At 35.7% G+C, this 270,735-nt stretch overlaps 8 protein-coding genes and 1 long non-coding RNA gene across 33 annotated transcripts; 5 read left to right on the top strand and 4 right to left on the bottom strand.

Moving 5' to 3' along the window:
• Positions 1-99,900: 99,900 nt before the first annotated feature.
• On the bottom strand, positions 99,901-118,314 carry LOC106052377 (sphingomyelin synthase-related protein 1-like). Of its 4 annotated transcripts, none has more exons than XM_056020829.1 (6): positions 118,151-118,314; positions 111,545-111,736; positions 110,580-111,304; positions 108,050-108,167; positions 106,151-106,301; positions 99,901-105,545 (listed from the first exon to the last, which is right to left on the bottom strand). In XM_056020829.1, exons 3-6 carry the CDS (start codon positions 111,272-111,274, stop codon positions 105,136-105,138), a joined length of 1,374 nt encoding a protein of 457 aa, XP_055876804.1. In that variant the 5' UTR covers positions 111,275-111,304; positions 111,545-111,736; positions 118,151-118,314; the 3' UTR covers positions 99,901-105,135. The 4 variants fall into 4 exon arrangements, with proteins under 4 accessions (XP_055876804.1, XP_055876801.1, XP_055876800.1 ...); XM_056020826.1 differs by having other exon boundaries at positions 118,129-118,185; XM_056020825.1 differs by lacking the exon at positions 118,151-118,314 and adding an exon at positions 117,887-118,115.
• Positions 118,315-119,839: 1,525 nt separating this feature from the next.
• LOC106057557 (voltage-dependent anion-selective channel protein 2-like) lies at positions 119,840-126,207 on the top strand. 6 transcript variants are annotated; one of them, XM_013214802.2, is made up of 12 exons: positions 119,840-119,995; positions 121,476-121,550; positions 122,734-122,868; positions 123,041-123,161; positions 123,375-123,485; positions 123,578-123,694; positions 123,814-123,834; positions 124,096-124,246; positions 124,353-124,410; positions 124,517-124,537; positions 125,262-125,323; positions 125,441-126,207. In XM_013214802.2, exons 2-12 carry the CDS (start codon positions 121,487-121,489, stop codon positions 125,468-125,470), a joined length of 891 nt encoding a protein of 296 aa, XP_013070256.1. In that variant the 5' UTR covers positions 119,840-119,995; positions 121,476-121,486; the 3' UTR covers positions 125,471-126,207. The 6 variants fall into 6 exon arrangements, with proteins under 6 accessions (XP_013070256.1, XP_013070257.1, XP_013070258.1 ...); XM_056020831.1 differs by lacking the exon at positions 119,840-119,995 and adding an exon at positions 120,274-120,292; XM_056020830.1 differs by lacking the exon at positions 119,840-119,995 and adding an exon at positions 120,633-120,651.
• A 300-nt stretch (positions 126,208-126,507) lies between these two features.
• Positions 126,508-149,883, bottom strand: LOC106057556 (uncharacterized). The gene is made up of 3 exons (XM_013214801.2): positions 149,001-149,883; positions 135,907-136,952; positions 126,508-128,674 (listed from the first exon to the last, which is right to left on the bottom strand). Exons 1-3 carry the CDS (start codon positions 149,662-149,664, stop codon positions 128,444-128,446), a joined length of 1,941 nt encoding a protein of 646 aa, XP_013070255.2. The 5' UTR covers positions 149,665-149,883; the 3' UTR covers positions 126,508-128,443.
• An 8,942-nt stretch (positions 149,884-158,825) lies between these two features.
• On the top strand, positions 158,826-168,363 carry LOC129924624 (uncharacterized). Its single transcript, XR_008776638.1, has 2 exons — positions 158,826-159,149; positions 168,122-168,363. It is a non-coding gene; the product is annotated as an uncharacterized LOC129924624 (long non-coding RNA).
• Positions 159,171-176,315, bottom strand: LOC106057559 (rho GTPase-activating protein 25-like). Of its 6 annotated transcripts, none has more exons than XM_013214806.2 (7): positions 176,225-176,315; positions 171,165-171,436; positions 170,963-171,058; positions 170,109-170,238; positions 169,128-169,440; positions 168,138-168,302; positions 159,171-167,626 (listed from the first exon to the last, which is right to left on the bottom strand). In XM_013214806.2, exons 2-7 carry the CDS (start codon positions 171,400-171,402, stop codon positions 166,703-166,705), a joined length of 1,866 nt encoding a protein of 621 aa, XP_013070260.2. In that variant the 5' UTR covers positions 171,403-171,436; positions 176,225-176,315; the 3' UTR covers positions 159,171-166,702. The 6 variants fall into 6 exon arrangements, with proteins under 6 accessions (XP_013070260.2, XP_055876795.1, XP_055876799.1 ...); XM_056020820.1 differs by having other exon boundaries at positions 176,139-176,274; XM_056020824.1 differs by having other exon boundaries at positions 176,221-176,242.
• An 11,397-nt stretch (positions 176,316-187,712) lies between these two features.
• On the top strand, positions 187,713-222,730 carry LOC106057561 (stress-activated protein kinase JNK-like). 5 transcript variants are annotated; one of them, XM_056020818.1, is made up of 12 exons: positions 187,713-187,731; positions 200,342-200,571; positions 201,347-201,476; positions 214,536-214,594; positions 214,769-214,907; positions 215,009-215,174; positions 215,914-215,985; positions 216,869-217,036; positions 217,579-217,721; positions 217,858-217,921; positions 218,361-218,441; positions 218,640-222,730. In XM_056020818.1, the coding sequence occupies exons 2-12, from the start codon at positions 200,456-200,458 to the stop codon at positions 218,738-218,740; spliced, it is 1,239 nt and encodes a 412-aa protein (XP_055876793.1). In that variant the 5' UTR covers positions 187,713-187,731; positions 200,342-200,455; the 3' UTR covers positions 218,741-222,730. The 5 variants fall into 5 exon arrangements, with proteins under 5 accessions (XP_055876793.1, XP_013070263.1, XP_013070262.1 ...); XM_013214809.2 differs by lacking the exon at positions 187,713-187,731 and adding an exon at positions 187,766-188,111 and having other exon boundaries at positions 218,361-218,481; XM_013214808.2 differs by lacking the exon at positions 187,713-187,731 and adding an exon at positions 187,771-188,007.
• A 2,800-nt stretch (positions 222,731-225,530) lies between these two features.
• LOC106057563 (E3 ubiquitin-protein ligase RNF216-like) lies at positions 225,531-245,791 on the top strand. 6 transcript variants are annotated; one of them, XM_056020813.1, is made up of 15 exons: positions 226,229-226,282; positions 227,291-227,472; positions 228,917-229,031; positions 230,479-230,529; positions 231,318-231,442; positions 234,366-234,533; positions 235,646-235,694; positions 236,355-236,454; positions 236,620-236,698; positions 236,809-236,906; positions 237,842-237,974; positions 238,243-238,332; positions 238,428-238,491; positions 240,928-241,000; positions 244,666-245,791. In XM_056020813.1, exons 1-14 carry the CDS (start codon positions 226,273-226,275, stop codon positions 240,972-240,974), a joined length of 1,311 nt encoding a protein of 436 aa, XP_055876788.1. In that variant the 5' UTR covers positions 226,229-226,272; the 3' UTR covers positions 240,975-241,000; positions 244,666-245,791. The 6 variants fall into 6 exon arrangements, with proteins under 6 accessions (XP_055876791.1, XP_055876788.1, XP_055876789.1 ...); XM_056020816.1 differs by lacking the exons at positions 226,229-226,282; positions 244,666-245,791 and adding an exon at positions 225,531-225,686 and having other exon boundaries at positions 240,928-241,614; XM_056020814.1 differs by lacking the exons at positions 235,646-235,694; positions 244,666-245,791 and adding an exon at positions 235,792-235,819 and having other exon boundaries at positions 240,928-241,614.
• On the bottom strand, positions 241,353-249,844 carry LOC106057564 (probable H/ACA ribonucleoprotein complex subunit 1-like protein). 2 transcript variants are annotated; one of them, XM_013214813.2, is made up of 8 exons: positions 249,802-249,844; positions 245,786-245,883; positions 244,287-244,350; positions 243,978-244,052; positions 242,495-242,643; positions 242,334-242,393; positions 241,787-241,871; positions 241,353-241,671 (listed from the first exon to the last, which is right to left on the bottom strand). In XM_013214813.2, exons 3-8 carry the CDS (start codon positions 244,333-244,335, stop codon positions 241,463-241,465), a joined length of 627 nt encoding a protein of 208 aa, XP_013070267.1. In that variant the 5' UTR covers positions 244,336-244,350; positions 245,786-245,883; positions 249,802-249,844; the 3' UTR covers positions 241,353-241,462. The 2 variants fall into 2 exon arrangements, with proteins under 2 accessions (XP_013070267.1, XP_055876794.1); XM_056020819.1 differs by having other exon boundaries at positions 249,765-249,807.
• Positions 249,845-251,196: 1,352 nt separating this feature from the next.
• On the top strand, positions 251,197-267,180 carry LOC106057492 (probable ATP-dependent RNA helicase DDX46). Of its 2 annotated transcripts, none has more exons than XM_056020811.1 (21): positions 251,197-251,384; positions 255,554-255,742; positions 255,939-256,080; positions 256,793-257,014; positions 257,258-257,320; positions 257,515-257,622; positions 257,743-257,808; positions 259,832-259,928; positions 260,468-260,588; positions 260,702-260,877; positions 261,022-261,222; positions 261,371-261,453; positions 261,555-261,719; positions 261,921-262,148; positions 262,648-262,751; positions 262,869-263,031; positions 263,262-263,417; positions 263,533-263,790; positions 265,917-266,096; positions 266,217-266,408; positions 266,548-267,180. In XM_056020811.1, exons 1-21 carry the CDS (start codon positions 251,329-251,331, stop codon positions 266,593-266,595), a joined length of 3,018 nt encoding a protein of 1,005 aa, XP_055876786.1. In that variant the 5' UTR covers positions 251,197-251,328; the 3' UTR covers positions 266,596-267,180. The 2 variants fall into 2 exon arrangements, with proteins under 2 accessions (XP_055876786.1, XP_055876785.1); XM_056020810.1 differs by having other exon boundaries at positions 251,198-251,384; positions 255,936-256,080.
• Positions 267,181-270,735: the final 3,555 nt, after the last annotated feature.

The following is a 270,735-nucleotide window of genomic DNA, read 5'->3' as shown; positions in this document are numbered from 1 at the left end:
ACTTATAACTTTTTTAAAAAATCATTTATATAAGAAAATAAAGAGCAATTAGTTAACTATATGGTGGGATGTGTGGCCGAGTGGTATAAACTGCTTGACTGCTTAACCAAGGGGGCAAGAGTTCGACATCCCAGTGAAGACCACGAAGATGAAGTTACAATGATTACAGACGTACGTTACTTCTACCTTTAATGTCTCATATAACATGCCCAGTGCTGAGTCCTTCTTAACTAGGCTCAATCTGTTACTTTATTCAAGTTACAACATCGTAGAGGGAGGGTGGAGGTTGTGGAACCTAAAACCTGGACACTGATCTCAAAATCGGCTCTAACGATTTTCCGAGAAATTTAATTAATGGTCATTTATTTTAACTTCTTATCTTATATAACACAGACGTTACTTTAAAAAAGAAGATGATTACGCGTCATGCATCTAGTCATGCTTGTTAACCAATCTAGTCATGCTTGTTAACCAATGACTTAAGCTCTGCCAAGTCACAGGTTTTCCTGGCTAGCTCAGGCAACCCATTCCATGCTCTAATAGCACTAGGGAAGAAGGGGCATTTGTACAAATTTTAAAATCAATTATGCATGCAGGTGTTTCATAAAAATACACCATTTTTACAACTATTCACTATTAATAGTAACAAGCACTGGGGGCTTTTTAGTAAGGGAGATTGCCATTTGCCAATTTTGAACACATTTATGAAAATGGTTTTAGATTTTTTTTTTCAAAAAATATTGTATTGCTAAGTTATATAAGTTGTGTCATACTTAATACTACATTTACAAACAAAAATGACATGAAAAACAAAACTAAAGGAATTTATAATTTTTTTTACGGAAATGTTTTCCACACAGGATCTGTTAACCTTCTTTCTCCATTCTTCTCTATCATTTGTCTTTGATAGAATTTAATACTGATATTCTTTCTGAAAATATTGAAACCTGCCTTTTTTCCTGCCTGGGTGGGCCACTTCGGGGGCCGATTTTGAGTTTGTGTTTCCACACAAACTGTCTTTGTAACCTTGTTAGATTTTGTTTTTGTATTTGAAGATTATGGTTCAGTGTTTTATCTATAATTGCTACTTTACTTTTGAGTCTTCTATCCTGAAGGCTTTTTAAATTTAGTGATTTTACTAAAGGTTGTTACTCTAGTCAAATGTGAATATTTGTTTGTCATGAGTCTCACGGCTTTCTGAGAAAAGAATTACTAGATCGCTGGCTACAATAGGGAAAACTCTAGTTTGACCGTTACAATTTTTCAAAGTAAAAAAAAAAGTTAAATGTAAAATTGGCAAGATAAATCGGTCTAGATCTAGATCCAACATCAGTTATGAAAAGACTATCGCGTTTGGGAATTTTCTAACATTATTCATGCAAACGTTTAAGCTAAATTAATTACTGTTCATAAAAAAATTGCGCATCGTTTTCTAAGTCCAATCATTGGAATATTATAAAGGGTAGTGTTATCTTATCTTATATAATACCGACGTTACTTCAAAAAAGAAGATGACATCCCAGAAAAGAAAAAAGTAGCCATTGCATCAGAACTTCAATGGTCTAAAATACTATGATGTCGATTTTCACTATCTTTTCTAGTTTGCGAGATCTAAACGGGACGGACGGACGGAGAGATAAACCACACAAAACTAATATAGTCTTTTCCCGCTAAAAAACATGGCGTAGTAAGCCATAGGTTACAGATTATGCGATAACAGAGTAAATTTAATGTTGCTTCAAGTTTATTGAAAGAGTATCTATGCTCCACTAATATTTTGTTACGTAAATCTAATCTAATCTAATCTAGATAATATAGATTACATAAAAATATAGAGGTTCAAGCAAAGTTAAGTGTGTAGATATCAGAGGAGAAATAAACAAAATCTTTGGTTTAATTTGCACAAACAGCAACCATCTATTCCTAGCCAGCATAGTCGATCAAGTTTTTTTTGTTTTCTAATCTCGGCATCCATCATGTCTCTAATATGGTGTATCAAGTCTATTATTAGCAGGAAAACACGTTATTAGAACCTCTGTAACCTCGATCTTGGCCTGCGGTGAAATATACAGCGTCTTGAATAGCAGTCCTACCCCCTTGAATATTGCGTTTGATTTCCTAACAATAAGAGAGCTCGCCAGGAGAAAACTGAGCGTTGGGACATCATCTTTGTTAAGCCCCTAGCAAGGCCTCGACTCCTCTGATGAAAGATGTCATCAAGTGTCATCACTGGACAATATCCACTTGTTCCAGATTGAGCCTTTGTTTAGTTTGGAAGTTTTTCTAGATCGTTCTCTTTTTCTTGCAGTTGTGTCTTTCTTTCTTGTTCTTTTACTCTAAGATGAGTTTGTATTGTAACCTCCCTTTATATATATATTAAATGTTTATCGCATTGGCGCATCTTTTAATATAGGCTACAGTCGTTCCTTTCTATATTAAGCTTATTGGGTCTTAATCACAATGTGGAGGTGATTAAGTCCTTCATGTTAATTAGGGATTATAAATATTACTTTATGTGTTACTTTTTTGGTTTCATGTGAGGTAATTTGGAAAACCCTGTGTCGTACTGGTATGAAGGTTGGCCAAAAACAACAAGTAGATTTTGTGTGTTTATCAACGTATTTATGGCAGATGATGTCAACATATCTGTGACAGATGATGTCACCCTATATGCGATAGATGGTTTATGTAAAGGTATCTGTGACAGATGATGTCACCGTATCTGTCGACAGCTGATTTCAACGTACTTGTGACAGTTTATGCGAAGTCATCTCTGAAAGATAATGTAATGTATCTGTGACAGATTATGTCAACGTATATGAAACATATGCTTTATGTGAACATATCTGTGACAGATAATGTCAACGTATCTGTGACAGATAATGTCAACGTATCTAAGACAATGGTTAATGTGAATGTATCTGTGACAGATGATGTTAACGTATCAGTGACAGATGTTTTAAGTGCACATATCTGTGATAGATTCTGTCAACCTATCTGTGACAGATTATGTTAATGTATCTGTGACAATGGTTTCAGTACGTAGCTGTGAAAGATAATGTCAACGTGAGAAAATTGGGCAAGAAACAAGTAGGTTTTGTCGTATCTGTGACAAAGGATGCCAACCTATCTTTGACAGCTGATTTTAACCTATGTGTGACAGTTTATGTGAATGCATATGTAGCATGCTTGTAATATGTATATTTATCTCCGGGTATACGGCAGTGAGTTTACCAAAGGCACCAGCTAAAAAAAATTCTTTTTAAATTTAAATATGTATATGGAATTATTTTTTGTTGACAAGGAAACTTTACAATTACTCTGTATCTTTCTTATACAAGGTGACATGCTTTTTGATATAAGTATTAACATTCATACGTGGAGCTTTAATAAAGCTTTCGAAAACGTGTAGGGGCCTTCACACACTTAAATCCGGCCCTTCTTTCCTAATACACACTTCAACTTAGTTTTCCCATTAGATCGTGGAGATCGAATAGCTCAACCGCCAGGAACTATATTAAACAAACTATCCTACTCTAAACATACACACACACACATTTTAATAGACCCTCACATTCCCTGTGACCATTCTTCGTATTCGTAATTCTAGATTTTGTATTCAAGTAGATCTAGATCTAGTTGTTATTATCCGATTGTACAGATTTGACATTATATATTGAAGTCATTGTCTGCACACCCACGACACACAAATACGCGCGTATGGTTTCTTAAAGGCATTCAGTGTTCTGGGGGGGGGGGAGAATGACAATATCAATTTGGTTTTATTAGTTAACTTCTTTAAAGTGTCCACAATTATTTATTTCACGTTCTATTTATAATTGTGTACCCACAAACACCCGTGCATTCATGTAGCTATTTCCTAGTTCAAGGGGGAACAAGACAATATGCTCTAAAAACTACGGAAGTCTATTTCTATTATGTGCCATGGGAAATGTGTATTTAAGCTTTATATATAGACTGCGACCATTTTAGGGAAATACAGAAAATGAAGTCCAAAGGTTCAATAGCAAGTTTGCGATTGTTCACGAATCGCTGCGTTTCTTAGTGAGCACTTAAGATGTAAAAGGAACCACAGTGCAGGGTTCAATTCAATCGGCGGTTTGATCTAGATATAGATGAATGAATTAATAGTTTTTTAAAAATATATATAAGATTGTCTTTGTTTATTCTGGAGTTTTTATTTTGAAAAAGTTTCATTTCAATCATTGCTCTTCATAAAGACTAAATTCTGTGAAATGACTAGAAAATAGTTATATCTGTGCCACTCGACTGACTGACTCATCAAACCTGTTAATTAACTCGTTATAAAAAGTGGCCAGCGGAAAGCAAATTAAAGCTCACTTTAATCTAAATCTACTTTGTACCTTAAGAATTCGCTGAAGCAGCACAATTTCAAAAGAAAAGAAAAAGGGGGCGGGGGGGTAACTAAAAAATCAGATATGTAATCCATCAAATAAAAATGATTTGGAGCAAGCAGCAAATTGCATGTTTCTGAAGGAGAGTATTGATTGAGTTTTTCAACTTATTGGGTTTTTACAAAGTCTCCAGGACATTCGGAAAATGCCATTTAAGAAGTATTATTAATGTCCATCAATGACTTAATCTTGCTACGGCATTATACCTTTTATTTTGTAAAGTCAAATTTTACCAACGAATAAATCTTGTGGAGCCTAAAATAAAACATTATGCCTTTTATCTATTTCATTCTCTTTTCTTCTCTCTCTCTCTCTCTCTCTCTCGCTCTCTTTCTTTTACTCTTTCTCTGTTACTATCCATTTCTCTATTTCTTTTTGTCTGTGTCTGTAACTATCTATCTCTCTAGCTTTCTATTTCTTTTTGTCTTTCTTTCTCTTTCACTCTCTTTGTTAATCTCTATTTCTCTTTCCCTCTTTCTGTAACTCTTTAGACATAGTCTCACCACAAAGACGTATTACTTGTATTACTTGTATTACTTGTATTACTTCTTGTTATGTTCAAAATGTAGAGTAGTCCAAGAGCTAGGACAAATTCGTACAAGTTCTACTTCACCAATAGTGCCATCAGAGCATGGAAAGGGTTGCCATTTCAGCCAGGAGAAAATAAAATCCCAGCATTCCCACCCTAACACTCTTTCATTCAAATTGTTTTAATGATCATGATAGCTCTTAGTACAACGTACTGCAGCATCAAGTAGACCAGTAACCGATGAATAGAAACCCCAACAGAACTACAAGGAAAAGATGTAAGCCCCAAACAGAACCGCAAGGACAGATATACATTTTAAAAAAGAACTGCAAGGATAGATATAAATAATCAGAATTGCAAGAATATATATAAATCTCAAACAGAATAGCAAGGATAGATTTAAAATTTCAAACAGAATTGCAATGATATATAAAAAATAAAGAGAATTGCAAAATAAATATAAATCTCAAACAGAACTCCAAGGATAGATATAAATCTCAAACAGAATTGCAAGAATAGATATAAATCTCAAATTGAATTGCAAGGATTGATATAAATCTCAAGCAGTACTACCGGGATAAATATAAACCGAAAACAAAACTACAAGGAATAAACTTTTATTACAACTGAATATCCTAACGCGTGTGTCTTTTTTTTTTTTTTTTATGCTACTGAGATTGTCTCCTTACAAAATTTGATAGCTGAACGTTCCCCCCCCCAACACATACGCACACACCTTATGACGAGGCTTACGTGCTGGGTAGTTGCAGTTTTTGTGCAAGGCCGGTTGTTGGATTGGTGCCTTTCTAGGTTGGGGTTTGCTTGAGGGCAGGGGCTGGAATGTGACTTCGCATTGTGGAGGGCTATTAGACTGAGCAGGAGGGTTGGGCTGGGTAGACAAGGTGGACTGGTCGAGAGAAGGGGCATCAGGTGTGGTAGTTTCACCTTTATTGGCAGCGTCTGTGTCTGATAGGGCGGTGTGCTCTGTTTCGACATGAGTCATGGTTCCACTCTCCTCTGCTTCTTGGTCTTGTCTTGCGGACGTGCTGTTCAGCTCCAAAGTCTGTGGTCTATAGCGCTGTCTGATTTCTAGTATTTCCTGCTTAATCGGATTCATCTTTAACTCATGTTCCCTGTCTAGTCTCCTTTCTTCCTCTTCCTCTTCTTCCCTTTCCTTTTCCTCCTCCTTTCTTTTTTCTTCCTTTTGAAATGCCTCAAAACGTTCCCTCACATATTTTTTTCGTTCTGCCTCATCATTATATAGGGTGGCCGCTATTCCTTTGAATTCAGCTATTTTCTGCATCAAGTCAGAGTGCGCTTTGGAGAATGTGCCACTGGCCATAATGATGAGGGGTGGAGGGGCCGATAGAATGGATGATAGGATTGAGCTAGATTTAAAGAAAGTGGGTTAGCGAAAGTGAGTCGCTGGTTATAGGAAAGAGTGCAAAAGGAATGTGGTGTCTGCCTATGTTAATCACAAATTCCTGCAAAGAAATATTACAAATAAAATGCAATAATAATAAATCACTGAAAAATATGACAGAAGTGACACTCTTGATAATGCAAAGTGATGATGCTTATAAATACTTTTAGAAAAATATTGATATGGAATTTAGTTATTGCCGCCTGTTCGTGCCTGCTGTACTAATGGGTTAAATCCAGGACGGGCTCGCCAAAATGTGACAAGTCAAAAACTCGCTGTCAGAGTCACTCAAATTTATCACAGCATTAATTATTATTTTTCATTATTTATTTATTTTATTTTAATTATTTCCCAATCCTACCCCCAAATTCTCCACCCGCACCACCTTTTCCTCTCCAGGCTAGACTTAATTGACCACATTGGAGATAGCTAGGCCACGTCTTTCGATTTATCTTCCCTTGACCGGGTCAAAGATACGCACAGACTCTTTGATCATATCGGCAGGATGTCTGACAGCCGCAGTGGACACCACCTTGTGTGGAATGCAAGTCACTCCTCCCCCCCCCCCTTTCTCCTACGTCTCTCTTTGATCTAGGAGATTACTCGAGTCAAAGCGCCTCTCGACGTACCAATGTGCGACTCACATCTCAAGTCTACTTCACCCACGTGTAAGATAAGTTCTTAGCCTAGGACATTTCCTGTTTCCGCCCGCATTTTCCAGGCCTATATAAAGTAGATCCAAATCAAATCAGACCCTCTTATTTCTCTATCGCTGAGCAATCGAGTCTGGACTACTTCATACATTTTTTACTCCTAGAGGAATACCTGGTGGTAAGCCGAACTTAATCACAAGTTCCCACTTAATTACTTTGTGCATATTTCTCACTGGAGATTATCATGTGTATTTTATTATTTCATTTATATTTAATTAGTGCATTGTGTATTTCTCACTGTCGTAAGTAGAAAACATGAACATGGCTAATGTATATTTTATGTATTGCATTAATCTATTAATGCTAGGACAACTAAAACTAACGTTCAAAACTGTTTTAGGGTTAATAGTTGAGGTGCAAAAATTAAGAAAGGGAGAGAACTATTCAAATTCTGTCGGGTGGGTCCAGTTCAGTGCTGCTGGTATTGCTAGGGATTGACACTTTCAATGGTTCAAAGAACAAAGAACAAAAAAAAAACGTTTAGGTCAACAACTCATCTCAGCGTTGGAAAAGTCAATGGAGGCAGCAGGAAAGATAATATGGACTAGTTTGTGGGTTGTTTTTGAAATATACAAAAATCTAAATGGATGTATAAATATCGTTCACTAGGGTGCACATCAACAAGAAAGTCATTGCACGTTAATTTCAAGCAATTTATTCATTTAAATTCCAACATTATGGGCGCAGACGTGTGGCATGGATTACACCCGCATCCTAGCCATAAATACTTCTTTTGAAGACCAAATTTAAGACTAAATAAAGACAAAAGCTATACCATAATATGATCAGACAATAATATTATATAGACACTAGTAAGCTATCTCATACGTAGTTGTAGGCCGCACGAAATGACAAAAAAAAGCTCAACATATTTAAGAGTAGCATATTTAATGACATAATAGGCCATCTTCTATCTCAATAATTGGTTCAGTAGATTAATTAACTTAGAATAGACACTATTCACTTTGTACCTATTTCTAATGTCCTTGTTTACCTTATAACAAACAAACAAAAACTAGCATTCTTTTCATTTATAATCTCACAACATGGCTTAAAATTAAGTCAAGCTAGGTCAAAGTCCAATATGACTTAAAATAGAGTGACGCCAGGTCACCATACGACTTAATAAGGAATGAGTCTTGTAAGTCTTGAGAATTTGAATTGACTGCGCTGAGTTTTTCACTAGCTGGTAATCTGATCATGTGACATCAAAAAGTCGATAGACGATGTCATTGGAAGAAGTGACGTCACATGATCACGTGAGTGTTGCAACGACCAAAAGAAAAGCACGCACCTCCACACAACTGTACGCAGTAAAAACAGATCACGACAACCTGCTTCCATCACGACAACCTGCTTCCATCACGACAACCTGCTTCCAAAACACAAATCTATAGGCGACGCCCTCGACAAAGATTGAAGGCGTGAAGAGAAAAATGAAAACATCAGTACCTCCAGGACTGTAGTAATTTGGTTAATGAGGTCCCATTAAGGTTACGTGTCGCACTGCAGCTGATAGTAAAGCTTCAGGCGAGAGAAGGTTAGTTTATAAACAATAGTGCATTGCCAAGCCAGATGAGGTCGTTACTAACCTGCTAGGTATCTATTCGGTTACCTGTCTTCTGAAATATTTACACGGTCAACAAAAAATAGAGCTCCAGCAGAATTCTTAAGTAGCATAGAAACTAATACATACCTCTACAGTACTATACACCGAGTCATGGAAAGTGTCTATTTAAATGTGTTTAAATATGACCTTTTCAAAAGAAACTTTAAATAAAATCTTAAATAGGTAAAAACTAAATCATTAGATCTTGCTATGAAACTATGTCTACGTTGTTTTAGAAATGTTTAGTACAATTAACAAGTCACATTTTAAAAAGTTCTTTTTTTAAAATCAATTCCTCATTTATGAAGCTGGTTACATTTCATTTCTCATTCTATCAATGTCTTGAAATGGTTCCCTAATTTGCAAGAAGTCTGTCTCTATATCTGTCTCTATCTCGTTCTCTCTCTCTTTCTCTCTCTCTCTCTCTCTCTCCACGTTTCTCTTTCTCTCTCTCTCTCTCTCTCCACGTTTCTCTTTCTCTCTCTCTGTTCGACTAAGCTCTCTCTCTCTCTTTTATCTGTAAACAAAGTAAATAATAAACGAATTTATGAATTTGTATGAAAGCGCCACATCGCCTTGCATTCTTTATTTAAAATATAAGATATAAGTCTATAAAGTTGGAGGTTATGAGGGAAAGCAATCGTTTTTCTACCTTTCTTTCCATTGAAACACTATTGCTCTCTTCCTTTCACAGACTTTAGTAAGATAATATAGCATAATGTCTTTTTTTTTCTTTGTTCAATAGATAAAACTTTGAGTGAATAAGATGTAGATTTATGAATTACAACAGCATTAGGTTCATTTTAGAGTCAGTATTGAGATATTGACTTCTACAGTCAACTTGGTCAATGGTTGTTTTGCGTTTGTTTTTCTTGCTGATTTTAATCTTTTACTCAAGAGCAGACCGGAGACAGGACGACATATAGTTGATCAGTATCAGGTGAACACATTGTGATGTCATTTCTTAAACTGGAGTCATTTCAACACTTGGTTGCAAACGTGACGTGATATACGAGAGACACATTCAATATAAGCCTAACCCTACATCTGCCTTTGAACCTAGGTACTTTGTGTATATTATTACTTATAGCCAAGGTACCGAGATTTAGAATGAGAGCAGACGGCTTGTATACTTTTGGTGGCATTAAGATGGATTTAGAGCTCTCAGTGTGTGCATACATGTTGAAGTATCTCCGGAGGAAAGGTCTGATGATACAGGAGGAAAGGTCTGATGATACAGGAGGAAAGGTCTGATGATACAGGAGGAAAGATCTGATGATACAGGAAAACAGGTCTGATGATACAGGAGGAAAGGTCTGATAATACAGGAGGAAAGGTCTGATGATATAGGAGGAAAGGTCTGATGATACAGGAGGAAAGGTCTGATGATACAGGAGGAAAGGTCTGATGATACAGGAGGAAAGGTCTGATGATACAGGAGGAAAGATCTGATGATACAGGAGGAAAGGTCTGATGATACAGGAAAACAGGTCTGATGATACAGGAGGAAAGGTCTGATGATACAGGAGGAAAGGTCTGATGATACAGGAGGAAAGGTCTGATGATACAGGAGGAAAGGTCTGATGATACAGGAGGAAAGTTCTGATGATACAGGAGGAAAGATCTGATGATACAGGAGGAAAGGTCTGATGATACAGGAGGAAAGGTCTGATGATACAGGAGGAAAGGTCTGATGATACAGGAAAACAGGTCTGATGATACAGGAGGAAAGGTCTGATGATACAGGAAAACAGGTCTGATGATACAGGAGGAAAGGTCTGATGATACAGGAGGAAAGATCTGATGATACAGGAGGAAAGGTCTGATGATACAGGAAAACAGGTCTGATGATACAGGAGGAAAGGTCTGATGATACAGGAGGAAAGGTCTGATGATACAGGAGGAAAGGTCTGATGATACAGGAGGAAAGGTCTGATGATACAGGAGGAAAGTTCTGATGATACAGGAGGAAAGATCTGATGATACAGGAGGAAAGGTCTGATGATACAGGAGGAAAGGTCTGATGATACAGGAGGAAAGGTCTGATGATACAGGAAAACAGGTCTGATGATACAGGAGGAAAGGTCTGATGATACATGAAAACAGGTCTGATGATACAGGAGGAAAGGTCTGATGATACAGGAGGAAAGGTCTGATGATACAGGAGGAAAGATCTGATGATACAGGAGGAAAGGTCTGATGATACAGGAGGAAAGGTCTGATGATACAGGAGGAAAGGTCTGATGATACAGGAGGAAAGGTCTGATGATACAGGAGGAAAGGTCTGATGATACAGGAGGAAAGGTCTGATGATACAGGAGGAAAGGTCTGATGATACAGGAGGATAGATCTGTTTGTGTTTCCGGTGTACAGAATTTGAGAATTTCATAAAAAAAAACAACTGAAAAATGCAAAGGAAAAATATTTCCGGCCTAATTTATAATTCTATTTTAAACCAAAGAAACGAAACGCATAAGCGCAACAAAGCCCATTGTTTTTGTTTTTTTTTTATAAATTTAAAATGCACACAGTGACTTTCAGTTTAGCATCCTTGACATTGTTAAGTTTATCGGGATGTCACCCCCCTATTTAAAAAAGGAGAAAAATCTGACCCAGGAAACTACAGACCAGTATCACTTACCAGCATCACATGTAAAATCCTAGAACACATAATATGTAGCAACATCATAAACCACTTAGACAAACATAATGTCCTTACACCATACCAACATGGCTTTAGGAAATATAGATCATGTGAAACACAACTAATAGGACTAATTGATGGTTTTTCAAAAGGTTTAGATAATAGTGAACAAATAGATGCTATCTTACTAGATTTTTCTAAGGCTTTTGACAAAGTTCACCACCATAGTTTGCTTAAAAAATTAAAATATTTCGGCATTAATGGTCCACTGCATCAGTGGATTAAAGATTTTCTGATAGGGAGAGAACAAACTGTAATAATAAATGTTTCTAAATCAACACCGATAACAGTAAACCCAGGTGTACCTCAAGGAACAGTCTTGGGTCCACTACTATTTTTAATTTACATAAATGATTTACCAAATTGCATTACTTCAGGAACAAAAGTCAGATTATTTGCAGACGATTGCATAATATATAGAACAATAAAAACAACATAAGACACAGATATTTTACAAAGAGAATTAGATGAATTACAGAAATGGGAATCAAATTGGAGCATGTCTTTCCACCCAGAAAAATGTCAGTTGTTAAGAGTAACAAAAAACTAAAACAAATTAATTCCATTTATCTTATTCATGGCAAACCAGTAACACAGACTAAAAACGCAAAATACCTAGGTGTTATAATAATTGAAAAACTGTAATGGAATCAACATATTGATGAAACTACAAAAAAATCAAACAAAGCATTAGGATTTATTAAAAGAAATTTCTATAAATCAAATAAGAACATAAAACTAAAATGTTATTTAACCTTGGTTAGGCCAATTATAGAATATGCAACATCCGTTTGGGACCCCTCAACTCAAGAAAACATTAAGAAACTGGAACAGACACAAAATAGAGCAGTGAGATTAATAACAAACGAATATTCACATTTGACTACAGTAACACCCTTTGTAAAATGACTAAATTTAGAAAGCCTTCAGGACAGAAGGCTCAAAAGTAAAGTAGCAATCATACATAAAACACTGAACCATAATCTTCAAATACAAAAACACAATTTAATAAAATACTCTGAAAGACAAAGGCACATTCCTCGTCCCATATGCTAGGACAAATTTGTACAAATACTCCTTCTTCCCTAGTGCTATTAGAGGATGGAATGGGTTGCCTGAGCTAGCCAGGAAAACCAGTGACTTGGCAGAATTTAAGTCATTGGTTAATATGCATGACTAAATGCATGACGCGTAGGACGTAATCATCTTCTTTTTTGAAGTAACATCTGAATTATATAAGATAAGAAGGGAAAATTCACACTAGTCTTTGACCAATACAACAAAGATAATGACTAAAGTTTCTTGCAATGTACCCCTGCGTCTGAGAATACTACGATCTACATTTATTGATGTTGTTTTATATCCAAGACTTTTTCAGATTGTCAAAAGCATTCGCATAAATCATGATTGTGGCTGTCTGGTAGTGCAGTTTGCGCTTCGGACATTTACCACGACTCTCCTGAGTTCAAATCTTGCCCGTTCCTATGTACTCAGCCGGAGGTTTCGATTGAGACAAAGAATTCTTCAATTCCAAAACTTATAAACAAAAGCCAACTAACAAAAAAATTCGCTGAGTTTGAAAAGATTGAAGTCCTCCTATCAAGCAAGTGTATCTACGTGATTAGAGATTGGGTTCAATTCAAACGTTTTGTTCTTGAAACCAAAGGCACTAATGAAGTAGCAACATGTGGAATACAAGATTAAACATAGACCACCTCATCAAATCAATCACTTACTTCACTCAACGTGGAATAAATCATTATATCACATACAGTAAAACAAAAATAAAAATAGAACTAGCCAAAAAAAAAAGTGTTTCATGTATTACACAGTGAGAAGATTTGGTTTAGCCGCCATCTTTGTTAACTCCGGAAGTGATCTCGTGCACATCTAGAGACTTGCAGGCCATCAGATAATCAATTATGTCATGAAATCAAACATGCCAACGCCTACGTAGAGAGTTCATTAAAACAAACAGTTTTTAATTGATATTTAAAGTAAAATCTGTTTGTAAAAACTAGAATCTACTGAAATGCTGTGTGATAAAATTGTTTAGTTTCTATTTAAACTATTTGAATATTCCCCTATCTTATCAATACTGTAATTTACTTAAATATAGTTTTATAACTTGAAGAGTTCTATCTCCATGAAAGCTACAAACTCGTTATTCTGAAACTCTTTCCATACCTAACAAACTAACAACTAACGTAGTAGTCTTCACATTTATTTCAATTGCAGTTATTGATTTCCTCACTGATCTAAACATTTGGTTTTTAGCTTTTTTTTTTTACTGTCCAATCAATAGACGCGATAATAAACGTGCTTCCGCTTGCATCATCCAGAAGCGTCTAACTACCGACAGAAGTCACTTCAACTGCACTTGACAGTTGTTGAAACTAATCAAGGAGCAAATTAATTGCACAGTCCATTCTATGTGTGTGTGTGTTTGCTAGCGCTCTATCTGATGAGAATCAGATAAACAACTGTGTCCTCCAGGTAGTGGGTGGGAATCTGAACAAATGGACATGTGGGGAGGCCTTAGAATTACCTTTCACAGCGCCTCAGTTCCTCATCATTATGATGCATCGATTTCATTGGACAGCAATCTATTCAATGCTACAAATCAAGATACAAACATGGCATACAAGAGTCGTCCTTTATAGCATTCAGTTGTTTTTTTTTAATATTTGAAGTGCGAATAGCGAATGGTGCACTTGGATCATATGGTGCAATCTAACCTTTGCCACCTCAAGCCAATAGGTCACGTGTGTACCTTCTATACACATGACATTTTCAACCAAATGTTTCATGTCTAAATTTCATCAACCAACTATCTAGAAGTAATCAACTAGTCATCTAGAAGTCATCAACCAGCCATCTAGAAGTCATCAACTAGTCATCTAGAAGTCATCAACTAGTCAACTAGAAGTCATCAACCAGCCATCTAGAAATCATCTACTAGTCATCTAGAAGTCATCAACCAGCCATCTAGAAGTCATCAACCAGCCATCTAGAAATCAACTAGTCATCTAGAAGTCATCAACTAGTCATATAGAAATCATCAACCAGCCATCTAGAAGTCATCAACTAGCCATCTAGAAGTCATCAACTATTCATCTAGAAGTCATCAACTAGCCATCTAGAAGTCATCAACTATTCATCTAGAAGTCATCAACTAGCCATCTAGAAGTCATCAACTAGTCATCTAGAAGTCATCAACTAGTCATCTAGAAGTCATCAACTAGCCATCTAGAAGTCATCAACCAGCCATCTAGAAGTCATCAACCAGCCATCTAGAAGTCATCAACCAGTCATCTAGAAGTCATCAACCAGTCATCTAGAAGTCATCAACCAGCCATCTAGAAGTGTTAATGCTCCTTGTCCCCCATTTTCTTGAAATGTGCCCTATCCTATGTGCCCTATCCTATGTACCCTGAATTTCTTATAGCGTATGTGGAGCCGTGGTGCTGTACTGATGTTTACTCTTCTCTCTGTAATTATTTGTCCACATATCGACGGAATTCTTCATTTTGCTCATGACTATTTCACTCCCCTGTTAGGATTAAGCTTCAATAACCTTGTCGTGTGTTATCAGAAAGTGTTTGGTCTGGAATGCAGGGGAATGCAGGCTCTTTTTATTTAACACAGAAAAAAAAAAGTTTATAAAATTAAACATTAATTTAATTTGAAGAAACGTCAAATCAACGATGATATCGTCAATTAAGTGAGAAAGAGTTAATGAATGCTTATGCTAGCCAAAAGACATCCCAAGAATGTGTGCAAGATGAACTACATGTAGTACACTGTGAGCCAATACAATGTCCATCTTTTGAAATGAGACAAACAGTTAGGTTCTGCAACAAAAGCCTTGTAATATTTTTAAAAGAAAGATTTATTTTGATTTAGTGAAACCTCATTAAATTAGGGGAAAAGATTTTATTTTAACATTGACCTTTTTTTTAAATAAATCTTATATCAACTCATGCTGTCTGTCTTTCTGTCTGTCTGATTTAAAAGTTTGTACACGTTATTTCTCACACACCGATTCTCGGATCAAGTTGAAACTTGACATAATTATTCATTGGCATAGACAAGACATGAATCAATACGGAAAATTAACCCATTAGTCAAATAATTACTAGTAATAATTTTGTTTTGTTTGATACCAAGAATGGAAATTAATCCTTCAGTATTCACAGATAAGACTAAATATGTAGGAGTTGTTCCCTTAAATAATTTAAAAACGTTATCTCCCCTACCCAACATCGGATCAAATTGAAACATTAAACAATTATTTATTGTACCTAGCAAAACAAGAGTCAATTAAAAAATTGAATAATTAGTCAATTATATTTATATCATTTGTTATTAGAAGGAACTAGATACAATAAACATTAAAAAGTATTTACTTTCCTTTGTGTGTTTCTATCACATGCCATTGTGCTAAACCATTAACAACCTCAATTAAAGTAAAACTGAAATTCTTTGTATGTGAACATTTGAACAAATTTGAACCAAAGTGCCAATTGGAACAAATGTAATTCATCAACAGCCTGTTCGTTTCGTTCACTACCTTCAATGTTTTTGGTGGTTTTTTTTTTTTCTAACACTCGAAATCTTCCTCCTAATTGTTGACCTTTAATTTCCGACCAGTCATTTATTTTAGTAAAAACATTTGGATAATTAGATATGTATTGGCTAAAACAAAACTATCATCAACCACCGAAATGCTTTTCAAACTAAGCCACTTAAAAACGCTGAAACACTTATCTTATCTTATAAAATACAGACGTTACTTCAGAAAAGATGATGATTACGTCCTACACGTCATGCATCTAGTCATGCATGTCAACCAATGACTTAAATTCTACCAAGTCACTGGTTTTCCTGGCTCAGGCAACCCATTCCATGCTCTAATAGCACTAGGGAAGAAAGAGTATTTATACAAATGTGTGCTAGCATATGGAACAAGGAATCTCTTTATACGCCAAAAGAATGTATGCACCGAGTCCTGAAGCCTTTTATGTGTTGAAACTTTATGACAGATGCATCCTAACCAGTCTCTTATAATGTCTCTTATAATGTCCTCTATGTCAACGGTCTCAACCAAGTAACGCATTGTTCTAATGTACTGCTTGTACCTACGTTACATGGGGCACTGCAATGAGATTCGATTTCATCGGGAACATCTGCTCCACGCGAAGTAGCACGAGACTAAATAGAATCTACTGAAGATAAACAAACAGTAACAATGAGCAATGGTTAGCAACCTCTCGGCGTCTAAGTTAAAACCCAGATATCTTCATTAAATTCCCATATTCCTCATTTTACCCTACAACTACCTGCTGTCTCTTTTTGAGTTTTTCTGGTGTTTTTTTTTTTAATGAGATTAGAGTTTTAGATACTAAACAAAAAAATTAACTTCCAAAACTTAATTAGCTAATTGGTTATTTCTTTTTATAGATTCATGTGTTGGCGTGTAAAAGAAATAATTGTGCAAAATTTCAGCTTGATCCGAGATTGGGTGTGGGAGAATTAACCTTTTGACCAGACAGACAGAGTGAGTTGATATAAGCTTTGTAAAAGAGTGAGAGCTAAGAAATTGTACTCTGTAGTTCTAAACATAAAACTATGCTTCTCAAAATGCAGTTATCAATACTTCCATATTCTGTACACAGGATACATTGAAGACTTCATTTAGGACAATTCTTTGATGTTCAAATCTGTACTTAAAGTATCAAAAAGGGGATTTTTGTAAAAGATTAGAAAATGTTTCTCCGCTAAAAAAAAAGACATTCATAAAAAAAAAGTTATTTAAAGTCTAGGCTATAATTAGAAAGTCTCGTCTTGAGCATTGACCTCTGTTATGAGACCTGGCGACAGCTCAAGGCGACAAGTGAAGATGACCACACGCAAGCTACCGTTAAATAACCTCCTTGACTAGACCCACCGTTTAGCCGGCCCATCACGTGATCTCAACTGGCAACCAAAGTCCTGGCCGGAACTTCCTGTGGTGATTGCAATCTCCTGGTACCCGCCGGAGTCAGAAGGAAGAGAAGAGATCCTCGAATGAACGCATGACACGTAACATAGGGCTCAAAGTACATAGATCAAGTTTACCAACTTGTTTTTGAATAAAGAATTTCCAAAGACCTAAAATGTCCTAAATGATGCAGGTTTAATTTGTTCTATCTTTCATGACTGACCAATACGCCAGAGAATGTAAAAGTAGCTATTCAAACAATAACTTTTTGTACAAGGCGACATTAGAAATGAAACCATCCGTTTTTTTTTCTAGCTCTATGTTTTAAAGGATGACGTAACTGTATGCATTTTGGCATCAACCATTTCTCACAGGACAAAGACTTTATTGACGTCAATTGTATATCACAACACATAGACTTTATTGACGTCAATTGTATATCACAACACATAGACTTGATTGACGTCAATTGTATATCACAAGACATAGACTTTATTAACGTCAATTGTATATCACAACACATAGACTTAATTGACGTTAATTGTATATCACAAGACATAGACTTGATTGACGTCAATTGTATATCACAAGACATAGACTTGATTGACGTCAATTGTATATCACAAGACATAGACTTTATTGACGTCAATTGTATATCACAAGACATAGACTTGACGTCAATTGTATATCACAAGACATAGACTTTATTGACGTCAATTGTATATCACAACACGGAGACTTGATTGACGTCAATTGTATATCACAAGGCATAGACTTGATTGACGTCAATTGTATATCACAACACATAGACTTGATTGACGTCAATTGTATATCACAAGGCATAGACTTGATTGACGTCAATTGTATATCACAACACATAGACTCGATTGACGTCAATTGTACATCACAAGGCATAGACTTGATTGACGTCAATTGTATATCACAACACGTAGACTTGATTGACGTCAATTGTATATCACAAGGCATAGACTTGATTGACGTCAATTGTATATCACAAAACAAAGACTTTATAGACGCCAATTATATATCACAAAACATAGATTATATTGACGCCAATTATATATCACAAGACATAGATTATATTGACGCCAATTATATATCACAAGACATAGATTATATTGACGCCAATTATATATCACAAGACATAGATTATATTGACGCCAATAATATATCAGAAGACATAGATTATATTGACGCCAATTATATATCACAAGACATAGATTATATTGACGCCAATTATATATCACAAGACATAGATTATATTGATGTCAATTATATATCAGAAGACATAGATTATATTGACGCCAATAATATATCACAAGACATAGATTATATTGACGCCAATTATATATCACAAGACATAGATTATATTGACGCCAATAATATATCAGAAGACATAGATTATATTGACGCCAATTATATATCACAAGACATAGATTATATTGGCGCCAATAATATATCAGAAGACATAGATTATACAGACGCCAATTATATATCAGAAGACATAGATTATATTGATGCCAATTATATATCACAAGACATAGATTATATTGACGTCAATTATATATCACAAAACATAGATTATACAGACGCCAATTATATATCACAAGACATAGATTATATTGACGCCAATTATATATCACAAAACATAGATTATACAGACGCCGATTATATATCACAAGACATAGATTATATTGACGCCAATAATATATCACAAGACATAGATTATATTGACGCAAATTATATATCACAATACATAGATTATACAGACGCCAATTATATATCACAAGACATAGATTTTATTGACGCCAATAATATATCAGAAGGCATAGATTATATTGACGCCAATAATATATCAGAAGACATAGATTATATTGACGCCAATAATATATCAGAAGACATAGATTATATTGACGCCAATAATATATCAGAAGACATAGATTATATTGACGCCAATAATATATCAGAAGACATAGATTATATTGACGCCAATTATATATCACAAGACATAGATTATATTGACGCCAATAATATATCACAAGACATAGATTATATTGACGTCAATAATATATCACAAGACATAGATTATATTGACGTCAATTATATATCACAAGACATAGATTATATTGACGCCAATTATATATCACAAGACATAGATTTTATTGACGCCAATAATATATCAGAAGGCATAGATTATATTGACGCCAATAATATATCAGAAGACATAGATTATATTGACGCCAATAATATATCAGAAGACATAGATTATATTGACGCCAATAATATATCAGAAGACATAGATTATATTGACGCCAATAATATATCAGAAGACATAGATTATATTGACGCCAATTATATATCACAAGACATAGATTATATTGACGCCAATAATATATCACAAGACATAGATTATATTGACGTCAATAATATATCACAAGACATAGATTATATTGACGTCAATTATATATCACAAGAAATAGATTATATTGACGTCAACCATTTCTGACAAGACATAAACTACGTGCAACAGTCAATTACTTTCACTTTTTCTTAGTTCCCAGTTAGCTCCCCCCTCCCCCCCCCCCCCATTATGTTTTTCTTCGTGTCGGTTGTCCATTTGAGTCTGTTGTCCATTTGAGTCTGTTGTCCATTTGAGTCTGTTGTCCATTTGAGTCTGTGGTCCATATGGGTCTGTTGTCCATTTGAGTCTGTTGTCCGTTTGAGCCTGTTGTCCATTTGAGTCTGTTGTCCATTTGAGTCTGTTGTCCATTTGAGTCTGTTGTCCATTTGAGTCTGTTGTCCATTTGATTCTGTTGTCCATTTGAGTCTGTTGTCCATTTGAGTCTGTTGTCCGTTTGAGTCTGTTGTCCATTTGAGTCTGTTGTCCATTTGAGTCTGTTGTCCATTTGAGTCTGTTGTCCATTTGAGTCTGTTGTCCATTTAAGTCTGTTGTCCATTTGAGTCTGTGGTCCATATGGGTCTGTTGTCCATTTGAGTCTGTTGTCCGTTTGAGTCTGTTGTCCATTTGAGTCTGTTGTCCATTTGAGTCTGTTGTCCATTTGAGTCTGTTGTCCATTTGAGTCTGTTGTCCATTTGAGTCTGTTGTCCATTTGATTCTGTTGTCCATTTGAGTCTGTTGTCCATTTGAGTCTGTGGTCCATATGGGTCTGTTGTCCATTTGAGTCTGTTGTCCGTTTGAGTCTGTTGTCCATTTGAGTCTGTTGTACATTTGAGTCTGTTGTCCATTCCCCCACCCCTTCACATTTTGTTGTTATAAACATTCGCTATGATTCAATGTTATTTATCATTATCTATCTTATAAATTACAGACGTTCTTTCATAACGAAAGATAATTACGTCCTATGTGTATCCATGAATCTATCTAGTCGAGCCTTCCAGACTTAACCAAAAGATAAACGGGCAGGTCAACCATAAGGATAAGCAAAGTCATCTAGAAGTCATCAACCAGTCATCTAGAAGTCTTCAACCAGTCATCTAGAAGTCTTCAACCAGTCATCTAGAAGTCTTCAACCAGTCATCTAGAAGTCTTCAACCAGTCATCTAGAAGTCTTCAACCAGTCATCTAGAAGTCATCAACCAGTCATCTAGAAGTCTTCAACCAGTCATCTAGAAGTCATCAACCAGTCATCTAGAAGTCTTCAACCAGTCATCTAGAAGTCTTCAACCAGTCATCTAGAAGTCATCAACCAGTCATCTAGAAGTCATCAACCAGTCATCTAGAAGTCTTCAACCAGTCATCTAGAAGTCATCAACCAGTCATCTAGAAGTCATCAACCAGTCATCTAGAAGTCTTCAACCAGTCATCTAGAAGTCATCAACCAGTCATCTAGAAGTCATCAACCAGTCATCTAGAAGTCTTCAACCAGTCATCTAGAAGTCATCAACCAGTTATCTAGAAGTCATCAACCAGTCATCTAGAAGTCTTCAACCAGTCATCTAGAAGTCATCAACCAGTCATCTAGAAGTCATCAACCAGTCATCTAGAAGTCTTCAACCAGTCATCTAGATGTCATCAACCAGTCATCTAGAAGTCTTCAACCAGTCATCTAGAAGTCATCAACCAGTTATCTAGAAGTCATCAACCAGTTATCTAGAAGTCATCAACCAGTCATCTAGAAGTCATCAACCAGTCATCTAGAAGTCATCAACCAGTCATCTAGAAGTCATCAACTAGTCATCTAGAAGTCATCAACCAGTCATCTAGAAGTCATCAACCAGTCATCTAGAAGTCATCAACCAGCCATCTAGAAGTCATCAACCAGCCATCTGGAAGTCATCAACCAGTCATCTAGAAGTCGAGATCACCGCTCTTGAAACAAAATTGTCTAATTATAGACTTTAAAAAGTCTAGCAGTCATCTAGATGTCATCAAGGAGTCATCTAGAAGTCATCAACCAGCCATCTAGAAGTCATCAACTATTCATCTAGAAGTCATCAACCAGTCAACTAGAAGTCATCAACCAGTCATCTAGAAGTCATCAACCAGTCATCTAGAAGTCTTCAACCAGTCATCTAGAAGTCATCAACCAGTTATCTAGAAGTCATCAACCAGTCATCTAGAAGTCATCAACCAGTCATCTAGAAGTCATCAACCAGCCATCTAGAAGTCATCAACCAGTCATCTAGAAGTCATCAACCAGTCATCTAGAAGTCATCAACCAGTCATCTAGAAGTCATCAACCAGTCATCTAGAAGTCATCAACCAGTCATCTAGAAGTCATCAACCAGCCATCTAGAAGTCATCAACCAGCCATCTGGAAGTCATCAACCAGTCATCTAGAAGTCGAGATCACCGCTCTTGAAACAAAATTGTCTAATTATAGACTTTGAGTCTGTTGTCCATTTGAGTCTGTTGTCCATTCCCCCACCCCTTCACATTTTGTTGTTATAAACATTCGCTATGATTCAATGTTATTTATCATTATCTATCTTATAAATTACAGACGTTCTTTCATAACGAAAGATAATTACGTCCTATGTGTATCCATGAATCTATCTAGTCGAGCCTTCCAGACTTAACCAAAAGATAAACGGGCAGGTCAACCATAAGGATAAGCAAAGTCATCTAGAAGTCATAAACCAGTCATCTAGAAGTCATCAACCAGTCATCTAGAAGTCTTCAACCAGTCATCTAGAAGTCATCAACCAGTTATCTAGAAGTCATCAACCAGTCATCTAGAAGTCTTCAACCAGTCATCTAGAAGTCTTCAACCAGTCATCTAGAAGTCTTCAACCAGTCATCTAGAAGTCTTCAACCAGTCATCTAGAAGTCATAAACCAGTCATCTAGAAGTCATCAACCAGTCATCTAGAAGTCTTCAACCAGTCATCTAGAAGTCATCAACCAGTCATCTAGAAGTCTTCAACCAGTCATCTAGAAGTCTTCAACCAGTCATCTAGAAGTCATCAACCAGTCATCTAGAAGTCATCAACCAGTCATCTAGAAGTCTTCAACCAGTCATCTAGAAGTCATCAACCAGTCATCTAGAAGTCATCAACCAGTCATCTAGAAGTCTTCAACCAGTCATCTAGAAGTCATCAACCAGTCATCTAGAAGTCATCAACCAGTCATCTAGAAGTCTTCAACCAGTCATCTAGAAGTCATCAACCAGTTATCTAGAAGTCATCAACCAGTCATCTAGAAGTCTTCAACCAGTCATCTAGAAGTCATCAACCAGTCATCTAGAAGTCATCAACCAGTCATCTAGAAGTCTTCAACCAGTCATCTAGATGTCATCAACCAGTCATCTAGAAGTCTTCAACCAGTCATCTAGAAGTCATCAACCAGTTATCTAGAAGTCATCAACCAGTTATCTAGAAGTCATCAACCAGTCATCTAGAAGTCATCAACCAGTCATCTAGAAGTCATCAACCAGTCATCTAGAAGTCATCAACTAGTCATCTAGAAGTCATCAACCAGTCATCTAGAAGTCATCAACCAGTCATCTAGAAGTCATCAACCAGCCATCTAGAAGTCATCAACCAGCCATCTGGAAGTCATCAACCAGTCATCTAGAAGTCGAGATCACCGCTCTTGAAACAAAATTGTCTAATTATAGACTTTAAAAAGTCTAGCAGTCATCTAGATGTCATCAAGGAGTCATCTAGAAGTCATCAACCAGCCATCTAGAAGTCATCAACTATTCATCTAGAAGTCATCAACCAGTCAACTAGAAGTCATCAACCAGTCATCTAGAAGTCATCAACCAGTCATCTAGAAGTCTTCAACCAGTCATCTAGAAGTCATCAACCAGTTATCTAGAAGTCATCAACCAGTCATCTAGAAGTCATCAACCAGTCATCTAGAAGTCATCAACCAGCCATCTAGAAGTCATCAACCAGTCATCTAGAAGTCATCAACCAGTCATCTAGAAGTCATCAACCAGTCATCTAGAAGTCATCAACCAGTCATCTAGAAGTCATCAACCAGTCATCTAGAAGTCATCAACCAGCCATCTAGAAGTCATCAACCAGCCATCTGGAAGTCATCAACCAGTCATCTAGAAGTCGAGATCGCCGCTCTTGAAACAAAATTGTCTAATTATAGACTTTAAAAAGTCTAGCAGTCATCTAGATGTCATCAAGGAGTCATCTAGAAGTCATCAACCAGCTATCTAGAAGTCATCAACTATTCATCTAAAAGTCATCAACCAGCCATCTAGAAGTCATCAACCAGCCATCTAGAAGTCATCAACCAGTCATCTAGAAGTCATCAACCAGCCATCTAGAAGTCATCAACCAGTCATCTAGAAGTCATCAACCAGCCATTTAGAAGTCATCAACCAGTCATCTAGAAGTCATCAACCAGTCATCTAGAAGTCATCAACCAGCCATTTAGAAGTCATCAACCAGCCATTTAGAAGTCATCAACCAGTCATCTAGAAGTCATCAACCAGTCATCTAGAAGTGTTAATGCTTCTTGTCCCCCATTTTCTTGAAATGTGCCCTATCCTATGTGCCCTATCCTATGTGCCCTATGTGCAATAGTTGAGCCTACTCTGGCGTAGCTCAGACGTCTGACTGTACAGCTTCAACTAGAGATTGTTTTCAACTTTCATGTATCCTTATTTGTCTTCTTCCTTCTTATGTATTCATGTTTTCTTATCGGAGATCATCGTTTTATGATTTTTTTTATTGCTTTGTGAATTTTAAATTCGTCAGAATTATTCAGGGCAACAGATCGATCGAGCCTAATAGAAAAAAAGCAATACATCTTTGACCTGTCCAGTTGTTGTTGTTGTTTTTTTTGTGTCTCGGGTTAGAATACTCAATCCACAACGGTCAATCTTCAAGTTGTTATGGCACGGAGTTTGTTGTTTCCTAGAAAGGGAAAGTTTTGACTCATAGACAATGACGCGACTAGTAAAAACAAGGCTGGAATTTTTGGAAGAATAGTGAAAAGTAAACAGACTACTTTTAACGGCTTTAGAGAGAGGCAGGTTTTATGAACGTAGAAACTTAGCTTGACGACATTCGACAGTTCCCTTCGTTATTATTAAACTTCTTGTCGACATTCGCTACCAGCGTCGACTAACTTCTAGTGTTGGTCTTTAGCCTTGTGTTAATTGATTACGTTATTTGATAGTTACCTCCGTTTGACTTATCTACATGGTTTACAGCGTGAAAGTGCTTCACAACTAGAAAATTTGAAAAAAAAAATGAATAGACGTGTAAAACAGAGGGTTACATTTAAGGCATCTGTAAATTTGTTTATAGAATTATCTGAAGTACACATACAAACTTCTGTTAGCCCTATCGTCTTCCGATTTGAGTTTCAAGGGAGAGCAGCTGACAAAAAATTGTATGACATTACTTTGTTTACAGTGTTTATTTTCCTTTTTGAATCCAAAAGTGTTTTTAATTTCTTTACTTTTTTTTTTTACATTATTGAGCGATACTTCCAAATAAAAATTTCGGGAATAGCCAATAGATGAAGGCTTCCCATAAGTTATAAAAAATAAACTCAGCCATTCATTCTATAAATCTAAATGCCCTCTAACCTTTATTATTTATATAGTATATCATATTTATAACCATAGCATACATTTATGGTATACTCACTGAACTGTCGTTTCGTCGTCTCCATGGTCCCGGGTTCATACCCTGCCCACTCCCATCCCCCCGTCGTCCTGCGTAAGGTTTGGACTAGGAAGTAAATGATCTTCAACTCTCTAGGAACATCCGAAACATGTGAAACATCTTAGAAACATTTTACAAACATATGGTAGCTAGTTGCTAGTGTTTGGTTCCAAAATAGAATTCACGGGTTTGTCTTAATCTGTTCAATTATATCCTCGTGTGCTACGATGTTGGCACACTGACACGTCAGCTGTTTGTCATGTCAAGATCATTCTTTGCAAACTCGCGCGTCTCCTGATCTCAATTTTCTACTCACATTATGGCCGATGCCTGGTGCCTTGTGTGTGTGTGTTTAAGAGCTCACTGTGAGTTAAGTAAGTGCTGAGACTGGGTGAGATGGCTATTGGAGGCGGGTTTGATAAATAAAGAAGGATAGAAAGTTGAGAAATAGATGGTCAACGCCTCATTAACCAGTAAATCAAAAAGTTTGCGGGCCGAAAGTGTTTATTTTTTATGATGGCCAGAAAAAAAAAATAAGAAAGGAGGGGAGGGGAAATAACTCAAGAAAATCCACGTGATAATGTTCAACCCCCCCCCCCCTCAATGGCGTCCCCGCACCTCCCCAACTACAGCAGGCCAGAGCTCGTGATGGCTATGACGTCTTCTAACGACGGGTCAATGACACCGAGATGACGGTCTAATGTCAGGGGGGTATCAAAGACTTAGTTTCAGAGGCGTGACAACTTAACGACGTCTCTACTCGAGCACCTGGACGTGAGTAGCAAACAACTCACAGGCATGCGCGTGAGTATCTATGCATGTGTGCGTGTTTGTGTTAGCGCGTGTGTGCGTGCTATTCAAGACGGAGATAGTGCACTTCGAATGTCAATCTTTGCACCATCTAGAACCAAAACCTTACCGGTGCAGATGTCTAATTACATCCTAAGTAACCTACCTGAAGAAATTGTGTCCTGTCAAAGTTATCTGAAGAAAGTGTGTCCTGTCAAAGTTATCTAAAGAAAGTGTGTGCTGTCAAAGTTATCTGAAGAAAGTGTGTCCTGTCAAAGTTATCTGAAGAAAAGTGTGTCCTGTCAAAGTTATCTGAAGAAAGTGTGTCCTGTCAAAGTTATCTGAAGAAAGTGTGTCCTGTCAAAGTTATCTGAAGAAAGTGTGTCCTGTCAAAGTTATCTGAAGAAAGTGTGTCCTGTCAAAGTTATCTGAAGTAATTTCTTCTTCCTAATTCAGCTTTGTACACCATGGGCAATTAATTGTGTTATCTGAAGTAGTTGTCTTCTACCTAAGTTTTCTGGAGTAATTGTGTCCTTCGTAAGTTATTTAAAGTAATTGTGCCCAGTGTAAGATATCTCAAGTAGTACTGTCCAGTGTAAGATATCTCAAGTAGTAGTGTCCAGTGTAAGATATCTCAAGTAGTAGTGTCCAGTGTAAGATATCTAACGTAATTGTGTCCAGTGTAAGATATCTCAAGTAGTAGTGTCCAGTGTAAGATATCTCAAGTAGTAGTGCCCAGTGTAAGATATCTCAAGTAGTAGTTTCCAGTGTAAGATATCTAACGTAACTGTGCCCAGTGTAAGATATCTCAAGTAGTAGTGTCCAGTGTAATATATCTCAAGTAGTAGTGTCCAGTGTAAGATATCTAACGTAATTGTGCCCAGTGTAAGATATCTCAAGTAATTGTGACGAGTGTAAGATATCTAAAGTAATTTGTCCAGTATAATTTATCTGACGTAATTGTGTCCACTGTAAGTTATCTAAAGTAATTGTGTCCTATTTAAGATATGTGATGTAATTGTGTCCTATGTGTGACAAGTCAAAAGCTTGCTGTCAGAGTCACTCATTTTATCACAGCATTAACTATCATTAATTATTATTATTTATTATTTATTTATTTTATTTTAATTATTTCCCCGTCCTATCCCCACTTTCTTCACCCGCCCAACCTTTACCTCTTCGAGCTAGACTTGGTCCGCCACCTAGGCGGCTTTTCACTTGTCTTCCCTTGACCGGGGTAAAGATAAACACAATCTCTTTTGTCTTACCCGCCGGATGTCTGACAGCCGCAGTTGAAACCACCTTGGGTGGAATGCCACCAATCTTTCTCCCCCCCCCCTTTTCCCACGTCTCTCCTTGATCTAGTAGATCACTCGAACCAACACGCCTATTGACCTTTCCAAGGTGCGACTCTTGTCGGACTTCACCCACGTGTAAGACAATTCTTAGCCTAGGACATTTCCTGTTTCCGCCAACATTTTCCAGGCCTTTATAAGGTAAATTAAATCAAGCCAGATCCTCTCATTTTCTCATTCGAGCTGAGCTATCGAGTCTGGACTGCTTCATTTATTCTTTCTCTTAGAGGAATACCTGGTGGTAAGCCCCCCTTTTCTTTCTCTTCCACCTTGTGTTATTTTATTTGATATTATTATTTCCCCTTTTATGTACATTTTTATATTGCTACTATCAGCCATCTATTTTCCAAATCCCATTTGTCATCATCTCCCTCTTTGTGCTCTAAAGCAACTTTACCGATGTAACGAATGCACCTCAGTCGAGGGCATCGATAAGATGCATGAGAGATATGTCCTAACTTGTCTTTATTTATCCGCAGCTTCCCTCAGGTGTCTGTCTTTGTGCTTAGTGCTATTCAGCACTGCACTTGCCTATTTACCTGCCTACTTGCAGTTCAGTGTCCACTCGACACTACTCAACTATTTATCTGCCTGTATTAACTGCCTTTTCATTTGGCATTATCTGCCTATTCATCGGATCCCTTGCCACTTGCTATTGAGTATCATCTACTGCCTACGTGGATCTACTCAACTCTACTACTTGGCGCTATCGGATCTATTTGCCCGCCTAGTCGACAGCCCACCTGTCAACTTATTAGGTGCAACGTCCCTATAGACCCAGATCTGTGCGAGACGTCATAGCTACGCCAAACCCTCTGCAACTCACTGGGCATATCCTGCTAACTACGCTGCTCACGGCAGATACGTTCCGCCCGCAAAACACTTGTGTCCACTGTAGCCGGCCACCAGCCCTACTGTGCCCACCACCAATATCAGAACTTTGGATTGAGACACCACAAGAACTGAATCACCGGCGTCCCTCTACCCGCTAGAGCGCCACCTCCAGCTGCAGAACCTCAAGCCAGGATCACAGCCAGCTGCGACGTCAACAGGACAACCAGCTAAGTTCAGAAGACAAAGTGACATACTCTCTTATTAAGTGCAAGAGTGATGAGTAAATATAGTATCAATTAGAGATAGATGCAAACCCTCCCCCTTTTTATTCTTTTATGTAAATATTTATGTAAATAAATATTCTTCATTTTTAACTTTGTATCTTTCTTTCATTGCTTGTCTCGTTGCGTGTCTGCTCCCGATTTATATGCTGACGGGTTGGTGTGTGATATCTTCTAAAAATAATCTCTATGACTGACTCCTAAAATCTGTCTTAGCCATCTTTGTTGAGCCACATTTAGTGTTTTTCAATTTCGGCAGATGACTATTCACTGCAGTTTATTAATGGAGCCCTGCCACTGGTAAAAATGTGTAACCTCTCTTGAATACGCTATTGGAATTAAGACACAGTAATTTGCTTGAGATTTTATCAATTATTAAACTCAAAACCCCTTTGGTTGTGCTGGGGCAAGTGATGGTTTAGTATTAAAATCTCACCTGAAATAAACAAAATCAAAGTAAAAAATCAGTCACTAAATTCCGATCCGGGGGGGGGGGGGAATTTAATTTCGGGGGGGTTTGAACCCCAACCCTCCTCCTGGCTACGCCTATGAATGTGTCCTATGTAAGATATCCGAAGTATTCGTGTCCTATTTAAGACGTTTAATCTTGTTTTTAAGCTAGCTTCGAGAAAAGCTCTAAAATGCTTTTTGTTTACAATACCTCTATTCAAGTCATAACTTTATGGAGGGTGGGTGAGGGGTTGATATATGGTGGGTGGACGCTGATCTTAAAAACGGTCCTAACGATGTATATTGTTGAATAATTATTAGCTCATTGGCCACACGGGAAAAAATCGTTATAATTTTTCAAGTAAAAAAAGAAAGAAATTTAAATTTGGCTAGAGAAATAGATTTAGGTCTAGATCCAACATCGGTTTTGAAAGGACTATCGCGTTCTTGAAAGGACTGCAATGCAATGCATTCTTGATTCCAGAATTTAATAAATTAATGTTCAGGAAAATTTTGCGTATCGTCTTTTAAGTCTAGATGTAAAGTGTAATGTACTAGTTTAGAGAGTGTGTTAGTTTTGTTAGACAAATATATTGTGTATAGTTTTAGCGACGGTAAAAGTAGTGACGTAGAAAGACAGATTAATGACGTAGTAGATTTAGGCGAACAAGAGACCAACATGGCGTTATGTTAGAAGTAGGCTGTGTTTTAAATAGTAGTTAGAAATAGCGACGTTTTAGGAAGACTGAACGGATGTCCCAGTGGTTAATAAAATCTCATTTTATAGAACTGAATGTTGTTATCAAGTATATTTAATTAATAATGTTATGTGGCTAACGTTAAATAATAAATGATACATAGTCGAAGTCAGATTAGATTAGCCCATAACAAAAGGAACTATCATTGGAATATTATATTAAGTTTTGTAGATCTATACATTCGCTTAACCAGAATTCGTTCTCGTGGGAGGCTAACAAATGTTTAATTGTTTTTTAATCAAACATTCATTAGTTATTAAGAGAAAAACAATCACTCTATGATTGGATAAAGGAGGTATTGTCTTTTAAAAAAATAATTAAACTTTTCTCTTGTTAAGATTTTTTTTTTCAAAGTATATAATGTTAGGGTATTATTTTGTAGTCTTTTTTGGGGGATAAGCTTTAACTCCTAGCTCTGCAGATATATTTTCCTAAGTTTATTTAATCCAAGCAGTCACACAACAAACTATAAAGATATTGCAAGTAACATGAAGCCCATGTAGCAATCGTGTGGAGCTAACATTGAAATCAATTGGACCGAACATAAAGTTTAGGTGGCACCAATGCTGAGATCAACTGGAGATAAAGGAGCGCAGGTACAGCCAAAACAGGGGCTTCTAGAAACCAGGGGAGTACCGTGTAGAGCCCTTTCAAAAGAACATTGTTGTTGTTGATGTTTCTTTAATGAGGGAGGGGTAAAATAATAAATATCCAATTTTTTTCCGATTCCCATCAATACGAACTTATATTGCCCCATATTCTAAATAACTTAAAACTAACAAAAACATTTTTTTAATTTTGTTTAGTTTTCGTGTTTGTTTGTTTTTTAAGTTTATGTCCTGAAGTTTTGTTTTTAAGTTTATGTCCTGAAGTTTTGTTTTTAAGTTTATGTCCTGAAGTTTTGGTTTTTAAGTTTATGTCCTGAAGTTTTGTTTTTAAGTTTATGTCCTGAAGTTTTGTTTTTAAGTTTATGTCCTGAAGTTTTGTTTTTAAGTTTATGTCCTGAAGTTTTGTTTTTTAAGTTTATGTCCTGAAGTTTTGTTTTTAAGTTTATGTCCTGAAGTTTTGTTTTTTAAGTTTATGTCCTGAAGTTTTGTTTTTAAGTTTATGTCCTGAAGTTTTGTTTTTTAAGTTTATGTCCTGAAGTTTTGTTTTTAAGTTTATGTCCTGAAGTTTTGGTTTTTTTAAGTTTATGTCCTGAAGTTTTGTTTTTAAGTTTATGTCCTGAAGTTTTGGTTTTTAAGTTTATGTCCTGAAGTTTTGGTTTTTTTTTAATTATTATTCTACAATTCTACACGATAGATTTCTGTTCATTCAAGTGTGACCAGGGATCACGCTTTATTTGGATCTCTTGACCCGAGCAGACGAGTGCAATAATAAATAACTTAAGGTGAGACTGTCACGTGCAAACATGGCTGATCTAGACATTACAAAACATGGCTGATCTAGACATTACAAAACATGGCTGATCTAGACATTACAAAACATGGCTGATCTAGACATTACAAAACATGGCTGATCTAGACATTACAAAACATGGCTGATCTAGACATTACAAAACATGGCTGATCTAGACATTACAAAACATGGCTGATCTAGACATTACAAAACATGGCTGATCTAGACATTACAAAACATGGCTGATCTAGACATTACAAAACATGGCTGATCTAGACATTACAAAACATGGCTGATCTAGACATTACAAAACATGGCTGATCTAGACATTACAAAACATGGCTGATCTAGACATTACAAAACATGGCTGATCTAGACATTACAAAACATGGCTGATCTAGACATCACAAAACATGGCTGATCTAGACATTACAAAACATGGCTGATCTAGACATTACAAAACATGGCTGACCTAGACATTACAAAACATGGCTGATCTAGACATTACAAAACATGGCTGATCTAGACATTACAAAACATGGCTGATAGATAGATAGATAGATAGATAGATAGATAGATAGATAGATAGATAGATAGATAGATAGATAGATAGAGTGCTTTTTGTGACGGTACGCACCTGCAGGCGTACCGGCACCTTTTTCAATGTGTGGGAAAAAACTATTACTTTTCTTGTATTTTAACGTATATTATTAATTTATTAGTAGTTAGGCGTTCCATCACTGAGTACCGGCACCTACTTTAAAAAAAAAAAGCACTGGATAGATAGATAGATAGATAGATAGATAGATAGACAGATAGATAGATAGATAGATAGATAGATAGATAGATAGATAGATAGATAGATAGATAGATAGATAGACAGATAGATAGACAGATAGATAGATAGAAAAATTCTTTAGAAGTAAAATATCACTTGTATCACTTAGTACTATTTGTATTTGTAGACTATAGCAGTGTTTTTCAAACTTTTTTCTTAATGGAACATTTCGCACATTACTAGTATATGGCGGAATATAGCAATTATTCTTTAGAGAAATGGAATCGCCATGTGGCCTACGAGTTAATTTTTCCATTTATTCGTGAAATATCTATTTAGGTCTTGCGGAACATTAGGGTTCCGTGGAACACAGTTTGGGAAACATTGGACCATATAAATATGGTGAAAACAGTTGTCTAATTGTTAATCGTATAATTTTTTTTGTTTGCTTAAAAACCTCAGATTGTAATACTGACCCTTTGCGTTAGTTGACCTTTAGGCTATCTCGTTCCTCTGGAAAGTATTTGGACCATCCCTCCTTGAGACCTGGCGGCCAGGCCCTACATCAGCCTTCCACTTATTCTCCCAACACTTAACAGGTCCTTAGTATTAGCTCAGGCTTCGTTTCAAATCGGATGACGCAATTGGTTACAACCCACACTATTAGTGTTACGTCATTGTTTTGTTCTGTCCAAGGATGATGTCACATATTATTTTTGTTCAGTTTGTTTGATCGGTCTTAAAGTTAAAGTACATGGACACGCTTCGGATGCGTGAGCCTTGAATATTGGAGCGAAAAATCTTCTCCGATACCATTTGACTCAGTAGCGAAAGGTTCAACTACTCAAGTCACTTATCCCAAAGATAACGCAGGACATTTTGGCGCATCCGTTTGGCGCAGAACTAGTTTTTGGCGTTCGACGTTTTGGCGCTTATTATATTAGACATATATATTTATTCTATTCTTTTCTTTGATTGATACATGTATATCATTTATGTGTATCATTTTTTTAACTATTCACACATAGCATTAGAAATTTAAAATAATCGTTTATATACGTAGAATGAGGAGTTTAAATAATGTTAGTAACTCCCCTGAGGTATTCCATAATGTTCCATTGTAGGTAAGTTTTCACAATTAACTTTTTCCTCTTGTCAGATGTACTTTTTTCGTTTGGATATAAACCATGAAGGAGCGTACATCAGGTCACTGGTTGGGACCAGACAAAAGCTATGACACAACATTGAAAGCGTGGGAGATGGAACGGTTGTGGGGGTCAATTCTTCTCAACCTTAAGATTCTCACGAGACCTGAAATTTAGAGGATGAGAAGGAAGCTTGACCATTCATCATGATCTCTTGTTGCGATCTGGAATAGTATAGTCCCTTTTATTTATTCCTTACATAGTTAGACCCATATGGAAGACTTGATTCAAAACAAAATATTTTCACTTGTGTTTTTTTTTTTTTTTTTTTAAATATTCAAGTTTGTTTTGTTGTTCTGTTCGTGTTGACAAAGAATGGTAGTGTAAGATGTTTTGTTGTTCTGTTCGTGTTGACAAAGAATGGTACTGTAAGATGTTTTGTTGTTCTGTTCGTGTTGACAAAGAATGGTACTGTAAGATGTTTTGTTGTTCTGTTCGTGTTGACAAAGAATGGTACTGTAAGATGTTTTGTTGTTCTGTTCGTGTTGACAAAGAATGGTACTGTAAGATGTTTTGTTGTTCTGTTCGTGTTGACAAAGAATGGTACTGTAAGATGTTTTGTTGTTCTGTTCGTGTTGACAAAGAATGGTACTGTAAGATGTTTTGTTGTTCTGTTCGTGTTGACAAAGAATGGTACTGTAAGATGTTTTGTTGTTCTGTTCGTGTTGACAAAGAATGGTACTGTAAGATGTTTTGTTGTTCTGTTCGTGTTGACAAAGAATGGTACTGTAAGATGTTTTGTTGTTCTGTTCGTGTTGACAAAGAATGGTACTGTAAGATGTTTTGTTGTTCTGTTCGTGTTGACAAAGAATGGTACTGTAAGATGTTTTGTTGTTCTGTTCGTGTTGACAAAGAATGGTACTGTAAGATGTTTTGTTGTTCTGTTCGTGTTGACAAAGAATGGTACTGTAAGATGTTTTGTTGTTCTGTTCGTGTTGACAAAGAATGGTACTGTAAGATGTTTTGTTGTTCTGTTCGTGTTGACAAAGAATGGTACTGTAAGATGTTTTGTTGTTCTGTTCGTGTTGACAAAGAATGGTACTGTAAGATGTTTTGTTGTTCTGTTCGTGTTGACAAAGAATGGTACTGTAAGATGTTTTGTTGTTCTGTTCGTGTTGACAAAGAATGGTACTGTAAGATGTTTTGTGCTTTCTATAACATTCTGTTTGCTCTTAGCGACACAATGGCGCAGCCAAAACGTTGCATTGCTACGTGACAGTCACGTTTATTCTGTTTCTTCCCAGAATAAAAGTTATAAGAAAGTTACTATTACTTAACATCTATGTAATTCATTGTTGTACCGGTATACATCTTATGGCCTAAAACCGAAGTGTGGCCAGTTCGCGAAATGGCCGAATGGTGTGACCTATAACGGATGTACTTGAAATTAAAAGTTTTTATTCTACTTTGGACGGTCACTTCGCGACTTGCCCTGGCCATTACCCGATGTGCTGATGCAAGACTTTCCAATAAGAGGACCAGCAGTAGACTCTTGTGCATTATCGTTTGGTTTCACTTGGTTTGGTTTCACATGGTTTGGTTTCACTTGGTTTGGTTTCACTTGGTTTGGTTTCACTTGGTTTGCTTTCACATGGTTTGGTTTCACATGGTTTGGTTTCACTTGGTTTGCTTTCACTTGGTTTGGTTTCACATGGTTTGGTTTCACTTGGTTTTATTTCACTTGGTTTGGTTTCACTTGGTTTTATTTCACTTGGTTTGGTTTCACATGGTTTGGTTTCACTTGGTTTGGTTTCACTTGGTTTGGTTTCACTTGGTTTGGTTTCACTTGGTTTGGTTTCACATGGTTTGGTTTCACTTGGTTTGGTTTCACTTGGTTTTATTTCACTTGGTTTGGTTTCACTTGGTTTTATTTCACTTGGTTTGGTTTCACATGGTTTGGTTTCACTTGGTTTGGTTTCACTTGGTTTTATTTCACATGGTTTGGTTTCACTTGGTTTGGTTTCACTTGGTTTGGTTTCACTTGGTTTCGTTTCACTTGGTTTTATTTAACTTGGTTTGGTTTCACTTGGTTTTATTTCACTTGGTTTGGTTTCACATTTTTTGGTTTCACTTGGTTTGGTTTCACTTGGTTTGGTTTCACATGGTTTGGTTTCACTTGGTTTGGTTTCACATGGTTTGGTTTCTCTTGGTTTTATTTCACATGGTTTGGTTTCACTTGATTTGGTTTCACATGGTTTGGTTTCACTTGGTTTTATTTCACTTGGTTTGGTTTCACTTGGTTTTATTTCACTTGGTTTTATTTCACTTGGTTTTATTTCACTTGGTTTGGTTTCACTTGGTTTTATTTCCCTTGGTTTGGTTTCACTTAGTTTTATTTCACTTGGTTTGGTTTCACATGGTTTGGTTTCACTTGGTTTTATTTCACTTGGTTTGGTTTCACTTGGTTTTATTTCACTTGGTTTGGTTTCACATGGTTTGGTTTCACTTGGTTTGGTTTCACTTGGTTTGGTTTCACTTGGTTTGGTTTCACATGGTTTGGTTTCACTTGGTGCTGTAAGATGTTTTGTTGTTCTGTTCGTGTTGACAAAGAATGGTACTGTAAGATGTTTTGTTGTTCTGTTCGTGTTGACAAAGAATGGTACTGTAAGATGTTTTGTTGTTCTGTTCGTGTTGACAAAGAATGGTACTGTAAGATGTTTTGTTGTTCTGTTCGTGTTGACAAAGAATGGTACTGTAAGATGTTTTGTTGTTCTGTTCGTGTTGACAAAGAATGGTACTGTAAGATGTTTTGTTGTTCTGTTCGTGTTGACAAAGAATGGTACTGTAAGATGTTTTGTTGTTCTGTTCGTGTTGACAAAGAATGGTACTGTAAGATGTTTTGTTGTTCTGTTCGTGTTGACAAAGAATGGTACTGTAAGATGTTTTGTTGTTCTGTTCGTGTTGACAAAGAATGGTACTGTAAGATGTTTTGTTGTTCTGTTCGTGTTGACAAAGAATGGTACTGTAAGATGTTTTGCTGTTGTGTTCGTGTTGACAAAGAATGGTACTGTAAGATGTTTTGTTGTTCTGTTCGTGTTGACAAAGAATGGTACTGTAAGATGTTTTGTTGTTCTGTTCGTGTTGACAAAGAATGGTACTGTAAGATGTTTTGTTGTTCTGTTCGTGTTGACAAAGAATGGTACTGTAAGATGTTTTGTTGTTCTGTTCGTGTTGACAAAGAATGGTACTGTAAGATGTTTTGTTGTTCTGTTCGTGTTGACAAAGAATGGTACTGTAAGATGTTTTGTTGTTCTGTTCGTGTTGACAAAGAATGGTACTGTAAGATGTTTTGTTGTTCTGTTCGTGTTGACAAAGAATGGTACTGTAAGATGTTTTGTTGTTCTGTTCGTGTTGACAAAGAATGGTACTGTAAGATGTTTTGTTGTTCTGTTCGTGTTGACAAAGAATGGTACTGTAAGATGTTTTGTTGTTCTGTTCGTGTTGACAAAGAATGGTACTGTAAGATGTTTTGTTGTTCTGTTCGTGTTGACAAAGAATGGTACTGTAAGATGTTTTGTTGTTCTGTTCGTGTTGACAAAGAATGGTACTGTAAGATGTTTTGTTGTTCTGTTCGTGTTGACAAAGAATGGTACTGTAAGATGTTTTGTTGTTCTGTTCGTGTTGACAAAGAATGGTACTGTAAGATGTTTTGTGCTTTCTATAACATTCTGTTTGCTCTTAGCGACACAATGGCGCAGCCAAAACGTTGCATTGCTACGTGACAGTCACGTTTATTCTGTTTCTTCCCAGAATAAAAGTTATAAGAAAGTTACTATTACTTAACATCTATGTAATTCATTGTTGTACCGGTATACATCTTATGGCCTAAAACCGAAGTGTGGCCAGTTCGCGAAATGGCCGAATGGTGTGACCTATAACGGATGTACTTGAAATTAAAAGTTTTTATTCTACTTTGGACGGTCACTTCGCGACTTGCCCTGGCCATTACCCGATGTGCTGATGCAAGACTTTCCAATAAGAGGACCAGCAGTAGACTCTTGTGCATTATCGTTTGGTTTCACTTGGTTTGGTTTCACATGGTTTGGTTTCACTTGGTTTGGTTTCACTTGGTTTGGTTTCACTTGGTTTGCTTTCACATGGTTTGGTTTCACATGGTTTGGTTTCACTTGGTTTGCTTTCACTTGGTTTGGTTTCACATGGTTTGGTTTCACTTGGTTTTATTTCACTTGGTTTGGTTTCACTTGGTTTTATTTCACTTGGTTTGGTTTCACATGGTTTGGTTTCACTTGGTTTGGTTTCACTTGGTTTGGTTTCACTTGGTTTGGTTTCACTTGGTTTGGTTTCACATGGTTTGGTTTCACTTGGTTTGGTTTCACTTGGTTTTATTTCACTTGGTTTGGTTTCACTTGGTTTTATTTCACTTGGTTTGGTTTCACATGGTTTGGTTTCACTTGGTTTGGTTTCACTTGGTTTTATTTCACATGGTTTGGTTTCACTTGGTTTGGTTTCACTTGGTTTGGTTTCACTTGGTTTCGTTTCACTTGGTTTTATTTAACTTGGTTTGGTTTCACTTGGTTTTATTTCACTTGGTTTGGTTTCACATTTTTTGGTTTCACTTGGTTTGGTTTCACTTGGTTTGGTTTCACATGGTTTGGTTTCACTTGGTTTGGTTTCACATGGTTTGGTTTCTCTTGGTTTTATTTCACATGGTTTGGTTTCACTTGATTTGGTTTCACATGGTTTGGTTTCACTTGGTTTTATTTCACTTGGTTTGGTTTCACTTGGTTTTATTTCACTTTGTTTGGTTTCACTTGGTTTGGTTTCACTTGGTTTGGTTTCACTTGGTTTGGTTTCACTTGGTTTGGTTTCACTTGTTTTTATTTCACTTGGTTTGGTTTCACTTGGTTTGGTTTCACTTGGTTTGGTTTTACTTGGTTTTATTTCACTTGGTTTGGTTTCACTTGGTTTTATTTCACTTGGTTTGGTTTCACTTGGTTTTATTTCCCTTGGTTTGGTTTCACTTGGTTTGGTTTCACTTGGTTTTATTTCACTTGGTTTTATTTCACTTGGTTTGGTTTCACTTGGTTTGGTTTCACATGGTTTTATTTCACTTGGTTTTATTTCACTTGGTTTTATTTCACTTGGTCTTATTTCACTTGGTTTAATTTCACTTGGTTTTATTTCACTAGGTTTGGTTTCACTTGGTTTTATTTAACTTGGTTTGGTTTCACTTGGTTTGGTTTCACTTGGTTTGGTTTCACATGGTTTGGTTTCACTTGGTTTGGTTTCACATGGTTTGGTTTCTCTTGGTTTTATTTCACATGGTTTGGTTTCACTTGATTTGGTTTCACATGGTTTGGTTTCACTTGGTTTTATTTCACTTGGTTTGGTTTCACTTGGTTTTATTTCACTTGGTTTTATTTCACTTGGTTTTATTTCACTTGGTTTGGTTTCACTTGGTTTTATTTCCCTTGGTTTGGTTTCACTTAGTTTTATTTCACTTGGTTTGGTTTCACATGGTTTGGTTTCACTTGGTTTTATTTCACTTGGTTTGGTTTCACTTGGTTTTATTTCACTTGGTTTGGTTTCACATGGTTTGGTTTCACTTGGTTTGGTTTCACTTGGTTTGGTTTCACTTGGTTTGGTTTCACTTGGTTATGTTTCACATGGTTTGGTTTCACTTGGTTTTATTTCACTTGGTTTGGTTTCACTTGGTTTTATTTCACTTGGTTTTATTTCACTTGGTTTTATTTCCCTTGGTTTGGTTTCACTTTGTTTGGTTTCACTTAGATTTATTTCACTTGGTTTTATTTCACTTGGTTTGGTTTCACTTGGTTTGGTTTCACATGGATTGGTTTCACTTGGTTTTATTTCACATGGTTTGGTTTCTCTTGGTTTGGTTTCACTTGATTTGGTTTCACTTGGTTTGGTTTCACTTGGTTTCATTTCACTTGGTTTGGTTTCACTTGGTTTCACATTGTTTGGTTTCACTTGGTTTGGTTTCACTTGGTTTTATTTCACTTGGTTTGGTTTCACTTGGTTTTATTTCCCTTGGTTTGGTTTCACTTGGTTTGGTTTCACTTGGTTTTATTTCACTTGGTTTTATTTCACTTGGTTTGGTTTCACTTGGTTTTATTTCATTTGGTTTTATTTCACTTGGTTTGGTTTCACTTGGTTTTATTTCACTTGGTTTTATTTCACTTGGTTTTATTTCACTTGGTTTGGTTTCACTTGGTTTTATTTCACTTGGTTTTATTTCACTTGGTTTGGTTTCACTTGGTTTTATTTCACTTGGTTTGGTTTCACTTGGTTTTATTTCACTTTGTTTGGTTTCACTTGGTTTGGTTTCACTTGGTTTGGTTTCACTTGGTTTGGTTTCACTTGGTTTGGTTTCACTTGTTTTTATTTCACTTGGTTTGGTTTCACTTGGTTTGGTTTCACTTGGTTTGGTTTTACTTGGTTTTATTTCACTTGGTTTGGTTTCACTTGGTTTTATTTCACTTGGTTTGGTTTCACTTGGTTTTATTTCCCTTGGTTTGGTTTCACTTGGTTTGGTTTCACTTGGTTTTATTTCACTTGGTTTTATTTCACTTGGTTTGGTTTCACTTGGTTTGGTTTCACATGGTTTTATTTCACTTGGTTTTATTTCACTTGGTTTTATTTCACTTGGTCTTATTTCACTTGGTTTAATTTCACTTGGTTTTATTTCACTAGGTTTGGTTTCACTTGGTTTTATTTAACTTGGTTTGGTTTCACTTGGTTTGGTTTCACTTGGTTTGGTTTCACATTGTTTGGTTTCACTTGGTCTGGTTTCACTTGGTTTGGTTTTACATGGTTTAGTTTCACTTGGTTTGGTTTCACATGGTTTGGTTTCTCTTGGTTTTATTTCACATGGTTTGGTTTCACTTGATTTGGTTTCACATGGTTTGGTTTCACTTGGTTTTATTTCACTTGGTTTGGTTTCACTTGGTTTTATTTCACTTGGTTTTATTTCACTTGGTTTTATTTCACTTGGTTTGGTTTCACTTGGTTTTATTTCCCTTGGTTTGGTTTCACTTAGTTTTATTTCACTTGGTTTGGTTTCACATGGTTTGGTTTCACTTGGTTTTATTTCACTTGGTTTGGTTTCACTTGGTTTTATTTCACTTGGTTTGGTTTCACATGGTTTGGTTTCACTTGGTTTGGTTTCACTTGGTTTGGTTTCACTTGGTTTGGTTTCACTTGGTTTGGTTTCACATGGTTTGGTTTCACTTGGTTTTATTTCACTTGGTTTGGTTTCACTTGGTTTTATTTCACTTGGTTTTATTTCACTTGGTTTTATTTCCCTTGGTTTGGTTTCACTTTGTTTGGTTTCACTTAGATTTATTTCACTTGGTTTTATTTCACTTGGTTTGGTTTCACTTGGTTTGGTTTCACATGGTTTGGTTTCACTTGGTTTTATTTCACATGGTTTGGTTTCTCTTGGTTTGGTTTCACTTGATTTGGTTTCACTTGGTTTGGTTTCACTTGGTTTCATTTCACTTGGTTTGGTTTCACTTGGTTTCACATTGTTTGGTTTCACTTGGTTTGGTTTCACTTGGTTTTATTTCACTTGGTTTGGTTTCACTTGGTTTTATTTCCCTTGGTTTGGTTTCACTTGGTTTGGTTTCACTTGGTTTTATTTCACTTAATTTTATTTCACTTGGTTTGGTTTCACTTGGTTTTATTTCATTTGGTTTTATTTCACTTGGTTTGGTTTCACTTGGTTTTATTTCACTTGGTTTTATTTCACTTGGTTTTATTTCACTTGGTTTGGTTTCACTTGGTTTTATTTCACTTGGTTTTATTTCACTTGGTTTGGTTTCACTTGGTTTTATTTCACTTGGTTTGGTTTTACTTGGTTTTATTTCACTTTGTTTGGTTTCACTTGGTTTGGTTTCACTTGGTTTGGTTTCACTTGGTTTGGTTTCACTTGGTTTGGTTTCACTTGTTTTTATTTCACTTGGTTTGGTTTCACTTGGTTTGGTTTCACTTGGTTTGGTTTTACTTGGTTTTATTTCACTTGGTTTGGTTTCACTTGGTTTTATTTCACTTGGTTTGGTTTCACTTGGTTTTATTTCCCTTGGTTTGGTTTCACTTGGTTTGGTTTCACTTGGTTTTATTTCACTTGGTTTTATTTCACTTGGTTTGGTTTCACTTGGTTTGGTTTCACATGGTTTTATTTCACTTGGTTTTATTTCACTTGGTTTTATTTCACTTGGTCTTATTTCACTTGGTTTAATTTCACTTGGTTTTATTTCACTAGGTTTGGTTTCACTTGGTTTTATTTCACTTGGTTTGGTTTCACTTGGTTTGGTTTCAGTTTGTCTGCTGCTTTTTTAAAGAGAATATCTTGCCTCGGTCAGCTCTGTGTGTCGCCTCTGTCACCTCTGTGTGTCGCCTCTGATCTCTTTGACAATTTTTATTACAAATCTTATATCAATAGATGGATGTTATCCTATGAGTTTGGCCTCGCCAATAATACTAATACATGAGCACGGGAACAGTATGTCAATGTGGACATTAAACCATAATCTTCAAATACAAAAACAAAATCTAATAAAATACTCAGAAAGACACAAAGATAAAGGCACATTCCTTGTTCCATAAGCTAGGACAAATTTGTACAAATGCTCCTTCTTACCTAGTGCTATTAGAGCATGAAATGGGTTGCCTGAGTCAGACAGGAAAACCAGTGGCCTGGCAGAATTTTAGTCATTGATTAACATGTGTGACTAGATTGACCTAGGAACAAGCGTAGGACGTAATCATTTTCTTTTTTTAAATATCGTCTTTATTTCCTAAGATAAGATCTGTACTACAATCGATGCAGATTTAAAAATAATAAACTGCTTTTGTAATTTGAGATATCATAAATGTTTATCTTGTTTTAACAAGTAATGAAAGAAATGGATCATTTTCTAAAATAAAGTAATTTGACAGATTGTTAGTTTATATGTAATTATCAATAAGGTACCAGGTAATTAAAAAAAAAAAATCTGCTCATGACCATTGCCTGCCGACTTTGGCAGACCATCTTTAGCCATTTAGCGAACTTGCTGACCAGTGAATAAGAGTAGCATTTCACACATTGGCCAGTCAATGTAAAGCGATGTATTTATAATTTAATCGTACTACATTCTTTTCAATAACATCATTGAATTACATTTTTCACTTTTATTTTATTATTTTTATTTTATTTTATTTTATATTTGTATTACGTCATTGCATCTAAGTATTTCTTCACTTTTATTCTGCGTTCGAAGTCAAGCTTTCATATTGTCATTTTTAATTGTCAAGCAACAGGGGCAGAGAAGCTCGACTGGACAATGAAAGATTGGCCACTGTCCAGAAAACCGAGAGTAGTTCAATCAAGTACTTGACTGTTGACAGTACTAGGGTTGAGGAGGCGGACTATAATTGTTAGACCACGAAGACTTGAACATGACCCAACTCGGTTGTTTGGTTTGGGTTTGAAGGAATCGCACATTATAAAAATGTAGGCCTATTTATAGAGGTTGGTGTAACAATGTAAGCTGCTCTATTATTCGAGTGAATCAGGAGAAAATAATCGACATTGAAGAATGTCTCTAGTCCTGGTTTAGCGGTAAATCGGACGATCAGGAACAGTACAAAGTTCTCGAATTAAAATCACCACGAACGTCTCGTTCTTCTGGGAGTATCAAATCTTCAACAACAACTTGGCGGGCATTGTCGACAACGAAGAACAAACATGTGATGTCACTAATTGGATCAAAGACGCTCTCTTCTAGTAATTATTTAATCTAGGCCTGAACTCAATAAACATTTCTACAAGGTTAGGGTCTAATGGCAAAAGACTTTTCTTTTAAAATACACGAGATTCACTTTTAACAGACTCTTTATTACATCGAGATCTATGTCATGTTGTTCTTTTTTTTTTACAAATAGGCCTATTTACGATACATCTGTTCAAATCACTACTTCATGGAGGGTGAAATGTGGAACCTGGACACAGATCTCAAAAATGGCTCTCATGATTTTCCATTAAATTTAACAGTTAGTGTATATCTCTGAGAAAAGAAGTACTAGCTTGTTCCTTTTTTTTCTTCTGAATTTTAATGTAGTCAATATCGAACTAGTACTAAAACTAGACGAGTGAAACTATGGTTCGAAGTCATAATACATCAGGTGTTTTAAAAAGGGCATTTGTCAATAAGTCACACACTGGTAATAAATGTCGACATAGTGCATGCCTTACATACAGACGTGGGACTAGATTTATATATTATACTACAACATAGTGCATGCCTTACATACAGACGTGGGACTAGATTTATATATTATACTACAACATAGTGCATGCCTTACATACAGACGTGGGACTAGATTTATATATTATACTACAACATAGTGCATGCCTTACATACAGACGTGGGACTAGATTTATATATTATACTACAACATGTGTCGAGCCGACGTCGAGTATGTCTCATTGCAGTGGGGCTGTAGCGTACTGTGCTACCATAACGTTAGCGTCATAGAGCCCATATACCATTGCAGTGGGGCTGTAGCGTACTGTGCTACCATAACGTTAGCGTCATAGAGCCCATATACCATTGCAGTGGGGCTGTAGCGTACTGTGCTACCCTAACGTTACCGTCATAGAGCTCATATACCATTGCGACACACATGTCACCAGCCTCATGACCGCAAAAATCATTGTACACTACAAGCAAGAGTTTTGAGGGTTCAGATAGCGTCACAAGCAGATGTAGCCTTCAGATAACGTCACAAGCAGATGTAGCCTTCAGATAACGTCACAAGCAGATGTAGCCTTCAGATAACGTCACAAGCAGATGTAGCCTTCAGATAACGTCACAAGCAGATGTAGCCTTCAGATAACGTCACAAGCAGATGTAGCCTTCAGATAACGTCACAAGCAGATGTAGCCTTCAGATAACGTCACAAGCAGATGTAGCCTTCAGATAGCGTCACAGGGAGATGTAGCCTACAGATAGCGTCACAAGCAGATGTAGCCTTCAGATAGCGTCACAAGCAGATGTAGCCTTCAGATAACGTCACAAGCAGATGTAGCCTTCAGATAGCGTCACAAGCAGATGTAGCCTTCAGATAACGTCACAAGCAGATGTAGCCTTCAGATAGCGTCACAAGCAGATGTAGCCTTCAGATAACGTCACAAGCAGATGTAGCCTTCAGATAACGTCACAAGCAGATGTAGCCTTCAGATAACGTCACAAGCAGATGTAGCCTTCAGATAACGTCACAAGCAGATGTAGCCTTCAGATAACGTCACAAGCAGATGTAGCCTTCAGATAGCGTCACAAGCAGATGTAGCCTTCAGATAACGTCACAAGCAGATGTAGCCTTCAGATAGCGTCACAAGCAGATGTAGCCTTCAGATAACGTCACAGGGAGATGTAGCCTTCAGATAACGTCACAAGCAGATGTAGCCTTCAGATAACGTCACAAGCAGATGTAGCCTTCAGATAGCGTCACAGGGAGATGTAGCCTACAGATAGCGTCACAAGGAGATGTAGCCTTCAGATAGCGTCACAAGGAGATGTAGCCTGCAGGACGTAATTTGAGCATAATCAATATAATACAACTAGCCGTTTTGGTGATTCTGTAAGTACAGCCAGCTATTTGGTGATTCTGTAAAAACAACAACCCGCTGTTTGGTGATTCTGTAAGTATAACAAGATGTTTTGGTGATTCTGTAAGAACAAACAGCTGTTTGGGGATTCTGTAAGTAAAACAGCTGTTTGGTGAATTTGTATGTACAACCAGCGGTTAGGTGATTCTGTAAGTACAAAGAGCTATTTGGTGATTATGTAAGAACAATCAGTTTTTTGGTGAATCTGTATTCTGTGAGGTTCATTAAAAAATGTAGACCCCCTACAGTTGTCTATTGAAGATTAAAAAAAACGAAACTGAAAAACGCTGACACGTTTAAAACTTGTGTTCTATTTGAGTGCCCTAACGCCTTCTTCAAGTCAATCCGTTGGAAACGTATGCTCTCTCCTTCGTCTGTCCTAGTACAGAGTATTTAATGAAGCTATTCTTAGTCTCCTCACACTCCAGCCATGAAGTGATCGCTCGTAGGGCAGACTAATTAATTTCAGCGAGACCAGTGAGCCGTGAAGTTTTAATCATTCAGTATTCAACACCAGGCTACGGGAAACAGCCAGTCCGGAATTAGTTTTAAGTGTGAGCCATTGATACTAATGATAAGTAAAAAAGAAACTGTGGAAAAAAATGGCGAGGTGTCATATAAAATACTCATCTTCACAGTAACCTGAGACTAATAAAAACAATAACTTCTTTTTTTTTAAGGATGCACCCCCCCCTCCGCAATTAAATTATTATTGACGTCGCAGGCTACACTAAAAATAAAGGTCACTTTAACGCCGTTTACCAAAAAGTCAATCATAAACACACATACATCAGGCGTCATGTACTAATGAAACACAAACACACACACACACAACTTGAAATATAAATGGTAAAAAGGAAATAAGTTAAAAATATTTGAACTTTGAAATGTCTGCAATATTAAAAGAAAAAATATACATTAAAAACAAAAAAGCAGTTCCGAAGTCAATCTAGAACTCTGCAAGCCTGAGACTTGGGCGCCACTTGTTTCATGCAGATGAGACTCTTTAATCATATACAAAAACAGAGCAACAAAGTATTCAATTCTAAGAACTTGAGAATCAGTTTCAACAACTAATCATGTCCTCGTTCACATTGCTCTAGTTATCGTCCCTCTCTTCTGCATCTTTCAACACGTGGTCGCACCATTCCACATTCACACTACGCTGCGCACGTAACAGGAACTCTATATTATTGTGGGAATATCTCATAGTTATAATAGAATGTACGTAGTGTGTATGTATGCCCAGCATAGAAATCAAAACCGTTTGATCAATACTGATTAAATTTGGCATAAATGTTCCTTAGCCAGGCACGATTCTAATCTATGTTTTATGTCTCTTCCACAACCGGAAGGCTCTTAAAATAAAAACAAATACCTTAATGAATTTCTATTTAAAAAATTAAACTTTTTAACAAATCGTGTAAACAGTAATTTATATTATACATACCAATATGTTGGCTTAACTGGTAAACCCATGTTCACAATTTTCATTTTCGTGGCAAAATATAAAAAGAAATATTGAGGAAACATTCGTTATGTTTGACATAAATCTAAATCCAATCCAGTAATACACAAACTAAGGCAGGTAGGGTTACTATGTATGGTACTCCATTTTGAATGAGATTAAATACATTGTTAATACACAGAATAATGCTACCAATTTTTAAAAGTTTTAAAAAAGTTTTAAAAAATAGTGGTCCCTTTAAATTTTCCTGGAGCTTTTCAAATTTTCATAACAGTCCCACCCTTCCTTTGGGGGGATGTTTCAATGTAGGTTTTTACAGTACAAACTAGTTGGTCCAAGTAAAGAGGAGATAATTGGATTTTTCTTCTTTAACGGACAAAAAATGTTAAGCTTCTCCAAGGTTGGTTGAGCTACACAATCGCCTCCCTTGGTGGGTTTAAGACTTGACAAGCCATACATCTGACTGCCGATGACCTTTTAATACCGTCCTAGCAATAATCGTTTGAACAAAGATAATTATTCTTGGGAGGAGAGGGAGGTAATACATTCAATACGTGGACTGAACAAGTTGGAGGGGGGGGGGGCCGGCGTTTAAGGGTGACAGCCCCAGTCCTGCGCTTTAGCTTTCAAATTATTTCATTTGTGTGAATAATTTGTTAATTGTTTAAATTCTACTTTCTAAACTCTATTTTTTATTTATAATCAATTGATGTGTCCCGCCCTCCATCATGTAAAAGATTATCAAGTGGAGCATGTCTTTAAGATGTAAAGAAAAATGATCAAGTGGGGCATGCCTTTAAGATTAAAGAAAAATGATGCAGTGGAGCATGTCTCTAAGATGTAAAGAAAAATGATGCAGTGGAGCATGTCTTTAAGATGTAAAGAAAAATGATGCAGTGGAGCATGTCTCAAAGAGGTAAAGAAAAATGATCAAGTGGAGCATGTCTCAAAGATGTAAAGAAAAATGATCAAGTGGAGCATGTCTCAAAGATGTAAAGAAAAATGATCAAGTGGAGCATGTCTCTAAGATTAAAGAAAAATGATCAAGTGGAGCATGTCTTTAAGATGTAAAGAAAAACGATCAAGTGGAGCATGTCTCAAAGATGTAAAGAAAAATGATCAAGTGGAGCATGTCTCAAAGATGTAAAGAAAAATGATCAAGTGGAGCATGTCTTTAAGATTAAAGAAAAATGATCAAGTGGAGCATGTCTCAAAGATGTAAAGAAAAATGATCAAGTGGAGCATGTCTTTAAGATTAAAGAAAAATGATCAAGTGGAGTATGTCTCTAAGATTAAAGAAAAGTGATCAAGTGGAGCATGTCTCTAAGATTAAAGAAAAATGATCAAGTGGAGCATGTGTTTAAGATTAAAGAAAAATGATAAACTGGAGCATGTCTCAAAGATGTAAAGATAAATGATAAAGTGGAGCATGTCTCAAAGATGTAAAGAAAAATGATCAAGTGGAGCATGTCTCTAAGATCAAAGAAAAATTATCAAGTGAAGCATGTCTTTAAGATGTAAAGAAAAATGATGCAGTGGAGCATTTCTCTAAGATTAAGGAAAAATGATCAAGTGGAGCATGTCTTTAAGATTAAAGAAAAATGATCAAGTGGAGCATGTCTCTAAGATGTAAAGAAAAATGATGCAGTGGAGCATGTCTCTAAGATTAAAGAAAAATGATCAAGTGGAGCATGTCTCTAAGATTAAAGAAAAATGATCAAGTGGAGCATGTCTCTAAGATGTAAAGAAAAATGATCAAGTGGAGCATGTCTCTAAGATGTAAAGAAAAGTGATCAAGTGGAGCATGTCTCAAAGATGTAAAGAAAAGTGATCAAGTGGAGCATGTCTCCTAAGATGTAAAGAAAAATGATCAAGTGGAGCATGTCTCAAAGATTAAAGAAAAATGATCAAGTGGAGCATGTCTCAAAGATGTAAAGAAAAATGATTAAGTGTAGCATGTCTCAAAGATTAAAGAAAAATGATCAAGTGGAGCATGTCTGAAAGATGTAAAGAAAAATGATTAAGTGTAGCATGTCTCAAAGATTAAAGAAAAACGATCAAGTGGAGCATGTCTCAAAGATGTAAAGAAAAATGATCAAGTGGAGCATGTCTCAAAGATGTAAAGAAAAATGATCAAGTGGAGCATGTCTCAAAGATGTAAAGAAAAATGATCAAGTGGAGCATGTCTCAAAGATGTAAAGAAAAATGATCAAGTGGAGCATGTCTCAAAGATGTAAAGAAAAAAATTAAAATCCTACGTTTGAGTATTTAAGGACTATTGAATTTGAATAAAATACAAATATACCTTATTGTTATCAACAGTCGCAAATGAGTCTGCGCCGTCTCGTGATCTAATGCAGTTATCCTTTATCATTCAGATAATAGAGAATATCTTATTTAAAACTGCACTCACTTTAAAACCTCTTGGTAACTCTTTCAATATTGACATTACTTAGTGGTGTACAACAGTACATAGTACATAGGCAATAGCAATAGTCTTTACACTATTTTATCAGTTTCCAGTGCGATTGTTGTTGAATATTATCTTTAGGACTGCTTTACAAAAAATGAATTTCAAATAGTTATTGATCTTAGTTTCTCTGCTGCGTTGAGATCCTTGGAGTGACAGGTACTTAAACAACAATGATACTTCAATGAATATTCAGGACACAAAGCTGAATTTTTAATTTAATCAAGTGTTTTGATGACTTCAATGTTTAGCATCAAGCTAGACTGTGACATATTTGCCTTGTGCATATTTACCTCCCTTTTATCATTATGGGACCTGTACACTTTTAACTTGAATTGTAAGATAATTATGCGTAAAAACTTGTTTATTCGAAAAAATAAATGAAGAAACTTTCTAGGTCAAAGATGGGTCTGCGTATCCCAATTAAATACGCTTGTCTTCTTTTCTATTCGGAGTTGAAGACAATGGCAAAATTATTAGTAAATCACTTGAAAAAAAAATTAACTTTTTCTTATAATTTCTAAACCTCAATGTGAGTTATCATTAGCAAAAGTCATCGGAGAACAGCTATCTTTATGGTAAAACCTTTTACGAAAGTCGTGGGGGGAATGTCATGAAGCGCGATCAAAGGTACTCCACGCCTTTCAGCGAGACAACCTCCGAATGAGACAAATTTGTTCAGGTCTTCACATCATGCATAAAAACTTTTCTTCTGGCGACATTTTGGTACCAATGAATTATGTGCCCTTGAGTCTTAGTCTTCAAAAAAAAATATGAATCTCAGCAGCCTTTCTATAACCAACAACAAAGTATGAGTCTTAGAAACAATATGAAACTACAACAACAACATATTGATGCCCTAGCCCAAGCGATCTCAAAGATTTCTGATGTCCGTTATCTAGCTTTTTTTTGTTTTGTATTTGAGATGGCTGTCTAAACCTCCATTGACTGTGTCCTGGAACGGGGAGGGGGAGGAAACTCTAATATTACCGTTATGACTTATCCACGACTCTCCAAATCCCTCTAGAACAGGTCAGAGGTCACATGTCTGTGAGCGCACTTTCTTTTGGTATGATAACATTTAGGTACTACTCTAAACCAAAGGTTGTTATTTGGTTTGGTTGTGACCAAGTTCATAGCAACTCTCTGCCTCTGTCTGCTAGACATTTTGTACTGGTATTTCTCTGCCACTTCCCAAATCTCGATTCAAGTTCAAACTTTGCAAAAATATGAATATGAATTGTCTTTTACCAATTATGAATCAATTTTTTTTTAAAATTAAATAATTAATTAGTGGTTTTTAATTAATCTTGTTTTGTCATAGAAAAGGTAAATAAATCCTACAGTATTGCTAATTTGCTATGCATGGCTGTAAATGTGTTGTTCTTTCCCTAATATAAGCTTTTATGTTTTTTAAGTATTTTTTGTTTTGTTTTGCTTTTTAGCCTTTGATTTTTAAAACTAGAAAGTAATCAACCAAGTCTTTATTCAAATGGAGGTGGTTGTTTTTGAAGATGATAATTGTAGCACTAAAATGTAGACATTTTCCTAATGTCGCCACTTTGTATTAAAACTTTTTTTTTCTATTGTTTAATATTTGAATAGTTTGCTACTGGGTATCGAAATGAAAGTTAACATCTGCCACTGAGCGGAACTTTAACCTGGATTAAAATAGATGATTACAGGTGTGCTAGCTTAATTAACGTTCGCTTTGAAGGTGAAATTAGAATGTATAATTAACTGAGTCCTAAGTAAATAGTTATCAGGACAGTATGTGTGTGTGTGTGTGCTCGCACGTTGCAGGATGGCATCTCTCAAGGTTGAAACTCAAAGGGTTAAGGTTCGGGACTTCATTCTTGAGACGTATCGGTGCTACAGTCTGTTAAACTCAGCTGCTACCCACTGGTAGAAATTTCTTTAAAAATGATAAAACTATAATATCTTATTTATGCCTTGTCTCCTTTTCTTTGTTAGTCAACATCAATCTCTATTGATTAACTGATTGATTGATTTGTTTAAAGGCGTTGAACGAGATTACGAAGGACCCAATAGAGAAATAGATCATAGTTTAGGTTAGTAATACACACTTAGGGTTACCAGAAACCTACATCAGAGGTTCTCAAACTTTTTTTGAAGTGGGGACGCCTTTATATAGTCAAAACTTGCCCACTGACCCCTAAGTAATACACAAATGAACAGTATATAAGTTAAAAATTAAAAACAAAACATTTTATTCAAAGAGTGTTTATAAATGGCAACAGCCAATCTCCACGAGAACAAATTTCTAGTTGGTTTCTTTTATTTGTTAAGGTTCGTTAAACACTGAATCCACGTTATACCCAATAAGAAGACGGGACAGCAGTCAACAACTTCTGTATAATGACTCATTCTATCCAATAAGAAGACAGGACAGCAGTCAACAACTTCTGTATAATGACTCATTCTACCCAATAAGAAGACGGGACAGCAGTCAACAACTTCTGTATAATGACTCATTCTACCCAATAAGAAGACGGGACAGCAGTCAACAACTTCTGTATAATGACTCATTCTACCAAATAAGAAGACGGGACAGCAGTCAACAACTTCTGTATAATGACTCATTCTACCCAATAAGAAGACAGGACAGAAGTCAACAACTTCTGTATAATGACTCAATGTACCCAATAAGAAGACGGGACAGCAGTCAACAACTTCTGTATAATGACTCATTCTACCCAATAAGAAGACGGGACAGTAGTCAACAACTTCTGTATAATGACTCATTCTACCCAATAAGAAGACGGGACAGCAGTCAACAACTTCTAAATAATGACTCATTCTACCCAATAAGAAGACAGGACAGCAGTCAACAACTTCTGTATAATGACTCATTCTACCAAATAAGAAGACGGGACAGCAGTCAACAACTTCTGTATTATGACTCATTCTACCCAATAAGAAGACAGGACAGCAGTCAACAACTTCTGTATAATGACTCGTTCTACATAATAAGAAGACAGGACAGCACTCAACAACTTCTGTATAATGACTCATTCTACCCAATAAGAAGACGGGACAGCAGTCAACAACAGGATGGCTGCCTGGTCGTGCGGTTTGCACGCTGGACTGTCGTTTGAATTTATCGATGGTCCCGGGTTCAAACCCTGCCCGCTCCCATCCCCCGTCGTCCTGCGGGAGGTTTGGACTAGGAAGTAAACTATCTTCAACTCTGAAGGAACATCCGAAACATGTAAAACAAACAAACTTCTGTATAGTGACTCATAATGAAGGAAATGAAATTGGAATCTGTTTCTACAACCAGAATGTGTGATATTCTTGTTTAAACTTCGGTTTTACGTTTTTCGTTTCTAGATATTTTCAAGAATGGATTAAACTTAAATCTGTAAATGCTTGGTTTCCGAACGGGAGTCCCTGGTTCGAATCCTGATGAAGACTGGGATTTTTAATGTCGGGATTGGTCGCCTGTGAGTCCACCCTCTAATGGGCACCTAACATTGGTTTGGGGAAAAGTAAAGATGGTTGGTCGTTGAGATGGCCACATGACACCCTCGTTAATTGTGGGCCACATGACACCCTCGTTAATTGTGGGCCACATGACACCCTGCTCGTTAATTGTGGGCCACAGAAACAGATGACCTTGACATTATCTGCCCCAGATCCATAGATCGCTAGGTCTGAAAAGAGAACATTTGTGAATGTATTCGCGAGTCTGTGCACTTGTGTGGACTAAACAAATACTTTTAGAGACCAAGCAACTTATACATCGATTGTCATCGATATTTTCAAAGGCAATGGTTTCTGTTTTCATAACAAAAAGTGTAGTTGTTGTTTTTTTTTTTTTTGTATTATTTGATGACTGAGCACGTAACACTAAGAAGCCGTTCAGATAGAACAGGCTGCTGGCTAATGATCATGGACAGACGGACTCACTATTGTCTTTATAAACAAACAGGTAGAATCGGAAACTCCCCAACTCAGTAATGGTATTGATAGGATCCAACATCCATGGAGATGCTCTGGATCTCTTCACCAAGAATTATTTCCCTTTCTTTATGTCTCTGTGCTCCCCCCCGAAAATTCCCCCTCTCCCCCCCCCCCCCCATCTTTACGAGGTAATAAGTAAAGATTAGTCAGCTCAGGCGGGGGCACCACTGGACACTGTCATTGCAGGCTACCTGGTCAATACAGTGAACCAGTGCAAGACTAGAGGAGTGAGTGGGCGTAATGTTTTACAAAGCTTATATTTAACTCTTGTCTAAATTATTTATCCCACATCAAATTACCTGACAAAATAAGAATCAATTTTTTTTAAATTAACCAATTAGGTAATTAATTATTTTGTTTGGAATTCCGAACAAGGGAAAGAAATTGAACTTGAATTATCCCCATTTATACTTTGTAGGTCGCCGCTATAAAGTTTAAAGCCAACAATAGATAACAATAAAACTATTTCATAAGCACTTCACTGGAACAGTGGTTAGCGTGCTCGCTTGAGGAGGCTTAAGCCCCCCAAACTAAGTCGTAGGCCATACAACTTTTTTAAAAAAGCGATCACAGTAACAGCCACATGGATACCCCTTTTTTTCTCCCCCCCCCCCACCCATTTTCCCAACTGATCCAGACAAGTGATAGGATCACAGCGCATTAGGAAAGCTAAAAGCACGAAATTGCGCTAAATAAAGACAATTGCTAAAAAATATTTCTAATCGCACAGATTTATTATTGTTACTCTAGATATATTTCATAGGAATTTACATTACTGATCCAAACCAATTGCTACAATTACGGTTAATAGAAACACATTTTTACATTTTTTTCTTGTTTTGACTTGTACGTAACATCGCCATGTCAATGTTCAGTCCCATATCGCATAGCTCTAGATGTAGCGCTGATACAGAACATTATTGAACATAAGTTAGTGATAGAGAATGCATTAACTGCGGCTACCTACAAAAAAACTGTGTCTACCAAGCAGTAGTTCTCTCAAGCCATCAAAAGTTTTAAAAATGACTCAAATCTAAAAAATAAAAATAACTATCAACTGGTTGCACTTGTCTCTAGCCTTCGTTGTTTTGTTTTTTTTCAACCTTTTTTTTCTTTCCATTTATTCACTACAATCCCATTGACACTGAGTCCTGGCAGATCAGGTCAATAAGGTCTCGGACCAAAACGGACTGGGGGGTCATTTTATGACGTCATTTGTTGAATTATGAAACATCTGTCACTTTGATGACCCCCTCCCTCCTCGTTTCTCATCCTCACCCCCCCCAACCACGTAATATTTCCTCTCGTCTAAATATAAAACGTTCTATAATATTTATTCCACAAATAAATTCTGCTGCGTCCTTCGCTTCCTTTGCAATCAAGAGAATGACTCCGACTGGAACGAATGTAAAATGATCCAAAGTGCTCGGATGCGAAATAGCGACTAAAAAGATCCGAAATAAAAAGTTGCATTCTCAAAACAAAACAAAAAATGTTCTACTACGCCATTACATCTAAATGTCACATCTATTTTTTTCCCTGTTTCTGAGACACTAGTCTAATGTTGCTGTCACGTTAATAATTAAATAAGAGAAAATCTCTCAAGTTAGTTGGCCAGTAATAATTCAAGGTAGAGCCCGGGATGTGACGCATTGGTAATAGGGATTAGCAGCTGAGAGGAAGGAATAATCAAACAATACGAGAGTAGCTCCTTGATAGTCGACTAGATTTAGTAGAGCAACAAACAAAAAATATAGCCTTCACCTTTTCATACAAGAGAATAAACTCTCTATAAGTTTCATTCTATCCTTATTAATATGTTCTTATAAGTTTTTTAATCTACAGGTATAACCCTTTATATCTCTACATTCCCACCAAACACCAGACACACACACACACACTTTTTAAGAATAAAATCAGTGTCTCTGTGTATCGATTGAAAGTGACATCTCTCACTTTATTTAAAGTCATTCAAACTCTGGTCTGTTTTATACGCCTTTGACATTGGCTGAAAAAGTTTTTCACTTTATTCAATATACATAATGTTCATTTCTGTTTTATATCAATTTTGCTTCAAAATTCTTTTAAATACTAAATGAAACTCTCAGGCCGATCATATAAATATAGCTCCTTCGTGATAGAAGAAGATCAGCACATTTCTCATTTCTTATGAACTTGAAGATGGCTATAAAGTCCAATCCTCGCTTTAAAAAGCTGACCGCACACATTGGTAAGTTTGGTCTACTGCAGATCTGCTTCTTCTCTTAGCCTTTTGTTGGCTCTGAGTTCCTTCATGCTGGCTGCTCTCCTTGCCACGTCTCTTGAGACTCCAACACTCACGGGGGCTTCACGCCATTAGGAGCGATCAAGGGTTGGTGTTTACCAGCCATGAATGTCAAGGTCACACTCTCTGAGGGAACTCTGGATGGAAGCTTTGTAACGCTAGAGTTGACTCCCCCCTGCACACATCTCCCAATAAAGAAGGCGTATGGGAAGGCAATTTTCAGACCTACGGACTAGTTGTCTACATATCCCACCCAACGAAACAGGGACCTATTTACTGTAGCTTGGATGCTCTTCGTATGTGACAACTGTAGGATTCCAACGTCTGATATGTGGATGGAAAAAGTTTAGCTTTTTCATGTGGCTGGAAATGGCTGGAATATAAGGTCCAGAACTCTGATGCGAAAAACTGAAAGAGAATTTTGATCGTCCAAAAAATGTTTATATTTAAAAAAAAAATATTAAGACATTTTTATATCAAAATTCCTCTAATGTGTTGAGGCTGTGAATGTTTTTATTTCGCCATAATTTGGGGACGTAGTTATATCTGCCCATCACTGCGATAGGAAATTAGAACTAGAAGAGGCAATCTTATCTTATATATTACAGACGTTACTTCACAAAGGAAGATGCACACGTCCTACGCATTGCATGCGTCAATCTAGTCATGTATGTTAATCAATGGCTTAAGCTTTGCTAAGTCGTTGGTTTTCCTGGCTGATTCAGGTAATCCATTCCATTCTCTAATGGCGCTAGGGAAGAAGAAGCACTTGAACGAATTTGCTCTAGCGTATGGAATGTGAATGAGAAATTTGCATTTATCTTTGTGTCTTTCTGACTGTTTCATTAGGCTTTGTTTTTCTATTTGTAAATTATGGTTTAGTGTTTTATATACTATACCTACTTAAATGTTTATTCTTCTTTACTCTGTGATATGATATTTTGTTATTTTGAGACTATTAAATTTGTATTTATTTTATAACAAATTGTTATTGTGTAATAGTTATTTGTTCATCTCTGAATATTTATAAACGAATATCAATTTTTCTTACATCATCAATGATGTCTTATTAAATGTAACAATCAATTGCTTTACAAAAATTGAACGCTTTAATTTAAAAAGTTAAACACAAATTGTGGACCTATAAATTATGTTTCAATTTGTTTGTTTGTAAAATTGTAAAATTTACTTCTTTGTCCAAACCTCACACAGGAAGACGCGGGATGGGAGAGGGGAGAGTTTGAACCCGTGACCATCTATAAGTCCGCACAACCAGGCAGCCATCTGATTGTTCCTTTGGTGATTTTCACAATAAACGAAACACTGTCAAGGGTGATAAATGGAACTTCAATGTTTCTGGTTACGTTCGTTTATAAAATTGAGCTAAACTCTGAAAAACTTAAAAATGTAATTCTGTAGTTCTAAAAAGTGCTCAAAAATTTATCACACAACTTTTAGAAAAAATATACAGGCATACAGGTATACCAGCAACACTTCTTTTATTATGTACACTGTATACCATTTAAAAGAGGCGCTGTGATTGAGTGGTAAAGCGCTTTGCTTCTGAACCGGGAGTCTCGGGTTCGAATCCTCGTGAAGAGAGGATTTTTATTTTTATTTTTATTTCGGGATCTTTATGCGCCTCTGAGTCCAACAAGCTCTAAAGAGTACCTGACATTGGTCGAGGAAAAGTTAAGATAGTTGGTCGTTGTCTTGGCAACATGACACCTCCGTTAACCGCTGGCCATATCACCTGCCCCATAGATTTATAGTTTTTGCGCCATAGATGAAAGGTACTACACTAACTTCAAGACAACTGGATTTCTTTACAGACGAACATAAAGCAAGTCTTACCAAATTACTATAAATAGGTTGCCAGGCTGTGCAATCAAATATAAATGATAAAACTTGTAACTATCGACCACTCACTGGCCGTGGATCCGAGCAACTGTCATCCTCGTTACATCTAGAGGGTCATTAAGTCCAGTAAACTTGGACCGATAGCGCCACCATTAGTAGATTTCGCTCATGTGACCAATCCATTTCATTCCCAGAAGAAGTCATCTCTCCCCGTCTCGTGTTTCATCTCCACTGATCCACGTCGTACTCAATGACCTGAAAGTCGAATGAAACGATCAATTACTTTGACTGTCTAGTCAGCTGCATGTTCTTAGTTAAGTAATAGCCACTTCAAGACAATGTTTTCATGCATTCATAGCAAAGTAGAATATGTTAGCTCATAAAGACATACTTTAGAAAACATGTTAGTTCAGCAATACATACTTTAAAAAACTTGTTAGTTCATCAATACATACATTACATGTTAGTACATAATATATATTTTAGAAAACATGTTAGTACATAATATATATTTTAGAAAACATGTTAGTTCATCAATATATACTTTAGAAAACATGTTAGTACATCAATATATACTTTAGAAAACATGTTAGTTCATCAATATATACTTTAGAAAACATGTTAGTTCAATTACCAATATGCGTATAAAAGAGCCGTTAAATAAACTTAAAAATTATCTTTGCTATCATTGTGAAACAGCTGATGTAACTCTTGAAGCTTTAAAGGGTAATATTCATGTTAATCTGATGTCATATGATATTATCTACGCCAGTGATGCCCAACCTAATTCGACCCGCGGGCCATTTTAATTTCCGACACTAGTGTCGCGGGCCACATAACCTGAGATGAACTCCAATTGGTGACAAGGCAGGGAGACCTAGGTCTCCCGTAGTGCCCTGGTAAGGAACTCTGCTGTTTGGTGTAGTGCCTCGTAGCTTCCATACAAATTTAGTAAACCACTAGATACGTCCTCCCGCAGCTCGCGGAGCTGCGGACACTCTTGCAAGACGTGCGCCACCGTCTCTTCTGATTCCCCGCAGTGTCGGCAACGGGCATCAAAATTTGGCCGGAACCGGGCGAAGTACGCACCTATGGGGCAGTGTCCCGTACGCCACTGCGCTATTGTTGTTTGTTCCGACCTTTTTAGCCTCCACCACGGGTCCTCTCGATTTGGGCGGCGCATGTGCTGCCAGACTCCCCTGGCAGTGTTGGAGTCATCCCAGGATTTCAACCACTTTTCATGTACCCACTCTCGTATTACTGTCGTAGCCGGTTGAAACGTACTTGGCGATTCGAAAGCGGGCACGGCCAGCGCTCCTTCTCGTGCTAGAGCATCAGCCACGGCATTGCCCCTCACGCCGCAGTGCGAGGGCACCCACTGCATAACGATGACAGCTCCAATAAGCAGGCGGATGTTATTTGCGGCGCCTAATGCCTCTTCCACCAATTTGGACTTTCCCCCAAAGCCAGCCATGGCTTGGAGGCAGGACTGGGAATCGGTAACCATTACAACGGTAGTCGCAACGGTTATCTTTTCGCGCAGTTTTTGGAGCACGTGATTTAGGGTATTCGTAATCGCCGTTAATTCAGCATCAAAGCTACATGCGGCGAGGCCGCGTGTGCCTGACAGCTTTTTTGGGTCCAGGTCTGGGTAACAGATATAGGCCCCATACCCAGCTCTTACGGGGTCCTTCATGACCGACCCGTCTGTGTAACAGTATATGGCATCGGCCGGGTAGGTCTTTAGTGTTTCCAATGCCATTTTTCGAAGTAGGTCCGGGTGTGTGTGTCTTTTTGTGGCCCCCTCCAACCCATGTATAGTAAAATTTATGGGAGGGATGGGCTGTCTCCTCCAGGGCGGGCACGTGCTTATCCGTCTAATTGGCACCCGGTCAGTGGAGAGGCCAGCTTGTGCACTCAAATTTGTAGCGCAGTGCATAAATGAGGTCCGTTTGATCCTATGTTTTTCTCTCCAATGACTGACTAAAGTGTGGGTCGGGAGCCCTGGTTCGCCCCTTTTGTAGCGTTCCAGGGCAGTTAGCACGGCGCGCTCTCTCCTCAGGCTGAGAGGAGCCACGTTGGAAATAATTTCTGCAGCGGAAGTTGGGCTCGTTCTATAGGTGCCGCAAATGAATCGGAGAGCCTGAGCCTGTGATTCGAGGGCAGTCTTGCTTGCGTACACCTGCACGGGCTATGTTTATTCTGCATGCAGAATAGGTTTGTAGTGTTTAGGACAGGTGCGGGACATGATCACCAGGTTGGTGTGGTTGGCTAGCCACACCTTGGCTACCGTTCTTCCGAGGGAAGAACGAATGCAGTGTAGCCTGGGAAGAGGGCTTTGTCCTGGAAAGGGGAACCTTCGCTGATTTTTCGTGGTTCGACAGGTTCCGCCGGATCGGAACCACGGGGCGAATAGTAGAGGATTTTTCGTTGTCGGGCCTGCCGCCCGCTACCCGCGCGACGGAGCCTGTTTGGGTGTGCTCGTACCCGGGTTTTCTGGTTTGACGTGTATTATTCATGTTTGTATAGAAGTCGAAGACCGTTGGCGGCCTTAGTTACTGCCGGTTAGAAAGTAGTGTACGCAGGGCCTGCAAGAGGGTCCGGAATCTTTGGGTGCGGGAAGTCCGCACCACTGGTCACCACCTCCGTATGGCAAGAGCTCACCTACTGGAGGAGTGGTTGTGTAAGGATTGTTCGATATCCCCAGTATCGAAACTGCTTATTGGGAAGCGCGTTCCTCTACTACCTCACAGGGGACGGGCTAGATAGAGCCTAGCTCGTGGACGCCGACCAGTCCGCCCGACGCAGCCCGCTAAGGCCGCGCCAGTCAGTCCAGTCTTTGCCCAATGGGAGACCCGCGAATCAGCCGAGTCCCAGGAGAACCCGACCAACCCTCGAGTTGGTGTCCAGCGCTATCCGCTTTTCGGAGATCCCGTTAGGTCTCTTACTCACCGTTGCCCCGGGGCCCCACAGGGGGGGGGGCTGGACATAACCCCTTTGAGTTCCTTTTACACTTGCCGGCTGCTCATTCATCAGCGGCAAGCAACCAGTACCCTTGGCCACTCCTAAGAGAGCAGGAGTGTTCACCCGGCGACCACGATCAGGTGGTACTGGAACGCCGAGGGCCACATAACCAGAAATGTACAAAACGAAATGAAATTGACCTAAAACAAGTTAATTAGAAACTTTTGCATCTAGTACTTACATTAATTAATGGGATATTGGAAGTGTATCACTTTTTTAAGCGTCGGAAACTGGCTTCATTTTTCTACTTAATATGTGAGCAACATTGTAAACAGATTTACCAACGACTCGAACTCTTGTCTCTTGTCGATCCTTCAGGCGTAGTTTAATCACCTTTATTTCGCAGTCAAATTAAGAATGTTTTAGAATCCGTTTATATGTTTTTTTTAATGTGCTTTTAACAGACACACTTTACAAAACAAATACGTTGGCTTATTTTCACAAAAAAAAAGTAAGGATCCATTCACTCTTTCTGGTAGATTTTTAGTTTCATCTCTCCCATTGCATAAACCTACACATTTTAATCGTCATGGTACCAATCCATCAGAGAAAAAGTCAGAGCCCTAACGCTGGTGAAGATATATTTTTAATTTTTTTTTTTCAAAAAAGGGCCGTGGTGGGATTTTCAACACTTTGTACCGACGTTTCGGCGGGCCGGATGAAACCACATCGCGGGCCGCATTTGGCCCGCGGGCCGTATTTTGGGCATCACTGATCTACGCCAATGTTTCCCGAGCTTTTCCTTTAAAGGAACACGTCGCACATTCTGAGTACTCAGCAGAATACTTTGGTTATTTTTTAGAGATTAATTCACAATTAATTAATTATTTCAGTAGTTTGTGGAACATCTATTCAGGACTCGCGAAAGACTAGGGCCTACGAAACACAGTTTGGGAAACACTGATCTAAGCATACACATTAAAATGTTAAGAAACAAACCTACGGTTCCTGTTAGTCTACCATCTTCAACCTCTCTCCACCCACCCACACTCTCTCTCCAACTCGTTCCTTTCCTATGAGCCTATAACAACAGTTCTGTGACCTGACACAAAGCTATCGAAAACAAGTACTTTCTTCTGACCACGAGAAGCAATGATCACAGGACGTCAATAATGGCTAGTGATGTGGTCAGTTGGAGAAAAAAATAAAAGGGAGTGAAGCCGTTTAAGAAATCGTTGGCTAGACAGGATAAAGCAGGATACGGAACTGACCAGGGTCAAACTCAAAGAAGAAACCAGAGATCCAATCTATGGGGTGACCAATGGTCGGACTTGACATAATGATCGACAAACAAAACAGACATTATTCATTCACCTTCATATTTCATCCCCAATGTCCTCGACCTTTGACCAAATAAAAAGAAACATAAGATGTGTGATTCTATTCTCAGAGTTGTCTCATCTTGATTTGTCCGTTAATACCATATTTACCAACATATTTATAAATCATTTCTTTAGCCCTTATAAAAAAAAAAAGAGAATACTTCATTACATATTTTGAGCTTACCCATTGCAATCCCAAAGATTTTGGAATTGAAACTTTCGCATATAAGTTTTTTAAATTAAAAAGAAAGCAACAAAAATAGTTCGCAAAAAAAATTTTGAATTGATTACCAGCGTTTGTCGCTTGTTTCATTCTTTCTGTTACCTTCAATTTCTAGCCCCGCCCCTTTTTTCAATAATTGTTTTCTCTATTTTCTTTCTCTAGAAGTGTGTACTACCATTACTGTATGTTTCCCTTCAATTAGAGACAACAGGTCCAGCTTTGTAAGCGTTTGGGTACATGTACTCTGAGTTGAGAAACTCTGTTTTCTGTTTCTAGAATCTAGACCTGATTTGAAATTTGACTTTAATTTTGAAATTATGCGTGGGATTTGTTTGTTTATCAAAGAATACACATGGATGTTTTCAAGACATCAATACAAAACAAATTGACATTCAGATTAGTTGATATGATATAAATATTATAATAGATTTAAAAATGTAAACATGTGCATAATAGATTTAGGATTGATCACTATCAAAATACCCTATCAGTAAAAATAATTCAAAGACTCAAAAAAACAAAGATTTACTGCTACAGGGGTAAACGACTGTATAGAAAATACGAAAAACATGCATATATGTAACCCTGCCGGACCAAGTAAAACAAAGGACGTTTGGGTTACGAGGCCTTCATCAGCTACAAAACAAAAACAAAACAAGGTTACAAAAGACAGTTTGTGTGGAAACACAAACTCAAAATCGGCCCCCGAAGAGGTCCACCCAGGCAGGCTTCAATATTTTCAGAAAGAACATCCAAATAAAATTATAGCAAAGACAAATGAGAGATAAGAATGGAGAAAGAAGGTTAACAGATCTTGTGTAGTGCCCCAACGGTCCCGCAGATCAAAGCATAGGTGTAAGTGAATGTAAAGTTAGATGTGAACCTGGCCTAACTAGTTCCCCTTTTAGACCTTGTGGTCTATAGGGCAGATGATGTAAAGTTCATCTGTTTTTGTGGCCTACTGTTAGCGAGGGTGTCATGTAGCCAGCACAACGACCAACCGCCTATACTTTTCCCCAACTAATGTCAGGTACCCATTAGAGCTGAGTGGACTCAGAGGCGCCCAAAGATTCCAAAGTTGAACATCTGTCTTCACCGGGATTCGAACCCGGGATCCCCGGTTCGGAAGCCAAGCGCTTTACCGCTCAGCCACCGTGCCTCCCCTGGCCTAACTGATGTCTTATAATTGATCTAATTATTTTGAAAAGGCTCAATCTGTCGAATCCTCAAAAAAAAATATTTAAAAAAAATATCCGCAATAACAAAAATGATCAGAAAATGGAGTTTATAAGATTACTATTCGATTTAAATTAGGTCTAACTTATAATGCATACTAATTAGCTTTTTCTCTGTAAAATACTGCTTGCATAACTGATTTTAAAAAATTAGATTTTTCGCTTTAAAAAGTAGCCGTTGCATCAGAACTTTGAATGGTCTAAAATATTGTGATGTCGGATTTTCAATATCTTTTCTAGTTTACGAGATCTAAACGGGACGGACGGACAGACGGACAGCCGGACAGACGGACAGACATTTCGCACAAAACTAATAGCGTCTTTTCCCCTTTCGGGGGCCGCTAAAAAAACACAAAATAGTCTTAAGTTAACTTATCTGTCCGATGTTGATCTCTATCGAGGCAAAAAAAGAAATGAGCTACGCTGGTGTAAAAGGAAAACGGAAGGGGGCGGAGATGTCAGGCAAAGATGAATGGGAAAAGGGGGTACCGTAGTGTTAGTGCCCATCGCATATTAAATAAACGTGTGCTGGTTGTTGATCCCGTTAGGTTGGAGGGTGCCTGACATGTAAATAAATTTGTTTTCGAACTGCAGACGGGTGTTTTTGTCATTGCATTGTTGTATAGCAGTGACGAGGAGGTCGGTGGTACCCCTATGATGTGTGTTATTAAAATGGATAGAGACGGGCTTAGTTGCAAAGTTACGAATGTCTCTAAGATGTTCTTGGAGTCGTGTTTTTAAGGTCCTGCCTGTGTTTCCAATATAGACGTAATTGTCAGACCTGCAAACACACGCTTGCCACCCCCACCATCACCTGTCCTAAAATGACCATCAGGATCAGTGGCAAATTTAACTGTAATAGTAGAGGAGTCATATATGCTATAATATGCTCAAGGTGTCAGATGGTCTATCTTAGAACATCTTAGAGACATTTCTTTTCTGCCTCGATAGAGAACAACATCGGACAGATAAGTTAACTTAAGACTATTTTGTGTTTTTTATGTTTTGTTTCTTTTGTAGCTGATGAAGGCCTCGTGGCCCAAACGTCCTTTGTTTTACTTGGTCCGGCAGGAAAAAAAAAAGCTGCTATTGATTTGAAACTTAATGACAAGATTCATTCATTATTTAGGTTTTCTTGTGTATGGCAGGTCTGCAGAAGTACTTCTATATAACATAACATCTTCCCATGTAAAATATAGATCTACATGAGTGCTCAACCCTGTCATTATCCCCGCAGGCCAAGATTACACTAGAATATAGTGTCAGTTTATTTCATTTGGCTTCTGTAGCCGCTTCATTTCCAAGAGTAAATTAAATTAATCATATTTCTTTTTTTTTCACCTTTTTCACTTAATGTTGTATAAAAGTAGCTATTTTCATTTAATGTTGTATAAAAGTAGCTATTTTAATTTAATGTTGTATGAAGGTAGCTATTTTCATTTAGTACTGTATTAAGGTAGCTCTTTTCATTTAGTAGTGTATGAAGGTAGCTATTTTCATTTAGTAGTGTATGAAGGTAGCTATTTTCATTTAGTAGTGTATGAAGGTAGCTATTTTCATTAGTAGTGTATGAAGGTAGCTATTTTCGTTTAGTAGTGTATGAAGGTATCTATTTTCATTAGTAGTGTATGAAGGTAGCTATTTTCATTAGTAGTGTACGAAGGTAGCTATTTTCATTTAGTAGCGTATGAAGGTAGCTATTTTCATTAGTAGTGTATGAAGGTAACTATTTTCATTAGTAGTGTATGAAGGTAGCTATTTTCATTAGTAGTGTATGAAGGTAGCTATTTTCATTAGTAGTGTACGAAGGTAGCTATTTTCGTTTAGTAGTGTATGAAGGTAGCTATTTTCATTAGTAGTGTATGAAGGTAGCTATTTTCATTAGTAGTGTACGAAGGTAGCTATTTTCATTTAGTAGTGTATGAAGGTAGCTATTTTCATTAGTAGTATATGAAGGTAGCTATTTTCATTAGTAGTGTATGAAGGTAGCTATTTTCATTAGTAGTGTATGAAGGTAGCTATTTTCATTAGTAGTATATGAAGGTAGCTATTTTCATTAGTAGTATATGAAGGTAGCTATTTTCATTAGTAGTATATGAAGGTAGCTATTTTCATTAGTAGTGTATGAAGGTAGCTATTTTCATTAGTAGTGTACGAAGGTAGCTATTTTCGTTTAGTAGTGTATGAAGGTAACTATTTTCATTTAGTAGTGTACGAAGGTAGCTATTTTCATTTAGTAGTGTATGAAGGTAGCTATTTTCATTAGTAGTGTACGAAGGTAGCTATTTTCATTTAGTAGTGTATGAAGGTAGCTATTTTCATTTAGTAGTGTATGAAGGTAGCTATTTTCATTAGTAGTGTACGAAGGTAGCTATTTTCATTTAGTAGTGTATGAAGGTAGCTATTTTCATTAGTAGTGTACGAAGGTAGCTATTTTCATTAGTAGTGTATGAAGGTAACTATTTTCATTAGTAGTGTATGAAGGTAGCGATCTCATTTAGATGATATACTAAAAAACAAATGGCTCAGACTTCCAATTACTGTTTCCAAACTTATTGAAATCTTTTTTGTTTCTTTCTTTCTTAAAAAAAATTTTTTTGTCGTGCATTTTTGGTTTGTGACATGCTAGTTTGTGGATAAATATATTTAGATTAGATAAGATTAGATTAGGTTAGGTTAGATTAGGTTAAATTAGATTAGATTAGATTAGATTAGATTAGGTTAGATTAGATTAGATTAGATTAGATTAGATTAGATTAGGTTAGATTAGGTTAGGTTAGATTAGATTAGGTTAGATTAGGTTAGATTAGGTTAGATTAGATTAGATTAGGTTAGATTAGATTAGATTATGTTAGATTAGATTAGATTAGGTTAGGTTAGATTAGATTAGATTAGATTAGATTAGATTAGATTAGATTAGATTAGATTAGATTAGATTAGATCAGGTCAGGTCAGGTCAGATTAGATTAGGTTAGGTTAGGTTAGGTTAGGTTAGGTTAGGTTAGGTTAGGTTAGATTAGATTAGATTAGATTAGATTAGATCAGATCAGATTAGATTAGATTAGATTAGATTAGATTAGATCAGATTAGATAGATAGATAGATAATAGATAGATAGATAGATAGATAGATAGATAGATAGATAGATAGATAGATAGATAGATAGATAGATAGATAGATAGATAGATAGATAGATAGATAGATAGATAGATAGATAGATAGTAAATAGTTAATAGTTAATAGTAGATAATGTAGTAGATAAATAGATAGATGACCTTAACTTAACAAAAAACAACTTGTTTACTCATGGATATTTAAAATTTAAGTTCACAAAACTGTTTCATTTTAAAAGTACATGAACAACAAACCCATCCTTTTAACTCGCTTTCAAAAAGAATAATGAACGAAGTCGTTTCAAGCTCAAAAAATTCACGCACAAAATCTTATTATAAAATTTAATTATAGTGAATATTTTATCTTTTTTTTATTTATTTCAAATGAATAAGTTATCATTAATTTGAAAGTAATTTGACATTTGATTGAGTTCAGTAGAACGACCAATGTCTAGAGACCAAGGAAAATGGATCTTTCTAAAGGCAAGTCTAAAGCTCATCAAACCTTTATATCTGGGAGTTTGTAATTCATATAAGTACCTAGCGGTCGGTCACGTCAGCAAGAGATTTTTAAATAGTTTTTTTTTCTCGACATATTTTTTATTAATTGACTTTTGGTTTGAATTCATATTGAAAATATACGCAATCCCTTAATTTAAATAAAGAAATAAAATCTATATTTTTTTATTTATTTTTTTTCAATGTTGTTTGTTTATGTAAATTTTAAGAAACGAAAAATTGTCACTGAAATTGCATGATTAAATTGTTTAAAAAAAAATGTATTCTCTATTATCAATAGTATCCATAACTGTTTGAGTTCCGCGAAGCCTGAATACATTGTTCCATGAACTACTAAAATAACAAACTAGTAGGACACCACGGGAATTAATCTCTCTAAAAAATAAGCAGTTTTCCGCTAAATTCACAGAATGTGCGATGTGTTCCGCTAAATTCACAGAATGTGCGATGTGTTCCGCTAAATTCTCAGAATGTGCGATGTGTTCCGCTAAGGAAAGAGCTTGGGAAACACTGTTTTAAAAATATCTAGATTTATTAGTTTTAGGGGTCTATGAGCTTTCAATCGTCTGTTCACATTTTGGGTTGTACAGAAATCTCTTTCAAACTGATTTTAAAAAGAAACGAAAAGGTCCAGAGGTAAATAAAAGCAAGTCATGTTATTAGAATACCTCTATTTAAGTCAGAACTTCATGGAAGGAGGTTGGGCGGAACCTGAACGCTGATCTCAAAAAACGGCTTAAACGATTTTTCTAGAAATCGCTGAGAAAAGAATTACTAGCTCGTTGGCCAAACGGGTATAACTGTAGTTTGACCGTTATTATTGTACAAGTAAAAAATGAAATACATTTAAATTTGGCTAGAGAATTAGACCTAGATCTAGATCCAACATCGGTTTGAAAGGATATCGCGTTCTTGAAAGGACTAACGCTTTCGGAAATTGTGTAATGTAAAGCTGTATTTATTTAAAAGTTTAATAAATAAATGTTTTGAAAAAAATTGCGCGTCGTCTTCTAAGTCTAGATTTAAAGGCCTCTCATTGGAAGTATTCATTAAAAAACATGGCGTAGTCAGCCGTAGTGTACCGAAAGTATGCATCATCATCATCATCATTCCTTTGAGTTCCTCATGGAACATAGGGCCTCGATATAAACACGCCACTCTCCACGGTCTCTTGCTAGCTTTTTGATGGTGTCCCAGCTCTTCCCAGCTCTTCCCGAAAGTATGCAATAGCAGTAAATTTTCTTAAAGTGGCTTTAATTTTATTGAAGCTAATCATAATGAGCTTTGCTCCGTTAGACAATCTGCCAGTATGAAGACGCACCATAGTTAACAGACCTTGAACGTGACATATAGTGACGCTATGGACTAGTGGGTTTTAGTTTATTTTGTATAGTATCTGTCATTTGGTGTAAGGAATTCAAGATGACAACATCTTATTAAGGACATAGACTTGACTTGATTAAACTTTATTTAAGTATCTAAAGGTCTGGGCTTGGTCCTTACATCTGGTTCATGTGTAGATCTTGTTCATAAATAGTTTTAACGCATCTAATACACCCGTACAAGAAACTCAAACATTTTCTGAGTAGAGTAATCTGTCGAAGTCAATGTTCTATTGTTTTTTTTTATCTAACATTTGTTAGTTATTAAGAGAAAAGCATTCGCTCGATAACTTGTATAAAAGAGGTATTGTCTCATTAAAGAAGTAATTGATGTTATTCTTATTGTCAAAATCAATTTCTACTTTTATTTCTATATACATGTATATAAGGTTAGTCTTCGAGTCCCAAGATTAGTGAGGAATGCAGTACTTCCCGTGGCTGCGCAGCCCCAGCTGTGACCTACATATTTTGCACATCCAGGGAAAGCATAACCATAATCCGCAGGTGGTCGATTTAGATTTTCTTTTCGCCGTCTGCGTTTTTCCTCGGCAGCAGATTTTCTTTTGGTCTCAAATGTGTATCCCGCGGCCTTCGTGAGTGACCTCCAACTGTCTCGTTCTGAGGCCGCATGCAACCAGGTGCTCTCTTCTATGTCAGCCATGGAAAGTTGACGCCTAAGCTGGTCATTGAAGCGTTTCCGTGGGGCACCTCTTTTACGTCGACCACCTTTTAGCTCACCAAAAAATACTGCCTTTGGCATACGTTCGTCTCCCATACGGGATACGTGCCCTACCCAGCGTAACTGTCGGACCAAAAGAAGTTCCTCTATACTGTCCATTCTGGCGTTCGCAAGGACATCGCTGTTTGTAGTGCGGTCTTGCCACCGTATGTCCATGATGGAGCGCAAGCATCTTTGGTGGACATTGATTTTTGTAGGCAGGCGGAGCGATCTGTTCCGCCAAACTCTCGCCTGAAGGCGTCCAAAAGCGCTACTGGCCGTGACCAGACGGTTATCAACTTCCCTTGAAAGTATATATATACTTTTGGTCTTTTATCGTCCACGCAAGTGGGAGAATTAGTGATTATGAGTGAGTTTTCTGGACCAGGAATTTTATGTTATAGGTATTTGTATTCTAAGGTATCAGAGTAACATTCTAAATGTGATCAACAGAATTCAAAGGTAACTCTTGAGACGTTTTTATCGTAATCACTCGTGACGTTTTCTTTGGTTTTGTCTCTGATTCTCTCTGTGCGACACTTTTTCTCATGCTACTTTTCAGTTGGGCGTACCTAGACGTCAAAAGCAAAGGCTCTCTACTTCTCCTGGTTAAAGGCCACCCGCATTTGCCTGTCAAGAGAAAAGACAGCTTCTCTATAGGTCAATGAAACGGGCAAAATTAACCAAAAAAGTTGCTTTTGCAGCTGGTCGATTTCTTATTCTACAAACACGTAACGTCTATAAGTCGAACTCACTAATCAGACAAGTTTTTTTAACTTTTTTTTTTTTTTTGGGGGGGGGGGGTGCTGACAGAAGAGTTAAATCCCTTGGAATTGAGATTTTTTTAAAATCCAGCGTCAGAGTTCTAAATTTAGAATCAATCACCTACGTTAACGTCCGTTGTTATCTTGGAGTAATTTCAAGAGAGCTCTTCCGCCATGATTTTGAAATTCGGTAGGTCTATATTTGGCAGTGATAAAACAAGATAGCCACAATGACTTCTGTAGAAAAAAAAGAGGTACATAGTCTTTTTTATATGGCAGTTCTTATGGTCGCATTGGTCAAATGTTAGCTTAAGTGTGTATTGACTAGACTCTTTTAGAATCCGTTGTTACCTAGTGGCTAGTGCTAAAGTAAATGATTTCCTAACCGAGTGAACACGAGTTCGAATCTCTGTAAAGAATGGTATCCTGTACTTCGGGATCCTTTGGACGTACCTGCAATTAGCTGAGGAAAAGTCAAGACGGTAGGTCGTTGTGCTGGCCGCACAATATCCACATTAACCCTCGACCATAGAACCACTGTACCTCAAGATCTGAAAAGGGAAAACTTTATCAAGTAATAAGTATTTTGAACACAATTTAGGTATTTTTTCGCAACAAAAAAATATATGCCTATTGGTTTCATATTGACTTCCTAATATTTAGAATGAATTTTGGGAGTTTTTGGAAGTTCCGTTAAATTAAAAATGTACATGTTTAGGTCGTAGTTCAAACGGAGATGGCTAGGGGCGGATTTGGAACCTCGTGACGACAGTCAGGAGAGCATTACATACCATACGATAGGCATCTCACGTGACCTTATTTGTCGTAATATATAAATTTATTATATTTTTTTTCTTAATGACAAACGAAATAATACTCAAGCTCAAGGTCAGTATTTCAAACATATTGCATTAAAATCAGCAGTTAAAATCTCTACATGTCAACCGAGAGCTATGGTGTGCTTGGGCTGCTTTTTTTTTTCAACACCTAATTACCTTTGCCCATGGATATCAACACCTAATTACCTTTGTCAATTAGTATCAACACCTTAATACCTTTGTATTTCATCACTTATTAAATAACAAAAGTTCAATAGTTCAATTAATTAACTTCATAATGCCGGCTCTAAAGTTCATCGAGTTTTCTACTAATTAATTTAATAAAATACATTGAGCTTAATCCATTCTTTATATTTAATCTTATCAATGTGAAGATCTAAGCATATAAAATCCTGTTGAATACGTCGGGGCCGGAAATATACTTTTAAACTGTACTTCATCATGTTCTGTTCAATTTATTCAAAACTTTGGCACAACGCCCAAGATTTGAATTTTATTAAAACGATACTTTAAGAAATAAAAATTGCAGCATTTAGTCACCAAGTGAAATCCAACACAAATGTAGGCTACTGGCTTATTAGTCTTGTAGTAATCACAACTTGAGTTCATAAATAATAAAGGCCTCAATGGTAAGTAGTCTGACGGTTTCCCTTTTAATTAATCAATACTCGAGATCCACAGTTTCCGTGCAACTGTGACAGTGTCATGCAGAAATACTTAGAATTACCTAGCAAGTCCTAGCAGGTCCCCAGGATTTCTTTTCATATTTCCACTTTTTTCCTGACTAAAGTCTTAAAGATTTTCTGTCATTTGAAGAATGTGTTAATGGTTAGTCAGTTATGCCAGGTTCTACGACTAGAGAGTGACTTACTGCTTCTTATTTTGACCGCACCACTTGACTGCTTCTTATTTTGACCGCACCACTTGACTGCTTCTTATTTTGACCGCACCACTTGACTGCTTCTTATTTTGACCGCACCACTTGACTGCTTCTTATTTTGACCGCACCACTTGACTGCTTCTTATTTTGACCGCACCACTTGACTGCTTCTTATTTTGACCGCACCACTTGACTGCTTCTTATTTTGACCGCACCACTTGACTGCTTCTTATTTTGACCGCACCACTTGACTGCTTCTTATTTTGACCGCACCACTTGACGGCTTCCAATTGATGACATGGTCGACATGGCCAGGTAGTCTGTCAGAGAGTTTGTATAGATCTAGTATCTGGCACAGTGCAATGAATGACGTTAACTTCAGTCTTATTTCTTCATTTGAACCCTAAGTAGTTCAAAGAATTTAAAAGATCTTGTACACTAACATATATATATATATATATCTTTTACTTACCAGATAGAAACGGTAGTACTATCCTGGTTATTTCATTGCAATATGTTATGTTCTTTTTTTTTTCTTTTAAAATGAAGTATGATGTATTCAAGTTCTACCTTACATTGTAACATGTTGTGTTCTATTTCTATCTTACATTGTAACATGTTGTGTTCTATTTCTACCTTACATTGTAACATGTTGTGTTCTATTTCTACCTTACATTGTAACATGTTGTGTTCTATTTCTACCTTACATTTTAACATGTTGTGTTCTATTTCTACCTTACATTGTAACATGTTGTGTTCTATTTCTATCTTACATTTTAACATGTTGTGTTCTATTTCTATCTTACATTGTAACATGTTGTGTTCTATTTCTATCTTACATTGTAACATGTTGTGTTCTATTTCTACCTTACATTTTAACATGTTGTGTTCTATTTCTACCTTACATTTTAACATGTTGTGTTCTATTTCTATCTTACATTGTAACATGTTGTGTTCTATTTCTACCTTACATTTTAACATGTTGTGTTCTATTTCTACCTTACATTGTAACATGTTGTGTTCTATTTCTATCTTACATTGTAACATGTTGTGTTCTATTTCTACCTTACATTGTAACATGTTGTGTTCTATTTCTATCTTACATTGTAACATGCTGTGTTGTAGTTCCACCTTACATTGTAACATGTTGTATTCTATTTCTATCTTTTAAAATGCAGCATGCTTTGTTCTGTTTCTATCTTACAGTGTAATATGCTGATTTTGAAAAAGGGAAAATCGATTATTGAAAGTAAAGGATTAACTAAGTTACAATGCATATATTAATGTATGAAAGAATTGCATTAATGGGATGTAAAAATTAAAGACACCTAATTATATTTTTCACTTTCGTAGACCCCTTGAAAGTCTTCGTAGACCCCTGTGGGACTATATAGACCGATTTGGGAATCACTGCTTTATAAGGAGTTTTTGTAAGGTGAGAGGGAGAAATTGAGTTTCCTGTCAACAGCACGCTCTCCCCCCCCCCCCCCAAACTAACAAAAATAAATAAACAAACAAAATAAACACCCTGTTGTTACTTAAGAACACAAAATTAAAAAAATGTGTACACAACAGGGAGCGAGGCTTGTTAAATAACAAATTCTATATCATGCGCCTGAACGCTGCAATTGAGATTTAGATTTAGATCGACATTTAAAAATCTTCTCAAGTTGAACTGAGTGCACACAGCTGGAGGTAACGTCAGAGTCTCGTCATTTGTTTCAGGGGAAAACAATTTCAATCATTCAATCATTCAATCATGCCATTGTAGCGTGATGTCTCTAGATTACAATATAGATCATCGTAGCTTGCCTAGTTTACAACCAAACGTTCGGGGCTCAGAAATTTCTCATCAACATTTGAAAAGGCACAAAAACCGTAGTGCAAAAACATAAGCACCCTGTAAAGGCCTTAAGCCCCATGCAAAGACCTAAGCCCCCTGCATGACAAAAGTGGTAACACGATGGGCCAACTGCATAGATCCGAAACATTCTGGTTAAATAAATACCACTACTTTTGGTTCAGTATATAGAAGACATGCACAAAAGGCTGAACCACTTTCAAATGATCTTTTCAGAAAAATACTAAAGGTTAAAATGGCAAGACAAATTACCAGATACTGGAGTCCTTTGAAGAGCAGGCATGCAAAGCATCCTCACAGTCCTGGTGCAGTCTCAGCTGCGATGGGCAGGCTACATCTGCAGTTTTTGCCCTGACTCAGTGAGAAGTAACCAACATAAGTACTTCCTCAGGGGACGTCTGGTCCTCCCTGACTCAGTGAGAAGTAACCAACATAAGTACTTCCTCAGGGGACGTCTGGTCCTGGATACAAATATGGATGTGTTGCATTGCATAAAGAACCCACTGAAAGTTTCAACTTCTACTGTAGGTCTTTGAAGGAAATATGCAGTTTTGTGATATGAGGTAAATTTAAATTGAAGAAAAGTTCCGCTTTCAGACCTTACGATCTATGAGGCAGATGATGTTAAGGTCATCCGTTTCTGTGTCCCACGGTTAACGGGATGCATTGTGGCCAGCACAACGACCAACCGCCTTTACTTTTCCCCAACTTAAGTCAGGTACCCATTGGAGTTGGGTGGACTCGAAATCCCGAAATGCAAAATCCCAGTCTTCACCAAGATTCGAACGGAGGACGGCAGGTTCTGGAGCCAAGCGCCTTATCACTATGGTAATTTAGGTAATATTTAATTTCGTTACTGATTTGAGTTACAGGTCCCTCTGAATAGCCGTACACAAAAGTCACATATCCCGACATGTGCTGTATTATAAAGTTGTTGTGGACAGTCGTTGACGTGTAGCACCAACCTGCTGGTAGACAACCAAACCACTATAGGCGTATTAGATTTTGACTTGTAAAACTTGAAATAACTTCTTTGTGAAAATACTATATATAACTTTCAATACAATAGAGACAAAATCAAATTGAGATACATGAAATAAATGTAGTAGACTTCAATCAGAATATAAAATGGTATTTTGAACAAAATCTAACAAACTACAAAAAAATGACTTTTCTGTCTGACGTTCTGGAGTCGTCTGTCCTACCTAAGAACTCTGACGACAATGCTACTTATCTTGCATCATTCCCACTGCATAGCTAACATCTTCCCACCACCACCATAGAAACACACACACACACGCTCCATAACAAAAATACACAGCAAATTTGAGATCAACAAATAGCAGGCACTTTCGTTCCCTGCGTCACTATCATATTGAGTGTTCACATTGAAACTCCGTTCCTCTGAGAAATAACATCTGTTAGCCAATGAATAGAGAGAGAAAAACATTTAATCAATGTATAATTTGTTGAAAAGTAAGGTTGAAAAAAAAAATGAATTCATCTACATTTGACTAGAATCTAAATTAACCTTATTTATTTCACTACCAACAATGCAAATCAATTTCTCAAGCATTAGTTGGTTATCTCAAACAAACAAATCTATGCACTAATAAGACTTAATTAGCTCCATTTACTCTTTTATTTCTATTGGTACATACTGTTGCCAACTCTTAAAAAATCTATCATTAGAAATAGCCTTGCATTAGACTAATGGACGCATCCGTGCATTACATTGCATTGGAGAAGGTTTTTTTCTTCATTTCAGACGTCTGTTTCTAATTGAAGTTTTTATTTAAATCATTTAAATATCGTGTTTTTTTCTCTGTTAAAGTGAAGGTTGGCGGGATGCAGGAATATGACGTCAACTGCATTAAACCACGTGACCATACAGGAGCAAGGTACTGCACTATGTCACGTGTAGAATAGATTCGTACAGAATTAGAGTATGCGCGTTTTTTAATATACATTTTTTACGGTATAAAGCTAGTGAATAGGTCTCTCCTAAACAATTGTATTAATTTGCTCTCCATAGTTAGAGCCCAATAGTTAGAGCCCAATGGTTAGAGCCCAATAGTTAGAGCCCAATAGTTAGAGCCCAATAGTTAGAGCCCAATAGTTAGAGCCCAATAGTTAGAGCCCAATAGTTAGAGCCCAATAGTTAGAGCCCAATAGTTAGAGCCCAATAGTTAGAGCCCAATAGTTAGAGCCCAATAGTTAGAGCCCAATGGTTAGAGCCCAATAGTTAGAGCCCAATAGTTAGAGCCCAATGGTTAGAGCCCAATTTCTTTCTTTCCCGTCCGACTTGCCAGTTTATCCTGGTGCACTAGTTGGCCTCTTCTAGAAAACGAAGCAAATTTAAGTAAACTTCCATAGGCATTAGTTGAAGCTGAGTACCTTGAGTGACCTAATAATTGACAACTGGATTTATTGTTTGAATGATTGACTTACTGATTAATTGATTGGCTGTTGAAAAAAAATTCCTTCATCATTTGAATTCTTTATTTTATTTTTGAAGAGTAATGAAAACTAAAATTCGATTTAACCACAGCTTTTATTAAGAGCAGTTGACCTACATTTCTTGAATATTTAAAAGAGAAAATACAATAATATTGTTTAAAATTAACCAGACAAAAGTCAAGTCGTCCTCATATCTAGACGTCTGATGAGAAGGCAACCTAATGTTTTGAAATCAACATGTTGCTACTTGCTAATAGCTTTCGGAGACATAAGTTCAAAGAAATGGCTCAACAGTTTACTTGGATACTAAATAAGTAAATGAGACTACACTGTATATTAGTTATGGGGAGCTTGCTATAGCCTTTGAATCAATGCTATTGAAAATATACAAAAATACGAAATGAAACAAAAGCGACAACAAAATATTAGAATGGATAGCTGTACACAGCAGTGAAATAACGGATGTAATATCCAGCAACTTATACTCGTGTCCTAACCTAGGAGTCTCTTGTCAGTTACAACTGGTTACATAATACAAGCGTATTGCATAGGTGTACGTGTGAGTACACCTGATATCATCAATGAGAAAAAAAATGTAGATCCAGGTTTCAATAAAGAGCAAGCTTCAATGGATATTTAACACTGGGCGATCCAAATGTCTCTTTCAATAGAGAACTCTTTGATTTCCTAATGATTTACTTGAGAAACTTTGACATTAATTCATTTTAAAAAACGATGACGTTACGAAAGTGCACACAAAACTTAAATGTCTTCATGTATCAAATCCTGGACATCAAATTTCAATTCAAAACTCGCTTGTCATTTAAAACCTTCGCTTACTTCTTAGTTGATGATTTAAACAACAAAAACAAAGAAAATACTTTAAAAAAAAAGACAAAACCACCTTTATGCAACGTATAGAGCGATTCTTTTTCTCTTAAAAATTAATGATGTTAGATTAAAAAGCAGGCGCTGTGGCTGAGCGGTAAAGCGTTTGGCTTTTGAACCGTGAGTCCCGGGTTCGAATCCTGGTGAAGAGTAGTATTTTGAATTTCGGGATCTTCGGGCGCCTCTGAGTCCACCCAGCTGACATCAGTTGGGGAAAAGTAAAGGCGGTTGGTCGTTTTTCTGGCCAAATGACACCCTCGTTAGCCGTAGGCCACAGAAATAGATGACCTCTACATCATCTGCCCTATAGATCACAAGTTCTAAAAGGGGAACTTTACTTTAGATTAAAAAAACACTGGAACATTTTTCCCCGTTCCCTCTCCCTGATTAAGCGAATGTATAGATCGTGTCTATGGTATAGATCTAGTACAATTTTAAATATTTCAATGATAAGCATTTAGATCTAGACTTAGAATTAGAAACCCCATTGGAAACGAACCATGCTGAGAAATACTCCCTTAGAAGACGTGCAAGGAAGCGGGCAGTGAGTTTTAAGGTCGCCTTGCCCCCGTACAAGGACAGCCCTATACCGCACACAAACCAGATTTCCCGCTGCCTCCTGTCGATTTACCAGGAGCTAGTGGAAATCTCCTGAAATTGCAAAATATACCAAAAAAGTCCTGGAAATATCAGGAAATTTGAAAAATCTTTTGAAAACTCATACAAATCTCCTGAAATATATACACAAAAATTTTCATTTTGGGTTGACATTCAATATGGAAAACGCCAATCCTACGCGCGAAAGAAGCTTCTCGTGCTAATGAAGAATTACTTAAGTTCCACAATTCTCGTAGATAGATTGAAACATTTGGTAACTCTTGCTATTGAGCGTGATCTATTTAGGAAATAGAAATTTTATGATATACTGTATAAGTTCGCTACACTTAAGGCTCGTAAAGTAATTCTGTACGTAGTAAAGAGTGAATAAAATGCAAAGACGAATTTATTTTCTAATACAAACTCTTAATTTTCACTTATTATCCGTATCCCTACCCAAACTTGGCCCCGCGAAATCCGTTTCTCATAGGGCTCCACTATGGTTAGGTCCGGCCCTGCTAATTAGTGACGGGTGAATACAGAGTAGATTACTTGTTCTCTTTCCATGACTTCTTGGTCACAATGGTTAAGTCCGGCCCTGCAATTTAATGACGGGTGAATACTACTTTTCCTCCCCCCCTCTCATCTTTTTTCCCTCTTAAATTACGTAGGGTAACTCTAATACGTCGACTTGCAAAAATAAAAGAGTGATCTTTCCAATACGTGGTGTCTAAACTCTTTGGCCATGAAAAGAATTATATATATAGATAGATGGTTTAAAATATTTACTGAAACCTGTTTCAAATTATACCGTAACAGCAGCCCTTAGCCATTTCCCAAGGGCGATATACTCTTGTAGTCTAGAGGTGTTATGGTTAGGGTTACCCAAACACGTATACGTTAACTTTTCTTTTGGAGGAACTACAACTGCCAAACGAATACCTCAAAAAGTTGTCATAAAAGTGTAAAGCTGCCCAAGTGACATTTTATGCACATTTATTATTTTATTCCCTGTTTCCGTTACTTTGATTGTCAAGCCCAGTGGATTGGAAAAGCTATCCAATGTCTATAAAATAATCTAAAATGGCAAGCGTCTAAATTAGCCTCTGATAAGTCCAGTGCATGGCCTGCTCGTGTAGCATCAAGAACAACGGAACTGCCCCTACTGACAGGTATAGAAGGCGGATACTCAAAATCCGGGAGCTTCGGGATCTCTACAGCCTAGTAAGGCGATTCAGCTTGGGAAAAGTACTCTAATGATTTCAAACTCTTCAGCCTTGCGGTATTAAGGTTGAATCTACTTCGAAAAAAAAAATCAAGGATAAAGTCCTTGGGCGTAGGGATTCCTAGTATAAACTTTCATATTCCTTCTTTCAGCCCCTGCCACTGAGTTTGGCCCACACCATCAATGTGAGAGATGGATCATGGCTCATAAGCAACCCTTGATCCCTTTATCTGTGAGTCTGGAATTCGACTCAGAGCAGAAGATCCGGTGGTGTTAAAAAAAAACGTTTTTAAAAAAATCGTTTTTATAACATCGAACAGATTCCTTGGGATCTGTGTATGTTTTACAACGAAATTAGCTAAATTTTAAAAAATCACTTTATGTCAAGTTTAGGTTAAAATAGTTGTTCCCCCTGTGAGACATATTTCAAAACTAATTATATATATCTTGTATTTACATCAGTTTATATATTTAAAAAAAAAACAACTCACATTTATATCAGAAGCGCAATTAGAAATAGAATCCCGGATTGATGTTAATGTTGATAAAGATGCGTAGGATGTGGAGGGGATAACTTATTTTGTTCATTATGCCCCCTCTTTTCTATTCTACAGTCTCCCTCTCCTCAACATACAAACACTAAGGACCGAATAATCACTTCAGACCAAAACGCTCTGTCGAGATTATTTCTGAAAATACTGGTGATGATAAGGAGTTAAACCTATTGGAAAGATTTTTTATTCACGCGACCACACTTAAAATCCATCCATAATGACATCTTTTTAGCAGCCCTTGTAGGTTTTATGCAGTTTCAGTTTAACTGTCTGTTCTTCTGTCCGTCTGTCTGGCACATTGAGCTCTAGATATCAAAAACTTCAAACGCTACGAAAATCCGATATCACCTTCGAGAATAGCTTTCTAAAATTAAGTGCACTGGTGTTGTTGATAGTCGTTGACTTGTAGCACCAAACTGCTGGTAGACAACTAAACCGCTGTAAGTGTATTATATTTTTAACTAATAAAACTTGAAATCACTTGAATAACTTCTTTGAAAACAAAACTAATTATAAATTTTATTACACTTTGGACATATTTAACTTAGGATGAAATGAAATAAACTGGTAATTCAACAAATCTTACTCACTATAAAAACACATCTTTACACTCTGGCACCCTGGAGTCATCTCCTCTTTAACATTTGCATTACACGAGATCCTATTGTAATTTCATCATTCTCACTGTCCGCTTGTAGCAGCTCCAGACTTACGGTAGTGCGTCTGACCACGACCTTGCCCTCCACAAACTCAAAAACATACATTCTTCAACTAAAATAGGTATATTAAACAGTTTTTTTTAAAGATGGAAAATGGGGTCCTCAACAAAAACCTTTACCCGGCTCCTCCACTTACTAAAATCCGACCCTGGGCCTCTTTTTTTTTACATTGAGGGTTTTAAGTACTATTGGGAATAAGGTTCCATCCATCATCATCTGTGTAGTTTGAGCTTGTAGTACTTGGATGTAACCAGAGACCTATGGGATTAAACTAATAGTTTCCAATAGGACTAAAGATGTAAATGATTCATGTCATCAGTTTCCAATAGGACTAAAGATGTAAGTGATTCATGTCATCAGTTTCCAATAGGACTAAAGATGTAAGTGATTTTTGTAATCAGTTTCCAATAGGACTAAAGATGTAAGTGATTCATGTCATCAGTTTCCAATAGGACTAAAGATGTAAGTGATTTTTGTAATCAGTTTCCAATAGGACTAAAGATGTAAGTGATTTTTTTAATCAGTTTCCTATAGGACTAAAGATGTAAGTGATTCATGTCATCAGTTTCCAATAGGACTAAAGATGTAAGTGATTTATGTAATCAGTTTCCAATAGGACTAAAGATGTAAGTGATTTATGTAATCAGTTTCCAATAGGACTAAAGATGTAAGTGATTTTTGTAATCAGTTTCCAATAGGACTAAAGATGTAAGTGATTTATGTAATCAGTTTCCAACATGACAAAAGATTTATTTGATTTGTGTAATAAGTTTCCAATAGGACTAAAGATGTATATTCAATGTCAAATGCTACATGTCTCTACCACCTCCCCCCTTACCTTCAATGTCACAATCTACGTCTTCTCTGGCTACCGATATTCTCTATTCAGTTCAACATTGACAACACACACACACACACACTATTGTGTGCAATGCTTCTGTTACTTGGAAAATGAAAAGAAAAATTTGTAGTAAAAAAAATCTTCAGGAAGTAAAAAACACCTAGTGTATCATGAGCCAGCTCGCTTCTAGAACTAGACATTTCACATCAGCTTTCTGATTAAAGAGGCTTGGTTTTGTTTTATTTGTTTGTTTCTTCATAGGCCACAAAACGATATTAAAATGATTATTTTTATTAAAAAAAAAGATTATGTAACTGTACAATAAATTGGTAGTTATTGTGAAAAAAAATTTTAGTGCGCTGTAATCACTTGCTCATGTCCTACAGCTTTTGTTTGTTTGTTTATTTGTTTACATGCTATTATAAGCGTTATATTGCTGACATTTTTATTCCTGACAGAAATTTGACTCTACCAAACCAAAAGGATTTTGTGTGTGTGTGTGTGTTTAGTCCGTCACCGTTCGCCCTTAGTCTGCCTACGTATGTACTATAAGATTTGTTATTCTAGCCGCCTCTTTCTTACGTTTAAAATGTATAAATCAATCGTTTGGGTGAAATAAAAATATACACAAGTGATTCATCCTAATAAGTTCATCCCTAGTTTCATCGTAGTTGTTACAGTCATATGTGACAAGCTGCCACTGTCTTTCAATAAAATCCTAAATGGCATGCGCGTCAGCTAGATTTTGACAAGCATGTTACCTGGCCTGTTGGTGTTTTTACTGACTAGTAAAAGAGCTTGGAGCTGATGGATTCTCTCGCCAACACTGAGGGACAATTTATGTAGGAGAGATGTCACACTGAGGTAACGCGTCTAACCCCCCCCCCCTCACACTGCTTTGAGATGCTGAGATGTCAGCAGTCCATCTGGAGGAGTATTCAGTTGAGGAGCTACTGTGTTGGCATTTGGCCTCCTTCGTGCTCGAATCTCTACGAACTATCGAAGATGGTTATGGAGTCCAAACTTCGCTTTGGAAAGTAGGCACAAGTGGAATGTGTAGTTTGGAAATTTGGTCTGTTGCAGTGTGTGGTGAACTAGTTACTAATTGTTTATGTTTGTGTAACGTCGTGAGAATGTGTTCACAACATTGATTTAGTGTGTTACTGTCCAAGTCTCTTTCGTCAGTTCATGTGTCGTTCTAGTTTAACAAAGCCTTGTTTTAGGTTTCTCTTCAGTGTTTCTTTATTTCTCATTACACAGTGTTGCCCTTTTTTTTCGCAACTTTTTTTTTTTTTGGAGGTGGGGGAGGAATCTGCGTTCTTGGCTGATGGCTGTTTTTACTGGCTCGTTCTTTGTTGATAATTCCACTGTCTCGTTCTTTGCTGGTGATTGTTCTTCTTGAGCGTCCCGAGACATGACGTTAAACTGCGCTCCTCTTTCCTTAGCACTTTTGGAGCTCAAAAGTGCCCTACTTCTTTTCTATCATTGTGTCTGCCTCCTCTTTTCCTAAGTCTGCCTTCATTGATCATCACACTGTCTCCTTAACTTTAAATTCTCACTACGTCCTAGACTAGTCCGTTTGCCGTGGACTGCGACGGGTAAGGGGGGATAAAGAGATCCTGGTGTTTGAGTGGTGGCTATCTGAGGATAAACCACAACAACACAATACTTTGGCTCCAAGTTCCCCTAGACCTGAGACCCAGATGGCCCGCTCTGGGTCAACCGGCTGGTCATGCCGAGCTACCAGCATAGGTCGTCGACCTATGCTGGAGGGCGGTGGCTGGAGGGTCAATCAGGGAGCTGCTGTATCGGACACATGTCCGATGTAGCAGCTGACTGAGTATAGCACCTGTGTAGCCCTGGCGGGCTCATTCTGGACATCCGAATGGCCCGTCCCCTTGTTGGACTCGATGGCGGGTGGGGAGCACAGGTGCCGAATTAACCAAAATATATATGGACAAAAAAAACACACACAAAACTACTTGCCCCAGACCTATGTCTGGGCAAGAAACGACGAATTGACGATAAAAAAGAGGAGGTCCCAAAAAGCTGTGCCACCTGGCCATCATTTCTGGTGGTTAGATGCACAGAGGAGGGAAAAAGCCTGACCAAGTTGAGCCCTTTTATTATCTATAAGGGACTCAAGTCAGTAGTGGGAGAGCCCAAGAGTGTGTCTAAGCTACACAAAACAATGGAACTCCTTGTAGAAGTAGACAGCAAGACACACTCTGATGGGCTTTTAAGATGCAGAAGACTCTGTGATCTCCAAGTGGAAGTCATGCCACACAAGAGTCTGAACACCAGCAGAGGTGTAATCAGCTCTAGGGACCTACTGGAATGTTCCGAGAAGGAAATAGTGGAGGGCATTGAAGGAGTCACCCATGCCCGGCGCATTACCAGGCGCAGGGAGGGTGAGGAGGTCAAAACCGCCACTATTATCCTCACATTCGGAACTAGGACACCGCCAGAGTATGTGAAGGCAGGATACCTACGAGTTCCAGTGAGGCCCTACATACCTAACCCCATGAGGTGCTTCAAGTGCCAGGGTTATGGACACGGCGCGGCAGTCTGTAAGAGGAACACTGTGTGTGCCAGATGTGCTGGAGAGGATCATGAGGACAAGGGCTGCACAGCCCAGTTCAAATGCCCAAACTGTCAAGCTGGCCACTCAGCCTACTCCAAGGACTGCCCTGTGTGGAAACAGGAGGTTGCCGTGCAGGAGTACAAGGCAAGAAACGGATGTACCTTTAGCCAGGCGAAATCGGCTGTACTGGCCCTACCCAAGGGCCAATTCGGCTTGACAAAGACCTACGCCCAGGCTGTTGCTAAGAAAGGAAGATCCATAGCCACACAGACGGACACATTGACCCCACCACCCCCTCCTCCTCCCCCAACTCAGAAGAAAACACCGCCAAAGAACACACCTCTGAAGAAACAAGAAAGCCCTGTTGTCATGCTAAAGAACAGGTTCTCTGTGCTCGCTGATGAGAGCATGGAGACTGAGCAGCATGTCAAAACCAATACTCCGGGAGAACCCGGAGACATCATGTCTGACACAGGTTCTCCTCAGAGAACCCAGCCAGACACCCCAACCTCTACTGAGTTAGAGGTTGACCAACTCCCTAAGGGGAGAAATCAAAGCGGAGAGGATGCCCGAGGTGAGAGAGGAGGAAATAACCTCCGCTCTAACCAGAGGGATCTCCCCTCTCCAGAGAGAAAGACTTCCCCCAAAAGGGGGTTGTCCTCCTCTCCATCCAAACCCAAGAATAAAAATACCAAGGTCACTGGAATAAAGGGAAACCCCTCCGGGGGCCTCCCAAGGCCAAATAGCTCCAAGTAGGTCATCTAGAATAAGCCATGGATTCCAGAATTGTACAGTGGAATTGTAGAAGCCTCAAGGCCAATTACGAGGAGATGCAGCTACTGATGGACTCTGAGACTCCTGTAGCTGTCTGCTTACAGGAAACATTTCTAAAAGATTGCATCAGCTTCCGAAGCTACCGTGCTTACACCAAGAATGTTGAGGATGCAGAGAGAGCATCAGGTGGAGTCTGTATCCTTGTGAAGGATAGCATCCCCCATGAGAGGGTAGAACTACAGACCACACTACAGGCCGTAGCAGCTAGGATAACCCTTCACAAGGTTATCACTTGCTGCAGCCTGTATCTATCACCAGGCGCTCCATTAAACCGAACAGACATGGAGGACCTATTGAAACAACTCCCCCGGCCTTATTTAATCCTTGGGGATTTCAATGCCCATAACACCATGTGGGGATCCAACAATACTGACACAAGAGGTCGTATGCTGGAGGATATCTTCCTCCAACATGATTTATGCATACTTAATGATGCATCACCGACCTACTTGCACCCAGGAACTGGATCATTCACATGCATTGACCTCACCGTATGCGTCCCCGGACTTCTGGACGATTTTAAATGGTCAGTTAGCAATGATCTACGGGGAAGTGATCACTTCCCAATCATCATTACTAACAATCTCCCTTCATTGGGACGACCTCAGCGGTGGAAACTGAATAAGGCCGATTGGGAACAATTCCAAAAAAGATGCTCTGAGGATATCACAGAAAATATCCTCCATGAACAGAACCCAGCTGATACCTTTGCTAGCAAGCTACTAAGTATAGCCAGGAAAGTTGTACCCCTAACCTCTGCAAATCCAAAACGGCCTAGCAAACCATGGTTTGATACAGCTTGCAAAAGTGCTATTGGTGATAGGAAAAAACGACTGGCTGCATTTATAAAGAATCCTTCCCAGGAAAACCTAAAGCTATTCAGGATAGCTAGAGCAAAGGCTAGACAAACCATACGGTCAGCCAAAAGGAATTCCTGGAGAAGTTTTGTCGGCAGTCTGGATGCCAAAACTTCTGCTAGAGCGGTTTGGAAGGCAGTAAGGCGAATCAAAGGGAAAGAATCAAATGCAATAGGGCATTTGAAAAACCAAGGACGAACTGTCACGTCCCCCAGAGAAATAGCTGACTGCCTTGCATCCTCAATAGCAGAAAAATCATCCACTGCACACTACACGCCAGAGTTCCAAAAAGTCAAAACCAGGGAGGAAAGACACCCCATTGATTTCAGGTCAGAGAACAATGAAGACTACAACAAACCGTTCTCGCTTGAGGAACTGAGGGAATCGCTGGACAAGTCACATGACACAGCGCCTGGAGAAGACGAAATCCATTACCAGTTCCTCCAGCACCTTCCCGAACCCTCATTGGCAGTCCTACTAGGGGTCTATAACTGTGTGTGGCAAACAGGCGCTTTCCCAAACAGCTGGAGGAAAGCCACAGTTATACCGATACCTAAACCGGGAAGAGACGGCTCTGACCCAGCTAACTACCGACCAATAGCACTAACAAGCTGCATCTGCAAAACCATGGAAAGAATGATTAACAGTAGGCTGGTCTGGTACCTGGAAAGGAATAAAGTGATCTCAAACTACCAGTGCGGATTCCGGCAGGGGCGGACAACAACTGACCACCTGGTAAGGCTGGAAGCTTATATTAGAAATGCATTACTCAGAAGAGAACATCTAGTAGCTGTATTCTTCGATATAGAAAAGGCATATGACACAACCTGGAAACATGGCATTCTACGTGACCTGGCGCTTATGGGGCTTAAGGGACACCTCCCCCGTTTTGTGGAGGAATTCCTGAAAGATCGAAAATTTCAGGTCCGAGTGGGCAACTCCGCTTCTGACACTCATGACCAGGAAATGGGTGTACCCCAGGGCAGCATTCTGTCAGTCACCCTGTTCAACATTAAAATAAATAGCATCATAAATGCGCTGTCCCCTGGCATAGAGTGCTCTTTGTATGTTGATGACTTTGTCATTCTTACTTACGGGAAAAACATGAACACCTTAGAAAGGAAATTACAGTTATGTTTAAACAAAATTCAGGGTTGGGCAAACTATAATGGTTTCAAATTCTCTGACTCCAAAACAGTTAGTATGCATTTTTGTAATCTAAGGGGGCTCCACCCAGACCCTGAACTATTTATACACAAAAAGAAGATCCCTGTCGTGAAAACTACAAAATTTTTAGGCCTCACCTTAGATTCCAAATTTAATTTTCTCCCCCACATTAAGGAACTTAAGAAGAAATGCCAAAAGTCATTAAACATACTAAGAGTACTCAGCCATACGGACTGGGGAGCTGACAGAGATACCTTGCTGCTGCTCTATCGGAGTCTAATTCGATCCAAGCTAGACTACGGATCCATAATATATGGAGCAGCAAGGAAGTCGTACCTAAAAATACTGGAACCAATACAAAATGCTGCCCTGCGTCTCTGTCTCGGCGCGTTTCGTACATCACCTATCCCAAGTCTCCATGTGGAGGCTGGAGAACTCCCCATGGATATAAGAATGAAAAAGCTTGCAATGCAGTATATAGTCAAGCTAAAATCCAACCCCACGAACCCTGCTTTTGACTCCATATTTAACCCCACAGAGGTAGAATTATACAATCGAAGGCCTAACGTCATACAGCCGTTGGGCCTTCGAATGAGAGAACCCATCCAAAATTTAACCCCACCCATTGACCAAATCTCTAAAATAGAAACCCCTCAGAATCCTCCTTGGCTAATGAATAAACCTAAATTAAATTTATCCCTCCTTAATTTCAAAAAAGAAAATACAGACCCAAGCATACTACAAGTCCACTTTAGGGAACTGCAGGAGAGCTACGGAGATTGTGGCACCATCTACACAGACGGATCCAAAATGGAGGGAAAGGTCGCGTGTGCCTGCTCCTTTCGGAACAAAACAATCTCCCGTAGACTCCCCGATGGCTGCTCCATCTTTACGGCCGAATTGCATGCAATATTGCTTGCACTTATGGCCGTAAAAGCATCAGAAAGGAGTAAATTTATAATCTGCTCCGACTCTAAATCTGCATTGCAAGCTTTGGGGCGGATGAAGACTGACATCCCATTGGTACATAAGAGCCTGAAGCTGTTGGACCTAATAACAGCCGACCGTAGGGATGTCACCTTCATCTGGGTCCCCTCCCATGTTGGCATTGAGGGAAACGAAGCCGCAGACAGAGAAGCAAAGAGAGCCCTAAATCATGCGGTGTCAGGAACCCAAATTCCCTACTCGGACCTGAGACAAAGTATTGCCTCTGCCACCTATCGAGAGTGGCAGAACCGATGGGAGGCTGAGACTCACAGTAAACTCAGGCAGATTGTGGCGGATGTCAGGTGGCGGCCCACATCTAAGGGTCTGACAAGGCGTGGTAGCACAACCATGTCCAGACTTAGGATTGGCCACACCTACATCACGCACTCTTTTGTACTGAAGAGAGAGGAGCCCCCACTTTGCGAGTACTGTGACTCTCGCCTCACCGTGGAACATATCCTCGTTGATTGCCCCAGATACCAGGATGTCAGGGCGAAACATTTTAGAGCCACTAATCTAAAAACACTATTTAATAATGTCGACCCTGGGAAGGTACTGGGCTTTATTCGGGAAGTGGGGCTATCTACGAAGATCTGATTTCTGAATTTGTGAACATGCACTATTTACATTAGATTTTTACCAAATATTTAAATTTTTACTACCTTTACTATTTTAACTGTGAATAGACCTTAATTTTAATTATATTACTGTATAGAATCTGGCCCTTGTTGTTTAGAGAGAGAGTAGTCCTTAGGGGACTGCAGGCACGACATGGCCTAAATTGTGCCGATGTGCCTCAAATCAACAATCAACAATCAATCATTGTTCTTCTTGACTCGTTCTTTACTGATGGTTGTTCTTCTTGACTCGTTCTTTACTGATGGTTGTTCTCCTTGCCTCGTCCTTTGCTGATGTTTTCAGTGTCTCGTACATTGAAACACCGACATTCCGATCTGAACACCACGAGGAGCGAACAAGCGCTAGCGTCCGTTTCACATTCTTTGATGGAGCTCTTGAGGGTGTCTTTATATATCTTGTGTTTACCCTATTGAGAGCACATTGCTGCATACAGATCCCACGGGTTTTGGACATGCGGATGACATGACGAGCTCATGTTTGGATCCTTTTTCTGTGGCATTGGCCTATTCATCTGTTCCCTGGTTTAAGATCTGCAAAACAGGCGTGACTTGTATGACGCCAGTAATGTCCATAGAGAAGCATGATGCATAGGCAGAAGGCTCAAAAGTAAAGTAGCAATAATACATAAAACACTGAACCATAATCTTCAAATACAAAAACAAAATTTAATAAAATACTCTGAAAGACACAAAGATAAAGGCACATTCCTCGTCCCATATGCTAGGACAAATTTGTACAAATACTCCTTCTTCCCTAGTGCTATTAGAGCATGGAATGGGTTGCCTGAGCTAGCCAGGAAAACCAGTGACTTGGAAGAATTTAAGTCATTGGTTAATATGCATGACTAAATGCATGACGCGTAGGACGTAATCATCTTCTTTTTTGAAGTAACGTCTGTATTATATAAGATAAGATAAGATAGGCAGAACTTCAAAAAGACAGGAGGAGACGAACGAACATAATCAAACAACGACAATAAAAGTGTAAACAAACAAGTCTAATTTCATTTGTATGAGGGAAAACTCCATGAATGAAATTAAAAAACACACATTTTTTCAATATTTTTTAAAGCTCTGTGCACAAAAATCCATTTGTCAAAGGAAGCTAAACTTGCCATAAAAGGGTGTTAATTAAACCGCCATTCTTTATCACAGCTCATTATTGAAACCAGCGTTTCGATCTCACACGCTGAAATGATTCTATCAGCTAGATTTTCAAACTGAACTAAAAACGAATGATAATGTCTGACCCTTTAGAATGAACTCTTTTAGCTCAATTAACCGTTGACAACTGGAAATTAGCAGCCTGTATAAATTTAAGGATGAACAGACATTTTTTAAAACAGTAAAATCAAATGTGGTTTACAAAAAATGCGTTTAAAAAATTGCGCTCATTAAAATGTTTGTTTCTATATTCTTTTTGTCTAATTTGTCTCTTTCAGGTTCTTTGAGTAATAAAATAAAAAAAATGGCTAATTTTAACGAAGTATTTATTTAATGATGAAAAAATAATATTTTAAAACATTAATAAGAAAATAAAGAACTTATTAAAAGTATGACATTTGAAACAAAAAAATTAACACATTTTTTTTGTCTCTAAGTTGAGGAAATGTTATAGTAAGGAGCATCTTTGGACTAAAAGGGTTAAGTCCATTTCATGTACTAAGTCTTGGAACAATTTCTCTTCAGTCTTTAAAATTCCAGGAGACCAATGAGATAATTGAATGCATATTTTATAAATGAGAAGATGCATGATAAAAAAACAATTCTGCTTTTGTGATGTTACTTTAATTGGATCATAATTTTAACATTTTAGACTTTTTGCTACCTTGATTTTCCAACATTTTGTTGTCAACATTTCCAACGCAATTAAGCAGCAGAATACAGGAGAATGTCTTCCCATTGTGCATTTGTGACTTGTGTTCAAATATGTTCTACAATACGAATGTAACATGTTGAAAAAACTTGTTTTCGGAGGCACTATTTAAAGTTATCATCGGTACAGCTAGAAATCCAGGCATTTTATAGAGAGCCTATGCATTGTGTAGAGAGCCTATGCATTGTGTAGAGAGCTTATGCATTGTGTGGAGAGCCTATGCATTGTGTAGAGAGCCTATGCATTGTGTAGAGAGCCTGTGCATTGTGTAGAGAGCCTGTGTATTGTGTAGAGAGCCTATGCATTGTGCAGAGAACCTGTGCATTGTGTAGAGAGCCTGTGCATTGTGTAGAGAGCCTCTGCATTGTGTAGAGAGCCTGTGCATTGTGTAGAGAGCCTGTGCATTGTGTAGAGAACCTGTGCATTGTGTAGAGAGCCTGTGCATTGTGTAGAGAGCCTGTGCATTGTGTAGAAAGCCTATGCATTGTGTAGAGAGCCTGTGCATTGTGTAGAGAGCCTGTGCATCTCGTTTTCATGTCCTACTTTGCCTACATATTCTATCGAATGACTATATGTACGTCAGACAAAGTAGAAAATGTCTTATTTAGAAAGACATTTTTAAATTAAATTTAGATAAATGAAAAATATGAACATGATATCTTAAAAGGATTAAAAATACATGTGTATGTCTTTATACTAATTCTATGGTCATTTTTAAGATAATCAAAAAATTCTTTAAAGCAACAAATCGTATTTTAAAATAGTAGACTGTACACATTATATAAAAAAATGATTTTGTTTAATTTATTCTAACTAGTCAACAATTTGAAATTAAAAATGTAGAAACATTTTGCCTACTTAACGGGTCCGACTATCTACAGGTAACAGCAGCAGAACATTCAGAGTAATTCATGATACCGGTACTCTAATGGACACAATATCATACTATTGTTATAGTTATTTGTTAGTTTGTAGTTTGTTCTAAATACAAATAAGAGTATAATATAAAAAATCAAGATAATAATGTTAAATCAGTTGTCTTAATTTATATTATATGAAGAGTATTTAAAAAATGTTTAAAAGTTTACTAAAAGGCAATTTAAAAAAATGTTTGCATGAACTCATGCTCTGTAGGATTTTTTATTTTGTTTTTGCAAAATATTTTGTGGGTAGAAAAAAAAAACGATGAGACCCATTTAGGTCTACCGTACACCATCAAACCCATAGAAGGTCAAACAGAGGACAAAGCCTTTCAAAGGAGGAAAGAAAAAATCAAATCAGATGAGCTTTAAAAACAAGGTTGGCCATCTATTGGTTAAAACATGTCAGTAGATCATAGTCTATCAAACTAATATATTATCATGTACATCATAATTTAAGGGGGAAAAAAAGGTTACGCATGGAACTCCATGCCTGACATTTTCTTCCAATAGTACTTAGTAAGAAAAAAAAACTTTCACTGGAGACTCGATTTCTTTTATTTTTAAATCTCTATAGGACTTTAAAGTCTATTAGATCAACCTGAAAGCAAGAATTTAATTCAGAAAATTTCTTTGTTTCATTTATTTTAAATATCATTCAATTTTCTAGCCTAGATCACTGAAAGTGACAGAGTTCATTCTCAAGTTATATTTGAAGATGAGTCAAGTTATTCAACATTAAGGCGTGTCCTCAATAGACAAATTTGTGTCCAATATTTCAGAGTGAAAACAAACGAATGGCCTTGAAGTCTTGTCTACAATGGCGAATAAACGTGTTCGTGTTTTCCACGATTATCACAACGAAACGTTTTATCAAGATTTATTTTCATGTAGATCCATTTCGGTAGCCGAACAACTTTCTTCACGCATCATTCTTTTCATCCAAAAAGCTTCTTTGTCAACAATTTGTCTAGCATTAAAGAAAAAAGTTGAACGGACACTCGTAATGAACACGTCAAAGTCATAGTGACCTGCGACATCGGGGCAGCTTGTGGGCAGCTTAGACCAATAGCTCATTGCCAGTATAAAGATTGGTCTCGGTTCTGGGTAAACAAACTCTTTCAACATTCTGTCTTGGTCTTCAATGGCCATCCCCTGCTGTTCTCCAGGAAGTTTACGCTAAGACTTATCAATCTTGGATTCTGAAGAAACTTCTAAGACTTGCAAGTCAATGTGAAGGACACACTGCTGTGGAGTTGTAATAAAAAAAATAATTTAAAAAATCTTTGATATAACAATTACATCTACAGCTTACTTTTTTTTTTGCTTTGTTTCTATGACTCCCCACTTTGACCCAATGACCTTTTCCGTGTGCACTTATGCTGTAAATCACTTGGATTAGCTTCCATTGCTGTCTAATCCTCTTGTCATTTGACCTCATCCGTCACTGTTGGGTTTATATCCCTAGAGAACTATGGGTTTTTTTAACTCCTAAATTTGATATATTTTCTGTGGTAATCAGTTTTCCTTTACATGTATGTTTTGTTTCAATCTCGTAACATCACACACTCTCTACATTTAAACTCCATCCCTTCTGTATTCTTTAGTTTGGGCTGTGTCTCTGTGTGGGTTTATATATACAAATGTATTGGTAAGTATGGAGAATGATTGTGATACACTTGGCTGCCAAACCAAAGGTAGCAAAATCAAATCCTGATCTTGGCACCTCCTACCACCCGATTCTACCTATTTTTAAAGAGTCTGCTGGTTGTTACAAAAAAAAAATTAAAAAAAAAAAAAAAAGATTATACAAAGTGTAATTGTATCAATTATTTTGGATCAGTCATGTAATTAAGTTTGTAGTAGATCTAGACAAACAACAATAAATCTGCGATTAGAAATATTTTTTACCAATTGTTTTTGTTTAGCGCTATTTCATTCTTTTAGCTTTTTAAATTCGCTATGATCCTATCACTTAGCAGGACCAGTTAAGAAAAAAAAGGGGGGGATGAGAAAGAAAGAAAAAAAGGGTTATCTGGGTAAATTTTACCGTAATCATTTTTAATAGCATTTCTATAAAAAAAAAAAAAAGAGAGAATTCGAACTCATGCCTAAAGCCGACACTCTAACCACACCATAGTGAGGTGTGTATGAACATTGAAAATTGCCAGTTATCTATAAAGCGGCGACCTATAAAGGGAACTAAACAGTCTATACCACCACCTCAGTCAAGTACAATTTTTTTCTCTTGTTCGAGATACCAAACAAAATAATGTATTACCAATAGTTAATTATCTAATTGGTTAAATTTTTTCTTATTGATTCTTGTGTTGTCAGGTAAAAGAAATAATTGTGCCAAATTTCAGCTTGATTGGGTGTGGGAGAAATAACGTGAACAAACTTTTTACCAGACAGAAAGACAGAAAACAGTTTGTCGCAAAGAGTATCTCCAGAAATGTCTGAAGTGTACCTACTAACTATTAGAGAGACCGTCTTACCAATGTAGCATTCCCTGGACTAGAGCTGGAAAAGTGCGAGCCTTGGATAGCATCAACTATTTAGAAAGTGTCGGTCGACCCTGGTCCCTAAAGCCATTCTTAACATTTAAATCATGTAGAGTATTGTAGAGTCATAGTCTTTAGAAGCTTGCTTTTGTACTTTCTCTTTACTTTGTCTTTGACGACATGGCCTAAATTGAGCCGATTTGCCACCCCCTCCCTCCCCACACCAAACTTTGTCTTCACAGAAACTGAGGGCTATGAGTGAGACCACGCCAAACTGAGGGCTATGAGTGAGACCACGCCAAACTGAGGGCTATGAGTGAGACCACGCCAAACTGAGGGCTATGAGTGAGACCACGCCAAACTGAGGGCTATGAGTGAGACCACGCCAAACTGAGGGCTATGAGTGAGACGACGCCAAACTGAGGGCTATGAGTGATACCACGCCAAACTGAGGGCTATGAGTGAGACCACGCCAAACTGAGGGCTATGAGTGAGACCGCGCCAAACTGAGGGCTATGAGTGAGACGGCGCCAAACTGAGGGCTATGAGTGAGACCACGCCAAACTGAGGGCTATGAGTGAGACCACGCCAAACTGAGGGCTATGAGTGAGACCACGCCAAACTGAGGGCTATGAGTGAGACCACGCCAAACTGAGGGCTATGAGTGAGACCGCGCCAAACTGAGGGCTATGAGTGAGACCGCGCCAAACTGAGGGCTATGAGTGAGACGGCGCCAAACTGAGGGCTATGAGTGAGACCACGCCAAACTGAGGGCTATGAGTGAGACCGCGCCAAACTGAGGGCTATGAGTGAGACCGCGCCAAACTGAGGGCTATGAGTGAGACGGCGCCAAACTGAGGGCTATGAGTGAGACGGCGCCAAACTGAGGGCTATGAGTGAGACCACGCCAAACTGAGGGCTATGAGTGAGACCACGCCAAACTGAGGGCTATGAGTGAGACGGCGCCAAACTGAGGGCTATGAGTGAGACGGCGCCAAACTGAGGGCTATGAGTGAGACCACGCCAAACTGAGGGCTATGAGTGAGACCACGCCAAACTGAGGGCTATGAGTGAGACGACGCCAAACTGAGGGCTATGAGTGAGACCACGCCAAACTGAGGGCTATGAGTGAGACCACGCCAAACTGAGGGCTATGAGTGAGACGACGCCAAACTGAGGGCTATGAGTGAGACCACGCCAAACTGAGGGCTATGAGTGAGACCACGCCAAACTGAGGAACTGCTGCACCTAGTAAAGCCAAAGGGGCGCAACCAGAATTTGAAACAAACATTTCAAGATATCACGAGTTGTCTTAATTTTAATATTTTTTCCCTCATTTACAATTCATCTATTCAGGTTGCACATTAGTCGGCAAAATCATGAAACATCAATAACCTAGAACAGTGGTGCCCAAACTTATACGGTCTGCGGGCCATTTTAATTTCCGACACTCGTGTCGCGGGCCACATTAACGAAAGATTAAAAAAAAAGAAATAGAGACTAAAACATTTTAAAATAGTTTTATTACAATCCCATGTATGCTTGTAGATCTACTTACACCCATAAGCAGGGCCGGTCCTAGAGATTGCGGGGCCCTATGCGAAACTGATTGCGCGGGGCCTAGTTTGTGAGGGAATAAGGGTAAGTGAAAATTAAGATTTTGTATAAGAAAAAAATTCGACTTTGAATTGTATTCATTCTTTACTAAGTTAAACATTGCGATCTGTACTTTCAGAACCTTGTAACCAATGACATATTTAAATGCCAGTGACTATAAAACTAAATAAAGTATTGGAACTTCCGATTAAGGTAAAATTTGCCCGATTATTACATTTTATTACATGAAAGCTGACAATGCTTTTTTTTTAATCGCGCGTAGGATTGGCGTTGTCCGCAATGAATGACACCCACATATGACAATTTTGTCTATTTTTCTGGAGATTTCAAGAGTTTTCAGGAGATTTTAATAAATTCAGGAGATTTCCATGAGTTTTTCGTATATATTTTTCAATTTAATAATTACACCTTGAATTAGCGCGGGGCCTATGAAAGCGCGGGGCCCACTGCGACCGCATAGGTTGCAGTGGCCTAAGACCGGCCCTGCCCATAAGTCAATTATGTAACAATGGTTTCAGGCGTCTTGTAGCTGAAAGTTTTCCACTAAATTAAGTTCTTGTAAAAATTGTGATCATACCCAGCAATTGTTTTCGCATATGTGCAAGGTTTATGAGGACAACAAGGCGTTGAAATCTATTGTCTTTTTTTTTTCGAAATTTCTCAAGCAGGGAAGTCAGGCTTTGTAAGTCAATCAGTTCCAGTTGGTGTCACTCCTCAGCGGCAATAGCAATTATTTCGTATTCTGCTGCTCTGTCATTTAGTTTTGAATTTGGATTTTCACTAACATCTTTCACTCATTTTGCATTTTTCATGGCAGAAAAGCTGAAAGCTACAACTGTTGTTTTTTCTGGACGAGTTTATTCCATCTCTGCCAGCAATCACTTTTTTATGCTTCATTTCTCTTCTTAAAATGTGAGCAACTCTGTAGCCTCTATTACAGCCGACTCATTTCTTGACTTCTTGGTCAATATTTTCGCCAATCGCAAAACTCTACTCAACTTTTGACGTAACTTTCTGATCTTTTCTTTGCGGCACAAGACAACAATGCTTCAATATTTTTATAATGGTTTGTTTTAGAATGCATTTTATGTTATGTTACTTAAAAACATTACTGTACAGATCAAACATATTGACTTATTATGTTCCACAAAAAAAGATCTGTCCACTTTTCCTGAAAGTTTCAACATCCAATTTTCGTTTCTTCGACCATCCCATTTCAATAACGAACAAATGTTACATAGAACGGCACCAATCATGTTGGTGTCAGAAGAACACGAATCAAAATGATGTAGATAAGATGCGCTGTGTTATACACATGAGATGTCAAGGACAGGCTAGCTCAAGACAGCCGCGGTATTGTCCAAGACTCTAAAACAACTGTTAATTCTTGTCGCCGAAAGAACAACAACTTGTGTTCTTACAGAAAAAAATAATTACGTGACTTCTACAAGTCGAAAAATTAGACTGAAATCCATCAAAGAAAAATGTGCCGATGTTTTGGCGGGCCTTTCTGAACTACGTCGCGGGCCAGATCTGGCCCGCGGGCCGTAGTTTGGGCATCACTGACCTAGAACATGGGTGGACACAATTCTCGAAAATGGCTCGAATGATTCTCAAATCTGATTGTTGATGTATATCTCGGGAAAAGAATTACTAGCTACTTGACTACACTGGGAAAACTTTAATATGACCGTTATAATTTATGAAACTATCAAAGTATAAAAAAGTAGTTTAATTTTGGCTAGAGAAATAAAACAGTCTTGAAAAGACTAGGTCCTCTGCTCTTTCCGCATGTACTCATTCAAGAGTTTCACATATTAATGTTCAGGAACACTTTGCGCACCGTCTTCTAAGTCGAGATTATTTTATGTCTATGGTCGAGATCTATCATAAGAATAGTATAAAGTCGAGTACATTCATATATTCGCTTGACCAGAACTTTTGTTTTTTCGAGAAAGCGGGAATTGGGCGTGGTAAAAAAAAATCAATTTTTTTTTAAAATCAAGCATTCGTTAGTTATTAAGAGGGAAGTAATCGCTCTATGAGAGGAAGAATTTTTTTTTTTAAGTATTTTTTTTTTCATTTTTCTTGTTTATTCTTCCTAAGAGAAACACTACATTGTATGGTTTGGTTGTTAAACTGTACCGCGGGTGTCGTGAGCTTTTCACATTGTTCAAGAACGCGATAGTCCTTTCAAAACCAATGTTGGATGTAGACCTAGATCTACATCTCTAGCCAAATTTAAATTTATTTATTTTTTACTTGAAAAATTATAACGGTCTAAACTACAGTTTTCCCAGTGTGGCCAACGAGCTAGTAATTCTTTTCTCAGCGATGTACTTAGACTTACTTAGACATAGGTCCTCCCGCGCCGTTAGCGCTTTGGGCGGCAAGCTGTCTCCACAAAGATCTGTCTATAATTTTCTTTATGTGTCCAGTTTGCGTTTCTGTAGCAATTGCGATTTTACAGGGTGTGGTCGGTAGCCCCACGCCAAACCCTCCTCCTTTATCACCCGGGTTAGCGACCGGCAGATGGCGGAGTTCAGCGATGTACATCAACTGTTAAATTTCTAGAACAATCGGTAGTGCCGTTTTTTGAGATCAAGGTTTCGCCCTCCATGTAGTTATGTCTTGAATTGTAGGCTAATAACGGTTCCAGTCATGGGCACAGCAGGGGGGGGGGGCCTTGGGGTTCAACCCCCCTCCCAAAATGAAAATTTTGTGACTGATTTTTTGCTTTGATTTTGTTTATTTTTGGTGAGATTTTAATATTAAACCATCACTTGCCCCAGCGCAGTCAAGGGGCCTTTGAGTTTAAAATCCCTTTCTATTCCAGGGGGGGTTTTGCGATTAAACTCCCCTTTTATATAAAACAAAAAAAATGCAAATGAAAATACCCAAATTCCAAGAGCATAGCCAAAGGGGAATTTTGATTTTGAAACCCCCTCTGAAAACTGAAGCATACATTAGTCACCAGATGCTATGAGTGTTTAAAACCCCATCCAGAGGGCTTTAAGTTAAAACCCCATACAGAGGGGTTTAAGTTTAAACTCCTCCCCTCCAGCGGGGTTTGAAGCTAAAAACCACCTCTTCAATTTAAAAAAAGCAAATTAAGCACGCAAAACTCTATGAGCGAAGCCAAGAGAGGTTTGAGGTTAAATCCCCTTCTTCTGAGGACTTTAAGTTTGAAACCCCTTCATATGGTTTTGAGTTTAAAACCATCCTACAGATAGTTTTGAGGTTGAAAACCCCATCTTCAATATTATTCTATAGCAAACTACAGTCACCAAATTCTATGAGGGGGTTTTGAGTTTGTTTTAAAAAAAAATTCTAGAGATTTTTTAGTTTAAAACCCCCCATCAGATGGTTTTGATGATAAAACTTCCCTTTTCGATTTAAAATTTAAAGCAAACTACAGTCACCTAATTCCAAGAACGTATTCAAGAGAGGTTACACATTTCTACCAGTGGCGGGGCTCCATTAATAAAGTGCAGTGAATAGCATGGAAGTCATCTGCCGAAATTGAAAAAGACTAAATGTGGCTCACAAAGATGGCCTAACAGAGAGTCAACCTCTTAGTAAGCTTGTGACAGAGCGTCGCATGAGGTTTGAGGGACATTTTCTCTGACAAAATGAATTACTCAAAGTTGCAATGACATGGAGGCCATTAAGAGGAAAGCGGAAACAGGTAAATCCTAGTATAACATAGCTCCACACTTTCATGGAGAACTTCAGAACAGTGGACAACAGGTGGGAAGAGGCCACAGACATTGCCAGTGACAGATTTTCGTGGAGACAGCTTGCTGCCCAATGTGCCGAACGGCGCGGGAGGATCTAAATCCTAAGTAAGTAAGAACAGCAGATTGGATTTTTGAACTAAAGTTTTTTAATAGCAGTATGATGCACAATAGATACCTCAGAATATGCATTTTTTGTGTTTTAAATAACAGAATTGGTGCCTGGCGGCGGGTCTCCGTCCCGAACCCGCTGGGGGAGCTCACAGCGCTCCCCAAGAACCCCTTAATAACTACAAGAAGAACCTATTCTAGGGTACAATAAACATTCGAAGGAATGAAGGGTCAGAATGTAACAAAGATTAATTATGTACACACACAAACACACTAGTATATATATATGCCCCCCCCCCCCCCCAAAAAAAAAAATCCTGGCTGTGCCCATGGTTCCAGTGTAAAATATTGAAAAGAATTATTTACATTTCTCCAATATAATGATGCAGTATAAATGAACTGAAACAATATATCCAAATATCACGATTACACCACTAACCGCCAATCTTTCCGTTTTGTTTCTATTTCGGGTATTGATGTGGACTCTACTGCCATCTCTAGGAGATGGAAACTCCAATATAAAACCTAAGACTATCTACAGCGTGTCAGACTTGTGTGCCACTGTGGACTACATTTAGTGTAAAGAGTGGTATATTGGACTGAGCGAGCCAATGATCACTTTCAAAATACTTTGCGCAGGCTGGAGGCAATAGAGTAGTTTGTCAAAGTAGAACTTCGGTTGTTCTTAGCATCAAGTGACACGGTGCATTTAAACCAGTCGTATGTGTGGGACAGCAAATATTGACAACAAAAATGAACAACTAGTTCTTTAAAAATAGCTTTAATAATTTTGGAATAGCGATTACAAAATACATCATTGATGTAGCACATCTATTAAACTGTAGAGTTATTCAACAACTATTAGCATAGGAGAAACAACATAGTATAGTTTGCAGGCAGACACTGAATTTGTTGCATAATCTTGTATATTAATTATAAAGACGTTTTATTTTATTTTTTTCGAATTATAGCTTATACATTTTATATGCAAGCCTCATTCGAGTTTTAATTTTCTAGTTCTAGAATAGACAAAAAAAAAATTTTCGGATGTTCCTTCAGAATTAAAGATGATTACAATGTAACCCAAATCAACCGGGGGGGGGGGGGGGGGGGCGGTGGTCAGTGTTCGAACTGCTGACTACCAAAACGAGAGTCCAAAGCGCAAGCCAAACAAACAAGCAGCCATCCTGGGCATAGGGGTCAAAATAGTTAACATATCTTCTGGTTTATCAAAGCAACATTTCAATAATAAATATTTGTGACTCTGTCATTCATTTTATTCCAAATATTATTTAAGCGCGAACTATTCTTTGTTTCTCTAGTGGCTCAAACAAAGATATCTCTTACTTTCTACATTATTTCGATTGAAACAAAAAAAAACAAAAAAAAAACTTAAATCTATGTTCCAGTTCATTAATGTGCAAGTTCAACAAAAATAATATTCTGTACATGTGAGACAAAAAGATTGTTTTATTTTATAAAAAAAATAGTCTTAATCCATGTATTCACTTTTAAAGTGTTTAAATTCAATGGGTATATATAACATGTAACTTCAACATTATATTCGACCATAAAGTAAGGAGAACAATGTTAATGTGGCGATTGTCCCGGTTGAGAGAGCCTTGTTAAATATCTTCACCTTAATTTTTGTCAATCACTAGAGCTTCCATAAATGTATTACATCTTAACTCTTCAACAAAAGAAATGTGACTAAAAACTAATTAACTAAACTAAAAAACTAATTAAACTTGTTTCTTGCAACCTAAAAAATTTCAAATAGAAGAGCCTTAAAGAAAAGAACAGTTGTTGCCCTATCAAAGTACTCACACTCTTTCACCAAGCAAAAACCTCAAACAGTATAAAAGACGACAAATTTCAAAAGTTTAAAAATGAAACAAATAAGTCCAATACCAGGTCAAAACAACCAAATCTTTGGTGTACCACTTCATTCGGATGGATCTCTTTATTTCCTTGTGACCCTAGCACAACTTTCCCCATTCTAGTTGAGCCAAGACTTTGAAGTGCTACAATGAAGATGCATTCAAACATGTAGATCAACAAACTTTAGGGTGTGATGTTCGAACATTGAAAGACTGAGTTGATGACATGTAGATCCATTAGAGATACATGTAAGATAAAGATAACAATTCACATGACAATAAATAGAAAGTGATCAAAAGATGATAACCTGAAATCCCAGAAGTCTGAGCTGACTGACAACTGCACAACTTGTAGTCATCTTAAAACTTATGTTTGGTCTTTTTTGAAAATTAATGATCAATGATGTTTATTTTAGAAAAAAATCAATATCTTTAAGTCTAATTACTGTACTTTCAAGGGGGTTTTTTATGAAAAAAAAAAAAGATGAAAAAGAAAAATCCATTTCTCTGTATTATTTCTAACCTGAAGTTCTATACACAAATACACACACAAAGAAACATTTTCTTTTTTTTTTTTTTATTGGGAAGATTGGTCACTTTAAGTGGAATCAAATACTAGTGATAAAATTGTAAAGATCACAAATAAAAGCTATATAAATAGTAATTTGCTCAACTTAGTTAAAAACATTGGACTAGAATACAAGTACAGTGGTGAACCTGTCAGTACATTTATCATCTTAGAAGCTGTTTAAATAATTTGTTCACTTTAAGCAAGGCTCACAAAAAAAATATATCAAAGAAAATAAAGGACTAAAATCACATTGATGTGTTCTAATAAACATTTATAGAGTCTCTTTTGAAAATAATTTGTAATGCCTTCATAATTAAATCCTTTTCAAATATTTGATGTTGAATTTGTATATTACTTTTACACAGTGCTTAAAAAACTAAGTAAACTGAAATAGTACTGGTATTAGCTAAAATAATTTAAAAAATGAGTAAAACAGAAATTGTACTGGAACTAGCTAAGATAACTAAAAAAAAAATGAGTAAAAACAGAAATTGTACTGGAATTAGCTAAGATAACTAGAAAATAAGTAAACTGAAATAATACCGGTATAACTAAAAAAAAAAAAATGTAAAGTAACATGTTGTTGATGAGCATGTGTGTATATGTAACCAATCAAATATGTGTGAATATCAGCATTATTCAAACTGTAGGGCATGCCACCTTGGGTGGAGGGGGGGGGGGAGCGAGGTCCACAAAAAGGAAGGTGAGGTGAATACTTTTTTTTAAGGGACAAAAAATGTTTTTTCATTGAATATGAAATGTAAAAGATTCTTTTCATCTTCCAAGTAGATACTTTTAAACTTTATTTAAAATGTCTATGTTTTTGCAACAGGTATCTGCAACAATACTGACTAAATACTTTATAAAGAAGAATATTCAAAACATTTTTTCTTAATGTTCTTATGTAAGGATGGTTTAATTTCTCCTGTCTATACTTAGGTTGATGACTTGTGCATACCAAAAGAAAAGGTGATAGATGAACCTGCACTCTATTTACCTTGCAATCCCTTACAGAGTAGTACTGGACACTGCTGCCTTCTTCATTATGAGATTTCACATCCATATTGGCCCATACTCTTAACCCTTTTTAATTTGAAACATGCACTCTTCCTAATATGAAAAAAAATGGAATGTAGATACCAAGAGAATGAAATTATAAAGTTTAGAACGCAGGAAAACACTTGCCACTTAGCATGCAAATTATTGGGGGTGGGGGGGAGAGGCCCCACTGCTAAAAGTTTGAGAAACGCTGGTGTGTGTGTGTGTGTGTGTGTGTAGTTGAAGACATATACAAAAAGATCATTTGGTAATTCAATGTACCATGATGATGGGAAGAAAAGACCATTCAAGGAACTTTCCCATTTAGACTAAAAACAAAAACAATAATACCGGTACACAAAATATTTCTTAATTAAAAAAAAAATTTTAACAATTTTAAATATTAGAAAAAAATATTTTAATTATTATTTTTTTTAATGTTTAAAAAATAACTTAAAATTCACAATTGATTATTATTCTGCAATAATTTCTCGGAAACTGTAAATGTTTTTACTTTCCATTCTTGAAAGACAGAGATATTCCAGCGAACATACAAATACATTATAGGAGTAAAAATGTAATAATACTGTCATGGACTCTTATGTATCACATTAAGCACAGATGTCAAATTGTGTAGGGTGGCACCATAAATTAATAAAATAATACAGAGGTTTAGAAAATGTATTAATTAAATATTTTTTTTACACACTAAAGCACTAAATCATATTCTTTTTAAAACTGCCAAATAAGAACAATGAAAAGGAAGACGAGTTATTCAATATATCTCTAACTAAATACAAAAATATTAAAGTTTTATAATCTATGTATATATTTCACAGCAAATGTTATATATATTTTAAAATAATTTTGTTTCAATATCAATGTGACCAACTGATGACACTGTTTTGCTATTTTGTCAGAACTGATCAAACTGATGGGTTTAAAATAGTTTTTTTTTTCTCTGTTTGAAAAACTAAACATCCATCATCTCTGAAATACGAATAAACCAATTCTACATCACACAGTTGATAACAAAGTAGCATAAAGAAAAGCATATCATTCTATATCACACATCACTGAAATTATTAGTTGGATATATATTATATATCTACACAGCAACCAAAACATTCAGATGCAAATGGCTCTATTAATTTAATCTTGAGAATAAATCAAATAACCTAGTACTATAATAAGGCTTTTCTTCTATATTGTTGAACCTATAGTAGAATAATATTTTTATCATCTGAGATAGGTTGATGACATTTCTTTAAAGGTAACTTTTAATTTTAATCAGGAAAAAACAATCAAGATGCATTGAAAATAAAATAAATAGTAAACTTCAAATATTTCTCCACTTCACCAAATTGTGTTTCTTTATTCTATTTTTTTTTCAACTTGAAATGTATGATTCTGATTTCAAATCCTATTGCTAAAATGTTAAATGTTTTAGTTTTAAAAAAATCAATTAATCAATAAATTCATCAATGCAAAGTTTATATTATGACTTTCAATAAAAAATTATTTCATAGAATAAGTATTCAACTTAATGATTTATATATCTATTGTTACTATATCTTATTAAAACAATGAACATGAAAACGTTGAACTTTTTATACACAGATTACATAGGCAAGCCTACGGATACTTTTATTGTTTCCTTTGCACTAACACAGTGAGTATGTCAAAGAGAAAGTAATCTGTTAAATGGAATAAAGGGGAAAAAACAACTTTAGATGAAGTTCCTCAAGGCTAAACAGCTTAGAGTTCATGAAATAACATTTGAGAAATAAATTATTTGGAATGCATTTGAGCATCATATTTCATGGACTAGACAGAATAAAGCAGAGGTGTTCTTTCGTTACAATTATTGTTTTTCTGCTACCAGTATTCTCAACAGTTTGGATGCCATTGGTTTGAAAGCCCACAAGTTCAACTACTCCAGTAACATGCCCCCTGGCCAGGTTACAAGCAATCCATCCCTAAAATATATTAATGTTTTAAACATGTATATTGAAAGTGATTCTCCTGCATTGTTTCAGCATAATTATAATACATTTCAATCTATTGAAAAGCAATTTGTAACATAAGTTCAACACTAGTGTTTTTTGTTTAAATTATATATGTGTGGCTCACATTCATCTGTAGCATCTGATCATTCATGTCCTTTCATAACTAAATCTACATGGTACATGTACACAATTAACATGTTTGAACTGAATCAAATTGTAAAGGCGATATGTCCTGAAGATTTACAGTGTATAAGAGAGCAAACAAATTCAACAATCTTTTGGCAATTTAACAATTAGGCAAGTAATAACTTTTTAAAAATCTGAATTATATTATTGAAAACACTTTGGCATGTATACTGGTCTTAACTTTGTTAACATTACTATTTTATTTTTATTAGCCCTAATTTATATTTCAAATGGACCAGTGTAGGTTTCAAGGGAGTGAATCATATTTTAAGAAACACTTCTAACTATACTAATGACATAAACATGGCCAATAAACATGAGAGAAATACATTTTTCCCGTATATAGCAAAAATAATTGTAATATTTCAATAAAGAGTAGAGCATAAGCATTGCTTGACATTTTCTATACAAATGAGTTACAACCAATCCAACTAAAATAAAGAGTTGAAAAGGCAAAGATGTAAAATTTATTTTTTTATACCCCTGTCACATTGTAATAAGATGGAATCTTGCAAGATTTTTTTTAATACACCCAATAAATAAATTTGGAAATAAATTTAGTGATCTAATTCAAAGTAAATAATTCCAAAATAGGTCTACACAAAATACCTCAATACTTATATTTCTGAAAACAATTCACAGTATAAAGTATTCAGGTTAGTAAAGAATTTAATAATAAAGCTTAAATGTATTGTCTATGACAGTAAACTCATATGAGTGTCAATACACGACAAAAGTAGCTTGAGACTCATTTGGGCTAGAAATCCCACATGCCTACCAAGTCTACCTATGGCAGACACTTTTATCCACAAATGTTTATCCCTTCCTTTAACTAGTATTGCTAGATCACAGACAGACTCTTTCACCACATGCTATCATAGAGAAGACCGGATAAGGACAATCTGCAGCTATTTTTTTTACTCAGAAGTATAGGCTCAGGAGCGTAGAAATAGAAAGAATAAAATGTATTTTGAGAATAAAGAGATTTAAATTAACCAAGAGAATGTAGCCAACAGGAAGTTGAAAAAAAAAACAACAATATATAAATCAACTTCAATGTCAAGTTTAAAATACTATGATCTAGCAAATCCAATATCTATTCAAATTTAAAGAAAATAAAATTTGATTTTCATCAAAATAGAATCAAAATGTTAAAACTACTAGAAACGAGTGTTCTTATATGTGCATAGATTGCAAAAATTATTTCTAAAAAAAAAAAATGCCCTGAGCTTATATCACTTTGTAAGCAAAACAAACATAATTGCTTTTGACTGCACAAAACATGTTTGTATAAAAACCTCATTGCAGCTGAACATCTTTAAAAATAGCTGCGACAAAGTCAAGGTGTTCATTTAAAAAGGTTATAGCATTGGACTAACATTATCAGCTAACCAGCATTGGTCATAAGTTCACTTGGGGAACTTTTTGTATTCTCTTTATCCTCAGGCGCTCCGGCATTACTAGGTGCACGCAGTGAGCAAACCCATGCATACATTGCTTGACAACAAGGTCCCACATGTTTTAAGGGAACCTCAAACTGGTTGGGCACCCGCCCCTCACCTTTAGACTCAAAAAAGGAGAAAAGTGGAAACCAAACTCTGGTTCGTTTAGCATCTGGTGCCAATAATGCTCTGTTGTAAGCTAAGGTATGATAATACATAAAGAGTCTTGAGGACAAATAAAAGGCCATGAACACATCAATAGAATAATGCTCATGGGCTGCCAATAAGAAAAAAATTCCAAAGAAGTTAAGGCACCAAGATGCAATATGAATATAGTAGAACTTTCTTGGAGTGTCTGAAATGGGAAAGAAAATCCATGAACATGTTAATTAAATGATTTAAATATTATTAAATTATATATTATATATAGAAATTTCTTCCATTATTTTTATTACTTAAAGACTAATAAAAATGATACTGACAATTTTTTTCAGCTTTGATTGAGCCAATTATTTACTAATTACTATGAAACCTAGGGGCAAGGTGGTTGAGTGGTAAAAAGCTTGGCTTCTGAACCAAGGGGTTTCAGGTTGGAATCTCAGTGAAGACTGGGATATTGAATTTCAGGATTTTAAGGATGCCCCTGAGCCCACCCAACTCTAATGAGTACTTAACTTTAGTTGAGGAAAGACGGTTTTTTATTTTTATGTCAACCTTATTAACTGTGGGCCATAGAAACAGATGATTTTAGACCATATGTCTAAAAGAGGTGCTTTATTTTTTTAAACTATGAAACCTATAGTATGGAACTAAGTTAACTTGGAAAATGAAGATAGGTGTCTGGTCCTAAAAAAATGTTAAGTGTCTCCAAATGATTTGAGTGTAAGGGTATAAAATCACCTGCCCTACCCTTTCTTAAAGAACAACAAAGCAAACAAAATCAGCATTTCATTGACTTACATTCTGTTATGAAAAAATTGAGCAGTGTAATGATAGATGTGTGTCCACTAAACATGTAGTCACCACAAGTTCTGACACCTTGAAGAGACATACCCATTCCTTTCCAAATTTCAAATGTCCGCTCTAATTTAGTGTAGATATCTCCATAGCTCTTAAAGAGAAAATTTTATTTGAAATAAATCTTTTTTTTTAGCCATGTCCAAAAGATTAAAAATAAAAATTAAGGATTTATATAGACACAAAAACATCATAAATATATCCAAAAAACAATTAATCCTTTTACATCAACTAAAAACATACATCAAACCTTTTTATTTCTAGACAATGTACATTAATTTAATTAAAAAGTCAGACAGCCTTTAATAGTTGTATTAAGCTTTGATATTTCTACACACCTGAGTTAGTGTCTTCAATTTACAAGGGCCTTGACTGACTGACTCACCACTGATTCTCCCACTTGGGAAGGATGAACAAAACAAAATTTAACCTGTTATTACTTACCATGTGCCAGTAACAACTAAGCACCTTTAATTATCGAAATAGCAGTAGTTAATTTTCTCCAGAATTATTTTTTATTCAGTTTTGTCCTTAGTAGTTTAATAGCAAACAAATTTTACTATCAAATATTTCGAGAGAGCTGTTTCACTGATTCTCCCACTTAGGATGCTCAGAAAAAAAAAAAAAGAAATTTAACCCAGTTGTTCTTTAATATATACTTGTAAAAAATTTAGCGCTTTTTCCTAACATATATTTCAATATTTCTATATTGAATTAAGAAATTTAGACTAATCAGAGATTGTATTTAGGACTTTATCATACAGCATACCATATTTTGGGATTGGCTTGGAGATGAAGTCATTGAAGGGAAAAAATGAGCATAACATGTTCTAAAAATGTTTTACATGTTTCTGGTGTTCTTTCAGAATTGAAAATTATTACATCCTAGCCCAAAGCTCCTTAAAGATAATGGGGAAGGATGGCAGACAGGGCTCAAACCTGGGACTATTGAGACAACAGTCCAAAACCCATACCACATGACATGCCAAATAAACATAGCCATAACTGGGGGAGGAAATGGGGAGGGGTTATAAACTGGCCCATTCCAATTTAACATAGCAGATACTAGAATTTACGGGTCAAAACTGTGTTAGAGCATCGGCCAAATGCTGGCTATGTCATTGAAAGTGAAAAAAAGAAAGAAGGGGGGTGGGGGGGTCGCATCAGAATACTTTGTGGGAGAGCAGCACGATTTGCAGTGTCCAATTTAAAAAATAGGGGCTTCGACTTTTTTTTATGGAAAGTGGAAAAGAAAAGGGGTCGGTGGTGCGGATACTGGTCAAAATAAAAAATATATACCTGAGAACAAGTGAGATGGCTTAGCAGGTGTTAAATGATAGTAAATATATAAAGTCTGACTGCAGTGTATGAAATAAATGTTCATAATTAGCTGTTGCTGAGTTATAATGTATGCATTTCATTTAGCACTGTAAATATACAAGTCTTCTTTTTTTTTAGCCATAAGATTAAAAAAAAATTAAGGATTTATATAGACTTGTTTATTTTTAGTTGATAAAACTTGAATTATTTTGTCTTACAGATAATCATGTAATGTGTGATGAGATAAATGAAATAGTGCTTAGACCACCAATCTTTGTAAATGGTGTGCCAAATAGAAAGGAACAAATAACAGAAAAATAAAAGATCAAATATAGTAGATTGCTGTAGAAAACTTAAAACTTAATGAATTCAACTTAACTGAACATATAATATTTGATTAGATTAGATTGTGTAAAAAAAAATTTAAATGACTGTAAACAACGATTGCCACAAAAAAAAAACAGGCTTCATATACATTCAAGTGATATAGAGACTTGACAGTATACAAAAACTCTGACCCACCTTTCCTCGGCACTGGAGGTGTTTACCGGGTACTGATAGTGAAGTAATCAACATTGATACACAGCGCAACAGAAATATTGTTCCAGTCAAAGAAAATATTCGCCGCATCAAAACAAACCTTTAAAAAATTAACATTATCACTAAAGTATACGTAATGATTTTTATTTTAAATAAGTAAAAGTAACAAAAAATTGACTTTTATAAAACACGCTATAAAGATGTATTTTTCTGGCACATACAGGTATTTATGAAATTCAACCCCTTTTCAACCAGGATAGTCTCATAAATTTTAAGTTTTAAATTATTTTTAGGCTTTAGTAACATCGCAAGAAGGTCATAAGTTTTAGTGATTTAGCAGTTGAAGGGTTGCTTTTGTCATTTCAAAATAATCTTTTTAATGGCAACTGTAGAGAAAAGCTGCTAATTATTTTGTGCTCTCTGCCTGTCCATCTGTCTATCAGATTATCACACTGAGGTGAAATTGTTAATATTTGTTTATGTTTGGGTAGCGTCGTGAAAATGTGTTCACAACATTGATTTAGTGTGTTATTGTCAAAGTATCTTTCGTCAGTTCATGTGTTGTTCTAGCTTAATAAAGCCTTGTTTAAGGTTTCTCTGCAGTGTTACTTAAATTCTTATCACACACATATAAAACTTAAAATTAGCAAACACTATTGAAAATGGGATTTTAACATTGCCTGTATGGTGCCCAAAATAAGTGCAGTAGAGTTTTTGATATTCTGAAACCAAAACCTTTTAATTTTAAAATAAAATATGCAAACATATTAAACCATCTTTATAACAAGTCAAGAATGAAGTATGAAGTATATATATATATATATATATATGCTACCAGCAAAGTGTGAAATGCAGGTATTCTATAGAATACAAGGCATTTTTTGGCAAAGTACAAAATGATTCTCCATTTCTTACTTTGCCTAGGCATTCTATAGAAAAGTCTACATATTCTATTTGTACACGTTTTTATTGCATTTTCAACTTTTCCTTTGTTCTTATAAATTATTTTGAGAAAAAACACAGTGAAACCCAATGAGGCTTTACAGACACATTCAAACCCATAGGAAAAGAATAAGAGATAAAACCTCACCAAGGAGGACAAAATATAGGCGCGATGGCTGAGCGGTAAAGCGCTTGGCTTCCAAACCAGGGTTCGAATCCTGGTGAAGACTGGGATTTTTCATTTCAGGATCTTCGGGCACCTCTGAGTCCACCCAGCTCTAATGGGTACCTGACATTAGTTAGGGAAAAGTAAAGGCGGTTGGTCGTTGTGCTGGCCACATGACACCCTTGTTAACCGTAGGCCACAGAAACAGATGACCTTTACATCATCTGCCCTATAGACCACAAGGTCTGAAAGGGGAACTTTACTTTACTTTACTTAAGGAGGACAAAATAAAAAGAAGACAAAGTGAACGTTAAAAACTAGGCTTACAAAGTATTTAATGAAAAAATGTTAAGAAGTCCTAGGCTGTAAAATTAATTATTATCTTTATAAGCACTTTTTTTTTCAATGGCAAATTATGTGTACATATTTCAGACAAAAAATGAATTGCACTGAACCTATTTTAACATGATAAATTAACTAATGCTTTCCACAATCATCACAACAAAATGTGTTATCAGCTTTATCAATATCTAGTCAAGTGGTTCCTTCTTAGTAGTAGTATTTGCCTTGATTACACAATAGATCTATTTTATTTTTGCCTTCCATACAACACATTCACAATATGAAATATCTTTTGTATCAACTTTTTACCTAGTACAATCAAGTTGTACAAAGCATGAGACAGTCTTAATTAAACATACTCCACACTTTAAAAAACAAGACCTAATTAATTAGTTTACTGGCAAATAGAAATATTATTCTAAGAAATTTATATTATTAATATATTATTAATAAAATACTTTAAATCATCATTTAACACTTTGCATTAACAGTTGTAGTCATTCTAGGAAATAGGAAATGGAGAAATCATTTCTAACTTTACCTTTGATGTTTTGGGCATTCTATAGAATGCTGGATTTCACACTTTGCCAGTAACACATACAAACATAGTGGTGAAACTATGTCATCAAAAGAAAAATAATCCAACTGTTTTCTACAACACACACACACACACACACATATTTATTTATTTATTTAACGCATGTAATAGAAAACTTAAACTTAAGCATGTGTTCAAAGGTGCAACAGTTACCTATACCTAAGGTCTTCAAAAAGCATGCACTTTGTTTCTTAAAATTAAGTCAGATGCACTTATGTACAAGTATTTATTAAAACAAGATTTAAAGGGCAGTATGTGCTAAAATGTACCTGCATAGATCCTTTGGGGTGAGTTGATGTGTAATGTACCTGTAATGTGTAATGGTTATAAATGAGTGCAACTGACCCACAGGGACCACCTCAAGTTTGTATAACACAAACTCCCCCCTGTTTCATTTCCTTACTTTGAAGCAAGCATCTTCCCTTTGTATTAGACAGCATCACAACAACATGTACAACACTCACCTATATCTATGAAAGAGGAGAACAACAAACCACATAGTACCAAGAATCAAGCCGACAAGTTCACAGGCATCAAATGCCCATGGTACATAGGGCATGTTATCCAGGAACAGATCCGGCAAGGGTGGGTACTTATCCATTTCTGGGACTCGGTCATGCACCACAACCATCACAAACGCTGTCACCATAAATACAGCAAACACATAAATAAAACTGAGTATAGTCTTCCAGAGTTCTAATGTTATATCATTACTTGTATAGTAACTCTGAGTCATTCCTTGGTGATACATTCTAGCACTGCTGGCACTGTCAATGTCTTCTGATTCTGTACTTTCATGCTTTGAAATCTCCCTGTAACTGACATTACTGCTAGTGCTATGTAATCTTCTTTCCTTAAGCCTCTTTCTGCCTTCTGAAATACCACCAGGATGCATGTTTTGAGAAAGAGGCAGATTTGTCAGCCTTTGGCACTTGAGCTCTCTTAAATGTTTTGATAAACGTTTTATGTCACCAAGTATGTTTAGTTGTAAAGGTGGTTCTCGCAGATCTTTTTCTGTTAAAGACAAAAGGACTTGCCCGTCTATTTGATGTGTTTTACTGAACAGATCTGAAAACTTCTCTAGCCCTATTTCTTCTAACCAATTACCAACATCCTCGCAGGTCCAAGTTTCCACAGGGCAGGATTTTACTTTTTCCATTTCAAGAAAAAAACTGAGAAAGGCTTAAAACTGAAAAACAAACAAAAAAATATTCTGAATAAATCTGGAATTGGTTTACAGTAGCAGATGACCTTTACATCATCTGCATGGTCTGAAAGGGGTACCTTACTTTACTTTTATCATTTACACACATTTACTTATGAATAAAATCCTAATTAACAATAAAGGAAAAACATGTCAAAAAAGTTTCTATACAAATAACCAGATTATATAATAAAGTATAGAAGTTTTGTTTAAATGTGAGCTTACATTAATTATATACAGAATGACTGCAGTCTCTCTAAGGATCAATCACACTGGTGTCAAAAACAGATCTAATTCAAAATAGGCAAAAGTGACAGTCGTCCACAATAATGATAGGTCTCTCATTATCTTTCATTATCTTATGTGTCTATTTATCAGTGTTTTCCTCCCTACTTTTTGATAGTTAGTTGTATGTTTCTAAGAAAAAAAAATAGAAAAAAGTTATAATCCAAATCATCAATAAGTAAAAGATGAGGACTCTGAAAAACAATACACCATTGCTTAAACATATAAAGACGAACAATGTGTCAGGCCTAATATGAATGCTTGTTACACAATATTAAAAATAATTAGGAACAGACTTTTACAGTGTTTGACTCATGGGGACAAATGTGAGGATATGAAATCCTAATTTTTCAATCTTTTTCATATTGCTATATCAGTCTTTTCATTTCCTCCGTTGCTTCATTATTACATGGTGTCTTGCCAGTAAGTTGAATGCAATCCAAGTCATGCATTTATAATCTTTCTAAAGATCTAACTTGGCTTATAGCAAAAATTGATGCTCCCAAATCTATCACAGCATAATCTACTGTACTGCCTTGCATTTTGTGTACAAAAAAAATGGGCGTGTTAAGTATGAATTAAAGTGAAATTCACACTTTTTTTTTGGTATAATTTTAGTATATTTTAATGTTTTATTCATTGCTTTATTTTTTTTATTCTTTTTAGATATTTACTTTAAGGCCTTGGATACTAAATATATTTTTGTACAAGAAATATCAATTGTAAAGATGGTAATTAGAAAATTCATTACTAAGTTGTTTTTTATGATTGATGAATATACAATCTTTGATATAATCAAATTAACATTAACATTTAATTATATTATTTTACTCTAGCTATTTTTCAATTTATGGCTTAATTCCCTACACAATGCTTATCTCCTTTAGCTTACTGCTTTTTTTTTATATAAATATATATATATATATATATTGTTATGACTTTGCCATGCGCACCACCATTCAGGATAGTGCAGTAAGAGGGAGCGCACTGTCTGTGACCAAACAAGTCGGATGTTGAGATAAGAGACTAACGATTTCCGCCCAAGGAGAGAGCCAATATGGAGAGATTGTGCCTAAGATAGATGTTGTGTTGTGTACCTGTGATGTCGTATAAATAAAGATATATGTGCCTCGTTGAGTTGCCTCACTTAAGTTATTACAATATATATATATATATATTATATTATATTATATTATATTAAAACCAAATTTATTAAATACAACTAATTAATTAAATAATTGGTTACTTTTTTTTAATGATTCATGTGTTGTCTTCTATCATGAGGATGTATGCAAAATTTGATGACAAAAGGATGTGTAGAAATGGATGAAAAATCTATTGCATAAATCTAAACCCCCCAAGAAAGATACAGAGCAAGTTAATATACACTTAGTCATTTTTTTTGTATGGAATAAAACAACTTGGCTTATGAATCAAATAAATCAGCTCCAAAAACAAAATAAATATTGCCAGGCTCATTAGCATAGACTTAGCCAACCAAGAAATATAGTCTTAACCCTAGGAAGAGGTAAAGTCATCCTGGTAACATAGGAAAATTAACAACAACCTGACTTACACATTTGAAATTCTTTTTTCTTACATAAAAAGACAGATTTCTTCTTCTTCTTCATCGTTCTCATTGTTATGTTGGAGTGTTCATATGACTAGACCAATACATGAGATGAACTGCGCAGTGGTTTCCAAATCAGGGAGCTCTCCATATAGTTTTCTTTCTATTGGGGTGATTTGGGGCCAATGTCTTATACGGGCCTCTTGGTAGAGAGAGCAGTTTTGGAGGACGTGGTCGGCATTTTCTGGTGATACTCCACATGGGCAGATTTCACTGGTTCCAATTTTGAGCTTCCGGAACATGTGTTGTCGCATTCTGTTGTGTCCGGTCCTGAGTCGAAAGATTAGACGCTGGTCTTGTCGGGATAGCTTATAGTAAGCATCATCTTTCTTGTGATTTGGATGGGAGCTCGTCCATTTCTCATTTATTTTATCTACAATTAATTTCTTCATTTCTTCTGGATAGAGAGCAGAGTTTACTTGTGAGTTTGTTCTCCCACTCTTGGCGAGTGTGTCAGCCTTCTCATTTCCTGCTAGTTGTATGTGAGCTGGTATCCATTGAATGACAGTTTTTTTGCTGTTGTGGTTGAGCTTTGTGAGTGCTGTTCTGAGGTTTTTAATATAAGGGGAATCAGAGTTTTGCAGGCTTTGGAGGGTTGTTTTTGCGTCTGTTAGAAAGACAATCTGACTGTGAGGGGAACTTGGATGATTTGCTAGCATGGTAGCAGCTAGTGCTAGTGCTTCCCTTTCTGCTCTGTGACTGTCAGAGAGCTCTCCAGTTGCAAAGGATTTTTCTAGTTTTCCTCCATCTGGCCATTCGATAAGTATTCCAGCTCCTCCATTTGTGGTGGCTTTATGGGATGAGCCATCCGTGTAAACTCTGATCCACTGATTGCTAGGGTAATTGGTATGTAGAAAACAGTTCACTATTTCCTTGAGCTCTGTTGGTCTGTAATCAGATTTTCTTTTTATGTTTTCAATATGGTCCCTTATAGTAGGAAGAGGGCTTTCGTCCCAGGGTGGAGATTCATTATAGTGTATCGAGGATTCCAGAGTAATTTTTTCAAGTTGGTGTTTCTTTTTTAGGTTTAGAGATTCCTGTATGAAATTGGTCCTTTTGAGACGGTTTTTTGTGCCAGTTTTGTGGATTTTTGTTCTGAGTGGGTGCCTCTCCAAGGTTTCCAATTTTGTGAATTGGGAAAGGATTTTTATTTCTCTTCTTTCATCCAGAGAGATCAGGGCAGCGGTTTCCTCCATAGCTCTTATGGGTGTTGTTTTGATTGCTCCTGTCATTATCCTTAGACCAATATTTTGAACCTTGTCTATTTTTCTAAGGTTGGTTTGGGCTGCTGAGCCCCATGCTGTGGCACCATATTCTAGTACAGGTCTTACATAACTGGTATAGGTCTTTTTCAGGATGTTGTGATTTGCTCCCCAATCTGTGCCAGCTAATTTTTTCAAGAGGGATAGTCTCTGGATGCCTTTACTCTGTGTTTTATCTATTTGGTTTTTCCAGGTTAGTCTCGGGTCATAGGTGACTCCAAGATAAGTAGGGCTGTCATTTTTTTCTAAAGCTTCCTTATCTAATGTTAATTTTATTGTTTGTTGTTTTGTTGACAGTGAGAATACAAAAAGACAGATAAATGGAAGGAAATTGGGTCAGAATCATTGGACAATGGACACGCACATTATACAGCATGCTAGTTTCATATTAAATATCAAAATAAAGATTTAATGACCACAAAAACAGCGAGTGTCTGAATTCATGTAATGTCCGGATTAAATAAACTACTCTAGAATCAGTGGCGTAGCTAGCCATGTGCAGGTGGTGCGGGCCGCACGGGGCATCAAGTGGTGAGGGACATCAAACTAAGGATACATTTTTTCAATAAAATCAAAGCATTGTACATACATGAACAAAGACAAACTACTGAATTTGAAATGTTTACTAGAAATTAATTTACTTTGCTACTTTAGACTCTTTAATAGCAGAATGTGGCACTTAATGAGCATCAAGAACAAGTTAAAGAAGAACGACAAAGACAAAATCTAGGTCATTTCTAGGGGTTTGTAAAATTACTATTCAAGTTCAATCCACTCCCAAGAGAACATGTGCTCCGAACTAAGCTTAGTTCCAGACCAAATACTTACATGTCTCTACAAACACAAAACCAACTTCTTGTAATATTGTGTGATAATGAGACAAATATTTTTTGAATTTTTGACAGTTCACCTGACATCACAAAACTGGATTAACTTCCCTAAAGTTCAGGTTATGTTTTCAAGGATGATGACGTGGTATAAATTCTTTAGTCATTTATTGACATCATCTTAATTCATAATCTAATCGAACCATTCTCTGAGTTTGGCTGGAATTCGGGCTGAAGCTGAAATCTATTCAGTAACATTTTTCGGTGCAATGGACGGTTTACACACCTTTTTATTGACTTCAGCACACTGCTAGGACGTCCTCACCAAAATAACTGAAACTAGCCTAAAGCGCTTGGTTAAAAGCCAGAGGAGAAGTCGTTAAGATAGTTATTAATCCATTTTAAAAATTATAGAAACTCTAGAGACATCGACTAGAACAGATGAGAACTCTTCTACAGGGTCTGAAGCAGGCGGATTGTTATTTGCTTTGCAGTCTTCATTTCTTCACATACCTTGGCTTTTTGGCCCTTTTATTAACGATTTAAGGAAGCGTAAGTCTACCTTCAAAAACAAGAGATTGTCAATTCGAACGGAAAAGATTAAAAATATTCTTAACTATTTGTCTGGAGAACATCGCTGAAGCCAGTGTTTCCTTTACAGAATACATGTGCTCAGATTTAGAGATTAGCGCAGAACCTCAAAGACGGGTTAGCCACAAGATACCAGACGAAAAAGGTGAAGATTCTGTATTAACACAGAAGAAAGAGCTACAGATGGAAATGTATTCTTCCTTGGATGGGATAGTTCAAGAAATAATAACCTGATATGAGCAATAGCATGAAGTGATAGGTTAATATGAATTTGTGTCGCCATCATAACTATTGAATCCTCAGGTCGAAATCAATCACAATAGTGTTCATAGCGACATTGTCAAAAACAAATTTCATCTAGTGCGAAAGAAACTTCAAAGGTTTGTCTCAGTTTCTTCAGAAGCCTTTGAACTTCTGCAACAAGGACAATGTTTGAGATCTTTGAGTTTTAATAAAAATAAAAGATGTCATCTAGATGATTCAGTTGTAAATATTGTCTTTATTTTCATATTTCTGACAATTGTGGTAAGTGAGGTTCTATGCGTGGAAAGTTTTTTCAGACTCAAGTTGATCATTAATTAATAGCAATCAACGCTGAAAAAAATTTGCAACTCACTAATTTGGCAATTGTTGGGAAAATAGATTTCAATTTCGCCAGCAAGAAAGCAGCTCAAATTTTTGTAGTATCTCATTGTTAACTTAATTTTTTTTTTTAAAAGGGGGTGGGCATCACGAGGAGCCGCCACACTGGGCATCACTGCCTGGTATGGCAATCTGAGCATTTAAAAATAAAACTAAACTTAATAGAATCCTAAATGCTGCTGGTAAAATCATTGGCGAAAAACAAACCCCATTTGGGCAGTTGTTTGAGACAAACATCTATAAAAAAGCTAACAAGATCCTCGAAATAAAGAATCACCCTTTGTGTCAGGATTTTGTGATCTACCATCACAAAAGAGATACAAGACACCGATAGCAAAGACAAACAGACACAAACACTCTTTTGTTCCCCTGGCAATCAAATCATTAAATAAGAACAATCTGGTATAAACTTTGTCACATGTAAATTATGAGTGAGTCTGGTGTGAATGTACACTTTGGTTTCTTATAGTTATAATGATTTTTGTTTGGTGTAATGCACAAATTATAAGACAAATTTCCATATGGATAATAAAGATTATTATTATTATTATTATTATATACCCTAGCTACGCCACTGTCTAGAATCTAAGTCACTAAGACTAAGCTTCAATTAACAACTTCGCCATTAGATTTTAGATGCACTAGTCAGTGATTAGTCTAATAAGTCTAATAGAATATTAGAACTTAGATCTATCAACAGCTAGACTAGATAATATCTAGATCTAGATTATATTATTCTAGATCTACTCTGACTCTATATTCGTATATAATTTATATATATATCTAAAATAAAAATCTAGAGTACTAGATCTAGATCTAGGTAGAAAGAGATTAATCTAGAGTCTAAACTCTTGACTCTAGCTAGAGCTCGATATATTCTTAATTCTATGTATTCTATAGCCTAGCGTATAATTAGTATAACCATGGCATATGACTATAGATTAGTATAGATCTAGAAATTATCTCTAGTCTAACTCTAGTAGATGAGATCTATATATATACATACTAGATCTAGAATCTAATAATAATAAATTCTAGATTATAATATATTATATCTAGATTCTACTAATTTCTAGATTACTAGATTCTAGATCTAGGCATTCTGGTCATTCTAGGTCTACACACTTAACTAGTAAGTAACAATAACAATTAACATTGGCATTGACTCTCATCGAATAACAAGAAATGAAGAATGTGAAGACTGAAGAAGATGAATAGTCACTACTACTAGATCTATATAATCATCTAATCGAATGTCTAATACTAATAGTAATAGTAAATAGTAATAGATCTAGATCTAGTGAAAATCTAGATAAAAAGATTTATTTACATTTTTAATTTTTAGTAATTTTTACGCCTTACAGATCTAACATGACTGTTCATGACATCTAATTGTAGACCTAGATAGATGTAACAGGGCTAGATCTAGATTATATCTACAAGATCTAGAATTGTAGTGACAATCCTAGGCCTAGGATAGATCTAGTTCTAGATCTATTAGATCTAGTATTAGTATTATAACTATGGTCCACTATGCGACTATGGTTTTACAAAGGTTTACAAATGATTTACACAATTGATTACGGCTATTTACGTTTACTTTCTCCCGGTATCCAGATGACAAATGAAAAGAGTGGCAAATTTTATTTGAATCGGCTAAGCTAATTAATAAATTTTAAATGTTTGTTAATTTGTTTTTAAATTTTGATGTAGATCTAGATCCAAGTATTTTTTTGCCGTGTGCTGTGACGTTTTTCTCATTGTTTCGTTGGCATAGCATACATGTTTTATTAAAGTACTAAAGGTATTTTGTAAACAAATGTTTATACTTATAATATAAATGTTTCCTTTTTCTTATGTTATAAATTATAGAATTTACTTCGAATGAGAAGATATTTACGTCCTACGCGTTACTCTTTGTGATTATTCTATTAGTTGTTTGTATTTGTCTACTTTAGTCTTGAACTGTCTTAGCGTCTCAAAAATTTAGTTATTTTCCTAATGAGGTTATTCTATGAAATGTGAATATCTGTTTGTTATATAAATCTAAATCTCACGGCACTAAACAGAGAACAATATTGGCCTAACCAATTAATAAGATTATTAAAAATTGCAGACGTTACAGAGGATAATTAAATTGCGTCCTAGCGTATCCATGTGTATCTAGTCATGCATTTAATATATAGATTTGTTGGTTGTTGTTTTTTTAACTCCTTTAAATTACGTAGGCCCTATTATATATAAGCCTATGTGTTCGTGTGCGTCTGTACTTTATAATACAGCCTAGCTTTTCTCTTTATACAATAAGGTGGTCGAGGGGAGTGATTCAAACGATCCAAGATTACTGCACAATGTTATAGCACCCCCCATGATCATTTTATCCAAGATCTATATTAATTTCTTTCTTTGAATATGGGTCTGTAATTTATAATGTATTTGGTGCATATATGTAATATGACATCTTATAATGGCTTGCATTCTCTACATGGTGATGGCAATTTATAACACTAGCTGCCATGCCATCTTTTGCTAGTTTTATCGTATCTTATAAAATACAGAGTGAGTAACAGAGGTTACTTTAATTTTATTTATTTTGACTGCAGAACATGTTTGATTTTTCGTGTTAATCCAGTTCTGTGAAAACATGTACCAAAGAAGAAAATTAAAACATTCAGTAATAATAGACCCTGAATGACCAACATTAAAAATTAACATTCTGTCGTCATCGAGAAGTACATAGAAGTCTATTTATAAAGCACTGGTTATGAGTGTGTATGTGTTTTTCGTGTGTGAATGTCGTTCGCATGTGCATCGCTATATTGTTATTGTACAGTAGTTACGCTGAGGTTGTCAATTGTAGCCAAACTGAATTTCCCTTTGATTGGATCAATAAAAGTTATCTCATCTTAATAATTACAATTTAATTGACAATAACAAGATACATAACTAGCAATATTTAATTTTGTTGCCTATATCTGAGAATATTCAGCTATAATTATTGTGTAATGCCTGGCTTTATATCTCAAGATTTTCTAATTGAAATTCTTTTAGCTCACTAGATCTAGACTCTGTATCACTGTGTCAATATTAGTGATTTTTTTTTGTTAAATATTTACTAAACATCTTTATTTAATCGACTAGGCCTTGCAGTTGAGGCAAAATTTTAACCGACACTAACCCAACTGCACGCATGTGTCCGAAATCGAAAGCTGAAAAAAAAATGACTGCTCTTTTTTTAATATGTATATTTTAGTGAAATATATTTTTTTCTGCTTTGTAAGATTTTGTTATTCTTTTTAAACATATATTATAATAAAAACAATTAATTATTTTTAAAAATAATAGTTTCACGAATTTTATTAAACTCTCGTCACGTTATCAGTAGTCACGTTCCGACATCTTTCTTCGGTGACCTTGTTCTGTAGAAGGCACACGCAATGTAAGTTACTTAGATTTCAACTTTGTTGAGTCTACTGTTTTTCTTAAATATTCGCTATAACATAAATAAATATACTATAATTGCTACTTAATTTTATTTGCAAATCAATTGTAAAGCGTTGTTTTAAATTAATAATTAGATCTACACAATAAACATTAAATTTCTTAACTACCGGCCGGTACAGTAACAGTAAAATCAGTTATTGAGTAGTAATAAGTCACTGTGTTACAGTTCTATAATATATCTAGACTAGATTCTAGTCAAATCTAAACAATAAAAAGCCTAGATTATAGATCTGTAAGATACAAATCTATGTATTCCTTTATAATGTGCTTTTGTATTGTACATTTTTGTTATAGCTGTGCCTATTATGATCATGACATGTAGATCTTCAAATTCTAGTATGATGCCACACTGACTGATGTGTAGTGTGACTGCCCTGCCCTAGATAATATAATTAATGTTCATGTATTGCTAGGTCTAAGTCTAAGCATGCATCTTTGGTTTATTTCTATGGACATAAGATTTGAATACCTTTTTAATAGCCTACATATTCCATACATTGGTTTGAAAATTTCTTTTATACATTCATTGTTAAAAAACTGATGCAATATAAAGACCTCTAGACTTTGAGCTAGATGATCTACATTCTACAGGTGAAGTGATCAAGTTTAGGTGTTTTCAAGTTGACTTAGAGGTCACCAGACTAATAATAAATCTTAACTAGATCTACATCTAGTCAATCTAGATATCTAGCTATTGTATATGCTGGTATAAACTAATTTCAAAAACTCTGACTCAAGAAAGAACTTTGTCTTTCTCCAAAGTCCAAATCACATCATTTTTGGTTCAAAGTAAAGTGTACAAGACCTAACAATAACATAACTTGTACCTTTTTTTTTATCACAGCCACAATAAATGCTTAGCAAATGGGTTGTCCCTTATTTAAAATATGTGAAAATAAAATATAATAGTAAATCCTTATAGTTCAAAAGTTATAAATTCTGATGAATATTATTATTTAAAAATAAAAGTTAAAAAAATCATGTTATAGACTAGTCTGTGAATTTAAAATTAATAACTCACAAGCTCAAGTTAATTCTCTTTTTTTATCTTGTGATAATTGAGGCAGATTATGTAAAGCTCATTTGTTTCTATGGCTGATACTGATAGTTAATGAGGATGGCCAACATACCCAACTGCAGCTTATTCCTGTCAGATTTTAAAGTTGACTAAAAGGAATACAGAAGTTAAAAATCACAGCATCAAGATTGTTTTAAGATATATATTATGTATATAGTAATTCCTAAGCCTAAGTTACAGTACAAGTTCATAAAATGCATTTTCATGTAATAAAAAAATTGTGCAACAGATCTTAAACTTAAGGTCTCTTGCATTATTTTTTTTTTTAATTCACTATACACCTTTTAATTTTAAAAATTTTTTTTTTAGTATTAATTGATTTTTTTTTGTGTTCTAGAGTTATAAATTATGGCACCACCATCATTTAGTGACTTAGGGAAAGCTGCAAGAGATGTCTTCAGCAAAGGATTCAGTAAGTGGCTTTTTAAAATTTATCTTTGTCATATATATATTTAAATGTTCATTTTAATATATTCTCTTATAACTATTATTTTATAAATGCCATTAATTTCTTGTATATATATAATATATAATATTCATATATGCACTAGCTTTACACTTTATTTAAAAAGTTGGTATATTTTGTTGTTTTTTTACCAATGCCCTTTTTTTAAAAAAAAACACCACCATACTATTGAATTCTAGAAGTATTTAGTGATGAAATACCTTTGCTGGTAAAATTCCAATGGAAACACATTTCCACAATTTAGTCTCCCCCAACTATCATCTTAGGCCTGTCATATGTAGCAAATAAGTATACATTTTGTCTAGAAAACAGTATGAGAATGACAATGATACCCCACAATTCACTTGAAAAATGTTTGTTAAATTACTCTTACTTTGCCCTACCCACCTTTTATAAATGCAAAAGCTGTTATCCTTTAACACATACAACATGTACACTTTGAAATTTCTTTGGCTGGTTAGTTCTATCAACATGATGTTCTCAGTGGAATAGCATTCCATTTCTTTAGTACATACATCCAAATGCTCATTCACATGACAAAATAGTGCTGTATGTGTTATTAGATCATTAGGATCAAACTGAGTCTATAAGAAGGAGGAAATGAAAACTTGCAATTTATTTAACTATAAAATTTGGAACAAAAAAAAGTATACATTGATTTGAGAAAGTTGACCATTGTGAGCAGTTTCAAGGCATGATCAATTATGAAAATGGTTAGCTTTTCCAGAGAGATGGAAAGGAGTAAAAATAATTTTTTTTTATAGTCCTTTGAAGGGAAATTACTTGTGAGATTTGGATATTTGTATTTGACTCAGGATCAGTCCTGTTGTCTCAAGACAGCACAAAAACCTCCCAAGTATCACAGCATGTTCATACAAGATTAGACAGGAACTTACCGGTCAATTTTATTTGAGACTTTTTTAAAAATCTAACACTTGTCAGTAATAAAATAATGTTCACAAATAATAGTAACAAAATAACACAAAAGATTTGACCTCTATGATTTTTTTTTAAATGTACGCTTTATATTAATATTATAAATTTTAAGTTGGTGATAATGAATTTACAAAATATTCGTTGTTGCTTTTATTTATTTATTTTTTCTCAATAAAAATGTCATACATTTCAGATTGGGGATTTTACAAGCTAGATGCTAAGACAAAGACAAAAAATAATGTTGAATTTAAAGCTGGTATTAGCTCAAACAGAGACAGCGGAAAAGTGAGTGGAAGTCTTGAAACTAAATACAAGTGGAGTGAATATGGTAATTTGTTTTCAGTTTTATTGCTGTTTTTTGTTTGTTTGGGTTTTTTTTTTTTTTTTTTTTTTTTTTTTTTTTTTTTTTTTTTTTTTTTTTTTTTTTGTTAGATTTTAATTACAAAAATATATGCGTGTTGAGATAAAAAATTTTATCACTAGTGTATATCATATTTCAGGCTTAACTTTCACTGAAAAATGGAACACAGATAATGTGCTCAATACAGAAATTAAAATTGAAGATCAGCTTGCTGAAGGACTGGAGCTAACCTTTGATACCTCATTCGCACCTTCAACAGGGTACACATCCACCAACTATTATATCTTTTAACCAAAGCATATGTTTGGTCAAAATAGTTAATAGAAGTTAAAATTACTTAAAGCTAGAAGCTTCTAGTCCATCTAATGTTTAGTTGTATACACACAATAAATAAAAAATGTACTTTTAAAAAATGTTTTACTAAAGGAAACATTTGATTGTGTAACATTGTGTTTCCTATATCTTCTTAACAGAAAAAAGAGTGGTAAGATCAAGTCAGCATACAGTATGGATTATGTTCATTTGAATTGTGATGTTGATTTTGATTTTGCTGGTCCGACTATTCATGGAGCTGCTGTCTTGGGGTATGTATTTTTAAGAAAAAATACATTGTTGAAACTAAGCTAATAATTCTTATTACTTAGAGATGTCTATTGGCTGTTTTTACTTGTTTAAGGTACGAGGGCTGGCTGGCCGGTTATCAATTATCATTTGATTCATCCAAGTCCAAATTGACACGCAGCAATTTTGGCTTTGGTTACACTGGTGATGACTTTTCATTTACAACATTTGTGTAAGTATTTTATGTTTATAAAATATTTTCTATAATGGACTTAAAAGTGTTATTGCAATTCTTACAGGTTGTATCATACTTGTATATCTGTAAACAATGTGTTTTAATGTACCTTTCAGAAATAATAATCTTAAGGAAGGGTGAGGTTTCCACAGTTGTAGTTCTTTTGTTAGTTTTTGTTTTATGTTCCTTTTATTTGCTGATATTTTGTTCATCATTTTGTTTTTTATAAAAAAAAACTTTCTTATTGTCATCTTTATCAAATAAAAAGCTTTTAACCAGCCCAAACAAAAGTAATAATTATTAGATTTAAAATAATTCTTGACGTGTATTAATTTTTTTAAACCAATGATGCAAAGCTGTTTTTCTTAATAGTTTGACTTTTTTCTTTCCTATCTAAGAAATGAGGGCCAGGAATTTGTTGGATCCATCCACCAGAAAGTCACTGATAGCCTTGAGGCGGCAGTCAATCTATCCTGGACTGCTGGTACTGGTAATACATCCTTTGCTGTTGGAGGAAAATACAAGTTGGATGATGATGCATCCATAAGTGTAATTTTTTTTTTTCATTGATTTTCAATTAAATATTATTGTGAAGCCTATAAGCAAAGTTTGTTTAGTGCTACTATACACAAAGTTTGTTGTTTTTTTGTTTCAGTTGAAAGTAAATAATCAAAGCCATGTAGGTATTGGTTACACACAGACTCTGAGAGATGGTAAGTTGATGTATTACTACATAGTTGTTTTGTTTTTTGTTTGGAATGTATATATAGAACATGAGAGTGATTTAATACACACTACACATTATCTTTTACTTTTCAGACTTGGCTAATGGTGGCATAAGTATGTCATTGTTGCATTAGATTTTTTTTTTTTTTCTATTTTGGCTTTGTTACCTGTTATTGAATTTTTTAGATTTTTTTAGTTGAAGTTTTTAAACATTCCAATTAAATTTTTGAAAAATATTATTTGTAAGTTGTAATTGAATGAATGTTGTTTTTAAAAAAAACATGTTTGTTGTTGGTATAACTATGGACTTTTGGGTCATGTCTAATTTAGTAGCTTAACAAGTTGCCAAGCACCACATATATGTCCACATATAGAACTCAGGGATTTTTACTTTAATAGAATGTTTTGTTGTTGATATTGATATTTTGTCTCAATGCCTTCCAGCTTTTTATTAAGTAGGCTGATGCAATATATGCACATAAAAAAAATTCTTTTGGAGGGTTGGGGAATTTTAGTGCCTAGAAAGGGTTATTTATATATACACACACTCTTAAACTATAAATGAACTATACCCTGTTAGCAGGTGCATTGTTAGGACCCACACATTTTAATACAAGATCATCTGTAGTTTTCATTTGTTTTTCAGTCTAACACATGATTCTGTCTTTAATGGTTTAAAAAAAATTGAGAAATCATTTGTTTTGTGAGCTAAGACTGTATCAAATTAAAATTTGATTGTCCTTTAAGATCTTTTAGTTTCACACAATATTTTAATATTTACCTGCACTATATTCAATTAATATTTTTGCAATTAATGAATTTTTTTTTTTTTTTTAAGGAGTTAAAATGACTATGTCTGCTTTAATAGATGGAAAGAACATTAACCAAGGTGGTCACAAGGTATTTAATTTACTATAATCTATATTATTATTTAATGAAAACAATATTGACCTTAGAGGTTTCACTTGTATTCTATTATGATTTTTTAACTAGTTTTGCTTTCCATTTTTGTTTTAGGTTGGTCTTGGCATTGACTTTGAAGCCTAGATGCTTCTCTGGAATTTATTAATATGCTGTTAGGGAGGTTGTGTGAAAGACTGGTAAATTTTGATTATCCAACAGCTTTGTAAAAAAAAACAACTTGGTCATCAGTTTCAGCCAGTGCAAAATAACAAATTTTCTTTAATAAATTTTTTTAACTTGTATCTCATCAATATATAGTGCTCTACAATAGTTATTGTTCAAATTAATTTGGCTATCTACAGATGAATAATAAATTTTATATTTAACCTTCAATATATTGGGCCTTTTCTGAACTTGCTGAACGGGAGAGAAAGTGAGTCATGATTGATAACTACGAGTACTATCTCAACCAACTGACCTTGTGTGTGACAGTGACAGACTTGTCTTCAGCAAGTTCAGTTTAGTGTTAGTCATAGTCTGACAGAAGATCTGCTGTTTGTTCTATTTGTATGTATCAGAAGTCATTGTTTGATCATTTTTACATAGATTTTAGATAATCCTAACAGAAAGTTTGACTGTGATTAGTCAGAATGTGCAGCATTCTGTAAGAGTGATGACAGTGTAGTCATAATTTGACATTGGATCTTGTCAAGTCATTTCAGTGTTCTAGGACAGAAAAAAAAAGACATTACTATTCAGACTTTTTCATGTGTTAGAAACTAGACTGTCACAAGATTTGTATAGATCATGTCAAAAAAGGTCATAGGTCACTTCTGTATAACGGATATGTTGGAGTCGTAAATAAAGATATCCTTTTGTTATTTGTGACTTGCTTGAAATGTGTCTTAGGAAATAAATTTAACTAGTAATTAAGTGTGGTGGAGCCAGGAAATGTTGTTTTATACTTAATGAAAGTGCCATAAGATGCTAATCCTGTTGCCAAATAAAGTATTTTTCTGTCAAATTTATCTTGGAGAACTGGAACATCTCAAACAAATCTTTAGGATGTTTGTGTATGGTAAAGTTGACATACAAAGAAGGTCACTCTGATGAGTTTAACTTTAAAAGGAATAAGTCATACTCGACATAAGGTATAAAACTAACATGTACAAACATAAAAATTAATTTTGGTACAGCTTTATTCACCTCCAAAATCGGACCGGTATACAAAATATTTATGATCCTATACAGCAATTCTATTACATAGTTGTAATACATTTGTAATAGCATTTAAAATCCATAGAACAGTGAAATATACCTTTTCATCGTTAGGTTATAGTCCAAATAAAATGTCCATTCTACCAATTAAATAGAAAATATTTTTAGACGAACGAAGTGCACAACATTCCTAGTGACCTAAAATAATAATTCTAAGAACCTAACAAATGGCATAAATTGCCTAATCTACTTACGGTATATGGTGTAGAATTTAAAAAAAAATGCAGATGGCTGAAATGGTTAACTGATCATTAAAGACAAGATAATCTGTCAAGACCGGTTAGCTGTACTCGCTTTTGAATCCTCATTTAAGTGAAGGTGCCTTAAAGTACGGTAACCATCGAACTTGATTCTGCCTCTATTGTGGAGTGAGTACATATAGAATTAGTAGGTTTATGTTGCGTACCATTAGCTGAATAGCAGTTATCTACTCAAGGGAGGTAAGTTTACACTTGGATACATGTATTCTGATTAAAACGCATGCATCCATGGATATATTTCGTCACGATAGAAATCTTAAGACGGCCAAGTACGTTATTTGCGAGGCTAACGCCTGCAGACACAACTACAGTGCAATTATATAGGCCAGCTGTTCATTTTAAAAATTCAATAGGCACAAATATGTTGTCTTTATATATGAACTACGCAACTCTACACGTACAAGATTATCATTGGGATATTAATACTGGTACCCAGTACTTGCAAGTATCCATTGTTAAGGAAACAAAAGCACGTAAGAAACTACAATATCATGACTATCACTAGATAAGGTAGTTTGAAAAATTTAATACTTTCACTTTGCGGTTAAAAAGAAAAAGAATTGATATAATGAAACAAATTACTGGTACCCCTGGTAAGTAAAAAAAAATAAAAAAATCCATTTGTTGGGTTTACTTGTCTGAAATGGCGCCATATGTCCGAGGGTAAAAAAGTATTCTTTGTGTGTTTGTTTACTGGAAAAGAATGAATATCTTGGTGGGTTGGATGACGTGTAACTTTTCATGACCGATACTATTAAAAATACCGCCCTTGATACACATTTGTTTAAATTAAATAAAACTTGCTTCCATGCATTTAACAGTAAACCATTGTAACTTTATAGATGTAACTTTATTGATATAAACTATCAATAACAAATATTTACTGAAGTTTTTGTGGCTAAACTAAACCTTGACCACTACAAATTTTAGACAAAGTAGACTCCACTCATTGTTGGAAAAACAAAATGACATTGTACTGGTTGCAAGTAGTTATTGCCAAAGTGCATAGCTTCTCTCGTGCAAGTCACACTACATTCTTGCTAGAGTTTGCCAGTTGGGCTAAATATACAGTCAATGTGCATACATCGTATTTCATATTTATGTAGCCCAGGGTTGTCTAATTTGTCATTATTTGGTGATACAAAGTCCGGGGAGCCTCCTAGGCTATCATTATAGAATGAACCTTAGTCTCGTCAGTTCAAATCCTGTTCAGTTCATAACTTTGATTCATGGACCCCAGGTCAGTTCATAACTTTGATTCATGGACCCCTGGTGAGTTCATAACTTTGATTCATGGACCCCTGGTCAGTTCATAACTTTGATTCATGGACTCCTGGTCAGTTCATAACTTTGATCCATGGACCCCTGTCTGCTCTTTAGGTTATTGAGAAATGTCTCATGGTCTTCATGCCGATCTCACTTTAACAAATCTAGGAAGTCACTTGGTGTTGCCAACTGTGTCGTAAAGGACAGGGTGACTGCATGGACTAAACACATATGTAGGATGCCCCTCGCTCTCTCGCTGTCACACACACTCTCTCTCCACACACAGAAACCTAGATGGCCCTTCACGCTAATATCAGCGGCACCCACACTCTGCTGCTATCATGCCCTCATAGCTGTAGTCAAACTTAACAACGCCATCAATATCGAATAAGATGGAGATGGGGTCCAGTTTTGTAGGGACGCAGCAGGCCCGGCTTCCTTTCTCCGGGTAGCTGGTGTGTAGCAGCGTCTGGATGATGGCATGCCTGGTAGGACTCAGGTGGGTACCGATCGGGTAGTAACACTTTCCAATACATTCAAATGCCTGAAAATATAACACAATATCTCAATTAATATGTTACGGATACATATTAACGTCACACACACTATATATACAGTGTATGTGTTCTTATTTGTAGAAATTATTTTATTATCTTATCTTATAAAACACAGACGTTGTTTCAAAAAAGATGATTACGTCCTACGCGTGTCCCTAGGTCAATATTCTAGTCATGCTTGTTAATCAATAACTTAAAACTCTGTTAAGTCATTGGTTTTCCAGGCTGACTAAGGCAACCCATTCCACGCTCTAATATCTCTAAGGAAGAAGGAGTATTTGTACAAATGTGTCCAAGCACTAATATGGTAAACAAATAAGCTAAGACTAAAATTGTGCAGGAATCATTCCTTCATTCTCTTAAGCCCCCTACAACAAATCGTCTCACTACTTACTGTAAAGTTAGAAATGTTTCATAGCAAAAGTGATACTTTTCTATCGTTTATGTTTGTTGTGGAACGTTGTAAGTCAAGCCGTCCCATTGCATCTATAACGCTCTGGCCAAAGTAAACAACATAGAGCCTCTAACATGTCCACCATTGTAGCGTGACGAAGCACGAGCATCAGATCTAATAGAATCGAACTTAGCTTATCCATAAAAGTTATGGTTCAAAGAAAGGAGACATCCCAACAGAATCTCCACAGATTATCACATCAAAAGAGGAAGCTGGAGAGAGATTCAGCAAGTTAAAGCATTGTGCTTGGGACACAATGTAAAAGGTGCATCGCGCAGTGATGCTACTGCAAGGGAATGCTATACATATTCTAAGCTTAAAACTATTTCAGTCAATGAAAAGAAAGAGTTTTATTTTGTTTTCCAATTTATTATTGTTTTATTTATGGTGGTCCTTTGACACTTCATTTGCTCAGCATGTCAAATTTGACAGGGAATTCCGTAAGGCACTTATCATCAGTTATGAAGATAGTTGTTTTTTTTTTAAACCCTTAGGGGCTTCTTTAACACAAATTGAGAATTTTATTTCACATCATTAAAATTCCAATAATACGCGTCACTCTCGTAGGCCTACTTGAGTCATTAAAAAGATACAGACTCCTACCCACTAATAGATTCTTAAAGAATCTGATAACCTTTTTTTTTCCAGCAGACTGTTACTTCATTACTATTTTGTTTTAAAACATCAAAGTTGGCTGAATGAAGATCAACATATATACAAGGAGGATTCTTGAAGATTGGGTTTATTTTTGGTCTATCCAGCTGGCTGCACTGAAATTTCGCTATCATTTTTATGCTGATAATAGAATCTTCATGGCGACCTACGCTGTCCTATAATTTAGATTATAGCGCACATCTTTTATATACCGGTATATATTATATATATAAAAAAGATGTATAGGCCTATATATATATATTTAAGTTAACGTTCTTAAATTAGTCTCTCTCTTTCTTTATCTAAGAATTAAAATAAACATCTCTTTCTTTTTTTTTTTTTAAACCTGGCGAAAGTGGTTAATTGGTAATAATTAAGAAATAATGAAAATAATAAAATTAAACGTTGGTCCTGGTAAAATTAAATTTTGGTCGACCGAAATGTCTAATAGTGCCTTTCACATTTCACTACTAGCTAGCTGGTCATGTAGACGTAAGCCTATAGGACCAACAACAAGGCCATTGTTCCGGAACAGAAGTCAGATTATTTGCAGACGATTGCATAATAAAGACAACCATTAAAACAACACAAGATACAGACATTTTACAAAGAGAATTAGATTAATTACAGAAATGGGAATCAAATTGGAGCATGTCTTTCCACCCAGAAAAATGCCAGTTGTTAAGAGTAACAAAAATAAATAAATAAATACCACTTATCGTATTCATGGTTGACCAGTAACACAAACTAAGAACGTAAAATACCTAGGTGCTAGGCTTTTAATAAATGAAAAACTATCATGGAATCCCCATATTGTTGAAACTATTAAAACATCAAACAAAGCATTAGGGTTTATTAAAAGAAATCTCTTCAAATCAAAAAGAGCATAAAACTAAAATGTTATTTAATCTTGGTTAGGCTAATAATAGAATATGCATCCTCCGTTTGGGACCCCGCGATTCAAGATAAACATTGAGAATCTGGAACAGACACCAAATAGAGCAGTGATATTCATAACAAACGAATATTCACATTTTATTAGAGAAACATACATTTAGTAAAATCACTAAATTTAGAAAGCCTTCAGGATTGAAAACTTAAAAGTAAAGTAGCTATTAGGCCTATACATGAAACACTGAACCATAATCTTCAAATGCACAAACAAAACCTAATAAAATACTCTAAAGGAAAAACACAAAGATAAAGGCACATTTCTCGTCCCATATGCTAGGACAAATTAGTACAAATGCTCCTTCTACACTAGTGCTATTAGAGCATGGAATGGGTTGCCTGAGCCAGCCAGGAAAACAAATGACGTGGCAGAATTTAAGCAATTGATTAACATGCATGACTCAATTGACATAGGAACACGCGTAGGACGTAATCATCTTTTTTTTTTTGAAGTAACGTCTGTATTTCTCTCTGTCATGCAGTATAAAAGCCTACGCACACGCCCAGTCCTCGCAAAATAGAAACATTTTTAAGCTTTGCATATTTTGGGTACAAATAAAGGGGTTTTCAAGACGAAATAAAAATACTACATTCTACATTGGTGTCACGTGGTGTAGGCATACGCATCAAGGTCCCAAGAGATGAGTAAACAGGAAACCTATGTATGCATTGCTGGGATAGAAGTTTCGAGTTAGTACATAAAATATTTAATATTAATAATATGTAGGTGATGAAATTGGTTTCCGGTGCCGGAGGTTTGAACTGAACATGGAGGCCTATACATAAGGGAGACAAGCTTAGGCTATATCTTGGTCCATCAGTCAAAAAGTTTCCAGCTTTATGTATGTTGAGTCTATGTTTTGTTAATCTATTATTGAAATTAAATTCTATTGTGTGTTTTTTTGTGTAACAAACTTAATTATTTTCTCTTTTGCAGTAACGTCTGTAAAAAAAAAAGTAAAGGGACAAAATTATTATTTTTTATATATGTAAAAGATTGCAAGCTCACACATTAAAGATTCCAAGATTTTATTTCTCCATACAGATCTATACGGTTAGAGGACAAAACTATAACATTTTACAAAACTTCATTTTATAATCAGTGCATTAAAAAAAATGGCACCATACTCTAATATTATCTTTTAGAAGTGAAAAGGGAGGATTTATCCCCCCTCCTTCTCCCCAAATCCAAAGCAAGACATTTAGTGTCTTATTTTAGTTCACGAAACAGTCGTGTGAAAATTTGCAGATCTGAACATGTAGTATGCATGAGCTCAATATTGAAACAAATCGTAGAGCTCTATTTTCTCCACCAATATAAGATCACTAAGACGTCTTATGGCAATGGAAAAATGATCAAGTGTCTGTCTGTCTGGCAGGATCTTTTAAGTCTTATTTTCTACCACTTCCCATACTCGGATAAGGTTGAAATTTTGGCACAAGTATTCAATATCGATGACTTACTTACTTAGACTTAGGTCCTCCCGCGCCGTTCGGCGCATTTGGCGGCAAGCTGTCTCCATAAAGATCTGTCACTGGCAATGTCTGAAGCCTCCTCCCATCTGGTGTTCACTGTTCTGAGGTCCTTCATGAAGGTGTGTCGCCAAGTAATACGAGGACGGACGTCCCTGTTTGCGCTTTCCTCGTTTTGGCTTCCATGTTATCGCAACTCTTGGTGTGCGTAATTCATGTTGACGTAGAACATGTCCCGCAAACCTCATGCGCCGCTCAGTCACAACCTCACTAAGTGTTTGACTCCCAGTTCGGCATAGGATTTCCTTGTTTGAGACCCGATCTGTGTAACTGACTCCCAAAATCCGTCTCAGCCATCTCTGTTGAGCCACATTTAGTCTTTTCTCAATTTTGACAGATGACTTCCACGTCTCACATGCATATGTAGCAGTTGGAATGACGATTGTGTTGAGAAGGTGTATTTTTGTCTCGAGTCCAATGGCTTGGCTAGTCCAAATAGGCTGCAGCCTTTGGAAAATGCTCCCTGCCTTTCCTATTCGGCACGCTACATCATGGTAAGCATCTCCATCATTTGTTATGATGCTGCAAAGGTACGTGAACTTGTCCAGCTCTTCAAGCTTTGACTCGCCAAGTCTGACGGGGACACCCTTTGCCTTATATCCCAGTCGCATAATTTTAGTATTGTCCAAGTTTATGCGGAGGCCAATTTTGGGTGCCTCTCTGTCTAGGCTCTCCGCCGTCATTTCTTGAATGCATTTATTTGTAGCCCCGAGTAGTGCAACATCATCAGCAAAGTCCAAGTCCGTCAATCGGAGTTGTTCATGCCATGGAATACCAAAGGCAGTCTGGTTCATTGTTCTCCTCATTATGTAGTCGATGGCTAGGAGGAAAAGGAAGGGAGATAAGATGCATCCCTGTCTCACACCTGTCTCGATGCTAAAAAACTCTGTTGTTCCCTCTTCTGTTTTAATGCAGCAACTAGACTGACTGTAAAGGTGTCGTAGGATCTGGACGAATTTTTCTGGGATACCGTATTCTCTAACTATTTTCCATAGTGATTCTCGGTGGACACTATCAAACGCTTTTTTGAAGTCCACAAAACTGATTGTTAGCCGTTGTTGGTACTCAAGACTTTGTTCTATGATATTTCGATGACAGTACACGAATAAATAAATAAAATCAATTAATTAATTATTTAATTAATTAATTAGAGGTTATTAATTAATGTAGTTTTATCTAGAAAAGGTAAATAGATATTGCAATATTGAGAAAAAAATGACAGTAATTGAGCGGTTATTTCCCATATATAGGTTGTTGTTTTTTTAAGGGTAGTTATATATTTAGTTTGTTTTTGTTCTTTGTTTTGTTTTTTTATTAGACGTAAATTATTTATAATTTATATAGTCAAGTAAGTATATAGGTCTCTCTTCTCCCCATCTTAAATTTAAAAAAAAAAGGTAATGCACACCCCCATGTTGGTGGCGCCAACGATATTGAATCCATTCTAATTCTAACTTCTAACCCACATGCAGCAGAACACAGGAGACGTTGATTTGTATCTATCACGAGAATGTGAGATAGTTCACAGGAGCACGTTTTCAAATCAACTACCTGCCGAGCAAATATGCACAACAGAATCGAGTTGTTTTTATCAAGTTTCATTTTATTTTTCGATTGTGAGTGTCTCTATCCCACTCGTATGCGTCAGTTATTGAAGACGATACTAAGAATAATGGTTTCAGAATACTGCAATTTAACTAAACCAGTAGTTGCCGGAGTTTGTATCAGGTCATCCCCTAGGTGAGGAGAAAAAGTAACATAGTCCGGGGCTCGACATGAGGGAGTTCACGAATTTCTTTGCATCTTGTAAACTTACTTCAATGTTTTCTTTTGGCACGTGGCGAGATGGCAGAGAAGGCTCGAACGTACCCAGTTGTCAGGGGCCCAAATAGTTCTGACGGCGACCCTGTTTGTATCTGTGTGTGTGTGTGTGGAGGGGAGAGTTGGAAATTAAAAAAAAAGAGGTTAGTGCACATGTTTGCTTATGTAGGATAGTTTGTACACTCTACAAACGCTATCCATGGGTTCCAGTCGATGGTTAGAATTGAAAAATCAGGTTCCAGCGGTTCTTCGAAACAGATCGCAATTCTAGGATAAACGAAGATTTCAGAATAGAGAGTAATTTAACCATTTCAATAACTGCAATTTACTCTGAAAAATTATTTCATTTGAAATATGAGTCTGTTAAGGATAGAAATAAATAGTTTTTTTCTGGTGAACCCTATTGTAACTATATATGGGAAATGTTAATACACTATGTGTTTTGGAAGATATACGATACATTTTTGTGTGTGTGCAAAGTTTAGCATCGTTGAATCCTATTTATATGTTCATTTGCTTGTATCGTAATGTATTTTTTTAAATTTGGTTGGCAACAAGCATCCTCCAAAAATAGCGCCATAGACATTGTTTAATATTCGGTATTTACGGGTGTGTACATGTCTTCCTTAATTTTAGCGGCCCCCGAAAAGGGGAAAAGACGCTATTAGTTTTGTGTGGAATGTCTGTCCGTCCGCCCGTCCCGTTTAGATCTCGTAAACTAGAAAAGATAGTGAAAATCCGACATCCTAATATTTTAGACCATTCAAAGTTCTGATGCAACGGCTACTTTTTCTTTTCTGAAAGCGAAAAATCTAATTTTTAAAATCACTTATGCAAGCAGTTTTTTCATAAAAATATACCACTTTTACAACTATTCACTATTAATAGTAACACGGGAGGCTTGATAGTAAGGAAGAACGATGACTAGCATATCTTGTAACACATTTATGCAAGTGTTTTTTTGTTGTTGTTTTTTTTATTTGTATTGCTAAGTTATGTAAATTCTGTATACTTACTACTATATTTACACACAAAAAAATGTTTACTTTTTTTAAACAGAAAAAATCTATTTTAGTATACATATAAGTTGGAAATAATTTAAAACAGCAATTAATAAGTGTTTTTTTTTATTATCGCTTGAACTGTAGTGTAGTGCTACATCTACAAAACATTGAACTAAAGGAATTTTTTTTTTTACGGAAATGTTTTTTCTCTTCAGGATTTGAATAAGAGATTGACCCTTTACAAAACCATTAGATCAATTAGATATTCATTATAAGACATTAGTTGGGCCAGACTCACATCTAGCTTCACATTCACTTTCACCTATCCTTTGGTCTGCTGGACCGCTGGGGCACCACACAAGATCTGTCAACATTCTTTCTCCATTCTTCTTTGTCATTTGTCTTTGATAGAATTTCATTCTGATGTTGTTTCTCAAATATTGAGACCTGCATTTTTACCTGCCTGGGTGGACCACTTCGGGGGCCGATTCTGAGTTTCAACTGTCTTTGTAATCTTGTTTGTTGTTTTTTCTTTACGTTTTTCTTTAGGTATCCTTATATATGGTCTATCGACATTTTATGTACATATTGGTATCGCCTTAAACAAGAGTTAAAATGGCTACTTCATCTAAATAATGTTTTAAATAAGCTGGTCTTTATGTTTAACGTTCTTGGATATGTAAATAGCAATACATTTTGTTTCGCAATAAGGTTCTTAAAAACTTGAAGTACTTAGAATTATACAGACAACAATCAAACAGTAATAGAGAGTAAAAACAAAAAAAATAATGAAAGCACTCACATGATATCCATCCGGTGCAATGACAGTCAAGTTCCACTTGATTTCTTTAAACACTATGTACAGTTGCTGACGTCGACAACTGCTCCGTTTCTTTTTACTCCTTTTGAATCGATTATGCGCCTTGGCCACGTGTCCGTCCTCAAACAACACATCTAAATGTCTCCTGAACCTCGCTTTGGCATGTCGTCTGGCTCGGGCCAGGAAAACTGGATTCGGCGAAACGTCGTCTTCCGATTCTTCGGAACTATTCTCCGATTCCGACTCCTCATTTTTCGCAGATAATACCGTATCGTATATTTTCCTGAATGAAGAAATACTCGAAGAGTCAAGTGGACGCTTATGTTGCGCGTTGTTTCTGATTATTTTACTTTGGAATGTAACATTAGGGATGTTTTCGCTGTCCACATATTCATAGTTGTCTAGCAGACTTGGCTGCTTAGCTTTGGCGGAGGAGATTTGGTGCTCGGCAAGCTGCATGGTTTTGACGGCATTCACGAATCCCTGAAAATATTGCCGGCTGTAGTTTGTTTCATTGGTCGAGTTTCGATGGAACAGACTTAACTCGATAGAGTCCGTGGAATAGTATGTGTCTCTCTTGGCTAGGACGTGATGCGAGATGGAACCTGTTTTTTTGGCAAACACCACCAAAAGAGGTTCTTTGCCATCAATGCTGCCAATAGCGAGTCTTACTTTGTCTTTGTTCTTATTTGCTTCGCTTAAACTTAAATGTACTTCAAATATTTTCAACCCTGAGGTCATCCAGGATTGGACAGATGAAGTCACGTTAATGCTCTCCCATGTTCCGTTTGCGATGCTGAAGTTCTTAGAAGTTACTAAAGCAGAAGGCGCTGTTTCATTCCATGGATCAAGTTCATAAACTTTTATTTGACCGGAGGATTTACACACTTCCTGGTCGGGGAAACTACATGTGACTACTAGAAATACTCTGACTTCTGCATACTGAATTATCTCCTCTTCTTTATCCAGAGTAACATTAAAGACGAGGGTAGAAGGTGCTTCTGTGTTATCACTCGATGGTACAGGATCTGTTGGCACAATACAAATAGTTTCAAATTATTTATAAACCGATCCGAGATTATCTAGACCTATAATTGTATTGCATATTTTCTAGAAAATATTGCTCTTTTGAAAATTTTCATATTTTTCAGTAAAAATCTGGTAGAAAAAAGTACGTTCAAAACATCTTCTGAGACAAGCTTTGGGATTCGAACCCCCGAGACATCGTATCGACATTTTAAAGAGCATATCATTCGAACAGCCAGTGATAATGCTGAAACTTTGACACTTTAAAAAAGAAAACCAACACATAAGTCTTAGTCTGATATAGTCAATGGCTAGAAGACAAAAACTACGGAAATAAAATTTAGAGACCCGCTTACCCCCTCCCTACCCCCCAAAAGAATAAATAACGTAAACTAAAAGCGTTAGACAGGGCAAAAGAAAGGGAGGAATGGAGAAAGAAAGTCGACAAGTCTTGCTTGATGCCCCAACTCTCCAACAGACTAAGGGATAGGTAAAGGTAAAAGGAAAAGCGTTTGACTAAAAAAGTAAAACTAATGTAAATAATGGGACAATCTAGGATGGTTGGGTCAGAGACTGGAAAGAGAGTTTGGTCCCCTAGTGTCAGTAGTGTCTACCTAAGGGCATAGCATAATTGCGACACAAAGGCTCTTGGCATTCAACTTGCTGTTATGCGGTGGTCCGCTAAATGCATGTCGGAAATATGTATGATCCCCTGGAGGAAAAAATGTTAGGTAGCACGGAAATATGTATGATCCCCTGGAGGAAAAAATGTTAGGTAGCACGGAAATATGTATGATCTGAAAAAATGTTAGGTAGCACGGAAATATGTATGATCTGAAAAAATGTTAGGTAGCACGGAAATATGTATGATCCGAAAAAATGTTAGGTAGCACGGAAATATGTATGATCCCCTGGACGAAAAAATGTTAGGTAGCACGGAAATATGTATGATCCGAAAAAATGTTAGGTAGCACGGAAATATGTATGATCCCCTGGACGAAAAAATGTTAGGTAGCACGGTAGCACTGACTTACATGTTGTCAAGGGATCATGTCATCGTTATTTTATGTCATTTTATGGACAAGAACAACTGATAAAAATTTGGAATTACTTCGCCTGATAATATTCTTGCATTTCCGGGGACTTGGGGATAACGCCAAGACACTTTTCTCATTTCCGGGGACTTGGGGATAACACCAAGATACTTTTCTCATTTCCGGGGACTTGGGGATAACGCCAAGACACTTTTCTCATTTCCGGGGACTTGGGGATAACACCAAGACACTTTTCTCATTTCCGGGGACTTGGGGATAACGCCAAGACTCTTTTCTCATTTCCGGGGACTTGGGGATAACACCAAGACTCTTTTCTCATTTCCGGGGACTTGGGGATAACACCAAGACTCTTTTCTCATTTCCGGGGACTTGGGGATAACACCAAGACACTTTTCTCATTTACGGGGACTTGGGGATAACACCAAGACTCTTTTCTCATTTCCGGGGACTTGGGGATAACACCAAGACGCTTTTCTCATTTCCGGGGACTTGGGGATAACACCAAGACACTTTTCTCATTTCCGGGGACTTGGGGATAACACCAAGACACTTTTCTCATTTCCGGGGACTTGGGGATAACACCAAGACTCTTTTCTCATTTCCGGGGACTTGGGGATAACACCAAGACACTTTTCTCATTTCCGGGGACTCGGGGATAACACCAAGACACTTTTCTCATTTCCGGGGACTCGGGGATAACACCAAGACACTTTTCTCATTTCCGGGGACTTGGGGATAACACCAAGACACTGTTTTTTTCTTATCCTCAAACCCTCCCTTTTTTTTTGCCATCAAATGGAGAACATATTTATCGCGTTATCCTTCACAAAACTTCCCGAGGTAATTTTAACTCATCTCAGCAACACCTTCACTTTAACCCATCTCTCCCCACCCTTCTGTAGGTCATTATTTGTAAGTAGAGGTAAGTGAGTACCTAGCAAGAAGTTAAACATTTGTGTTTGTAATAGTAGCCTACATTATTAACACACACACACACACAAACAATGAAAGTTCAAGGGATGCATAGTTCAAGCACTCTGCAAACACATTGAGAGAAAAAAAATCTAGATGTTAAAAAAACAAAACTTTTTGGCATCGATCTTGTTCTGAAAAATATATATAAGGCCCAAGCCCAACACATATTTCTATTATCATACTAACATGGCACAGCCTTAGAACTCTCGTTAAAACAACTTTTTGAAAATGTCTATTCACTTATTTTCTCCCACGGCTCATGCAGTGTTTTGATACACCTCTGCTCAGGTAGGCATATGAATGTCGATAAAGTCGTGCATTTCACTCATATCAAAAGAAACATTAGAATATGTTAGATAATATAAATCATATTTTGCGAAATGTGTAGACCTAACTGCGGCCACTGTCAAATTTTTTTGTAACATATCACTTCTCATGCCCACTTATTTTTTTTATTACTATTAAGAGTCATCAAGGTGGAGGCAATAAATAGCTCAACAAGTTTGATAAGAGGTTACATCCCGCCCGTCAGTAACGTCTAAATGTATGAGCACTGCTATTCACCCCGCCCGTGAGTTGCGGCTAAATGTATGAGCACCTATTTCAAGAACTTAGCTCATTACGCACGAACTGTTCACCTCAATTTGACGTCTGCCGCAATACGCCGCGCCCATGTAAATATAGGTATTGAAAGACGTTTTCAAGCTCACACAGGAAGTACGATTCTTTGAATAGGACAATTCTCCGGAAAACGTTACATATATACATATATTTCTCCCCCACCCCCGTGTGCAAAAAAAAATGTGTGTGTGTGTGTGCGTGTATGTGTGGGTGTACATAATTAATCTTTATTACATTCTGACCCTTCATTCTTTCGGAAGACGTTTATTGTACCCTAAAATAGGTTCTTCCTGGAGTTAGTGGAAAAATTGTAGACTTCCCGCCATTGCCAGCAAGGTGGTCTGGAGGAGCGCTGTGAAAAACTCTCAGTATGGGGGGTGTTTAAACTCAAAAACACCAGGAGGGGTTTTAAACTTTTTAAAAAAGCCCTCTGGAGGAGGGTGTTTAAGCTCAACCCCTCCCCCCTTGGCTTGGCTAAGCTCATAGAATTTTTAGTGTGTAATTTGCTTTTTTTTTTATATTGAAGAGTTATTTTTTTTTAGCTTCAAACCCCGCTAACTGGGGGTTTAAACTCAAAACCCACTAAGGCTATCTATGATCATAGCATTTTGAGTGTGTAATTTGCTTTTTTTTTTATATATTGAAGAGGTATTTTTTAGCTTCAAATCCCGAGGAAGAGGGGTTTAAACTCAAAACCCCTTTGGCTACGATCATAGCATTTTGAGTGCGTAATTTACTTTTTTTTTATTTTGAAGAAGTATTTTTTAGTTTCCAACCCTGTTGAAGTGGGGTTTAAACACAATGCCCCCTTTGGCTACGCTCATAGAATCTGGTAACTGATGTTTAGATAGCCTTATATTGAAGAGGGGGGTATCGTAAATTTCGGAAGGGGTTTTAGCTATGCTCTTGGAATTTGGGGATTGTCGTTTGCATTCTTTTTTTTTTTTTTGGTTTTGTTTTATAGAAGAGGGGAGGATTTGACTGCCAAACCCCCTGGTAGGGGTTTTTAAACTCAAAGCCCCCTTGGCTGTGCTGGGGGCAAGTGATGGTTTAGTATTAAATTCTCACCTAAAATTAACAGAATCATAGATAAAAAATCAGTCACTAAATTCCGACCCGTCCCGTCCCCCTTCGGGGGGGGGGGGGTTACGCCCATGATATATATATGTACCGGCACCTTTTTGAATGTGAGGGAAAAAAATATTACTTATCTGGTACTTTAACGTATATTATTAATTTATTAGTAGTTAAAAAAGTTAGGCGATCCATCACTGAGTACTGGCACCTATTGTTTTACAAAAAAGCAATGGATATTTTTTTTCCTTCATCTATTTTAGGGTCACGATTAACTGCAATATACTGTATTTGTTAGTATTCTTAATAGGACAATTAAATGAACTATGAACAAATTCTGGGGCAGAATATTACTTTTCGTGAGAGACCAGGAATTTTGTTTTCTTTGTTTTTGACGATGTAAAACCTTTTTGAGGCTACTGAAAACACAAATCTATTTTCGTTTTCAGGTGTTACACATAATTATTTGCGGAATCTCCCTGACAATAAGTTGGTTTTCTGTAGTAGGCTGAGTGGTTAAAGCGCTTGGCTTCCGAACTTGGGTTCTGGGCTCGACTATCGGTAAAGACTGGGATTTTAAAACCCATGAAAAAGACCAAGATGCCTGTGTGTAGTCGCTGAATGAACTCTTTATGTTGTGTCTGTTGTATTTATGTGTATGTTTCTGTTGTGTTGTCTTTATGTGAGAAAAGAGTCCATGTAATCACAACAAATTTCCAAAAGGATCAATAAAGCAGTATTAGTCTTAGTCTTAAATGTTGGGATTTTTAGAGCGCCACTTAGTCCGCCCAACTTTGGGTAAAGTAAAGGTGGTTGGTTGTTGTGCTAGCCGCGCGCATGACACCCTGCTCTTTAACCGTAGACCAAAAAAAAAACCCCACAGATGACCTTAACATCATCTGCTCTAAACATCGCAAAGTCTGAAAAGGGAACTGTAAGTATTGGTTAGCACAATATTCACGGACAGATATTACCACTGGTCTTTTTGTTGTAGTTGCATTAATATTGTGTCTATTACTTCAAATAACGTCCTTGTTTTTCAGCATCTAACAGCTTTAGAAATATGCATTGTTGTCATATGTATAGTCTTTCTTTGATAAGATGTTGCTTAACATTTACAATTTTACATACAAGGACTTGATGAACTCTTGTTTCTCAAACATTTACAAAATTCAAATTCAATCCTCAGTTATGAATTAGTCTAAATGAACACTTTGTACGGTAAGCCAACACAGGCCTATAACAAAGGAGCATCATAAAACTTAATAAATGAGTGAATGTATAAACTTTGTAAAACGAATGATTCATATTGCAATGCCGAGGTAAGGATTGATGGAAACCGAACTTTGTTAGAAAGAGACGAAAATCATTGTAGTCTCCCTTTACAGGGTTCGCTGAGAAATTTTCTGGTGATTTGGCAGGTCTGCAGCAGTAACGGGTTCTGGTTCTGATAGGCACCGATCAAATTATGTGTCAAAGCCAAGTGCTGGTGTATTAACTTTGCAAGTTGGTTATAGCGACCTAGGTAGGCAGATTCTGATAGAGCTGAAATCCTGCCATTATGTGTTCAATCGACTCACCTACATTTCCACATTTTCGGCATTTGTCAACAATATTGAGTTTTAGGATATGCTTCTCTTAATTATGTTATATTATATTATATTATATTATATTATATTATATTATATTATATTATATTATATTATATTATATTATATTATATTATATTATATTATATTATATTATATTATATTATATTATATTATATTATATTATATTATATTATATTATTATTGGGCCCCATTAGCCCGATTCGACATGTTGATCTTCTGAACACAAGAGTAAATATGCTTTGCACATTTTAAAAATCATTCTATATTCTAAGATATTCCATTAATTTTATTTTCTACACATCTATCCAATTTTTTCTGTTTCCTCGTGCCATGTCATCAGCTCAGTCCAAAAGAAGTTTACTTAAGGTTCTCTTTAGTATTCAGAATCCAAAGTTGAGTGCCTGGGACACACAGTGCTATTCAGTTACGTTCTTCCCTATCCACTTCTTATTCAATGGAGTTGAATGTTCAATCATGAGCTTATTTTAATGTAAGCATGAAGTAGTTATAAACTTCCGCCTGAATCGGAAACTAGCAACCGATATCTTCTCTATTTCCCTTTTCACGTGACACTGACAGTTTCCAATCCTATCAGAGGGTCCTTACGTGTGGTCATTTCCTCGAGTAGACCTTATCCTTAAAAGCATGTTTTTCGCGACCGATATAGTCAGGAACAGATGGAATTGTCACTAAGAAATTCATTCCTACAAATAATATCCAATGCAGATAGATATGGTCCGAATCTGTACTTTCAGTTCATTAATTATCAATAAGAAATATTGCATTGTCTGAATTATTGACTCTAGAGCCTACTGCATCTTTCCACTTTTACCGGCCAGGTGTCGCGGAGTAGGTAGGGGATATTGAGTGATAATAGCCACCTCATCGATGCTCTTTATCCCCAGTACCTGGATTTGTGTACTCTTAGAGCTGGCAAGCAAACTTGATTCTATAACCCTGTTTAACTTTATCTGTGACTATGAACTATTGCATGTAAGAATATCAAACTAGCTGATAATAAAATATTTCGACTACAACAAAAGGATAAGTCTCTTGAACTCGGCTTGTTTACCAAATATATTTCTTATATATTGTTGTAACCCTGCCTTGCACCAGTGCTTGAGGTGCGCACTAGCGCACTAGTGAACGTAAACAGGAAGACACTAGGATGGAGAGAAAAAGACTAGAACGGAGAGAATAACAGTGCATCAGGGATTGTGAAGAGTCTGAATGTTTGGAAACTAAGAAGCCAGCTTTTGGTGCTGCCAGAAGGTTGTAGAAGGGACCTGGAGCGAAGCGGGGAAGGCTGTCGTTGGTCCACATTCGGGTTGCTGTCTAAAGGACTGGTAAATTAGTAGAAAGACTCCGAGGAAGCTGAAGGATGCTATGTGTTTGTCCTGTTCCTGTTACACTGTGTTGTGTTGCCTGCCTTTACGTTGAGTGCCTACCCAAGAGTTACAACAATTGGTGTCAGAAGTGGGATTTAGGCAGCTCAACGAAAGGAAACAATGACAACGCTGAGGAAGCTAGATGCTTAGCTGTAAACAGTTAAAAGAGGAGCTCCGAGCCAGGGAGCTGAGGATCTTCTGTGCCAAAGAAAAAATGAGAGCCAGTCTTTGGCAAGCCCTTGTTGATGAAGAGGAGGATCCGGAAATATACCTGTTTGAGATAGAACCAGATATTGGTGAGGTGCTGAACACCATGCAGAACTGGTTAAGTGAACTTTGTACCTTCCAGGATTCGATGAATCATTCTATGGACAAACTGATACGTAACGTGCTAGGCCAGATCAATCATGTAAGAGAGAGGAGTCTAACATCATTCAACAACAATGAACCGTTACTCATTCAAGACTGTGGCTGTACTGATAGTTACAAAGAATGCGTCAATCTTAACAAGAAGCACACAGAGGAACAGAAAGAGACAGTCGAAGCAATAGAAGAAGTCTGCTACGCGACTGAAACTTTTGCTGTACCAGCTTTGAGTGCAACAACGACCCGGACAGAGCAGGACAACTTTGAGCTTGCGTTAGAGCCTGTCACTTTGGACCTTAAGGACCCCTGTCGATCTGCCAGTGCCTACGAGGGGAACTTGAATTTTGATTGTTGCATTCAGGCGGTAAGCAACAACTGTACATGCGGTGCTTCACGAAGGGAATGCAAATGTCAAGAAGCTCATCAACAGGGTCTGAAACCAGTGGACTTCGATACTTCTATTTTCACCAGCGAGAGAGGCCCTGAAGGTGGTCAGAAGAACCCTGCAGATGATGAACTTTTGCACCTTAAACGTTGTAAAGGTGCCTTACAGACAATTCTCCCTGAGACGGCTGAGGCTGACAGTTTGTTAAACAGCTTGGCTTTATGTGGGTCTACAGCTCTTTCACGAGTCATCCTTAGAAAGGGCCTGATGAATCGCAGTTATGAGACAACTGCGTTAACAACAACAATAGCTGTCACTAACACTCTATGTGTCAGGTGGCTGACGCCAGCGACAACCGTCAGCATGGAGAGGCCACGTTTGCGACATCGTGTAGAGAAAAACTTGGTCAACTGGAGAAGGAGAAAACGGCACCTGCTGAGAGCAGTGCCCTCCCCTTTGTGAGGAACACGCTCCATGCAATATGTGACTCCCACTGACCGACATCCACCTGCACTGATCAACCGTGAACCTGTTTCTTTTCGGGACGAAAAGACTAAGGTGGGGGTAGTGTTGTAACCCTGCCTTGCACCAGTGCTTGAGGTGCGCACTAGCGCACTAGTGAACGTAAACAAGAAGACACTAGGATGGAGAGAAAAAGACTAGAGCGGAGAGAATAACAGTGCATCAGGGATTGTGAAGAGTCTGAATGTTTGGAAACTAAGAAGCCAGCTTTTGGTGCTGCCAGAAGGTTGTAGAAGGGACCTGGAGCGAAGCGGGGAAGGCTGTCGTTGGTCCACATTCGGGTTGCTGTCTAAAGGACTGGTTGGTAAATTAGTAGAAAGACTCTGAGGAAGCTGAAGGATGCTATGTGTTTGTCCTAGTGAATAAACACCTGTCTTTATTTCCTGTTACACTGTGTTTTGTTGCCTGCCTTTACGTTGAGTGCCTACCCAAGAGTTACAACAATATATATATATATATATATATATATATATATAGAGAGAGAGAGAGAGAGAGAGAGAGAGAGAGAGAGATTTAAAGTTCATCTGTTTCTGTGGTAAACATTTTATTAGGACGTCATTAGGTTAAAATAGTGCACTTTTGCAATGCCATAAAATCTCGTTTTTGAATTCCCTATATCCAATGAGATTTGAACCAAGACCTTCCGTTTGCCAGCGAACGCTTTCTCTCGGCCATCATGCCCCATAGAAAGCAAATGAGTGTTTACATTTTAGATAGCGCTTAGGATTCTCAGCATAATAATGTTATCTGGGTTAGTCTGAGCTATTCTTCCCATTGTTATGTAGACTCAAGGAATGTTTCAATCTTTCGGCCTATAGGCCTATAGTTAGTAAAGTGTACATTAACCTGTCGTAGTACCAGGATTTTACACCTGTACACCAAGAGGCTGGGTTTATTTATCGATAACTATGGAATGTTCAGTATGTTAATAAGCAATTGACCAGAATTGACCTATAACATTCACTAAAATAAAATTACAAAGGAATATAGACTATAGAATATCAGTAAAGTGACCCTACAGACTGCATAGTAGAAAGAGATGCCCTGTTTGAACAAGAATGTATCAATGCTGTGTTCAACTTTCCCTAACAACACGTCCCAAATCGAACTTCTCAATTACAGTAACAGAATGTATTATGAAAACGTTACCCTTACCACGTGTCACAGAACTTCAACTCGTTAACTGAAAGACGTAGAAATAGATTTATATCGTCTATAATCTCTATATCGATCTCAAAGACTGTTCTGTCTTCAGGGAAAATCCTTATAAATAATTATCCTAAACTCCTGTCTCGTGCCCGTATTTCTTAGTTCATTGTATAAGGTTCCTACCTACCCACACCCCACTTCCTTTTTTTTTTTTTACTTTTACCCCCCCCCCCCCCCAAAAAAAAACATACAAAAAACAAGCTCTTATTTGAGAAAAAAAAATCATTTTATTATGACAATGAGATAAACGAGTAGATGCAATGGAAACGATTATCAGGGCTTTTAAAAACACAGGTATTTTAATCTCTCTACTTCTTCCCAACCGAACGAATGACTCAGAAAATAAGGAATTTCGCTAAACATATCAAGCGGTGTTTTTATGTATTTATATTTTTATATCGCTTCCTACATTTGAAGCTAGAGAGTTCACCTTGTGTTGTAGGCCTATATCTATGAGAGTTCACCTTGTGTTGTAGGCCTATATCTATGAGAGTTCACCTTGTGTTGTAGGCCTATATCTATGAGAGTTCACCTTGTGTTGTAGGCCTATATCTATGAGAGTTCACCTTGTGTTGTAGGCCTATATCTATGAGAGTTCACCTTGTGTTGTAGGCCTATATCTATGAGAGTTCACCTTGTGTTGTAGGCCTATATCTATGAGAGTTCACCTTGTGTTGTAGGCCTATATCTATGAGAGTTCACCTTGTGTTGTAGGCCTATATCTATGAGAGTTCACCTTGTGTTGTAGGCCTATATCTATGAGAGTTCACCTTGTGTTGTAGGCCTATATCTATGAGAGTTCACCTTGTGTTGTAGGCCTATATCTTGAAATATTTCACATGTTTGTTTGGAGAGAATGACTTGTTAAAAATGTTTATAAAAACAAAGATGTTTTGGTTAAAGGCAACAGCCAAAATTGCATATAAGTTGTATATTTTTCTATAAATATTTCAGCAGAAGCACAATTTTAGTAGCGAAGTCTATATCTGGGAGAATATGTGTAAGATTCAAAACTATAAGTAGACTTAATACAAAGACCTTTACTTAAAAAAAAAGAAATATATATCTAGAAGTAGGCTTAAAATATAGTCCTAGACTTAGAAGTAAATGAATAGATCTAGATGTAAATACATAGAAGTGAACTCATAGCTCTAAAAGTAAACACATAGAAGTGAACTCATAGCTCTAAAAGTAAACACATAGATAGGTAAACACATAGCTGTAGAATAGAACTCATAACTCTAGAAGTAAATACATAGATATAAAACTAGCGAAACGAACGCTTGAACAATGCACAGACAACTTTTGTTCTTTTTGTTTGATATATTTCGGATGTTCCTGCAGAGCTGATGATTATTCATCCATCCTCTCTCGCACGACGCTATGGGATGACGGCTGGCACGGTGTGAACCCGGGACCATCGAGACGGCAGTCCATCGCATACAACACGTCCAGGCAGCCATTCTTTTTGCGTTTTTTTTTTGGTCTTCTACGCACGAAGTTAAAGCGATTATTGAAAACGTGGAAGCAGATGCCAAGCAGATGGGTAAAACTTAGGGACAGTAGGAGAGAGGAACCCATAACCGAGTCGCCTGGAGGAAGATGGTTGGTGACCTAGACCCAAGGCGGGACCACAGGCAGAGATGAGATACACGAGTTTAGAGCTATTATTGAACACGATTTTATTTGACGATTAAAGCAATAGGATTAAAATCATGCCAGTAGCCAGCTAGGTTCAACTGAGTGGGTCGTAATTATATCTGCCTACTCTCTCAATTACAGCGAATCTTATGGATAAGGGACAAAAGCTTTCATTGGAAGGTAGGCAATATAGGTTAAATGTTTTGCATGTTTCGGATGTTCCATCAGAGTTAAAGATAATGTATATCCTAGACCCAAACCTTCCATCAGAGTTGAAGATAATGTATATCCTAGACCCAAGCCTTCCATCAGAGTTAAAGATAATGTATATCCTAGACCCAAACCTTCCATCAGAGTTAAAGATAATGTATATCCTAGACCCAAACCTTCCATCAGAGTTAAAGATAATGTATATCCTAGACCCAAACCTTCCATCAGAGTTAAAGATAATGTATATCCTAGACCCAAACCTTCCATCAGAGTTAAAGATAATGTATATCCTAGACCCAAACCTTCCATCAGAGTTAAAGATAATGTATATCCTAGACCCAAACCTTCCATCAGAGTTAAAGATAATGTATATCCTAGACCCAAACCTTCCATCAGAGTTAAAGATAATGTATATCCTAGACCCAAACCTTCCATCAGAGTTAAAGATAATGTATATCCTAGACCCAAACCTTCCATCAGAGTTAAAGATAATGTATATCCTAGACCCAAACCTTCCAGCAGGACGACTGAGGATGACAGACGACAGGGTATGAAACCATCGAGAAGACCGAACAACAGTCCAGCGAGCAAATTGTACGACCAAGCAGCCACCCAATATCTACAGCTATACATACTCAACGAAGTTGATTTAAGTTTGTTTTTTGTCTCTTTTTTTATCCTTTCCCGAAAAAAACTTGTTTAGTAATAAAAAATAAAATGAGGTAAATTTGAAACCTTTTAGCACACCTATCAAACATTTCGAACTCATTGGCGAGCGCTTGATTCAAAGAAGATCTAATATCTTGCTTGTTTGATGCCTGAGGGTGAACCTATAAAATATATAAAGAGCGAACTACACTGATAAATACTGACAGTCAGCCCTTAAGGTAACCCAATTTCGCAAACGAATCCAACGAATCTATGCCCTGAGTGGCTGACTAACCGAGAGTAAACATAGAAACGTCTAAATCTTAATCTAACTTGCCATTACCTGCGTGATTAATGTTGATGAAACTTGTAACCACCGTGTTCATGAGCAGGTGATAATGAGTACCTTGCAGAAGATGATATAGTTGTATCATGTATTCTGGAGCCACTGACTTGGGCGGTCCTAGTTTGATCTTTTGGGACAACTTGTCACTGGTAGATCTTCGACTCCTGTGCATTTCATATGACTTTAACAGCTCCCTGTATTGGCTGGTAAACGAGGCTGACTCCTGAACTATTTCTTGCAACCCTTTATCGTTGTTGTCACTCAAATTAAACGTGTCAGTTTCCTTTCGAGGATAAACAGTTTTTCTAGGAACTGAATTTATAGAAAAACTTTCACGTCTTCTGCTTGTTTGTTGGCGCCATCCTTGTCCAGCATTCTTCACATTTTCTTGTTGACTTTTAGGACTTTTAACTGCCATTTTTAATAAGTTACTAGAGCTACTATCTTTAGTGTCAATGCTTGCCAACTTTAATTCAGTAAGCGTTATTATTTTGGCGCCAGATTCATTGGAACGAGGTTTAAATTCGCTGTTCATTGAATGTCTGTCAGCATTAACTGCTGGATCGATGCCCAGTAGTTCTTCTGACGGGCAAGGCAATCCAGCGATCAGAAGAATCAGAGGCGGCAAAAGAACGCGATAAATAAACAGAACATCCCTCATTATGAATTTAGCATTCTCAAGTTTGGCTTTGCAAGTGAAAAATGAAACTCATCCCTCAGACGCGCTGTGTGATTGAAAGCTATGCATTCGTTATTTCCGATTGTCACCTATGTACGCTGAATTTTTTGACATTCCAGTGTTCACTTTTCTTTCCGTTCATTTCATTCAAAGCACATCGTGAATGAGAAGACTTCTAGCAAACTGAAGAAACTTTGCTACCACTCGCCGTTTTCATTGGTCCCAAGTCACGTGCTCCCAGACGTCATGATAAGAATGAGGGAGGAAATAAGTGAGGGCGGGAGATAATGTAGTAATGGAATCGTAGATCGAATCACCCCTTCCCCATTTTTTTCTCTGTGCCCCCCCCCATCACCTGCCCCTGTCTCTGAGATTAGAGCTTACAGTAATTCGTGTCGGTGATGTTGGCCTGTGGGTCTACGTGAGTACAGGTAGAGAGGCAAGGACACGAAGATGGGCGAGTGTTCATTTGGTTTATTACTTCCTCCGTCTCCAAATAGTCCCTAGCTCTTTACACACACACACAAACATACACATTCATACTCATATATAACGTACAAACACTCACACACGCGCACTTCAGATTAGGATAAAATGATGAAATATTTTGTAGATTCTTGACGTTTGTCACAAATCTTCTGACACACCCTGATTTGAATATCTCGTGATTTACTTTGATACACACATGTTGCACTAGAGAACCCAGCTTTTGACGGTTTAAGAGGCAGGCTAACATAACATTGCACATTTGACTCATAAAAAAACAATTGATTCATGCCCATCATCTCTTATCTAATTTGTTTTTTCAAATCAGAAGGCATAAGCTTATGTTCCCTTTCCTTTTTCAGACCTTGTGGTCTTTAGGGCAGATGACGTAAAGGACATCTGTTTCTGTGGGTTAACGAGCGTGTCATGTGGCCAGAACAACGACCAACCCCAAACTAATGTCAGGTAACCATTAGATCTAGGTGGACCCAGAGGCGCCCTTAACATCCCTAGCTTGAAAATCCCGGTCTTCGCCAGGATTTGAACCTGGGACCCCCGGTTCGGAAGCCAAGCGCTTTACCGCCCAGCCACAGCGCTTCCAATTATAAAGCATTACAAGAAATAAATATAATGAGAAATAATAGACCACCATCAGCTTCATCAAGTAGGAATGAATATTTCTTTTTATTTATTTTCATTTATAGCTTAATTTTTTGTCGAACCCAATATGCAGTTCCCCCCCCCCCCCCAAAAAAAAAGGAAACATTTTAGGCCTAAAGTTGAAAGTAAACCACACTTGACTTAGAGCAAGATATCCGTGTACTACACAACAAGAAGACTGGATGATAATTGTACATTTCCAAAACTGAATTTAAGTATAATTACAGAACAATACAAATCGATCATCAAATGTTATTGTCACAGATAACATTTTCAATTCTTTCTTTTAATTTAAGTGAATACAGTGCGTGAGAGTGTAAATAAGGAACATTAGTTATGTATCACCGGAAAAAAAATCGTTTTGAGAGATCGAGAGTTGGTGAATGAGTTGATGAAGTCAGCAACGTAGTAAGAGAGTTAATAGTCATGTACAAAGTATATACCGAAATATACATATATATTAAAGTGACCATAATTCCCGACTTAAGGGCGTGACAGTCTCGCCTTGGACCGTCTGTCACGCTTTTCATAAAATAATTTGGGCGGGACGGCCATTGTCCCGCTTTCATAAAAGTCGATCAATGTCACGCTTTTAAAATCTTTCTTAATCTTTTAAACTAGTAACTTTAAAGTTATCACCATTAGGCGTTTTCTTCTTGGTCCTTATTTCATGTTCACTGCTTAGCAAACTCCTGTGTTAGAGGCATGAGTAGTGCTTTTACTTTGCAGCATCCTGCCTTCATACCAGAAACTGACCTCATCTCGTTTTCTTTCAACTTTTGGCGTGTTGTTATTTTCTACATGTTTCTGACTGATTCTGTGAATCAATACCAGCATACAGTATTCCTTGGTTTGGCTTTCTTTTCTGTTCAAGTCGATGTCATAAGAACAGATTTAAAAGGGCACGAAAAATGTCTCGATGACAGTTGTCACACATGTGGATAAAACCAAACATCTCACAGTAAGCCTGCATTAAGGTAGCCTACTTCTCCAACTTTTAAATAGTGGTATGATTCATCAATTCGCAGTTGCTAAAGGCATTTATAATACAGTTTTCCATGCAGGCTCTTGAAGTCTTGGCGGATTGATTGAGAAATACATTTTAAAAAATGAAAAGGTTCCTCCTCAACGCTTGAATGACGTGAGTTGATAAGAAAACGTGATGCAGCAGCGACAATCGTCAACTTTTATGAACATTATGCCGAGTACCGGGTATTTGAAGAGAGAGAATCGGCCTATCCTTTCAGATGGATCTACAAAAAGAGGATCTATCTTGGAAAACGTTTCAGAAAGACTGCAATTATTTAAATTATTAATGCTGCTGGTAAAGTCATTGACAAAAAACAAACCCCATTTGGGCAAATGTAGGAGACAAACATACATAAAAAAAGCTAAGAAGATTCTAGAAATAAAAAATCACCCTTTGGGTCAGGATTTTGTGATTTTACCATCACAATAAGATACAAGACACCGATAGCAAAGACAGACACAAAAACTCTTTTGTTCCCGTGGCAATCAAATCTTTAAATAGAAACAATATCATATAGCCTAAACTTTTCACATGTAAATTATGAGTCTGGTGTGACTGCACATTTTGTTTTTTTATAGTTATAATGTTTTGTTTGGTGTAATGCACAAATTGTAAGACAAATTTCCTTACGGACAATAATGATTTTTAGCGGCCCCCGAAAGGGGAAAAGACGCTATTAGTTTTGTGCGAAATGTCTGTCCGTCTGTCCGTCTGTCCGTCCGTCCCGTTTAGATCTCGTAAACTAGAAGAGATATTGAAAATCCGACTTCACAATATTTGAGACCATTCAAAGTTCTGATGCAACGGCTCCTTTTTTTTTTCCTGAAAGCGAAAATTCTAATTTTTAAAATCAATTATGCAAGCAGTTTTTTATAAGAAAAAGCTAATTATTATGCATTATATGTTAGACCTAATTTAAGACGAATAGTAATCTTATAAACATCATTTTCGTGTAATTTTATTCTATATATCGAAAATATATATTTTTTTTTTTTTTTTTGAGGATTCGAATATGAGATTGAGCCTTTTCAAAACAATTAACTTATTTAGTTCGAACCGAGGGTCCCGGGTTCGAATCCTGGTGAAGACTGGGATTTTCAACTTCTGAGTCTACCCAGCTCTAATGGGTACCTGACATTAGTTGGGGAAAAGCAAAGGCGGTTGGTATTTGTGCTGGCTACATGACACCTTCGTTAACCGTAGGCCACAAAAACAGATGAACTTTACATCATCTGCCCTATAGACCACAAATTAGTTAGGCCAGGTTCACATCTAACTTTACATTCACTCTCACGTATCTTTTGATCTGCGGGACGGTTGGGGCACTACACAAGATCTGTTAACCTTCTTTCTCCATTCTTATCTCTCATTTGTCTTTGATATAATTTCATTCGGATTTTCTTTCTGAAAATATTGAAGCCTGCCTGGGTGGACCACTTCGGGGGCCGATTTTAAGTTTGTGTTTCCACACAAACTGTCTTTGTAACCTTGTTATTATTAATATTATTATTGTGTGTAAATTGTGTGTGTACTTGATGTATTGTACTAATGTCTAGGTTGATGTAATGTTACTTGAAAAAATCTACATTGTGTTATTATAAGATTTGTACCAGACAGACAGAGTGAGTTAATATAAGCTTTGTAAAAAAAATATTGAAAAGTTATTATAGCTGTATACCATGCACTCCTCCGTCGGCCACATTGTATTCATGTTTGGTAGAGAGGGAACGGAGACAGGGGTGAGTTTAACCACCGAGACATAGAATGATAGGTCTAAAGATCTGAGCTAGAGTGGAGACTTACACGTCTGTGAAAGGCTAAAATAATCAAGGAGTATTCTCGGGCACTTTCTGGTTCCTGTATACAGGGATGCATAAACCGCCAATTAACTTCTAAGGGTGTGTCATAATTATCAGAAGGCCACGACCCGGAGCCGACGTTATCTAACTATTGAGTAGGAAACATCTGTGTGTACGGCCGTGATTTCGCACGAGCCGATAAATACTAATTAGCAAGGGACGATCCCATGATGCAGTTTTGTGCAAAGCTACGGCAAGAGTGGCAAAAATGGGTGGTCGTCTGGTATGTCCTTTTAATTTCTAGGAAGTCTGCAACATGACACGTATCCTTGTTTATTTCCTACGTCACACATATTTGAGTAGGCCACACAATTGTATTAGATAGAAGGCCTATCTTATACCGTGGTAATATTTGTTAACAAGATCTTTGTAGGCGTATTTGTAGGTATGAGAAGAGATCCCTGGGTGCGCACATAGGAAACCCTATTTCGCATATACAAATAAGTGCGCCTATTCACCCCCCTCCGCCTGTTACTCTGCCTTCTTAAAATCACTAACAATTCTTTCAGATGAAAGAAACAATAAGACCTACTGTAAAAATATGACCCAGTTGTTATTACGTTGTTAATCTAATGCGCTTTTTTTTTTTGTAATAATGAAAAGAGCTGAATTATAAAAATCGTCAGATATAAGTGATTCGTGGTTCCTAACGGTCCCAATCAAAGCGGTATTAGACCCGCTCCGGTATATCTGTAAAATCACTAAAATGCCACAAAAAATCAGTTAAGAAAATCTTTTTTTTTTTAATTTATTCTGCTAGCATTGCCTCCATTTTAGTTTCTAGAGACTGAACTAGATCTATTGGCCAATGTAAAAACGGAAACAGATGACTTCTTAAATCACTCCCGCCATTACTCTTGTTCTATCTTATCTTCATTAAGAAGTCTTGGAATGTTAGCTGGTGATTTAGTATTGCCTATTAACTTCATTTTCTAAACAAGATTTGTGAGAATTTAGAAGGAAAAAGAACTAGTTTATTGCTAAATTAACTGCATTTAAAATGTGTACCATCAAAAAAAATTATATAATAAGCAATGAAATCTATGTCTGACAATGTTTAACAAGGGAGAAGTTTATTGAAGACTATTTTAGATATATGTAACATTACAATTATATAATAGTACCATGTGACCGAGTCTCGCTCGTTTGAATAATTTGTTGAGGAAATGTATTTACTTATTTTGGATCGGGTAAAGACTCCCAATTCGAAAAGTTGCTTTCGTGTTCTTTTAGATATAAATGTCAATGTACATGGCGATCAGAAAATAAAGTCTCTTAAGTCCCCATACATAACACACTGGTATGAACAGTACAGAGGGACTTCTCATGGTCCGACAGTTACGCTGGAGAAAGCACTATCCCGTATGGGGGACGAGCGTTTCCAAAAGTCAGTCTTTTTTTGTGAGCTGAAAGGTGGTAGACGTAACAGAGATGTCCCACAGAAACGCTTTAAAGGCCAGCTTAGGCACCAACTTGCTTTAACTGACATAGAAGAAAGAGGGTATTTGACTGCAGGCGGCTTCAGAACGAGATAGCTGGAGATTAGTTTAAAGGCCGCGGGATACACAAAAGAAAATCTACTGCTAAGGACAGACGTAGACGACGAAAAGAGAATCTAAATCGACCACCGGCATATAGGCCTTATGGTTATGTTTGCGTTGGATGTGGCAAACTATGTGGGTCGCAGCTGGTGCTGCGTAGCCACGTAAAATACTTCCCTCCCCCTTAATCATCGGACTCGAAGACAGTTGGCCTCCTTCAGTCGTAGAACGACTATGGTTCATCTCAGAGCACACTTCCTCATGTGGCTGTGGAGCTCTATTTTGGAGAGACACTTCTGTCCACAAATAGCGCAGGTTAAGATGGCATTCGCTTCGGTGGTAGAGGAGCTGGCCATTTTTCGCATTGCACGTTTTTCTTCCAGGGCTGAGGCCCATGTTCTTTCGCTGTCCATAGCGTTCTTGGTCACTGTCTCTCTCCATCTGGTGCGGTCTAGAGCTGTCTTCCCAATGGTCAGTATTGATGTTCACTGATTTGAGGTCCCGTTTTATTACATCTATGTAACGGAGGTGGGGGCGACCAGTTTTTCTTGAGTCAGTCGAGAGTTGTCCGTAGATGATGACTTTCGGGATGCGATTGTCCTCCATCCGGCAAACATGTCCAAGCCAGCGCAAGCGGCGTTGTCTGAGGGCTGTAAAGATGCTGGGAATACCTGCTCGCGCAAGGATCTCAGTATTGCACTCTTTTTCTTTCCAAGGCTTGTATAAAGGCATCAAGGAAACCTTCTTCCAGATCCCCCCCCCCCCCACCATAGAGATTGGACTGTAGCGCTCTGTTAATGCTAAAAGCATGAAAGTTGCACTATTCAAAAAGTACAGCGCAATTCATAAATATTCATAACTTTTTATTTGTGATGCATCTTCGATTCGTACCCTTTGCATTCATTCATAATATAAAATAATATTTAAGGGATCTAGCATCCTTCAGCACAAGCTTTACCATAAGCCGAGAAAAATGTCTGGCCTATGTGAGGAGCATTTACATGTAGGCTTAAATAGCAATTCGGAGGCAGCAAATGGTCTTTATCTTTTAGTTTGTCATTCAACTCCGTCTCTTTGTACTAGGCCAATGAGTAAGTTCTTATCACCCTGTCTTTCTAAAAGATTTGTGAGATGGTACCAAGCAATGTATTTTTTTTTTCTGTCTTATCTTCAAGAACAGAGAGCGAGGCCAAAAGGCCGAATAACCGCGGTCATTTCATTTTCCTTTATGTAGGCTACCATCTCTACCGTCGATGGTCCGCCATTAGGAAAATAACTCCTTTGAGGAAGATGGTGGATAGTGACTTTTAGAAGATACTTTCATCCCCATCATGTGCTAACCCTTAACCCTAACCATAACCCATGACATTGGTGATTACATTATCTCTTAATTGATAAGGCGGGCGCGATTAATGAATGGCATGCGTTTTAAGTCATTACAACAAAATAATATCAAGAATGGCGTCGATTCTGAAGATTAAGGATGAGTGCAGTATTTCACATGACAACAAAACCCCAGTTGCAACCTGCATATTTTGCCACATCTAATGCAGACTTCGTCGTTGTCCACGGGAGATCTGCTTTAAGTTCTTTTCGTCGTCTGCGCCTGTCTTGGGCAAGACCCAAATGCGTGTGTCCCGCAAGATTCGTGAGAACTCTCCAGCTGAACATGGTTATAAGTGAGGTAGTCTTGCCAGCATATGCCCATTATGGATCGAAGGCTCCTTTGATGGAATCGTTCGAGGAGCCCTGGATGCTTCCTTTAGAGCCTATAAAAGTGTGGTGAGAGCCACTGTTTTTTGTAGGCAAAAGAATAAGAGTTTCTCCAAAAGTGTGTTAAAAATCGTATTTTTAACATAGAAATATTTAACTTGAAAGAAAAGTCTGCAAGAAAAATAGAAATGATTGGTGATTATTGTTTTAACATTCTTTAACATTACCGCTATACCAGACAATGTCATACTTTAGGCTACATAGGACATCAGATGACAACATATAGAGAATTTTAGAATCCACGAAGTAACAAAAAAAAACAAGGTTACAAAGACAGTTTGTGAGGTAAAACAAAACTCAAAATCGGCCTCCGAAGTGGTCCACCCAGGCAGTTAAAAAGGCAGGATTCAATATTTTCAGAAAGAATATCAGATTGAAATTCTAACAAAGGCTAATGACAGAGAAGAATGGAGAAAGAAGGTTAACAGATCCTGTGTGGTGCCCCAACGGTCTAGCAGACCAAGGGTGAAGGTGAAGCTAAATGTGAACCTGGCCTAACGGATGTCATATAATGAGTATCTAATTGATATAATTGTATATAATGATTATCAAATTGATATAATTGTTTTGCAAAGGGTCAATCTCTTATTCAAAGTCTCAAGAAAAAAAATTACCGAAAAAAAAAAATTCCTTTAATTAAGTGCCCAATGGATGTATATGCGCGCTGCAGTCCACGTGATAATATGAAAAACTACTTATTAATTGTTGTTTTAAATTATGTTCCACTTATATTTAATAGATTTTTTCTTTTTTTTTTTTTTAAATAATAAACATTTTTTTGAGTGTAAATGTAATAGTTAGTACGACAGAAATAAACTAACCTAGCAATACATTTGTAAAAACGGAAATATTTTTTTTTTTTAACAAAAAATCTAAAACCGTTAGCATAAATCTGTTACAAATATGGTAAATAGTAATTTCCCTTACTAACTGGCCTCTTGTGTTTGATGTTATTAATATTGAATAGTTGTAAGAATGGTGTATTTTTATTTTAAAAAACTGCTTGAAAAGTTGATTTTAAAAAATTAAATTTTTCGCTTTTAAAAAAACAAAAAAAAAAAAAAAAAAGTTGCATCAGACCTTTGAATGGACTAAAATATCACGATGTCGGATTTTCAATATCTTTTCTAATTTACGAGATCCAAACGGGACGGACGGACGGACAGACAAACCACACAAAACTAATAGCGTCTTTTCCCCTTTCGGGGGCCGCTAAAAAGTCGTCTTATTGTGTTGCACAGTCATGTTACAAATCGACAAAGCTACCAACGCCTTTGGTTCATTTCCAAGACTTAAAATGGCGCGTGTCCTTAGCAATTTTGGTACACTTTTTACTCCAAACAAATAGAGGGTGGTGGGATCTGTTTATTATGTTAGCAAGATATCGCACAGAAACAATGACTTTATGATGGGCTCAACCGCTAGATAACGTTGACTTGAAATGGTGTCTAAAACGCCTAGTTAACTGGTTAATTCTACTTCATTATCAGGCACATGACTGAAGTGGCCAGATTTCTCTTACATAACTTGCAATCACAACAAACACTTTGCTTCTTGTTGTTGTTTTTTTCCCTTCTTTTTGTGTGTTTTCTTAGTTCCCACGCGTAGCCAAGAAAACTATCGTACTGGTCTATGGAGTTAAGTATGGTTGACATTGTACAGGTATAGGCTAAGGTTCACAACAGATTTGTAGAAGGTTCAATAGCTCACAGGAAATAGTTGTAGTGACCTTCCAACTGATAGTAAAAGTTGTATTGTCTCCCTTGCGCTCACGCCTGGTCTGCTTACGTTGTAGGTCAAGTGGCAGACGTCAGTTTGTAGTAGATGGAATTACACCCAGAATTATTTTTTTTTAAGGTCGAGATAACTTGAAGTACTCTTGAGCAATGATATAAACTAGAGATCTCACTGGATGTACATTAAACCAAGATAAAGGAGGCTGGGTTCAAAGTTTGGCTTGGATTACTACAGTGACCTTAGAGAAAGTGTCTTCTCTGTCAACTTGATTACATTCCATGTAATATTGACATTTTCATTTCGGTACAACAGAACAAAGAAATAATTCTAAAAAGAGAAGTCTTGTAGAGCAAAGTCCACATAAACATAAAGACACACAAGGTAATAACAAAACAATACCAATTAGTTGCAGAAATGTATTGCAGTATTGTAGTACTTTCAGATTAAGGCATGCATAGATTCTGTTTACAAATACTTCTGACCCCCTAAACATCTCAGAAATGAAAAAAAAAAAGCATGTCTGTGTACATGATCTTTCCCATCTTCCAGTGTACACTCATACATGATAGAATAACACAATTTAAGAACTGACCTATATATAAATGATCTTAAATGTCTGAATCAAATAGAGCAGGACTGTGATAACAAATTACAACACAATGCAATTATGTAGTGTAACAATTACAGATACAAACATCAACTAGGCTAACTTAGGCATTACTCAAATTTGTAAAAAAAAAAAAAAAAAAAAAAAAAAAAACAATATATAAATATTTTATATCTGCAGTTATTCTTAAAGATAGCCTTATTGTTCTGTTCTATTCTATTATTTGCTGCCTTGGGGGAAAAAAAACGAGTATATTCAATCCTTGTTTAAATACAAACATCAGATTCTATTGGGAATGACTTAATGAGTGAGCAAGATGGGAAAACGTTTGACACATTTTCCTGTCAGTATTTTCGATTGTTTTGGTAGATGAAGACAATGAAGTCATTATAAGGTTTTAACTCAAAAAGTTCTATTATTAAACGGACTTGAAATGTATTTTTAAATTGGGACACAATGTAGAATATATATTTATGATGGTCAAATTAATATTATATTATGCTATGTTGTTATAAAAAAATGATATATGTTTCTACAATTCATCTTATTTAGCTTGCAAACTTTTCATGGGTTAAGGGTGGATGGACACAGATATCAAAAACAACTTTAACAATATTCCTAGAAATTTTACTCTTTATGCATATCTTTAGGTAAAAATTACTAGCTAATTGGCCACACAGGAAAAACTCTGGTTAGACTTGTTATAATTTTTCAGAATATAATCATCCTAAAATTAAATTAGGTCAGGAGATCTATTTTTTTGACCAGTTAACGGATATTCCCCTATTCTCGCTTATATTCCCTAAAGAGTTAAATAGACAAATAGACATTCAGGAACATTTTGTGCCTTGTCATACGTAAAAATAATTAGCTGGACCAAACAAGAATTTTGTAGACCATAGCTCAAAGTAGATCCAATACTGTAGTCTAGACTACTGTCTTTTTGTTTCCAGGTCTGCATCTATATCACATTGGTGAAACCAGGACTTTTGTTCAATGTGGGGCAAAAAATTTTCCTTTTTTATCTCTTATTCATTAGTTATTAAGAGCAAAGTAATCGACCTTACAAAAAGTCATCAGCTTCATAAAGGAAGAATAGTCTTTTTAAAAAAAGTATTTTTCTATTTTACTAGTTAATCACAAACACCATGGATAATTAAAGATTTCTTTGTATTTTAACATTAAATTAGTTACACAGTTAAAAAATTGCAGGATCTAGTTAATATTTTATCCGAACAATTTTTTAAAAAGTTAACTTTAAAAAAATTAAATTAAAATACAATTCTTGAACAATCATGTTTACATGGAACAATATCAACTTATTGTAAAACCACAACTAAATCTAGACCATAGACCAAACTAAAACATGAACAAATCTCTACTAGTATACGAGAGACAACATCCAAAAGGTAAAGTAATAATCCTGAAGAAAAACTAACACCAATACATAAGTGTGTGTGTGGTCCTACATTCAGTTGAACATGCCATGCCAGTATGACTATATAGTTACATATAAATGATGTGCTTCTAAATGTGACACTGGCTATTAGCATGTTGATTGTTGTTCTGAACACAGCATGCGGTGAAGAAACAGCAGAAAGAAAGGGAAAGCATTATACCAATACAAATGTTAAACAGCTACATTCTTTTTTTTTCTATTTTAGTGTCTCACGGTAGAGTCTATATATTAAAAAAAAAAATTTTAAAAAGAGGGAACAAAATTTTTTAAAATGCAACCGAATAAGTGTGAGTCATATAATCAATTATGGCTACAGCTATAACATTAATTTTATTTGCTGTGAATAATGAACTATCTTAACAACAAACAGACAGATATACAAACACATTTTACAGAACTGCAACCTTCTGCTTCTGTTGTTTTTTTAAACATTTTTAAATGTATTTCTTTAATTATTATTAAATAAATATATAGAATACATAGGCCCACATATTTTGATCTAGCACAGCCCAAATTAATCATGCAATACACCCAGCAATGTGTGAGTATTAAACATTTAACTTACAAAAAGGCCCATACAAATCAAAGTATCCCAAACATCAAATTTTACAGCAATAAAAAAAAAACATATTTAAGACTCTTTACAGAAACTAGCAATAAATTTAGTTCATGCAAAGTCTAATAGAAAGGTTAAAAATTTGTTCTAAATCTAGAAATTTAAGTAACTAAGTCATATACATATTGCGTAGTGATAATTTAGCAAGCCATCCTTTGTAAATACAAATACTTTATGTACATATTAGAACAGTCATTTCAAGATTTATATTTTAAAATAATGCTGTCAGTTGTAACAACAAATAACTGTACTATGAGTAAGATTTATAGAGTTTTTAATAAATTTTATAATGTACATATGTATATTATGATACTGAAACTTGTAAGTATTTAAAAGTGTATACATAAAAACATATTTTAAAACCCTATGGATGAAAGACTAATTAAAACTACAACTAGAACTTGTACATCATTTATTGGATCCCTGATACAAAATGATCTTAAGGCAGCAGAACAAAATTTAGTAACTTTAAAAAAAAATGTTTCACTTCTAGTGTTGTATCTCAGTAACACTGCCAGTCAAGGACTTTTTTCAATTCCCTTATGTTAACGAAATGGAATTTTGGAAACATTTTACTTTCCATTTATCATTTTTTTAAATAATTTCACCACCAGATAAATTATGTGTACAAATTATACATTACATATTAATTTAAAATAAACAAGAAAACAATTATCATTTTGACAAACCAATAGAATAGAAAAAAGGAATTCTTAGCTAATTAGACAAATCAGTTATCTAGTTGCAGAAGCTGCACATATTTAGTGATATAAAATGTAGCAAACAGTTTAATATACTGTACGAGGAGATAACAAAGAAACAAACTTGCGTTTCTTTTGTCAGTAAAACAGAAATGTCTTGAAGGTAAACATGGATGGTTTCATTTGTGCTTGTTTAGTGTAACGTTGGTTCTGTTTTTTGGTCTCAGAACTGGCCAGCAAGATATCAGTAAAATAATGGCATGAAAAAAAGGTAACAAAATAGTTGAAGGATACTAAATCAAAGCTGATGTGTTCATGTAAACAATGATACAATCAAACAGATACAAAAAAAAAGTCAGTTTTACATCAAAGATAATAAAAAATTAATTTTCAAACCAATAGAAAACAAAAGAAATTAGCAATTACATGGGTGCAAATAGTAATTCACATTTTAATACAACAATGGTGTGTAGATTAGTATAAAATGGTTCTTAGAAAATAATTATTGGTCTATACAAATAACTGATGAAAATAAGTTATGTTGAGCAAAGCATACTTGTCTTTGTTTCCATGTACACCAATGAAACATCTTTGTTAGCTAGTCATTCATTCAAGTCTTTGTTTCCATGTACACCAATGTATACAGCTTTGTTAGCTAGTCATTCATTCAAGTCTTTGTTTCCATGTACACCAATGTATACAGCTTTGTTAGCTAGTCATTCATTCAAGTCTTTGTTTCCATGTACACCAATGAATACAGCTTTGTTAGCTAGTCATTCATTCAAGTAGTAAATAGAAATGCAGTTAGTCACAGAGCAGAAAGGGAAGCACTAGCACTAGCTGCTACCATGCTAGCAAATCATCCAAGTTCCCCTCACAGTCAGATTGTCTTTCTAACAGACGCAAAAACAACCCTCCAAAGCCTGCAAAACTCTGATTCCCCTTATATTAAAAACCTCAGAACAGCACTCACAAAACTCAACCACAACAGCAAAAAAACTGTCATTCAATGGATACCAGCTCACATACAACTAGCAGGAAACGAGAAGGCTGACACACTCGCCAAGAGTGGGAGAACAAACTCACAAGTAAACTCTGCTCTCTATCCAGAAGAAATGAAGAAATTAATTGTAGATAAAATAAATGAGAAATGGACGAGCTCCCATCCAAATCACAAGAAAGATGATGCTTACTATAAGCTATCCCAACAAGACCAACGTCTAATCTTTCGACTCAGGACCGGACACAACAGAATGCGACAACACATGTTCCGGAAGCTCAAAATTGGAACCAGTGAAATCTGCCCATGTGGAGTATCACCAGAAAATGCCGACCACGTCCTCCAAAACTGCTCTCTCTACCAAGAGGCCTGTATAAGACATTGGCCCCAAATCACCCCAATAGAAAGAAAACTGTATGGAGAGCTCCCTGATTTGGAAACCACTGCGCAGTTCATCTCATGTATTGGTCTAGTCATATGAACACTCCAACATAACAATGAGAACGATGAAGAAGAAGAAGAATTCATTCAAGTCTTTGTTTCCATGTACACCAATGAATACAGCTTTGATTGCTAGTCATTCATTCAAGTCTTTGTTTCCATGTACACCAATGAATACAGCTTTGTTACTAGTCATTCATTCAAGTAGTAAATAGAAATGCAGTTAGGCAACTATATCAATCTTTATGCTAGCTGCAAGGATTAATGGGTGTCATTCCATTCCATAGGGACTACAAGGGATGAATGGAAATAAGACCTGCAATACTTTTGACACCACAATAAGGTTTTACTTCTAATTAATGCATGTGCAGTTGGAAATAGAAATATTGTGCTTCAAATCAGAGTTATCATAAGGATAATTAAAAAAAAAAAAAGATCCATTTTCAGACCTTGTGATCTATGGGGCAGATGAAAAAAAAGTAAGAATGCAATAACCCTAATGGAAATTTTGTTTTGACGTTATATATATTTTATATTCTGATGAAAACAGGTGGTGGTCTGAATGAGGGATGGGGAAAAGGAATCATTAATTGGAATGTATCAATATTTGTTAGCAGTTATAATTTTCAGGTTGTTGTTTTTTTTTTGTTTTATATAAGAAAAAAAAACCTAATTGAACACAGGGCAATCAATGTACATTAAAATTGAGCAGACACAATGAATAAACTCTAACAAAATACATCAACTGAAACACTCAATGTCATGTATAGCTTAATAGACATTAAAAAATATTCTAACATAATACAAACAATGAAAAAAGCTTAATACACTATTGAAACAATTCAAATCTCCCAAATGGTTTCTCAAGCTTTGAAAAAAAATCAATAACATTGATTCATTATAAATGCCACAATAAGTATTTTTATTACAATTACTTTTATTAGCTTGTAATCATTGGTCTTCATGGGTGGAAACTGGGTGCAAAAGGATTTTGAAAATAGCTCTAACAATTTTGCTATTTGAAAGTTAATGTGTATCTTTGGGAAAACGATTACTAGCTGACTGGTCATACAGTGAAAACTCTGCTTCGACCATTATCAATTTTCAAAATATAATCCTCTTAAAAATAAATTTAACAAATTTAATATCTTTCAATGGGAATATCCACAATCATCTCAAATGTTGCTTTGTATTCAGTGAGGAGTTTAATAAATAAACTTTGGTAGATGTACATTTTGCACCTATCCTATGTAGAAATAAACTAAACTGTTAGTAGAAGAACTTGATTGTGCAAGCTCACTGTAAAGATTCCTTGCAAAAATAAAGCATTTTAATAAATAAATAGAATGAGAATTTATAGACACCATCAGCTTTATAAAGGAGGAAATTATTTATTTTTTTATTTAATAGCTAGGCATGATTTTAAAATCTTATTTTACCCAAATTTTAGACATCTAACTAAAAATAAACATGAAATATGTAAGACAAGCCACACATTTGTTTGAACTAGAGGAAATTGAGTATTAAAATTCTAAGTTAAGGCACAATTAAAAATTGTTTTAAAAGAAAACATTATGTACATATTTAACAATAGGAACATTACTATACATCAAGTTTCATTTCAAGTCAAATAGATTTTATGTGCTGAAATGAATTTATATAGTAGAAATACTGTCTACATTTTTTTCCCACAAAGTCAACAGTACAATATGCTGGCCAGACAAGATCGCAAAAGAGGAACTGTGGCAAAGAAAAAAGCAGCAGCCCCTTGAATAGATATCCTTCAGAGACGCTGGACATGAATAAGCCACACCCTTTGCACGCCTGCATCCAAGATACAAGACAAACCCTCACCTGAACCCCAAGAAAAGAGGAAGAGGGGACATCCTAGAAATACACAGTGCTGAGATTTGGAAGCAGGTGTCAAGCAGATGTGCAAGACAGTTGGAGAGACTTGCCCAGAACCGGGAAGCTGGTTGGTGGCATAAGCCCCAAACAGAATCACAGGCAGAGATTAGAATATTTTAAATATATGTATACTTATAAGAATACAAACAGATTTGTATGAATTAAATTTTGTGGGGAAAAATGTGGTATACTTAAACATGCTTCTGGAAGACCAAAAGTAACTATTGCACCTAATTCAAGCATGATAAAATTGATGGTGAAATGAATTTTCAAAACATATTTGTTATTGAGAGAGAGGTGACAGAATGGTTGACAAAAATAAAAATAACCTGCAGATTTATTGTGCAAAGCATGCAGGATGTTCCGATTGAAAGCAACCCTTGAAAATTTTGTTTAAATAGGAAAAGTCAAATAGTACATTACAAGAATGTCCTTAGTGTATGCAAAGAATACAACATAACAGTCCCAAATTTGCCAATGAACTCTGTAACACATAATTATAAGTAATTTCATAATGGACGTATAGACCTTCAAATTTCACTGTAGCCCAGTAGGTTTTTAATAATGTACCCATACACAATTTAAAATATTTTTTTGCTTTTGCCTTTCTGCTTGGATGAAATCTCTGTTGGAACTTCATGGATGTGAAATAAATGCCCACTACTACATGGCATATCTATTGAACAATTGAACAATACCCACTACTACAGCTTCTCTCTATTAAAAGTAAAGTGCCCCTTTCAAACCTTGCGATCTATTTTAGCAATGTTAACTACATGTGCCTGTAAATTACATTTTTAAATGATCAGCCCAGTGTGGAGCAACATGTATTTAGGTGCAGTTAAAAATTTAATCGAATTAATTTTGTTTGTTTTATGATGTAGCCTGAATAAGAATTTTCAGAATGAAAAACTATACTGTACAACAATTACAAATTTGTAATAAGTGTACATTAAATTCAAATAACTCATTTGTTATAGGGTTAATTTATTAATTTTCAAAATTTTGTTTTTGCAGATGTTATACTTTATCTAAGAGTTAAGTTTTTTTAAATGAAAAAATGTAAACAAAAATATAAATACACAAAATATTCTTGAGGGTTTAAAACAGATACATTGTATGCATGTAGAAAACTGGATTTACAATGTTTTTAAATTGCAAAGTCATTCCTGACACTTGTTAAAATGTATAAAAACAAGTAATCACAAAACACCATACTTCATTTCATACAAATGTAATCTTTCTTTTAGCTTCATATTCTCTGCTATGGCAGCAGCACAGGCTTGCCTCTGAGCCTCTAAGTTTGTCTCCAACTCCATCTGATGACAGTTATACTCATTCTGCATGGTATCAATCCTATGCTCATATCTCTCCTTCATGACCACAAGTTGGTCTTTCAGAGCATTGACCTGCTTCTTGCTCTTATCCCTCTGGATAGATAACTCTTCTTTCAGGACACTGACCTGCAGCCTCAGATCTGAATGACTAGGACCTAATTTACCATTACCGTTGGCCTCATGGGATGCTGTGTCGTCACTAAATCCTCTGTTCATTACGGCCAAAGAGCCTTTAGAGTTGGAAGTTATTACTTCTTGTTCTGACACTTTTTCTTCACTTGAATCTGGTGGAAGAATTGTGCCTCTGGTGCCTTGAACTGTTAGTGAAATATCATTAACCAGCTGGTAAGCCCCACTTGGTTTAACTTTTTCACTAGCAAATCTGTTCCTCTGTAACCTGGATTTTCTCTTTGGTGGAACAGGGGGATCATTGCTAGGAGAGACTGGGCTTATTTGACTGTTGCCTGTCTCAGATGAATCAGAGAGGCTTAAATGTAAGGTTCGCTTAATCTCTAATAAGTCTGATGAAGAGTTAAAAAAGACATTCCTAGAAGTGACAGCAGTGCTTTCCTCTTGAATGTTTAAAGAAATCATAGAGCTCTTACAGCTATCAGGGGTTACTGGACTTGCTAAAGAAAAATCCACTCCTTCCAGTTCTTTCAGAGCTTTAGGGATTACATTGTTTGGGGAGAGCAGCTGGGCATCAATGTGACGTGACATACGAAGAAGATCCTCTGTAGGGACAACATTCCCAACTTCCCCTTTGTCACTGTATTCAAGCTTAAAGATCTGATTAAAAAATAGAAATAATTCCAGCATTTTAAACATTGTCAAAAAATGGTAGGAGAGTTGTATTTAATAAAAGCTTTAAGAAATGTGTTTAAGAATATGTTAGCATTCTCTGTGTCGATCGAAAGGGCTGTAGAAAACAACAAAGCATTTTACCCATTTTTAATTGGTCTAATCAAAAGAATTACTTGAATGAAAGTATTTTCATGTACGATCCATACATTTAACAACTGACTTTTATTGTTTAACTGGATGTTCTTAAAATTAAAATCAGGAAGTAAAACTGAGGATATTCAAACAATAGTATTTTATAATGAAATCTGTACTGTTGAATGACAAACAATGTAAACAAGAAAATTTTGTGCAAGCTTCAAATTGACAGTAAAAAAAAAAGTATATTTTAAAAACTATTTTCCCTTTTCATTTTCAATATGTTTAAGTGAGAAGAAACAAACATTTAAAATAAACAAAATTATCATCTTTCTCTCATCACAGCCCACTACATACTTACAATGGGAAAATACTCCAAAAGCATGAAGACAAGATTCTGACCCAGGTCTGCTGTACACATAAGAAGATGTGAGTTCTCCTTGTCTATGTGGCGAATAAGATTGTAACCAAAAACTGTTCCAATGCTCATCATTGACATTTTGTTTATGGGCTCACGTAACCCAACCTGTGATATAAAAAGAATCAACATGATCAATTTGGCCTTTAATGCTAAATTACAAATTATATTCACTTGTTTCTCTTCAGGATAATTCTGGGGTTTAAATTTGATTAAAAAGCCTGACCTGGAAGGCTAAATATTTCTATCAGGTACTAAATCGTAAGTTAGATAAAATGATTAAATGGAGCGTAACAAAAATTACAACTTATAATTGTGGCTACAAGCCATCATGTAAATTAAAATTTACTGGGTGTTCTGTTGTTGTGTGGTTTTCATGTTGTGTTTCTAGATTTGGGTCTAGTGACACAAGCACTGTAGCATGAAGTGGGTCCATTTTACAGTTCTGATTTCGAATATTGAATGATCTAATTACACATTAAGATGCAAAAAGATTTCTTCTAATATAAATAAATTAAATAAATAAATTCACAGGAAAAATACTTTAAAATACAACAAGCTACCATTCTGACCCTAAATTACACATGTAGAATTAAGATGCAAAAAGAATTCTTCTAATATAGATAAATTAAATGAATAAATCCACAGTGAAAATACTTTAAATACAACAAGTTACCACTCTTCCCCATAAAATACCTTAAATAGATTAGATGTAAAAAAAAAAGGTCAACAATCTAGAGCATAAAGAAAAATTAAACTTTCATTTCCCATTACACCCCTGAGCTATTTCAGAAAAAATCTTTTTGGTGCTGATGTCATGGAAAGCTTACTTATTAACAGCAAAGTGAAACATCTTAGTTATTGTCTCTAAGTATAATTCCTTAGTAAAATGTCAACATATCTGAAAAATATTTATATAGATGAAATTATTACCTCTCTCAGAAAACGACAGACATATTTGAGTATAATATAGTTATCTTTTGGTATGCTTTTCATTCCCTCTGCCAGCTCAGAGACACACTTATCTCTTGTCTCATAATCAGTTGCCTCCATAAATTTCATGGCTATATTCATAAACTTTTGAAAGAAGCGGCAAGGAATAATGGAATCTGGCAGATCCCTCAAGAATGTCTTGAGCACTGATGCCACAACATGCACATCAACATTTTCATCCTCAAGCTTGATTTTCTCTCCCTTATCAAAACGAAGAATAATTTCTTTAATTGCAGACTGCCGACCTGGTAACCTAACAAAAAAAAAAAAGAAAAACAATTGTTACATAAAAAATAATACCACAACACTGTTTAGTGTCTCCAAATATATGTTATTGAAACAGCAAAGAAAAAAATTGCATAATTTAATTCATAGCAAATAATATACCTGTGTATGTCTCTGTGTGTTTTGTGTATGCAAAGAAAAACCTGATTGTAAACATTTCCAGAGGGAGATTGAGATGAAATCTACATAGTTTTCCTTAATCAGGTAACAATTTTGTAATATAAATTAATAAAGTAATCATTGGCATTGAGAAATGATATTGTTTCAAAACAAATGTGTGACAACATAAGAGAAATGATGCAATGAGCAATTAATTGTCTTGCACTTCAATGTGATAATTAAGACTTATTTGTAATTGTTTATTCTATACTTCAAAGAAGATAAAGGAACAAAGGCAATGAAATTGTAACTTGACCTTTAATTAGTTTATACATAATGTGTAATTCATAAAGAATGGTAGTTTCTACAAATACATTAATTCAAAGTAATAAAATGTATTGAAAGAAAAGAATGTGTTTAAATCAAAAGCTATTAACTGTTGCTGATCCACACAAATCTGAGTGTCAGGTAATACTGATTACTATATCAAAACATACTCAAAAAATCAATCTTATTTACAGTACTTTATTTCTTTACCTAAATATTCCTTCTGCTTCAAGGCCATATTTGTAAAGAAACTCAACACATTCATCAACAATGTATGGAATGATCCGATTCTCACGCCGCTCATACATCAAAATTTCTTCTAATGACTGACTAAACAAGGCTGCAGATTTAAAAAAAAAAAAAAAGCAATGGCAATGTGACAGCTTAAAGTGTAAGAAGACAAGTTCAGTTGATACATATACAACTCTCTTTTTTTTTTAATTCAGACTTTTCTTCAGAAATGAAAATTTGTATCACCATGGTTCAAACATTTTACAGGTCAACAGAAGATTATGTCTAAAACTTTGTACCATTATGATTCAGTACAAAACAAATTTCACATGCCCAGATAGCCACCCTTATCTTTGTTCATATTTATTTCTGATTTAATACTAATGAACTTGTTTTCTTAATTCAGGTAACTTGTTTCCTACTTTGAAAGCACTTGGAAAAAAAAAAAGAAAAGGTTAAGATGTTGTAGTCAGGCCTTAATTAAGTTTTCTTATTCTTATTTTAAAAAGCATTTATAAATGGAAGAGCTTATGGTTATCCATAGTTACAAAGCAGGAAAGGTGCCTTCATTCTATTTAAAATATTTTTTTTAAACCAAAATTCTTTTTTTTTTGGTCAATGAAAAAGAGTTGGAATGTATTAATTCTTTTTGAAAATAGTAATTTCAAGTACCTACCGGTAATGCATAAATAAAAATGGAATTTCATCCAGGCATTGAAACTATTTTTACATTGATGTTAGCATTTTTTACAGGGCAAAAATATAATAAGAATTATTTATAGACATCAAATTTTGTGAAAAATGTGTCTTAACAAAACATGTCTACACATTACCTCCTCCTTTGTTGGCATAAAGTGCCTTTTTCAATGCACGAGTCCATACCTTCTTCAATTCTTCACTGTCTGCACATAATGATATTTCATTTTGACCTGTAAAAATAAATCAACTTATCAAATAAAAGGTTATATAAAATAAAAGCAGTTTGGAAGGCAATCATAAAATCAAAACTAGTATCAAAAAGCAAAAACAACATACCACAAACTATATCAAACTGGTAGCGTCTAGGTTCTACAGAATTAGGGTCTGGTCCAGGTTCAGTTATTGTCTGATCTTCTAGAGAGATGCAGTCTGAGTGCTTCTTGTCATCTTCTTTCAGGTAAAAAAAAAGAAATTTGTCTGACAAAATGCACCATCGTCGAGACCATGAATTCATTCGTCCTCCCTTACGCTTCAGCCATCCTCGCAAAGGCTTATCTTTGGGGTAGTAAGTCATTTCTAGAAATCTGATTAACTAGTTTCCATTGCTCCTGAGATAACAAAAAAAATATATATATATATGTAAAAAATATAAATAAGAAGCTTAAAGATTGTAATAATAAAAACAATTAGGCTACAAAAAAGTTTAACTAGATCTAGAGATCCAGATCCAATCATACCTTTACCGACTAAGTACTAGTCTAAATAGATCTCATATCTATGTAACTATACAGTAACTAACTAACTACCTAACTATCTAAATTATTATATCACAATAAATCTTTTTCTCTTAGCATAATCTAGATTTTAGATCTAGTTTAGAAGTCTATGACTTAGACTTATTTAAGTTATTAATATTAGTCTAGGACCAGTCACTACATTATTAGGTAATAAACTAAGGTAGACTAGAGTAGAAGAACTATTTATGTCTATATTAATATACTATATAATTATATAATTATAGATTAGATCTAGAATCTACTAAAAATTTAGATCTAGTCATCTAGACAAGATGTCTAGAAAAGAATCTACATTTTAGTAGTCTATATAGTAGATTTTTAGACTTAAGGCGGGGCGGACTGGCTATATGGGCATCTGGGCAAATGCATGGTGCGCCAGCACCCAAATGGGCCGGTGCTGTCTATGAATGTGACACTTTGAATGGCAATAAGTACTGAAAATCTGATTGACATTCTTTTACCTTTCAAAAAATAATTGTTTAGAATTTACTGTGTAATATTAAACACATACTCTCATAATAATAGAATCACATAGAATCTAGATCTATATTCATATACAAGATCTGTTTAAGTTACATTACTGTGAACATACGTGGCCCACTCGGGACAATCTATAACGTGGGGATACCGTAAGTCAAAGTTTGGCCATAGCCGTGAGAAATATGAGCCAACAAGACTGAGACCTATCCTGTACTGCGCTATAAAAACTTTTTTTTCTATTTTTTGGATTGTAGCCAGAGCATGATGAAAACTCAGCCTGCTCAGTGGGTGGTGTTAGCACTCCCTGATGGGCCAAGAAGTCTGCAATGGTGTTGCCAGTCACACCTATGTGACCCGGTACCCATTGCATTATTACAGGAGTAACAATAACATTGATTTATGTTGTGTGAAGCCATGATGACAGTGTCGATATTGGGGGGCATGGTTCAGGGCTTTGCAAAGCCTGTAGTACAGGTTTTGAGTCAGTGACCACAACAATCTGTGTTGGCCCCAAATGTCCCTTGCTGGGTTGAGAGTCAATTACTTTTAAGGCTTCACAGATTGCCATGGCCTCCGCATCAGATCTGCAAACACTACAACATGGTCTAAAGATTTTAACCGAGTCTGAGCCAAGAAACTTGATGTAGGCTCCATAGCCTGCTCTTCAAGAGTCTTTCAATGCCGACCCATCAGTATATGCAAAAATGGCACTGGGCTTGAATGCTCCAGTACTTTAATTTGAAGGTCGATTGATGAATGTCTTAGCTTAGTGGCATTAGGATCTACTACAGGGTTCATAGCCAATTTCATGAATGATTTTCCAGGTATTTTCCAGGTTTTCAAGGTAGAGTTTTAGATTTTCAAGGTATGCATCGCATCATAGCAAGCAATATATATGTATATATATTTACATACATATAACATAAATATGTAAAAAGAACAATATATATATATATATATATATATATATAAATATTAAATTAAAAAACCCACATTAAAATGTATGCTGATAAGTTGAAATCATACCTCCACAAAAAAAAAAAAAAATAATTCATCTCTAGTCACACTCTAGTGTTTCCTAAGCATTTCAATGCAACTTTTTAATACATTAGAAAACACACACAAGCTTGCACTACAGAAGAATAACTTTTTAAAAATATGAGATGTAATTCAGCTAAAACTGTTGCAATCTGAAGTTGGAAATTTTCTTAAATTGACATAGATTTGTAAAAATAAAAGTTCATTCTTACTATAGCAGTTGACTTGCTTTCCATCTGTTTTAAGTAAATTACAACCAAAATAACTCTACTGGCTTTTCTACAGCTGTGTGCGAAATATTTTTGTTAAATCTACAGTAGATCTAGACTCTAATTTAAGTCACTAAATTCGCGGACTTTTCACAGCTGTGAGAGAATTATCTTCACTCTATTCTATTGGATTAGCATAAATTAAGTCTAGATCTAAGTCTAAGTCATTAAATTCGCTGACTTTTTTCGAATTATCTTCACTGAATCACCGTAAATCTAGTCCCTAAAATTCGCAGACTTTTCACTGAGTCTACCGTAAATCTAGAGTCTAGATCTAAGTCACTAAATTCGCGGACTTTTCACGGCTGTGAGAGAATTATTTTCAATGAATCTACCGTAAATCTAGAGTCTAGATCTGTCACTAAATTCGCTGACTTTTCACGGCTGTCACTGCTTCTACAGTCTAGATCTAATTAAGTCACTAAATTGGCGGACTTTTCACGGCTGTGTGTGAATTATCTTCACTGAATCTATCGTAGATTTAGACTCTATAGATTCTAACTCAATGTCACTAAACTTCGCGGACTTTTAACGGCTGTGAGAGAATTATCTTCACTAGATTCTAGTGATTTAGCGTAAATCTAGAATCTAGCGTATTTCTAGAGCAATCTAGACATTAGATGTACCTGTATCTAGATCCTTAAATTAACTAAAATTCACAGAGTTTTCAGGTTAAGCGCGAATTATCTTCACTAGATCTAACTTAGATCTAAATCTAGATACTATTTTTAGCTAGATGAGAAGGATGGACCGTGAGAAGACTCAAAAGTAAAGTACCGGTAGCAATTATTCTTAAACACTGATCATAATCTCCAAATACAAAATCTAATAAAATACTCAGAAAGACACAAAGATAAGATGATATACGGACTTTCCACGCGAAGTCACTCTTACTGTTACAACAAGAAAATTTTCTGCGAGGGAGGGCCCGGAGGGGTGTAGCCTTCACATTAGGCTGCTAATTGCTCTAGTTATAGACAACAGTCACTACAGACTAGATCTAGCGCGTCTTCAGTCGTAACAGTGAAAGGAAAATAGTGCTAAGTGAAATGCTTGCTTGAGCCAAGGTCGTTTTCAATCACGAGGTCGCGCTGGGTGAAAGGCGGTGTAGACGCGTCGTCACTGGTCAGCTCAATGTAACCGGGAAAAAAACGAAAATAAACACTCAAGGTCCAGTTTTAAAATTCAATGTTTTTTCACCGTTTTTTACGAAATTCAAGGCTTTTTAAAGGCCTTGAATTTAATATGAAATTCAAGGTGTTTTCCAGGTTTTCAAGGTGGCTACGAACCCTGCTACTAGTTTCAAGGGTATGTCTGGGGTCGTTGGATGACACCAAGGGGGAAGGCGATGAAAACATTAAATGTTTTGTCTGTTGGTGGAGAGGCCAGCTTTATCAGATTGTCTAGTAACATGATGCATAAAAAAATGCATTTTGATATGGCTTCTGCAACTCCAACCATCCACTAGTTTTCTAGCTGGGAGGTATTCATCCAGCCTTTTATACTGCTAAAAGCAAGTCAGTATTGACCTTTCCCTCCTAAGAGGGATAGTGCTCTCTGACCTCCTCGTGGTGTCCTCTGGTAACTGGAGTTAAGTTCATCCCCCTTGCTCTCTGAGTGCTGCGGATTAAACCCTGCCTATACGAGTGAGTGGCTGAATAAACCAGTCTTTGATAGTTTTATACATCCATTGTTAATGTCTGGACTGTCTTCACTGCTCACTCTAAGGAGCAACCCAAATCTCCTCCCCCTGAAGAACCCCATACTTATGTTGAGAGTAATACTTTCATAGAGTTGGGCAACTTTTTTTCCATTTGTTTTAGGGCTATATATTACATTTTATATTTTAGTTTTCCAGTTAGTATCCAAGGAACATTTTATGCCAAGTTTTATTGAGATTGATCTTTGATATTCATTCGGGATATAGTCCGATATACGTACATCTTACTTTCTGCTTTATATGTTAGATCATGCTAGATCTATACACATACAATTATTATAATTAATAAGTTCTATAAATAAGCCAATAACTTTAACTGAGTGAAAAAGATAAGGCTAAGGCATAACGAAGATATTAATATTATATAGAAGATTCTAAAATCTAAGATTTTATAAATTAAAAAATAGGATTATAGAATTTACTAGTAGTAGTATTTCTAGAATCTAGATGAGCCTAGATTCCTAGATCTAGATTTAAGTCCTAAGTCTAACTCTAACTCAGTAACTGTTGAGGTCCTAAGACTAAGTAAGTTAAGACAAGAGTAACTTGAGTAAGTTAAGAGTAAGACAAACCTACAAAAGTCTTTTAGGCTTAGGAAGTTAGGTAGTCATAGTCTTTTACTTTAGGCATTTTTAGCTGAACTATAGATCTAGATCTAATTATAAGTGACTCTATTAGCTTCTAGGACTAGATCTACTAGTTCAACTAGTTGAGTAGATGATAGATCAGTGATTGACTTGAGTGAATAAAAATGAGAATTTCTAGTGATAGTGACGTCTAGGTCTAGCCTAGTCAGATCAGATCAGTCATAGTCATTCTGATCATAATCATAAATCATGGATTCATGCAATTGAATAATAATTAGTAAATTTTAATTACCCTGCTAGCTTAAATTTAAATTATTGAGTCTAGAATCTCAGATTTTATCTATCATATATTTTTTTATTGGTCATAGATCTATATACTAATATACTATATAGCTCTATATCTAGATTCTAGATCTTACACATCAACTTCACAGAACTAGACTAGAGAGTAGTCTAGATAAATCTAGATCTAGCTCTAAAGTAGTGGACTATTAGGTATACCGACTATTAAATAGATCTGGACTAGGTAGGTAGCATTATATTTGTTGCAGTATACACAGTATTACTTCCGTTTCCTACTGCTTTACTTCAGTTCCACACCCACAGAGCTGACCTATATAGAAATAGAAAAATCAGGAGCTGGCGACCCTAATGCATTTTGCTGCACCTTGGCAAAACCGTTTGATTGTCAAAAAAGCTGAGCCGAAGGCTCTTCGAGCTCTAGGCATGTAAGCCTGCTTGAACAACCGTTCTGTCTGGAAGAGACTCAAGTCAATGCCTATGTAAAGCATTGCTATTTCCGATATATCTGGCACTCCGGGAGCATGGACTAAAATGCATGGCTGAAGGCCGAGTACACCGGGAACCATTTTCCTATGTTGTACCAAGCTAACCGTGCAGGACTCGCCATTAGTGTAACGGTCCCTTGAAGAATTGAAGAATGGATTATCGACAATGCAATGGGAAAGCTCTCGCATTCTCTTGGACACAGGAGTTTTGTTTTGCTATTCATTTAGCCTAATCACTTCCTCTAGCGATCGTTTCCACCTGAGTGCCACGTTGAGGCAGAATAGCGTACCCGTAGTTGTTTTTTTTTCTCCCCTTGTCGTTTCTAACATGCAACAAGCATAATATATTTGTAAAACAGATGGTATACATTTATATTTCGATTTGGAAAATAAAGAGACATTACTCAGATTCAATTACTATCAAACGAATTATATGACGATCGCCGAGCGTCAATTAAATAAAATACAAAGTGGAGTGACATAAGAACAAATGTTGCCAGAGGATACATAGGGCTCTTTTAGTGAGTGTAACAATATTGTTTGAAGATTGACATGTTTTTCTGTAGGTAGTTACTTATTATATATATATTATATGTATATATAGCTGTTATCCTGGATGTGGCAAAATGTGTAGGTCACAGCTGGAGATGCGTAGTGACGTGAAATAGGCCTATTGCATTCCTCATTAATCTTCGAACTCGAAGACAAGCCTTACAGTGGCGTAGCATCCGTGGTGCGAAGGGATTCAATGAACCAGGGCCCACGACCATTTAGGGGCCCACACCCGATGGTGTAACAACCATGGGACCAGGGCCGGATTTACCTCTATGCAACATAAGCTCTAGCTTAAGACCTCCAAGAAATATTTTGCATTTATACACAATATTTGGATCTTTATGGGCCCCCATATCTCAAATAGCTGAAGGCCTTTTTAACTCTAAATACGGCACTGCATGGCGCGTAGGGGTTTCATATCGCCTGGTCCCATGACTAGCGATCAATATTGGCCTGCCCTACACTGCAATTTTGTAAGAAAAAAAATAGTTAAAAAATTAAAAAGTTTCCTTAAAATATTCTGAAAGTCTTATCAAACTTTATATTAATTTCAAAACATTAACCCGTGTTTTCACCCAGAGTCAGTGTAAGGAACTGCTTTCATTAAGTTTGTTGTAATGTGATGACGGTGGGTGGTGGTGACCATGGGCGTAGCCCCCCCCCCCCCCCCCGCGAAAATAAAATTTATTTATGTGTGTGTACATCATCTTTATTACATTCTGACCATTCTTTCGGAAGACGTTTATTGTGCCCTAGAATAGGTTCTTCCTAGAGTTAATGGGAAAATTGTAGATTCCCTGCCATTGCCAGGGGGTTTGGGGGAGCGCTAAGAGCTCTCCCATCGCTGGGCGTAGCCCCGCCGCCAAGCACTATTTCTGGTATTGAAAGCCAACAAAATGCATATTCTGAGGTATCTACAGTGCATTTTCCTGCTATTAAAAAAGTTTTATTTCAAAAACCTAATGTGCTATTCTTACCGACTTAGACCCTCCCGCGCCGTTCGGCGCATTTGCCGTCAAGCTGTTTCCATAAAAATCTGTCACTGTTAATGTCTGAAGCCTCTTCCCACCTGCTCTGAGGACCTCCATGAATGTGTGGCGCCAAATTGTACTAGGATGTCATGGCAACTCTTCTTATGCGTGATTCATTTTGTCGGATAACATGTTTTACCAAAGTTGTAAAATGTTTTACATAATTCGGATGTTCCTTCAGAATTGAAGATAGTTTACTTCCTAGTCCAAACCTCCCGCAGGACGACGGGGGATGGGAGCGGGCAGGGTTTGAACCCTCGACCGTCGATAAATCCGAACGACAGTCCAGCAAGTAAACCTCATGCTACGCTCTATCACAATCTTACTAAGGAGTCGACTCCCAGTTTGGCATAGGATTTCCTTGATTTAGACCCGATCGCTATAACTGACTCCTAAAGTATGTCTTTGCCATCTTTGTTGAGCCACATTTAGTGTTTTTCAATTTCGGCAGATGACTATTCATCTCACTTTATTAATGGAGCCCCGCCACTGGTAGAATGTGGTAACCTATCTTGAATACGCTCATGGAATTAAGTGACAGTAGTTTGCTTTAGATTTTATATCGAAAAGGAAAGTTTTATCGTCAAAATCATCTGTTGGGGGTTTTAAACTAAAAAATCTCTGGAGTTTTTTTGTTGTTTTTTTTAAAATTCAAAACCCCATTTAGCTAAGGTAATAGAATTTAGTAACTGTAGTTTGCATTAGATTAATATTGAAGGTAGACGTTTTCCACTTCAAAACACTCTGTAGGGGAATTTTAAACTCAAAACCATCTGGAGGGGGTTTTAAACTTAAAAAAAAAAGCCATCTGTAGGAAAGGGGTTTAAACCTAAAAACCACAATAGGATTGGCTACGCTCACATAATCTTAGTGTGTAATTTGCTTTTATTATATTGAAGAGGTATTTTTTAGCATCAAACCCCTCTGAAGGGGGGTTTAAACTCAAAACCCCTTTTGGCAAAGCTCATAGCATTTTGAGTGCGTAATTTGCTTTTTTCTTACACTGAAGATGTGCTTTTTAGCTTCAAACCCCGCTGGCGGGGGGTTTAAACTCAAAACCCCTTTGGCTACGCTCATAGAATTTTGAGCGTGTAATTTGCATTTTTTTTAAATTGAAGAGGGGGTTTATCGTAAATTTTGGAGGGGGTGTTTAAAATCAAAATCTTCCTTAACTGTGCTCTTGGAATATGGGGATTGTCGTATGCATTTTTTAAAATTTGTTTTATAGAAGAGGGGGATTTAACTGCGAAAACCCCTAGTAGCGGTTTTTAAACTCGAACCCCCCTGGTAGGGGGTTTTAAACTCGAACCCACCCCCCCTGGTTAGGGGTTTTTAAACTTGACCACCCCTAGTAGGGGGTTTTAAACTCAAAACCCCCCGGGTAGGGGATTTTAAACTCAAAACCCCCTTGGTTGTGCTGGGGCAAGTGATGGTTTAGTATTAAAATCTCATCTAAAATAAACAAAATCAAAGCAAAAAATCAGTCACTAAATTCCGATCCCCCCCCCGGCTACGCCCATGGTGGTGAGGGTTGGGTCCCATACTTCCATTCTTTCTTTTTTCCTCCTTGTTAATTAAATCGTTGATAGTGTTACATTTTTTTTTCTACCTTTTTTTTTAAAGTAAGCATCTTTTTTCATGTTTCTATTACTAGAAACCTAGATTTAGACTTTAAATTAGATATTAAATAAGAAAAAAAACAACAACATCATACTCTGTTACTTATGGAAATATTAAATATGTTGACGTTTTAGCTAATTTTCGTGACTGAATTTGGGAGGAGGTTTATAACAATTTTTTTTTCTTAAGATAGAACGATGTCTTTCACTTGAATGGCTGCTTTATCGTCTGGTATGTGTACTGGAAAGTCGTGCGGATGGTGGTTTCGATGGTCTCGGGTTTATACCATGACACAGCACCAATGTTGTTTGTTTTCCAACCGAATCGTCAAAAAAAAAAAAAAAAGTATAGGCCTACTAATGACTTCACTTCATTAACAAGCTTGCCAAACAGACAGACAACATGAACGACTGAGAACGGTGAATGATGTAAACAAGGAGCACATTGAAGAAGTTAACAATTAGTGACTGAAAGTAATTAATCGAATAGTGAATGTTACTTTTAACTTTAGCATGCAACAACCTTTCATTTAGTGGTCATCGCGAAGAGTATCGTTTAGGTGACACAAGCAACAACGACAATGTCTTAGCAGTACATAAATTCTTGAAAAAAAAAAAACACAACCCTTTACCTCGACCCACATACCTATTTAAAACGAGATAATAAGCCTGTTGGGCAATGCGATTTTAGCAAAGATACTACTGGAGATCCAATCTGCGACATTTTTCTCAATCATGGTTGACAGCACTCAAGAAGTGTTTTCTGACATTTGTTTTATGAGCTCCTATGACGAGACCAGACGAGATACACAAAAGAATTGCAGAGACATTTGTAGCTATTTTTTTTTTATATGTGTGAGAACCAGGAGTCTACAGGATTGAGTAAACTAATACTCCATTACTTACGATTGCAAGGCAATGATGGTTTTTCAATATGAGTGGATAGTACAATAGCCTTCTGGCATTGTTTCAACATAAGCGGCCGCTGCGCATAATGTTCACTGTGCTAAACAGTACTTACACATGGTCTGAAATGATTCTGTCAGCTGTGCTCATGAACTTGCATTAGAATGTCTTTTAGTAAATGTACCGATACATACAAACTACTGGATTTCTTTGACACACAAAATATTTGTCTTACGGGGTGGGGGGGGGGAGGCGAGGGGCCCATCAATATATTCTTGAACCCGGGCCCATGGGTACCTTGCTACGCCACTGAAGCCTTATATATTATTATACGAAAAAAACTTTTGCAAACAACATTTAAATTATTGCAGCAAATATATTTTTAAACCACTATCCATCAAAGGCATTTTATAGCTCCTTTGTGGAATCAAAGAATATTTCTATGATGCAGATAAGCAGCAGATTTAAGAATGTCGTGAAGCATTGATGTTTAGTCAATGTTATTGAAGGTAATATATTTATTACGAAACATCACAGGAACATGGATCTCAAACAAAAGAACGTTAAGAAAAGAAAATATAATGACATTTTTTAAATATTTTTTTTCGGCATGGTTTTATTTCAATAGTTCAAGTAGGAATTGCGAAACCCTAAAGCGTCATTTGTAATGAAGCTCTATCTGCCGTATGGTTGAAGCTAAGCATACATCCGAGCTTTGCCGATAAGGACATTCATTTTCTTTTTTTCAAGAACTCCGGACTTGAATCAGGTGGCAAATACCATAATCAAAACACCCGTTGAAGTTTCTTATTTGGTGGCTCTCAGAAATGCCACATTAAAAAAAAAAGAGTTATTATTGCAATTTTCCAAAGACATTGTTCGAGTTATGATTGCAGCCGAATTCGTTACTAAATTTAGCGCAATTTTGTTATCTAATGGCACTGTTCACAAGGAGAAAAAAAAAGACTCGACTGCTGATATATAATTTCGAAAATAATATTTCTCCAATTCCAATAGTTAGCATCCAAGCTTGACGAATCCACAAATGGTTCACAATTACTGGTTTATGTGAGATAATTACATAATGGCGGCAGGCAGGACAGTAGTATCGAGGCCATTCGTACGACAGTGCGCATGCCACACTACCAGGCAGCCTTCCTATTACGACCAGGTAGCCAATAGCTGTGGGTGAAATCATGACAGATCTTCCGCCTCTGGCGTTGCAAAGGGAACGGGCCATTATGACAGCATTCGAATAACTTTAACGGATGGAGGTTGGTTACCGTCCAGAAGTCTAGTGGACAACTTCTTTAGTGGGAAAAGACTCAAGAGGAACACCTTCATGCGACCGTGCAGAAGATGTCCCCAGAGGTCAACTTTTCCAAGAACAGGGCTGCTCTTGTGTTGACTAGGGCCTTCTTCCTGGTGAATGCTCCCCAGCTTCCGGAGATATGAAAGTCGCTGATAGATTCTGAGGTAAACAAGATATGCACAGAAGTGATTCTTAAGAGCGCGGCTAAGAAAACCATTGCCGAGTACCTGGAGAAATGTATAACGGTTTATTCGGATGAATCATCTAGAGAAAATCATGGTTTGACGACCTCCGGTTATGGCGTGGTGGTGCGAATACCATCGAAAACAATGACATTGTGGGACCGTGTGCGAAATGTTTTAGTTCATGTATAATAGGAAGTATTACGTGTTTCTTGCATTTTAAGTTTTATAAAAGCATTCCTCTGGCGTCTACAGCTCATTACTATTTGTAAAAGGCGTAGGTCACAATTGTAGCGCAAGTTTGCTTGTGATGGACTTCGTCCTAATCTTCGCAAGATTATCGTGGCGTTTGGCAAAACGTCGTGTATGGGGGTCTGCTAGTAAAGTGCTCTTTTCGATGTCAGCTAAAGCAAGTTGGCGCCTAAGCTGGTTTTTAAAGCGTTCCCATGGGGAATGGGCATCTCTATTACGCCAACCATCTTTTATCTCTTGCAAAAGCCCAGGACAGAAAGCCTGCTGTTTTGCGTAGTGCAAACATGTCACCATACAGGTCGAGAATTTTTGTTTCCCAGACCTGTCGAGACGAAGATCACCAAGTCTGGGGCAGTCAAAAAGAATATGAGACACAGTTTCCTCTTCTTCCCCGCACCTGGGGGCACGTGAATCAAAATTTGGCCATAACCGTGAGAAATATGAGTGGCTTGTCCTACACTGTGCTATAATAGCTTGCTCAGGCCTGGACAGCCTCCACCACGGGGAAGTGCGGTCAGGGCGCCTCGTGCGCTCCCAGATTCCACGGGCATTTTGGGACTTGTCCCAGCACTCAAACCACTTTTCCATCTCTGTTTTTTTTTTTAATTATAGACACAGCATGAATACTCGAAGCATGTTCGGTGGGTGGTGTTTGCCCTCCCTGGTGGGCCAAGGAGTCTGCGATAGTGTAGCCAGTCACACCTATTTGACTCGGTACCCACTGCATTATTACAGGGGTGCCATAGTGTCGCTTTATGTTGCGTGAGGCCATGATGAAAGTGTCGATATTGGGGGGAGGGGGGCATGGTCCAATTTTTTTTGCAAAGCCTGTAGTACAGTTTTTGAGTCAGTGACCACAACAATCTGTGTCCCTCGCTGAGTTGAGAGTCAATGACTTTTAAGGCTTCACAGACTGCTATGACCTCCGCATCAAAATTGCAAACACTACCACATGGTCCAAAGATTTTGACTGAGTCAGAGCCAAGAAACTCGATGAAGGCTTGAAGGCATTAGTGGTCTCCAGTGCTAGAATTTGAAGGTCGTTAGATGAACGACTTAGCTTAGACAATAAATAAATAGATAATAATATGTTATATTTTTCATCATGATACGATTTATTAGCCTAAAAATAAATTGAAGATATGGAAAGCGGTTAAAAAATGTTTATAATCACAATCGTCATTCCTTTGCTGTGAACCAAATTAGAAAAGTGATAGTTATACTACCTCTCCCACAGTGCCCATACCATTAATTATTCAATTCTAGCAAGCCTACATCTCTGTACACATTGTAGACCCTACTAAGTTTACCATGATTATGAGTCAGTGCCTGATTTAAATATGTGCAAAATTATACACTTTTTTTTTCGAAAGCTTTAATATAAATACACTTATAATAATGCTAATATCTAAAAGCATAACATATTTTAGAATCAAGAAATCTATTACTAGTAATTTTAATCTTGTTTTCTATCTTTACAAAAATTAATTCATATGTAGGCCTATATTTTAGTAAAGAAATTTGTAGGTTATTACAAGCGGACACTTCCATGAAGAAGTTGCCAACCGTAATATATGGTTTCTTCTGTCTCGAAAGACAATTAATTGGACCTCACATCAGCAAGTGTGCCCCGCTCAAGTCAAAAGACGGCATAGGTGATCGTGTGCTGCAACTGGAGAGATGGGCAGAGCATTATTAAGAATTATACCGGTATGTGAAAGATGCAAACATTATTACAATTTATTAAAACAAATGCGGCCGCTCTGATTGTAACAATTACAGAGTAGCTCATTCACGGGAGGACTGGCTATATGGGCAAACGGGCAAATGCCCGGTGGGTCGGTACCAAATGGGCCGGTCTGGTCGCGACCAAAAAAAAATTAATTAAATGCAGACAACTTAAAAAAAAAGTGACAGCAGCAAGACACAAAGACCCGAACACGTTATCTTCTTGTTTGTTTTTTTTTTAATTATTATTACAATTAATTTTTTTTTAAATTCAACAAGAACAAAATTTAGGAATTACAATATACACTGTACGTGTTATCATTTGTAAAACGTTAGACCGTACTTTCTGCTATGCACGAGCGACATGGCCTTCAACACTACTTTGATGTCTTCAAGACTGTTTGGCCTGATCATTTTGCTGGTCGGCATGGGCCTTTGATGGCACTCCTATTTTTGTTTTACTCCTTCCCTCACCCGTTTTTTTTATGGTTCCATTGAAAGTTAACGAAAAAGAGAGATGGGAGAGGTTAAGTTTGAAAACATTGATATAATGCGTCAAAAGGGGAGACAATTATCTCGTTAACAAAACTTAATAGAAGTTAACTTTAACACATACACACAGCCGCGAAATAGCAAACCACCCAACTTATTCATAGCTCCATATGGGTATAACCGTATAAAGCTCTACTTTCTGCGATTTGAAAATAAAAAAGTAAGTTTCTTGTTGTTTATTTGTAATAACATAGATCTAAAAATACTACACTTAAGGCTTACAAAAAAAAATATTATTTAATTAAAACATAAATCTAGATCGAAATTGATACTGGTGCCGTTATGATTATATGATTAATGGCAAACTTATGCTTAGTATGAAGTCATTGATGATGAAAATTATTACAATAATTTATATAGCGCTATCACATCCGATATTTAATGAAAGGAGATTTAGAATCATTTATATTTTAAATAATATATTCATATACAAATCGCGTTTTTGAGAATGTACTAGGACGAAGCAAGAGCTTTTCACATTTAGAAGTACCTCTCTAACCGTTCTGCTTTCTCTTATCTTGTAAAGGAATATATATAGTTCGTCCATCGTAGTTCGATTATGACCACTTTGTCATCCAGGGGGGCTGAGGGCTTTGCACTGGGGTTTTATGTCTCCCCGTGTGGCTGGTGAGACCTATGTGAGCCCGGAATGTTCGGCCGCACACTGGGCAGGTTATTCCACCTGGAGCTAGTTTCATTGGCCTTGCTTTTCTTCTCTGGCGTTTTTCTTCTGTCAGCTTTGTTCTATTTTCCTCAGCAACCTTGGCGCCGGTTTTCACAGCGCGACGTCATGATGCTCTGTCATGTGCCTCTGTCTCCCAGGTGGCTGGGTCTATGCTGAACCCCTTCATAGAAGCTTTGAGGGTGTCCCTGAAGCGCTTTCTTTGACAACCTTGCGAGCTCTTTCCTTCGCTTAGTTGGCCATACAAGAGTCGTTTAGGGATGCGGTGGTCTTCCATTCTGCATACATGTCCTGCTCATCGCAGCTGGGACTGCATCAGGATTGTGTGGATGCTTTGCAGACCCGCTCTTTGAAGGGCTTCATTATCTGGTATTTTGTCTTGCCATTTGACATTCAGTATTTTTCACAGACATGTCGTGGTAGTGATTCAGTTTCTTTGCATGTTAACTGTACACTATCCATGTTTCTGAGTCATAGAGCAATGTAAGGAGGACGACGGCTCGATAGACCCCTAGTTTTGTATTTGTGGTGATACCACTTTAAAGGAATGGGTTGCCTGAGTCAGCCAGGAAAACCAATGACTTATCATATTTTAAGTCACAGATCAACATGCATGACTAGATTGGCACATGAAATGCTTAGGACCTAGTTCTTTTTATTTTTTTGAAGAAACGTCTGTAATCTATAAGTAATATCAAAAAGTTTGAAACTAATTAAGGCTGCTATTGTAGTGTTTATAGTTTTCAGACTACATGCATGTATAAATAGAATACATCATGTAAGCCTACGAAAGCATACACCCAGTTTTCGATGCGTTATCAAACTTATTTATTTTGAATAGAATTAGGCTTACACCTATGTTAAAACACATGGGCGTAGCCGAGAGGGGAGGAGTTCAAACCATCACCGGCCTCAGATCTCATTGTCTGAAAGGGAAACTTTACTTACTTCCCCATTGCAGTCAACTTAAGCAAACTACAGTCACCAAATTTCATGAGCGTAGCCAAAAGGGGTTTTGTGGTTCCCCCCCCCTCCACCTCCAATACAAAAACTAAAGCATTTTACTTTTTTCTACCAGTCGCTGGACTCCACTGAATAGAAGATTTAGTTTTTGATTTTTTTAGCGGAAGAATAGCAGGCTAACTGCACTGTAGATACCTCAAAATATGCATTTTTTAAAACTTAAAATAACGTAAATAATGCTTGGATCCGGGGCTTCGCCCCGGACCCCACTGGGGGAGCTTGCAGCGCTCATCCAGACTCCCTAGCTGTCCCTTGGCGGTGTATACTGCCTTTCATTAATTATAGGGAGTATTCTAGGGTAGAAAAGACGTTTGAAAGAATGAAAGATAAGAATGTAATGAAGATTAATTACATATAGACACACACTAATATATATATAAATTGCGGAGAGGTTTTAAATCCTCCCCCCACACACACACACCGAAAATATATGACATGACTTTTGTGGGCCGGTTTATATGGTAATGCCCGGGCCGGTTTTGATACCCAGTCCGCCCCTGAGCTCATTGCTAAATATTGTTGAAAAAGCTTATGCAAGAATAGGCATACTAGTAAAACGGCTGGAGATCTTGTCAAAACGAATTTTCCCTGAGTCGCACTGTGTCTTTAGGGGGTAGATCTACAGCAGATATGATTTTTTTTCTTGTAGCAGCTACCACAGAAGAGCAGTTGCATCTACCAGCAGTTTGGTGCTATAATTCAACGACCGTCAATAATACCACGACTGAAATTCTGGCACCACACGTAACAGAAGTAGGACTACCCGTGATAAGTATTGTACATTTTACAACCTTACGGTGGTGTAGGAATTTACCTTCATGGGATCAGATAGGCCTATTACCAGCAGCCTAAATTAGACATTGAGGTGACAAAAACAATTCTGCTGCAATGGCTGCCAATCGTAAGAAAATTATTGTCGGTCAAAAATGAGGGGAAAAGAGTAAAACACCATCAAAATTTTTTGACTTTTAAAATGTCTATTGAATTGTGAAGCTCCCTTTCGTGTGGAATTCTCGGGGTCGGGGAAGTAGCATATATAGCCTGCCCTAAAGCCGGCCCTATTTGGGGCACACGGACATGGGGCTTCTCGGGCTTGGTTTAAATACTTCCGCCTTTTCATTTTGTCTACAGAATGTTTTACATTTTAAAGTATCATAATTTAATTATGACAGACATCAGTCATCGCTAGACTTTTTTTTTTCTAAGAAAGAAAATAAACAATAATAGAAGATTTATCTCGTTGATATATTTTAAATTTGACACTGGAAACTAATGCGGCATAAAATATGCTAATACCAGTAGATTCTACTTTTGTTTTGTGTGGGTGTACAACTGAGATAGAAGGCAAAAAGAAAATTATTGATCAGTGACGCAAAATACATGTAGATACACTCAATGCTGACTGTGATCTAAACATATTCTAGATCTAGATTCTAGTCTATTTGTACCTTAAAATATTCCTGTAATATTTACTCAATATCTCTATCTGAAAAAAGGCTATATCTTTTTTTTTTTTTTAACATAAAGATTCTAGATCTAGAATCTAGATATAATATTTTAATAGCGATAAAATTTAACAATAAATTAGTCTCGCAGTAAACGATAATCAAAACTACACAAGTAACGTTGACGTCAAACTCAACAGTCCCTAATGATGAGTGAGCGAGTCTTCTTATTACTGAACTTCATCTGAGTCATTTCTAATTGATTTTCTGGTTTACTTTTTTTTTTTAAATAGATCTACAGATCATATTTTTTATCTGTAAGTGGCGTATGTGTGATAACTGATATGATCTCATTAATCATTCATTTATGTATTTAATTTTACTACGTATAGATCTAGATATCTAGATCTAGGACTAGAGATTGACTAGATCTACATAACTACATACTAACATGACATAGACATAATAAGTATAAGTCTAAGTATAAGACAAGTTGACATAACATTTAAATTTAGATTTAATCATTTACTGATTTAGTCGTTTTTTAGATCTACTTTTAGATCTAGTACTCTTAGACTTAGACTCTTACTCTTAGTCAGTCTTATTCTTAGTTCTTATCTTACTTACAACTTACATAGAAATATAGAATATAACTAATATAAGAATCTAATACTATACTCAAATAGTAATAGATTAACATTTTTATACTTATACTAGAGATGCAATTATCCCTGATATTACTGAACTGATAATCATAATCATAATGAGAGATAAAAAAAAAAGCTTATATTATAAGAATGATGGTTTATTAAGTTTATATATCTAAATCTAATTATTCTAATGATGAGAATTAAAATAAATCTAGAATTTCTAGAGGATGAACTAGAATTACTAGATCTATATTATCTATATAATAGTATATATAGTCAGTCTATAGTATTAGTATAATTTTTACTATGTAGAAATTATAGATCTATATAAATATAGTAATATTAATATAGTAATATAGACAATAATATAGTCTATAGTGTCCTAGACTGAGACTTGCGCTAGCTAGACCCTATCTTCAATATATAAACAATTATTATATATGTTGTAATTGACTTCACTAGATCTAGGCTAGACATCTTTATTTACTATATAATATTAATATAATCTAGATCTAGAAATCTAGACGGTTGACTCTATGATCTATGACTCTCTCTCTAGAGTCTAGTGTCTTTAGACTGCCTAAAGACTCAGATTCTAGAATGTCTAGAAAGAGAATTCTAGGTTTAGAATTTAGATCTTGATAGAATTCTAGAGAGTAAGTAGATCTAGATTCTAGATCTATTATTATCTATAGACTATATAGTATATACTATATAGACATATAATTCTTATAGTGTATAGTCAGTATAGAATCTAGATAATACTAATAATAGTAATAATTAATAGATGAATCTAGCTAGATCTATTCTATGTCAATCGACTCTATACATTTATAAATTGAGTATTTGTATTATTTTCTAGATCTAGATTCTACTGATTCTAGATATTTTAATATTTAGATATAGATTTAATAGATCTATAAGTTTAACTATATTACTAGATTTTTTCTAGATCTATGACTATATATCTATATATTATATATTAATATATAATTTATATTATTAAATATTATATAATATAGTATTATATAGCATAGTATAGTATAGATTTACTTTAGTCTTATCTAGATTCTCGAGGCTATAACTATACTAATACTCTACGTCTATACTATAGTTATAGTCTATTAGTAATAGTGTCAGTACTGTCAGAGTGTCACTATAGTCATAATAGATAAAAATAGACTCTAGAAAGTCTATATTAGTCTAGATCCAGTCCTAGAAAATATTAGTAATTAGATCTAGAAGTAGCTTAAAAAGTTAAACAACTGTGACTGTTAAAGTTTTAGTTAGTTAGTTCTAGATCTAGTTCTACTAAACTAAGCCAGAGATCTAACCAATGACTTGGCAGAATTTAAGTCATTGATTATGATTGACTAACATGCATGACCAGATTTCTATAATACTAATAAAAGAAATTAAAAATTATACTAGATCTCGATCTATTTAATTGTGCGACATAGAGAATTATATGTACAGATAAAATCTAAATTATATCTGATTAGTCGACTGGTGGCATAGCATTCACCGCTGTTTTGCAGGGCTAGCCTTAGGGCACCGCAACCTATGCGACCGCAGGGGCTTAAATTAAACCATTTTATAACTTATAAAAGATTTTCCATGGCCTCCTGATTTACCAGGAGCTCCTGGAAATCTCCTGAAATTACAATATATATATACGAAAAAGTCTTGGAAATCTCCTGAAATTATTAAAATCTTTTCTGAAATATATAGAAAAAATTGTCATTTTAGGGTTTCATTCAATATGGAAAATGCCAATCCTACACGAGATTAAAAAAAAACGGCATTATCACATAATTGTGGAATCTGGTGAAAGAAGCTTCTCGTGCCTCAAACTATCCCTATCCATACCCAAACTGGGCCCTGCGAAATCCGTTTCGCATTGGGGCCCACAGTGGTTAAGTCCGGCCCTGCTATTTAATGACTGAATACAAAGTAGATTACTTGTTCTCTTTCCATTTCCATGACTTCTTGGTCACAATGGTTAAGTCCGGCTCTGCTATTTGGTGACGATTGAATACTACTTGTTCTCCTCCCCCCCCTCTTTTTTTTTTCGCCTCTAAAATTACGTGGGGTAACTCTAGTCCGTCCGACTTGCAGAATAAAAAGAGTGATCTTTTGAGCCATGAAGAGAATTATATATATAGTTTCTATATAATATCTATGTAGAATACATAGATCTAGATTCTAAATAGTAGATCTAGCTGTCTATATAGAATGAGTATATCTTTTCTTATGATATAATAATCATTTATATCTAATCTATATAATTATAGATATTTGCTAGTATAAGTATAGTATATTATTTTACTATACTCGTCAACTTGTGTATTAGATCTAGCTATTGTATTAAAATTACAGAATCTAATTGTAATAAAATTCTATATAGTCACAATAATATCTATTAGATATCACTACTAGATCTATATCTAGGATGCTAGTCTATATTGACTATATCTATTAATATAGAGTCTACTAATGATGCTACTATCCATCCATCCCAGTGGCGCTACAGCCCATGGAGGGCTCTGGCCTGCATTAACACATCCTTCCATTCAGATCTCTCCTGGGCCTTTCGTCTCCACGCCCTAACCCCAAGCTGCTTCAGATCTGCTTCCACGTCATCTATCCATCGCATTCGGGGTCTGCCTTTGAGTCGCCTGCCTTTTGGTTTTTGCCTGTATACGATTTTCGCCCCTCTGTTGTCTGACATTCTTTCAAGGTGACCTGCCCAACGTAGTCTGTTCTTTTTTATTTCGTTCACTATTGGTGGGTCTTCATATAATTGATATAACTCATGGTTAGTGCGTGTCCTCCACCCTGTTTCATCCTGTATGGCACCATAGATTTTCCTAAGGATTTTTCTTTCCCAAGTGTTAAGTAAATTTTCAGATGTCTTTGTCAGTGTCCAGGTCTCACTTCCATACATTGCTGCTGGTCTTATTATAGTTTTGTATATTATTTTCTTGGTTTTACTTGAAATCATTTTGCTCTTAAGTAGATGGTGGGTGCTATAAAATGCCCTGTTGCCTGCTGCTATTCTTTCCTTTATTTCTGTTACTAGGTCATTTTTGAAATTAATAGTACTTCCTAGATATTTGAAAGTTTGGACGTTTTCAAATTCGTGGTCTTTGATTTTGATATTTTGTCCCTCTGTTTGATTGTCTCTTGTCATTGTGATGTACTTGGTTTTACTGTCATTGACCTCAAGTCCTGCTGGTCGAGATGCTTCTTCTAGTTGTATGAAGGCTCTAGCGATGTCAGAGGTTTCTTTACCCAATAAGGCAATGTCATCGGCATAAGCAAGGTATTGTAGAGGTTGGCTGTATATCGTCCCTGTTGGTTGTGGACCCATGTTTTCTCTCCTGAAGTAGTTAGTAATAGTTCCCCTTGTGTTTATGTGTATATTTCTTATAACCCTCTCCAGTGTTAAGTTGAAAAGCATGCAGGAAAGTGCGTCTCCTTGTCTTAATCCTCATTTAATCCTAAATTCCCGTGAGTGTTCTCCTTGTATTATGACTTTGCTTTTTGAGTTGTTTAATGTCATATGTATAAGTCTTGTCAGCTTATTGGGTATTCCAAAATCCTGTAGTGTGTCATATAGGTATTTCCTTCTGATACTGTCATAAGCCATTTTATAGTCTATAAAGAGTTGGTGGATTGGTATGTTGTATTCATGGCATTTTTCTAGTATACATCTTAGTGTGAAGATGTGGTCGGTTGTGGATTTGTTGGGTCTGAAACCACATTGGTAGTCACCTAAGATTTCTTCTGAATATTTTCCAAGTCTCTTAGTTATAAGCCTAGACAGTATCTTATAAGTCACATTTAGTAGAGAGATTCCTCTGTAATTACAGCACTTTAACTTGGATCCTTTTTTGTGTATTGGGGTTATAAGAGCCGTTTCCCATTCTGTTGGTATTACTTCTTCTTCCCAAATTCTTGATATTAGTCTGTGTATTTGGGAATGTAAGTCTTTCCCTCCATATTTAATTAGTTCTGCTGTGATTTGGTCCTCTCCTGGTGCTTTGTGATTCTTCATGGTCCTAATTATTTCTGATGTTTCAATGAGTGTTGGAGGGTTCACTAAGGGATCTGGTCCCCCATGCGGCAGTTCATATTCTCCATTGTCTCCATCTTCAGTGGTATTTAGGATCTCCTCAAAGTATTCAGCCCATCTCTCAATGACCCTGCTGTTTTCTGTAATAAGCTGACCATCTTTGTTCTCACACATGTGTGATCTAGCTTGAAATCCGTTCTTTTCATCTTTAATTTTCATATACATTCCTCTCATGTCTCCCTCCTTTGCTAGTTCCTCAATTTTAGTGATCTTGGACTTTTCCCATTCCCGTTTTTTCTTTCTTACAACTTTTGTGGCCCTTCTTCTTGCTTCATTGTATTGCTGTCTAGTGTTCCTGGTTTCTCTCTGTAGCATTATCATTCGGGCATTGTTCTTCTCTTCTATAGTTTGTCTGCATTCATCATCATACCACCCTATTTTCTCGTTCTTTTGTTTAAATCCAACTACCTCTTCTGCTGTTCTTTTGATAGCATGCTTTATTATTTCCCAATGCTCATTTATGTTATTTTCGCAGTCCTTTTCTAATGTTGTCAGTTGTGTTTGGAGTGCCATTCTATAAGTTTCTGCAACAAGTGGATCCTTTGTGAGTTTTTGACTATCATATTGCTGTGCTCTCTTTCTTTGGTAATTGTGTATGGTACTTATTCTTTGTCTAAGTTTAGCTTTTACTAGTAGGTGGTCTGAGTCAGCATTAGCTCCTCTGAAACTTCTTACATCTAGTATGTCTGATCCATGTCTCTTATCTATGAGTATATGATCTATTTGATTCTGGGTGTTGCCATCAGGTGAGATCCAGGTTACCTTGTGAATATTCTTATGTTGGAATTTTGTGCTGCTGATAGACATTCCTTTTCCTGATGCAAAATCCACTAATCTTATGCCATTATTGTTGGTCTCTTCATGTAAACTTTCTTTGCCAATTATTGGTCTGAATGCTGGTTCCTTTCCAATTTTTGCATTGAAATCTCCTAGGACTATTTTGATGTCATGCTTTGGCGCTTCATCATAAATTCTTTCCAGTCCATCATAGAAGGCTTCTTTTGTGTTATCATCTGCATCTTCAGTAGGGGCATGAACATTGATAAATGATATGTTGAAGAATTTTCCTTTCAAACGTAGTGAGCAGAGTCTATCACTTACAGGTTTAAATCCAATGACATTGCCTACCATTTCCTTTTTAACAGCAAAACCTGTACCTAAGTTGTTAGTGCTTCCACCACTATAAAATATAGTATACTCCTTGGTTCTGAGAATGTCCGAGTCTTTCCACCTGATTTCCTGTAGGGCTGCAAGGGGTATCCTATATTTCTTTAACATTTCAGTAAGTTGGGCTAGCGCACCTGCTCTATAAAGGCTTAGCACGTTCCATGTCGCAAAACAAAAATCATGTCCTTTTCCAGGCCTAGGTCGTTTTCCGTTGAGATCTGTCCGGGTTTTCTTGTGTGTATTAGCTTTCGTAACAGTATTTTTTATATGACAGAGTTGTTAGCCCTGTGCATAACCATCTGGGGGGCTGCCCCTTTCAGCTCTCTGGATAGCTGCCTTTATTTTCGGGTAAGGTGCCCTAGCCTTTGTGGATCCCTCCACTTCCTGCAAGGCAGCAGGTTTGATTTTGGTCCACCCCGGGTATTTTATTTCCCCGGTACCCACCATATCTGGAGGGCATTCCCCTATCCGCCACCTGGGGAGGCGCTCGATGGGAGATCAAAAAACTCCACACGAGAATGATGCTACTAACTAATCTATTAATAATACACTGTGATATAGATTCAAAAGATCTATATTAAATTACCATATTATGCCATATATAGCATATATATAGTAATATATATGTTACTATCATTTCTATTTGAGTGCTAGATGTGAAGATGTCTTGATGTTACTATAAGAATGTGTTGATTAGACAAGTTTCTGATGTTATAATTTAGTGTAGATTTCAAATATTGCTATGCCCGAGATTCAAATGTAAATTATCAATTAAAACAACGAAGATCCTTCAACAATAAATACAAAGCTTTAATTCACTGTACAATACAATTTAATTAAACAAGTTTACTGTCTTTATTCAAGCTCTCAACAGCAACTGTCCTTGCCAAAACTTTTTATCATCTACCTCATACTATATTTGGAGTCAATCAACCTCTCTCCTTTTATGGCATTAACTTGTCCACTTCTGTCCAGAGAAAGCATGCTTGCGAAAATTAACCATGACCTTGCTGTGCAGACACTTGCAGAAATCTAAAAATAAACTTAATGCAACTCTTGCTTTATGCAATGTGACAATATAATTATATAGAGAGGATCTAGATTGACATTAGTTATAGTCTTTATTTTAAAAGGTTTATTTTGATCTAGATCTATAATCTATATCTATCTTCATCTGCATCTTAAGATCTATAATATTTAGATGAGTAACACTAATTGAGCAATTCTAATCTAGATCTAGATCTTTTTATTAACTACTTGCTAGATTAGAAGTTTCAAATATTCTTGTGAGAATCTAAACTGTAAAGTATAAGACTCTAGACTAGAGTAGTCCAAATTTATCTACTACTATCTAGGTTACATTTTAAAGTAGATCTACATCAGCGGTTCTCAACCTTTTAAGCTTGGTGTCCCCTTTTTACAATATACCAAACTGCCGCGACCCCCCCCCCCCCACACACCCCCAAATAGACATACACAGCAATAGAAGAATAGACATATTCGACCCCCAAGGGGGTCGCGACCCACACGTTGAGAACCCCTGATCTACATTGTGTCTGTCATTTTATCACTATCTAAAGTTCTAGATCTTGCCACTATACTTGAATTGATGGATGACTGCCTGATAAAGTGGTATGTGCTTGGAGTTACATCTGGTCCTGAGTTCAAAGCTTACCATCATACCCTTCTGGGGAAGACTGTAATATTTATTTCTTAAGTAATGCCCTAAAGCTGTAAAACAAACAAAATCGACAGCTCTGATGATTATATACATACACATACATACATATTATATAAATATAAACATATTATATATATATATACATACACATACATACACATGTATATGTGTACGCACTCACACACAAAATATTTACATATGTATGCTTTTTTTTTTTGGAAAATAAAATTGGTGTCGGTACTCAGTGATGGATAGCCTAACTTTTAACTACTAATAAATTAATAATAAACGTTAAAATACAAGAAAAGTAATATTTTTTTCCCACATTGAAAAAGATTCCTGTACACCATACCATCACAAAAAAAGCACTGTATGTATGTATATATGTCCCGAATAGAAATCAAAACCGTTTGACCAATATTGATAAAACTTGGCATAAATGTTCCTTGGGTACTAACTGGAACAGTAACGTATGTAAAGTAGCCCAAAAACAAGCTTAAGACCTTCAAAAAAAAATAAGTTGGCCAACTCTATGAATGTATTACTATATCATGGATCTAGGTCATATAGCCATGTTTACATGAGACTTGACCTAAGGCTCCACGCATACGCAGAAAAAATCTCTCGAAGCCTACATCTAACTCTAGATCTAACTCTAACTCTAGATCTAATTCTAAGATGATAGATCTACTTTACTTTAACACATAAACATACTAAATTTAAAAGTCCATTCATTTCATATTTAACTCTTCTCCGTGATTATTTTCCATGTTCTGACAGAATCATTCATTTTTCCCATTTTGTACATTGTACCCAGTTATGATTAAACTTCAATAACATTTTTGTTTGTAATCAGAAAATGTTACTTTTGGTATAGAATTATAGGAGCATGCATACTCCTTTTATATAACACAAATGAAAGTTTATAAAACCTAAAATTAATTTGATTTAATGGGATCAAATCAACGATGGTATCGTAAATTAGGAGAGAAAGAGTTAAATCAAATTAGCCTTCAAATATCTCTTAATGCTTTTAAAAGCCTCTTTGTTCATGAAGTCAGTACATACTTCTATATTGGCTGCACATGAGGTACCCCCTTTTTTTGTTTTTGTGTTGCATGAATTTTAGTGGGCATCAACATTATCTGGCAGGAAACTAGAGTGTGAGGTTGTGTCAAAGTCAGCATAGTGATAGTTTTATGCCAAAAGTATTGTTACGAATCTCCCTATCCAGGCTCGCTGCAAATGGCACCAAACGACACCACCAACTGTAAGAACTTGACAACTCAGGGCTTGAAAATAACGTAATAGTTTAATGTCAATAAATAACAGCCAATACTGTACAATTGGCAGCACGTAACACAAGACTGTACAAATATCTCTCCGCTGTATCAACTCTTGCACTGGTCTCTCTGTCTCGTCTCGGACTTGTACTGAGCCGTTGTAACGAACTGTAGATCGGGATGTTGTGACTACTGGTCTCTGATACCTTCGCTCTTTATATAGGGTCCCTGCTGGCCTTCTAGAACCGGACACAACGTCGCTCGACCATTCTGGGTGGTCAGATGACTACATCCCTCGTGACATTCCTGAGCTCGGTCACGACGTCGATCCTTCCCGAACCATCATGTTGATACTCGTCTCGGCTGACAGTCGTAACTCGTCACGGTTGACCGCTCGTCTAGCGCTGGCCTGGGGCGATTTGCGTCGGCTGACTACACACACACCACTACCCCCATCTGTGCCACCACCAGGTTTATAACACTGCCCCCTCCTTAGATCTGTCCGTCCCGGACAGAATCAAACTCGCCATGAAACGGGTGGAGTCGATTGATGTGGACGACCTTCCGCTTGGACCGGTGGCTTCCTTGTATCCGGCAAACGTCATCTGTGATCCTTTTAACTACATGGTAAGGGCCTTCCCAATCTCTTTGATGCTTATAGGACCTTCCGTTTCTTCTCCGGGGTTTGTATAGCCAGACCAAGTCGTTCTCACGGAACCTCGAGGCATTGACCCTATCGTCCTTCCTTGCCTTCATTTGGTCACTGCTGCTGTTGATGTTTTTGCGGGCTAAATTATTAGCTTCCTTCCTTCGGAAAGTGGGGGCTACATTTTCATCTTTTCGCTGAGCATCTTGGCTTTTCTCGTCTGACCGCTGCTCGGGAGCTTGCACCTCAAGACGACGACAATCGATGATCACCCCCGTTTCTTCAGCCTTCTCGCAGGGTCTGTATACTTTCTCAGATCTGTGTTGGTTCACTTCTTGTCGAAAAGACCTTTTTGCACAGCTTCTTTGTAGGTGGTCAAACCCACCACAGTTCCAGCATCGTTTTATCACTCCGCGTCGACCTTGTGGTATCTGCATGGTTCTACATTTTTCTAGGGCCTCGTTCGTTTTTCTCAGTTCCTTGCGACCTTTATCTTTAACCTCCAGCCTCTGGTTTTGGTAAATGTTCTCGGACTCGTCTTTAGCAGCTTGGTATAAGAGAGCGTACACAAGGGCTTCACTGGCTTTGTGCTTGCCACTAACTCTGATGGCCTTCTTCAGTTCGGGGTCTTGAAGTGCGTCGGCAAACGCATCAGTAATGATTATTTCCAGGAGGTCTTGCGTGGCTGTTGGGTAAGCCAAATGGGCGAGGCGTGAAATGTCTGCCTCCAATTCCCGTAGGGTTTCATTTGATTGCTGTCGTCGGGTCTTCAATTTGACTCGATACAATTCTGGCAGATGCTCGTCACCGTACCGGAGCTCCATCGTCTTGACGAGAGCCGCGTAGTCTTGTGGGTTTGGAATGGACTGCAGCAGTTCGGAGGCCTTTCCTCTTAGGGACAATATAAGGGCTGTTGCTTTCTCCTCATCGCTGTTCCATTGGTTGACTTTGGCCGCGGCGTCAAATTGTAGCTTGTAGACGGACCAGGACACGGATCCATCAAACACAGGAGGCTTTACCTTCATGGAAACGTCGGGTACGATCGACATCACATTTGCTTTCTGCATCTTGGTAAAATCCCTGTAAACTTGCGTCTTTATTTCTTCGATCTTTTTCTCAACAGCGTAGACCCTCTGGTTAATCTGTTCTTCTATGGTGGTGATTCTCTCCTCCACAGCATGTATGCATTGGTTCATTGCCAATAACTCCGTTTTGATTCCCGAGTCCATTTTGTCTATCTTGTAATTGGTGTTTTCTTGCCCCGAGTTCATCTGTTCTCGCATAGCTGCCATCTGCTCCTGTATGCTACTGTCGATCTGTCCCTGCATAGCTGCCATATGTCCCTGCATAGCTGCCATCTGTCCCTGCATAGCTGCCATCTGTTCCTGCAAGTCCGGTTCGACTTCAAAAAGATATGTGTCCGGATCTTCTTTTTCCTTCACCAGTTCTTCCCGAAGGCATGCTTGTAAGGTTTCTTTGTTTCCGCTCATCTTCAGATCTCGACTACAGAGCTCTCGCCTCAGTTCCTTCAAAAGGAGTTGGTCTAGCGTTTTCGTAGTAGCCATTGCAGATCCCACTTCTGACACCAGTTGTTACGAATCTCCCTATCCAGGCTCGCTGCAAATGGCACCAAACGACACCACCAACTGTAAGAACTTGACAACTCAGGGCTTGAAAATAACGTAATAGTTTAATGTCAATAAATAACAGCCAATACTGTACAATTGGCAGCACGTAACACAAGACTGTACAAATATCTCTCCGCTGTATCAACTCTTGCACTGGTCTCTCTGTCTCGTCTCGGACTTGTACTGAGCCGTTGTAACGAACTGTAGATCGGGATGTTGTGACTACTGGTCTCTGATACCTTCGCTCTTTATATAGGGTCCCTGCTGGCCTTCTAGAACCGGACACAACGTCGCTCGACCATTCTGGGTGGTCAGATGACTACATCCCTCGTGACATTCCTGAGCTCGGTTCACGACGTCGATCCTTCCCGAACCATCATGTTGATACTCGTCTCGGCTGACAGTCGTAACTCGTCACGGTTGACCGCTCGTCTAGCGCTGGCCTGGGGCGATTTGCGTCGGCTGACTTCACACACACCACTACCCCCATCTGTGCCACCACCAGGTTTATAACAGTATGTTGCCAGCTTCACTTTTCCTTATCTGTATTTTATCATTTGGAATGCTATTGCCTAGATCTAGTGATATAGAATTTACAGGCCAGAAGTGATTGTGTTTGTGAGGTCAGCCTAAAGCGGACTGTTCCAATTAAACATAGCATATACTAGAATACACTGTCCAAAAGAGTGGTTGCTGAAATGCGGGCAGTTTTATTGAAAGTGTAAAAAAATAAATAAGGGTGGGGGATACGGCCAAAGTATTATGTGAGCATTTGCAGGATGTAATTAGAAAAAAAGGTCCAAGCTAAAAAATATCATTAGTCTATCAAATATTTCAAATAAGAATGGAAAAGCAGAAGAATAGTCATATAGAGTAAATAAAAATTGGCCATATTTGTTACAGAGGAGAGTTGTTGGAAGGGGGAGATAAATGATACTTTAATTTATGAGCTGTTCCAATTCACTGTTAAAGATACTAGAATTAGCTGGCCAAGGAATGTATGGGGTAGTGTTTAACTTTATATCATTATATTGTAATTAGTAAGAAAAAAATGGGAGGGGTCTATGGCAAAAAAAAAAAGTATATTATTATCAGGTGAAGCCAGTGCGTAATGCTAATGCTAGTACCATACAAATATATTTTAATGACTGTAGAAAGGGGGAAAGTCACTATTAGTTTTATGTGGTATGTCTGTTCATCTGTCACTTTTGTATCTTAAAAGCTAAAAGCACTATTGAAAATCGTATTTCACCATATTTAGCAGCATGTCTAAAATTGGTGCAGTGGCTAATTTTCAACTTCTGAAATCAATCAATATATTGTAACTTGATACACTATTTACTTTATTTCACAGATCATCTCATGTCCATAGTTGTCCACCATATCCAAGCCAACCAATAACCTGATGGATATTTAATTTACTGTGTATACATTATTTATTTGTTTGCTGTGAGATCAGTCAGCAATCATGAGCAAACACTCAAATCTTTTTTATACTGTGGAAGTTGGAGATTCTACTTTCACAATTCTCAAACGTTATCAGCACCTGAGACCTATAGGATCTGGAGCACAAGGGATTGTGTGGTAGGTGTTACCAGCATTCAATGCACTTTAAAATCTTCATTTGTCTTTATCACTGAAAGGTTACAGATATTTTTTTTTCTATTCACAATTATTTTAACAACTCAAGCTCACTGCTTGAATCATTCTATAACACAGATTAATAGTTCATTATTTGTTTTTTAACATACTTCAAATTAATTCAGCATCAAGTTAACTAAAAAGCCATGCTATATTTCTTCCAAACCTAGAATGGTTCTTTCAATACATCCCCACCTCCATAAAAGTGCAAAAGGTTTAGCTTTAAAAAAAAAGAAAGCTTTATTTTAAAATTAGAATACATACTGAATTAAAGTTTAAGGAAAACTAATAGGATATATGAAATCTGAGAAAGATTCCACAAGATATTTATGATGTTTTGGAAAGCAATGTTATAAGCATGTCTATTAATTCTAGGCCCACTTACTCTATGCTACATCTTACTTCTATTAGTGCTTGTTCTAATTAACCCAAAAAATAAAGTGCCCATGACCAAAATAACAATATTGCTATCTCCACAAAAGGTGAAACTTGGCCTTTCACTTACTCCTACAAAAAGTCAAGTAGGTCATAAAATATTGTAGTACAGAAATTAAGTCATTAAATGCAGTAATATCTACTTCATTTATTATATGAAATTCTTTTTTAAAAATTTCAAATGATTGATCTACCTTCTTTTAAAGAAGCCAGACAAAATGTTGATAAATAAACTTTGTCAATCAATTAATTGTATAATTGTATGTCTATGTATTTATTATAGCGCTGCCTGTGATACACTGACAGATACTAATGTTGCTATCAAGAAACTGAGTAGACCATTTCAGAATGTCACTCATGCAAAAAGAGCTTATAGAGAATTTGTCCTAATGAAACTTGTAAATCATAAAAATGTGAGTACTCCATCGTTCTTGTTTAAAAGTCTAATGCTAGTTCCCAGTTTCAGTATGTACAGCTTTTTGCTTTTACAGTTTGTTTTTTCTCAAAACTTTACAATCTTTTTTAGCCATCTCCTGATGGTCCACAAATTGATACGTAGGTTAAAATTAAAGTCTACTAAAAAGATTTTGAATCTTCTTATATGTGAAATTGCTTCTACTAGCATTAAACGGGTAAAAAAATGATGACATAATTGGACACATTTTTTGGTTGAAGTTTATAGTTACTCCTGAAGTTATTTCAGCTCTTTTATGCAGACATTTTAAGTTTGATGTTAAAACAATTTTCATAATAAATTGATTGATTTTATTTATTTTTTGTTCTTGCTAAAGCTTTGACTGCTTCCGTACATTTTTCTACATTAAATAAAAGGTGAAATTATGTAACCTTTTAATGTAGATTTAAGTTTTCACAATATGGAAGTGTGCTATAAAATTTAGAAAAAAAAACACAAAACAATTCCTATTTTTTAAGTTTGTAAAAAATACAACCAAACAAAAGTAAACCTTTCCAAAGGTAATTTCTAATAATGATTTCATTTTTTTTTAAATATATATTTTTTATTAAATATATTCTTAATGATAAATTATTGGAAACAAAAATAAAAAGCTAACATAGACTTAGCCATTTTACAGTCAGTTTATAACATTAGTTACTTAAAGTAATAACTGGCAGCAAATCTTTTATATAAAATGCTTAAGCCACTCTCTGTTTAATGTTGTTGCAAACCTTTCAGATGATGATGTTTGTTAAGTTGATGGATTTTCTAATATATTTTCCCTCTGTGGTGGAATCATTTAAATTTTGTCAGTAGCTTAATACTGCTATTGATAAAGTGAAATATATGGTCATTGAGGTTTTGAAATGTTTGGCTTTAGTTTTGATTTTTTACTGAAAGTATATTGATCTCAAAGTTCAGGGAAGGCTGAATTTTGAATTTAGTTGTTTTTTTTTATAACACCTCACCTATCTCGATGTTGTTGTTTTTTCTTTTTTCTAATTGCCGAGTTAGTCTTCCCCCCCCCCCCCCCCCCCTTTTTAAAAGAAAAATGATTTGGTTCTATTTAGTGTCTTCAAAACTAACATGTTCTACAAATAGATTTGCACTTAGAATCATTGAAAATCTCTGTTTTAATATGTTTCAATAGCTTGTTAAACTATTTCAGAAAATGCTATGTGAAAAAGAATATTCTTATGTGTAATGTTATCTAAACAATATGCTGTATCATGTTTGTAATGTATCATTTCGCCTACCCTTGAACACCTATGGTGGTTTGATGGGGCACCATTGCAGACTTCTTGTAAACCTAACTCTCACTGACTAAGACATTGTTATCCTGCTTGGTGACAGGAAGCATGCTGTGACAGAAATCCTTTTGGGTGGTGACATGATGCTTGCTACGTTGCTGATAAGATGTATAGTTATTTGGTGATAAGATGTATAGTTATGTGGTAATATGAAGTATAGTTATTGAGTTACTTGATGTATGTTATGTAGTGATATGATGTGTTATTTGGTGATATGATGTATAGTTATGTGAAGAGATGCTTTATGTTATGTGGTGAAATGATGTATGTTATGTAGTGATATGATGTATGTTATGTAGTGACATGATGTATGTTATGTAGTGATATGATGTGTTATTTGGTGATATGATGTATAGTTATGTGAAGAGATGCTTTATGTTATGTGGTGAAATGATGTATGTTATGTGGTGAAATGATGTATGTTATGTAGTGACATGATGTATAGCTATGTGGTGATATTATTTATGTTATGTGATGACTTAATGTATGTTATTTGGTGGCTTGGTGTATGTCATCTGGAAATATGCATAGTTATGAGGTGATATGATATATAGTTATGTGGTAGTTTGATGTGTGTTATGTGGTGATATGATGCATAGTTATGTGGTAGTTTGATGTGTGTTATGTGGTGATATGATGCATAGTTTTGTGGTGGTTTGATGTGTGTTATGTGGTGATATGATGCATAGTTATGTGGTGGTTTGATGTATGTTATGTGGTGACATGGTTTATGTTATGTGTTGATATGATGTATAGATATGTGGTGATATGATGTTTCTTTGTAATGTGGTGATATTATGTATGTTATGTGGCGACTGATGTATGTTATGCGGCAACTAATGCTTGTTGGATACTGGTATATATTGTTAGCCATAATGCTGTTGTGATGCTGACAACATTTCCTCATTTGGGTTATTGTCATTTCTTTTAAATCATTAGCAGATGCTTTGCTGTGTAAATGTTTACCATTTGATGAAAACTTCATTTCTAAAACATAATTTACCTACAGTTATATATTATATAGACCTACAGTTGCATATTATATAGACCTACAGTTGCATATTATATAGACCTACAGTTGCATATTATATAGACCTACAGTTGCATATTATATAGACCTACAGTTGCATATTAGGTTTAAGTTTCAAAAACATTGAAAAGTATGTTCCAGAACAAAAAAATCTCTTGAGGTTTGTCTCACTCTTAGTCATCAAGATCTGTCACGTGTTCGTACACTGAAGGACAGTTTGGGCTACACATTTGACCGGCTGTAACCAAACTGCTTTTTCTGAGTCCTGTCTTCTAAATGATAGAATCAGACATTCCCAAAGCCCTCAAGCGCAGCAGTATACGCTCCACATCGATCTTGTGCTTCTTCCCCCGCCCCTCCCCCTCACACACCGCTCAGAGATAGTATTATCTTAGCCAATGACAGTTTTAGTGTAAGATTTAAACAAAAAAAAAAGGAAATGTCTAAAGTTAAGGCTAATGTTTAAACCGGTTATCTAGTGGTTTATCAAGATTGCTGATCCATCTCTCCAGCGCTGGAGAATTTCTTGTTAGTTACTAGTGCATAGTGAGGGGCAGGCCCTCACAGCTCGCTGAGCATTAGCTCTGTTTTCTATTATCCGCAAAATTCTTTGACAGGACCCATTTTGGTCATTTCTCATTCTAGGCTAGCTCACCCATCGGGGTTACTCAGCTGTATGGGGTACTCAAAGAAAGTTAGGCCATAGCGTAAAATGCTTTACAATCATGAAAAAAAAAAGTTGTGTGAGTGTATAAAGGCTACGTGTGAGGAAGTCGTGTGAGTGTATAAAGGCTACGTGTGAGGAAGTCGTGTGAGTGTATAAAGGCTACGTGTGAGGAAGTTGTGTGAGTGTATAAAGGCTACATGTGAGGAAGTTGTGTGAGTGTATAAAGGCTACGTGTGAGGAAGTCGTGTGAGTGTATAAAGGCTACGTGTGAGGAAGTCGTGTGAGTGTATAAAGGCTACGTGTGAGGAAGTTGTGTGAGTGTATAAAGGCTACGTGTGAGGAAGTTGTGTGAGTGTATAAAGGCTACGTGTGAGGAAGTCGTGTGAGTGTATAAAGGCTACGTGTGAGGAAGTCGTGTGAGTGTATAAAGGCTACGTGTGAGGAAGTTGTGTGAGTGTATAAAGGCTACGTGTGAGGAAGTCGTGTGAGTGTATAAAGGCTACGTGTGAGGAAGTCGTGTGAGTGTATAAAGGCTACGTGTGAGGAAGTTGTGTGAGTGTATAAAGGCTATGTGTGAGGAAGTTGTGTGAGTGTATAAAGGCTACGTGTGAGGAAGTTGTGTGAGTGTATAAAGGCTACGTGTGAGGAAGTTGTGTGAGTGTATAAAGGCTACGTGTGAGGAAGTTGTGTGAATGTATAAAGGCTCCGCGTGAGGAAGTCGTGTGAGTGTATTAAGGCTACATGTGAAAACGTTGTGTGAGTGTATAAAGGCTACGTGTGTAAAAGCTGTGGGAGTGTATAAAGGCTACACATGAGGAAGTTGTGTGAGTGTATAAAAGGCTCCGCGTGAGGAAGTTGTGTGAGTGTATAAAGGCTACGTGTGAGAAAGCTGTGTGTGTATAAAGGCTACGCATGAGAAAGCTGTGTGAGTGTATAAATGCTATGTGTGAGAAAGCTGTGTGTGTATAAAGGCTAAATGTGAGGAAGCTGTGTGAGTGTACAAAGGCTACATGTGAGAAAGTTGTGTGAGTGTACAAAGGCTACGTGTGAGAAAGTTGTGTGAGTGTATAAAGGCTACATGTGAGGAAGCTGAAGTGACAAAGACTACTTAAAAATAAGTCTACCACTTGGAACTGAAAAGGTTAATTAGATTAGTAGATAATTGACTTTATTATAGAGCAGATAGTCAACACCTAACACGTAGATGTATAGTTTGTGAAGTAATGACGTAATTCGTTTGGTTTACCTGTGTTTGTATACATCTATGTAAACCTTGAAAAATTAAGCACTACATTTTGGCCTACTTCTCCATATCGGTTTCTCACTGGACCCCTAGAAACATCTTAAAATTATCGTATCATTGATTTCCAGCTCTGCCACTTCAAAAAGAACTTGAATAGAATCTTGAAGAAATCTTATCTCTCCCTACAGCCAACAGTCTCTCTCTCAAGCCACACTCCACTCCTTTTTAAAAGACTTAATCGAGTCTTTCTCCACCTATTACCCAATGATCCCTTTGGAGGTCGTTTACGCTTATGTCACATGATCTATTAGAGAACACCCCCCCCCTTTCTCTCTTCTTCGCCAGAAATGACCACATCCTTAAACGGCATGTCAACTATTTTCAAACAAACAGATTGATAGTTGAAGAGGTGGGGGAGCAGATACAATTATTTGGCTCGCCATTGCTCCCCCCCCCTCCCCACAAACTCCCAATCCGATCGAAGTGACACTATCAGCCCATTTTGTAAGGAAACAAAACAAGACACATTCCACTAGACATGTATTGCTCCCCGCAGCACCCCTCCTCCCCAGGATGGTGTACCCTTTCCGTCCTCCAATTTTCAATCAATATTCATCCCATTACTCAGCTAGATCAATAGCGTGCTGGTACCCTCACACATTTATCCTCCTCTTATTCTGCCCTTGCTTTTCGCCATGACGCTGAATCTAGTGAGATTGTGGCAGTGTGAATGCAGCCTTCTCCCAAACAGTGGTGATCACTTTCTTGTCTATTCGGATGGCTGTTTGAGGACGAGTCTCTCGTTGGATTCTGGACTTTGTCAAATTACTATAAAGCCTCAAATAGGACGCTCGCACGCTGACTGCACGTTGTCAAGCATCTCGTGAGATCGGAACTTCACTTTGTCAAAAGTGTTTCAATTTAAACATTGAAACAATTACAACGTGAACACTTGAAGAAGATAATCTAAACAAAAATGGGGGGGGGGGATATAGATGAACTGTTTACTGAGCCATGAACATTTATCTATTTTAACTCCCTGCCCCTACACCAAGACCTATCTCGCCTATAAATACATCCACTAAAATATTTAATAACATAAAACTCCGAAGACTAAAGACGTGTACTCTTTCGTATTTCATAGGAATAATAGGATAATATGATGGATCTTTTAAAAAATGGTTTCATTGCAATGTGCTTTTCTGCAGTTTTTGTTGTAATAGCATAAAGCGCACAAAAAAAAAAAAAATGATGAATACGGTTATGCCAAGATTCAGTGTTAACATGTCGTTTTAAATGTGAGCGTTTCGCACAGCAGTTAAACATGGCACAAAATTCACTTCAAAGTGTGATGTGTAGAAGTATAATTACACAATACAACACTACCCACAATACAACACTACCACATTCAAACCAGTTGTCAATAAAATATATATATATAATTTATGGGGGGTCAAACTTTTGTGTACTCACATGGCCTTGAAATACCTTGGCCCATTATGGAATAGAAATTATTCTAGTTCTGACAGAGAGAAGCCGATCATCTCCTCGAGATTGAACTACCTATGATGCGAATTCCATTAGGTGCCCTGCGGTGTTTTAAAAGATGTACAAACACTTCTAGAATATAGCTGATGTGTCAGTGTGGTACACTAATCTTAATGGATGACAGAGAGAGATGAACAATGTTATCTTGCGACTTTTTGTTGGAGTCTTAACAACACAATTCAATTTGGTTTTGTTTTCAATATAAGTTGGCATTTAGCAAGGTGTCCCAGGGAAGTGTGGGAGTGAACATATTTCTTCTGTATATTGCGATCCCACTTCAATCACCTACTACACTGTATGCTTACAGTAAATGTAATATTGTTAGGCTTATTTGTAGGTAAGACTGATAGAGTACATTTTGCTCATTACTTTTGTACAAGTACATGCTATGGACTATACCGTGTTCTTGCACTTGTTTACGTAGGCAATCGAGTGGGTCTACTGTATTAAAAAAAAAAGATATACTAAAACCTAAGTAATCTTTATGTCCATTCATAGTGCTGATCAAAGTGATTGCGGCAATACATCTCTCCACTCTAATGTTTATTATCAACTTTGTTCCCCTCGCTGTCTTTTTGTCAGTTACAGCCTTTAAAAATATGTCTCTTGTGAAAGCACATGAAAGTCAGACAAACCAATGGACTAAACGTTTGTGATTTATTGGCAAGTTAGCTCCCTTCAATAGATTATAACCATGCGGCAGTTTTGTTGTTTTTTTTTTAATAGAATGTTTCCCCGGGTAATTTGAGTAACATGCAATGCTTTATTTATGTGTCACTGAAGGATTTCCCGAACATTTTCTGTAATGAAACACTTGTTTTATTTTTATGTTATAGAGTCTACTTGTAAAAAAAGATGTATTTAAAAAAAAAATTAAAATATTAATGCAGGAATTCTAACTATAAAACTTTATTAAAAAAACATATTGGAGAATAAATCGGAATGCATTTTTTTGCTGCAAATATGAATAAATGACATGATTTTAGATCCATTTTTAACAGGCACAATTTTGGTAAGTTGAAGTCTATTATCTGGTTAGAATTCAAATCTGTTTCTATGTTTGACTTCGTTGCAACATAGAGAATATCCTTCTTCTCATAGTTTGTAGATAGCCAAAACATAGGACTTGAAATATCGGAATACTCAAGACTGCTCTATGTATGTTGGATTCAAATAAACGTTTGATCAAATCAATGTTCCTTATCACTTTCGTGTAGCCCTGAAGGAAAGTACATTCTGAGCCCAGGAATAGTCCTTACTAGTTTTAGGGGAACTAGTGCACGACTCAGAATATTCAAGTGAAATCTTGTGTACATTGGAAACTACTGCGTAAATGTACGTCATTGCTGTCAGGCAGCTAAACAGGTGAACTCCCAAACTGTAGGTTGCAATCCAAAAGTTGCAGTGTACACTTTTTTTTTTTTTTGTAGGTTTTAGTAGCTTGCTTGTTAATAACATAAAACAACATGTGTTTGGCAAATGAGTATCTCTCCCATTGTATGAGCTTCATCAATGTGATGATATATATTCATTCTATTGGTACCTGCGTTCACAATAATGCAACGATAACCGAATGCATGCATGCAATGAAACGTGGGTTTACGTTGCGTATTGTATTTCTACATGTAGACCCCCTCTTGGGGGTCGATTGACGATTTGCCAGGGGTCGCCAAAGACCGTCGAAAATATGGATTGTTATTGTCTATTCTTCTATTGCTGTATGTGTGTGTGTGTGTGGGGGGGGGGTCGCAGCAGAGTGGGGGATTGTAAAAAGGGGTCGCCGAGCATAAAAGGTTGAGAACCGCTGACTTAGAGGTTTGTGCTATAAGCATACTCAGTGCATTTTGGTCCAAACTCTTTTTTTTTGTGGACATTTTGGGGTAGGGGGTATCTGAGAGAAGGTTTCCGTGCTGCCATTAGGCGCTCAGAAACACAGTATATGAGTATACATTAATCCATTATTACGAAACTTGTGGCTTGTTTTACATGGTTAAGTTTGTAAATAACTTTATAAAAGGTAAGGTGATGACCAATCACGTTCATGGGACTTATTGTCATTCAAAGTACTGCATTGGGTACATGCCCACCTGGCATTTACCCGCATGCCTATATAGCTTGTTCTCCCCTGCTTCGTAGGCATTGTTTCTAGTCTAAGTCATTATGATAGCGCCTTATGCTGTTAAATCCAGTGCGTAATCTCCAATGATCAGATTTCTAGTTAGTTGAAAGGGATTAACACCAGGATGTATTTAGTTTTATATTTACTTCATTTTAAGACACTCCGATGTTCTCAAATGATGGCTTATCAATGGTATTAACTGAAATATTTAGAACTCACAGCAGTTCATCATATTGGTATTAGGACTCTAAGGACGCATGACTCTAGGCTATAATTTAGTTTTGTTTTGTTTTGTAATATATCAAACAGTGAACAGTTTCATTTAGTATTCATTTTAGCATACTGGCTATAACTAAATAGATCAATACACATCAAATCTAGCACAATATTTTTTTTTTTACGTATTACAAACTATCGCGTGTGACTTGTATATTGTTATTTAGTAAGTGGAAATATTTCCCTTGAATGGACGTTGCCCTTGTGGAAGTCCCAGCCATTGATCGGCCCCATCGATTATAGTGAGATATTGAATGTTTAATCTTACTCGAGGCGCCTGTAGAGCTGGAGACTCTCTCTTACTTGTAAGTGGATCGTTAGAGACTCCCATCTCACAGACCAGTGAGCATTACATGTCCCTTTTCTATTACCCACAAAGTTATAGGACAGGCTCGATTCTGACGTATTTTTTCCCCCTTTGTCCTCCTTCTTTGTTCATCCCGTTTTGTCATCATCCTATTTGTCGTTCGTGCGGCCTGTAACGTCATGAAGCCTTTGAGGTTGTCGCCCGTGTAGTTGATAACGCCAGCATTCACATTTCTAAAACGTATGACACACAAAGTCACGTGGGCTAAGAGGAAGTTGGTTGTTGATCAGTACTAGGAAGTCACTGTAGTGGTTTAATTCAACTTAGCTCAATGTGAATACTAGGCCCTTCATTCACACACACACACACACTGATTTTTTTTTTGTACATAATTAGTAATGATATTATATTACACTTACTGTAGACGCTGTTTAGGTCAATAGTGCTATTTAAATACCATAGTAAAACATGTTTATTTATAGGTTTCCAATGTAAACAAGGACATACAATAATAAATCTATGGTAAAACCTGAATGTTTTGCTTCCTTCAATATACGTTTTGCATAAAACAATTTGGCCGTCTTACTTTAGACGTGGCTCTTTTAATTGTGTTAAAAAAAAAGGGCCGCTCTTCTAAAATACCGGTGCGTGGATCGCGTACTTATTGACCTCTGACCAGTTCAGCATACAGACCCTACTACAACTTGTCTCCATGTGTAGAAATGTAGCTGGTTTAGACACTTATTTTATATGTTCACATTTTCAACTCCTTTCTGTTATTCCCGCCACGAACTTCACTTAGCAAAGCGCGTTACGATGGTGACCTTGAAGGTTTTATTGACCCGATGTCTTCTGCGGACATCATTTGCACTGGATATACCAAAATCTATATGCACGTGTCAAGTAGGTCATATTGGCGTTAGATTGAACTGAAAGCCCAGCCCAGGTGGAGTAATCTATCTTGGATTTCAAACCACGATTCCGGGAGTGCCATGTACAAGTAATCGTGAACGTATTGATGCTAGACCGCCTGATTACAAGCGTGATGATTGTAACAACTACATCGACATAGCCTAGAAATAAGAACGAAGACATATTTTGTATCCATTTCTAGTGTGTATTGGTTTATAATTAAGCTCGTAACTGGCCCTCTCCCCCCCCCCTTTTTTTCCCTACGCTAACGCCTAAATTATTTTTTTAGTGACTCAAATCCGAAGAGTTTTTAGGAGGTTGTGATGTTCTATAATTGGCTGCTGTTATATTAAGCCTCATAGCACTATTGTTGAGTCCTGACTTGGACATGTTCACTTTGGATCATTCCATAACATGAACTTTTGTATTAACACTCGTGGTCTAGAGAGGTAATAATCATGCCATTTTTTTTTTATCAGAGCATGTGAATTGGTTAATGCGACCAACTAAATATCTCACTGAGGTTATCATGTGAATGATTTTGTCTAATACATAGGACCTTACCCCTGAACTGTGTGAAAAGGGCACACTTCATATTTGGCTGCATCACTATATTGATTTCAGATATTTCTTTTTAGGATTGAAGTAGATCCATTTGGCTTATATTTGAAACTTAAATTTGAACAGTGTACTAGCCCTTGGTGATTTTGAAATTGCTTTCTTCTTATATTTCTATTATTATCAGGTTTTTATTTAGTTTAAAATGAGCTTCACTTTTATTGTATGGTCTATTTGTACCATGAACCTTTTGCAAGTAGATCATAACATTCAAATCCAAGTATTTAGGCATATGAGCCAATAGAATTTAAGGTCAAAGTTGTAAATAGAAATATTGGAGCATATATCTATTGTCAACTAACATTTGATACTACATTATGACATTTTTTAAACATTTAGTTCTAGATATTAACATAACTTGTTGCTATGGTAACTCTGCTATCCCAGAGTGGTTCATCAATGTACAAAGACATGCTGTCATGACTAGTATCTTACTACAACTGTTTGCTTAATATGATTACAATTGGAACAGTTTGCATACATAATTAAATTAATTATAGAAGAGTATTGTTGAATAGTGCTGTGTGTGACTGTTAACTACATAACACATTCTGACACATTTCCCACAGTTGCTATAGATAACAAACTCAGTTCAGTTACCCTCTTGGATACAGTTTTCCTCCCAACCCCTATTTCAGTCTTGTTGCTGTCAGTTAATTAATGAGCTCTTATAGAGCCTACTTTTTCCTTTGTTTCTTGATTTTTGTTTCCATTTATAAAACTTATTTCTTTTGAATGTTACAAACATCCTTAAAAAATGTAATATGTTGTTTTTGGTGTCTTGATTATAAATAGTTATACTATTATGTATTACTTTGAACTGGCTAATACTAGACAATTGTACTCCATCCCTTGTTGATGTCCAAGAGCTGAGCCGAAGGCTCTTCGAGCTCTAAGTTTGAAAAAAAAACCTGTTTGGACGCCAAACAGTAAAAAAAAAAAAACCTGTGAGAACACAGTTCTGTTTGAGAGAGACCAGAGTCAATGCCTATGTAAAACATTGCTGTTTCCAATGCCTTTGGCCCCCCGACGCATGCTTGGCTGCACATGGCCGAAGGCCGAGGGCACCGGGAGCCTCCGCCATTTTCCTTTGTTGTACCAAGCTAGCTGTGCCCGCCATTTATGTAACGGTCCCTTTGAGGAACAGCGCATGGATGTGGGATGTGTTCGTGGGGACTTTTTACAACCCCGTGCAATGGGTGGACTCTCGTCTACCCGTGGGCATCCCCATGGGAGTCTTGTGTTGCTACCCATTTTGCCTAGCCACTTCCTCTATTGGCCGTTTCCACGCGAGCGCCATGATGAGGCAGGGCAATGTGCTCGCGGTACTCCATCCCTGAAACTCCTCTTGATATTTTATTTTTAGGTCAATAATTTATTTTTACAAAGCTTATATCAACTCACTCTGTCTGTCTGTCTGATAAAAAGTTTGTACATGTTATTTCTCTGATACCCAATCTCGGATCAAGCTGAAATTTTGCACATTTATGACAACACAAGAATCAATTTAAAAAAAAATATATTATTTTGTTTGGTATCTTGAACAAGGGAAAGAAATTGTACTTGACTGAAGGGGTGGTATAAGCTGAATTAGTCTCCTTTAGAGGTCACCATTTTAAAGCAAGTTTGAAACAAGCAATACATAACTATACAATCTTCTATAGCCATAAGCACAGCATAAGCAGAGTGGTTAGTATGTTGGCTTGAGGAGGCTTGAGTCATGAGTTTGAATTCTGATTGTTCCCCCACCCCTTTTTTTATGTAAATATTTTTAGAAACCAATTATGGCAAAATTCACCTAGATATCCCTTTCTTTCTCTGTTCCCCCTTCTCTCTCTCCCCCTTTCCCACCACCACCCCCATTTTCCCAACTGGTCCAGATAAGTGATAGGATCATAGTATTGAGAAAGCTTACAGCATGAAATAGCACTAAACAAAAACAATTGGTAAAAAATATTTTTTTTTTACATTTTTTTTTCACTCTTTGTCTTTAGTCTTAGAGATCTGGCATCAATGTAGACATGTTGTTGTTCTAAAAAGAATCATACATAAGTCTTTATATTTTGTTAAACTTTATAACTGTCTTTCTTTTCCCCAACTAATGTCATAGTAGAGCTTGGTAGACAAAGGAATGTTCTCAGAATGTTCAAAGTTACAGTTTTCACCAGGATTTAAACTTCTGACCCTGGTTCAGAGACAGAGAAGCACTTGACCAACCTGCAACCCACACCCCAGCCTGTCCTGAAACCTTGTTTTATTTACTTTTACTGAAATCCTTACAGCCTTTATTTTTCTAAATGAGGAGACAATAATCAGCTAAAAGAAAACAGTACTTTAAATGTTTGACATTGCAGAAAACAAACAAAAAATAATTAAAAGGTATAGGAATATGAAAGGATCAAAATGTGTCCTTGATGACAATTCTAAACAAATTGCACATGTATAGTGATTCAGTGAAATGTTACTACTAGCTCAAGGTCATAATTAGAATGTTTATTTTAATTGTGAAAGCTGGTGGCAAAAAGTTCTGGAACCATATAATATTTTAAACTAAATTTAATCTTTCTCATGTAGATCCTTTAATACCTTCAATTGTATTACCTTTCTGAAATATAATATCATCTAAATGTAGATTTTAAAGCATACTGTTACATATAATAACAGATGAGAATGCAGCATAATAGAAGAGAGGCATATTGTAATTGTATTTGTAGTAATACCTTTTATTGGTGGAACATTTGATTATGAGTACAGACCAATACAACATTCAGCCAGTATTAGTTGTTTATTAACAAATGAAGTGGGTCATTTTGTTGTCATATTGATAAATGTCTCCTCTGTCTAGTCACAGAATAATTTTGTTTTTTTTTAAATATAATAACCTATCCTATTGCTGTCACTTTATATTTAATACTACTTTGTGCATTTGGTATTGGCAAAATCAAACATTTCATTACATTGGAGGCTTTTGTTTTTTACTTTTAGATCATTGGATTGCTCAATGCATTCACCCCTCAGAAATCCCTAGAGAGTTTTCAAGATGTGTAAGTAAATATTCTATTAACATTTAGATATCAATTTTTGTAATAATTTATTTTTTCATAACAGCAATCATTCTGCTGTAGAGTTTTAATAATACATTTTTATTAGTGTGTGCTGTTTATAAATAGGTTTCAAAAGAGACTCACATTTTTTAAATCCATCTACTTACTCTACAGTTATTTAGTGATGGAGTTGATGGATGCTAATTTGTGCCAGGTGATACAAATGGACTTGGATCATGAGCGTATGTCTTATTTATTATACCAAATGTTGTGTGGCATAAAGCATTTGCACTCAGCTGGGATCATCCATAGGGTTTGTAGTAACGTTTATTACCACTGCCATTGTACTTAACAAGATCCTACTGGATTTGTAAAACACTAACAGTTAAAATGTTATGATTTTTCCTCTTTCAGGATCTGAAGCCAAGTAACATTGTGGTCAAATCTGACTGCACTCTAAAGATATTAGACTTTGGGTTGGCCAGGACAGCTGGCACTGGGTTCATGATGACACCCTATGTTGTCACACGATATTACAGGGCTCCTGAGGTTATACTAGGAATGGGATATAAAGCGAATGGTGAGTTCATGTGGTTAAAATATCAGTGAGTCTTTAAACTTTCCTAAAGAGCTAATTTTTTAGACAAAATTTTAACATAAATCAAGTGTAATTAGCTAGTAATGAAAGGTATTTTGTAAGCTTAAAGTAATAATAAATTTAAAAAATAAAATAGTGTTACACATTTTGATAATCAGAAGTCTATATCTATAAACATCTAAAAAAAAAAAAAGTAACAATCAATAATTTTTATTTATAAATATTCTTTTCTTAAACTCTGTGTGATGCACACTGCTAAAACCTTGCAAATTATCCTGTTGGAAGCAGGAACACTATTGGAAAAAGAGGTTTCTCCAAGGTGGAACTTTTTGAAAGAGAGCTAACTAGTTCCACCCAAAAGTGAGAAGCTAATTGACAACAGTGCTGAAAGAAACAGACATCAGTGTAAAAAGTTACTGTTCTGTGAAAGCTGTAGTCATGGAGGGACCTCTGAAGACATACATACAGTAGTTGAATATTTTTCACCAGTTAATAAAAGTATGCCTATAGAGAAGTCATGGAAGCAAGTGGCGTTATGTTTTTGGAAGACATTCAAAGTATTTGTGTATCACTGAAGTAATCTTTACCTGATAAGTATGTGGTACTGAGTGATATGTGTTGCACAAACAAAATCCAAGACCAGCTGTCAAATAGTCTGTTTAAGGTTATAGTGATATTAATACTAACATTGCAATCATTATTGTTTTGTTTTTCTCAACAGTTGATATTTGGTCAGTAGGATGCATCATGGCTGAGCTTATACGTGCTACAGTTATGTTTCCAGGCACTGATCGTATCCTTTTCAAATGAGTAAGCTTCAAAATTCAAGGTGTTTTGTAACTTGTTATCTGGTCAACTATGGTAATGATTTGATGTCTTTTAACAATAATTCTTTTTTAATTGCTAAATTTTTTCATTGTAAAGTATTTTTAAAATCCTTCTCTAACCTTTAATAGAAAGTGTATATTAAAGTTTTAGAAATATAAATTTGCATTGAAAATGTTCAATTAAACAATTTCTTACAATATTTAATAGACTTGATATATTATTTAAGTTTGAATGAAAGTAAAAGCTTGTTTTGGGGAACACAATTTTTACAAATTGATTTTTTTTATTAAAAATGTTTTTTATTTTTACTTCAAATGTTTCAAAGGAAAGAATACATTTAATGTGGAAAGCGTGGTCGAGAGGCTAAGTGCGCTTGAACTTGGCTTGTCTTGGCTACCTAGAAGGGGGCTCGAGGTTTGACACCCGACTCAGGCAGAGTTGTGTTTACTGAGCGCCTAAAGGCAGCACGGAAAACCAACTCCTAGATACCCCCCCCCCCCACCACTGGTCCACAAATGAGATTGGACCAAAGCGCTCTGAGCATGCTATAAGCATTAAAGTAGCGCTATATAAAAGCTATAATACTATAATAATAATGTTTTCAAGACATACAATATAAGCATTATGAAAAATATTGATCTGACCTGCTATTTTATAATCTCATACCTCATTATTTAAGCTGTTAAGTGTAACCTTTATTATTTATCTTCTGAACTTATTTGTAATTCTAATTTTAAAACAAAAAAGGCTGTGTAAAACATCAATAATTTTTCATTTCCCATTTAGAGATCAAAATTATGAAAAATATTTTTGTTTAAAGTATGTCCTCCTTAACCTAAAACAAAAAGATATTGACCAGTGGAACAAAATCATTGAGCAGCTTGGTACTCCAAGTCAAGAGTTTATGGCTCGACTTCAAACAACAGTCAGAAATTATGTAGAAAACCGACCTAGGCATACAGGGTTTAATTTTGAAAAGTTGTTCCCTGATGTTCTCTTCCCTCCTGACAGTGCAGGTAAATCTTAATGTAGGAAACTATTAAGTGCTATTTAGAGAATCTCTTTCAGAATTGATTTAAATTGCCAATGTTTCATACAATTTTTGGGGGGTAAAAATATAATAAGACAATTATGACATGTAAGTATTACCTGAGATTTCTTGTCATTTTGTATTATCTTTTTCTCTTTTATCCATTTTTTTTTTTTAGAAATTTAAAAAGATATTGAATCTTGTGTAGACCTAATGTAAAGAATAAATGATGAAATTACCACTGAAGTAGCCAACTTAGATTTTATTAATTATTGAACTTGCAATTAAAGTACAAATGTTACAAAAGTGTACAGATAATCATTTGCGCGCCAGCCTTTTCAATTCCAGTCTTGCTAGGGAAATTTAAACTTCTTAGGGTCAGGTTAAAGGTGTTTTAGATATTTCAAACTCATACAATTTATTTTTAGTTTGCCAGATTTTTTTTTAGGATTGGTAATTTTTTTGTTTTACTTTATAGCAATATTTCTATTTTATTCTCTGGAGACCTTATTCTATTTCATTGGACAGAACACCCAGGTTTGCGAGCTACAGTAGCAAGAGACTTGTTATCTAAGATGTTAGTCATTGATCCTGACAAGAGAATTTCAGTGGATGAGGCCCTTAATCATCCATACATTAATGTATGGTATGATGAAAGGGAAGTCAATGGAGTAAGTTGTTTTTTTTACTTTTTCATGCATCCTCTATTTTATCTAGCTAAGAAAATATTCTTTACAAAGTGATGAGAGGAAGTATTTTTTATTTGTATCTAGTCAGTAATGTCACTTGTTTTATTCTGCTTGATAGCCATCACCAGGTCCTTATGACCATGCAGTGGATGAAAGAGAACATACAGTTGAAGAGTGGAAAAGTAAGTTTATCAGTGGAATTTTTGTAGCTGCTCACAACCTCATTTATTTCATCAGCTTTAGTGTGTGATTTATAATTCTCTTTTTAATATGATAATTATGGGTGATTTTAAACATAGCTATTAGTTAGTGGAAAAAATAGACATTTAAAAAAAAATTATCTACCTTTGTTACAGTGTTTGGTTATATCGATAGGTGTGTTAAGGTATTGAACTATTCTCAACTATCTGTCTCTAATCAAATAACATCTTAGGGTTTTTAGATGTTTATTGTTTTTGGACTTTTATAATTGCTCAATAAAAAAAAAGAGCTATATCATTTAAATAACTGATTGATTAGAAGTGTTTTCCTTTGATATGCAAAATATTTATCAACATTTCCTTATGAGCAGCCTATTAAAATAAAAGATTTTAAATTTGAGAAAATGTATTACTTCCCCAGCACTAATCTATAATGAAGTGATGGAGTATGAAAACCGAGATAAAAGTCAAGAGAAACAAAGTGCTATGCAAAACCATAATGGTGAGAATTCTTAAGCTGGCTTAGTTTGTAGAATGAAAAGGTAACTCAATGCTGCACCTATTACGTACAGCAAATTACTTTTTGTGTATTGTTGTTTTTTTCTTCTTTTCCTTCAGTCAGTGTGAAATTTGATTGCTGTCAATGCTCTTAACTTCAGTGAAAGCAGAATAAGTTTAACATGTGCATTTTATTTTTTAGATGGCGGGAATAGTATGGAGACAGGGGCAGTGAGTGTGGACACCAATGCAACGAGAGTAGTAGGGGCAGCCTCAGCAACAAATTCTCAGAACCATCACTAATAATGGCTTTAGTTTGTATATAGATTACAAATCTTTCCTGGCCCACCCAACATGTCCATCCATATTTTTTATTATTTTTTAGGTTTAAACATACTTTTTTTTCTTTGTATTACTTCTGGTACTTTGGTCATTGATGTGAAGTCACATGCACACGATTTGTTTAATGAAGGACTAAAATACTGTTGGACAAGTCACTGTATAGAAAATCTTGCGTAACATTTTATTTAGATAAAAAAGAACTAATAATTCTACCAAAGTAACCAGCACTCTAGTCATACACTATACAAAAGTGTAAACCTAATTACTTTTCAAAGACTGTTTTTTTTTTTTACTTTATGAAATATGGCTGATCTTACCACTGCAACATAGTTTGTATGACTGAAATAATTACAAAGAAAACTGTCTTGACGTTTAGAATATATTTTTTGTAGTCATAATGTAGCCTGCTTTATCTTTATTAAATGGGGTCAAGAGGCTCATGAGTTCAGACTTGCCACTAATTGTAACATTTTTCTTATATATTGATTTGCCTGAAAGCACTTCTAAAAATGTGCATGAATACATTTCTTTTATCAAAAAAGTATTTTTTAAAGGAATTAAAACAATTAGAAATTGGTTTCTAAAATTATAAAGTGTAACTAACATTGGTTCAAATCTCATTTTACTATATCAAGAATTCTGATAATCAGACCTCCTTCACATTATCAACCTTTGCACTAATGTATTTAAAAGCTCAAAGCATTTATAAAAGCAATATGCAAACTTCTTTAGTTCAAAATAATTCTTGTAATTTCAATATTTCTAATAATTTTACTTACTAATTTTGTTAAGATCTTTAATTGAATAAAACACTATGTTAAAATAATGCTAGAAGGGGTTTCTTTTCCTTCGATATAAACTTGTTTTTATAATCATCTTTTTTTTTTTAACGAGTAAAAAAAATGACATTTTATAATTTTTGTTTTCCTAACTAAATTATTCAGTGATAAAAAAACTGTTTAAAACTTTTTTCTTACCTAAAGTAATTCAGTGGTTAAAATAACTGTTTATATTTTTTTTTCCTAACTAAATTCAGTACTGGTACTTAAAAAAAACTTATTCAATTTTTTTATTTTTTTTTTCGATTTAAAGGCAATATTTTTTTTTTTTTTTGAACTCAAAAACTGGCTTTTTAAAATAATTTTAAACAAAATTTAAATGTATATTTGGCATCCTGCCACACCTCAGGTGAAAATATTTATAAATAAAAATTGGAATTGTGTACATTTTTATTTTGGCTGTTTGTGTGTGTGTGCCTGCGTGTGCACTTTCTGGACTTACTACATATGTTTAGTTTCACTTGTTCAGAAATAATCATTCAACCAATCAGGTGCAGACTCCACTTATTCCTGTACATAGCATTGCTTTGTGTATGTGTGTCTGTGTTTCATAATAGAGTAATTATATTTAGTGCAGGTGTAGTTGCTCTTGTGGAATCTTTGTTTTGTTTCGCAGAATATGCTTTTTTTTTAAATTTAGTTCCTTTGCTTTGCTATTTAGTGTTTTATTAAAAAGTTTTTCTTTATCTATGGAAAAACCTCAAAAAGTAAAAAAAAAAATGAAATTCCAAAAGAAAAAAAAAAACAAAGTAAAACTCAAATGCAGTTTTGTAAAACATGACATTGTATCATTTTGTTTTCTAAGGATTCTTTATGATGTATAATAAGGCTGGCTGTGCTAAAATGGTTATTCCCACTATCAATCTAAGAATTTATTTACATATGAAGGGACTTTGAGATTGTTTGTAAAAGCAGTCCTATTTAACTATGTGAAAACAATGAGGCTGTGTTCATGTACATTTCAGTTTCAAACTGTAAACATTTGAGAAAGAGCTTATGTTATGTTTTATTTTGTTACAATCTACTCATTATAACTGGTTGTGCATAGTTATTTTCAAGCATTACTTTTTTTCCCCTCCTTTTCTAGCTTTACTTTAATCTTTTCTGTTGAATCTCCATTTTTGCTTGTTTGTTGTAAACTTCATTTTCCTAATGATCACATTAAAATCTCCCACATTTGAGTTTCATCATAACGTTGAGACTTATTTCCACACAGTTCAATAAGATTCACTTCAAAATAAACAGTCATTTGACAATATATAATTTTAATTAGTTAGCTTACAAAAGCTTTGTGGTGGGGAAAGTTAAAATAACATTTTTATTGTACATGTAGATTTGCAGCATCAACTTTTAAGACAATAGTGGATTTTTTTTTCTGTTGTTGACAAAAATGTTATCAGTTTTATCAGCAAAGAAAACAATTTTATTCAGACCTATGCTCCTATATGTTGTTTATTGATATTTATATATATCTCAATACTTGTTGGATCTCAGATCAATAGAGTGTTTATTTATTTCATTATGCTGTTGTAATGGGTTAATTATTCTATTACTCTATTATATTTGGATTGTCTGCCAAATATTAATGCTAGCTTTAGGTAAATGTGAATATCATTTCATTCATTTCACAGCTCATTGAAATTACTTTTGTCTTGTGTGGGCTTTAAACCATACTTTAGAATAATTTACAAGTTTCCTTTTTAAAAAAAAAAGTCTTCACTATATTATATGTTAACCAGTGGTATGAAACTCCAATCTCACTGAAAGCTATTGTGATTAGAAGAATGATATTTAAAGCCTATGGCAATACGTTGTTTTCATTTAAAACTCACAGCCTTTGTTTCCCCTAATACTTGATTGTTTAATCTTGAATTTCATTTACCACATAATTTGTATACATACAAAGGAATTTTAATTTAACTCTGACCTTTTTTTTTTTTCAAAAGAAAATAAATTAGTACTTTAATTTTCTAAGATTAAAAAAATACTTAGTATCTGTTTTCTCAAACTCATTGTTACACTAAATGTGTGGAACTGACAAATGAATGATTTTTTAACTGCATGTGAAAAGATTTTGCCAGGAAATCCAAACTTTGTCTCCTAAAATAAACAACTTCTTTCATAGTCATTGAAAATCAGGTTTCTCTGGAAATATTTTTCTTTTTCAGTTTTTAGCATTTGTTAAAGTTTGTGATCAAGCCCTGCATATTAATGTAGATTTTAGCCATGAACACATTTGTAATGTGTTCCTAGAAAGGCTTCACTAAAATCCTGAATTGTTTGAAACGATTTCACTTTTGATGCCATGGTTCTAGGGTGTTGTTTGTTACTTTTTCATTAATGAACTTCATTTTTTATCTGTCATTTCATAAATTCTTGTATGGGATCTTTAATTGTATAATGTACTTCCATAATTATTTTTGACGACCATGTTTTACATACAGAACTCAGCTGACAGAGAGATAGGGCAAACACTTGTTTTGATAGAAAGAAACTGAAGTATATTTTGACAAATGTAAATTAATTTACTTGCACAGTTTTATAGACTAAAGGAAATAATTGTATTGTACTGTGCACATTTTACTTGATAGTATCAATGACAAAGTCATAACTGTGCTGTTTGTACATTATGTATAGAGACATAAGATACAACAATCTATGTATACAAACCTATTGATATTCCTGTTGACATTTAGTTGAGTACTGTTTGTCCTTACCAAGAACCACAGGTTAATTTTTTTTATGTAAGGCCATACACTTTAATACAGTTGATATATCACTTGTAATCTGATGACTTGTGTTTACAGATGTTATTCTTTCTCTTCATTTGATTGTCTACATCCTGGTATTGTAAAAGTATAGCAGGTCTCTGTCCCTCTTTACATTGACAGTAATTCTGAACCTGGGTTTTATGTCTCAGAACTGTGTACATATTTCATTAGTTTGAATGTTAGTTTCCTCCTTTTCTTTTTTTTTCTTTTTTTTTTTTGACTGTGGTCCCATCTTAGAATTAAATATACTATTTTATTTTAGAAGTCTCTGTTTATGTTCTATTTCTGTTGATTTAATCGATGAAGATGACCCAGTAAAAATGATTTTTTAAAAACCATAATTTTGCTTGTTGTTTTTTTTTTAAGCATATTGTTTGTTATTTTAGTAAAATCAGGAAGTTACTGCTATAGAGGAAATATAATTTTTACTATACATTCAAAACTTAAAATCAGTAAAGAAAATTATAGAGTCTATATTATTAGTTTAAAGCATAAGATATGACATTAAATAACACAATTCATATGCTACCCTGCACTAGAAGACATTGAAATATTAATTTAAAAACATAATATGCAATTTGAAATAATATGCCTCATTTCACAATCATTGTACTGTTGTTGTTTTGGGATGCAGTAAAGATCCATGTATTAATGGGTTATTCACTCTTTTTGGTCATATATACTTTTCATCTGACAATCATTATTGCAAGTTATCTGAAAGCAGAGTTTCTCAGAGGGGCGCGAGGTCCTGACCAAAGGGTCTATTTATTTTTCATTGACGTTATCAAGTCTTGAATATAAATAACGTATAGTGGAGTGGTGTCTTTGAGAACATGAGGCACATGTGAGTGACCTGTGGTGAAATCTATCTAGACCTATCAAATTTCGCTAGGTTGAAGTCGAATTTTGACTTTCAGTGGCCTCATCACAAGGAACATTCCAGCGCTCATTACCAAAGCTAGCCATCCCCCCCCCCCTTATTTTTTTTACGCACGATTTAAAGTTGGACTCCAAACGTTGCATGATTTGGGACATTCCAATTCAACTTTTATTTGTAGGCTACAAGGTCGAACTCTTCTTTGGCATTAGCCTACTATACAATCGGCCCAGAAATCTATCATAGGCTATACCTGTCTTGAAAATCGTTAAATACAGTTTGATAATGTATTGAATATTGAACGCATGCAAGCGTGGATTTACAGTTTACGTAACATAGACTATATCTATAAATAGGCCCATTTCTAGAAGCAAGCTAGTAAGCTAATCTAGTCTATGTGAATAGTTAGAGAAATTTGAAACTATCTAGGTAAAAGAGTGGAATTGTTTTTGATATTGTTACGAATCTCCCTATCCAGGCTCGCTGCAAATGGCACCAAACGACACCACCAACTGTAAGAACTTGACAACTCAGGGTTTCAAAATAACGTAATAGTTTAATGTCAATAAATAACAGCCAATACTGTACAATTGGCAGCACGTAACACAAGACTGTACAAATATCTCTCCGCTGTATCAACTCTTGCACTGGTCTCTCTGTCTCGTCTCGGACTTGTACTGAGCCGTTGTAACGAACTGTAGATCGGGATGTTGTGACTACTGGTCTCTGATACCTTCGCTCTTTATATAGGGTCCCTGCTGGCCTTCTAGAACCGGACAGAACGTCGCTCGACCATTCTGGGTGGTCAGATGACTACATCCCTCGTGACACTCCTGAGCTCGGTTCACGACGTCGATCCTTCCCGAACCATCATGTTGATACTCGTCTCGGCCGATCGTCGTAACTCGTCACGGTTGACCGCTCATCTAGCGCTGGCCTGGGGCGATTTGCGTCGGCTGACTACACACACACCACCACCACCCCCATCTGTGCCACCACCAGGTTTATAACAATATCATGCATTTTGAAATAAAACACTTGAAAACAGGCAGTGAAACAATTACTTGAATTAGTTTAATAATAATACTATTAAGCTTGTTCTTTGAGTCCGAAGATAAATGAAGATTGTAGTAGGCCCTTTTTCCCGTGGATACGCAGACCTAACTGCGACCTTCTTACTTTGCCACATCCAGCACAAACGGAAAAAAAAAAGGGGGGGGGGGGCTAACCATTGTCCGCCATCTACGTCTGTTCTCGGCAGTAGGCCTATATTTTATTTTGGCCTCAAATGTGTATCCTGCGGCCTTTGTAAGTGATCTCGGATCCAACTGTCTCGTTCCGAAGCCGCCTGCAGCCAGGTGCTCCTTCTATGTCAGTTAAAGCGAATATTGGCGCCTAAGTTGGTCTTTAAAGCATTTACATGAGGCACCTCTGTTACACCGACCACCTTTCAGCTCACCAAAAGGACTGCTTTTGGCATAGGCCTACGTTCCCCCCCCCCCTCTTACAGGATACGTGCCCTGCCCAGAACACGATAAGGCAGCCAAAATCCTAATCTAAAGCTACACTTTACTTTTCATACAATGATCAAGACACTTGGACATTTCATGTTGACTGATGATAAAGACGTTTTACAAGAAATTGATTTTAGATATAATAATAAACTTTGAGGCATAGAGTAGTTCGTTGATTAGTGATCTTCTTGTGCCTCAATTACCCGGGCATGCTACCCTGCCTCATAGTGGCGCCCGGGTGGAAACAATCGTAGGAGGAAACGATTAGGCTAAAGGGTAGCAAAAGAAGACTCCCGTGGGGGTGCCTAAGGGGTTGTGAGAGCATCCTCATTGCACTGTGCGGAGTTGTAAAAAAAGCTCCCACAACCTTGTCACAATCCAGGCGCCGTTCCTCAAGGGGCCGTTACATAAATGGCGTGTCCTGCACGGTTAGCCTGGTATAGAAAAGGAAAATGGCAGGGTCCCTGCCACGCGGTCTCTGGCCGCGAGTCTGACACCCCGCCAGACAGAACAGTGTACACTGGTATTATTCAGGCCGGTGAAAGGGAGCTCTTGTTCACTTTTGCTGGCCTGGAGTTCCAAGAGCCGAAGGCTCAACTCTACCTGACAGTTTCAAGAAGAAGAAGTGCCTCAATTAGATGTGTATAGAGAATAACTATTGATTGCTAGCTGTGAATGGTAGCAATAATTTTTCACAATAATTTCGTTCCCTTTTCAAGAGTCAAGTGTTATGACTACTAAAAATGACATCAACAATTTTATGATTGAAGAAATCACCACTATATATAAACATGATGACATCACTATTGGACTGAACATCACACCCTGTCCACTGCCATCCAGTTTGTAGGCTACTAGGAATTACTAAGGAGATTATCTTCAACTCTGAAGGAACATTCGAAACATGTAAAACATTTTACAAACAAACATTAGATCTAAGATCTTATCTTATATAATACAGACGTTATTTAAAAAAAGAAGATGATTACGTCCTACTCGTCATGCATTTAGTCATGCATATTGACCAATGACTTAAATTCTGCCAAGTCACTGGTTTTCCTGGCTAGCTCAGGCAACCCATTCCATGCTCTAAACTCTAATAGCACCAGGGAAGAAGGAGCACTTGTACAAATTTGTCATAGCATATGGTACGAGGAATGTGCCTTTATCTTTGTGTCTTTCAGAGTATTTTATTAAATTTTGTTTTTGTATTTGAAGATTATGATTCAGTGCTTTATGTATAACTGGCTTGCTACTTTACTTTTGAGTCTTCTGTCCTGAAGGCTTTCTAAATTTAGTGATTTTACTAAAGGTGTTATTCTAGTGACCACTCTCTAGTCAAATGTGAATATTCGTTTGTTATGAATATTTTACTAGCATATTTGGATAAGTTTCTTAATTTTGCTCCAGCTCCCCTTTTTCCTTGTGTCCACTTCCCATAATGCCTTAAAAATTCGCGCTTTTGTTTGTAAACAACATTGGTGAATTTCCCATGAGACTGAGTAAATCTAGATAGATAGATCTAGATCTAGATCTAGATTCTAGTAGATCTATCTAATTTCTGAATCTAGATTTTTAGATCTAGATTAATCTAGAACTAGATCTATATAAATCTAGATTTAGATTTAAATCTAATACATATTATTAATATATCCAGGTCTGCATTTAGAAGTCTACTGTAGTCTACATAAAATAACTTCATTCATAAGATCACAAGACACAATGAATCAAATTATCAATGAATAATAGCCATGCCCATAGCCATAGCAGGCATAGGGCAGCCGCAGGGCCTTATTATTATTATAGATCTAGATCATAAAAATAAAATAAACGCACTGTTTACTGTAGATTTAATTTTTATTTTATTTTATTTTATTTCTAGTTTAATACTAGATCTATAATAGATATATTGATATTCAGAAATATTCTAGATCTAGACGTCTATAAGTTATAGTTATAACTTTAACTTATAGTCTAGATTATAATCTGGACTAGATGATAGGTCTACTCAGTAGAAGAAGTATAATTATTGTCACCATCACTGTGACTGTGATTCACTATGTATTGTATTAAATAATTAATGTATTGTTACATTATTGTACTATGATTAACTATGACTACAATATATTATATTAATATATAGAATATAGATCTAGTATATACAGTGATTATACTGATTTATACAGTAATACACTCATTATTGACATTATGATTATTAGATCTATTATAATCTATATTATTATACAGTATAGACTATAGACCTAGAATCTAGATGATAGATTTTTTTTTTTAATGCATTAACTTATTGTTAAGTTCAGCTGTCTCTCTAACTCAGACTCAGTCAGTACTAGATGCTACTTAAGATCTAGATCTACATTATAGTAGGCCTTTATAAGTATATAATATAGATATAGACACACATAGAATGATTGATCTAGATTTAGATCTAAATAAGTATATAGTATAATATGCTAACTAGACTCCCCAGTCTACTTCTGCTCTACTTTCAGTAGTCTCAGTGTTTGAGGGAATTGAGCTGATAAAATCACAACTGATTGACCTGATGCTCAATTACACAATGGAGGATAGATCTCGTCACTCTGACGTTGTCAACTTTTATACAAGACCTTGCACTACAGTTGACTATAATAGGAAATTGTGTGCAAGACAATTACTGCGAGACTTTAACCAGGCAAGTTACAAGTAGATCTAGATCAACTAGACTATATTAATATTCTAGATCTACTGATGTAGCCCTAGGACTAGATATCACTAAATCTAATGTAGAATCAGAATCTCTGAGAATGCTAGAGTAGATAAAGGTCTAGATATATAGACTATAGTAGCCTACTTATATATTCTATCTATCTATCTATCTATCTATATATATATAAATAGATTTATAATATATCGAGCCTAGACTTGCATTGCTCAACATGTATCCCTGTGGGTCGATTATGAGCTAATAGTTCAAATAAAATAGATCTATAAATATATCTAGGTCTACAGCTAGTGCAAATCATATAAATAGGTCTAGATGTATAGAAACCATAAGGTAAAGAATAATTGCACAATTTTCAGAGGTCAATGACCTTGGTTTGAGTCTCTGAATTTAAAGTTGAATGATACTCGTCAATACTGATCACTATATAGATCTCAGGGTTAGGATTTAATTTTTGTGCCCACCCTTAATAGACTAATGTATTTTCAAATTTTTGCATCAGTTATAACTGAGTATTTGGTACAAATAATAAAGTTCCTAGAATATCTAGGTCTACATTAAGATAAAAATTATATCTAGAATTGCAGAGTTGTCCCTTAATTTAAAAGATAGTTGTGACCAAAAGGTGAATGTCATCATCATTGTAATTTAACCCTCATTATTGTGGTGCTATGATGAAAAGTATCCACTTTTATTCAGGAGCTGTCTGCATTATTGTAATAAATGAGAAAAGCAAATCCACATCTTCTGATGACTCTTTTGCAAGTCCCCTCCAAGGCTACCAGTGAGATAATCATGACCATTGAACCATTTCAATCAGTTTGTTCAAACCCCATCACAGTTTCTGTTGCTTCTAAATCTTTCATTGTCAACTCATTATGGAAGAGGTTGTCTCTTTTTGAACTACCCAACTACCCAATGCTATTGTTGTTCCTAAATATGTAAATGTCATTTACCTCCCTTGTTTGGAGCTTCATACAGTAAAATCTTGTGCTGTTTAGCTTCAGTTGATTCCAACCTGGCCAGCTTGGAAGTAGCCTACCATCTTGGAAGTAGCCTACCATCTTGTACATGGTCTATGTTTTGTCCATTGAGGTATATTATCATCTGCAAGCCTGAACTAAAAAAATGTCTTGTGGTTTATGATTAAATTTCTTTAGTGTTTCCATTGTGCTATACTCTAGAAATATGTTAAGTTGAACTATGGAGAAACAATGTAACAATATAGAAATATTTATGTAATTTTAATAATTATAGTTTTTATAAAATATTTGTTATACATAAGATGTTCATACTCTTATAAAGCTAGATTAGGCCTACATTGAAAAGGAAAGTGTAATTTGTAAATAATTAGTGTTATAGCTTTTAGTTGGAACATTGAATTAAGATTTTATATAAACTTTTTTTTTGCCAGATGTATGAATACGACATCAATTTGGTATTGAATTTTTTCCATGGTCAGTATGCAAAAACACATCAAGCACTTTGCAAAATAATGGAGGAATTCAATAAGTTGGCTCCATTTGATGGTAACAATACTACTTTTGAAATTAGTTATAAATGTGCATTTGCAAATCTGTGTTCTAAATTTTTAAAAGTTAATTGTTCTCAATATGTTTTAGAAACTGGCTCTATATCTAGAACTAGAGAAATAAGCCCTGAAGCAGCTTAGTTGCATGTTTTTTTCTCTTGTACAAAGTATTACACACCATCTAAACCAGCGGTTCTCAACCTTTTAAGCTCGGTGACCCCTTTTTACAATCCCCCACTCTGCCGTGACACCCCCCCCCCCCCCCCCCGCACACACACAGAGCAATAGAGGAAAAGACAAAAATAATAAACTTTTTTTGGTGGTCTTTGGCGACCCCTGGCAAATCGTCAATCAACCCCCCAAGGGGGTCACGACCCACAGGTTGAGAACCCCTGATCTAAACCATTGGCAGATGATGCCCTTTCCGTTACTAAAGCTGCAAATGACACAGCTAGATGTTGTTGATCTCATCTCATAAGGAAAGATTTTGTTAAGCTAGCACTGTTTAGTCCAATTGCTTTATAAATCCTGTTTCTAATCTCTTCATTTGTGATGTGGTCTTTGTAAGTGATACCTAGGATCTTTCTGTAGCATCTCAATTACATTGCTAGGATCCTCCTCTCTAGATCTGCAGTCATTTGTCCAAGATTGGCAAGCATATAAGAATATGACTGTGACCTACATCAGTCTGGTTTTAGTTTCGCGAGCTATGCCTTTCTCTTTCCAGATTGTTGTTTTGAGTTTTGCAAGTGCTGCTGTGGACTCTGCGTTTCTGGCCAGTAGTTCAGGTTTGGTTTCCTCATCTGAGACAATAGCTAAGACAGCTTTATGCCTCTAATACTGATGTCCCTTTTAAAGCTCTGTTGGATATTGGTCATAATTTATGTTTTTTCAGCATTGATTTCCACATCTTTTCCTAAAAAGTGCATTTATCATGGAATATTGTCCACTCCAGCTGATTTTCCTTTTTTCAGGGATTTCACCACTGATGCTACTTCCAGGTGAAGAATAGGATATTCATTGATGATGGATACTGCAGGAACTTTTAGTAACTCCGATCTCTTGAGATTTTCAAGTTGTACAACTCTGAACAGTACTCAGTCTATCTTCTTAGCATATTTTTCTTCACTGAGCCAAATACTTCATGTTTTCCCTGGCCTTTCAGAACTTTGTTGCATGAAATGTCCACTTTTTAGAAGAAAGCATATTTTAAAATTTGTGCATCATAGGCCTAAAAAAAACTACATTTATTTTATTTTATTTCATTCTAGTTTATAAAAGAAAAATTTTATCATATAATTTATGCAATTAAAAAAAAAATTACTTTTTAACATTGAAATTAATACATAAGATTGATTGTTTTTTTGTTATTGTCATAACTTTTTTTTTTACAAATTTTAATTTTTTTTTCTTATTATATCTTTTATTGTTTACAATCTAAACAGAAAAATCTAAACAGAACAAGCCATGCCTTATAAGAGTCAAAGTTGAAAATGGTATGTTTTTTCTATTCTAACAAAAAGATCTGAATTTGATTTGTATTTATATTAAACTTCAAAATTACTTTTTAAAAAGCTAGATAATAATAAAAAAATAAACAACATAAACCTATGAATGTAATCAATTATACAGATTACATTAGGAGAAATTATGTTAGTATAATTGTATAAGTTTATCCCTGAGGGACTGTATGCTCCATGGATGATCTTCTAGATAAGAAATATCTCCCAGTTTTCTTGTAACTTATCATCCATGCCTTGTCAAGCTGTTTTAGATTCATACAACATAAACAATTTAACTTTCTGTAGGATTTACTTTCTCTACTAATTTTATCATTGCAAGCCTTTGTCAGTAGACTAAGGATCAGAATGTCAAAATTAAATAAAGGGACACTATTTTCAAAAGGCTATTATCTCACCTTTTCAATAAAAGCTACACACACTCTCACTTATGATTTATTACAAAAAAAAGTTTTTATTTTTTGGAAACCCAGGATTGATTTATTTAGTCTACATACTAATACCATATTTAAATTTAAAAAAAATCAATCAATAAATTAGTAGGCTATTTATCTCTTTGTCTGGCTATATCTATCTAGATGGCTAGATATAGAAATATAGATGTATGCATGTTCACATAGGACTGATAGATATTGGTCTGAAACACATTACTATTTAGGAGAAAAAATATATAAATTTTAAAGCTAATTTTAATTCATTTGAAGTGATTGTTACTATTTCCATGACACATTACATTTTCAAGAATTATCTTGCTTAAACCATAGATCAAGGAGAGACAGAAATGATGGTATTCAGTAGAATGCCTGCTTTAAGAAACACAAAAGAGTTCAAACATATTCCTCAATCTTTGCAAGAAGAAATAGATTTTGTTAAAAGAGAACAACAGAAGGTAATGGTCACATTTATTTATTTTACTCATGACTGTTTCATTTGTATTACAAATAAGATCCTTGGCTTGCACTAAAGGGGCATGGAAGGGAAGTAATTCAGCTTACTTTTGTTCAATAAATTGTTTCTATTGTTTTCATTTGTCTGATGTAAGGATGTTTTTTCCAGAAAACGGATAAGTCATTGATGCTTGTTTCGTCTTTAATTACTTAACTTTTGAGCACACATTTTGTATGTATCATTTTAACCTTTAAAAACTAATACATTTAAAAAAACATTTTATTAATATTTGACAGACCATTGAAATATCTTGTATCTTTTTCCCACCACTAAATAAGCTGCCATTACCATAGTAAATTGGATTGATATTTTTTATGTGGGTCATGACCTCTCTATATATATACTTGATCCACAGAGAACTGCCAAAAGGCTTTTGTACATCTTAATGTTTATTGGTAAATCATATAAATTTTTAGTGACAGTTTTTAATCCAACCATATACTACGAAGTCCTTGCAACTATTGTACTGTATGCTTATAAGTACACCTTAGTAGAACAGATGAGGAATGAATTAGAATTATTATAGAATTAAATTCAATGTTCTCCAGTTTTAGAGGGGTAAATTGCTTGAATTCTGAACTGAGGATCCCTGGTAAGACTGGGATTTTTAATTTTATGATCTTCATGGCACCCATAAGTCTACCAAGTTTTAATTAGTAACTAACCATAGTTGGGGAAAACTAAAGACAGTTGGTCATTGTGCTGGCCACATGACACCTTTGTTTACCATGGGTTACAGTAACAGATGACCTTTACATCATCTGCCCCATAGATCTCAAGGTCTGAAAGAAGAACTTTACCTACCTGCTTAAGAGAATGAGACAGACCTTTCTGGTACATTCTTTATATTACTGGTATAAATCAAATTTTGTTATGCTTCACCTTCACTATGTCAGGGAATAATATGGACTGGCTTTTTTTCTATCATTTACCACTTTACCTATTGTAACAGACTTGTTCGCTTTATGCTGGAAGAAGTGCATGGTCCCACCTGAACTTTGAGATTCTGTTATCATATCCCTATACAAAAAGGGTGACTATCCCTATACAAAAAGGGTGACAAGTCTAACTGCTCCAACTATTGAGGCATTACACTTCTGTCAGTAGCAGGAAAGATCTTTGCTCGAGTGTTGCTTGACCGACTAACCCACTCTTTAGTGGACGAGGTCTTATCTAAAAGCCAATGTGGTTTCAGAGCCAGTAGAGGTACGTCTGACATGATATTTGTTCTGTGACAATTACAAGAAAAATGCAAAGAGCAGAACATAAACCTCTACGCTGCCTTTGTGGACCTCATCAAGGCTTTCGACACGGTCAGTCGTGATGGTTTGTGGAGGATTTTGGCTAGGCTGGGATGCCCACCTAGGTTCCTATCCATTCTCAAGCAGTTTCATGTGGGACAAAAAGACCAGATCAGACACAATGGTGCCCTTTCTGATCACTTCCCAATAGAAAATGGTGTGAAGCAGGGCTGTGTGCTTGCTCCTACTCTATTTGCTATATTCTTTGGCATAATGCTGGGTCAAATGAGGCAGCGATTGCATGAAGGCATCTACATCCGGTTTCGTTCAGACGGCAATGTGTTCAATCTTCGTCATCTACTATTCCATACAAAAACAAAGGAGATGGTCATAACGGAGCTTCTCTATGATGATGATTGCGCCCGGCTAGCTCACAATGAACATGATCTCCAGAACGCGGTAAACGAATTTGCATACGCTTTCGCCTCTTTCGGTCTATCTATAAACCTCTGGAAAACAGAAGTCATGTTCCAGAAGTCACCCAATAAAACATACTCAGCCCCTAGGATCACTGTAAACGGACAGCCCCCTAACGTGGTAGACCAATTAACATATCTAGGTAGTATAGTGTCAAATGACGGCTCACTTTCAAAGGAAGTTGATAACCATCTGGCCAAGGCCAATAACGCTTTTGGATGACTTCAGGCAAGAGTTTGGGGGAACAAATCGCTCCGCCTGCCTACAAAAATAAATGACTACCAGGCGGTGGTTCTCTCAACCCTACCACATGGCTCTGAGACATGGAAACTACACAGAAAACAACTAAGACTTCTTGAGCGCTTCCACCAAAGATGCTTGGGTTCCATGATGGACATACGGTGGCAAGACCGCACTACAAACAGCAATGTCCTTGCGAACGCCGGTATGGACAGTATAGAGGGAATTCTTATAGTCCGGCAGTTACGCTGGGTAGGGCATGTATCCCGTATGGGAGACGAAGGTATGCCAAAGGCAGTCTTTTTTTGGTGAGCTAAAAGGTGGTCGACGTAACAGAGGTGCCCTATGGAAACACTTCAAAGACCAGCTTAGGGGTAAACTTTCCTTGGCTGACATAGAAGAGAGGACCTGGTTGCATGTGGCCTCAGAACGAGACAGCTGGAGGTCACTCACGAAGGCCGCGGGATACACATTTGAGACCAAAAGAAAATCTGCTGCGGAGGACAGACGCAGACGGTGAAAAGAAAATCTAAATCAACCACCTGCGGACAATGGTTATGCTTGCCCTGGATGTGGCAAAATATGTAGGTTACAGCTGGGGCTGCGCAGCCATGGGAAATACTGCACTCCTCACTAATCTCCGGACTCGAAGACAAGCCTGATATATAAATATATATATATATATATATATATATATATATATATATATATATATATATATATATATATATATATATATATATATATATATATATATATATATATATATATATATTGTATAGTATAGCACTTTACCTATTGAAGCACTGAAGCTTGAATGAGTTAGATTTCATTTTTGGAGGGTTGCCAATAAATCTTTCATCTTCTAGATTAGTAGAATAACAAGTTTTAAATGTCTGTATACAGGATTCCAACATGGCAGTAGTTGAACAGATTGATGAAAACACTGTTGAGTGTTCATGTTGTTTTGGTGGTTTTGACATTGCCTTAATGGCCCAGTGCACTGATTGTCATCTGATTTGCAAGGAGTGCTTAAGCATGTATGTGAAAGAAATGGTGTATGGATCAGGAAAAGTAAATACATCTTCAGTTATTATTAATGCAATATGTCTTATGACTTATGAACCAACATTGTGAGAAAATAAATTTATCACAAATTCCAATTTTTAAAAAAATGTTAATGAAAACACATTAAAAAAAAATAGCTGTTGAACTAATAATAAGTACAATATAAACCATGCTTCAATGCATAAGACCTGCAAGATGTGAAAATTTTCATTACATTGAACAATTTTCCATCACCACCATACTAAAAAAAAATTAAAAGCCAATTCCCTGTTTGGTTGGTCACAGGTAGACTTACTTATTAGCCACTTGTTGTTTGGTCATCAGTTCTTATTTGAATTAGTGGAAAAAATGTCTGCAATCTGGTTTAGCTCATCATAACATCTAACCATGTAATTTCTTTTGGCAGAAATATCCTTAAACTTGTAGCTGTTTTGACTTGAAAATGTCTTAGTAAAGTATCAGTTTTGTTATTTAAAACTATGGCAAGATCAGCTTTTTAAAAAAATCCTTTTTATGTTGTGATTAAAAAAAATTATGTTGTGTTGTAAGATAAGGCTTAAGTTTAGTGTCAGTATTAAGATGTATAATGCATCAATGATAAGGCTTTAGTTTTGTGTCAGTACTGGTATTAAGATTTATGATGTATCAATGTTCACCTTTACTTTTGATTATGGTATGTGAACATGGGAATTTATGGTAACTTATTAAGTACCAGAAACTATATACTGTTCATGTAAGATGGGCAAGGATGGCTGCCTGGTCATTCAGTATGTGCCCTGATGGTCCCGAGTCCTAACCTTGCTATCCTGCAAGAGGTTTGGCTAGGATGTAATAATCTTCAATTCTGAAGGAACATCTGAAACATATAAAAGAAAAAAATAAGCAAATATCTGAGCATCATATGGAAAGAGTTATATATAGTTTATTGCTTCGGTAAAGTACAAGCAATTAGTTGTGATGGTAGCCACGTTAATCCTTGGCCTCAGAAACAGTTGAACTTAAAATGATCTTTCTACTGAACCTCAAGTCTCCAAGATAAAACCGAAATTTTATTCATTTTTTGGTTAGCAGAAAAGTATGAAGAAATAATTCTAAACAAAATATTTGTTGTTCTACAGATAAATCTTGAGTGCTTATCTTCTGATTGTGGCATGTCATATCCTATATGTATGTTTTTTACTTGCTTATTTTATTTATTTATTTTTGCAAAGCTAGTAAAGATGTTGCCTTCAATATTTCGACTTATTCTGGAATATTTTTGCAGAAAATCAATACGAATTTTGTAAACACAAGTATGTATATGTATATATTTAGACTAAAAATATTTAGGACATCTATATATCTAATATATATAATTGAATTTAAGGTGCATGTATATATGTCGTGCATGAAAATAAAAACCGTTTGAACAATCTTGATAAAACTTGGCATAAATATTCCTTAGATTATTGCGGAGACTGTTGGAATCCTATAAATAAAAGAAAATGCCATAATTTATCTCTATTAAAGAACAAAACTTTTTAACAAAACAGGTAAACCCATTTTCACCCTATACTTTTATTTTCCTGGCAAAAAAAATTGAAGGGGGATTTCACCATGTTGAACATAGATCTAAATCCAATTCACTAGATACCCAGACTAAGGCCCACAGGCCCAAGTCATATCCAGCTAGTTCATTTATAAATTTTTAATTTCTAAAAAAAAATAATTGTTGCTGTTTTTTCTGTTTATGTTCTAAATATTTTTAGTCTAATTATATTAATTACATTTTTGTATTACTTAATGTACTATATGAAATAATCTTTTTAAAAAAAAATTCTTTTTCAGCTGAGCTACAGCGATGCCTTGACAAAACTTTAGTTGACAAATTACAGGAAAGAGGATTTATGGAAGATATAAAGATGGCAGGAGTTGACGATCTAATAAGGTAACACAGTGACTACAGGCTTGGTTGAGAAAGATAGCCCACTGTAACTCAAGTTAATGATCTTGTTTAGAATAAATTGTGAGAATGTTTTTTACAATAATTTAAACCTATTTTAATAATGGTCTATAATTGATAATAAGGCCGAATCTTTCTAAATATTTGTAGTTGTCCTGGGTGCAATTTTACTGCAACACTGTCACCAACAGTCAAGATGTTTCTATGTAGAAACTTAGATTGCCAAAAGGTAAATTGCTATTGAATTGTTCTCAATATACTTGATGCTAGGCTGGGCTTTATTTAGGCTTACACGTTTATGAAATGCTGTTGAACAAAGAAAAGTTTGTGTTGTTTCAGGCTATATGTCGTTATTGTCAAGTAGACTGGAATGACCATGAGGGTTTAACATGTAATGAAGTGGAAACAAAAGATGAAACAGCCTTAAGAAAAGAATAGTAAGTAACATTTATTAGGATTTCACATTTGATAAAGTTATCTAAATGTTATTTATAAATAAATATATAAATATATTACTTTTCACCTCTTCTGGATAGAATAACATGTTGTCTGATAGCTTCATCCCACCAGCTCCATTTTATACCACTTTATCTGCAACTTCATTTCCCTGAATATGTTTGTGCTGTTTTTAGTGATTGATATGACAAATTTGAGTTTTTCAGGGTTTTAAAAGACAGTTTTGGCATTGGTTAGAAAAACAATTTGTTTTGGCAAAAATGTGTGATTTAGATAGTGGAAACTCAGATTAGGCTTAATCTTATATCACTATTTGAGCCATTTGTCATGTGAACCAGTTTGTTGGTTAACAAGTTGTCTGTGAACGATATGTAGGGTGAACAATTTGTCCTCAGACTATCTTACCAAGTGGTTGCTGGGGTAATGATAATTCTTATTTCCCTGAACTCTCTTTGATTATAGTCAGATTTCTTGTTTCATTAGTGTCTAATGAATGAAAGGAATTTTGTACCCTAGTACATAAAATGTTTATGTCCTTGTGTGTGTGTAGTTTTCCATTTTTAGTTCAGCGTTTCTTGAGTTGACCATCATTAGAATCACATTAAACAGATGTCACAAAAAGTGGTTTGTTTTCTCTTGAATGAGATACAGATTCATAAAAGAATATACAGAAACTCAGCCATAAACTGATACTTTAAACTGTGATACGTTTAAAAGCTATGTATAATATGAACAGAACAGCAATCTCTCTGCTGTTAAGATTTAGAAATTTCTACTGGACTCTGCTCCAACTCCCCTTCAACAATATGCTTTGCTGAGCCTATATCATTGGTTACAATTAGATTAAAATTTAAAAAATATTTTTAGTTTAGCCAAGTTTGGAAGTACTGAAGTTATTATTGGTTTCTTTTCTTAGTGAAGAAAAAATGACTAAGGCAAAAGTGAGAACATGCAAGGATTGTAAAACTGAATTTCTTAAGGAAGATGGATGCAACAAGCTTACATGCAGATGTGGAGTTAGAATGTGCTATATATGCAGAGAGTCATCGGTAAGTCACGTGATTAATGATTTACATTGGTAAAACCATCAGGATAAAGATAATCACATTTTAAATTAGACTTCCTGTTTCATAATGTTTTGGAAAACTTTAGAAATCGTTTCACATTTTGCCTTAAATGAAGTTTATTTGCTAACATACAGTTTTATTTGAATGTCTTGTTCCCAGCTTCTTTCAAAATAAATGCTATTAACAGAGATGTAATTCCAAGTACCAGTACAGTGTACAACCTATTTTAAATGCATTTTTAACTTTACAGATAGACTATACACATTTTTGTGGTCACTTCAGAGAACCAGGCAGACCGTGCTCTAAATGTAAAGCCTGTTCATTATGGACTAATCCTGAGGTAATTAATAACATATATTATTTTATAAAAGCAATAAAAATCACGCAGAAAAAAATTGTTAGAATAATTAAATTTTTTATTGTGTATATTTTCAGGAAGACGATCAAAGAGCCATAGAGGAAATTAGGAAGGAAGCGGCTGAGAAACAAAAACATTTAGGTAAATATATTTTTGTGTATTTTTCATTACAAATATTTTCCAACTGTTGAAATATTCTATAATTTTTTTAGCAAGAGTTTTTTTAGTCAAAAGAACTAGTACATTTGCTGACCGAATTCAAGACAAGTTAGTAACACATTGAAACTGACATTTACGAAACTTCATATTAGAAGTAATGACTTTTCTTTCCTTATTTGTATTATGAAAATATTTATATGTGGGCACTGAGGGAAACGAAGCCGCAGACAGAGAAGCAAAGAGAGCCCTGAATCATGCTGTGTCAGGAACTAAAATTCCCTGCTCAGACCTGAGACAAAGTAATGCCTCTGCCACCTATCGAGAGTGGCAGGACCGATGGGAGGCTGACTCACAACAAACTCAGGCAGATTGTGGCGGATGTCAGGTGGCGGCCTACATCTAAGGGTAGCACGTGGTAGCATGACCATGTCCAGACTTAGGATTGGCCACATCTACATCACTTTGTGAGTACTGTGACTCTCGCCTCACCGTGGAACATATCCTCATTGACACAACTTAAAAACACTGTTCGATAGTGTCGACCCTGGGAAGTTACTGAGCTTTGTCCGGGAGGTGGGGTTGTCTATGAAGATCTGATTTATGAATTGTGAACATATAATATTTACATAAGATTTTTACCAAATTATTAAATTTTTACTACCTTTACTATTTTAACTGAGTAGACCTTGTTTTTAATGATTTAACTATAAAGAATTTAGCCCTTGTTATATAAAGGGAGAGTGATCCTTAAAGGATTATGGGCACAACATGGCCTAAATTGTGCTGATCTGCCTAAACTCATATATCGCAGGTTAAGGTGGCTTTCGCTTGGGTTAGGGCTTTGAATAAGCGAGATGAAAGCCTGGGCATTGTTTATGGTCGGAACGATGTCGCCCACACAGCAGTTCCCCCCTCTCCACGCAGCTGATGTGACCAAGGAACGGAATATCCGATACAGTTTGGGATCTGTAGCGCCGCAGGCTCTAGCACAGTGTGCCACAATCTGCCTTAGGATCACCAGCTCCTGATTTTGCTCAGGGTTGTCTCCCGAAACCATTACTGTGTTTGGGCATAGCCGCAAGACAGCGGAGGTTTGGATTCAGAGTTTTCCTTCTCTTGGATGGGTAGCCAACCAAAGGCCAATGAGCCCCTCCTGCCTATATATATAGTTAAGCATTTGTGAAACAAAATACATAGATCATAACTGGGTCATGTAAAGTAAAGCAACTCTTCATTAATTATCTGGCTGGAAGACAATGCCTTTTTTTAATTGTTTAAAATGTAGGACTACTAGATCTAACTTAGTTTGCATCAGTATTTTAGAATAAAGATTATTGTCCTTCCTTCTTTTGCCACATTGACTTATTTCACAATGTTAAATTCATCATAACCAACAAGGACTCCTTTACCTATAGTAGACAATATTGGTGTGCATTAATGATAGGGATATTCTATATAAAACAATGCTTTAATAAAAATAACCAATTTTTAGGTTAACCTTATTTTGTATGGGGATAAAAATATTAACTTTTCAGAAGTGACCTGTAACTGAGCTTTTTCAGTTTTCTGTTAATTAAAAAAAATTCTCGAATATTTTATTGTAGTCTTATAGTGACTTTGACCTACCACTAAGAATATTTCTGAAAGCACTATATCTATATACTAGACATATTTTACCCGCGACCCGTGGGTCTTTATTTGCATATTACTGTTGATATAGTCACTGAGAGTGTTTTTAAAAGGCACGACATGGCCTAAATTGTGCCGATGTGCCTAAAATCAAAATCAAATCAGTGTTATTAAAACAATTCATGTGTTAAAGTATAAAGTAGATCTTGAGGTAGACATAGATCTAGACTAATCTAGAGTTAAAAATTGGCTTTTATAGAGTTTATTCTGTGCTGCATGAAGGCCTTGCTCTGCGCGACCTTTTTTCATGAATGAATGTAGGCCTATCTCAACACGGTTACGCAACTTTAGCGAACAGCAAACGAATGTATTAAAAATGCTTTAGAAAAACAAATTTGAATGTTAATTTGATTAAAATATGAAATGAATGGACTATAATTAGCATGTTCATGTGTTAAAGCATAAAACTATCTTTGCGAAAAGAAGTTTTATCATCTTAGAGTTGAATAAGATACAATACGGTCTAAGTTAGTACCCAAGGAACATTCCTGCCAATTTTTATCAAGATTGGTCAAGCGTTTTTGATTTCTATTCGTCACATACATACATACGCCTTACTTTATACTATATATATATATATATATACATAATCACCAATAATGTTTTTGATCATGTTCTAAAAAGTGTTAATAAAAAAACATTTTACCACCAAACATACTAGCACTTAGTTTCACTTTTTGCTTCAGATTTACCTTGAGTGATATAGTTTTGTTTTTTTTTTCTTCTCAGGGTTGGATGAAAAGATAATTGGTGTACCTCATACACCCAAAAAATAATTGCCAAGATAATTTAGAATCAAAATGTATGTTATTTTGATAAATTTTATATTCATCTTGCTTTTTTTAAGACACTTTTTTTTATTTAGTATGCAGCATATTATAATTCATTTTCTTTTTCTGCCATGCAATTAGTGAATGAATAGCCATTGAAAAAAAAAAATCTTACTGTACTATTTAAAACTGTATTAAATTAAATTTGGTATATTGTAGAAATGGAGTCTGTTAGCATTAGATCTTTATTATTTAAAAAGTATCTAGGCCATTCTTTTGAGTTTTCATTACTAAATAGTTTACAGATATATTAATTATTGCTATAACTTAAGGATTGTGTTTTGTGTTGCTTATTTCTTCAATAAATAAATAAAAAAACAACACTTTCTTGAATTTAATATTATAATTATAAAACAAGAGGCTATTGAATAAAACGGGCATATTTATTAACATACATAATGTAACATTCAACATTCATTAATATACATTAGAAGTTAGCTTTGACCAAATCTATTATTAAACCCACCTCCTCTATTTCCTCTAAAACCACCCCCTCGCCCACCCCTATCGCCACCTCTAAAACCACCCCCTCTTCCTCCTCTGTCACCACCCCTGCCTCGCCCCCCTCGACCTCTGTCAAATCCTCCACGACCTCCTCTGCCCCTGTCAAAACCACCTCTACCACGACCACCTCTGTCAAAACCTGGGGAAAGAAAACATTTTAACTTTAAAGAGAAGTCCTAGTTAAGTTTTGTTATATTTATTAAGTATAATTGATTTAAATATATATATATATTATAATTAAAAAAAAAGTTTACCTCCTCTTTTGCCAACTCCTCTTTGGCCAGCAGGTCTGGGGAGAAATCTTGCTAGTGGTAAAAGTTTGGCAGGATCTATATAAAACTAGAAATAAAAGAAAAATAAGTAACTTAATGATCAATCCTCATGTGCAGATTATAGATCTATGTCTCCTTTTTCTAGATACAGCTGATATCCATTAAATAGATGAAATTTTATTGGTATTTATTTAGCCCAGAACATTTTTTCATTCTAATAAAACGGCCCACATTTTTTTTTTAGACTGTCTCAAGAAACAAAAAAGGGAACTCAATATTGGGTTATTAAAATTGTCAAATTAAGCGTTAAAAAAAGAGATCGAAAGAAAGCTAACAAAAATCGATTAGGAAAAAGTTACCCAAATGGTCATTTACAGTGCGAACGCATTTTAGAAAATGTTAAGTGATTTTAAGTACATATTGAGGAAAAACTGGTAAAAATTTCTTTTTTTTTTTTTAGCACTCCTAAGTGGGGCTTTTAAATATATATTACTGGAATATCTGCCTTAAACTAGGTAATATAACTTACCTTAGATGATGCTTCAAATGACTTTGCTTTCATGTTGTCTGAAAGTTTTACTGAGAAATACTGGACTGAGTTAAGTTGTTTTTTTTTTAAAAAGGATGTGAAACTAAAGTTAAAATAAATCAGCATGAAAAATACAAAGTTTTTGGTATATAAAAGGATACAAAATCTTTAATAGGTCCAAATATTTCATCAACTTTTCCAATCTGTTGTTTGTTTTGGAGGTAAATGGGGGCATTGAAGTATGGTATCTTGTCGCTGGTACTTTTTATTACTAGGTCTTCTTCACATGTATGTGTCATGTAACCAATTTCTAAAAAAAAATAAAAAAGCCAAACATTTTCTATTTAAAAACCAAAATACAAATAATATTTCACATATTGACTCAGTTACATGTTTCTGGCTGAGGACCTTATCTTACCATCCATGATTGAAGAGAATTTCTTATAGTGACTACATCTCAAATTATCAGATTTAAGATAAATTTATTATACAGACTTTATTTATAAAAAAAAAAGAAAAAGTGGAAAAGTATTATTTATAAGTGTTAATAAAAATTCTCGTGTGGAGTTTTTGATATCCCATTGAGCCCCTCCCCAGGTGGTGGATAGGGGAATGCCCCCCAGATATGGTGGGTACCGGGGAAATAAAATACCCAGGGTAGACCAAAATCAAACCTGCTGCCTTGCAGGAAGTGGAGGGATCCACAAAGGCTAGACCCGAAAATAAAAACAGCTATCCAGAGAGCTGAAAGGGGCAGCCCCCCCCAGATGGTTATGCAAAGGGCTAACAACTCTGTCATACAAAACAATTATACTGTTACGAAAGCTTCTACGCACAAGAATACCCAGACAGATCTCAACGGAAAACGACCTAGGCCTGGAAAAGGAATGTATGATGTGGAAGCAGATCTGCAACAGCTTGGGGTTAGGGCGTGGAGACGCAAGCCCAGGAGAGATCTGAATGGAAGGATGTGTTGAAGCAGGCCAGAGCCCTCCATGGGCTATAGCGCCACTGGGATGGATGGATGTTAATAAAAATTAGTTCTAAACAGAAATATTAATATTGTATTTACAATGAAACTTTTGATAACTCTTTAAATGTATTACTTGACAGACTGTAAGATATGTTGTGTATCGATATGGTTGAAACTGAGTCTGAAGCATTATTATATCTTGATGTAGGTTGATATTACTATAAACCTACCTTATCTGCAACAGAACATTATTTATATTGTAGAAAAAAGCGGTGAGTTCATCATAAACACTTTAATTTCAATGAAAGGAAACTGTTCAGTGTCTAAATGTACTTTGTTGAAAAACATGTCCTTGCTGTATCAAATAAAAAATGTGAGTCCCTCTTGTCCCTTGATTTCATCTCCTAGTTAATACAAGTTGTGTTTTTAATCTATTGTCGCATCACTATAGAAATTCCCAATAAGATATGCACCATTGTATTGAATCATTAAAACTATTTATAGATTCAGTTTCAACTAGATCGACACACAATAGAAGCCATTGTTAATTTAGCCTTAATCAGGTATTGGTATTTTTTAAAATGAGAATGTGATTAAAACGAAAATTTAAAGCATGATTTTATTAATGAGATTCCCAAACAAATATTAAAGCAGGTTTAATTAAATCTTACCCATAACCTCCTCAGGAGGCCCTTGATCTTGATATCTGTTACCAAAGTTACCACCTCCTCTGCCACCTCTAAATCCTGTGTATACAAATTCGGTTGACAATAATATTGTACTTATATGGGTATGGTCATGGAATTTAACTTAACTTATAAACTGATACCCAGTTAAAAACAAAGTGCACAACAGTCTATCAATATTTTTTTTAAAGTTATTACCATCCACAAAGAAAAACATTGTTAAGGCATTTAAAAATAACAACAACGCATAGGTTATTGATATTATATTCTAAAATTAAGTATTTATAGTCATACCTCCACCACCTCTTCCTCTGCCTCCTCCTCTTCCACCCCTGAAGCTCATCTTGACCAAAATTTACTGATGAAAAAAAAACAAAACAGCTTTTTTTTTTCTAAACTCAATGTTAAAGCACAACACATGAAAAAATGTACAGATAGATACTAAAAAAAATGTTCTTACAGATTTTAAAAAAAAGCCCCCAAAGTATTAACTTATACTTTTAATCAGGCCAACTTTTGTAAAAAAAAAATATTTAAAAATAAAGGTTTGCTTATATACTCAATTTTAGTCCCATTTTATTAATAATAAAATTTAGATTAGTACAAGCATTAGTCCAAGGTGACCTGAAATTGTATTGTTGATAAAAAACTTGATCCTTTTGTTTCTTTCTAGGTTTAACTGAACAATGAACAGGAAAATTTAAATAGGTCACATTTTCTGTGTCAGACTGAATCTATTTTAACATTAGTCATATCTATTTATGACCTGCAGGCACCAGTATCAAGGAATTAAAGGTCATAAAATAAAATTTAACTTTTCTGGGCAGCATCATTGTCAGTGATGGAGATGTTTACCTCAAGGTGGCATGCCAAAACAGGAAAGTGCTGTCTTGCAGAAACCACTGTCTATTTAGGCCAATGGAGATGAGGCTGAAGGTGACTCAGCAGCAATGATTTAGAAGACACATCCCTATGAGATAAACACTAGGACAATACTACTAATGAAGAAATCCATTGATGAATAGGCACCGCCTCTCTCTGTGACGGAATGTCACATACATATGAAATTTTTTGGACATATATTTTAAAACTCAATGCAAACTGAAAACCACATGACAATGGACTCCAGGACAAGAAATACTGAAGCAGGGCCAGTACTTAGAAACAACAAGGCGTCATACCTCCATCAGGTATGAAAATGCCATTGCTAGTGACCTCAGTGGTGACACTTAGTCACCTGATTCACTGCACTTGACTGAACAGCACTGGAGGATCAACACATCTGGAACTTAGCTGCCTTGTACTACTGGATTATATATATATATTTATAAATTTGTATATCTAGGGGTGTCTACTAGAACTAGATATTTACAAACTATGAAGAAATTGATGAATGATATCATAATTATAAGTATTGAAGCTGGCCATAATGTCCCATAATATTTCAATTTTGATCTCACTATACTATACAGTTTGCAATCTATAGATACATTTTATTAAAGCAAACTTATTTTCACAAAATAGCATAATTAATTATTTCTTTTCGGAAAGCAACAATTATCACTAGAATGATATGCATTGGTGATGTGAAACAGTGAAAAAGCTCAATCCTAGATCTAGATATCTAGTTCTAAGACATCCTAAGTCTTTATTATACTTTATATGATTTTTTTTATATCTACTTACGACTAGCTAGACTCTTCTATTATAATAGATCTATGTTTTTTTAATAAAAAGATTATATAGAGGTTCTATACATCTTTTCTAGAGTAGAATATCTAGCAGAAACTTACATTAATGTACTATTAAACTTAGTCTGACTTATTCACTTTTGACGTAGATCTAGAAACCTGTCAAAATCAATTCAAGTATCCCCCTGTCCAAGCTGTGGCTGTGAAAATAAACAATAGCCAGAAATCAAATTAAACATTTACATCATAATCATACATGCATTGAATGGCATTGATTAATATAGAGTCTAGATAGAAATATTGTTAAAAAAATTTAATAGTATACTTGAGTGTATACATACTGAAGGGCGTATAAGCTGTTATACACCTTTTTTCCTAGATCTAGAAAAATTTTAATTAAATTTTAAATTAGTCCTTTAGTTTAGAAGATCTTAAATAATCTAAATCTAGAACTAGATCTAGATGATCTAATCTAGAATTCTAGATCTATTAATCTCCTACTATATATATATATATAGTTCGTCCATCGTGGTTCGATGATGACCACTTGGTGATTATGCAATATATATATATATATATAGTATAAAGTAAGGCGTATGTATGTATGTGACGAATAGAAATCAAAAACGCTTGACCAATCTTGATAAAACTTGGCAGGAATGTCATCCAGGGGGCTGAGGGCTTTGCACTGGGGTTTTATGCCTCCTCATGTGGCTGGTGAGGCCTATGTGAGTCCGGAATGTTCGGCAGCACACTGGGCAGGTTATTCCAGCTGGATCTAGTGTCGTTTGTCTTGCTTTTCTTTTCTGGCGTTTTTCTTCTGCCAGCGTTGTTCTTTTTTCCTCAGCAACCTGTGCGCCAGTTTTCACAGCGCGACACCATGATGCTCTGTCATGTGCCTCTGTCTCGCAGGTGCCAGGGTCTATGCTGAACGTCTTCAGAGAAGCTTTGAGGGTGTCCCTGAAGCGCTTTCTTTGCCCACCTTGCGAGCGCTTTCCTTCGCTTAGTTGGCCATACAAGAGTCGTTTAGGGATGCGGTGGTCTTCCATTCTGTAGACGTGACCTGCCCATCGCAGCTGGGACTGCATCAGGATTGTGTGGATGCTTTGCAGACACGCTCTTCGAAGGACTTCTGTATCTGGTATTTTGTCTTGCCATTTGACATAATTTAGTATTTTTCTCAGACATGTCATGTGGAAGTGGTTTAGTTTCTTTGCATGTTTACTGTACACTGTCCATGTTTCTGAGGCATAGAGCAATGTAGGGAGGATGACGGCTCTATAGACCCCTAGCTTGGTGTTTGTGGTGATACCACGCCTGTTCCAGACATTTATAGACAGTCTGCCATAGGATGCACTGGCCTTGGCGATACACAGGTCGATTTCACTATCGATTTTTCCATTTCTGGAGAGTGTGCTGCCAAGATATGTGAATTTGTCCAGTGCGTTTATATCCTGTCCATTTATAGTAATGCTTGGATCCGAGTAGGCTTTCCCAGGAGCAGGTAGATATAAGACTTCTCCTACTAGTCCTAGACTAGATGACTAGAGTGACTCCAGACAAGATGACATCTAGATCTAGATCTATATATAATTAATACTATATCAAGTATATATATCTAAATTCTAAATAGAACCCTAGCCCTAGGAGTCCTAGGTAGGGATCTAGAATCTAGCTATACTAGTCTAGAACTATATTCTAGATGATGTGATCTAATATCTAAGTGTCTCACCTACTTAGGCTACTAGAATACCTAGATAGTCTATAATCTTTAATATTAATTATATTAGTAGTAGTATATTATTATTTATTATATTATAAACTATATTCTATATATTGACTATTATTACAATTATACTAATTATAGTAATAAATAGTAGATCTATAATCTATATATTATATTATTATTATACTCTATTAGTATTATCTATACTATAAATTATAAAACTGAGTAGATCTATCATCTAGGCATTTCTAGGCCTAGGCCCTAATCTAGACTAGTCACTTGTCTCAGACTAAGTAAGTCTGATAGTTGATATTGATGTCTATACTAGACGAGTATAGACAGTATAGTGGGAGATAGACTATACAGACAGTATACACTAATAGTCTATACTTCTATCTAAAGTAGATTCTTATATTAGGCACACCGTATTCGGGAACTAGGTCAAATTTTTATTTTATTTTTTTATTTGGTGACGGTTTAACTTACAAAAAAACTGAAAGCAGATTCTTATTCTGCAACTAAAGGACTATAAAAATAGCTCAGTTTCTTTGAATTACCACTCATAGTCAAGATTTTATTTTAAAATAAATCAGGTCACTTCATGCTCCTATAATAAACGCAGTTTTTGTGCGTTCTCCTTTAGCGCACATTGAGCACCGTTAAGAAACGCCACTATGTTATTGCTAATAAATTATATCTGTGTTAATTAAAAATTATTTAGATTGTATTAAAAGAAGTAGATTCACTTCTCCAATATGTATTTATAGTATATTGCCTCTCTCTCTCTCTCTATATATATATATATATAGGCCTATATATATATATCGTTTATAGTTTATTTATTTATATATGCCTACCTATATAATCTATGTGAAGAAACAGACAGAAATAAATCTCTATAAATTATAGATCTAAAAATTAATTATCATAATTTAATAAACATGATATTTTCAACTAGGCTACATATGTATTATCTCTTTCTTTTTATTTCCCATCCAAGGACCCTCTTCTTTTCATATTTGGATGTTCGTTTTGTTACACCTTAACATCCCCTCCCTCCCATAGATGCTTATAATTCTTTTCATGACTCTCTCCCCCTTCCCTCCACTGCCTGTATGATAGGTTGTGACACTACACGCTTAAAGTGTATACATCTCCTCACCGCCAGCACTCGCCTGGCGCGATCACCTGCAGTGGGCATGGTCTCTGGTTTCAAATTAGCAGCCCACACTTTTTCTTTCATTCATAAATTATATATTATATATATCTCGATCTAGGTCACGTTTATTAATTGAAAAAATCATAGATTTATTAATCCCAATAATATTTCTTATTACAATTTTGCCTTGTGCACTATAGGAGAATGTGTTAAATTCATTATTAATGTTGAAACACCTCCTTTTTTAATTTTATTTAACAGCTTACGGAATAAATGTGATTGAAATGTCTTTCTAAAGATGTTTGGAACCTTTTTTTGATATATCCATCAGCCTACGATCAAACAGGCTAATAATATAGCCTTAATCCCTTATATGGGTATGAATTGCCGGGGGAGGTTAAAACAATAGCTTTACATACCTGGTTACCGAGAATCTAAAAAACTGCCCTCTGCTTTGGAAAAGCGGAACAAAAATACAGGAACTTATCTAAAATTGGACATGCACTGTCCCGAAACGTCGTTTTTAGCTTCAAACATAAAAACAAATTAATTATAAACAAAAAAAGCGACGTGTTTCTTAAAGGAGAATTCGATGAGCTGTGCCTAATATAAGAAGCTAGACTAGACTATATTCTATATATTTATATAGTAATTAGTATACAGTAATATAGATCTAATAGTATACTATTATTATTATACTGTTACTGTAGTACTGTAGACTGTAACTGTAAGTATAGTATATAGATCTATAATCTATAATAATCTATATAAGAATTATTAAGCCTATAATAATGGCCTATATAGATAGTATATTAGTATATATACTATATACTAAATATAGATCTAGATAGTTAGTTTTAGTATGATAAAATGATTAGTAATTAGTAGATTTATACTCATAATTTATAGATCTAGAATCTAGTCTAGATCTGCATCTACTATCTGAGTCTGAGTATCTAGGACAATCTAGATCTAGTCATTCTAGATTGACTAATACTAGTACTAGTAATAGTAGATCTAAATATCTAGAAGATCTAGAATCTAGATCTAGTGATAGATTTAAGATTATAATTATTATAATATGTCCAAATCTAATAAAACTGTCTTGATTCTTAAAATAATTTGCTGTTTGTCCAATTATTGTTTATTAATATTAGACTAGTCTACATCTCTAGTACAAATTAAATTCGTCTTGCCTTTGCTTTGTAATGTTTGTTTACAAATTAAACTTACACGTGCTTTAAAAGTTTAATAAATATCCCTTGGCCTTGGTAGTTATGTTTGGAGTAGTCTATTTATACGGATACTGTACCACTCGAGTCGTATCGGAAATAAATATAGTTTTCTATGTAAGGGGGGGGGGGTCAAAAAAAATTGTCCTCCGTTAAATCATTATGTAGATCTAGATCTACATAATAATTATACAGAAAAAAAACAACGCTTGAGTGATATTTATCTCTTAATTACTATAAAATAAAGTATTCAGAGACGTAGATCTAGATCTATATTTATTTCTAAATTTTAGATGTAGATCTAATCGTTGTGATACTAGGAAATTTGGTTTCGAATGAATTACATAGACCAGTGATGCCCAAAACACGGCCCGCGGGTCAGATCCGGTCCGCGAGGTGGTTCCACCTGGCCCGTCGAAAAGTCGGAATAAAGTGCAAAAATCCCCCTCCAAAAACAAAAAAAAAAAAAAAAAAAAAAAAAAAGATTGAAAAATGTATCTTTTTCCGTGTTAAGTCCCTCAATCTTTCTCTAATGGATTGCTATCATGAAGTTTAACATTTGTTAAAATGTAGAATCTACCATGAAAAGTGAAAAGATCTTTAAATTTTGTGGTACATGATAATAAGCCAACACATTTGATTTATAAAGAAAGTGTGGCTGTTTAAAAAAAAAACATCAACATATATAATGGCCTTATATATTATGAAACAAATATGACAGCATTCTTGGTTTTAGCCGCGAATACAAGATTTGCTAAATTACGCCTAGAGATTTGAGGATTTATGAGAATATTTACCAAAAAGAGGCAAGAAAGACATAAAGATAAGGCAAATTCCTCGTTCCATATGCTAGGACAAATTTGTACCAATGCTCCTTATTTCTTCCCTAGTGCTATTAGAGCCAGACAGGAAAACCAAATACTTGGCAGAATTTAAGTCATTGGTTAACATGCATGACTAAATACACGACGCATGGAACGTAATCATCTTTTTTGAAGTAACGTCTGTATTATATAAAAGGAAGGGTAAAACAGAAGAAGAAGATAAGAAAATAAGTCGGTGGTAAAACTAGCTACAATGTTGCTCATATTTTGTATAGAAATGAAGTCATTTTCTGGTGTGAAAAAAGATAAGCTTCAAATATTCCATTAATTAATGTAAGTACTAGATTCCCCTCGGGTTTCTAATAAAATAGTTTTTCAAGTCAATTTAATTTCGTTAGTTGTACCTAGTCGAACTAGATCTATATTCGTTGTTGTGACCCGCTACATGAGTGTCGAAAATACTATAATATATAAGTCTATGGTCGGAAATTAAATGACATCACTGACATATAAATAAATATTATTGACATCTGGCAAACACAATGTCGTAAAAAAATATTATCTTTAGCGACTCTATAGACATTTATGACAAAATGGCGATTTACTAAGTTTGTAATTTGTGTGTGTTCAATTTCTAGATCTAGAATCTAGAGATATTCTAGATCTTTCTAGACGTCTAAATTTTTTAGTCAATTTCTTGGTCTATGAGTTGTAGATTTATGAGAATAAAAACCAAATCTAAAATGCCCAGAGATAGCAGGTAGAATATTAAATTCTAGACTAATTTAGTCTTACGACTTAGTCACTTACTTAGTCAGACTTACTGACTTAGTCTTAGTCAACTTAGTGTCTTAGTCTTACTCTTACTCTAGATCTAAGACTCTTACTCTTACTAGTCTTACTTACTAGACTAGTAATTACTAAATGTATTTTTACTATTTTAAAATTTACTCTATTTTCTTATTTTTCTTATTTAATTTTAAATTTACTTACTAGATTATATTTTAATTATTTAAATAATTAATTTTATTTAATAACTTACTAGATTTACTATGGTAACTATCATTACTATGGTAGATTCTTATAACTGAACACCGACTTTCGGGAACTAGGTCAATTTTTTATTTTATTTTTTTATTTGGTGAAGGTTTAACTTACAAAAAAACTGAAAGCAGATTCCTATTCTGCAACTAAAACTAAAGGACTATAAAAATAGCTGTGTTCCTTTGTATTACCACCCATAGTCAAGATTTTATTTTAAAATAAATTAGGTCACTTCATGCTCCTATTTTGAATGCAGTTTTTGGGCTTTCTCCTTTAGTTGAACAGTGAGCACCGTTAAGAAACGCCACTATGTTATTGCTAATAAATTATATCTGTGTTAATTAAAAATTATTTAGATTGTATTAAAAGAAGTAGATTCACTTCTCCAATATGTATTTATAGTATATTGCCTCTCTCTCTCTCTCTCTATATATATATATATATATATATATATATATATATAGGCCTATATATATATATATATCGTTTATAGTTTATTTATTTATATATGCCTACCTATATAATCTATGTGTAGAAACAGACAGAAATAAATCTCTATAAATTATAGATCTAAAAATTAATTATCATAATTTAATAAACATGATATTTTCAACTAGGCTACATATGTATTATCTCTTTCTTTTTATTTCCCATCCAAGGACCCTCTTCTTTTCCTATTTGGATGTTCGTTTTGTTACACCTTAACATCCCCTCCCTCCCATAGATGCTTATAATTCTTTTCATGACTCTCTCCCCCTTCCCTCCACTGCCTGTTGGATAGTTTGTGACACTACTCGCTGAGTGTATACCTCTCCTTACCGCCAGCTTATCTTGCGTGATCACATGCAGTGGGCATGGTCTCTGGCTTCAAATTAGCAGCCCACACTTTTTCTTTCATTCATAAGTTATATATTCTAGATATCTCTATCTAGGTCATGTTTATTCATTGAAAAAATCATAGATTTATTAATCCCAATAATATTTCTTAATACAATTTTGCTGTGTTCAAAAAGGAGAATGAGCTGAATTCATTATTATTTGTTTGGACACCCCCTTTTTTAATTTTATTTAACAGCTAACGGTATAAATGTGATTGGAATGTCTTTCTAAAGATGTTTGGAAGCTTATTTTGATATGCCCATCAGCCTAGGATCAAACAGGCTCATGATATAGCCTTAATCCCTTATATGGGTATGAATTGCCGGGGGAGGTTAAAACAACAGCTTAACATACATGGTTACAGAGAATCTAAATAACTGCCATCTGCTTTGGAAAAACAGAACAAAATTACCAGAACTTATCTAAAATTGGACATGCGCAGTCCCGAATCGTCGATTTTAGCTCCAAACATAAAAACAAATGAATTATTAACAAAAAAAAGCGACCCGTTTAGAAAGGAGAATTCGATGGGGTGTTCAAACTATAAGAGCCTCCTCTAGATCTAGAAAAATAACTAGATATCTAGTAGATTATGATTATCTAATTCAAGTCCAAGTCTACTGATCTAATCTAAATCTAGATTCTAGATTGACTAGATGATTAGATTATCATTAGATTCTAAATCTAATACTTTAGTAATACTACTAATAGTAATAGATCTAAATAGTAATAAATAGTCTAGCTAGGCAGAGGCATTCTTTCATTCTAGTTCTAGTAAATCTACATCGATCTAGTATAAAGTATTTAACTAAGTATTTCTTTCCTTTCTACTAGATCTATAAAATAACTATTTCCAGCAAATAAAATTAATCATTAATTAGAATATATTAGATCTAGATGTCTAGATCCTAGAATCTAATCTAGCTAGATCTAGGAATCTCTGAATCTGATCTAGGCATCTAGTCTAGTATCTACTAATTAGATACTTATTAGTAAGTTTAAAGTTAGTACTACTAGATTAGATTCTAATCAAGATTTAATTAATCTAATTTCATTTGCTGGAAATAGTTATAGTAGAAAAGAAAGAAATACTAGAGATGTAGATTTACTAGAACTAGAATGAAAGAATGCCTCTGCGTGGCTAAATCAGTATTAGACTAGATAGACTCACTAAGATAGCTATGTGAAAAAATAACCGGAAGTGCGGAAGAAAAATGACAGATAATTTAGAGATCGCGTTTTTGATGGTTTTTTTTTTTACATCAGGTGGCATTTGGAAATTTATTACACTTTTGAATGAAATTTGAAATGTGAGAAGTTTTAAAGTTGTGTTATTGATTACTTTAGACAATGGCCTAATTAATGTTTAATGAGGATTTTTTTTATTAAAGTTAATTACATTTTTTTTTACTTATATTGAAAATATCACTTTTTTGTTTTCACCAATACAGAAGTTTGCATAGAGAACAAAGGTTAATTTTTTTTCCATATTAGATATCATGCCTGGCTATAATTCTACCAAGTTTTATCGCTGTAAGTCTTATGCGGCACTTACAAAGTGGAAAATGCCATTTGACAAAGAAAATAATGGCCATGGACAGTTTTGGTGATAGTCTTTATAGAAAAATTTTGTGAACAAAAATAAAAACATGTCAGGCTTTGTAAAGCCTAATATTCTGCATATATTTCAATAGTTTTTGTGTACTTAACACCTTCGCACGAATTGTGACGAATTTTAAAGTGCATTTGAAAATTTTTTAAGACGATTTTGATCCCACTTTTAAATGTTTTGTTATTTTTTGCCATCACAACACCGCCATTTTGTCCACACCTCTCTGGGTCACTCTGACATTTCTTGAAGCTCAAGACCCGATAATTTGTTTATTTCCTTCAATATTTACATTCTAAACAAGTAAAGTTCATAAATGAAATCAGTTTTCTGAGCTAGAAATTTATTACTAATACTAGATCTAGATCTACTATTAAATTTCTTATTTAATAAGTAAATCTATCGTTTACGAAACTCAATTCCAACTTTTAAACTTTTGAGCTGGGGGTGTGTCTCGCTCATGTCAACCGATATTAGGTCAAAACGCCACAAAAAAAAAATCATAACTTTCTAACTGTTAAACATACAGTCATAATTTATACACCATTGGAAAGTTCTGTTAAAGTATTTTAATGATGTACTAACGAAAAATAGTTTTTTTCAAAGATAATTTTTTTTTCACATCCCTAGACTAGATCCAGCTAGACTCTGACTTATTATATATATTATATATATATGACAAAATAGTGGATTGCGTTAAGTCAGAGTCTAGCTGGATCTAGTCTAGGGATGTGAAAAAAAAAATTATCTTTGAAAAAAACTATTTTTTGTTGTCATATATATATATATATATATATATATATATATATATATGACAAAATAGTGGATCGGGTAAGAGTGTTACACATTCTGGTGCCAAAATACGCATTTTGACCATCAGCGTTACGCATTTGGACTTTTTTTGGTAGGCAGGTCTGGTATCTAATCTAAAGGTCTAATGTCTAATCACTTTTTAAGACGTTTAGTCTTAAGTGACACTGTCTAAACTAAAGTCACTAAGGAGTAAAGTTTCTAGGCCCTAGGACTAGAGATATTATGGTACTAATCTAGCCTAATCTAGGTGGCTTTTTCTTATTTTATTTAGTACTTTTTAAATGACCCAGAAAACAGAATTAAACAGATGTAGAGGCAGAGGCCCTAATTTATCCAGTACACAAATAAAGTCTGTACAATTTAATCATTTTATTAATCAAATAATATGTTGAGATCAATTTTGTTATTAAAATAATTTGTATTTAAATTATTCAAGGTTTCATATTTTTATAACTATTTTTTATACCCTACTGAAATTAGTGATTTGAGTGTCTGTTATCAAAAGATTTTTATGATAATAGAACAACACTAACTCCATTATTATTTTCACTGCATCTTTGTTGTATTATTTATTTTTTACTCAGATCTTACAGGAAAAGGTCATCATCTAGAGAAAGAGATAGAAAAAAACGGAGCAGATCTCGAAGTAGATCAAGGCGTTCTAGGTCTAGGGAAAGAGTGAGGAGATCAAGATCAAGGGAAAGAAAACGAAGTAGATCTAGAGACAGAGACCGTCGAGATAAAAGAAAAAGATCATCATCAAGGGATCGTGGGTAATTTTGAAATGTCTTATGACCTGACATGTTAAGTTTTGTTTTATTAGAAACATTCGATGCATTGTCTTTTTCTTTTCTTATTTAATTTTTAATTTCTTGTTTTAACAAGTTGTAGTAAAATTTTATAAAGTGCTAGGGAAGTTTTTCTTGAAAGTTTAATCACTCAAAACATTTTTTTCAATCATTATAGCAGCAAGCGTAGGTCAAGATCCAGATCTAGATCATCTTCTCCGACAAAAACAAAAAAAGGTTCCTCTAAATCTCCAACACCAGAAAGAAAGAAAATTTCTCCTACATCAGCTGAAAATAAAGTCAAAGATGAACCAATTGATAAGGTAGTCGTTTTTTAGCTGCTAAGACTTGTCATTTGTACCATGAATCTTTTTTACCTATCTTTCTTTTGGTAGAAACTGGGAAATTTAATTTTTTACCGACATGTAAAAAAAAAAAAAAAAAAGGATGAGATAGAATAACAAAAATTCAATGTCAGTTTTTGGCAAAATTTGATCACTCTTTAATTTATAAGATTTAATTTAAAACTTTGAAATTTTGGGGCTAAATAGGGAGAGACCTGGTTTACATGGTTATAAATAGTCAGATTTTTTTTTTTTTTTTGCTTATGTCATCTTAGATTGATTTAAGTTATCTTCTCATTGTTTGGCCTTTGTAAACTTAAAAATAAAATCAGTACTTTGTGCAAGAAGGCTTCATGTGTCCCCTTCATTGTATTTTCCTTTATGTAATTTAAAGTAATTTTAAACCGAAGCTGCTATTTCAAGTATTGCCAGAGACAGTTTTGGTACTTTTTTTTTTACTTTTTTTACTTTGAGTTTACTGGGGAAAAAAAAGCTTTTGATTATAACACATGATAGACATTTGTTAAAGAGTGCTTTTTTAAAATATTTTTTTTTATTTCAAAAATTATGTTGATTTATTTTGAGAATACTCAGGCCAAATGATTATTGTTATTATTTATATTTTTTTGTGTTGACATTTCAAGGCTCAGCAAATGTTTCAAAGATAAAGTAAATGTATTTTGTTGGGCAGGAAGAAGAACAGAAACGTTTGGAAGTGGAGATGCAGAAACGAAGAGAGCGTATTGAGCAGTGGAGAGCTGAAAGAAAAAAGACACAGGAACTGGTTCCTTTAAATATTGCTCCTGTCAGTAGAAAGTGGACATTAGAAGATGATGATGATGAAGAGGAAGATGGAGGAGGAGAGAAAAAAAATGAAGATGATGAGTTAGATCCACTGGATGCCTACATGCAGGTTGGTCATATATGCTCAGGTGTTGGTCATTTTTTTAGCACCTTTTAATATAAACATTTTGGCTTAAGGGGGCGGGGGGTAATAACTCTGTTAATTGGTTTTTGCTTATATCTGACCCAAGTGTACACATAAGAAGTGTTGCGTAACAAAGTTTCAGTATATTGTTTAAATTATTTTACTGAAAATCGGCTGCCATTTATTAGATAAAATAGTTTAATATGATTCATTATGTTTTTATTGCAGTCAGTGAATGATGAGGTCAAAGTTCTGAAAGATAAAGACAAGAAACCATTGGGGGAGAATGATGTAAGTTTGGATTTGCTCTTATTTATGTTTTTGCCTGAGTGTAAAGCAAAAGACACTTGCTATTATTTTCTTTATTAAAAATTAATTGGAATTATCATAATTATTAGCAAATACATACAGTCCAAGGAAAAATCAAATATTTAATTGTAATCTAGAAATAATTCTGTCCCTCACTAAAATTTACTATGTGATAGGTACAAGGAAAAGTTGTTACACGAATAACGACAGTGGTGAAAAAGAAACAGGAAGATCCGTCTAAGAATAAAGGTGAACTTATGTTGAATAATATGGATGCTTTGGAGGTAAGAGCAAGCATTGATCACAGTCAGTATTAAACCATGTCACTCATTCAATAGAGTTCAATACAAAGTTATCTAGAGATGTTTCTAATGTGTTTCTTCTTTAATTTAACCCATATTTAGTATTCATCTGAAGAAGAAGAAGAAGACTTGGATTCAACAATGGCCAATTTGAATAAGCGCAAAAAGGTACTAAACATTTTGGTTCTTTGTATGTGTGCAAATCTAAAATATATTTATATAATAAAGTATTATATTTATAAAATAAAGTAAGCATAGTTTGGTTTTTAAAATTTAAATTGAACCGCTTATTTTCAATGGTTAAGAGTGCAAGATCACCAGCTATATCTAGATTTAGATCTAGAATTCAGAATTAAGTTTGTTTGAAAAATGTGGATTAAGTTAGCAGACCTGCCTACCGTTACGCAAAATGCGTATTCGTTACGCAAAATCTCCCAAAAATGACCGTCAGTACGCAAATACGCATTTAACCCGTCACGTTACCCATTTCGTATCCTTTTTTCCCCCTCTCTTGTCTAGCTTACGAGCGGTCACGGAGGTCACGCTAAGCCGTCCCGTTGGCGCGGGGGGGGGGAGGCAGAAAAGATGGGGGAACACATTGTGATCTATACGTTGATTGGTTCTTAAAAGCAATTAGATTTAGTCTAGAAATGATGAACGTGAGAGTGAGGGAGTGGCGGGTTGGTACCAGGTTGGTATCATCAGTTAGCTGATACACCAACGTGACTTTTTTTTTTTTTGTAAGTTCATTAGTAGAAATTAATTATGTTGAATCCCTGATTCCCGTATAACGTATTCATTATATAGAAATAAATATCGAAGTGCTATCGATTCAAAATACATTGAGTGACATTGTAGATATCTAGTCTAGATCTAGATCTGGATTCTAGATCTAGAATCTAGATAACTTGTTATACAGGAATAGATCTAGCAATTTTATCTAGCTAGAGTCTAGCTAGTCATTACGTTATTTCTTATGTCAAGTTATGTCATGATTCTCTTACATAACTCTACAATCTAGATCCAATTTAGTTGTAGTATGATTTAGATTGACTAGATCTAGATCGATAACATCTACTACCATCTAGTCTAGATCTAGACTAGATTCTTAGTCTTAGTATAGAATAGATCAAGGATGAAGGTAGGCCTACGAAAGTTTGGAGTAGACCTAGATCTAGATCTACGTTTGTAGTGGATCCACAGCATCGGTAACACTCCTAACCCAGATCTAGAGTAGATTACATTCATTCTAGTCTAGATATCATCTCTATTGTCGTATTGATCTAGATTTAGATTGTAGATCTGATCATGACATCTAGATCTATCTATATATGAAATATTTTTATAAATTGTTTTGGTTAGCGCAACATTCATGCTTATGGTCCAATCACTTTTGTGGACCAGTGAAAGGTGGGGAGGAGGGGTAATCTGGGAGAAGGTTTCTGTGTTGAAAAGCAAAAAGTTGATCAGTCTTATTCTAACTCGAGATCTCGAGCCTCCATGATTGTAAGTTGACTCTAGAAATATAAGCGTTTATGGCTAACTTTTGTTATTTTTCCAATTTTTAGCCAACACCATAATTCAAATTTTTAGCCAATGATCTTATTCTCAATACAAGTGTTATCTTTCTTTAGCAAGTACTGTCTCTATATAAAAAAATTATTTAATTAAAACTAATTGATATAATAATTGGTAAATTTTTTTTTATTGATTCATGTGTTGTCATTAACAATAAAATAATTGTGCAAAGTTTCAACTTGATCTGAAAATGGGAAGTGGGAGAAATAACGTGTACAAGATTTGTACCAGACAGTCTGACAGAGTGAGTTGATATATGCTTTGTAAAAAAAAAATACCAGGTCTGTAATTGTTTATTTAAGTAAAATATTTAACCATTACCAAATGAATGTAAGAAATTGCGAATATCTAATTTTTAAATTTGCAAAACAAAAAAAAAACTACAAATAAACTTCTAGTAGTCTACATCTAGATGTGTAGAATCTAGGAATTAATTAGTTTCTCTTTAGACAATTTAACCTACTCTCACACTAACTATGTACTTATAGTTATGATAAATTCATGTCATTAAATGTGTTATGTTTTTTGTACATATCATTTTTGATAGCTTTTTGAGATAGTTAGTCTGGACAGAATTCAATGTTAATTAATGCATTTTTCATTTTCTCACCAGGACTTGGGTGCTGTAGATCATGAAAAAATCTATTATGCACCCTTTAGGAAAGCTTTTTATGTTGAAGTGCCTGAAATAACCAAAATGACACAAGAAGGTAAGGGTTCATGTTTTAGGATTTATAGCTTTAATTAATTGTATTAATTAGTTGTTGTTTTTTATGCTAAATGTGTGGATTTCATGTTTCGATGACCAGATCTAGGAAATCTTTTATTGATTGAAGCGTAAGGCATAGGAAGACTTGTTTATAAATGAACTTAAAATTCAAATGTACTAGTTACTTCAACTTACGTTTTTCCTTGCTCTTGTTACACTTGAGAGTTGAAGAAAGAATTTGCTAGTTCCTGTCTAAGCAATGTAACATTCATATTTCCAGCTCAACAGTTATGTATTTGAATTGTTTGAATTGTTCAGCAATTATTCAGGTTATCTATTTGTAAACCAGTGACTTGGCAGAATTTAAGTCATTGGTTAATATGCATGACTAAATGCATGACGCGTAGGACGTAATCATCTTCTTTTTTGAAGTAACGTCTGTATTATATAAGATAAGATAGTGTGAATTCAGTTAAAATTTTTTTCTAAACTAACACAATTTGTTTCAAATTTCTAACTATTGCTATTGACATGTTCCAGAGGTTGATGCTTATAGGAATGAGCTTGAACATATAGCAGTGAGAGGAAAACATTGCCCTAAACCTATTAAAACATGGGCCCAGTGTGGCGTCAGTAAAAAAGTCATGGAAGCTTTGAAAAAGTGAGGCTGTAATAATACAAATAACATGGTTTAGAATCATTTTTCTTTTATGTGCTTTAGTGTTTTATTGTAGAAAAAAAATGTTGACAATTTGTTTAAAAATTATTTGCTAGACACAAATATGAAAAACCAACACCAATTCAAGCTCAAGCTATTCCAGCCATCATGTCTGGTCGAGATGTCATTGGCATTGCTAAAACAGGTAGTGGGAAAACATTGGCTTTTGTGTTGCCCATGATACGACATATTTTAGATCAACCTCCACTGGAAGAAAATGATGGACCAATTGGTAATGAACAGCTTCATATTTAAAATTGATAGACAGTTTTTAGTATTAGTCTCTATACCATAAAAGTCTTTTAATGTTATCTAAGGAAAACAAAAACATGATAAATATTTATTTAGCAATGTAACTATTGTCTTTGTATTGCAGCTGTCATAATGATTCCGACCAGAGAACTGGCTCTACAAATTGCAGCAGAGTGTAAGAAGTTCACAAAAGCACATAACCTTAGAGCTGTTTGTGTTTATGGTGGCACAGGGATATCTGAGCAAATTGCAGAGTTAAAAAGAGGGTGTGAGATCATAGTTTGTACCCCTGGTCGTATGATTGACATGTTGACAGCCAACAGTGGTATGTAACAGAAAACCATTTATATTACAGAAATTTGCCTAAGTTTTAATTTTTTATCTTATCTTATAAATTATAGACGTTACTTCAAAAGACAAGATAAATTGTAAATAAATAAAGTTCTGAAGAGTTTACACATTTTTTATTCTAGGACGAGTCACTAACTTGAGAAGAGTGACATACATTGTTCTTGATGAAGCAGATCGAATGTTTGATATGGGCTTTGAACCCCAGGTAAACTTGAATTCAGCTATTTTATCCCATCATCTTTGAAAATTTTTGTTTTAGTTGATGTTTCCTGCTAACAATTTTTTTTTACTCTTGCAATTTCCTAGGTAATGAAAATAATTGACAATGTTCGCCCTGATCGGCAAACTGTTATGTTTTCTGCAACATTTCCCAGACAGATGGAAGCATTGGCTCGTCGAATATTAAATAAACCAATAGAGGTTCAAGTTGGAGGTCGCAGTGTTGTTTGTAAGGATGTAACACAACAAGTGGTAGGTACTTTGTTACATTTAAGCAATATAAATCTATTTAAATTGTTTGAAATCATATTATGTATTTTTGCTAAGGTTTAACAGTTAGTAGTTTATAGAAATATAGAAGTCATTGTCTAATAAAGGATTCTGTGTTTGTGCAGTTATTTGATCAAATGCTGAACATTAGTTTGAATATTGTGACATTATATTCTCCCCTAGATTCTCATTGAAGAAGACAAAAAGTTATTCAAACTCCTGGAGCTGCTTGGCTTGTATGCAGAACAAGGAAGTATCTTGGTGTTTGTGGATAAACAAGAGCATGCTGATGATCTGATGAAAGACCTCCTGAAACACTCCTACACTTGCTTATCACTACACGGTGGCATAGATCAGTATGACAGAGATAGTATTATTCAAGATTTTAAATCTGGAACCATCAAACTTATGGTATTTTTTCTAAACTATTTTTTTTTGCTTTTGTAGACTGTCATGACATTTTGTTTTGATACTCTTACATCTCACAATTCAATTCATCAAAGCCTAATTTTAAACTTGATTTTTGAAGAAGTCACTTTTGCTTGTGATTATATAGTTTTCAAGTAACGTTTTCATAAAACTGATAGAGCATGGTACATAGAGCTCATTCTGCCATTAGCCAATTTTAAGTGTACCAGCACAATAATCTTGATCTCAAAAAGTTACATAAAACTTTCTTAAACTGTTTGGTAAAAAATTATGATCACCAGCTTTGAATCCCTGACTTTAAGTTTGGTAATTAAAGGCTCTGAATTTTTACAAACTCATATCAAAACATCTGAAATGTTTAAAAAAAACAAAAAACTAAAATAAATTGACATCAATAAGAATATTTTCCCACAAATGTATTTAGTACTTGATAGAAAAATTAGCTTTAATGATTATTTTGATGTTTGACTTATTGCCACAGGTTGCTACATCAGTTGCGGCTAGAGGTTTGGATGTTAAGCAATTAATACTTGTTGTAAATTTTGATTGTCCCAACCATTATGAAGATTATGTTCATCGATGTGGGTAAGTAAAAGAATTTGTTTACTTTGTCTTTTATTCTCCAGTCAAATATACATGTTTGTTATAGTGTGTGCTATTTTAGTTGAATAAATGAGTAAATATACATTTCTATGATTACAGCCGAACAGGCAGAGCAGGAAACAAAGGATTTGCATACACTTTTATAACATCAGAACAAGGCAAATATGCAGGAGACATTATAAAAGCATTGGAGCTCTCTGGTCAGCCTGTTCCTGAGGAGGTACAGAAATTATGGGATGCTTATAAAGAGGAAGCTAAAGCTGTAAGAAATGTTTTGAGAATATTGTATATAATTATATACAGTTTAACTTAAAATATTTTGTTGCATGAAAATGTTATTCATCATTACATAAGCATGTACCAAATTTTAATGTCACAGTACCAAAAATTAAATGTTACAGCGTTTGACACAACATAACTAAATTCAAATGTACTATTAATAGCATTGAAAATTGTTTAATAATTTTAAAAAATTCCTGTTATAAAAAATAGCTCGGTAAAACAGTGAAGAGTTCTAGTGGCTTTCATGGAAAAGGTTTTAAGTTTGATGAAACAGAAGCTCAACTGGCTGATGAACGCAAGAAATTACAGAAGGCAGCACTAGGTTTACATGATTCTGATGATGAAGATGGTGGAGCTGCTGTGTCTGTAAGCTTTTTCTTTCACTATCTTTGAAGTCAAAATGCTGCTTTAGAAGAATTTAGTCAAAATGAATTTAAGAAAAACAGTACTGGTAACAATTTTGTATATTTGTTTTTGTAAGATCGACCAGAAAATTGAAGACATGTTCGCCAGCCGTAAACGTGTGACTGATGTTGCTAAACCCATGATAAACCAAAATATAGGTGCACAGAACCAGAATCAGGGTGGACAAAACAACCAGCAGAAGCTGGAGTTGGCTAGAAAATTGGCTGCCAAAATTAACTATCAGAAGAATCTTGGCACAGATGCTCCAGACATCAGCCAGCAGGCAGCTATTGCCATCATGAAAGGAGACTCAGTTGTAGTACCTCAAGTTGCAGTAAGTCATATAGAAACATTACTTTGTTTTATTTAGTTTTTGTATGAAATTAAACTATTTTTAGTCTTAACATGTTTTTGGAATGTTTTCTAAGTAGCCAGAAAATCATGCATTCACAATCAGCTATGAATTTATAATTTTTTTGTTTTGTCTGTTATTTTTTTTGTTTATTTCCTGAAGATGTTCTATAAATTCAGAATGATTAATACATAGACACTCATAAATAAATAAATAAATAATGCTAGGTAAGACAGCTAACAAGGTCATTCTCAGAGATGCCTACTACATATTGCATATTTAGTATGCAAATGAATATGAAACTATGCAAGTATGATATTTCATGTAAAAATACACATTCCCTCCTCAACTAACAAAAAACTGCATACAAAAATATTTCTTTAAAAAAAATGACAATTCCTACTTTCTGAAGCTGAAGATGGTTTCGTAAGAGTGAATATTTTACTCGGGGTTACTAACTAATGAATATTAGATTTTAAAAAATTGAACATTTTCTACCCTGCCCCCCTTTCAACCTTCCAATGAACAAATTCTAGTTAAGCTTATGTATAAATCTACTCAGAGAATATAAAATTCTATTTGCCTATAGATCTAGAATTAGAAGGTGTGAAAATGTTCCTGAGCATCTATTCATTCGGAACTACTCAAAGACAGATTCTGTTCAAGATAAAGATTTTCTAGTCTTGCCAAATAAAAATTAATATTTTTTTTTTACGAGTATGGCCAAATAGCTAGTAATTCTTTTCCAAAAGACTTACATTAATTAACTTTTAAGTTTCTCAGCAAATCATGAGCTGTTTTTAGAACGGCATCCGCCCACGAACCCAGGAATTTTAGCCCATAATTTTGCAAGCTGAATAGAGGAATTGTAAAAAAAAAAAAAAGATTTAATTAAAAAAAAAACAACAAAACAAGTCATTGCTAATCACATATATATATAGATCAGTGAGTGCATTAATGCCCAGGAACAGACTTAATTATTAGAGCTACCATGAGTTTATTGTTTGTTTTTACTGTGTGGTGATGCACAAAGATATAAACTTTTTTCTAGATTTTTACTGATCAAAATAATAAAGCAGTTCCTTTCAATGTGTCAGTTTGTTTCAATTCTTGTGATTTCAAACTGATCAGGAATAATTTTTAAGTTATAATTCACTAGCTAGATCTAGTTCTAAGTTTTATAATGTCAAACATCATGAATTTATGTAAATATAGATTTAGTAGATCTAGTAGATGTGACCAGAAGTCTTTAGATTTAGATCTTTATCATCTAAATCTAGATCAAAGTAGATCTAATTCTAGATTTAGACTTTATTAAGTAGTTCTGGGATCTACATGTTTTAGCTGCAGTTTCAGCCATACTATAAATTCAATTTCCATTTCTTATCATTAATAAAATGCAAAAAAAAGTGAGCATTTTGCTTTTTTGCAAAACTGGCTGGGTTAGACAGAAGAAATCCGGTGGAATGTTAAAAGACATATAATGGGTCTTTTATGCACATTAAAACCAATCAACTATTAGTGAAGCTGCCTCTAGACCTATAATAATTTTTTTGTAAACCAATGAATTCTGGAAGCACACTCAGCCTTGAATTTCCCTGATCTCAATCTTTGAATTTAGGCTTTCAAAAGTAATGGAACCTATCTCAGTCTTAGTAGATTGAAACATAAAATGCATAGGATGTAATTATCTTTCTTTTGAAGTAATATCTGTAATCTATAAAATAAGACCCTTAAACAAAATAAATATTTCCAGGTTTGGGAATACACATTTCCAGGTTTGGGGATACACATTTCCATTTTGGTATGTAGGTATCTCTGTATACATATTAAACATTTCCTCCACGAGGATATAGCTACAAATGAAGTGTGGGAAATGAACTTTCAAACAAGGCATTGCAATTATAAAACTTTCCCTCAACTATGAGGAATAATGAAATGTACATCGCAAGCTTTTAATTTCCAGTACTAGCTGTTCTATTATATTAAAGCCTTTAAATAATTAGGAAGCTTTGTAAATAAGATGAACCTTTGTTGTTTTTGATGTCTTTTTGGGTAAATATTTCCTATATGTTTTTAAAATAATTGTAAACATTTGTTTACCCCAGTCCAAGACAATAGCTGAACAATTGGCTGAAAAGTTAAATGCACGTTTAGGCTATAAACCACAATCTGAGGAGGAGCAGATCACTCTTGAACTAACTCCTGGAGAAACTTTTAAGAGATATGAAGAAGAATTGGATATCAATGACTTCCCCCAAACAGCAAGGTGGAAAGTCACATCAAGGGTGAGACAATTTTTATTTTGGGTTCAATTTCTATATGTGAATGCAGTATTTTAATTCTCATTTGTAATGTAACTTATCTGAAAAAGGATATTTAATATACATGAATGATATCCATTGCAGGAAGCTTTAGCTACCATATCAGAATTTTCTGAAGCTGGTATTACAGTCAGGGGCTCTTACTTCCCTCAAGGCAAAGAACCCAAAGAAGGTGAACGTAAACTTTATTTGGCTATTGAAGCCACCAGTGAACTTGCCATCAGCAAGGCTAAGGCAGAGATCATTAGACTAATTAAAGAAGAGTTGATACGACTGGTAAGTCTAGTTACAAACATTTATAATAGATATTTTAAGTGTCCATTGTTTACTGTAACTAAATTTAAACATCTTATTATCATAAACTAGAATTTTTAACCATTTCCTAGTTACTAATGCAAATCTTTTTTTTTTTCAGCAAAACTCTTACCAGCCAATCAACAGAGGTCGTTACAAAGTTTTGTGATTGAAAACTATTTTGTTTTTGTATGTGGACAATATGTACGCGTTGAAATGTTAATTAGATAAAACATTTTATATAGATTTTAAAACATTGTAACTTTATTGTATGTATCATACATGTGTTTATAAATACAACTGAAATGCTCTGACCATAATGTCATTGTTTCTCACTGAATTAATCTCTCACATCATTTTTTATTTATTCCATGAATTTATTGACACTATATTTGTACAGGCAATTTGATATTCCACCCCAAAAGTAATTAGAACCACTTACAAAGGCAGTGCTATATTTGTACAGGCAATTCAATATTCCACCCCAAAAGTTATTACAACCACTTACAAAGGCAGTGCTAATTTTATCCCATTCCTTATTTTAGACTAGCAGCTCTACTTTTTTAGAAATTTGTTGTATGAGAATGATTCCATTTGATTGTATTTGATGAAGTTGGATTGGATATTTAGTTGCTGTGACTATGGCTCATGCTACATTTTATCAGTAGGTAATGCTGAATTCTAATGATCATCTTGATTTTAGTCCACAATAACAGGTAAAAATGAAAGATTAAAGTAATTTTTGACCTCAACATTGCTTGATACTTTTAAATTTATACACTGAAAGGGAAACTCCGCTCATTTTGAAAATTTTCGTTTTCACTTAAAGATGAGGAATATATTTTTCTTTTCATTTTACTTTCAATAATAATTAGTAATTTATTTTTTTCTGGCGTAATTTATCTGCACATCCAAAATGATAGATTTGTAGGTACCAGTATGTGACATCAGAAATCCTGACATGTGTACTCTATCTGAACAGGTTTTTTAAAATCATTTTAACTTGCTGCATATTTACTTTTTAAGGCAGGGAGTGATGTGGATGAAAAATGTTTTTTTTTCCTACAGTAGGTTATCCTAATGTTCTGAGTTGATCTATATGATTGTAGACCTAGATCTCAGTAACCCTGACCAGTATCTGTTATACGCTTTGGCACCCTATATGTATGGAAGATGTGTCATACAAATGTTGTTGCAGACTAAAAAAAAAGGATACATGTTAATTTCTGCCCCTTCAATTAAAATCTTAAGAAAAATGGCTACCTTCATTTTTTTAAAAATTCTGTTGACTTAACTGTATAATGGAAAACCATACAGTAAAGTTTATGATCTCGTAAATGAAATTGATTTAGGACTATGCAGTTTAAATCCAGTCAGGTCTAGATCTACTAAGCAAAGAAAAAAAAATAGTGTTAAGAAACATTTGATCTGTATCTCTACATGCTTGACTAACCATTTCAGTGTTATTTTCTCGCCCGACCATTGAACATGCAACAACACTTATGTGTAAGTAAAAAATGTGCGGTGAGGTGAACGTAGGCTAGGCCTACACCGACCAGTTACTGCAGTGTTTCTCAAACTGTGTGCCGCCGAAGATTTGTTGATGTGCCGCGGGAGTTTTCAGAACGCCACCCGTGCAGCGTTACACAGGTCTGTCTACTTTTAAATTTTTATTTTACGTTGCGATGACATTGCCATTTGCAACGACCAGTAATAGTAGTGAATCGTTCCATTATGACGGAAAGGGGTGTTAGCTATTCAGGTTATGGAATTCTTCACTATACATAATATATTATTATAATGACTCAAATGTTGGCCGGCTCAGCAGACGCACAGCACTGGTGTATGCTAATAATAACAAATTATCACTAAGCGTTATTCATTGTTATCCATGGAGAAATACCCTAGCAAGAATGAAACTGCGAAAGCATTAAATGAAAAGCAAGGAACCAAACGAAAGTACAAAGAAGATTACATCGGATATAGTTTTTTATCTTCTGGACCTAAAGAATCTCCATTGCCATTCTGTCTGATCTGCAATACAACTCTGTCGAATGAGGCGCTTGTTCCAAGCAAATTGAAGAGGCACTTGGAAACAAAACATCCAGCTGTAAAAGCGCAACCGAAGAAATACTTTGAAAACATCAGGGCTCAACAAAATAAACAAGCTAAAAACTTACGAACTACATAAAGCTGCCAGAAAAGGGATTGATTGCAAGTTATAAGGTTGCTCAGTTATTAGCAAAACGCAAGAAAGCACACACAGAGGCTGAATCAGTCATTGCACCAGCTTTAGAAATAGTTGTTGAAACTATCCTTGGACCCGATGCCGCCTAAAACGTTTAAAAAGTTCCTTTGTCAAATGATACTATCTCGCGCAGACTTATCGTCAGATTTACAAGATCAAATCTGTGAACACTTAGACGTGACTGACGATGAAGTGTCTCTGCTGTGATTTCTTCAAGTTGATGAATCCACTGACGTTAGCAGCAAAGCCCAGCTGATAGCTTTTATTCGGTTCATAAAGGATGAAAAATGTGTCAACGAATTATTTTGCAAAGACTACGACCAAAGGCGAAGATATTTTCAAAGTGGTGAATGAAAATATTTTGCTATTCAATCTACAGTGGAAAAACTGTCAGCGTTTGCACCGATGGCTGTCCTTCCATGCAGGGAAATAGAAAGGGATTTATCACTCATGTGCGTCAAGAAAATCCAAATGTATTAGTTGTTCACTGCATGATCCACAGAGAAGCTCTTGCCTTCAAGTTTTTGCTGAAAGATTTGATGTCTGTTCTGGATCAAGGGATTGAAGTTGTAAGCTTCATCATATCTCAACCGCTTTCTCTCAGCTTTGTGAAGCAATGAATTCAGACTACAAATGTCTCCTGTAACACACCAACATTCGTTGGTTCACCAGGGGAAAAAGTGTTAAAGCGTGTCGTCCAACTCAAGGCCGAGTTGATGTCATTCTTGGAGGCTGAAAAAAAACCTTTGGATTTTCTATTCATGACGAGATCTGGTGGGTTAGGGTGACATTTCTCTCTGATTTATTTGACAAATTTAATTCATTGAATTTAAGTTTTCAAGGACCATTGGAAACCATCACTGCATCCTCAAAACTGAAGTCATTTGGTGAAAAAAATTGTCTTTGTGGCAAAGTAATATCTTGAAAGGTGTCTTTGCTTCTCCTACTTACAATGAATGTGCTTCAACTAAAGAAACCACCCCAGAAATTCTGGACACTTTGACACACCTGCAGTCAGAATTGCAGCATTACTTTCCAATAGTTTGAAGTAATGAGTATGGATGGGTCAGCTATCCATTTGGAAACAATGAAGCTACAAATCTTAAGTTTTACCGAGAAAAGCCTGGATGTGTTTTGGATTTCAATCAACAAGTTATATCCTGCAATCAGTTTAAAAGCAATCAAAATAATTCTTCCATTTGCATCTTCATGGTTTTGTAAGTTTGGATTTTCAGCACTGACTGAAATGAAGTCTAAGAAAAGAGAGAGACTTCTTGCAATAGACGATGAGTTTGTTTGTCGACTTTGGAGCCTCGATTAGATCGCATTTGCTCTCAAAAACAGGCACACCCTTCACATTAAATGTAGATCTAATATTCTTAAAACAGGTCAATTTTTTTTCTTCTTTTTATTATAAAACAACTATTGCTCTTTGTGGTGTGCCGCGAAATTTTTGTAGTTTTTTTAGTGTGCCGGCAGACAAAAAAGTTTGAGAAACACTGAGTTAGAAGGACACACAGTCTATTTTTTTTTTTTTTGGGCCGGGGGTGAATTAAAATGTTTTTTTCATCAAGTTGGTTATCCTGGTGCTTTTAGATCTATATAACTGTATGAAAAACTCTCACAGCCTATGGACTAGGCCTTACAGCCACTGTAAGAATGGAGCAATGCAATAGATCTAGATCCCTTTCAAAATGGTTGAGGGAAGTGAGGTAGGCATACCTTAAAACAAAATCTCATTTAAACCTTTTTTGAGATGTGAAGAATTTACTGTCTAATTTATTAAATACAATGTATCTAATATGATAGTAAAACAAGATTACAAAGAGAGTTTGTGTTGCCACACAAACTCAGAGGCGGCCCCGTGGGAGACGGATCCCAGGTCGACTGAGGATGGCATCGAGCAGGGTATGAAACCGAGACCGTAGAGATAATCAGTCCTGCGCGCTAACCGCACGACCAGGCATTGCTCTTAATCTAATGACAAACTGGTTACAAACTAATAGCCTACTATTGATAATATACCTACACATTACGGAATGACAACTACCGGATATGTAC

The sequence above is a fragment of the Biomphalaria glabrata genome, chromosome 2 (assembly GCF_947242115.1).
Source record: "Biomphalaria glabrata chromosome 2, xgBioGlab47.1, whole genome shotgun sequence".
Classification (NCBI taxonomy): Eukaryota; Metazoa; Mollusca; class Gastropoda; family Planorbidae; genus Biomphalaria; species Biomphalaria glabrata.
The sequence above is the reverse complement of the archived record's forward strand: the minus strand, read 5'-3'. Positions and strand labels throughout refer to the sequence as shown.

Coding starts and splice junctions, on each gene's coding strand:
- LOC106057564 (XM_013214813.2), bottom strand. CDS start 244,335: ATGAGCTTCAGGGGTGGAAGAGGAGGAGGCAGAGGAAGAGGTGGTGGA. Junction 244,053..244,286: donor CAGAGGAAGAGGTGGTGGAG/GTATGACTATAA, acceptor TTGTATACACAG/GATTTAGAGGTGGCAGAGGA. Junction 242,394..242,494: donor TTGGACCTATTAAAGATTTT/GTATCCTTTTAT, acceptor AACTCAGTCCAG/TATTTCTCAGTAAAACTTTC.
- LOC106057563 (XM_056020813.1), top strand. Junction 234,534..235,645: donor TGGTGTATGGATCAGGAAAA/GTAAATACATCT, acceptor GTTGTTCTACAG/ATAAATCTTGAGTGCTTATC. Junction 238,333..238,427: donor CATTATGGACTAATCCTGAG/GTAATTAATAAC, acceptor GTATATTTTCAG/GAAGACGATCAAAGAGCCAT.
- LOC106057561 (XM_056020818.1), top strand. CDS start 200,456: ATGAGCAAACACTCAAATCTTTTTTATACTGTGGAAGTTGGAGATTCT. Junction 200,572..201,346: donor GGAGCACAAGGGATTGTGTG/GTAGGTGTTACC, acceptor TATTTATTATAG/CGCTGCCTGTGATACACTGA. Junction 217,922..218,360: donor TACAGTTGAAGAGTGGAAAA/GTAAGTTTATCA, acceptor TTACTTCCCCAG/CACTAATCTATAATGAAGTG.
- LOC106057556 (XM_013214801.2), bottom strand. CDS start 149,664: ATGAGGGATGTTCTGTTTATTTATCGCGTTCTTTTGCCGCCTCTGATT. Junction 136,953..149,000: donor CATCAACATTAATCACGCAG/GTAATGGCAAGT, acceptor TTGTGCCAACAG/ATCCTGTACCATCGAGTGAT. Junction 128,675..135,906: donor TTGCACCGGATGGATATCAT/GTGAGTGCTTTC, acceptor TTATATTTTCAG/GCATTTGAATGTATTGGAAA.
- LOC106057492 (XM_056020810.1), top strand. CDS start 251,329: ATGAGTTGTAGATTTATGAGAATAAAAACCAAATCTAAAATGCCCAGA. Junction 263,418..263,532: donor ATGGTGGAGCTGCTGTGTCT/GTAAGCTTTTTC, acceptor TGTTTTTGTAAG/ATCGACCAGAAAATTGAAGA. Junction 266,097..266,216: donor GGTGGAAAGTCACATCAAGG/GTGAGACAATTT, acceptor TATCCATTGCAG/GAAGCTTTAGCTACCATATC.
- LOC106057557 (XM_013214802.2), top strand. CDS start 121,487: ATGGCACCACCATCATTTAGTGACTTAGGGAAAGCTGCAAGAGATGTC. Junction 123,486..123,577: donor CATGGAGCTGCTGTCTTGGG/GTATGTATTTTT, acceptor TACTTGTTTAAG/GTACGAGGGCTGGCTGGCCG. Junction 124,247..124,352: donor ATGATGATGCATCCATAAGT/GTAATTTTTTTT, acceptor TTTTTGTTTCAG/TTGAAAGTAAATAATCAAAG.
- LOC106057559 (XM_013214806.2), bottom strand. CDS start 171,402: ATGACTTACTACCCCAAAGATAAGCCTTTGCGAGGATGGCTGAAGCGT. Junction 170,239..170,962: donor TTATGCCAACAAAGGAGGAG/GTAATGTGTAGA, acceptor TTAAATCTGCAG/CCTTGTTTAGTCAGTCATTA. Junction 167,627..168,137: donor TTTTGGAGTATTTTCCCATT/GTAAGTATGTAG, acceptor TTTTTTAATCAG/ATCTTTAAGCTTGAATACAG.
- LOC106052377 (XM_056020829.1), bottom strand. CDS start 111,274: ATGGAAAAAGTAAAATCCTGCCCTGTGGAAACTTGGACCTGCGAGGAT. Junction 108,168..110,579: donor CTCCTCTTTCATAGATATAG/GTGAGTGTTGTA, acceptor AATTTTTTAAAG/GTTTGTTTTGATGCGGCGAA. Junction 105,546..106,150: donor CAATTTTTTCATAACAGAAT/GTAAGTCAATGA, acceptor TTCCCATTTCAG/ACACTCCAAGAAAGTTCTAC.